The following is a 253571-nucleotide window of genomic DNA, read 5'->3' on the forward strand; positions in this document are numbered from 1 at the left end:
TGCCTATGATGAAGTGAAGAAAGTAAGTCGGTAAAACACGCAACCGGACACGCAAACACGATTTACGCGACAACGCCTACTTAGCAGCCGAGAGGCGTGAACAAATTTTTATTATCAAACTAATCACTCACTTGCCGAACTTGGACTGGATCACGGTTACACTTTCGATGCAGTTCCCCAGTTTGATGGATTTTTTTTTCAATTCGATCCGCGATCCTCCTTCGATGCCGTCCGCTACTCTACTGAAACCCTCGTGGTGTGAGTAAACAGCCAATTCCTGGCCACTGTCTACTTGCGAGGAAACCCCAAATCCCAACTATTTACCGGAACGAGGCAAAAGCAGTGAACAGTTGCCCTACGATGATAATAAAGTACTGTAGAAGGAAAACGCCGTTTTTCCCAAGAAATCATGCGACTTGTCTTTTGAATTTTACCCCGCGCGTCACGGTCCGATATCGAAACCTTACCTCGCGGCGCGGAATTTCAACGAAGTGCCTCTGTATGTAGGTCCGTTCAAGTTAGCGGAAGCCGAACAAAAGCCATCGGGCGACTTGCCTTGCTGGAGGTATCCTACTAATACACTGGGCGCCCGCCCTTATACATGGAACAGACTAACGACCTTCCGGGGGACGTCCTGCCGGTGACGTCCCCCCAGCTAGATGGTTCTTTTATTTAACTTATAATGCATGTTATTATTTTTAATAAATGCGGCTGCTTCTCACTGTTGTTCCAACGAAAGGGGATGGCGACGAACGAGGAGCCACCCTCTTCTTCCGGGCACCTGCATCGAGGTGTCCTACTGTTTTGAATTTCGACTGCAGCACATCCCGGACCTACATACACCGTGGGCAAGAAATCAACCAAAACACGGCTACCCACCACCTACTAAGGTTCCGTGTGTTTGGGCTGGTTTCCTAGCGACCTGGGTGCTGTTTTTCATTCTGTTTAGCTTTGTTCGACTGTTCCGTAAACCTGTGTAGCTTCTTCATACCAGTAGGTGCACAGTTGTCCTGGACTAGGATTTTCGTAGGAAAAATTTTGGGCGTCGTTTTTATTATTTCCGATTATTCGTCCGGAAATGATGAATATTCAGAAAAAAAACAACACTAGCTACGAAAATGGAACTGTTTTATTATTAGACGTAGAGGAGAGGCGGGCTATATGCGCATATTAAGGAAAGCACTAATTTTCTCCCATATTCCAATAGATAGGAGTCTGAAAACGATATACACATGAGCGGGCATCTGTTTTATATACACTAGAGCAATTTTTCTGTGAAAACCTCTTACAGTTTTTGTGAAAATAATTTTATAATAAAAGAAGTCAAAATAGCCGATTTCTGAAACTGGCGGGCTAAATGGTAGAAACAGATGTTAAGCATACGTCAAGGCTGAAATTTTGGTGAAATTTTTTACATCACTAGTTCTTTTGCATGAAACATAGTTAGGTATGCCATATGGCCAAATTTTATGGTAATATTTTGTTCATATCGTATTTTTATCGGATCAGTATGTAGTTCTTCTTTTTTCGCTGTAAGATCGTGATTTGAACGTAGATTTTATGTTTAAATGATATAAAGTAAAAAATTTATAAGATTAATCTATTTTTCTTAATATACGCATTTAACCTGCCTTGATATGGGCATTCAGAACCTGTCTCTTATTCCTATATCTTATCATTTACAACTTTGCCAAAAGCTTCAATTTGTTGAATTTCCTATTTCCAGATGAATAAGAAAGAAAAACCAACATAATTTCTGTTCACAGAATCTGTACGCATGATAATTAAAGTTCAATATATTATAACAAAACTGACAAAAACCTTGTTTGAATTTTTAAATTTTTTTTACTTTATATAACAATTTAATTTTTTCATGCCATGTGTTAAAAGCGTACTACCCTCAAACTGCACTGATTAGATATGATAAATCTCCAGCCATATCGTCAATCGGCTGTATGCGCATATTACCCAACATGCGCATTTAGGAACACTTCCCCCTACCAGTCAAGCCAGAAGCACCGAAATAAAAAAAATCGAACCATCAGGGGTAAAATTTGTATTATGCTTTGGTGCTAACTCTATGCCTAAAATGAGATGAAAACGTACACTACTCCAAAGATGGCTGTTCCAGCATTCGCTTGGAAATTTTGTTGAGCTTCGTCTCATCGTAGCAATCGATGAGATGAATACCAACACACGTAGAATAAACATAATAAGTAAACAGTTTGACCCTAAAGATGGTTTTTGTATCAAAATAGCGCTAAGAGCAAACGCACCAATAAGTGAGTATACGCGGCCCGGTTTTGCTCATTTCAGCGGACCGGTTTTAGGATACACACTCTTTCGCGCACCGGGCGGTAGCATAATTATATTTTCAAATTTAGCATTGCACTGAGAAAACTTTTGAAGAAAATCTTAATCTTAAATTAATACGGACCGAGTAAATTTTCGGAGTCGTCAGTTTTTTTTGCTAAAATTTCGATTAATGTTGGGCTTAAAAGGGCCTGGGGATTGTTGGCAGTTATTCGACGGATTAGCTGCTATCCGTAACGTGACGTCAAAGTCTACATCCTGGTTGAACATGCCGTACAGCAGCAGCAAATGCCTTAAGGCCAAGCAGCTTAGACGACCAGCAATCGGGTCCGATGACGGATGCAGCAAGAACTTCTTAGCAGTTAGCAGGATGTTTGCTTCGCTTGGCCTCGTCATCATATCTATAGGACACCGCTTTCAACCGGTGGTGGTTGTTTTCGGCGACCGATTCAACTTTGATCCTTTCGGCAAAGCGTTGAGTTTCCCTTACGGTGTTTCAAATTCCGTGTCACCCGTTTGCTGGATTGTGATTAAAAACTTATTGAATTGTAGGACGACTTGATTGAATAAAATAAGTTCAGATAAGAATGTATTTTCAAATTAAGCTCAATTTTGCTTTCAAAGCGCCGGGCACTTATATTTCCTAACACATGGACCCGAAAAACAAAATTCTGCAAACTAAACAGTTCAACTAAAATTCAACTTTATTTATATTTATTATATTTCTATTAAAATCATACTTTTCTAAAAAAAACCACCAACTTTTTTCTATCCAAAGTGCTGACTGAAATAGTTGCTGCTCCGAAAAACTGGGTCCCATTAGTTGCAAACTTATTGAGAGACCTCGTTTCGAAAGCCGAATCGGTAGGGACAGTACTGGAATGCCACCCATATTGGCCGGTTGGATACAAAAATCCTACACAGCGCACTGGTCTCGATTATTATTACTCCATTAAATCTTCAGCAAGCAATCGTCGGACTTGAAGGGCTTTTCGGAAATATTTCATGGAATTAGTTTTTGTGCAATAAAAAAAAGTTTCTGCCCAAGATGCGATTTTTAACAACTCCGTTGAAGCCTTCGGCTCGTGTATGTATGTCAAAGTGGTTCGCTTCCGTCATACCGAGCCATATTGCTGGCCACTTCGCATTGATTCAGAATCGAGTAAACAACGTCGTATGTTTAATTCTGCTTAAAACGGTAGAATTTTTTCAGTGCATGTTTGCTCTCGCCCCTTTCTAGTGAGCAAATTTGGTGATTTTGTCGGTCCCGACGGCAACGGCCCTATTTTGCTCACCTTGATACTAACCCCCGGTGCGGTATAGAAGTGATTAAACTCGCGAGCATTTTCACTTTGCTCGCGATTGCTGCGGATGCCCTAAGTAAGTTGAATAAAGTATTCCAAATTCAACCACAAAGTGGCGATAAAGGCCTCTCCTTCCACTGCTCAAAGTGATGCTTCAACAGGTTTTTGGCCCAGCACTAGTGAGAAGGGAGAAGCGGAATAAACATTGGACAGTCATCCAGTCAACGGAAAGTTAACAAGCCGAAGCCAGGTCTACAAGCCGAGAACCTTGAAAGGTGTAATCTGAGATAAGAGTCGGGCCAGGAGTTAACTGGTAGGTCTTACGCGTGTCAAGGAAGTGCCTTAATGAGTCCTAAATTTCCCAAGCAGACAGATACCCAAAACACTTAGGTTAACTCATCAAAATATGGCAAGAGATGGCGCTAGTAGTCGTGCGCATCGTCAGCGCCCCAGTAACGCGTCAATAGGGGAATGGAGGAAGAACGGAAAGACAAACTAGCCTGGTGTCAGAGATCTTGCCTAGAAACGGCTTCACTTTGAATGGTGATCTTGAACCGATCATAGCCTTGCTTTAGTTCGACTGACAAAACAACCGAAGTACCAGGTAGCATCTGTTTTGAACCCCATACCAGGCAACACACTAACATGGCAAATATTTCTTCTCCCATCATGTCCCTACAGCAACCCGAATTCCTAGTTAGGAAAACCTAACCTGCTGCTAACGCCGTCTATTCCTCTGTTCAGCCCACATTCGGCTGACACAACGTCAACCTAATGTAGCACAACCATCAACTTTTGGGAGAGAGAAGAGCGTTCCACAAACCGTGTTTCGGGGAATGATAAAGTGGGAGTTTGACTAAGCGTATAAAGGTGTTTCCTTAACTCCGAATTTCGAGTGTTGCCAACCCTGAGGCTTGAGAGAGTGGATTCTTGCTCGTCTGAGCAGTTTCGAAGAATCAATAAGGCCGGAACAAATTTCAAATCCTTCTTTTGTCACTCTCTTTTGTTGGGACATCGCGAGGGGGGGGACAATAAAAAATAATGCGAAAAACAAATAAATTGGAATAAATTGCACGGAAGCTTATATGCAACAAAATTTCAGATTATATTGTTGCACAAAACCTATAGATCAAGTAATTTTATATCGAATAAATCAATGAAATCAAGAAAACAAAAGGTGAAATAACTCCCATCTTCTTAAATTTAATTTTTAGTCTTGTAAACTTTTAGATATTGGAATATTTTATTGGAATGTACATAAATTACTTCAAACTTTATTTATTTCCCCCTTCGGGTTTTTGGAAATTTCGAAGGGGGGGGGGGGGGGGGTGACAAAAGAAGAAATTGATATTTGTTCCAGCCTAATGGTTACAATTGTGTGCGGACCTGAATCGATTGGAGGGTCGATGAGCCGGGAGCCAGAGCGAGGTCGTCGTGCCTGTGCCATGGAAGATTTTGGATTGAAGCCACGACGCAGTCAGAGTCACTGGAAGGTCATCGCACCAGAAGCTATGGGACATTGACGGATCGGTAACATGGAACATCGTTAAGTCAGGAACCAGGTTGTGGTCCATGTACCAGGGACCTCCGGAGGACATCCGAGCGCGGTACCACGGTGCCATGGAAGGTCTAAGGACCGAAGAGCGAAGTGGAGGTCGTCAGGCTGGAACCAGAGAGAGGCGTCAGCCCCATCTTCAGGAGAATTTTCCGGATGATTCGATTTATCTTAGCAATCTACCCAGCAGAAGGGGCGAAAAGGAGAATGGAAATAGAAGAGGCGAAAAGGCGAACGAAATTAAGACGAGGCAAAAAATGCGCGAGGCGAGAGCAACTGCTGTCTACAGCCCGTGATATGAACGGCCATTGTAATTTGAATTTGAACATTGGCGAAAGAACTCCGGAAGAAATTCGAATAATGTGATAAGCTTGAAGCCGCGTATTCGGACAGCAGGTAAAATTTTGCCATTTTGCTCTCACCATCGACATCAAGTCAGAATGAAGTTTTAACCGCTACAAATTTCTGTTCACCGATGAGTCGTCGCCGTTCAATCGGATTCAACACGAACCTCACCGTTTTCCTCAACCTCCAGGTTGGAACAGACATCCGGCGTCCCCCTCCCCCGCCTCCCCCCCCTGTTTCGGATCGGTCGCCCCTCGTGCTTTTTCAAAAACCGATGCTAATAGGAGCACAGACCCGAAACCATCCAAACCCAACAACGATTCTGGCGAAATCGACGACATCATCAGCTTCCGACGGACGGTTGAACAGAGGTGCCAGGTGTCCTGATGTTTCAGGATTTGTCCTGATTTTCGAGAGACCGTCCTTATCTTCAAAATCGCTTGAATTGTCCTGATTTTTGAAAAAAGGTCTGTTAAATGTCCTTATTCGTCCTGATTTTCATAAAAATATCCAAATTATAATAAATTATGATGAGGACATCAAACAAATCAATTATGAAATAGTTTAAAAGATGATAATCTTTGACTCAGATGATATAGTGGTGTTTTTAGAAGGTTCCACTCGCTTTAGTTGCATAGTTCTCCACTACCTGTATGTCGCCTTTAAATTTGCAATTTAAGCAGAGCTGCATGTTATTTTCATCAATCTAGTGGTGTCCTGAAAACTCTTGATTTTTTTCATAGCGGTGCCCTGATTTTTGTCAAAACCACGCAGCATTCGACGACGACGACAGCACTGCATGATTGATAGTATTAGTTATAAATTATAACTTTTATAGCTTAGCTTAGCTTGATTGACTACTCACATCCACCTTTAAACATTGAACCCGAAATGCTTCATTATATTTTTATTAATAAATTACTATTGAACAATTCCGTTGAATTTCCTCAGTATACTTCTTAAAAACTCTTTATTGGTAGTAAAATGACATTGAATCAAATGCATTTCGAGTCCCATGATCGCAGGCGTGGCTCGGTAGAACGAATTCCACATCGCCAATGGTTGCTACTCCGTGATTGACCGAGGCCACCAGTTTTGTTCAATGGTCAAATGAATGGTGTCTGGGACTGACAGCACATTCACAATGCCCAAAACTGATGCTCTCTCTTTAACCATCAATAACGGCGCCGGCCACGTCCTAGTAGTCAAGAGATAGTTTGGAAAAGAAAGAACGGGATGAAAGAAATAATTCGTGCTTTAGGACCGAGGTCACCTCTGCATCCTAGCAAATAATTTTTTTCTGGGGAGTGGGTAAAAGGATGTGATCTGGAGACACTTTTGACTAGTGTGATCTGATTTTGAGCATTCTATTCTCCTATTTTCCTGAAGATTAAATATTTATCCAATTTTTGCAATTCCAATAAATTAAGTGTATTTGAAAAAAAAAACCCTAACTTAAATCCCTCAATTGCAGGCTCGTTTCTACACAAGAATATCTATCTTGTTAGTTAATGTCCTTTTCTTTTAAAATAATTTATCTTTCCCTTTAAATATGCCTTAGATAAAAAGTCACATATTATTAGAAAAGAAATTCCTGGATAAAAATAGTGCAAAAGTATGTACCTTCATTGTTTAAATATACTTTTTCTAACATTTTGTCTTGAAGGTTAATTGAAAAACACCCGATTCTTTTATATTTTTTTAGTTATATGGACTCTTTTCAGTCATTGTGATCAGTTACTATAAACGTCGAATGATTGAATATTTTGTTAAAAAACTGACGTAGGTAAACATTATTTCATTGTATTCTTAAATTATTTGAAGAAAAATTCCATCAAGAGCATCATGATTCCATCAGGAGAAATCAAATGATTAAATTACAAATCACTCAAGAGGGAACTGATAACGTTATAACCTATCAAACGATGTTAAAATTAGTAAAAGTTGCTCACTAATCCTTTCCATTTTTTTAAAATGTTTTTACCACAATTTGATCCTGTTTGTGTTTTGAAAAATCAGGTTTCAATAAGTTAAAAAAACGACTCTTCGTAGGAATGTATTGACTGTCATGCAGTTGAAGTTGAGATCAACATTTGTGAACATCGAAATATTAAGTTAACAAAACTTCTGGAAAATGATCATGGTAACATAACAAGTAATAATCGAAAGAAGAAACATGGATAAATGAATGCACTTAATTACCTATATGATAAAGTTTACACTTTTGCATCAATCTTTACAAAATGAAATCAAACAGGGTCGTCAGTTTCTTATGAAATAAATAAAACTTTTGCTTTTGATTAAATAAACAAAACGGAAGTAAAAGAATTTCTTAGGACAAAAAAGCAAAAAAAAACATGAAAGTTAGAGTAAATTTTCATTGTATCACTTAAAAAGACTTTATCAGCGATGCGACTCTTTGAGGTTTTAATTACCGTATTGTTTCGAGAAATAGAAATAAAAATTACTTTTCAAGTTGTTTCGAACATAATGACTTTCCGAGTACCTTTTTACAAAACAAATTTTAAATGAGAATGTTACGCTTCGTTACACTAATGATATTCGTCTTGTTCCTGAAACTGTACTGCATTATTTTCAATAAAAAAAAACCGAACTGTTCTAGTTTTTCAAAATCACTTTAAATCTTCTTTTTCGAATGTATCTGATGGAAATCAATAAAAATAAGTAAAAGGTTAAATAAAGATTATAATAAAATTTTAAGCGAGTGACCTGAATTGGAAATCGTAAAACTGATAGAAATTTGTTTTGACACAATTCTTAGTTCTTCAAAAGTTAATTCCCAAACGTAAATATTGTACGTACCGTAAACTGGGGGAACTTTGATCACTTTTTTCATTCATTTTAGAATATTTTGGAAGGGATTGCTTTTTCGTAATACCTAAAAGCTTTAAAACCCTTACTGAGGTGAGGAGTTTTAAACATGATCATGGATTGCAGAAAATTCAAACGACATTTGTGGTCATAAATAAATGTTTGTTACAAAACCAGATTTCGAGTTTCGGGGTAACTTTGATCACTGTGGTTTTTACGTATCTCAACATCTTCAAATTTATTGTTTTGATGTCATTAAGCACAGAAGGCTCAAAACATCGATAACAGTAATTTTATGTTTGGATTCAATTTCATTTTTCAACGTTTTCTTTCAAAAAGAAATATACTCGAAAGATGGACAATGCTGCTGCATACATTTAGGGGCAAAAATTATAAACATTTCTCAATATTTTTTGGCCTCGAAAACAAATAAAATTTTACCTTCATGCAATTCCCTAAGTCCTCGTCCTGTTCCCAATTTCTTTTTTTTCTTCAAACCTTACCATTTGATAGGGTTTTTAGCCATTTTTCCAATACAGGCTTTTTCATGGAAAATGACCGTTTTATTCAGTATCCAAAAATTCTCATCAAATGACCATAAAAATAACACTTTAACTTAACCTTAACCAAGAAAAATAGTTGAACTTTCACATTAAACAACCCATTTGCTCCTAAATGCTTAAATTTGATCAGGAGAAATGTTTGTTTGTGAGCCTTCAAAAAACCAGATATTTTGAGATTTTAAAATTATATTTTAAGTAATATAAAAAATCTCCTAATAAAAACCAAATTTAGCTTATTTGTAACTCAATTTACAGACTTTCAAACGTAGTAAATAGTTTTCAGATATTTTAACTTTATACTTAGTTAATGATGATTATCTGCAAAAATTTCATGTTGATCAAAGTTACCCCGCTGATCAAAGTTCCCCCAGTTTACGGTACGTAGCTTTGGCGCTGCCCCAAAGGCGCAAACACATACTATTTGGAACACATGAATACAGGAGACCTGCAACCATCCGTAACACCTTAAACCACCCACTCGTCACTTTTGTATTAGGTTTAATATTTCACAATAGTCACAAAAAGTCATTATTCTTCTTAGGAGAGTTGTTAAATAGATAGAACATACCTGATTTTTTAAATACTGTTACCTATCCGTTGTTGGTCCTTGCTATCAGCCACGAATCCACCTTCCAACACCCGTCCATATTACCCTGCCTTCTTCGGTGACTGATTTCCAGGATGTTCCAAAGGACACAACTTAGCTGCCGGGAAATGAACCTAACCTAAAAAAAAAAAAAAAAAAAAAAAAAAAAAAAATTAAAAAAAAAAACAGTTATAAATTATAACTTTTATTACGAGAAAGCACACACCGGTAGAAGATTAGAAAAGGAATTGTTAAAAGTAGTGTAAGACAAAAATGTAATGAATCAAATGCACTTAATGATAAACTGAGATCTGAATTATACTACAAACTAAAAACCAATTTTGTAAAGATGAAATACTATCCCCAACTACTCTAGACCGCACTTCTAAAATACAATAATGCTTTATAGACAATTTAAGTTGAATGATTATGATCCTACCTAGAGCATTTTAATTGAAGAATTTAGAGATCACATTGCTACGGGAACCGTTTAGATGTAAAACCTACTGATCCAACACTCGGAAATCTAGCTCAGCAGCAGGAGACCTCTAAACTGTGTCTCAGGGTCGGCCTTCTACTGGGTTCCCAAGCAATCAACAAAATACACTACACTTTACTTCAAACACTAAGCAACACTGAAAAACATTAAATACCAGGGGAGGGCCAATAAGTTCGATTGCAAATTTTGGATGCCGTCAAAACAATTTTCCTGTATTTGCTTATTTTCAAAAACATCTCTGAAATTACGAATGATATTTCAAGAGCGTCAGATTTATAGGACTAGTAACCATTGATTTTAACCAAAATGTCAAAAAAAAAGTATTTTTGTGTGAGATTGCCGATGAAAACAGACATTTCATGTCAAAAACCCACAAGCATCAGCAGGCCAAGGTAAACTTAATACAAAGTTACACAAGCACATATTTGACTGTACTGTACTGTTTTAGGACATTCAGTACCAAATACGAAGAAATAAGGTTTTGAGTGAGAATATTTTAGGTATTCTGTACTTGTTTATTCTTCACAACATCAAGGATCATAAAAATTATGCCTAAACTCCTTGTTGGTCCGCCATCCATATTGGTAAAAATAATCAGTTGGATTTTTCATACCACTAAAATCAATGTTTGATGTTCCACTTAAGAAAAAGTTCAAGCTTTGAAAATTCGTCAATTCATCATTTTCATACCACTCCGACAACTGTGCGGATTGTGCCTCCCCCGCTTAAAGAACCATGTGAAATCAACAAAAAGTGCACTGATTGGAAAAACTGTTTTGGTCCTACCATTCTCACCTAAGTATGTAGATACATATGTACGTTCTGGCTATCCACCCACTGACCTACAAACACCACTGCAACCCCGAATGTTTACCGCGTGGAACGTGCCGCCCCAACTCTGCTCCAACTGAATGGTTACGTCACTGATGATGTCGCTTCAAATAATGGTAGGTAGGTACATAGCTATAGAGATTGAAATCAACAGCAACTTAGTGATTTTTCATGGTTTTACTTTGTTGTGACTTTGTTTCGTCTGTTCTAGTGATGGGCTTTGGCTGGGGGACACATTTTTGTTGGAAAACTTTATTGAACTCTTTTTTTTTCTTATCTCGAAGGACTATTATTCTAACTTATGGTGCAATATTCTCCAAAATCCAGTCAACGAAAAGTGTGGTCCTGATGTAAACCTTGGGAATGGTGCGCCCTATCGTACAGTTGCTGACTCCATTCATGGACATGCCGTAGTGGATGGCCCGCGTTTCATCCCCTTCCCTGACCAGGGCTACCAGTGGCGCTCCCGAATGGGGGCTACACAGGAATTGGGGTCCCTTCGATAGGGCACAGAAGTTTTCATCCTTCACCCACGGTGTGTAGCTGTAATCTTCGTAGCGCTCTTCGCACTCCTCGACTTCAGTGAATTCGGCCCGGGTTTTGTACAGCTCCTGGGACCAGACATTGTTGCCCTCGTTACGGACCTCGTAGTGTGACAGAATGAACTCATTCGGTAGATTGCTCCGAACAGCGGCCCGGATAGGAAGGCAGAGCGGCCGAATGAAGTCTACGATAAGAATTAAGTCGTTGAATGTCGAAGCAAGGGAGTATAAGTTGTCAGAACTTACCGGTAAATTGAACCTTCTGCTCCATTCGGACCAACCCGAAGTCGTTGGCTCGGAAGGGTTTGTTGACCTGCGGGTGAATTGTGAACGGAAGAACAGCGCGAACATCCAAGGGTGCGGCAGCACATTCCTGGATTGGGACGCCTGTTCTGGGATCGTTTACCGTATCGCAATCCCTGGGAACATTGTGCGATCGCTCTCCTAGTCGAACGTAGTCTCTGAAAGAGTTTCATTCAAATTAATACTTCTAAATTTGGAATAAACCATACAAACTCACAAATCTTTGTGTTCCTTGGCCTTCAAGCAGTTTCCGGACGTTAGCACGTATCGAGCGTTGATAAGTGACCCCGTGCAGTAAGGGTCCTTGTTCGGAGCAGCTCGACTGGCGCGGATCTGAGCGATCCACGGAAACTCGTAGATGCCGGCTTTAACACCCGTAATCGTAGGAGTAGTTTTGGCTGCTACACCGCACTGAACCGGCAATTGGATGGCATTCCGATGGATCGGAATCCGCTCGACCTGGTTCGGTTCACAGCAAACGCTTCGACGAATGCCGCGAAGTTGACAAACCGATCTACGTAGCTGTTCGGCTGCATCTTTGGACAGTAGCGGCGACCGAAGCGAATCGAAAATATTGCGGCACTGCTGCACCGGAACACATTCACCCGCTGGTTGATTGGGGGTTGAGCAGGGAACGATTTCTGGAAAAAATTGGAGGGTAAAATGGTGTACTGGTTCACTTCTGACAGACATGCCAACTTACTTTCAATGCCGTATTCGTTGCTAAAATCGGTATTGGTGATCTGCGAGATCCAGTCCAGGTAGCTGTTGACCTTGGTGAACACCGTGTAGGTTGTAGTCGAGCACAAACTGGATCCGTCCCTTGGCTTTGTAAAGGAAACAATTCCACCCAAATACCAGGCATCACCCTTCTCGAAAGCAATGCCACCACCACTATCTCCGTTACATGGCGAGGTACCTGTAAAAGATAGAAGATTTCATTTAATTAAAGGTCTCGAAAGCAATCTTTCAAACCTACCGTTTCCGTAGCCAGCACAAAACACCCTATTAGTTAGAACCTTGGAGTACAGTTCGACCTCCTTTTTCTTGCAATCCAACTCTCCAACAACGGGAAGTTTGGCCAGCTTCAACTTCGTGGAGGGGATATCGTTCTCAGTATAACCCCAACCAACTACGGCACCCACCTTACCCGGATTAATTTCCATCCGCTTGCTCAAACATATTGGCAGAACGAAATCGCTGAACCTCACCGGATTCTCCAGCTCTAGCAAGGCGATGTCGTCCTTCAGCTGCTCCAACGTGAAGCCCGGGTTTCGATGGATCTTCTCCACGTTGTAAACCTGCCCATCGGGAGAACCCACGGCATTGACCCCAAGTAGCACCGACATTTTAGGCGGTTTGTTGGGATTCTCACCATAGGTGCAGTGGGCGGCCGTCAAAACAAACCGTTCACTGATCAATGTACCCCCACAGACGTATTCGGGCTGTCCACCGGAATACTGTCGGATGGCCGCATGCCAGGGCCAGTCACTGATTTTGGCATCGACACCATTCACAATCAACAGGGTGTTGGCGTGCTTCGGGATACCGCACTGAAATTGGGCATTCTTGAACACTTCCGTTGCGGCACTTGCAGAAATCGCCGTCATAAAGATCATCCACTTCCAATTGCCCATTTCTTCCTACTCAAACAAACTCTGCGACAGTTGATCAAGTTCGCGGCCACTTGCGTCAAGCTCCGCAAAAACACTGATCGGCTCGAACCTCGCGTAGGCCATAATTCTAAACTTCTTCGCATGAAGTCACGATCGACTGCGACCAGCCACCAGCAGCCGGAGATAACCGGTCAGACAGGAATTGATGAGGTTTTTGTTATTATGAGGAGATAGATTTTTTCTCTTAATTTTGAGTCACTTATGCCAATCTTTTCGAATCTCTGTCACCTCTGTCGGAAGGTGAAGGTTCGGGGATTCCCTCTTCCAAGCAGCGGAACCTGTTCCTGCGGTATGTTTGGTATCAAAAAACACTGCTGGCGTCAATGTCAACAAAAACGTTTGTGAGCTGTTGTTGATCGAAAAAATAAAACCATTGCATGGGCTGCTGTTAATCGTTTTGAAAACATTCTTTTATTAATACTGGATCATGCTTAAGATCAAATGTTTGCGCAACAATTGACGCGCCGGATAATTTGACCGGTTAAAAAGTTGAATAAACAAAAAATGATCCTCTAGAAACTATTTGAAGAAATTATTGATTCATTTCAGATGCGCAAATCAAGCGGTAAATTGAAAATAAACAGAAGAAATTTCATTTAAAAATATAAACAATTTTGACAATCTTTACAATTTTGACAATTTTGACAATTTTGACAATTTTGACAATTTTGACAATTTTGACAATTTTGACAATTTTGACAATTTTGACAATTTTGACAATTTTGACAATTTTGACAATTTTGACAATTTTGACAATTTTGACAATTTTTACAATTTTGACAATTTTGACAATTTTGACAATTTTGACAATTTTGACAATTTTGACAATTTTGACAATTATGACAATTTTGACAATTTTGACAATTTTGACAATTTTGACAATTTTGACAATTATGACAATTATGACAATTTTGACAATTTTGACAATTTTGACAATTTTGACAATTTTGACAATTTTGTAAATTTTGACAATTTTGACAATTTTGACAATTTTGACAATTTTGACAATTTTGACAATTTTGACAATTTTGACAATTTTGACAATTTTGACAATTTTGACAATTTTGACAATTTTGACAATTTTGACAATTTTGACAATTTTGACAATTTTGACAATTTTGACAATTTTGACAATTTTGACAATTTTGACAATTTTGACAATTTTGACAATTTTGACAATTTTGACAATTTTGACAATTTTGACAATTTTGACAATTTTGACAATTTTGACAATTTTGTCAATTTTGTCAATTTTGACAATTTTGACAATTTTGACAATTTTGACAATTTTGACAATTTTGACAATTTTGACAATTTTGACAATTTTGACAATTTTGACAATTTTGACAATTTGACAATTATGACAATTTTGACAATTTTGACAATTTTGACAATTTTGACAATTTTGACAATTTTGACAATTTTGACAATTTTGACAATTTTGACAATTTTGACAATTTTGACAATTTTGACAATTTTGACAATTTTGACAATTTTGACAATTTTGACAATTTTGACAATTTTGACAATTTTGACAATTTTGACAATTTTGACAATTTTGACAATTTTGACAATTTTGACAATTTTGACAATTTTGACAATTTTGACAATTTTGACAATTTTGACAATTTTGACAATTTTGACAATTTTGACAATTTTGACAATTTTGACAATTTTGACAATTTTGACAATTTTGACAATTTTGACAATTTTGACAATTTTGACAATTTTGACAATTTTGACAATTTTGACAATTTTGACAATTTTGACAATTTTGACAATTTTGACAATTTTGATAATTTTGGCAATTTTACCAATTTTGACAATTTTGACAATTTTGACAATTTTGACAATTTTAACAATTTTGACAATTTTGACAATTTTGACAATTTTGACAATTTTGACAGCTTTGACAGCTTTGACAATTTTTGACAATTTTGACAATTTTGATAATTTTGACAATTTTGACAATTTTGACAATTTTGACAATTTTGACAATTTTGACAATTTTGACAATTTTGACAATTTTGACAATTCTGACAATTTTGACAATTTTGACAATTTTGACAATTTTGACAATTTTGACAATTTTGACAATTTTGACAATTTTGACAATTTTGACAATTTTGACAATTTTGACAATTTTGACAATTTTGACAATTTTGACAATTTTGACAATTTTGACAATTTTGACAATTTTGACAATTTTGACAATTTTGACAATTTTGACAATTTTGACAATTTTGACAATTTTGACAATTTTGACAATTTTGACAATTCTGACAATTTTGACAATTTTGACAATTTTGACAATTTTGACAATTTTGACAATTTTGACAATTTTGACAATTTTGACAATTTTGACAATTTTGACAATTTTGACAATTTTGACAATTTTGACAATTTTGACAATTTTGACAATTAACAATTTTGACAATTTTGACAATTTTGACAATTTTGACAATTTTGACAATTTTGACAATTTTGACAATTTTGACAATTTTGACAATTTTGACAATTTTGACAATTTTGACAATTTTGACAATTTTGACAATTTTGACAATTTTGACAATTTTGACAATTTTGACAATTTTGACAATTTTGACAATTTTGACAATTTTGACAATTTTGACAATTTTGACAATTTTGACAATTTTGACAATTTTGACAATTTTGACAATTTTGACAATTTTGACAATTTTGACAATTTTGACAATTTTGACAATTTTGACAATTTTGACAATTTTGACAATTTTGACAATTTTGACAATTTTGACAATTTTGACAATTTTGACAATTTTGACAATTTTGACAATTTTGACAATTTTGACAATTTTGACAATTTTGACAATTTTGACAATTTTGACAATTTTGACAATTTTGACAATTTTGACAATTTTGACAATTTTGACAATTTTGACAATTTTGACAATTTTGACAATTTTGACAATTTATTACAATTTTGACAATTTTGACAATTTTGACAATTTCGACAATTTTGACAATTTTGACAATTTTGACAATTTTGACAATTTTGACAATTTTGACAATTTTGACAATTTTGACAATTTTGACAATTTTGACAATTTTGACAATTTTGACAATTTTGACAATTTTGACAATTTTGACAATTTTGACAATTTTGACAATTTTGACAATTTTGACAATTTTGACAATTTTGACAATTTTGACAATTTTGACAATTTTGACAATTTTGACAATTTTGACAATTTTGACAATTTTGACAATTTTGACAATTTTGACAATTTTGACAATTTTGACAATTTTGACAATTTTGACAATTTTGACAATTTTGACAATTTTGACAATTTTGACAATTTTGACAATTTATTACAATTTTGACAATTTTGACAATTTTGACAATTTTGACAATTTTGACAATTTTGACAATTTTGACAATTTTGACAATTTTGACAATTTTGACAATTTTGACAATTTTGACAATTTTGACAATTTTGACTATTTTGACAATTTTGAAAATTTTGACAATTTTGAAAATTTTGACAATTTTGACAATTTTGACAATTTTGACAATTTTGACAATTTTGACAATTTTGACAATTTTGACAATTTGGACAATTTTGACAATTTTGACAATTTTGACAATTTTGACAATTTTGACAATTTTGACAATTTTGACAATTTTGACAATTTTGACAATTTTGACAATTTTGACAATTTTGACAATTTTGACAATTTTCCTATGTTTATCGTTTTCATAATTTCGTCGTCAATTTAGATTAGATTTAGATTTAGATAGTTAAATTTTTGTCTTGAGAAGTTTTAAAATTTCGTTCGTTATTTATTGTTTCGAGAATAAATCTTCAATACCTTAATATTCATTGGGATCATTTCAAATAGATACACATTCGAATTTGATCATTTTTGTTCTTCATTAACTTTAATCGTTTTCAAGCAATTGACCAGTTGTCCGTTTTGTGACATCGAAGCCAACAGCATCACTTCTGATAACGGGTAAACAAGTAAACAACTTCGAACTGATGGCGGCCAAGCAAAGCGTGTCCAACAGAACCGGTTTCGATCCCGGGGAATACCCCCCAAGTAGACAACTTTGGCACCGGGTAGAATCGAATCAGAAGCATTTCTTGTTTGTTTTTGATTGAATGATTCAAGAGTTGAACGTGGGCGGCGCGATAGGAGTTCACGATCTTGTTGGACAGATTCGGCCAGCAGCAATAAATGATTGCCGTTTCGGGATCAGTCCTTGCCGTGGCATCGAACGAAGAGGATCGTCTTCTGTTAAGTTCTTAGGGAGATAACTATGAAAGCGTTTATTCTACTTGGAGCACTGCTTCTGGTAGCAGTTGTTGCTGCCAAACGGGAGTTGTCGCCATTGAATCCATCAAAATTGGCCCTGCTTCCGAAGGATTGTGGAGTAACCAAGCTCGGTCGGGTCAGCAACTCTACCGTGAGTGAAGCCTTCGAGTATCCGTGGATAGCGCTGGTGCTATTCAATAAAACTCGCCGACCGGCCACTTGCTTCGGATCATTGATTACCCGGCGTTACGTCCTGTCAGTAATCAACTGCATCCGGAAAACCAAACAGGATCCGTAAGTTGAGTTAAGTTAGGAATGTGATCAAATCAATAATGAACCTGACTGTTTTTCTTAGGAACTTCATTCGTCTAGGAGAGCAGAATGAAGCAACAAAAGAGGATTGCGTCGAAAGTAAGGACGAAAAAACCGGTGCAGTTACCAAGGAATGCGCTGGTCCAGTAATCGACATTCCGATTGAGTCCTACGTGGCCCATCCCGAATTCGATCAGCCGATGTACACCAACGACATAGCCGTGATCCGAATGTCCCGGGAGGTCGAATACAACGACTACATTCGGCCGATTTGCCTTCCAACTACACCGGCCCTGAGAGCCCAAATCCCGAAACATCTGGTGATGCCCGTCTGGGAACTGGACAACGACGCTCCGAATCATTACTACGGCGCCCTGCAGAAGTTCTACGTCGAGGACGTCGACCTGGACAGCTGCCAGCGGGAGTACGAGAAGGCTGGATTTTCGCCCGAATTCGGAGACGACGATTTGCGAATGTGTGCCCTGCAGGTGGGACCGAACTACGTCTGCGGCCGGCCAGCTGGGGCTCCAATCGGAACCGAGGTCGAGGTCGACGGAACCTGGCGGCACGTGCAGTACGGTTTGGCCAAGTGGTCTCCGCTCAATTGTACCTTCCGCCATACGGTGCCGATGATTTCGATGGACATCACCCAGTACATGGGATGGATTACGGAACACCTGGAAGCTTGAACAGCGAGAAGCGACCGGCGATGAAAATACGAGGTCACGGTTTTGTGAAAGTTTGAAAGTATTCTAAGTATCCAATAAAAACTGCGGTATAACCAAACACTGGTAAAGGTCCTGTCCGAAATGATTTTTTGATAACCCAATAATAAATAGTTATCATTGGGTTATTATGGGTATCACGGATTTTTTCTCTTAATTGTGTCGAAAGACGAGGTGCAATTCAGAATACAGTAACAGTAACTAGACTCTTAAATAGTTTGTTGAGCAACTAAGCTGCCGCTCTTTGATAATAAACGGCACCAGAAGTAGTAGAAGAGAAATATTGGTCTGAACAGTAGCTGAAATTGCAGGAGAAGGATGTAGCCAATCATCAAAGTGTATTTTGTAGATGTTTTGCATTAAACTATAAATATAATAGGTTCTACAGGTTGCTTGTGGAGTCCATAGTAGGCCCGACTTCCGCTGACCATTCTCCGCCGGATCTCCCGGCTGATGACATTGTCTGCGGTCATCAGTAAGCCGAGAAAGACGAAGTCTTCGACTATCTCCATCTCTCCATCCATCCATCGTGACTTTGTTATTATTGGACTAGCGGGTTGGGTCGATCTCGGATTCGCAGGCCAGCATATACTTCGTCTTGCAAGTTTTAATCATTAACTCAATCCTTCCTGCTTCGCGTTTCTATTTGCGGTAGATCTCCTGCACTGCAGAAGATAGTTTTACGACTATATCAATGTCGTCAGCAAAGCAGTTAAGTTGACTAGATCTGTTGGATATTGGTGTTCACGGCATTTTTGGAGGATTTGCCGTAATGTGAAGATCTGGTCCGTCGTTGACCGTTCCTCCATGAAGCCGGCCTGATGACTTAGGTGGAGTAGGATTCGGGACAACAATTTGTAGGCGACATTGAAGACAGTGGTCGCTCGGTAGTGTAACCAGTACGTTATCCTTACAACCTGGTTTAGTGGGATTTTGTTTGAATCCGTAACATACCAAGAAGGTGCCTTAGTAAGGAGGAGGAAGGAATACCCAAAACTTCCCGAGCACTTCAGCAGAACAGCGCATCAGGCCAACAACGGAGTTTGGCACCAGATGGTGCTAGGATTGACAAGGATCATCAACGCTTCACAAAATGACCAACGAAGACAATGGAGCATGATGGGAAGAATTTGTGGATGAAGACAAAGCCATTAAACTGTGTACGGGGTCAAAGCCCTCAAGTTAACGCAGCCTCATTTAGATTCGAGCACTCAGACCCGTCACTACGTCCTCTGAAGACAAAAAAACTTACAAAAGCTTAGCTGGACTAGCTTGAACTTACAGGTAGCTGGATATTGGACCTCGTTCCAGGCAACCCATTAATTCCCCTGATGGACGAACTTTTTATTTACTGTCTGGTTCTCCGGGACGCAACGGATTAAGCACAATGGAGACCCCCGAGCCCTTCGTCCCGGCCCTGTGTTCGAAGAAGGCAACGGAGTTCTCCAGCCTGTGCGATCAGGCAAGTACCTACCCATTTTCAAATCCAAATGCGTTTAGTGATTGCCCCTCGCCTTCCAGCATGCGCCCCATTAATCATCGTACTATTGCGGGTACAACACATTACATTGACCTGCATGGTATGTGTTTAGGTAAAGGTTAGCGAGTCAGTGGTAGTGTACAGTAAAGATAGGAGAACAGACATACGTCAAAAGTTGATCACCCCGAAAGTGATCTAAAAAGGCTTTCGTGAGAAATACGCTCTGTCCAATACAGAGCGCAGAGCGTAGAAACACTCAGGTTGAAAGTTTATGCTAATTCCTCTCCATAATGTTCACCACTACAAACTATTGCTTTACTAGTGTAGGATAAACAGAATGTTCTCCTGCTTGCCACTTTTTACACAACGCAATTATGTAAACAGTCCAAACCAATCCGCCGTGTAGACTACATCGCCAAAATAAAACCCCCCAAATCGAACCGAAATAAAAAAGTTGAGTTTTGAAGTTAAAGTGAAAACTAAATCGCCGCGAATTCTAAATTTCGTCCGAAAGTGTTCCGGTCCCAAAACATTTGGTCCTTCGAGCCGGATTACCGTCCGGAAAGTGGTTCCGGGACATAATTGGACTTTAAGCAGTTTAAGTGAAGAACGCCGTTCGGTCAAGCTCAAAAGTGTGAACCATTTTGGGCTCACAAAATCGCCATAGCGATTGTGAACAATAAAGACAAAGTGATTGTTAACGCTAACAAAGCGAGTGCATATTATTTGGACGCTTGGCTTGGATGCAATTAAGTGCATCGGACTCCAGTGTCAGGCATTGCGAAAAAACCTGAAGCAACTGTTAAAGTGAAGCAGCTACCTGAAGTGGGACAACGTAGAAGAGAACAGCTGATCTAACAACCAGACATTCTACCAAGCAGAGGACAGCTGATTTTACGAGCAGCAGACAACGCAACGTCTGAAGGAGCAGTTTTTTGGAACTTATTAAGCAGGAAGTATTTAATGGCTTGATGCATGCGGCCAAAAAAAAAGGCGTGTTGGAAGGTGTTGGAATTTGTCGGAAAATCACAAGTTTGTTTAAGAATTTAAGATTGTGTCAGAATTTGAACCTGAATTGAAGTTTGAGTTCGAAACTTGTCAGAATTAAGTCTGAATGGTCAGAAATTAAGTTTGAGTCGGAAATCTTGTCAGAATTAAGTCTGAATCAGTTTGTGTCGGAATTCTTAAGTGAATATTTTCGGAATCTTGTTTGAAACTTGTCAGAATTGAGTCTGAGTCAAAATTTAAGCTCTTGTCAGAAATCTTGTCTGAATATTGTCGGAAATCTCTTTCTGAAATATTGTCAGAAATTAAGTCAGTGACATTTGGTCTGAAACTTGTTAAAAATTGAGTCAGTTTACAAGTCGTCTGAAAAATTGTCAAATATTAAGCCTGTGTCAGAAAACAAAGCGTCAGTTTAAGAACTTGTCTGAAGGTACAAGTTTGAATTCGTTAGAAACTCGAAGCCTGAGTCAGTTATAAGTAATTCTGTATTGGACGAATCGGGTCCAAGGGTGTCTGATTTGTCAGAAATTGAAATTCGTTCGATATTTTACCAGAAATTAAGAATAAGCTCCTGAACTTCAACAATTAATTCGCCTACGTCAGTATTTGAGTCAGAAATTCGTCAGTTTTGGACAAATTTGGTCCAAGCTTGTCAGATATTTTGGAAATTGGAAAATTGGATTCAACCGCTGCTTTTTCAGCTCTGAAAGGTCAGAGTGTTTGAATTTAAGTAGAAGTGAATAAAGCTTCCAGTCAGTATGGCGAAAAATGTTCAGTTGAAGTTGTTGCAGAAAAGAGAACGGCAAATAGTGCTTCTCATGGACAGTGTTGACCGATTCGTGCAGAATTATAATCCAGAACGAGATGAGTGTCAGATTAGTTCTAGGCTTGAGGCCTTAGAACCCATATACAGTGAATTTCATGAAGTGCGCAGTAAAATCGAGGTGATCTTTTATGAAAGCGAAGAAAAGAAGGCCAAGGAGCTCTACGGCGATGCCAAGGATGAAGCAGAAGCCCAACGTGAGGAAGAAAACGACATGCTGCTGCTGAGTTTCGAGGACCGTTTTTTCCAGTTGAAGGGAGCACTGTCGAAACTTCAAAACAAACCCGAGCGAGCTCAGAACGTAGGCGACTCTTCACACATTCAAGGCCATGCCTCCATGGGGTCGAGAGTTAAGCTGCCAGAAATCCGATTGCCCAGTTTTAGTGGAAAACTTCGCGAATGGGTCTCATTCCGCGATAGTTTTCAAAGTTTGATCCACAACAACGGACAACTCGCCCCCATGGAGAAGTTCTCCTATCTCAGGTCATCGTTAAGCGGCGAAGCACTTCAAGAAGTCCTCTCTATCGAGCTGTCAGACGTTAACTACAGTGTCGCCTGGGAGATTCTGACAGAACGATACGAGAATAAGAAGCTGATAGTGAAGGCGTACCTGGACGCACTGTTTTCTCTAGAGCCGATCCGGAAAGAAAGTTTCGAGAGCATCAACAATCTCATTAGTGAGTTCGAGAAGAACTTGTTGATGCTGCAGAAGGTTGGCGAGGACACCGATGGTTGGAGCACCATACTAGCTCACATGCTTTGCTCGCGACTGGACTCTGTCACTCTAAGGAATTGGGAAACTCAACAGAACAGCAAAGAAGTACCGAAATACGAGGACATGAGGAAGTTTCTGCGCAGCTACTGTTCCGTTCTGCAGTCAGTTGCTCCAGCCAAAGAACCCCGCTACAACGTCACCGATCATCATCAGTCGAGAACCCAATCAGCAAGCTACACAACGTTTAAGTCCTCAAACCAGTGCCCGTTTTGCAATGAAACGTGGCACTCACCGTTTCACTGTGAGAGATTCCTTCGATTGAAGATATCAGAACGTGTTGAAGCCGCCAATCGAAGTCGAGTCTGTCGGAATTGTCTGCAGCCTGGTCATTTTGCGACGAACTGCACTCGTAGCAGTTGTCGGTTGTGTCAACAAAAGCATCACACTATGTTGCATGCTACGCGATCCTCCGTTCCAAGTCCGTTGAATCCGAGACTCAGTCAACTGTCAAACGCACAACCTAATCAAGAAAGCACCCATATTTATCCACAGCAAGCCTATCAACAGCAAAGACAACAAACCATGCCAATAGTTACGGAAACACACACTCAACCACTAAATGCAACACACAATTCACCAAACACAACCACACAAATCAATTCACATATGCCAAGCACAAGCCAAAGCTACGTAGCACTATCTGTCAAGCCTGCATCGAATACTCTGCTTCCTACTGCTCTTGTCAAGATTAAAGACCGCTACGGTAACGCTCTGATTGCTAGAGCCCTGCTAGACTCTGGTTCGCAACATTGCCTGATGACAGAAGAGTTTTCGAGAAAGCTGAAGCTCGAAGAAACACCCACGTTTTTGTCAGTCCATGGTATTGGGTCGTCTGAGTCATTTTCAACGAAGATCATACATGCTGAAGTCTCTTCACGTTCGCCAAAAATCTCGGGATACCAAGAAAGTATACAGTTCTTTGTGTTGCCTGAACTTACCCTACATTTACCTTCGACATCGTTTGATCCTTCGTCCTTGTTACTCCCAGATTCCGCTTGTTTAGCAGATCCGTACTTCCACGAGTCAAAGCGAATCGACATTGTCATTGGTGCCGAGTATTACTTGGATTTGTTGAAGAATGAAAGAAGGAAAGACACGAAGAATGGTCTCACGCTTCACAACTCTGTTTTCGGTTGGATTGTGTCAGGTCGAATAGTCGATTCTCCGCAAAACGTGTCACACAATTTAGTCTGTTCCTTAAGAAACTACAGAAGCAACTCAAATGGTTGTACGAGCTGGAAGCATGTCGCTTTAAGAGCTGAAAATGAATTGAAGAACCCACAGTCAGAAATAAAGAGGAACGTTTTGTCGTTGCCCTACCCAAGAATGAGTCAGTTAGCGTCAGATATGCTATGTCAGAGTGAATTCAGTCTGAGAATTCATTGAGAAAGATTTTGTGTAGAATGAGTCTGAAATCTCTAATGCCTCAGTAAAGTCGAATAGTTACACGAATATAATGTTACTCAGGTTTCCAACACCCTAAGAATGCTCAACTCCCTTTAATTCAACCTTTAAGTTACCAAACAAACTCGACGTGAACTTCACTCCCACATCTTTTAAAGATTCACTAATGGTTATTAAGTTTGGATTGAGAGCCTCAAGGGTGCATGATTTGATTGAAGTCCGCAAGAAATAAGATCACTTGAATTCATATTTTTGAAGTTCTTCCAAAAAGCTTGAAGCATCTCATTTTTTGAATAAGCATATCGTATTAAGAATCGTATCATATTAAGAACCAGACCGTTTGAAGGATCGTTGCCCTATTGTATGAAGAAACAAACTACATCACTTAAAGCAACCCTATCGATTGAAGGAATCCTATCGTTTGAAGTTACCCTATCATGCAAAGATATCGAACCTTTTTGAAAAACCCTACCTATTGAGAAAACTGTTCGCTTGCATTTACTCAGACCAATTGTGGAATCATGGTTTTTGAGAACCTCATCCTTGGAAGAATCTCTATAGTTGACAAAAGCCTTCTCCTTTGAAAAATCCAATCATGAAACCTGTGAACCTATCGCTTGAAAAATCCATTTGACTGAACAACATTCCGTCGTCACCTAAGAAGATCCCTAAAGAAGTCAAGGGATTGTCATCATTTTAACAAAGGAAACAGAGGCAGTAGGGGAGCGCGCGGAGGCCCAGCGCCTTCGCATACAGGGAAGTCCCTTTTATATTGAGCCGTTATCATATGCTAAGCACCCTTCTTTACATGCAGGTCTACTACTGCACAAGTTATACACCTGCTTAGTGAGGATCATCGCCCAACCCAGGCAGGCATTCGTCTAACCGTCACCGTGTCTGGCAAAGAGTTGCCTCACACATCACCGGGCAGATCATGAGTAACTTTGGTAGTATCTGGTCCCGCATAAGCCATCAAGCATCTAGGTCCCCATAGTTCACATACCTCGAGCCAAGAATTGGAATGAACCAAACTGGCCCACCACCGTAGCCCGTCAGATCCATCATAGACCTTCAGTTGCTATCCGCAGTACACAAGATACGTCGCTCGCTGGTTTACCTGTTGTCGTGAAAGAATCTATCAGCAACTGAAATTACGATTTAAGCAACAATTACTGATATGACCACAATGAAGGCCCGCCCAAGATGTCTGTGGTACTTACCTTGTCATCCAATCGCATAATGCCTAATTATGCTTCATCCTCGCATACTCCCCCTCGGCGCTTCTAGTCGGTTAAATTTTACGCAACGCAGAAAAACATCTAGCATCGCCAGGGTCAAACATACAACCGATTCGTTGGGCACGGAACATCACATTCATCTTCTGAGTCACACGTTGTTCATCGGATCCAAGAATTTTTAGCGCTACTGGTTGAATGTAACAAGGCAGTCGATCGCACGCAATCAGCAACACAGCTTTCAATCCGTAAAAATCCATTAGAGTTCGTTTTCACGATTGTGGACCGATCGACATCAACGCACCGTGGAAAACAGCTACAAAAACAAAACGAAAATTACATCACACACTTTCGCTAGTGATTCGCACCGACGGAAAATTGCACTGCCGTTTGCCATTCTACGGATTTCAAGAATGATAATCCATCTAGTCCTTACCTTAGCAGTTCCGCGTCCAGCTTCCAGAGCAGCTACCGGCCAACATCCACAGTAACCAACTTTCCCCCAGAAGTACTGAAAACGCCTTCAGTTCCAGCTGTTCCAGTCTTGTTTTTAAGAAAAATCAACCACACTACACTACACTCACTTCAGTACACAGCAGCAGAAAAATATCGTACGAAAGTAGCAAAACAAACTGCAATGTATTGTGTTGCAGCCAGTTGAGAAAATAGGTACCGTTAGAACAAGCAAGATTACAATGCGGCCCAACGTAAACAAGTACCGTTTGAATTTGTGTTGAAATGATATTTCAAGGCGGGCGGCATATGTTTAGGTAAAGGTTAGCGAGTCAGTGGTAGTGTACAGTAAAGATAGGAGAACAGACATACGTCAAAAGTTGATCACCCCGAAAGCGATCTAAAAAGGCTTTCGTGAGAAATACGCTCTGTTCAATACAGAGCGCAGAGCGTAGAAACACTCAGGTTGAAAGTTTATGCTAATTCCTCTCCATAATGTTCACCACTACAAACTATTGCTTTACTAGTGTAGGATAAACAGAATGTTCTCCTGCTTGCCACTTTTTACACAACGCAATTATGTAAACAGTCCAAACCAATCCGCCGTGTAGACTACATCGCCAAAATAAAAACCCCCAAATCGAACCGAAATAAAAAAGTTGAGTTTTGAAGTTAAAGTGAAAACTAAATCGCCGCGAATTCTAAATTTCGTCCGAAAGTGTTCCGGTCCCAAAACAGTATGCGCCTGTATTATCAAAATGTTCATGGGCTGAAATCAAAAATCTCCGAATGTCTCATCTCAACATCGGAGCTCAGTTACGATATCTACACCTTCACTGAAACCTGGCTTGACTCTTCAGTACCTTCAAGTCAACTTTTGTGTTCAGATTACGCAATTTTTCGTTGCGACAGAAGTATTTCAAACAGTAGTCGGAGTGGAGGAGTCCTCATGACTATCTATATTTAGCTCATCCATATCGTTACAATTGGGAATACCAGTAGTATCGAAAATTTGTGGGTGAAAGTGTCTTATGCACATCGATCGGTTTTAATCGGATTAGCGTATATTCCACCGGAAAAAAACCAGGATATCTCCATTCTAGATCTTCATGTGAATACTCTATCGGAGCAAGATTGCAACATTCTTCATGCGGTATGATTTTTCTTGGCGATTTTAACCAGCCTTAATTATTGTGGATCCCTGGTCAAGGCAACAACTTGTTGATCGATTCCTCTTCGGTGCTAAGTACGCCTCTTTAGTGGATGGAACTATTTTAAATGGAATGCATCAACGAAATGGTGTACGGAACCTGCATAATCAAACGCTGGATTTAGTCTTCACCGATGAGTCTATCTTGATCAGCACCATCATCGAGGCCAATGAAGTTGTAGTCCCAATCATCCACCGTTTCCCGAATCCTGTAGCCCTCATTGAGGACTTCGACGCATCCACTCGTGACTTCCGTCTAGCTGATTTTGAATTATTGAACCGAGCGCTAGCCGAAATTGACTGGACGAATCTTCAAAGATGTGCTGATGTAGATATGTCTGTGAATACATTCTGCTCCATTATGAGTGAAGTTTTCGATAATTCTGTACCACTGGTAAGACCTCCTCTTTGAACCTCCATGGACAAATAGTCACCTAAATCGGCTAGAACAGCTTCTATCGAAATGGCTACGACTGTGTAATAGCTTCCGCTGCCCGTTTTTTTTTTAAACTAAATTGAACAATGCCACCAGAAGATATCGGATCTAAATCGTCTTTGCTATCGTCGCTATTTAGATCGCACTCAATCTGACCTTCGCCATAATCCAAAAATGTTCTGAAAGTTCGTTAATACCAAAAGGAAGTAGTCTGGTCTACATGCGTTGCTTTATTTGATAGAACCGCCGAATCTTCTGTAGAGAAATGTAACCTCTTTGCCAGTCACTTTTCCAGTGTTTTCCCAATCCAATCGTTAAGTAAATACTGATCAAATCAACGCAGCGGTCACACTACTATCCAGAGATGTGTTAGTGTTAAGTTTTTCACCTCAACCGGAAAAGATGGCTTACCTTCGTGCGTTTTGAAAAGGTTAAGCCACTCACTCACATATTCAACCTGTCCTTCGAAAAACAAAAAATTCCTGCCACCTGGAAGAGATCATTCCTGAGCCCTATCTTTAAAAAAAGCTGACACAGGATGCGCGTAATTACCGAAGTATCACGTCGCTAGCCTGCCTGCTCAAAGGTTTTGGAAAGGATCGTCAACGATGTAATGTTTTCTTCGTGCCGGAGTTGGATTTCTGAAATTCAGCATGGATTTTTTTCCCGAAAGATCAGTAACCTCAAACCTGTCAGTTTTTACATCATTCTGTTTATCCAATATCGATGGCGGCAAGCAAATTTATGCCAAATATACTGACATTACTGCCGCGTTTGATTCAGTGAATCACAAAATTCTGCTCAAAAAGCTACAACGTTTAGGATTTTCCGAAAGACTGTGTGTATGCATCAGGAGCTTCCTAACAAACCGTCGTTAAGTTGTCAGAATTGGCTCCGCTGAATCAGTCGACATCATTCCAACTTCAGGGGTTCCACAAGGCAGTAATTTGTGCCCATTACTGTTTACGATGTTCTGCAATGATATAAACATGCTTCTTGTTGGATGTGGAGTACTCCTGTATGCGGATGATCTGAAAATATTTCTGACCATAAACAACCTTAGTGATTGCTACGAATGACAAAAATACCTAGATACAGTAATAAACTGGTGTACGACTTCTGGTTTTGAGTGTTGCTAGTGTTGGTTGGGTCGTTCAACATTAGAATCTGCTAGCCTAGTGTGGTGGCCATTTGAAGCTGTGTGGATTGCGCGTTTTGAGAGATTCAAAGAAGATTTGTACGATATGCTCTTCGTGAGTTGCCTTGGGAGAACCCCTCTAAACCTGCCACCGTATGCTCTGCGTTGTGCTCTACTGGGACTTCACACACTCTCGAACCGTCATGCCATCGGTCAGTCATCGTTCGTAGCCAAGGTTTTACGAAACGAAACCGACTGTTCATGGCTTCTTTCTCGATGTAATATCTATGCTCCTGAAAGAGCTCTGCGAAATTGTGACTGGCTTTCACTAGAATCGAGAAGCACTGGGTATAGTAGTAACGACCCTTTACGTTCCGCAAAAATAAGCTTCCACATTTTCGATGCCGTTCTCCGCAACACTGTTGATGTCTGTTTCGATGGTGTCTCAACAAGTCTCGAGAGGGGATTCGTCAAGCTCGCCCTCTGCCGGCAGTGCGGCGTTCACTTTGGGCGCATACTCACCATCACTAGACCTTGTGAATTTTAATAAAAATTTAAGAAACGTTGTTGGTGAACTGGCAACAACACACAGACTCCCGACAATCTAGTACTTTACTTTTCTGTGTCGGAACTTCCGACTCGGAAGTCTTTCGGAAGTCGGAAGTTCGGGCTTCCGAACTTTCGAAGTAAAATTTAGTGCCGGCTGTCTGATACGATCGATCTAGAATTTGGCACGTTTCTTCCCCAGGAAAAAAATTGTATTGAAAATATTACAAAATAAAACATTTCTTCTTCATTTTTAAGGTTCGAAATGTCCTGAGTCAGGCTTACTGATATTGGCTTCAATTACCTTCGAAATTTCCAATCATTGGCGACGCAACCATAGTAACGACGCTATTAGCTAAACATGGAACAGAAGAGCGCCGTCTTAGTGAACTATGTACCAAGGATTTTCCGTTCTGTTTGTGATTCCTAGCAATCCACGTAGATTTTCTCCTCTCGATTGTCAGTCATTGTTCACTCCAGCAATCATTCACTTCTCAAATTAATCGATTCATTCGCGAGTTGATTCGGCGTGACGCAAATCAGCCTTATTAGAATATGACCCAGAATTAATTCTTCTAGGAGGGACTTCCTGGAATAAAGACTGATACACATATTTGAAAAACAATTATCACACCTTGAGAGGAAAATAAGCCGTAGATTTGGTTTTTGGGCACCTCCTGCGTTCCTAGAATTAAATCGTTCGAATGATTCGACGCCATCTACGCACAATGATTTCATTAAGGGCGAATGCTGCCGCAGCCCGTGGCGTAGAGGATAGCCTTCAAGTCTTCTAAGCCAGCGGGCATAGAGATCTTAATAGAAGAACATGAAACCTTCTGAGATCTGTTTAGAGCTGGAAAAGTTTGTTTTAATTATTTTCTCACTTACATTTATTCTGCACTAAAGATGCACAAAAAAAGGAAAAAACTGGAAATGAACTCAGTGAGCCTTATGATTATGGAATCTACTTGCACTGAAAGTACAGAACGGACTTACCAATTTCGTCGTCAGGGACAGGAATCACATCAGGTGTGAAAATATTGGAACTTAGGTTCCGCAACCCAGAAAAATCGAAACAAACACAATCGCTTGTCAAACACATGTCAGGTAGCTTCTGCCTCCACCATCACCAAACACTTCTTGTGGTTGTTAATTTTATGTTTGAAAATTTTCAAAATAACACCTTCCCTCATTTAGTAGTGAATAGATAAATAATTTTCACTGCAATCTCCAATATATTTTTCTGCACTACTGGCTATCGCAATACCCTGGCAGACTTCCGGCCATCCACTTATAACACCTCGGGCAAATTTCTGACGCTTACCGGTTCCTATCCATTTTTAAGATTGTGTTATTACTTCAATCACAATTTATTAACCACTTGAAAATTAAAATTGAAATTTTCGCGGACGGAGCGAGAAAAAAAACGCATGCGATCTCAACGCATTATCGCCTACTTTGTTTTGAAAATGTTATGCGCGTAGGCTAAAATTGATGCTAGTCAGTCACAAATTATATCATTGCATCTTCCGAACAAAACTTTTCTGAGTCGCCGCCTTTTAAAAGTTTTGTTACTTACACTCTAACATACCATTCGGAGGTTGAGCCCCAGAATTCCCAATAAAATGAAATTCCTGGACACTCAAATGTGATAGATTCCTCAGGGTTATAAATTTTTGAAATTGAAAAATTATATTACTTTATTTGGCAGGGAATTTGAATTTCTATTTTATTCAAATGAATGATAAAGAATTAACTTGGCACTTTTATGCATCTACAAACAAGTTGAACAAACCCGATTTTCGAAAAGCTGAAACATCAACGACCGTACGTTAATCGTCCATGCTGTGGTCCGTCGTCTGGAAGCTGGAAATGTTGGACGCAAAGTCGACGTAATCGATCTTCTCCACCAGCCGGCCATCGCGCGTCTTCTGGGGCCCAAAGGTGATCCGGGCCTCCTCCAGGGCATCGTCCACCTCGTCCAGCGAGAATCGATCGCCGTAGTGCATGATGTCGTACTTGAACCTGTTTCATGGATGAGAACATAAGAGAAAGAATAGACAAAGTTAAAGATCGTAAATCTCCGGGACAGGATTCCGTCTTACTTTTCCTTATCGATAAATCCACTGTTGTTCTGATCCCACTGCTTCAGGGCATCCACCATGACCTCCATTGGGGCCAGACCACTGGCATGTTTGAGAATCAACAGCAGGAACACATCGAGTTTCAACGGTTGAACGACCTGAGAAAGTCAAATAGAAAAGCGGAATGAATAGGATTCACAATTAACAACACGCAATTTGATGAACCGATCTTTTCACAAAAATTGTATTAAAGTGTTTGCTACATTTTGTTGATGAAATTTCTCATTCTGTAGATAATTATTTATGTTATGTATAACTTCAGGCGTATCGGAAACACAAAGCCGACTGACAATATTCTTCCCCAAAATTGTATGTATGACAAAATTCAATGATAATTCCCATGCCAATCCCACCGAACCGGAATTCACATCGAATCACATTAGCAGCAACCGGGCATCAAAACTCGACGGAACTCGACCATTTACACACTTGCAGAAATTAGATTCATAGGCCCTCCTTCCGGGCAACGAATAACGAGACGGCCAACCCGGGAGATAGAGATTATGCAATTTCCCGGTGTGATTCCCCATTTTCACAGGATTAATGTTAGTAAGCTCGAGCTGAACCGATCCAGAAGCCGGTCCAAGCTTTTGGGCCTGGAGGACCGGAGTTTCGCTAATTGCTTTAAATTATTCCAAACGCATCCTGCTCCAGTTGGGGGATGATGGAAAGGAGAACTCGAGGGCGACGAACATTATTGCACCATAAATGTTTCCCGCTACCGGCCACTGGGAAAATCCCAGGCACATCAGTGCTTTGGGATATTTGACAAATTATCAATTGGAACGAATGTTAGCAATGAATATCGTACCCAGGAAAAGCAAACGAATTCGATAGAAGGAATGGAAACGGTGAACAGTTTCAATCACGCATTCCAAATAATTGAGGACTTCGAACAAAATTGTACTAGGTTGTATGATTTAGGGTAGTCCAAAAAAAATTACTTCTGGAAAAAAAAACCTTGGAGGCCGAAATTGTTTCATGGTCTGCCTAAGGACCCCATGGTAAATTTCAATTTAAATATTCTTCGAAGGCAGGTATGTCAATCTCAAGGGCCCTCACCCAGTTGAATACCGTGAGAACTAGGGAGGATGATAAGAAATGTGAGTTAAGAGGATTATTAACATTAGTTTACAGCATTTTTTAACTAAGTGAACTGAATATCACTTTTAATGTGAAATCGGGCGCTGAATCCGAAAATGAAATTAAAAAAATTCTCAGTAGAACAATTTTGAAATTATGCGTCAAATATGAAATTTGGGAAGAATAAAAAAGTACATGTACTTATATTCAAAAGTCCCGGACTGCATAACATAAATTTCAAACCTTTTTCTTGAATATTAAAGGTGATTCAATCTGCTATCGATCATCTGAACTTCATTTTTGCGTATGATCAACAGTATTGTTGATATATTGAAGTTGTAATAGAAAAAATAATAAAAAAATGCATTTTTTGAGACAATTTTGGTTTTATCGACAGCTTTAGACTCGATGGAAAGATTTCAAGTGGTTATTTAAAAAATTTGGTTGAAAATTGAAGATGTAATGGTTATTTTACTAAAACAGTAATATTTGCATTTTTGAATAATTTAACGAATCGCAGTGTACTAATCTTAGTACGAATAAAACATGATAAATCTCATTGCTAAAATTTATTACTAACTTACCGGAGGATCACATGCTAAACTTTATTAAGAATTGACGGTGGGGAGGAGTTTCTTGAGCCTCAAGAGTGAATGGGATTTAGAGGTATTTTCTCGAAGGAAGCAAAAAATACTGGTTTTTCATTAATAACATTTTTTCTGCATTGACTGATTACTTTTTAAGAATATTTTTCTTCAAGCCTTAATTGAGACAATTAAATAATTCAATCCAAGACTGCAACATGATTTGACTGAAAACAAAAAAGTTATTGTAGTTCAAAGAATGTATTTTGGCCGCAATTTGTCGTCTAAAATGCAATGCGTAGCATGCACTCATTACTTTGTTGATTTAAGTTCAATCGTGTTGCAGTCTTCGGGTTAAATATTTCGTCAAATTAAGGCTTTTAGAAAATGTCAATTCTTAAAGTCTGTTTTACATAGAATCTGGTTGGATAAAATAGATCATTTCTCCGCAAAGAAATAACGTACAAAAAAAGTAAAAATGTCATTTCGTAGGGTTTTTATTGCACTTTAAGGAAAAAAATACATAAAAATTATTCGTCAGCTTTTCGGATGAATTTTTGAACTTTTTTTGTGATACCACCCATCATTTTCTGCACAGTACTGCTGGTAACCTCATTCGCCATCTTGTTCCACCACTTTTCCATTTGAGCGGGTTTTTTCATGGTTCAGCCATAATTCTTCTGTTTGGCCTTAACTATTGCGCAATATTTCTCGATGGGGCGAAAATCCGGACAGTTTGGTGGATTGATACTTTTTTCAACAAAATCGATCTTGTTCTCCTTTTACCACTTAACGACATCCCGGCTGTAGTGGCAGCTTGCCAGGTCCGGCCAGAACTTCACCGGACCTTTGTGGGGCCGAATGAATGGCAAAACCCTCTTCTGGAGACATTCTTCTTTGTAAACATTTCCAATCATTGTGTCCCCAGTGATGAAAATCATAGACTTCTTCCCACAACTATAGATCCCTTGCCAAATCATCAACTTACGAGCAAATTTATCTGCGAAAACAAACTTGAATCTACCCGCAACATTCCCTTTACGCTTCGCAACGTAAATTTTTTTACCGGGTATTTGTCCAAAATCCATTTTGACGTCAACACTTTCTCGTACAACTTCCTTGCCCTGGTTTTGGCAACCAGGTTTTGTTTCAGCGTCCTGTTGGGGTGTTTGCTTGCATGATACTACCGCAAGCCTTCTCGCAAACAAATTCGTCGAGCTGTACTGTGGTTCGTCTTGATTTTTTTCGTCAAATCACGCTAGGAGATTCCAGGATTATTGTGAACTGATCGAATTACCTTTGCTCGCAGCTTTCGGTCAAATGTTCCACTTTTGCGCCTGGTTTGTTTTGCTCGATCCACTGTAAGGGTCTCCCGGTAACGTTGCAGCACCGAATTTACAGTCGATTTTGGATATTTCAGGAATTTCGCGATCTTTACCCCTCCTGACTACGTCGATTTCTCTACGTGGGTGTGCAGAATTATCGCTCGCCTTTCGCGTTCCATCGTCGATAACTTTTGACTGACTGCTTCAATCTTGATGCAATTTTCACCACGAATTGCGTTTTTTTTTTGATTCAGGATTTGGCTCTGGAACTGTCCGAATAAAAAAACGACTTTCGGGTTTCGAGTTATTCCATACGTAGGTGTGCGTGAGAACAAGCGCAATGTTTACATGCAGCTGTCATTTTGTTCTCCCTTACTGGATTTCTTCACTCGGTTCTTCACATCCGGATTGCCTTTTTTCATGTCCGAATTGCACTGGACAGCAGATAGCACGATTTTGCATGGGTGAGAGGTTCGAAATCGCGGCAATAATCATTTTCCCGTTCATTATTTCAACTGTTTTGCTTTCAGCCAAAAACAGCTGTTTAATGTTTTGACAACAACGTTGAGAGTATTGGTGAACTTCTCGCAAAACTGACTTTCTTCTCAGGGCGACTCCGTCCGTTTTTCGAGCGAACCTAGGTTGCCTCTAGAGCAATAAATGAGCACAATGACAGCAGTTAGGGCGAACCTAGCTTGCCTCTGGTTTGCCTCCAGGTGAAAAAAAATGGTATAAGTAAACAAACCATCCGGATCAAAACACTGTCAATAGATTCGCGATGTGACAACTAGGGGCGCTACAGTAAATGCAAAGATGCGACCAGATTCTATGTGAAACAGACTTTAGTCAATGAAGAAAAAACTTATAAATGAAAAACCGATATTTGTTGCTATTGTGCAAAATACCTCAAAATTCCCATTCACGCTTGAGACTCAAGAAACCCCTTTCTGTGGTCAAATCTTTCTGAAATTTAGCATTTGACCTTCCGGTAAGTAATGATCAATTTTTGGCTTGGAGCAAGTGACATTTATCATGTTTAATTCTTCCTATGCTAGATTAGAACACTGCAGTTCGTTGAATTATTATGCAAATATGCAAATATTACTGTTTTAGTAAAACAACCTCAACTTCTTCATTTTTCAAACTATTTTGATAAATAACTGTGCGGGCACGATCTGTTACCGGACATACACGGCTCCAACCACAGATCAATGTGGTTGTATCAAGGGCATAAGCTCACTAACACATACCGATGTGGTTGTATGCATAGCCACGTTCATTCGTGGGCCAGCTTTCGGCCAAACAAGTCGGGTGTGTCATAGCCTCGTGCAATTGGTGATTTCCCACGTGGAAGATAGAACTGCACAATATCTACTTGAAGTCTTTGTTTTAAATTGACATTCACGATCCATAGAAAATCAGATTTTTTAAATCTTACCATCGAGTTACTGACGATAGAAAAATTGTTTTTTCTATCACTAATATCAACCAATCTGTTGATCATACAATTTTTGTTAATGGTTAATTTCTGACCTGATCTGAAATTTATTTTAAAGTACGGATATCATTTATTTTTAAAATCTAGTGCTATAGACACCTTTACCTAAATATTTCTAACAAACAACTATTATGGAATGCGAGCCAGCTGGCTCACGATTCAACATTTCTTCGATTCCCACCTAACACTTGCCGTTTCTTTACTCTTCAACCTCACTCCATACCGTTCAAAATAATGGCTCCTGCAAAATTCAAGGGAATGTCATCCTTAAATTTTTTTTCACTTCTTATACCTTGATCTATAAAGAACTAAAAAGCTTTCTCTTAATCACTACGCAACGATTCAAGCATCAGCGTAAAAAATCATCCGCTTCCCCACACCACCGTACTTTATCAGTATGTATTAAGCACTCTTATCACTTCGCCCAACCAGGCATCAGCATTCTGAAATAAACCAAAAACTACTTCGGGAATTTCCGCTAGTCACTTATCCAAACGTTTTTCACTGCTTTTTTCCTCAATTTCTATAAACATTCTAATTTAATTCAAATTTTCGATGGACGAAAACAAAAACGCGTTCGTCGTCCAAAAGTCAACGCTTACTTCCTCTCACAACAAATTATTAAGTCTTGTTCAATTTGAAACAGCTGAGTTCGCCAAATTGTCCTCAGTGTCGGTCAAATAAGAAGTATTGGTCGAAAAAGTAGCAAATATAAAAGAAGAAGGATGCAGTCAGGTAAAATTCAAATTAGTCGAGGTATTAGTAATAAAAACTGATCAAAAAGTAACTGAAAAAATGTGTGCGCCGATAGAAAGGGATACCAAGAAAAAAGGCGAAATATTTTCTTCAAAAAAAAACGATAAATATTTGTTTTTAAATTTTTCCATGGATAATTATAAGATTGCCTCTTCAAACAGTTTTTTGATCAAACGAACGATCTCATGATACACGCCTTTATAACTGTCCCATTTCTAAATAAACTAAGCTACACATAAGATTATTTCTGACGTCACTGACGATCAATACGGATTATAAATCAAGAATTTCAATGTTATAAAAAAACCGAAGTACATAAATTCACATATTTTTATCATTTCGAGCTTAAACTATACCAACTCTTTTGAAATTTGAAAACACTAAATTGTAACAAATTAGTGTAAATGTACAGGGTTGCCAAATATATTTTAAAAAAAATAATAAATTGCTTTTTTTTTCAAGGCAATCCTGGAATCAGGAAAAGTATAAATGTTATTCATTTAGGGCTAGAGTTGTACCGAATTGTAGCTCATTCATTACACCACACCTGCTCATGCATCAAATTTGATACACATTTTAGAAAATGTTGTTTTGAATTTTCAAATTGATTTTCCATAAGAGTCCCTTGAGACAAAGACATTCAGTTGGATAAATCATCTTGTGTTGTGCATGTATGTATTTTGTTATAATTTTTCATTATAGATATTTCTGATTTCTAATGGGAGCCCAGATTTGAGAAAAAAGGAAGTGGTTTTTCAGTACAACAAATTATCCTGTTACGAAAAATTGGCTTGTGTTCCAAATTTTATGTTCGTCCCTTGAAAATTGTTCTTGTTGAGTCACTGGAGTTGAAACTTGCTGAACCTTATTTCAAAATATCACATACCAATTGTTTGAGTTTTTTCTATGTTATTTGTACGGGAGCCTTGCGTTTGAAGGCGGAAAAGGTCATTCTGCATGATTAATCCACTTATTGTGTAAGTTTTTATTTAAAAAGCCTGAAAAAAATTTCAAGTAGATTAGTTTTATATAGAATCTCTTCTCTCTAAACTCGGAGGGTCGTCAAACTATTACACAAATTATCCTTGAGCCAAAAACCCTGGGTTACCAAATTTTACGTCATTCTGGTCAGTGTCAAAAAAAATGTGTCTTCGTTGTAGTTATTAAAATTGGCATGGGAAAATATGAAAATACAAAAATAGGATAATATGAATCTATTTCAGCTTAAAAGCATGGTTGTTCACTAATGTTGGAATGTTATATCGTTGTTGGAATATTAGAAGTTATATCGTATTACACGTTGATTTAACAAGTGAGCCCTCAGTTTCACAAGCGAGCTATTACGTAAAAAAAATCTCACCATATCAAAACAAGCATACCTAAAATTCATAAATATCACAAATAATGTAAGGGTTCTGTCGTTTTTTTCAATGAAATTTGTATGGAAAACCTCCGTTCCAAAAGCGAGAGAGGTCACTTTGCATGATAATTTATAAAAATTATCGGAAAATTGTTTCGAAGTTGGGTCATATTTTATGTTGGTTTTGTATGGGAGCCCCTTTTTTCTGAAATCTACTTAAAGTCTTTTAACTGTTGTACGAACCATTTCTGGTTCGAAAAACTTTCGGATTTTCACGTCATTTCAACTGCACGTTTGGGCGTGATGATGTTAAGGAGGTAACGTCTAGATTTTTTTGTATGAGAATTTTGAAAGTTATTCAAGGCAAACTTGTGCAAGTGTTATGTTATTTTTGTTTCTTCTTTTTCTTTTCTTTGGTTTGGAGCGGGGAGCTCCTTTTTAGGAATCAGCCCATTGGCAATTCTTCTTCGTTGAAGAGCTCCTAAAGGAAGGCCAGTGACGACTATATGTCCACACACAATTTTTGGTCGTAGCACTTCTCTATATTGGAAGCTATCATACAAATGAATGTTAACATTACACTGGAAACCAGATTTACTTAAACTTCCCTTAAGTTTTACGCATGCACACATGAAACATTGAATTTTTTGCGTACAGTTCTTGATATTTTTGATCTCACGGAGTCTCTCCCACAGAACTCTTAACCAAACTTTGCTTTTTTCTATATGGAATACTTTAGAAGCTGAATATAAAGCTTCAAAATGTTTCCAAAAACAAAAAAAAAAGCACAAACAGTCAAATATTGATGAGGTTTATAAAAACCTATGAGTAAAGAATTCGAGCTGTGCGACGTACAAAATCAGGTTTGACTCATGAGGTTATCACATTTTCTGTAAAAGCTCTTTTCAGAAAAAAAGCTTATTCTATCACAAGTACTCCTCTTCCCAATGGTCAGTTGTGGAACCGCACGCTTACTCCTTCAAACATCTTCACGATTTCGGCATCCGATTTCTCGATACCCATCGTCAGGAAGGTATTTTTCAGATCCTCCTCGCTGATGACTCCATCGCCGTCCAAATCGAACAGACAGAACGCCTTCTTCAGATCGTAAACCCGCGGCTCGTCCAGATCCTTCAGGAAGTTCATCGTCCTCGTTGTCGTCCTCGGAAATGGAAAACCCACCAATAGGAGAACACAAACCCGACTCAATAAAAAAAATAAACCCGACCGTTAGGCGGTTCTCGCGAGGGAAAACTGAAAATTCAGTTTTGGAAAAGTGCTCTTTTATAGGGTAGAGATTTATTTTTTTCCTGCATCATCCGGCACTTTCTTCATCGTCCAAACGTGGGGTCTGGTGGGGGTGGAAAATTTCATTTATCTTTGCTTCAAATTCTAGTGGAACATTTTATTTCCTTTCCTACGCACTAATTGCTGTTGATGCTACTGCTGCTGCTGCTGCTAGCTCGGGGTGCGATCTCCTAGAACACCTGCATCGTCGATGCTACTCTACTGGAATAGGGTGAGATCACACTTGTTTTCATGCTGTTAAGGTATTTGTCCTCTTGCTGGTGAGATGCTTTTTGAAAAAAAAAAATGTTCCAAAATGTCGCGCGTGCCAGCCATTAATGGCCAACTAAAAATCAACTTCCTTTTGAGTTCGATTGAAGTAAAATAATTTGTGCTAGGAAATTCATATTTAACTTTAAATTCCAAAAAAATACAATTTTAAATTTTGAATCTGATTTTGGAACTCTTAAATCTACATAAATCTGATATTTGATTTTTTTAGTTTTGTTTGAAATTTAAGTAAAATTTACCTGCCGCCGTTTTCAAAATTGAAAACTTAATCTGGTAACCAACCGCATTTTCCCAGCAGTTAGTGGGAAAGTTTTCTAGCATCTTAAGTTGATTCGAATTGGTGCGCTATACACGCAACTAGGTAGACCTTCCGAGAGTATGTCGCGATTCAGCAGCACAAGAATTTGCGATGTCCATCAAAAAATCTGCTTGCATCCGAGTAAATAAGTCGTGGACCATGTGGGTGACCGCATAACTCGGGTAGCAGAACGTAAAACTTACCTCTATCAGGCATCGTTTACATCTCGCGTCACGGTTCATCATCTCACCTTCCTTCGGGGGTTGATTGCCGCTGCAATTGTACGGTGTCCAGCTGCTGCATCTTTGATCGGGCCAGAGATTTCGAGTGAAATTTGTCCAACGTGTCGCGTCCGGCGTGCGTGCGTCGACCTGTCTGTCAATCGAAAATATGGTCACAAAGTAGGATGTGTTGATGAATTTAAAATTTAAGACGCTCGCGTGAAGCGGAAGATGATCTTGCCTCTGGCGAGGCAATTGGCCGAAGCAGCTATGAGCGCAGCTGTTTTTTTTTTCTTCGACTATACCGCGTGACATCCGAACAAGTTGCATCGTTTTAGGAGGGTTTGACGTCAAGAATGCAAAACTATTTCCAAAGCAACAACCTATCTGGTGCTGGAGTGAAGAATTTTTATTTTCACCTCCACGGAGCGACAATTTAAATAGTGACCTCCCGGCGACTATTTCGGGGCATTGCGGCAAGAATGAGGTCAGCCGTTTGCTGGACCGGACCCTGGCTGGAGAGCGTCCACCTGTCGCACTGTTCCGGAACGAAGATGTCGCGCTAGATTAATTAATTGCCGACCAAGTGCGAGCGCCATCGATTGGATAAATGGAAAAACGGACCGGTTTCAAACTTGTTTGTTTTTCTCATTCCTTCATTTCCTGATCTTCACAGCCGCGTAGGTTGAAATCGTGACTCACGGTCAACTATCCGATTGTCAGAATCGTAGCTAGGAACGGTTACGAAGTTTTTCTCCGCTTTCACGGAACGGATCAAAGGTTGTAATAAATCTTGCAAAAACTTTAAAAAAATTTGTTTTAGACAAAAATTACCACATAGATTGACAAGATATGAGTGATATGCCTTATCTATCTCGACTGATTTTGTCGGACTTGCTTCTACAGAAATGGCGTTAAATTTCTCTTTAAACATCTACCTACAAATTTAAAATGGATCTTTGTATGTCAAAATTGTAAAAATTGTCAAAATTGTCAAAATTGTCAAAATTGTCAAAATTGTCAAAATTGTCAATATTTTAAAAATTGTCAAAATTGTCAAAACTGTCAAAATTGTCAAAATTGTTAAAATAATCCAAGTTGTTAAAATTTTAAAAATTTTCGAAGTTTACATTTTCACATGTTGGAAAATTTCGACAATTTGTCAAATTGTCTATCGACATGCTGATTTGGTCAAAATTGTCAGTTTTGAAAATTTTGACAATTTTTAAATTTTGACCATTTTTAAATTTTGACAATATTTAAATTTTTTACAATTTTTACGATTTTTACAAATTAAACAATTTTCGCTATTTTTAGAATTGTTACCATTCGTTTCGCATCTTCAGACAAAGACGGTCGTGTTTTTCCCTCTTGTGCTATCGCTTAACAGCAGTGAGTGAGAAATAGTTTGGCTGTTTTATCCGGGTATGTATACCGCAAGGACAGCCCAAGTGAAAAAGTGCGTGCCAGTGATATATCACGATTAAGTGGACACCGTTTCGATAAATCGTAATCGAAACATTGATCGAAATTATCATCGATTCTCCGCCAGCCAGCAGAAGACAAAAGGCCCTGCTGCTGCAGATAGTCTCCCAGTACCAATCGGTCAACAACAAAAGACCACGTTGTTGATTCGCCAGTAGTTGGTGTAGGGTGGTTCGACCACCTAGGGTGGTTCAAAAATATTTATTTTAAATATTTTTTTTTTCTCCAAAAGTTTTTTTTGGTTTTTTTTTGTTATTCTTATTTGCTCCTTTTTCGCTTTAGTTATTAACACCTTTTATAATAATATCATTTATTTACTATTATTGTTTATTATTTTTTTTTCATTTTTTTTTTTTTTTTTTTTAATAATTTTTTGTAATTGGTTTTGTTTCTCCGCTACCCATTAAGTCGGAAGTTCCCGCCTAATGGATGACGACGGCGAGGCGGGGGAAGATCCCCCTTTTCAGGAGGATGGTTCCGAGGAAATGTTATCCGAGGAACGACTTGAACATCCCATGTACCTATCGGACACGGAAAATACCCCTGACCCCTTACCACAGTCCTATAATCTGTCAATTTCCCCTGTTCCCTTCGTATTCGGCAACTCCGCATCATTATCCACCCCTCAACAAAATTCCCCAGATGAAAAAGCTAACGAGCTGCCCAAACCTCCCCCTCGTCGTCGGGTTTACCAACCTGAATCGGAGGGACCTTGGGTAGTTTACATCCGGTCCAAAATGAACGGGAAATCACCTAATGTGATTTCCATCGCCCGAGACCTCGACAGATCTTACCCTTCCGTAATCAGCTACCAGCCGATGAGACCGCACAAGATGCGCATTGTTGTTGGTAGCCTGAAGGAAGCAAATGCCATTGCTTGTGACCCGAAGTTTACGATCGAGTATCGCGTATACGTTCCCGCTCGTGACGTGGAAATCGACGGAGTGGTAACCGAGGAGGGTTTGACCGTCGATGATCTTGTGGAGTCCGGGGTTGGCCGATTCAAAGACCCTGGTCTTCCCACGGTCAAGGTGCTGGACGCGCGTCAGCTGAAAACAGCATCTGGCGAGGGGGAAAAGCGAACATTTTCCCTGTCAAACTCTTTCCGGGTTACCTTTTCCGGCACTGCACTTCCTGATTACGTTGCGATCGGGAAGGTTCGTCTACCTGTGAGACTTTATGTGCCTTCGGTCATGTACTGCCAGAATTGCAAGCAGTTGGATCATACGGCCGCCTACTGTTGCAATCAGGCACGCTGCTCTAAGTGCGGGGAGAAGCATGCGGAAGCTTCGTGTGAAATACAAGCAGTAAGCAAGTGTTTGTATTGCACAGGCGAGGAATCTCATGCTCTCTCGGCGTGTCCGAAGTACATATCGCGCCGGGAAAAAATCAAGACTTCATTAAAAACCCGCTCTAAGAAATCATATAGAGACATGCTGATGAAGTCTTTGCCAATCGTCTCAGAGAACCAGTTTGACCTTCTAAGTGAGTATGAATCCGAAGGGGAGGATCCATGTGAAGGAACATCAGCTGGGCCATTTGTTAAAAAAAATGTTTCACAGGCTCCAAAAAGGAAACGCACAACTAACACACAACCCCGATCAGCTGCCAGCAAAGTTAATAAAACAAAAAATCCTCAAAGTGGAAATAGTTATTCTACCCCTCCTATTCAGAGACCTCCGGGTTTTAATCCGTCCCCGAAGGACTTCCCTCCACTTTCTGGTAAGTCAAAACCCCAGACTTTCCTTCAGAATTCAGGACCATCAGTAGCAAACAGGAATGCAACAATTCCCAGAGAAACTGCATCTGATCCATCGTCGAACAGTTTGCCCAGCTTTTCATCTGATGGTAAGATGAAATTTTCGGAAATTGTTGCGTTCATCTTGGACTTTTTCAGTGTACCAGCAGGTTGGAGGACTATGATTAATATGTTTGTACCTCTTTTGAGAGAAGTCTTGAAAAAGAAAGCTTGTACTATGACCCTCATCGCAGAAGCAATTTCTTTTGATGAATAACTCGTCCATTGAGGTAAGAGAAATTGTTTCTATATTGCAATGGAACTGCAGAAGTATTTTACCAAAATTAGACTCCTTTAAAGTATTGGTACACAATTTGAATTGTGATGTGTTCGCCTTATGCGAAACTTGGCTCTCTCCTAACACAGATTTCAACTTCCATAGCCACAATATTATTCGCCTGGATCGTGATGGTCAACGAGGGGGTGGCGTTCTTTTGGGTATCAAGAAATGCCACTCTTTCTATCGTATTCCACTACAACCATCTCCAGGTATTGAAGTCGTCAGTTGCCAAGCTAGAATTAAAGGTCAAGACCTTTGCCTAGCCTCGGTATATATTCCGCCAAATTCAAGCGTGAGCGGGAACCAATTGGCGAATATTATTTCACTTCTTCCAGAACCCCGACTAGTTCTGGGAGACTTCAACTCCCATGGCGTGGGCTGGGGTAGCTCACGTGATGATGATCGTGCTAACATGATATATGAGCTGTGCGACGACTTCAACATGACTGTCTTAAACAATGGGGAAGTGACTCGAATTAATGGATCCCAATCACAGCATAGTATTTTAGACCTTTCATTAGCTTCTTCCTCTCTGAGTTTGGATTGTACGTGGAAGGTAATCCAAGACCCTCAGGGAAGCGATCATCTGCCTATCAATATTTCTTTCACCAGTGGTCGTAGTCCACCCGAAGAGATCAATATTCCTTATGACCTCACTAAGAATATAGATTGGAAAAAGTATGCATCGGGTGTCATTGAAGCCATCGACTCAACAGACGAACTGCCTCCGGAGGCAGAGTACAGTTTTATTTCCGGGACAATTGTGGACTGTGCAATCGGGGCACAGGTCAGACGGAATGAAAACTCGACGATACAGAAACGGCCTCCCACACCGTGGTGGGATGGAGATTGCACGCGCGCGCGAGCTGAAAAGTGCAAGGCGTTTGTTGAGTTTCGCAGAACCGGATTGCCAGAGAAGTTCCAACGTTACTTGTCCTTGGAACGCAAGTTCAAGAACTTGATCAGGGGCAAGAAACGTGGGTACTGGCGGCGATTCGTGGATGGGTTATCTAGAGAAACGTCTCTGCACACGCTTTGGAAAACAGCACGAAACATGCGAAATCACACACCTTCGAACGAAAGTGAGGAAAGCTCTAGTCGATGGCTGACACAGTTCGCGAAAAAGGTCTGTCCGGACGCAGTACCAGTTAAGAAAATCTTTCGGGACACAGAGAATAGTTCCGAAACGGAGGATCAATTCTCGATGGTCGAACTTTCACTTGCGCTATGGTCTTGTAACAATTCTGCTCCCGGACTGGACAGAATCAAATTCAACTTGTTGAAAAATCTGCCAGATACCGCTAAGAAACGCTTGTTGAATTTATTTAATAAATGTTTAGAGATGAACATTGTCCCGCATGACTGGAGACAAGTGAAAGTCATCGCCATCCAAAAACCGGGAAAACCAGTTTCTGATTACAACTCGTATAGGCCGATTGCAATGCTCTCGTGTCTCCGGAAATTGCTCGAAAAAATGATTCTCTTTCGGCTGGATAAATGGGTTGAATCAAACAATCTGTTGTCAAGTACACAATTTGGATTTCGTAGAGGCAAGGGTACGAACGACTGTCTAGCATTACTTTCATCAGACATTCAATTGGCGTTTGCCCAAAAAGAGCAGATGGGGGCAGTATTTCTGGACATCAAAGGGGCATTCGATTCGGTGTCCATAGAAGTGCTTTCTAGTAATCTTAACTCTTGCGGACTTTCACCAATATTGAATAATTTTCTATATAACCTGTTGTCTGAAAAAATCATGCATTTTAGTCATGGAGAAACCAAAGTTGAACGAATTAGTTACATGGGTCTACCCCAAGGCTCATGTTTAAGCCCCCTGCTATACAACTTTTATGTCCGAGAAATCGATGCTTGTATGGCACAAAATTGCACGCTAAGACAGCTTGCGGATGACTGTGTTGTTCATATCACAGGTAAAAAAGGCACTCAAATTAAACCTCCGTTGCAAGAAACTCTAAATAATTTATCACATTGGGCCAGGAACCTAGGCATCGAGTTTTCGCCTAGTAAAACCGAGTTAGTAGTTTTTTCAAGGAAGCATTCCCCTCCTCAAATAGAGCTCCTTATGATGGGTAGAACTCTAACTCAATCTCTTAGTTTCAAATATTTGGGTGTCTGGTTCGACTCTAAATGCCTCTGGGGAAAACATATTAGGTACTTGACACAAAAATGCCAAAAAAGAATCAATTTTCTTCGAACGATTACTGGAACCTGGTGGGGTGCTCATCCACAGGACCTCATCAGGTTATACCAAACAACGATACTGTCGGTCATAGAATACGGAAGCTTTTGCTTTGGGTCAGCCGCGGATACCCACTTGATTAAACTAGAACGAATACAGTATCGTTGTTTGCGTATTGCCATGGGTTGTATGCAGTCGACACATACGATGTGTCTCGAAGTACTGGCGGGAATAATGCCGTTGAAAAATCGGTTCTTCGATTTATCGCTACGTTTCCTAATTCGAAGTGTTACTATGAATCCTTTGGTGATAGAAAATTTGGAAAGGCTTATGAATATTAATTCGCAAGTAAAATATGTAAACAATTATCAAACTTTTAGTCAGTTAGAAATAAACCCTTCTTTGTTAAATTCGGACACGAGTCACTTTTACCCGATCAGCAGTTCCTTAATAAAATTCGATCTGTCCATGACCGCTGACATCCGTGGAATTCCAGATCACGTCCGACCCAACGTCATTCCTTCAATCTTTGCATCAAAAGTACGTGAAATTGACCCTACAAAAATGTTCTTTACTGATGGTTCTAGAATCGACGGCGCGACTGGTTTCGCAGTGTATAATGAGCGCTTTGAAGCTTCGTTCAAGCTTCAAGAGCCATGCTCCGTTTACGTTGCCGAACTAGCCGCAATTTATTGTACCTTGGAACACATTCGCACTCTGCCCGTAGACCACTATTTCATCTATTCGGATAGTCTCAGCTCCGTTGAGGCGATTCGATCGATGAAACTGATGAAGCGCTCTTCCCATTTTTTGCTGGAAATTTCAGGGATATTGGGCGCTTTGATCGAAAATTCGTACAAGATTACCTTAGCTTGGATCCCGTCTCATTGTCTTATTCAAGGCAATGAGAATGCGGACTCATTGGCTAAGGTGGGCGCGTTACAAGGTGAAATCTTTGAGAGGATAATAACTTACCATGAATATTTTTCAATACCTCGCACTTTAGCGATTAACGCTTGGCAGTCTAGCTGGGACAATGGCACAAAGGGACGTTGGCTCCATACGATTATCCCTAAGGTTCCGACGAAGGCATGGTTTAAGCATTTTAACATGAGTCGCGATTTCATTCGCGTGGTTTCTCGGCTCATGTCAAATCACTGCCGGCTTGACGCGCATTTGTTTCGTATACAACTAGTTACAAGCAATGTTTGTGTTTGTGGGGATGGCTACCACGACATTGATCATGTTGTGTGGACGTGTGAACGGTTTGATCGATCGAGGGCTTGGCTACTGGATACCCTTAGGGCCCGAAGTAAACTACCTGGTGTTCCAATTCGAGACATCTTGGCAAACTTAGATCTTGAATATTTGTACCCTATATACAAATATCTTAAAATGTCTGACTTGGTCGTTTAGTCCTCTTCCACTCTGTCTTTACTCTATCTAATGCTCTTTTCGTCTATTCATTAGAACAACCTCTCGTCCGACCGGTTCGATAACACCGGAAAGAAGGCTGGCCAGGAAGACAATACCTGCGGTAGCTTACGAAACCACGCTACAGGAAGCCTCCACCGACCCAAGACGGAAATCTGTTCTCGAGAGCGACCCTACACAATCCTCTTTCCTTTCCTCAAGTAAAAATCAATAACAGTTGAGTAGCCGCGACGATTACGGCCCCCCGCTTACTAACACCACACAAAAGTGAAGTGAATACTCGGCACAAAAAAAAACTTTATGAGTTAAATGCCTTAATAAAACTACCTGTAAATAAATAAGAATTGTTACAATTTTTACAATTTCTTCAATTTTTACAATTCGGACAACTTTTACAATTTTGACAATTTTTACAATTTTAATTATGTTGACAATTTTGACAATTTTGACAATTTCGACGCCGTTGTTCAAAGGTCAGTACCGATACCGTAAATCAATTTTCAACGAATCCTCATTGGTTTTACAGCTTCCTTATTGCAGATAGGCTCTCTGGACAGAATATTTTCAATACCAAAACAAAAGATATCGGTCAGATTTCTGACGTTGCTTCCGTTCCTAGTGGAATGCCTAATTTATGAAGAATTTTCCATCCGGGCTAACCCATGGGACACCCGTTGGCATTCCGATCAATTCAATTAGCAAATAATTCTTAGAAATTGGTGCTCAAGAAAATTGTTAAAAACCGGAACAGCGGGGAATGTGAAATTTTTTTCTTCCATATCAACTTTGAAAGGTGATTCTAAATTCTTTTTGATGCCTGAAGAAGCTCCAAAACGGATTGAAACGTTGGATACAGAGAATAAAATCGGTTTTGCTCTAAAAAAGACTGCAAGCCGGAATTTCCCAAGAAAAAACACAACAATCAGTCGATTCCCACACATAAAAAGATGGCGGCTATCGCTATTCAAAGCTGTGAATTACTGAAAATCTCATTAAACATCCACAATACGGGGTATTGGGTGAAAGGGCTACACGATTAGAAGTCGAATTTCGTTGTCCGATGCCATCTTGAAAGCCAAGATGGCTTAGCTTAGCCTTTTCACCCAGTACCCATATTCTACTCGTTCAGCCTTTTCACCTCATACCAAGGTTGCCGAAATCATAGAAAAATCTGTAATTTCACAGAATTTTGAGCAAATTTTAATCACAGAATCTGTGTCACAGAACACAGAATTTGAAATTTTTCACAGATTTCACAAAATTTTCAAATTTTAAATGAATTTCCGAAATTACAATTTTTTTTGGACAGTATTAAATTTAGATTTCTTACTTTGAATTAGAAAAGTATGATAAGTAATGATAATTGATTTTGCTTAACTAAAATGTGAAAAAGACCCAATTTATCATGAATTTCCTATGATATTCAAGGAAGTACCATCACAGAAATCCTTCACAGAATTTTTGGGTAAATCATGGAAAATCAGAATTATTTTTCGCAAAAACACAGAATTTTTTTTCGGGAACCTAGCCTCATACCCAAGGTTGCCGAAAAAAATTCTGTGTTTTTGAGAAGAAAAAATCTGAATTTCTGTGATTTTACCCAAAAATTCTGTGATGGTTTTCTGTGATGTTATTTCCATAATTTTCATTGAAAATTCATGACACATTGTGTCCTTTTTACATTTTAGTTGAGGAAAATCAATCAACATTAGAAATCTTATCATACCCTTCTTATTAAAAGCATGAAATATAAATTTTATATTGGTCAAAAAAATTAAAATCTCGGCAATTCATTCAAAATTCAAAAATTCTGTGAAATCTGTGAATATTTTATTCTGTGACACAGATTCTGTGATGAAAATTGGCTCAAAATTCTGTGAAATTACAGATTTTTCTGTGACTTCGGCAACCTTGCTCATACCCCGTTTTGTGGAAGTTTCATTAGATTTTCAGTAATTTATTGCTTTGAAAAGATAAGCGAAAGCCTCCAACTTGGATTAATGATGGCTGCAGGTAGCAAAATTCGACTTCTTCTAGTTATTTCTTCCACCCGATACTCGTATAGGGGGAATTTAATTTGATTTTCAGTAATTAAAATTATTTTAATGTTCAGCGGAAGCCGCCGTGTTGGATTTCAAGATGGCGTCTGATAGCAAAATTGGACTTCTATACGTTTGGTCCTTTCATCAAATACCCACATTGTGGGAGTTTCATGCGATTTTCACTGATTACCAGCATTTTAAAGTTCAGCAGAAATCACCATCTTTGATTTCTTTATGGAGTCGGTTTGCGAAATTTGACTTCTATTAGTTTAGTTCTTTCTCTCAATACCAATGTCACTAAGTTTTATGGCGGTTTAATAATATCGATGTGGCTGTTTGCTTACTCGATACGACTTGATTTCTTCCCGGAGTCAATTTTTTCTCACGGTGGAAAGAACCGAATTTTCCTGTTCGGCAGATTGAAATTCCTCTTAATCGTCTTCAAAATCTAACCACGCAGCTTCCGGTCGACAGTTCCACTCCGACGATTGGCTTGAAGCTTCCGAATCATCGCCAATGTTTCCTTATACCGTGCCATACGGTATTTCTGGGCAATTTCAGCTTTTTAGCTAGCCTAGATGCAGACCACAATGGATTTTCCAAATAACAATTTTTACACATCTTCCGGCTTCCATGTTGATTGTTCACAAAGTACAGTCGATTTGCGGAATATTAAAAATACATGCCCCAAAAAACCATAAGCACTAAAAACTAGCACCAATTCTGCTCTAACGTCAGCTATAGAGCTTGATTCAGTGCATGGTATTAGCTATAACAGCCAGGTTTGGTGAAATTAACTGCTTCTTCAGTGCAGAAACTGGAATAATCCTAAAAAGTACTGTTTTAGCATTGGTTGATGCTATAGCGTTGGCAGTCAAAATGCTGGTAAAATGGCGTTTTTTTCTCAAATTTTTGTTTGGCTTCATTTTTCTGCCGTGGCTCATGTTGATATTCGCTTATGCATTTTTATGGCGTTCTCTGGGGTTGAATTTTCTACATGATTTTGGAAAAGAAATCATGACATCTATGGCTCGGACATTTTTCAGTAACCCTGCTGGTTCGCAATCAGGTCCGCTTGAAGCTTTGAAAAAAGCCTTATTTAAATCGAATTTCTGGCAACCAGTGCACTATATTTGCATTAAATCAGCATCAATCAATGCTAATGTGCTCTGGCCTAGTGCCACTCTAGTGCTGCAAAATAGCAAATAATGCAAAAAAATCATTGTGCAAAGCTAATAAAATGCTAGCTGCCACCGAGCGTGGCCTAGAGAATACCATTTAAGTCTTCTAAGCCAGAGGTCATGAGATCGAGTCTCGGTCACAGCATACATACATTAAATCCTTAATAGATGTACGCTTTAATCTTAAGTAGAATTCAGATCTTTTCAAAAAAATATGAAGTTTCACTGAGATTCCATATGTGTGTTCTCGTTTATTAAAAATAGTATTTCATTATTTTTTTTAAAACAAACACAAACATTAACAGGATCTCCATGAAGCTTGTTGTTTCCTCTAAGAGATTCATTTTTATTTCTTAACTCTAAGCGTACATCTTTTGAGGATATGCTGGCTATCATCTCACTAATGCTAAAACCACCAACCATGGCCGTAGGAACGGGGTAGGGGGGGGTTGGAGGTTAAACCCCCCCCCCCCCCTCCCCCATGAGGGTCCAAAAACGCAAGCGAGATATTATACTCTACACTCAAAATTTTAAAACCATAATTAAATTATAATAATAGCGCTAAGTTATTCAAGAGTAATAATCTAGACTAAAACCTAAAGCCAAAACCTCAAAAACCCACCCCAAGTTCAAAATTCAGCTACAGTTTCTCAAAACTTTCTCACTTGTTCATAGGTTGCCAGAATATTTTCATCACAAATCCGGGCTAATTTATATAAAAACCTTGCAAAATCCGGGTTGAGGATTAAAAAATTGTCGACCAGAATCCGAGCAATATCCGGGCAATTTTGGTTAAAACCTAGGAATTACTCGTCAAAAATCAAGAAAGAAAGATGAAAAAACCAAAAATTTGGACGCATAAATGGAAAAAAATTCAAACACAATTTCTTTAATTTATTTGATTTGAGAATGACATTTAATCCGGGCGAAATCCGGACTTTTTTAATGAAATCCGGGCAACCGGGTCGAACCGGACTTTTCACTAATTTTATATTAATCATCCAGGCCAACCCGATTAAAACCGGCCAATCTGGCAACCTTATCTTAGAAATTCAGGTCTGAATACTAAACTTTTAATGAAACCCATTTTGGAGGTTCTGGTTTCATAGCCCCATAGCCAAAATTGTATTTCTAATATTTTCGTATTCCGGATTCTATATCAATTTTAGGATTCTTGATTTTAAGTTCGAATGATCATAAGAAATTGGGAATTAAAAGCTGTTTTCAAATCGAAAATCATATGCATTTTCAGTGTTTTGATAATAGATTTCCAAATATGAAAAAAAAAGTTTTACATTCAAATTTGAAGTTTATAAACTTTACTCTAACACAAAATTTAAACATTTAAAGCTCTCAAGTGGCGATCCAAAATTGAAAACTTAGATTCAGATTCATCATTTGAAATTTACATTCTAATTCAGATTCACAAAATAGATTAAAAAAGAATAATTGAAATAATGAATGAAGATTAAATCAGTTCAACAGAATTTAAATAAAAGATTCATGAATGAGGACTCTTAAAATGGCTCACAAAATTCTGATCTGTAATTAAAATTCGGAAAACGTATTTTTTGTACATTTCATAAATCGTATAGAAATTCGAAAACAGATTCAAAGTTCTATTTTTGAAATCAGGTTCAGAATTCAGGTTTAAAATTTAGAAAAAGATTTAGCTTGTGAATGAGTTTTTCAATCATCATAAAATCACAAATATCATGTTTTTTTTTGTTTTGATCACCGCATTTCCTAATGATCCTTTTCCTTCCTTTTTTTTTACTAATGATCACCGAGAAACATCAATCAAAAAGGTCGTAAACATAAGGAAGAATTTCAGTTAATTTTATAAGTTTTATGCAAAATATCCCAAATAATATTTAAAAAAAAAATCATCCACACGATTTTCATAATGGAAGTGATTCTTTACGAAAAATATTTGCTGTTAAAGAAATGTGTATCTGATCTTCACGTAAGATATTTGCACAAAATCCTATATTTTTTCGGTGTATTTTTTATATTTTCTTGGTGTAATTTTTAACATTATTATTATTGCAGTTTTTTTTTAAAGTAAAATCATAATTTAAGTTCAAGTTTACATCAAGCAAATTTGGTCCCATTTTTTAATCTCTTACTGTCTGTTGGGAAAATTTTATTTATTTTCATCAAAGGTTAGAAACTTGGAACTTGCAAAAGAGTTTGGAAGATTGGGCTTGTTTGAGTTGATCATAATTTTTTGGTTTTTTAAATGGCAAGTTTCCCTTAAAAGAACTTATTTTATGCTCAAATCAAATAACTTTGATCTACCAGACTCTTAAACAAATTCAAACATTTTAACCACCGTTGAAAGCAAATTCCAAATTTTGTTTATAAGGGTTTCATTATAAAAAATTTAGCTCTCCTTTTATCACTTTTTTAAAGTTACAATTAAATTCGAAAACTATTAACGAGTACTTAAAAATAAATGATCATATAGATACAAACATAATTTGTTTGAATTTTTGTCTGTATTCGTGAATTGTTGGAAAAAAATTATAGGTAAAAATCAGTCACCAAACCCCCACCTCCCCCCCCCCCAGCTACAGTTCCTCAAAACTTTCTCACTTGTTCAGAGGTTGCCAGAATGTTTTCATCACAAATTCGGGCTAATTTATATAAAAACCTTGCAAAATCCGTTTGTTTGAATTTTTGTTTGAATTCGTGAATTGTTGGAAAAAAATTATAGGTAAAAATCAGCTACCAATCCCCCCCAAGCTTTAAAAAAGTATTTTTTTTGTATATTTTTCAGTGTTCGGCATCGCTAACTGAAAAATTAGCGCCGCTAATTGAATTGCTAATTTAGTCATTGTTAGCGATCGCTAATTAAAACCGCTAAATGTACTGAAAAAGTTATCGCTTAAATCTTAAAGCGCTAATCGCTAACTGCTAACTGTTATCCAACAAAAAACATAAACTAAAAAAAATTCTTTTTTTTACTGTACAGTACAAATGTTACACCGAAATTGGAAATACTGTTAACTAAAACTTCTAAAAACAACACAAAAATATAAACTGCTCATAGCATGGACACAGTTGAATCATTTTTTTTATTCCAAAGCTTTGAAATCATAGTGTAGTTTTTTTGTAAAATTTTCAACCAGTTTTCACCTCTTCCAAATTTGTATGACTCTCATGTTAGAAGCGTTTCCAAACGTAAATGTTCATACACAGTATACACATACTGCTTTACAATGTAAATTTTTTCTCTAGTGATTTTTTTTTCTTATTTTATATTAACTGATCTGTGAAATAAATAAAAGAACTAATTTTTGAAATGTTGATATTTCAATTACTTAAAAAAAAATAAACCAATTAAAGGATGTTAAAAAAGTTCGATATTGTTGAGCAACTTTCATTAGATATTTCTTCTTTGACTATTGCTAAAGAAGTACTAAACGAATTTTGAAGTTAAACTCAAGGTCATTAAAATATTAGGTTTTCTGACTTTTACAATATGTAGGCGAGGAGAACACGGTGCAGTGTGGTGATGCTCGTTATCTTTGCTTACAAACTAGCAGTGTTCTAAAATGTAGAGGCAAACTCAGGTCTCAGCTGTTCTATGAATTAAAGGTTAACAAACGCAACGAAGCAATCAACATGGCTGATTCTGAAAGTCGACATATCGAATCAACTGCTGTTTACCCATCTTGGTAAATCTGCGTGACTGTGGTGTGACTGTGGTTTGACTCTTGTTCGCACTCTTCCATTGAGACCATTCGAAGTGCCTGATTAGCCTGATAAATGACTAAAAGTATAAACACCTACTTATATCAGCAGTCCACGAGTTTAAAAGAAATATTTGGGATTAGCGGTCTTCAATTAGCGGAACCATAAAATAGTGGATTTTTTTAGTTCGCTAGCTTATCAAAAATTAGCGGCAGAATTAATCCGCTAACAAAAAGTTAGCGGTCTAATTAGCGATTAGCGGTTTAGCGCTATAGTGCCAAACACTGATATTTTTTAACCTACTATCCTAACTAATCGATCATACTTTAAGCTCAATCGCATGTCGTCAATTGCTTCGTTTTTGTCATCTGAGTATTGTGCAGATTCACAGCGTGCTGCTTTATTCCGCTTTCAGCATAAATATGAATCCACATATTCAGCAACAGAGTCACTGATTCTCCACAAGATCGAGAGAAATCCTAACACAGAGAACATGAAAAAGTCCCCTAAATACTTCAGTAAAATGAAGTATGATAGTCTACCAGCACACGTGAAATTCATAAAGAATAAAGTCAGTTTCAAGCGTCAACAACTGTAAAACAAACTAGATTGTTGAACCCAGCAGTAGATCAGATCCTCAAAGTCTCCTTAACAGAGAGTAATCACATTGGAGACTCGAAAGAAGTTCAGTTCCTCACTTCCAGCATATCTATCTGCCACAAATTTCCACCATACAATTTTGTTTTTATCCGCCAGCCACCGCAGCCTCCCAAAACCGCAACTCAATGTGCTTCACCTTACAGCAGTTTAAGCAAGGAACGTTCTGGAGAAGAATTTCCCAAGGGATTAAAAATTTTCAATGCAATTTATTCTCATCCTTTCACAATGCTCGAATCCGACGGTTGGATGTTGGTTAAAATCCAATCCAGATACTGGTTCAGGTTCATGCCGAGCCCGGGAACCCGTTCCCGGACGGTACAATTTAGCGGTCCCCACTTCCACAGCCCGAACTGGACGTACCGATCGCCGTCCATGTTGACGTACCTGCCAACGGGGGCGCCGGCCATCCGATCACAATGAAATTCTGGCCCCAACTGCAGCGCGCATAGCCGGTCCTTCCCGTTCAGATCCGGACTGAAACCGACCTCCTCGTAGCGCAGCTGGCAGGTATCGATGTCCATCATCCGCTGCGGATAGCGCATCAGCGAACCCTGGTAGATGTTCTTGGCCATCCAGTCCAGGCGCCAAGCCGTGATGTCCAGATACTCCGGATAGTCCTGACGATGTGGGGAAAACAGTGGCAAACAGATTGGACGGATGCTGTCTGTAAGGGGAGAATTTGTTCCAGACATACTAATTCCTTTTTGTAAATCAAGTACTTTACCTGTGTATTGGATGTCGGCAGACATTCGTACAATCGAGATATCGTTAGTGTACTGAGGGACGTTAAAAAGCGGATGGAATGTTACGGATTCAACTCCTACGTTGATGACCCGATCGGCACAAAGAGTTCTCCCGCGGCTGTCGGTGCTGCAGTCGATATCCGTTTCCTCGTTGAATTCTCCCAGCTGAACGTGTGTCCTGCAGACAAAAAGAAGCATTAAAGTCAATCCAAATTCCCTAGATAAACCAATATGCTTACGGGCTCATCTTGGTCTTTTTCATACACTCGGCAACGGAAAGAACGTAACGAGTGTTCAGCAGTGTACCCAGGCAGAATGGAATGACGCCATTTTTCTTCGGTGGAAAGCGAACCATGACCATCCAGGGATACTCCAGGACCGCGGTGGTCTGATCCAGTGGATTGCGGTTTCGAATTCTGGCCCGTCCACAATCGCTTGGCAAAAGCAGAGCGTTCGGATGTAGAGGAACCTCTTCGATTTGCTCCTTCCGGCAGCAGACGGCTCGAGGTATTCCGGCCAGCTGACACACGGATCGGTTGATGTAGTAAGCATCCTCCTGAGCTATGAGCGGAGCTCGGATCATGTTGAAGATGTCTCTGCACTGCTGTAGGGGAACACATTGTCCCTGCTGACCCTTGGCAGTTTTACATGGAACGTTCTCTGGAGACAAACACCTTAACATTAGTATTGATTATGTCGATCACCATTTGCTTAACTTACTTTCTTGATTGTACTGGCCCCGGAAATCCGTATTGGTGACCTGTTCGATCCAGTCCCAGTAAGCCGTTACGTTGGTGAATGCCGTGTAGGACTCGGCAAAGCATAGATTCGACGTTCCGCTGCGAGTTTTGGTGAAAGCCACGATACCTGCTACATACCATGCATCTCCCCGTTGCATCATCAGACCTCCACCACTGTCCCCGTTACAGGGTGCTGACCCATTGGTAGTCCCGGCGCAGAACACCTCCTTCTGTAGCACCACTCCGAATGTGCTAGGATCCGACTTGAGACACTCGGACTCGGCCACCACTGGCAGCGAGACCTTCTTCAGGATGTCTAGTGAAGGTTTATCGTTGTCGGCTATACCCCAACCTACAACAGTTCCGGTGTCAACTCGCAGATCCGGTTTGGCGTTCAAGCAAGCCGGCAGTACGTAGGCCGTATACTGCAGCGGCTCCGAGAGCTCCAGCAAAGCAATGTCGTGCAATAAACTGTCCCGAGCATAGCCATTAATGTGTATCTTGGAAACAGACCTAATTTGCCGGGTATCAGTTTCCGGGTTCAAAAGGTTAAACACGCCGGCCCAAACCGTGACGTCACTAGCACTTCGCAAAAGCTGATGCCTGTTCTCACTGAGCATACAATGAGCCGCAGTTAGAACGAACTTTTTGCTAATTAGCGTACCCCCGCACGAGTATCGCTCCGTATTGTCCCGCTGTCTCAGCCACAGAGCTACGTGCCAGGGCCAGAATCCGTGACGCGCATCCTCACCGCGAACAATCAAAAACTGTGTCCTCGCCCGGGGAACACCACATTGGTAGTTATCTTCGGCCCTCACCAAGGCCGACACTCCGACTAACGCCAACAGCAGCAGCGTTCGTAGGATCTTCATAACGCACTTGTTTACAAGTTCAATGCAAGGAAGTAAATCACGTAAAACACGTCCACCCGAGAAAGAGTCGTGGTTCCGACTGCTGAACAGACGTCAAGATCATCGCGATCGAAGGGAACCCATATCCACGGCACAGCTTCAAAGCAAACCGGTTCCAGCAAGCAGGTTCACTGAAGCGAAGCCGGGGAATATCCCAGCATAAGGCCAGTTTAGAAATCCAAATTTGAAACCTATTTAAGCCAAAGTTGTTCGGTGCCGAGTGTGGAAGAAGATCTGCATTCTGTTGTTTTGATTGAATTAAGATCTAGAAAAAAAATTATCGTTAATCGATTCAGGCGTGTAGCGAGGGTGTTTTAAAGGCAATATCCACCACAAATATAACAGCCGTGAATACGGTCAAGTTAAATTTTTACAAAACCGACAACGTAACTTTTATTTATGAATACAAAAAAGGATCTGTGTATGAAATGGAGCTGAAGTAGGCGTTGGCCGAATAGGAAGTATAATTTTTTAAAATCGTGTGTTAAAATCGTGGTTGGAAAAATATTTCTTTTTTCATGTTTTTCAATAATTGGTGGAATAGTTACATAGGGCAGTGTCCACTTATTTCGAAGCTGGATCAACCTGTTAGGCCCTTGAATACCGATGCTGTTCTTCCCGGAACGTCCCGGTGCGAGTGATCAAGCCTAGTAGGGCGTAGTGTTGTTTCCAAGGCCGGATGTGGCCCAGCGGCCCACAAATGTTCATTCCAGACTGCGGATGAGTCTACACAGTCCTCTTAGTCAAAATTGGAAAAATGAAGAAAGCCGAAGCTAAGTATCCTTTACTTTTTTAGTTCATTCTTAAAAAGGGAAATCGATATATTCAAAAAGTTTTAGGATGCACATTAATTGCTTTGAGTAAACATTATGCATTGAGATTTACTTTCCCGTACCGTTTGGAAATTCTAGTTCAAACTCTAGTTATGATTATTGACAAATTAAAAAAAAATAATTATTATTATTGATAAATGTCTTTAATTTTAAAATTGAAAATTCTTATTTGGCTTGAATTTGATATGTATTTTTGATATTTTTGAAATCATTTGTGTACAAATTTTCAACGTGAAGATTACTAAGATGCCTTAAATATCCGTGTGGTAACAAGGTAAAATGTGAAACATGAGTAAAAATATGCATTATTTTTTTGTTATTAATTATATATTAAAATAGCTTAACTCTATTATGGGGTTTAGTGAGAGAATTTGACAGGATATCAAACGATCGGACGACTGATATACAATGGATTGTGGGTTCAAGCCAGCCGGAGTATCTCGGCAAATTTGGAATCATGAATAGGTTACTTAGGTACCTTTTCAGGATTCTTTATTTGTTTCGAACAGTTTGAAAGGAGTAAGATGAGAAAAACCTGTCCCAAGCCAGTGGTAACGGACCCCTTGGTTGTGCTGCAATTTTTGTTGATGAGTTAAACATGGACATTTTTTTAATGTGCGATCAAGACTTCCCGTACCGACACGAGTCGAAAGACCTATCAGCCACTGGTGGGTGCTCACTGCTCATACATACGTACATACATACAAAAAAAGGATCTGTGTATAGTTTTAGACTCGTAGAAAACATAGAGGTCTGGTGTAGCATTTAGGTCCGGTTTATTTTTTTCATGTTTTACGTGGATATTTAACTAGTTCTGAAATTCAACTGAAAAAATTAAGTTCCGATCTCAAAATTTGGAGATTTTTTAGAGTTTCACCAGTGTGTGTTTTTTTGACCTACCCTCTATGAAAAGTATATTTATAAAACGAGCCGATCAGCTTTCCAGATTTCCAGGTCACCCGTCTTTGACTTTGAAACTAGGTATCCAATGGACTACCTATATTGTCCTAACTTTTCAAACTTGTTTTTCTTACAAACTAGAGCTGGCTAGAAGTGTTTAAGAAATGAAAGGGCAGCCTCTGAAACGGTATGGCCTGAGCTCCGCTCAAATGCATGTATAATTTTATTCCAAACATTTTACAAACATATGAGCCATTTCCAAAAAGTGATCGTGAAATATTAACTTATGATCTTACAATCGTTACCATTTCTAGTTGTCATTCAATTTATGTTTGAATTTCGAAACATTTGAAATTTTTCGGTGAGTTTTAATAATAAACGTCGATAATTTCGAGGAACAATCAAAAGCCGTGATAAAACCAAAATTCCCATTAATATAAGTTTATCCACTTGGTTGTATGACTATCTTTCATAGTGCGTTACCATAGTTGCCGTAGTTACCACAGGAATTGTTTTATTTTCATAATAAACAAGAATGAGCGCCAAGGATAGACATGAAGTAAACATTAAAAGTTAGGCTGGCAGATTTTATGAGGTTTCATATTGAAATCAATTTTTTTTAACAAAGTAAATATAATTATCTGATTTAGCGATTCTATGTGCGTGCTAGTCTTAATGAATCAAGTGCGAAAAACAAAGGAATTTTATATTATGCTTTCCAGAACTTTTCAGCACGTTTTCGGGCCTGGTAATTTTTTTTTCAAAAACGAGTGAAAAACAGTGCATTTAATTTCAAATTTTAAAATATAAAAACCGGGTTTTATCCGGACAAATTAGAGAAAAAATGTATCCATAATTCGAAAAAAGTCAGAAAAAGATAGGAGAAACTTGAACCTTTCTTTTTTCGTCGAAGCACTTCAAATTGTGTTCAATTCTTCAAAAATATTCTTATTAATTTTGATGAAAATAATAGTGAAATATTCGTTGTTGTAGCCACTTGAAAGCAAGTGATAAATATAATAATTAAAAAATATAAAATTTTCAAAATAATTTTATATCAGAAAATGATTATGCGATTTTTTTTTTTCAAAATCAGCCATTTTAATAACAAAACGGCAAAAGTGCTCTCAGTTTAGAATTAAAAAAATAAAACAGTTTCACGCGGACATCCGAGGAGAAAAGGGTAGGGATTTGCCAAATGTTCACGCTTGTCCACGGAAGGAAAATTCTGTAAAATAAACTGAGAAAACCGCTTAAACCATGCTTAAAAAAACACTCATTAAGGGAAGAACTGTATAACGCGCAACATTTGTCATTTTTCTCATTTTTGTATGTCATTTTTGTCATTTTTGTCATTTTGTCATTTTGTCATTTTTGTCATTTTTGTCATTTTTGTCATTTTTGTCATTTTTGTCATTTTTGTCATTTTTGTCATTTTTGTCATTTTTGTCATTTTTGTCATTTTTGTCATTTTTGTCATTTTTGTCATTTTTGTCATTTTTGTCATTTTTGTCATTTTTGTCATTTTTGTCATTTTTGTCATTTTTGTCATTTTTGTCATTTTTGTCATTTTTGTCATTTTTGTCATTTTTGTCATTTTTGTCATTTTTGTCATTTTTGTCATTTTTGTCATTTTTGTCAGTTTTGTCATTTTTGTCATTTTTGTCATTTTTGTCATTTTTGTCATTTTTGTCATTTTTGTCATTTTTGTCATTTTTGTCATTTTTGTCATTTTTGTCATTTTTGTCATTTTTGTCATTTTTGTCATTTTTGTCATTTTTGTCATTTTTGTCATTTTTGTCATTTTTGTCATTTTTGTCATTTTTGTCATTTCTGTCATTTTTGTCATTTTTGTCTTTTTTGTCATTTTTGTCAAAATTGTGAAAATTGTGAAAATTGTGAAAATTGTGAAAATTGCCAAAATTGTCAAAATTGTCAAAATTGTCAAAATTGTCAAAATTGTCAAAATTGTCAAAATTGTCAAAATTGTCAAAATTGTCAAAATTGTCAAAATTGTCAAAATTGTCAAAATTGTCAAAATTGTCAAAATTGTCAAAATTGTCAAAATTGTCAAAATTGTCAAAATTGTCAAAATTGTCAAAATTGTCAAAATTGTCAAAATTGTCAAAATTGTCAAAATTGTCAAAATTGTCAAAATTGTCAAAATTGTCAAAATTGTCAAAATTGTCAAAATTGTCAAAATTGTCAAAATTGTCAAAGTTGTCAAAATTGTCAAAATTGTCAAAATTGTCAACATTGTCAAAATTATCAAAATTGTCAAAATTGTCAAAATTGTCAAAATTGTCAAAATTGTCAAAATTTTCAAAGTTGTCAAAATTGTAAAAATTGTAGAAATTGTCAAAATTGTCAAAATTGTCAAAATTGTCAAAATTGTCAAAATTGTCAAAATTGTCAAAATTGTCAAAATTGTCAAAATTGTCAAAATTGTCAAAATTGTCAAAATTGTCAAAATTGTCAAAATTGTCAAAATTGTCAAAATTGTCAAAATTGTCAAAATTGTCAAAATTGTCAAAATTGTCAAAATTGTCAAAATTGTCAAAATTGTCAAAATTGTCAAAATTGTCAAAATTGTCAAAATTGTCAAAATTGTCAAAATTGTCAAAATTGTCAAAATTGTCAAAATTGTCAAAATTGTCAAAATTGTCAAAATTGTCAAAATTGTCAAAATTGTCAAAATTGTCAAAATTGTCAAAATTGTCAAAATTGTCAAAATTGTCAAAATTGTCAAAATTGTCAAAATTGTCAAAATTGTCAAAATTGTCAAAATTGTCAAAATTGTCAAAATTGTCAAAATTGTCAAAATTGTCAAAATTGTCAAAATTGTCAAAATTGTCAAAATTGTCAAAATTGTCAAAATTGCCAAAATTGTCAAAATTGTCAAAATTGTCAAAATTGTCAAAATTGTCAAAATTGTCAAAATTGTCAAAATTGTCAAAATTGTCAAAATTGTCAAAATTGTCAAAATTGTCAAAATTGTCAAAATTGTCAAAATTGTCAAAATTGTCAAAATTGTCAAAATTGTCAAAATTGTCAAAATTGTCAAAATTGTCAAAATGGTCAAAATTGTCAAAATTGTCAAAATTGTCAAAATTGTCAAAATTGTCAAAATTGTCAAAATTGTCAAAATTGTCAAAATTGTCAAAATTGTCAAAATTGTCAAAATTGTCAAAATTGTCGAAATTGTCAAAATTGTCAAAATTGTCAAAATTTTCGAAATTGTCAAAATAGTTATTTTTTCTCAATCGAACTGCAATTCCTTAGATCTTTCGCATTCATCACTTCAGAGAGAGAGACATAAGCAATAAAATTTCTGCAATTTCGCATACCTCTTCCCAAATCAGCTGTTCAGTGCATCAAAACAAACCCACCCCAAAAAAAAATCCACCCAGAAGCAGCATCCGAGAACCGAGAGCCGAATCCCGAACCGGCATCAGCTGTTCGTTCCGAGGAGATTTTCGGTCCTTTCGGCAATCATCGGTCCTGATTCGGTGGGTCCTGCGCTAGGGTGGTTCCTTCGTAATATCTACTATAAACAACCCATCCTGTCAACTTTCCCACCAGTCTCGGTGTGACGTTTGAGAGCATTGGTTGCCCTCTTTTCGGGGAAAAGTACGTTTCCGGGTGTGCGATTTTCTCGGTTGACTTCCGGTGTTTCCGGGGAAAATGTAACACAATTTTTGGCTCACGTGCGTCTCAACCGTTGTTAGCTCGCGAGTCTATTTCTGAGTGCTGCTGGTAATGTTTGTTTGTTTGTGTTTGTGTGTGTGCGGTATGTTATGGTGCGAATTTCCGCTCCTTTATCGCTCTGCCATTGTTGATGTTGTTCGAGCGGAAGAAGTCATAAAACCGTTGTTGGAAGTAATTGCGGCGCCCAGCTTTTTTTTTGTTGGTCCTCGAGGCGGCAAACGGCTGGATAATTCGACTTCGACTAACAGTATTGTTTGTATCAAAGTTTGGAAGGCGCGAAGTTTCTTTCAATTAACTAATAACCAAGGGGCAAACCAGTTTTTCTCCTTCCAACGAAATTTATCAACTCGGAGAAAAAGTGTGCAGTGTTGAATCTTCTGGCATGCCGAGGGTTTCGTTGTTGGAGTGATTTCTTGGCCTCGGATCAAAGGATTACCCGCGACGAGGATTCTCAACAACAAAAACAACAACGGAGATGGAAAAAAATGATTCCCCCGGGCCAGGTTAGTCTGCTAACAACCCGAGTGTTTCCTTTCCTGGATGGTAGCTGAAATATGTGACATCCGAAACTACCTACTAGAGCTAGTGCAAGGGAAATGAATTCCGAAGTTGGTATCGGACCGGAAAAGGAAACAGGCGCGAGGCAGGACCGAGGATCTGCTAGTGGAACCGTTGTTCTAGTTGATGGATGAGGTGCTTACTTGGTGTCCTGTTAGTACTTTTTCGGAGCCCCCCCGGCAAGGATGAGAAGACTGGAATGAATGCTTAGACCCAGGCAGCGCAGCGTGGAAGGATTACGGTTGTGAAAGTGTAGTAAATTCCACCATCTGAGGTTGGATAGCAAAAAAACATCCAGTGATCTAGTGAGTGACAGCGGGGGGATTTTGTTTTTGTGTTATACGGCGAAACTAAGAGCATGTTCGGTGTTTGGAATGGGAAAAAAACATATCCTTGAAGTACATTTTGTCCTACAAGGAAGTGATCGCATTCAAAAAAAACTCTACGTGATGATGAAAACATGCACGTTTTTCTATTAATCTGGAAAATTTAACAATTGTTTGGTTGAAAAATCGAAGACAACGGTGTAAATTGATTTCGATGTTGAAAATTCTATATGACCGAAACTTTAGGTCAATGGGCTTTTTACAAATTGCACCGGGGGTCTGTTAGCATCTTGGAAAATTCATCCTTTGTGAACAAGAACTTTAAATAAAAATCATATAATTCAAATGTCTCGAATCGAAAAAATAATTGGATCTTACCAAATAGGTTATCATAGGCTGTACAGTGAAACACATTCTTCGCTGGTGCGGAACCATGCATCTAAAGCTGCCTGGAGCCAGGTTGAGGCTGATTTGATATCGGATTCTACTACAACCGAAGTTTCTACAGCTGATTTGTTTCTTCCCACATCCTGTAGTTTTATTTCGCTACAGCACACTTGAAATTTTTGAACACCTTTACGGTTACTTTCAACTGAATTTGATACTGATTCTTCCTTATTATTTAAAACTATTTTCTCCATCAGTTAGAACGACTTTCCCACGGAGTGAAAACTTTTGACGTCCGTGCGAGTCAACGCCTACTCAACATTTCAAAGCTTTCTATCAAACCGTGATGGGTAGTAGTTTTACAATAGAGGTCTTTGAAGTTTCCAATCAGGCGACTGTCAATAGAATCACCAATGGGTCCAAATATCATCACGCGCAATGCAAAATTTTCCATCGAATTCCGATCGTATTCATTCACTCGAAAACATTTGAGAACCCAACCGTTTGTCAGCTTCCGCTACTGCTTTGTACGATTTAAATATTTATGGCCTGCTGCAGCGAAGAGATCACCAAACAGGTGTAGATGACTTTTCCAACCTGGCGCAGCGAGAAAATGGCTTTCCCTCCAATTCGAGGCAAACATGACAATCGTGTTCGTCCTTGTTGTTTTTTTTTCTGACACTCCCTTTTGGCTTCCGGGTGATTGCTGCAGATAGTGCGCCGCCTACCTTTCCGGGATGTTTTCCCTTCCCACCTTTTTCTTATGTCTTTGGTGTTACTTTTATACCATTTCGTGGGCACAGTTTATGTTCGTATGTCGTTCGAATATACTTGAGGACAGAATTCGCTAACCGGAAGAGAGGCAGGAAGGACAAACTTCCATCCAAAATTGCATCCGTAATCAGAAGATGAAAGTCCGTCCCAGAGGTGGAGCGAATACAGTTGCATAATTTATGCATCCCTCGGTGGCTTTTACTCACGATAGTAATTAAATTTATATGACTGCTCTTATCACTTCCTTTTTTTTTTGTTTCTGTTGTCATTCCCACAACAAACGACACTGAACAACATCAGAGCTTAATAAAACGTTTTCAATCAGTAAACCGAACGACGGACAGCCGACAGGAATAATTCTCGTTTCAATTAAGCAATGAAAATTTAATTGCTTTCTTAAAACGCTTAAATGAGAAAAGCTGCTTACAATCAGACAAAAGCACTCGAATTTGAAAACTCAGAGCTTCGAGTTCGGTGTTCAAAATTGAACTTTCAGAATCCAGAATTGTGATTTCAGAATAAAAAATCACCTTTAAAAGTTATTCTGAAAGAAAAAAAAGCACATTTCCCGGCATTCCGGTTGTTAACAATTTGCTTGAGCATTAATTTCCAAGAATTATTTGCTAATTGAATGGATCGGAATGCCAACGGGTGTCCCATTGGATAGCTCGAATGGAAAATTCTTTATAAATTAAGCCTTCCTCTAGGAACGGAAGCAACGTCAGAAGTCTGACCGATATCTTTTGTTTGGTATTGAAAATATTCTATCCAGAGAGCCTATCTGCAATAAGGAAGCTGTAAAACCAATTAAGATTTGTTGAATATTGGTTTACGGTATCGGTACTGATCTTTGAACAACGGCGTCGAAACTGTCAAAATTGTCAAAATTGTAAAAATTGTCAAAGTTGTAAAATTTGTATAAAATTCAAAAAATTGTAAAAATTGCCAAAATTGAAAAACTTTTAAAAATTGTAAAAATTCTAAAAATTCTAAAAATTGTAAAATTTGTAAAAATTGTAAAAAATGATGAAAACTGATAAAAATTGATAAAAATTGTCAAAATTGTAAAAATCGTAAAAATTGTAAAAATTTTCAAAATTGTAAAAATTGTAAAAATTGTAAAAATTGTAAAATTGTAAAAATTGCAAAAATTGTAAAAATTGTCAAAATTGTCAAAATTGTAAATTGTAAAATTGTAAAAATTTAAAAAATTGGGAAAAAATGAAAACATTCAAAAAATTGTAAAATTGTCAAAACTGTAAAAATAGAAATAATTGTAAAAATTGTAAAAATTGTCAAAATTGTCAAAATTGACAAAATTGTCAAAATTGTCAAAATTGTCAAAATTGTCAAGATTGTCAAAATTGTCAAAAATGTCAAAATTGTAAAAATTATAAAAAATTTTAAAATTGGCAAAAAAGTAACCTTTGTAAAAATTGTAAAAACTGTCAAATTGTGGAAAATTGTAAAAATTGTCAAAATTGTAAAAATTGGAAAAATTGAAAAAAATTGTAAAAATTGTCAAAATTGTAAAAATTGTAAAAATTGTAAAAATTGTAAACATTGTAAAAATTGTGAAAATTGTAAAAATTGTAAAAATTGTAAAAATTGTAAAAATTGTAAAAATTGTAAAAATTGTAAAAATTGTAAAAATTGTAAAAATTGTAAAAATTGTAAAAATTGTAAAAATTGTAAACATTGTCAAAATTGTAAAAATTGTAAAAATTGAAAAAAATGTAAAAATTGAAAAAATTGTAAAAAATGTAAAAATTGTAAAAATTGTAAAAATTGTAAAAATTGTAAAAATTGTAAAAATTGTAAAAATTGTAAAAATTGTAAAAATTGTAAAAATTGTAAAAATTGTAAAAATTGTAAAAATTGTAAAAATTGTAAAAATTGTAAAAATTGTAAAAATTGTAAAAATTGTAAAAATTGTAAAAAATGGTAAAAATTGTAAAAATTGTAAAAATTTTAAAAATTGTAAAAATTGTAAAAATTGTATAAATTGTAAAAATTGTAAACATTGTAAAAATTGTAAAAATTGTAAAAATTGTAAAAATTGTAAAAATTGTAAACATTGTAAAAATTGTAAAAATTGTAAAAATTGTAAAAATTGTAAAAATTATAAAAATTGTAAAAATTGTAAAAATTGTAAAAATAGTAAAAATTGTAAAAATTGTAAAAATTGTAAAAATTGTCAAAATTGTAAAAATTGTGAAAATTATAAAAAATTTTAAAAATTGTCAAAATTGTAAAAATTGTAAAAACTGTAAAAATTGTAAAAATTGTAAAAATTGTAAAAATTGTAAAAATTGTAAAAATTGTAAAAATTGTAAAAATTGTAAAAATTGTAAAAATTGTAAAAATTGTAAAAATTGTAAAAATTGTCAAAATTGTCAAAATTGTAAAAATTGTAAAAATTGTAAAAATTGTAAAAATTTTAAAAATTGTAAAAATTGTAAAAATTGTAAAAATTGTAAAAATTGTAAAAATTGTAAAAATTGTAAAAATTGTAAAAATTGTAAAAATTGTAAAAATTGTGAAAGTTGTTAAAATTGAAAAATTGTAAAAAATGTAAAAATTGTAACAATTTTGACAATTTTGACAATTTTGACAATTTTGACAATTTTGACAATTTTGACAATTTTGACAATTTTGACAATTTTGACAATTTTGACAATTTTGACAATTTTGACAATTTTGACAATTTTGACTTTTTTGACAATTTTGACAATTTTGACAATTTTGACAATTTTGACAATTTTGACAATTTTGACAATTTTGACAATTTTGACAATTTTGACAATTTTGACAATTTTGACAATTTTGACAATTTTGACAATTTTGACAATTTTGACAATTTTGACAATTTTGACAATTTTGACAATTTTGACAATTTTGACAATTTTGACAATTTTGACAATTTTGACAATTTTGACAATTTTGACAATTTTGACAATTTTGACAATTTTGACAATTTTGACAATTTTGACAATTTTGACAATTTTGACAATTTTGACAATTTTGACAATTTTGACAATTTTGACAATTTTGACAATTTTGACAATTTTGACAATTTTGACAATTTTGACAATTTTGACAATTTTGACAATTTTGACAATTTTGACAATTTTGACAATTTTGACAATTTTGACAATTTTGACAATTTTGACAATTTTGACAATTTTGACAATTTTGACAATTTTGACAATTTTGACAATTTTGACAATTTTGACAATTTTGACAATTTTGACAATTTTGACAATTTTGACAATTTTGACAATTTTGACAATTTTGACAATTTTGACAATTTTGACAATTTTGACAATTTTGACAATTTTGACAATTTTGACAATTTTGACAATTTTGACAATTTTGACAATTTTGACAATTTTGACAATTTTGACAATTTTGACAATTTTGACAATTTTGACAATTTTGACAATTTTGACAATTTTGACAATTTTGACAATTTTGACAATTTTGACAATTTTGACAATTTTGACAATTTTGACAATTTTGACAATTTTGACAATTTTGACAATTTTGACAATTTGGACAATTTTGACAATTTTGACAATTTTGACAATTTTGACAATTTTGACAATTTTGACAATTCTGACAATTTTGACAATTTTGACAATTTTGACAATTTTGACAATTTTGACAATTTTGACAATTTTGACAATTTTGACAATTTTGACAATTTTGACAATTTTGACAATTTTGACAATTTTGACAATTTTGACAATTTTGACAATTTTGACAATTTTGACAATTTTGACAATTTTGACAATTTTGACAATTTTGACAATTTTGACAATTTTGACAATTTTGACAATTTTGACAATTTTGACAATTTTGACAATTTTGACAATTTTGACAATTTTGACAATTTTGACAATTTTGACAATTTTGACAATTTTGACAATTTTGACAATTTTGACAATTTTGACAATTTTGACAATTTTGACAATTTTGACAATTTTGACAATTTTGACAATTTTGACAATTTTGACAATTTTGACAATTTTGACAATTTTGACAATTTTGACAATTTTGACAATTTTGACAATTTTGACAATTTTGACAATTTTGACAATTTTGACAATTTTGACAATTTTGACAATTTTGACAATTTTGACAATTTTGACAATTTTGACAATTTTGACAATTTTGACAATTTTGACAATTTTGACAATTTTGACAATTTTGACAATTTTGACAATTTTGACAATTTTGACAATTTTGGCAATTTTGACAATTTTGACAATTTTGACAATTTTGACAATTTTGACAATTTTGACAATTTTGACAATTTTGACAATTTTGACAATTTTGACAATTTTGACAATTTTGACAATTTTGACAATTTTGACAATTTTGACAATTTTGACAATTTTGACAATTTTGACAATTTTGACAATTTTGACAATTTTGACAATTTTGACAATTTTGACAATTTTGACAATTTTGACAATTTTGACAATTTTGACAATTTTGACAATTTTGACAATTTTGACAATTTTGACAATTTTGACAATTTTGACAATTTTGACAATTTTGACAATTTTGACAATTTTGACAATTTTGACAATTTCGACAATTTTGACAATTTTGACAATTTTGACAATTTTGACAATTTTGACAATTTTGACAATTTTGACAATTTTGACAATTTTGACAATTTTGACAATTTTGACAATTTTGACAATTTTGACAATTTTGACAATTTTGACAATTTTGACAATTTTGACAATTTTGACAATTTTTACAATTTTTTACAATTTTTTACAATTTTGACAATTTTGACAATTTTGACAATTTTGACAATTTTGACAATTTTGACAATTTTGACAATTTTGACAATTTTGACAATTTTGACAATTTTGACAATTTTGACAATTTTGACAATTTTGACAATTTTGACAATGTTAACCATTTTGACAATTTTGACAATTTTGACAATTTTGACAATTTTGACAATTTTGACAATTTTGACAATTTTGACAATTTTGACAATTTTGACAATTTTGACAATTTTGCCAATTTTGCCAATTTTGACAATTTTGACAATTTTGACAATTTTGACAATTTTAACAATTTTGACAATTTTGACAATTTTGACAATTTTGACAATTTTGACAATTTTGACAATTTTGACAATTTTGACAATTTTGACAATTTTGACAATTTTGACAATTTTGACAATTTTGACAATTTTGACAATTTTGACAATTTTGACAATTTTGACAATTTTGAAAATTTTGACAATTTTGACAATTTTGACAATTTTGACAATTTTGACAATTTTGACAATTTTGACAATTTTGACAATTTTGACAATTTTGACAATTTTGACAATTTTGACAATTTTGACAATTTTGACAATTTTGACAATTTTGACAATTTTGACAATTTTGACAATTTTGACAATTTTGACAATTTTTGACAATTTTGAAAATTTTGACAATTTTGACAATTTTGACAATTTTGACAATTTTGACAATTTTGACAATTTTGACAATTTTGACAATTTTGACAATTTTGACAATTTTGACAATTTTGACAATTTTGACAATTTTGACAACTTTGACAATTTTGACAATTTAGACAATTTTGACAATGTTAACCATTTTGACAATTTTGACAATTTTGACAATTTTGACAATTTTTACAATTTTGACAATTTTGACAATTATGACAATTATGACAATTTTGACAATTTTGACAATTTTGACAATTTTGACAATTTTGACAATTTTGACAATTTTGACAATTTTGACAATTTTGACAATTTTGACAATTTTGACAATTTTGACAATTTTGACAATTTTGACAATTTTGACAATTTTGACAATTTTGACAATTTTGACAATTTTGACAATTTTGACAATTTTGACAATTTTGACAATTTTGACAATTTTGACAATTTTGACAATTTTGACAATTTTGACAATTTTGACAATTTTGACAATTTTGACAATTTTGACAATTTTGACAATTTTGACAATTTTGACAATTTTGACAATTTTGACAATTTTGACAATTTTGACAATTTTGACAATTTTGACAATTTTGACAATTTTGACAATTTTGACAATTTTGACAATTTTGACAATTTTGACAATTTTGACAACTTTGACATCTTTGACATCTTTGACAATTTTGACAGTTTTGACAGTTTTGACAATTTTGAAAATTTTGACAATTTTGACAATTTTGACAATTTTGACAATTTTGACAATTTTGACAATTTTGACAATTTTGACAATTTTGACAATTTTGACAATTTTGACAATTTTTACAATTTTGACAATTTTGACAATTTTGACAATTTTGACAATTTTGACAATTTTGACAATTTTGACAATTTTGACAATTTTGACAATTTTGACAATTTTGACAATTTTGACAATTTTGACAATTTTGACAATTTTGACAATTTTGACAATTTTGACAATTTTGACAATTTTGACAATTTTGACAATTTTGACAATTTTGACAATTTTGACAATTTTGACGATTTTGACTATTTTGACAATTTTGACAATTTTGACAATTTTGACAATTTTGACAACTTTGACAATTTTGACAATTTTGACAATTTTGACAATTTTGACAATTTTGACAATTTTGACAATTTTGACAATTTTGACAATTTTGACAATTTTGACAATTTTGACAATTTTGACAATTTTGACAATTTTGACAATTTTGACAATTTTGACAATTTTGACAATTTTGACAATTTTGACAATTTTGACAATTTTGACAATTTTGACAATTTTGACAATTTTGACAATTTTGACAATTTTGACAATTTTGACAATTTTGACAATTTTGACAATTTTGACAATTTTGACAATTTTGACAATTTTGACAATTTTGACAATTTTGACAATTTTGACAATTTTGACAATTTTGACAATTTTGACAATTTTGACAATTTTGACAATTTTGACAATTTTGACAATTTTGACAATTTTAACAGTTTTGACAATTTTGACAATTTTGACAATTTTGACAATTTTGACAATTTTGACAATTTTGACAATTTTGACAATTTTGACAATTTTGACAATTTTGACAATTTTGACAATTTTGACAATTTTGACAATTTTGACAATTTTGACAATTTTGACAATTTTGACAATTTTGACAATTTTGACAATTTTGACAATTTTGACAATTTTGACAATTTTGACAATTTTGACAATTTTGACAATTTTGACAATTTTGACAATTTTGACAATTTTGACAATTTTGACAATTTTGACAATTTTGACAATTTTGACAATTTTGACAATTTTGACAATTTTGACAATTTTGATAATTTTGACAATTTTGACAATTTTGACAGTTTTGACAATTTTGACAATTTTGACAACTTTGACAATTTTGACAATTTTGACAATTTTGACAATTTTGACAATTTTGACAATTTTGACAATATTGAAAACTTTGACAATATTGACAATTTTGACAATTTTGACAATTTTGACAATTTTGACAATTTTGACAATTTTGACAATTTTGACAATTTTGACAATTTTGACAATTTTGACAATTTTGACAATTTTGACAATTTTGACAATTTTGACAATTTTGACAATTTTGACAATTTTGACAATTTTGACAATTTTGACAATTTTGACAATTTTGACAATTTTGACAATTTTGACAATTTTGACAATTTTGACAATTTTGACAATTTTGACAATTTTGACAATTTTGACAATTTTGACAATTTTGACAATTTTGACAATTTTGACAATTTTGACAATTTTGACAATTTTGACAATTTTGACAATTTTGACAATTTTGACAATTTTGACAATTTTGACAATTTTGACAATTTTGACAATTTTGACAATTTTGACAATTTTGACAATTTTGACAATTTTGACAATTTTGACAATTTTGACAATTTTGACAATTTTGACAATTTTGACAATTTTGACAATTTTGACAATTTTGACAATTTTGACAATTTTGACAATTTTGACAATTTTGACAATTTTGACAATTTTGACAATTTTGACAATTTTGACAATTTTTGACAATTTTGACAATTTTGACAATTTTGACAATTTTGACAATTTTGACAATTTTGACAATTTTGACAATTTTGACAATTTTGACAATTTTGACAATTTTGACAATTTTGACAATTTTGACAATTTTGACGATTTTGACAATTTTGACAATTTTGACAATTTTGACAATTTTGACAATTTTGACAATTTTGACAATTTTGACAATTTTGACAATTTTGACAATTTTGACAATTTTGACAATTTTGACAATTTTGACAATTTTGACAATTTTGACAATTTTGACAATTTTGACAATTTTGACAATTTTGACAATTTTGACAATTTTGACAATTTTGACAATTTTGACAATTTTGACAATTTTGACAATTTTGACAATTTTGACAATTTTGACAATTTTGACAATTTTGACAATTTTGACAATTTTGACAATTTTGACAATTTTGACAATTTTGACAATTTTGACAATTTTGACAATTTTGACAATTTTGACAATTTTGACAATTTTGACAATTTTGACAATTTTGACAATTTTGACAATTTTGACAATTTTGACAATTTTGACAATTTTGACAATTTTGACAATTTTGACAATTTTGACAATTTTGACAATTTTGACAATTTTGACAATTTTGACAATTTTGACAATTTTGACAATTTTGACAATTTTGACAATTTTGACAATTTTGACAATTTTGACAATTTTGACAATTTTGACAATTTTGACAATTTTGACAATTTTGACAATTTTGACAATTTTGACAATTTTGACAATTTTGACAATTTTGACAATTTTGACAATTTTGACAATTTTGACAATTTTGACAATTTTGACAATTTTGACAATTTTGACAATTTTGACAATTTTGACATTTTTGACAATTTTGACAATTTTGACAATTTTGACAATTTTGACAATTTTGACAATTTTGACAATTTTGACAATTTTGACAATTTTGACAATTTTGACAATTTTGACAATTTTGACAATTTTGACAATTTTGACAATTTTGACAATTTTGACAATTTTGACAATTTTGACAATTTTGACAATTTTGACAATTTTGACAATTTTGACAATTTTGACAATTTTGACAATTTTGACAATTTTGACAATTTTGACAATTTTGACAATTTTGACAATTTTGACAATTTTAACAATTTTGACAATTTTGACAATTTTAACAATTTTGACAATTTTGACAATTTTGACAATTTTGACAATTTTGACAATTTTGACAATTTTGACAATTTTGACAATTTTGACACATTTGACAATTTTGACAATTTTGACAATTTTGACAATTTTGACAATTTTGACAATTTTGACAATTTTGACAATTTTGACAATTTTGACAATTTTGACAATTTTGACAATTTTGACAATTTTGACAATTTTGACAATTTTGACAATTTTGACAGTTTTGACAATTTTGACAATTTTGACAATTTTGACAATTTTGACAATTTTGACAATTTTGACAATTTTGACAATTTTGACAATTTTGACAATTTTGACAATTTTGACAATTTTGACAATTTTGACAATTTTGACAATTTTGACAATTTTGACAATTTTGACAATTTTGACAATTTTGACAATTTTGACAATTTTGACAATTTTGACAATTTTGACAATTTTGACATTTTTGACAATTTTGACAATTTTGACAATTTTGACAATTTTGACAATTTTGACAATTTTGACAATTTTGACATTTTTGACAATTTTGACAATTTTGACAATTTTGACAATTTTGACAATTTTGACAATTTTGACAATTTTGACAATTTTGACAATTTTGACAATTTTGACAATTTTGACAATTTTGACAATTTTGACAATTTTGACAATTTTGACAATTTTGACAATTTTGACAATTTTGACAATTTTGACAATTTTGACAATTTTGACAATTTTGACAATTTTGACAATTTTGACAATTTTGACAATTTTGACAATTTTGACAATTTTGACAATTTTGACAATTTTGACAATTTTGACAATTTTGACAATTTTGACAATTTTGACAATTTTGACAATTTTGACAATTTTGACAATTTTGACAATTTTGACAATTTTGACAATTTTGACAATTTTGACAATTTTGACAATTTTGACAATTTTGACAATTTTGACAATTTTGACAATTTTGACAATTTTGACAATTTTGACAATTTTGACAATTTTAACAATTTTGACAATTTTGACAATTTTAACAATTTTGACAATTTTGACAATTTTGACAATTTGACAATTTTGACAATTTTGACAATTTTGACAATTTTGACAATTTTGACAATTTTGACAATTTTGACAATTTTGACAATTTTGACAATTTTGACAATTTTGACAATTTTGACAATTTTGACAATTTTGACAATTTTGACAATTTTGACAATTTTGACAATTTTGACAATTTTGACAATTTTGACAATTTTGACAATTTTGACAATTTTGACAATTTTGACAATTTTGACAATTTTGACAATTTTGACAATTTTGACAATTTTGACAATTTTGACAATTTTGACAATTTTGACAATTTTGACAATTTTGACAATTTTGACAATTTTGACAATTTTGACAATTTTGACAATTTTGACAATTTTGACAATTTTGACAATTTTGACAATTTTGACAATTTTGACAATTTTGACAATTTTGACAATTTTGACAATTTTGACAATTTTGACAATTTTGACAATTTTGACAATTTTGACAATTTTGACAATTTTGACAATTTTGACAATTTTGACAATTTTGACAATTTTGACAATTTTGACAATTTTGACAATTTTGACAATTTTGACAATTTTGACAATTTTGACAATTTTGACAATTTTGACAATTTTGACAATTTTGACAATTTTGACAATTTTGACAATTTTGACAATTTTGACAATTTTGACAATTTTGACAATTTTGACAATTTTGACAATTTTGACAATTTTGACAATTTTGACAATTTTGACAATTTTGACAATTTTGACAATTTTGAAAATTTTAACAATTTTGAAAATTTTTACAATTTTTTACAATTTTTACAATTTTTACAATTTTGACAATTTTGACAATTTGACAATTTTGACAATTTTGACAATTTTGACAATTTTGACAATTTTGACAATTTTGACAATTTTGACAATTTTGACAATTTTGACAATTTTGACAATTTTGACAATTTTGACAATTTTGACAATTTTGACAATTTTGACAATTTTGATAATTTTGACAATTTTGACAATTTTGACAATTTTGACAATTTTGACAATTTTGACAATTTTGACAATTTTGACAATTTTGACAATTTTGACAATTTTGACAATTTTGACAATTTTGACAATTTTGACAATTTTGACAATTTTGACAATTTTGACAATTTTGACAATTTTGACAATTTTGACAATTTTGACAATTTTGACAATTTTGACAATTTTGACAATTTTGACAATTTTGACAATTTTGACAATTTTGACAATTTTGACAATTTTGACAATTTTGACAATTTTGACAATTTTGACAATTTTGACAATTTTGACAATTTTGACAATTTTGACAATTTTGACAATTTTGACAATTTTGACAATTTTGACAATTTTGACAATTTTGACAATTTTGACAATTTTGACAATTTTGACAATTTTGACAATTTTGACAATTTTGACAATTTTGACAATTTTGACAATTTTGACAATTTTGACAATTTTGACAATTTTGACAATTTTGACAATTTTGACAATTTTGACAATTTTGACAATTTTGACAATTTTGACAATTTTGACAATTTTGACAATTTTGACAATTTTGACAATTTTGACAATTTTGACAATTTTGACAATTTTGACAATTTTGACAATTTTGACAATTTTGACAATTTTGACAATTTTGACAATTTTGACAATTTTGACAATTTTGACAATTTTGACAATTTTGACAATTTTGACAATTTTGACAATTTTGACAATTTTGACAATTTTGACAATTTTGACAATTTTGACAATTTTGACAATTTTGACAATTTTGACAATTTTGACAATTTTGACAGTTTTGACAATTTTGACAATTTTGACAATTTTGACAATTTTGACAATTTTGACAATTTTGACAATTTTGACAATTTTGACAATTTTGACAATTTTGACAATTTTGACAATTTTGACAATTTTGACAATTCTAACAATTTTGACAATTTTGACAATTTTGACAATTTTGACAATTTTGACAATTTTGACAATTTTGACAATTTTGACAATTTTGACAATTTTGACAATTTTGACAATTTTGACAATTTTGACAATTTTGACAATTTTGACAATTTTGACAATTTTGACAATTTTGACAATTTTGACAATTTTGACAATTTTGACAATTTTGACAATTTTGACAATTTTGACAATTTTGACAATTTTGACAATTTTGACAATTTTGACAATTTTGACAATTTTGACAATTTTGACAATTTTGACAATTTTGACAATTTTGACAATTTTGACAATTTTGACAATTTTGACAATTTTGACAATTTTGACAATTTTGACAATTTTGACAATTTTGACAATTTTGACAATTTTGACAATTTTGACAATTTTGACAATTTTGGCAATTTTGACAATTTTGACAATTTTGACAATTTTGACAATTTTGACAATTTTGACAATTTTGACAATTTTGACAATTTTGACAATTTTGACAATTTTGACAATTTTGACAATTTTGACAATTTTGACAATTTTAACAATTTTGACAATTTTGACAATTTTGACAATTTTGACAATTTTAACAATTTTGACAATTTTGACAATTTTGACAATTTTGACAATTTTGACAATTTTGACAATTTTGACAATTTTGACAATTTTGACAATTTTGACAATTTTGACAATTTTGACAATTTTGACAATTTTGACAATTTTGACAATTTTGACAATTTTGACAATTTTGACAATTTTGACAATTTTGACAATTTTGACAATTTTGACAATTTTGACAATTTTGACAATTTTGACAATTTTGACAATTTTGACAATTTTGACAATTTTGACAATTTTGACAATTTTGACAATTTTGACAATTTTGACAATTTTGACAATTTTGACAATTTTGACAATTTTGACAATTTTGACAATTTTGACAATTTTGACAATTTTGACAATTTTGACAATTTTGACAATTTTGACAATTTTGACAATTTTGACAATTTTGACAATTTTGACAATTTTGACAATTTTGACAATTTTGACAATTTTGACAATTTTGACAATTTTGACAATTTTGACAATTTTGACAATTTTGACAATTTTGACAATTTTGACAATTTTGACAATTTTCACAATTTTCACAATTTTCACAATTTTGACAATTTTGACAATTTTGACAATTTTGACAATTTTGACAATTTTGACAATTTTGACAATTTTGACAATTTTGACAATTTTGACAATTTTGACAATTTTGACAATTTTGACAATTTTGACAATTTTGACAATTTTGACAATTTTGACAATTTTGACAATTTTAAAAATTTTGACAATTTTAAAAATTTTGACAATTTTAAAAATTTTGACAATTTTTACAATTTTTACAATTTTGACAATTTTGACAATTTTGACAATTTTGACAATTTTGACAATTTTGACAATTTTGACAATTTTGACAATTTTGACAATTTTGACAATTTTGACAATTTTGACAATTTTGACAATTTTGACAATTTTGACAATTTTGACAATTTTGACAATTTTGACAATTTTGACAATTTTGACAATTTTGACAATTTTGACAATTTTGACAATTTTGACAATTTTGACAATTTTGACAATTTTGACAATTTTGACAATTTTGACAATTTTGACAATTTTGACAATTTTGACAATTTTGACAATTTTGACAATTTTGACAATTTTGACAATTTTGACAATTTTGACAATTTTGACAATTTTGACAATTTTGACAATTTTGACAATTTTGACAATTTTGACAATTTTGACAATTTTGACAATTTTGACAATTTTGACAATTTTGACAATTTTGACAATTTTGTCAATTTTGACAATTTTGACAAATTTTACAGTTTCGTTTTTTTTGACAAACACCTCTTAAAAATACTTTTACAATTTAGATATTTCTGCCGGAAACAAATTTTAACAACATTTGCTAACTAGAAAAAACTTATTTCACAGCAGAATGTCTGCTAAATTTTGCGCCTACCTTTTGTGATCAAAGACAACATATTATCAACATGGCTGGCATTGTTGAACAAAGATTGGATCGCTTCTTCGAAAATAGCATATTATTAGCAGAAGACTGGTAGTGCAAGTCAATGGGAAAGTACTTACTTAACATCTCCTACGAGAAGAGCTCTTTTGTTTAGTTCTAAGAACGTAAAAAAAGATCAATTCACAAAGCGAAAGGTGATACACAATCGCACTGATAATGCGACAGTGAACAAGAAACAATATAAATTCTGAAGTCACATAAAAGTTGCAGCGAGATACGGGGAAGTTGGATCAAATAAAAAAGAGAGAAAAAACCGAACACAAACTATGCTACACAGGCGACGATTGCCGGCTAGTGGCAGTCCATTGTGGTCCTCGATATTGGCCCTGGTCGTGTTGCTACCGGTCGATGGAACCGGAAACCGAACGTCCAGCTTGCCGGCGCTATCGGCATCATCATCAGCTTCCTCGAAGAGCACCGCTAAGTGGGTCACCGGGGGTTTGCAGTTTGCAGCTGCCGCCGTTGCCAGTGCGGAAGTCGGCACCGGAAGCGGAAGTGTAGAAGTGACAGCATTTAATGACGCTGCGGCGGCCGATGGGGGAAAAGTTTCGGCTTCGGAGTTTCTACCGGCTGCAGGAAATTTGGTGGGCGGAAGTGCCGAAGGAATTGGTAAAGGATACCATAAAGGTAAGTGAGTGATTGTATCGGTTTGGAGTTTTCATTTTTGGTCGAGAAAAATACAGCAGCTTTTTCGTTTCGTGCTCGTCGGTACATTATTGGTGGTTTAATTTTATAACTTAATCGTGTCACACTATGAATGGGTGGTTTTGCCAGTGTTACAAGTCCAAAAAGTTGGAAAAAACGGGTAGTTCCAAAAATGAATATTTTAAGAGCGTCTTTCAACGTCGCTATAAGGGTTCGAAATGAAATTCCCGAACGAATCTCGCGTCACGAGCCTATTTCACTTTAAAAGACCAAATACAACTTATGGAAACATTAAACATTGATTATAAAGAAACCTTCTGCCGAAGCCATATTTAATTTCACCTCACTTTCGACTTAAACGCTGGGCAGCACTCCTGCACGTTCTTCGCCATCAAAACTCGTTGATAGATTGACACACATCATTAAAAATCCTTTTCGCAATGTTCCATTCATAGATAAATTGGTTAAGAATCTTTCAAGTTGATTGAAAACACATCAATACTGTCAATAAATTCAGTTTTCAACTACCACTGTTTACTATGATTTGTGACGCTCATATTAGAATGATCCAAGGGTGCATTGATCAGCATATTTTTTGTTTGTGTTTTCGTTTTTCAATGAAATCAAGACATAATCAATTTTTTTTTGTTAGCGTTACTTTATTTTACCACACTTTCATCCCTTTGTCATCTAACTAAAGATTGCTTGCCAACACGGACATCCAATTTAAATAACTTTTTTGGTTTTTTTTTTGTGGAAATATAGCGCAAACAATTAGTTTCTTTTTCAGACAAGACCTATTAAATTGACCTAATCCAGTAGAGTATAACGATTGTTTTTGGCTTTGGGCAGATGTTCCCTCGTTTCTGTTTCCATTTTGGAAAATCTAACCGCAGCGACCGAATCGAGCACATGCTCAGTGAATTGATTTAGCCAATCAAATTTAATTATCGGTGACTTCGGGGCCAACCCGGCCGGATGTGGTCCCATTCATAAGTGCACCCCTGTCTGATTCCGTTCCTTCCCCAATATCAACATGAAATTGTATGTACTTTTATACGGAGAGGTGACATCCAATGCGGAAACCGGATATCTGTAACTTGGATGACAGCCCGAGGACTCATTACTGCAATTTTATCGCTCCGGCAGCAGCCGGATGCAACGTGCCTCTGGATACCTTCCATTCAGATTGTTTGGAAAAACCAAAAAATGTACAGGAAGACGAGCTCTTCTTTTTGTGGTTTTGGACCAGTGGACTCTTTTCAATTTGTGACCACTACCCGTTTGTCCTGTTCTGACATCGATTACTGTTTTTCAAAATCCATTCCGGAAGTGATACTTCTAGCATATATTCAGATGCAATCTAGGATTACTGGACCCATTACGAGTGGACGACAAACCTCTCCCCTCATTGACATTATATTTTGGATCCGGGAAAATGTCTAATTAAATTAATGAATCGAAAATTGGAGTGTCAGTGAAGAGAATGCTTTGACGCCTTGCCTCAAATTTCATTGGAAAAATAATTGATTTGAATTTCGAAACTATACTATGCCCATTTTCGAACTGAAGAGACAGAACTCGGGCAGAATCCTGCAGCAAATTTGGGGTTCAATCGAAGTAAGCTTTTCAAAGAACAGAGAACATCTAATTAGTAGATGACGGATTTCACGCCAAATCGACACAAAGTTGACACCCTCTCAGAATTCAATGAAACTTTTTGGACATAAAGACCTTACCCAAGGTTTTTTGAAACACGAGGTTCTCCGACTTACACAGTAAGTAGGCAAGCAGTGAGCGGGGCTATCAATGAGTTTGTCTACAAACAGGCTAAGATTTTCTGCGGTTTGTTTGTAAATAAACTCCATGAGTTCCACAGTTGCATAGCCTAATTTCATATTCGGTAACACCTCCTATATATACACACCTTGATCTCACCTAGTAATGCAACTTGGAATACTTAGTTTCCCCAAAAATTATCTAGACTAACATTCGAGTGGGTTAAATTTTTCAGACAAAAACTTTTTAAACATTATAAGCTCGAAAATTACTATTATTACACAAATGTTGTTCAAGAGAGAGTTTTGGAAAAATGATTGAATTTTTAGAAAAAAAATCGATTTTTTTTAAATCCTACACTGAGAAAAATTGCATTTTGAAAACTAGAACTCGATTTTCTGAAAAATATCGTTTCAGAATTTTATGATTTTTTTTTCTAAGACGGGTAATAAGAATGCCATACAGTGCAACTTGTCATGGCCGTTGGAACGGGGGGGGGGGGGGAGGAGGTTTTTCGGGTGAAGGTCCAAAAATGCCAAGTAATTGTTTTTACTGTATGTATGTATGTATGTATGTATGTATGTATGTAGATAATCCACCATGGGTGCACGGATTCACCGCAGTTTCGCCAACGTATGCGCTAAATTGCATTCTTTAGATTATAAGTTCGGCCAATCTTCAATGCAAATTACCATATACCCGACACCATGGCTTCGTATGAACTGTCATGTAATGAATGTATTTCGTATACCCTGAGGTTTTTTACGCGGTTTTTTTTACACGGTATTTTTTACTCGGCTTTTTTTACGCGGATTTTCGAATTCACGCGTTTTTTCAGAGAAAATATTCAAAGATTTTTTCAAAGGAAAACACTTAGAATTTTTTTGTAGTTGGGAAAATCTTAGCTCTGAGACTAAGAACGTGATACATGAGATCTGAGACCTGAGACCTGAGACCTGAGACATGAGACATGAGACATAAGACCTAAGACATGAGACATGAGACCTGAGACATGAGACATGAGACCTGAGACATGAGACATGAGACCTGAGACATGAAACATGAGACTTGAGACATGAGACATGAGACGATCTGAATTCCACACTCTCAAATAAGCCTCACTATATTCTACTATTCTATTAATCTAATTGATTTTGTTTTTTATCTTAAAAATAAACTATCATTGTACGCAAATTTTTAAATAATCATGATTTTTACGCGTTTTTAGTAACGTGCATTTTTACGCGAATTTTTTAATTAAAATGGATTTTTAACGTGGATTTTCGAATTTCGGGGTTTTTTTACGTGGATTTTCGAATTAACGAGGTTTTTTTTACGCGGATTTTCGAATCAACGCGGTTTTTTACGCGGTTTTTTTACGCGGTTTTTTTACGCGGGACGAAATACCGCGTAAAAAAAACTTCAGTGTATGTGTATGTCTTATATGTAGAACGAGCAAACAGATTCGTAACCGTATAAAATTCATAACATTCTCAGTGTTATGAATCTACGACAGGTATTCCGCATGCGTGTAGAAACCTACCCAGCTGGCAACTGATTGAACGTTCTTATATAATATTATTAATAAATGATATTGTTATACAACAGAATAACCTTACCTTTATACCCAACTTACATCAAGACACACTAAGCTTACCTTTAGCTGTATCCGACCTTATTCAGTATCATAACCATATTTATTTCCACTTGATCTAAAATAAACAATTTTTAAAGTATTAAAAAATCGCGATGCAAAATATTATAAACAAAACATCAAAAATGATAGATTCATTTTAAGTACAAAAAACTAAGAACAGTAAACATGACTACGTCCAACTAATAATAATTCAAAGAAGTTGTATTATTAGAATAAACGAAAAAAAATTGAGCATACTGTATGTGTATGTATGTAGATAACCCACCATGAGTGCACGGATTCACCGCAGTTTTGTCAACGCATGCGCTAAATTGCATTCTTTAGATTAATGGTTCGGCAAATCTCCAATGCAATTCAACGCATATCTGACACCATGGCGTCATGAATGTATTTCGTGTATGTGATAGTGTTATTTGGGTGAATGGGTCAATCACTTGCACAGCCGTTTTCAAATTCATAACGTTTTGAACGTTATGAATCTTCGACAGGTATTTCGCATCCGTATTTATACCTGCCCAGCTGGCATCTGATTGATCATTGGAATATTTGTATAAATATTCAATAAAACAAATTTCATAACCTAGATTTAGGGTGGCGGAATTCGAACCCTGGACCTCTGGCTTAGAAGCCAAAGACATTCGCCATTAGGCTGAACAACTGATCCAAAACTGATATAGCTAAGCCACGGTTATACAAAACCGGAACTGTTCTTTTTCTTCGTTGTTTCATTTCTATACACTGAGGTAAATTTAATGTTTAGTACCTATCTTGTTTTTTATCGGTTACACTACTGAGAGGTATGATGTCTGAGTAATAATCTTACTATACATTATTTAAACTCTTACCTTTTCCTTTAACTCAATTTTGACCTGTTTTTGAACACTCAATCCGATTTTCCGACTTGTACTCTGTCTCCAAAAACTACTTTCGAGGAATTAAAGATAAACTTAAGTAAAACTTTGTAAATATTGCCTAAAATCCTGTGTTTTTATATGACGATTTGATAAAACAATTAGCTCATTTAATATTGAAGAAATCTAACAAAAAGATTTTTTTTTAAACTATGATCAACCTTTCGATTCGTTGTATCTCAATCAATTTTTGGTGCAAAATAATAATTTAATACTAATCGCAGCGCACTAAATTGGACTGCGCACTTATGACTGCGACATTTGTGCGAACTTGTACATTCGTGCGACCTGTCAAATCAGGGTAAAATCTGTCAGAGTCTTCACGCTAACCTCTTTTCAGTCAACCTTTTTACGGATAACTGCAACTGCAAAACATTGCACGAAATCCAATTTTCAATGAAAGAGATAATATTTTTATCATTTTTTACTGCATCAAAATTGCTCGTATTCGAAGAACAAATGAAAAATCAATTACCGTCATAACTTTAAAGGGGATTTTATCGAAGCTATCATCTTAGTTCTTACACCCCTCTGATCCTAGAAACCGTTCTAAAAATAACAGAATCGATTAGCTGAAAGGAAGTCAAAAAAAAAAATCCGAATCAAATTCCGATATTGCTAATAAAAAAAATGCCGCTGTGCCCATTGCACAAGCGCCATGCATGCGTGCACCGCTGGACAGTCTTCCGCTAGGCGAAACATGAAAGAGTTTACATTTAAATAGTTGAAATTTTGCTTGATTGAATGTCCGGAACCTAACAAGCTCCGCAGAACAGATAACCATTTGACAACAAACACTCGCACCAACACCTGTACACGAAATGCCATCCATAAAAATTCGAAAGAAACTTAACGACAAAAAATGACTCGATAGAAAGAGGTAAAGGTAAAAGATAATTTGGAACTTCCTCACCGAATGATGCTATTCAATTCAATCCAACGCTTGCTTAGATCCGTTCGCCTAGCGTTTCCTGGGAACGAAGCTCCATGTTTCACGTATGAGCCGGTTCCTATTCACCTACCTTGTCTTACATGTTCGGACATGTTTCCAGAAATAATTTTTATCTGAATGATTTCTTGCTTCTTGATTTCCTCCGTAAGCAAACTTAATAAAATAATTCAATTAATGAACACTCCGTGCTATTTCCTTCAATCACTTTTAGCCAATGGCTCTTTTCAAACACAATGCAAGCACTGACCGATCCTACCCCTGCCACAGAATGCATTAGAATCCAAACATTCCCACCATCAATCCACCAATCGAATCAAAACATCATGAGAATAATTAAAATCTTTATAGGGTATTTCTAATATGTAAAATTATCTCGAAATTGACTGGGCTTTGATGAAAAAACCGCAACCACACGATTTCACATCAACCAACATTTCACTGCGCGTGGGAGGAAAAAAACGACCGCACTCGTCAACAGCGCGAACAAGACTCGTGCCAAGTAATTTTTTTTACTAAACATAAAATTTTACATTTCTCATTGAATGTTTATGAACAACTAAAATGATTCTAGAGTAACAATAGTGTAACAATCTCAACTCCAAAAGTTCGAAATCTCATTCCAGGACCATATTCTACAACAGTTTTTCAAAAAGTTTCTCACTTGTTGATTGTAGTTGTGTCCCAAATATTGAATCCCAATAAAGTTAGACTAAGCTTACCAGATTGTCCGGATTTTGACCAGATTTTCTCACTTTATGTGCAAAATCATCAAAAAAATTTCTACTTGTTTTTCATCTTGATTTAAATGGAATAATTCCGAAATTTGCCTGCATATTGGCCGGATTTTTATTGCTGCTACCGCGAATTCGAGGTTATGTCTCTCCTCTTGGGTGAGCTCCAGAGGTGCCAGGTGTCCTGATTTATCAGGATTTGTCCTGATTTTCGAGAGACCGTCCTGATTTTCGAAAAAATCTTAAGTTGTCCTGATTTTTGAAAAGTTGTTCCTAAAATGTCCTGATTTGTCCTGGTTTTCATAAAAACTTCTTAAATATGATCGAATTTATAGTTAAACTATGAGAAAACCGAAAAAATATGTTATAAAATAGTTAAACCCATTTAACAGATGGTAATCTTCGGTTCAGATGATATTCAAATGGTATTTTTCGATATGAACTACCGGCCAAAAAACAAACTGCGTACTGTTGTTGCATAAATCAAGGCGTTTACAGCGCCTTTATTTATGCAATCTAAGCAGAAACCCTTATTATTTTCATGAATCGAGAAGTGTCCTGAAAAATCCTGATTTTTAACTTCGCGTTTTCGACGAAATCACCTGGCACCCCTGGTGAGCTCGAAATTGCTGTACTTTTTAAGCGCAGCTTCCCCAATGAGAGACATTAACAAGCTAACTTTAACTTTTCTGTCTTCGTCTTGCTGGGGCTATCTATCCACTTCGATACTCTTTGCATAGTTCTGCCAATTTGACATGAAAAAAGACAAAATTTCGTTCCATGTCTCCTTCCATAGATAACGGTGGGGGCAATGGAAGAAATCCTGGAGATGATCCGCATGCTGCTGTAGCTGTAGCGCCAGTATTCATCCGTTGCATTTGTTCAATGAGCGAAAAGAACATCCCAAGTAACATTCAAAGTTTTATAGCAGGCTACTAGATAAAGTTTTGGTTTTATAAGAGGCTTGAGGAGTCTAATAAAAATATTGGTGTTACTTGGGATCGCTGTCTGGCTTTCAAAAAACTCCTGCATCTCCATCATGTGATAATAATCACAACACGGGAACTCTTCCGGAATAAAAAACGACCGAAGTAAAAACTTTTCTTAAAACCGTTTATTTGAAACCGGTACTTCCTTAATCAAAACTTACGCATTTTATTAAAATGACGCCGGAAAAAAACAAAAGCAGCTCACCCAGCTTCTGACACCATGTTTTACTTGGTGAAAATACAAAGAACAACTGAACTGATATCTTTTTCTCCTTTTACATGGCGTGTGTCATACTAAAGTGTGGCCATGAAGCCGGCAAATAGACGGCCGTAATACTACAACGGAGGCGTCTCGAACCATCAGAGGAAGATATTTTGTATTCCAAAACGATCGTGTAGGGATCCCATGCCACATCTGGTCATTTCCTCAATGAGTTCTCGAGTTATTCATATAAAAACCATCTCCATAGTGTTGCAAAGCAAACCGGGTCAGCTATTAGTATCAACTAAAAAGATGCAATGGCAGGTCATTGCACTTCCTCCAATGTGTAAACATTCAAAACACTCGCCGTCTTTAAAATTGCAACTCAAAATATATTGATGATAATACCTGAACCGGTTGATAACGCTGCTAATATAAAGGTACAGTTTAATCGTCCTTAGGATCAGTACAGTTTAAACACGATGGTCGCGATCGTTCAATCTGTATTGCTGCTTATCGGCATCGTGGCAGCAAACTTCATCTGTTCTGGTATTATAAAAACGAAAAAAAAACGGTAAATCTCGGAGATTTTAATTTTGTCTTTAATTTGGCACAGCTTCATCGTATTCAGTCCGCAGCCAGCTGCCCGAGCCAGGAACATGTGGAATTAGCCTGGGAAACCGAGTCCTGGGTGGTAATCGGACCGACCTCAACGGATATCCCTGGACTGCTCTTCTGTTGATTCAGCCGGTTGTTGGTCCTTACGTTTCTTACGGATGTGGAGGCTCTCTGATCTCCGACCAATTTGTGCTGACGGCTGGTCACTGCTTCCGAGAAATTCCTGAAAACTACCGGGTGTGAGTGGTTTAAAAATGCTGAAAAAATTCTAAAATAAACAGCTTTAATTCTTCAGAACCAAGGTACGTCTGGGAGAATGGAACATTCTCAGTGAGATAGACTGCGTCGAAGGGCTTTGTGCTGATCCACCAGTCGATATTCGAGTGGCAGGCCATATTGTTCATCCAGACTACACATCCGAGGACTTCCATAACGATATTGCGCTGATCAAACTGGAACGTCCAGTTCAGTTCACCGATTTCATTTCACCAGTTTGCCTTCCTTTGGCCGACAATCTTCGATTGTTTAGAGAAGCTACCAAGAAGTTCTTCGTCATCGGATGGGGAGCTACGGAGAGGGGCCATCAAGCGCCGGGTAAGCTACAACTTCCCATATGGAAGTCAAAACATACATATATTCATCTTCTGTTACGGAATCTTTCAAATGCAGGTATTTTCGGCAGTCAGTACAAACTGGCCGTGGAAGTTCCAGGAGTATCTATGGATACCTGCCAGAAAGAGTATCCGAAGATGATTGACTCGGAAATGTGTGCGGGTGGCCAACGTGGCAAAGACTCTTGCCAAGGTGATTCAGGTGGCAGTTTGGTCCTGAACGACGATGGCTACTGGTATCAGTTCGGCGTGGTAAGCTATGGCCATGGCTGTGGCAAAAAGGGAGTTCCTGGCGTCTACACACGGGTAACCAGCTATTTGGATTGGATCCAGAAGAGGATGCTGGGACCTTTCCCTCCGGAGCCAAAGTGGCCGCTTTACCCGTAAATAATTGCAACATGGAGCCTTATTGTGTCGTTAAACCATAAATTGGAAATTGTTACCCTTTTCTATGTTTCTTTACAAAATTTTGTACAAATTTTTTGAATCAAAATGCTTCATCGATTTGTTATTTTTTCAATTCAATTAGATCAGAAATACAGTCTCCCCACAATCATGGGTCACACACAATTTATTAATCACCGATCATCGGAACTGCTGAAATCTACTGAACTAAAAGGAATTATTTCATAATATTATTTTTAGTACACATATTAATTATGTATGATATGATACCAATCTGCCATGTGTAGTATTTATTTAAAATCTTTTTATTTTTATCAGATGGCGGTACTGAAGCAAATTCAGGTTAGGGTGTAAAAAAAACCTAAGTTCCGAGAAAAAAAAATCACTTTTTTTTAAACGATAGGATAAATAAGAAATTTACATCAAATCTGACACCAGCGAAATTTTTCGATCTTTTTTCTCATACTTTTAGATGACAGAGAAGCAAATTCTAGTGGTAAAAACACTGGTAGTTTATCTAGTTTTCGTTATCCTTGAATGACATGAATCAGTGCGCTTCTCCATAGAGATTTCACTGGGAAATCGTTTGAAATCAACTTAAGAATCAAATTAATACCACCTTTTTTTTAAACGAATCCAAGAAAAAAAAATATAAAAAATGTAATATAACAACCCCCTAAAACATGTATTTGACCAAGAAAAAAACTTCTTAAACTCAAATTACTGATTTTTTGTGATTCCTTCAATTTTAACTATGAAGCACAAAACATTTTTATATGTATTTTTCAAGCCTTACTGAAGATTCATAGAAAGAAAGATAAGTTTTGAATGAAGCCTTAATTAAGCGTTTAGTTAGTTAACCTGTTAATACCGAACGATGATATATCGTTGTTGCGATTGTTATGAGTTATTTTGCTCAACGAATCAGACATATGTTTAAAAAAATTAAAATGAATGTTGTTATATTCATCTTTTTGTGTACAACACAATGTTTTGAATTTTATAAATTTTACGACTACTTTCATTTTGATCAAAATTTTTTTAAACCTCTGAAAACAATTCGGCTTGGTATTAGAAGGTTAATCACTTATGGAACTTTGAACTTTCATTTCAATTTTAAGTAAGTTTAGAATTAAACAAAACAAAAATCAATATAACTTCATCGCCCCCCTAAGCCCTTTCAACGCCCCCCGAAATGCAGAATTGGGCTCACCGCCCCTCACCGCCTCTCAATGCCTCCCGGGGGGCGGTTGGGACCACTTTGAAAACCACTGATCTAGACTGAGCTTACCAGAATTTCCCAGATATTTAATACCACTTAATTTGGAAATGGTCCAGGCAGGTCCGATTGAGTGGATTTCATTGAAAAAAGCCCGTTTTTTTCTGGATTCATTCACCTTATAGGGCGAACAAGAAATTATTGCGACACATTCAACAGGGCATAACTTTTTTTACCATTGCACAATGGGGAAAAAAGTGTATAAAGCGCGGAGAAATTCAATATCTCCTCTCTTACTCGAAACAAATCCACGAAAAAGTACTTTCCTGTAGTGAAAATTTCGTGAAAGTGAAAGCGATTGAACATAGTGATAGGTTTAGACGCCGCACGAACTTACAAATAGAGTTATAGTGCCTTTTTAACCCCTAATTCCCCTATATTTTGTAAACAATCCAGTAAAACATATTTAGACTTCAAAACATTAAACAAAAATTTCAAAAATGTGTAATTTTTTCTGAGAAATCGAATGGAGACTGATTGAGGCACCGCACGCTTCGGAAAATGGAGTTATGGCCGTTTTTACCCTTAATTCCCCTATATTTTTGAACTATTTAAGGAAAAAGCATGTTCGGCCTTCCAAATTTTCAACCAAATGGAACGTAAAAAGTGCGTTTTTTTCCGAGGAATTCAATGAAGGCTGTTTAAGTCACAGCAAACTTCGGAAAATGGAGAAATTACCGTTTTAACCTCAATTCCCCTACATTTTCCAAATTGTAGTTAAGAAAACTAATGTTTGGACTTGAATATTTTGAACCAAATGGGGCTTATCTTGTGTGATTTTTTTCCGAAGAATCCAATGGAGGCTGATTGAGCCACCGCACGCTTCGGAAAATGGAGTTATGGCTGTTTTTACCCTCAATTCCCCTACATTTTTCAATTATTTCAGAAAAAAGCATGTTCGGACTTGAAAATTTTAAACCAAATAAGACTTATTTTATGCATTTTTTTCTGAGAAATCCAACGAAGCCTGTTTGAGCCCCCTCACAGATTGGAAACTTGAGTTATGGCTGTTTTACCCTAAATTTCCCAACATTTTTAAATAGTTCAGAAAAAGTAAGCTCAGACTTTGAAACTTTGAACAAAAATAGACCTATCTTGTGTGACTTTTGTCAAGGAATTCCATTTTTCTAATAGTCAGAAAAAGCATGTTCGAACTCGACAATTTGAACCAATTAGACTTATCTTAGGGGATTTTTTCCAAGGAAATCAATGAAGGCTGTTTGAGACACCGCACGCTTCGGAAAATGGAGTTATGTCTGTTTTACCCTAAATAACCCTACATTTTTCAATTATTTCAGAAAAAAAGCATGTTCGGACATGAAAATTTTGAATCAAATAGAACATATCTTGTGTATTTTTTTTGGAGAAATCCAATGAAGGCTGTTCGCCCTATCGTACGCATTGGAAACAGGAGGTATGGCTGTTTTACCCTCAATTCCCTTCAAAGCCGTGCGAACAGGGGGGGGGGGGGTTTAGGGGGTTAACCCCCCACATGGAGATTTTTTGAAATCAAAGTTTCAGTCCAAAAAAATGAATTTACCGGGAAATCACTTGATCCCAAAAGGTGTTTAAAAATAAATGTTAACAAACATGTCAGAAAATTGGCTCGCCTCAGGCGGAATTTAGTCTTAAATCACTCTCAAGGCATGAGACAATTCATTCTAAGACTGTATATGACGTTCTCTAATCGAATCAATTGTAGATTTCGATTTGCAATTCAGTTATCCTATTGTATTGAATCTCAAATCTTGACACACAGAAACATTAACTCGTGTTTGGAACGGATTTTTACTAAGAAGTGTAACTAAAATTTGAAACCAATCATTTGAACTTAAAAATTCATTCAAAGAATACAAATTCTCAGTATCACACATTGGTAACCATGTGACTGGTGTTGAACACTCACGATAGTCAACAGATTTAGTAAAATAAAACCGAAAACCTAGTATCGATGACTTTATAACACATCACTTTGATTCTTTAAAAAAGGGTAAAAGTCATCTCAAATTTTATGCTCGTATGAAATGTTTTTTCTCAAAAAAACCAATTTCAGCCTCAATTGTATTTCGTGTTTCTCATTCTTCTGAATCCATAACTCCACATTCAAAATAGTTTTGATAAATTGCTCAAGACCTCAAATTTCACATTATTCCTAGGTGCAAAGAATTTAAAAGCTTGATTTGCTTAATTTGGGTGCCTTGAATACAAATATGCAATTAGGTTTTTGTTCAAACAGCTTTGGTTTTTGAAATCACTTTTAAAAATAATTAAAAATCATTTCAATTTTGACAAAACTTCAAATCATTAAAAAAATAAAAGCTTCAAATCAATTATTTAGTTTCTCCAAGATCGCAAATAATTTTCGTTCCGGCGCAAAAAGTTTTAGCAGTCTTCTACTCGTTCACTTTACTCCATTTATACTATTTATTATATACTATACTACATTTATCTTATAACCTGGCAAAATCTGGAAATTTTATTTCAAAATTGTCGTCCAAAATCCGGGCAATATCCGAGCAATATCCGAGCAAACTTTGTCAAAACCTACTTTTCAAAAATCAAGAAAAAAAACTTTTTATTTTTTTTAATACTTTTTAATTTTAATCACCAGATTTTTAGTAGTATTTGAGGTTTTCAAAAAACCTTTCAAGAGTTTATTTATGTAACTTGCTCAATTTTTTCATAATTTAACATAAATTTAATTATTTTAGTGACCAAACTCATTTTTTTTTAAATAATTTGAATAAGTTTCTCATTGTTTATTTAATTCTGAATTTTTGTATTCTGAAGAATAGAAAAACATACTTCTACCTTTTGTTTTTAGGACCAAATATTTCAATTGACGGCTACAAAATATTTCGAAATTCATTATTTTAATTTTCATCAGTTTCTTATTGATCACTCAAGAAATCAGACAGTTCCAAACCTTTATTTTGACAGAAGAAGTTGTCATTGATGAATTGAACATGTTGTTTTATAGATATATGAAGTTATTATCGAGTAGGTATATGTTTTGAATGAATTCTCTGAAGTTCAAAATAGATTTTTTTTCCTTAATCATGATTTTACAATTCAAATCGTAAATAAATATTTCTTTTTAATTTCTTCCTAATATTTCTTAAAGTTCAAAAAAATACAGGGACATTTTTAAATCAAGCCTTGAATTGAAAATGAAGAAAACGGAATGTTGAATATGACGAATTATTATCGTTTTGCTGAATAATTTTAAATCATGATCGATTTTTTACCTGGTCTGAAATTTATCTTTAAATTCGGATTTAAATTCTATTTAAATCTGGGTGATTATTTTTTAATTGTATTTCTATGATTCTTATGTTCGAAGCATTAAATTCTTGTTTTAACTCAATCTTTTAAATTGCATTCGTTTTCTGTTTTTTCGGAAAAATTCAAGTTAAATTTGTAAACTTGACTTTGTAGTATTTATTTTTAAGCAAATGTCTAGTTCAGGATAAGAAGCATAATTTCAAATAAATTATTGATGACTTGCCTGAAAGAGGTATGATTCTAAACTTTGAAAATCTGTATTCTGAATTTTGAATTCAGCCTCCATTCGTTTTCTCAGAAACAATTACACAAGATAGGTCTATTTTTGTTCAAAGTTTTCAAGTCTTAGTAGGTTTTTTTTCTGGATTGTCAACAAAATATAGGGGAATTAGGGGTTAAAAAGGCAATATAACTCCGTTCGTAAGCTTGTGTGGCGTCTGAAACGATGTCCAATCGTTGTTCTAGAAATTTTCACTAAAGGAGAGTTATAGATTTATATTGTGTAGGAGGGAAGACATTGAATTTCTTCGCGGTTTATACACTTTTTTCCCGATTGTGCATTGGGTAAAAATCAACAAAATTCTGCACACCTTCTCATTTATGTGTAGGTATTGTTTACATGCTGTCAAACTCGTAGTAGTGTTTTTCACTACTTTCTCTCTAAACACCTCTGATCGTGGATATGTCCCGGGGAAGTAGGCGTTGGTACGATAGAAACGCACGCGTTTTTTCGTCGTTCGGGAAAATTTTGTTTATTTTCAATTTAAAAAGTGAAATTTGTAGTAAACTTTGAGAAAGTAAACTGATACCGGATGGTCCGCGAGTTTGTGCTACCAGATATAGTCCAATCTAGAATTGGAGGGCGTTTAACTGTGTTTTTTCTAAGCCCATTTGCGAGAGCGTTTAAAACGAATAAAAGCTCTGTCGTATTTCCGGAGGATTCTTTTGCTGGAAAAATTATGTGTATTGGCCTGTGTTGTGTGTACCGGAAATTCTGAATCCCTAGCTCAAAATAGTTTCTGGTTTGAAACGTTGAAGTTTCTAATCGTGTTAAGAAAAAGTGATCGTGATCTTCCTGCAGAGCAGTCGATTATTTTTTTGCTTCGCGTTTGCTGGTTGTTTTGTAAAAAATAGGTATTATGATTTTCCAAGACTCTGCTCCTGTGGAAAAATATAACAATTATCAAAACAAAAACTTAAGTTTTCGCTGTTTTTTTAGTTTTAAAAATTATCTTAACTAAACGATTATACTTAAAGTTCAATCTTGTGATGGTTTTGTTTCGTTTTTTCGTTTTTGAAACAACTGAACCCACCAAATTGCCCTCAGTTTGTTTCAAAAGAGAAGTTTTGGGACAAAAAGTAGCGGGAAATTGAAGGAGGAGAATGCAGCCACCTGAAATACAGATTTGATGAAGTATAAGTGGGATAAACAGATCAATAATATGACTGGGAAAAGTGTGTATGCGAGATACAAAAAATATAGTCAAAATATTTCTTACAAAAAAAGATAAATATTTTTCTCAAATGTTTTAGGAATTATCCGTTATGCTTTTTTAAAGTGTACCTACCCTTTGGGCAACACTCGTGCTAAGCTAGAATATAAACAGATGAAGTATGTCAAATTTGATCATCATCATTGGACAGACAGAATAATCTTCTCATTTCAAGTCCATTCATTGGCTTTCTTTAAACTTTCTCAGCTAAAGCGTTGAAGTGGGGTCTGAAAATTGATCCCCAGAGTGTCCAACAGGGTTGTCAGTCAAGGAGTGACGATATTTTGCGGAAAAGTTCTGCTTTGGAATTAGCTTAGAAATCAGATATGGGAGCCGAGAAACCAGCATAGGTTGGCTTCGAGACCGAAAATTGGCTGCTGACTCACCAACTGATTAAATCTATAATTAAATCCGTAATATGCTGGTGGAATCGACTTTTGAGCAAGTCACACCCGTTTGCCGGCTGCCAGGAAAGTTTTTCGCCCATGGTGCAACAATAACGCATAAAATGTTGATCCTTTTTCATGGCCCCAGTAAAATTTACGAGAGACGAAACGACCTTCTAGAAAAGGAGCAACATATGTGAGCATAATGTTTCTCGGAGCAGCTTAGGTTCGGTACCTTTCGCTAGGAACATAAAAACTTTCTGAACAAGCTTTAAGCCGATTTTCGCAAATTTACCGGACCTGATTTGTGAATCTATGGAGCCCCACTTTCTCTCTAGGGCTGTTCCTAAACATCCCTAGGCGGGAAATCTTCTTGGAAGGAGGAAACATGCATCGCAGCTAGAAATCAAAGGCGAAGGATTTGTGCCGGAGCTTTCTTCTTTTCCAAACGAAGGCGGGATTGTCGAAAAAGTTATTTTTTCTTTGCCTGTTGTCCGGATTTGTAGACTGGAAGCCTTTGTGAACGAATCTTTCAAAAATCTGCCATCATCTATCTCTCTGGAGGATTAGCGAAGGCTTGATGTTTTCGTGTTTCAAGAAGTGATTTTCCTTTTTTTTTGGCAAGCGTTTGGCTTTAAGTCTTTCAAAGTGCTATTTCGGGATAATTGAAATGTGCGAGGTAGATTTTATTGTCCTTTACAAATCAGATCCGAAAGTAAGAGAGAAAAAGAAAAATCGGACATTATCAAGTAAATATGACAGTTAAGTTATATCATTCGGATCAATTAGTCAATTATTGATTAATTGGTTGATTTCTTTTCTTATCGGAATTGTTGCCTGACAATCTTTAATATCATGTAGATAGTATAAATTCGGGCGCCTTGTTAAAGTTCCCAGAAATACAAAATTCTAAAACTGCAGTTGACGAGAACGTTATTCAGTATGCTGTTTCGGTTTTGCAAACTGGAATTCAATCAACTGAACTGGATGTTTCAGTCTATTTTTAGAATTCAACGACAGAAGGCTCACACTGATGATGAAGATTTTCAAAAGCAAAACCGATGATGGTTTTGATTATGTTTGCAACAATGTAGTTTGCCAAAAAATATGAAACGTTCTTCTCAAAATTAATCAACTTCAAACGAGACCAACATCCCAACAGTCAGTGAAAATGCAAATCCCACGCGCCAAATAGTTTTATGTATGTATTTGCAATGCAGGACAGTTGGCATCCATCGAGTATGGCATTATTTGCATCAAACTGAATTGGCTGACAGCTGTGAGCTGTATCCGTTTTTCACCGTTTCATAGAATTGTCGCCTTTATTTTCGATAGAATTCACACAACTGGAAACACCGAGTGAGAATTGTGACGTCTATGAATCCTCAAAACTATTTTACATTGACTAGCTGACAACTAGCTCGTTTGAAATTTGAATCAATAGAATTTTGCAAATGGTAAAACTTTCGAATAACGGTTTTATGTTTCGAATAACGAATATTTTGTTGGTCAAACACAGAGACGGTACGTTGAAAATCCATTGAGCAAACAAGTCCCGTGTTCTCTAGCCCTGCTAAATAAAACACGCTTGCTCGAAGGTCCGGAACCGGATACAGGACAAAAATGACATCTGTCTGGCGATAAGGCGGCGTCGTCCGTCGTAATGAAATGGGTCAAAACTCGGGAGTGTGGAGCCTACCGGCAGTTTTGAAAGAAATTATCAGTAGCAAAACTAGTTTCTGTTCCAGATAATTGGGTGTGTGATACAGTTGGTTTTTGGAATTTCGCTTCCATTGGAGCTAAAATGGAGAGCTCTTTTCCGAAGAAAAACTGTTCTTTGTCCTCCTCTGTTTATCGATGAAAAGTCAGTTACGGAAAACGAGAGAATAGAACATCAACCAAACTATTTGAAATCACCGTTGATTTTTTTTTATATAATTCAAATTCCCATCCAAAACGCGCAAAAAATTATTTCCGCCAGACAGAAAATTTTGAAACCAAACTCAAGGAATTCTTGAAATCGCTTTTCGAGCCGCCACCATCGTCTCGTCACATGATGGTTGCATACCTTGTAGGCGCTTTCCACGATGTCTTGTTATGGCTGGTGGGCGGTGGTGGCGGCGGCGGCGGCTAAAAAGATTAAAGTCTGTCTGCGACGAAGACGTCCACCAACGCCACCAACAAGGTAGGCGAAAACGCTTGGCGGAAAGAAAAACGATAAAACTTGAAACTGCTGATGAAAATTCGACGGCGTGAAAGTTGGACCAGTCATTTTATGTTTGGAATCGATTAGGTATTAAAATGTTTACAAGCTACTGGAAAAGCAGCGGGAAAACCACCAATGCTGTTTAAGGCAGGTTCTTTATTAATGATCATTTTCTTGTTCTCTGTAGGGACACTTTAATATCACTTGTTACCGCGTCGTTACAAAGTCCTTATATGATTTGTCCATTTTGTGTTATTTGTGTCTAACTGTTGTTTTTCTTATTGTTAATGTCGAAACCGACCGAAATTCCACGCGTCTGTCTTCAATTTCACCTCCATATCAACGCGCCGTACCCTCAACCGATCCTTCCTTCGCGAAATTAGTTTGTTAACTGATCCTACTTTTCTACTCAACTCTCAGCGCACTCTCTCTCTTTTATTCAAACTCTACACACTTTATTCTCTCTCTATACAAAATACCGCCATTGTCGAAACCGACCGAAATTCCACGCGTCTGTCTTCAATTTCACCTCCATATCAACGCGCCGTACCCTCAACCGATCCTTCCTTCGCGAAATTAGTTTGTTAACTGATCCTACTTTTCTACTCAACTCTCAGCGCACTCTCTCTCTTTTATTCAAACTCTACACACTTTATTCTCTCTCTATACAAAATACCTTGCTCTATTACCTGGACGAGTAATAAGTACTCTTCGCTTCGCCTATTGATAGTGATGCCAATTATACATTTATTCTTATCTTTACTCATTTCCTACAGTTAATTTAGTTAGGACTAGGGAAATTTTAAATTAATGCTTAGAAGATGTAGGTGGAGGTGAGTATACAGTGTGTAGCCCCTTTTCTTTCAATATGATCTCATAGAACCTAGTTTTAAATATTATGAAAAATTTCTTAATTGGAGTATTAATTTTAACTTTTTTAACTTGTTTTCTATTGTTTTTTTTTTTGATATTCTTTGATACAACTTCAATCTGCGAATCTATAATTTTCCGTGTGAGAGAATATAGATTAAAGCTAATTTTCGTATATTGTATACAAGAAAAAATTTATGACCTCATTAAAAATTCTCTTGTTATGAATGTCATTTTACAATTGAAAATGATTCACCTGTTGTTGAACAGGAGAAATTTTTAAGAAACTTTTCAATTATTTATTTTTTATGAGCTTCTTCATATCAATGAATGTTAATCGAAACGAAACTTAAATGATTTTCATTTCGCAACTAAACGTTCGAGAAACTAATATTTGAGATTTTATTTTGATTATAATTGTAATAAACTTAAAACTGATTTTAAAACACTTATTTATCCAGAATGGTGATTCGAAAATATCATGTTGTTTTTAATCAATCTTGAATTCATTTCTCATTGTGATTGTAGTTCAAGAATTTCATTTCTAAATCTAAATCTAAATTATATTCTATTCTATCTTTATTTTAGAACTTCATAAAATCTGAATAGCATGAATTAAAATTTGAATCATTTGTTTGGAATAGTAAAAATTTTCCAACACAGAGGGTAAATAAAATTAATAAAATGAAAAATTATGTTCACATTTTTTTTTATTTCCTTTTTTTTCGATGTTTCAGAAATAATTAAAAAAAATGACTTGGAAGTGTTAAAAAATTCGCGCATTTTTTTTTTAATAGAAAAATTGTTAAAATGTTACAAAACATTGAAAATATAGATTTTGATAAAATGATCAACTTTCTCGATAACTGCAAATAATATGTGTGAATAATTTTGACTTCTCAGAAAAAGTGCCATAAGTTTTCTCTTTGATTTTTTTTTTTTACATTTCCACGGAAACTCAGGAATGCGATCAAAATTTAAAGAAATTTTAAACCAAAATGAATCTCAGATTTTATTGAAAATTAAACGTTAAAATAAATTAAAAACATTAATATTAAAACATTCAAAACGCCCTTTTGTGATGTTAAAAATGAAATAGTTATATCATTTTCAATTGAGTTTTCTTCAAACTGTAAAATTACTTTTTTTCCCCTCTAACTAAAGCATTGTATCTCTGAAATTCGAATATCTAGGCAAAATCTTGATCCTTCATAAAATTCAGGATAATAAATATATTTTCAATTGGTTTCTAGTTTTTATGTAGGTTTTTTTATTTCATTGAGCTGCAATTCAGTCAAAACTGTCAAGTTTTAAAATTATACGAGCCACAGAACCAAAACTAGAGGCGATTGACAAAATCTGACAGAATATTTCATGATGCCAAAATCTTTTTAAAAAAAACAGTGTTGCATTATAATTTAGTACTTGTAGTTATTTCGTTTTGAGTGTGTAGTCAATCCTACCGATAGAGTGTCAAAGAAGCCAAAGATGCGTGTTTAATTTTAAGGGTGTAAGCTGTCAAAAGAAAACCGCATGGAAAAAGTAAACAACAATCAGCGAATCGACACAACATCAGCAGAAGAAACAATTTGTCAAGTTTGACTCGCCATTGCTGCTTTCGGATAGAAACCCGCCATTCACTCGCTTCCCGGAGCCGCTGTTAACAAAGTAGGCAGGAATTTAGGTTTCTTGGATGCTTAAAAGTGAGAACTTCCGAATTACCTCGCTGATACGGAAACAATCAGACGTTTCTTTATCAACTCTTAGGCATCTGGAGACGAGCCTAGCGAAAATGCGGCCGGAGGACAGTGCTAAGCTCGAAGGAAATAATAGATAAAGAAGACGAAAGAAAGCAACTGTACAGTAGGGTGAGTGAATGAAATTTTAATTGTCATCGCAAAATTGTCATCATAACGTCGATTTTGTAGACCCACACCTGAGCATTCATCAGACCGACTGTGGAAGCCAGCAACCGGGACAAACAACGACCCACAGTGGGTGAGTAAAAAAGTTGTAGTATCTGGAATCGCTCTTTTGCGAGCCGATCAGCCGTCGCATGGCCAAGCCGGAACAGATCCAGCCGGAAGCAGACATCGGATGTTCCGGGCAATAAACATACGCCCGTTGAGCAGTGCAGCCAGGCAGGGCTGCCAGAATGCCAGATATTTCTGTGATACTACCGATAAACCGAGCTGTGTTGTTACTGTTGTTTGTGTTGGCTGTCAGATGTTTGTCTGTAAAGTAGGATACGGACCCGTGAGTAATTATGTCAAGCTAGCTTAGGTTTTTAATATGTCGTGTGAGTAAAAATGTAAAATTGCTACAAGATTTGAGTTTTGCGTGTTTGTGTTTTTGGGTAATAGTTAGCCGTGCAGCACACACTGACAATCAGTGGTGCTTAACTTGTTTCAACAGTCATTGAAACATATGCACTAAAATAGCTGTTCTCTTTCCTGTAATAAAACTTTTTTTGTCAAATCTGAATTTGGATTATAACTTTCAATCTAACTTATCATCGTGTGAATGATTTGGATTGATGATTGGTATGAATCTTAAAATTCAGCCAAGTTTGGAAACAAAATTAAAAATATGATTTTTTAAATTAGGTATATCAGATGGCGTTATGAAATTTGAATATAAAACGAATACACACATATAAAGTTATGACATTACTCATCTTGAGTTTCATAACTTATTTTCAAATAATGACTGGTGATGAATTCAAATCTTAAATCAGAATTCTATACATTTTTTTTCAAATTCATGTACTCGATTCTGAAATCAAAATTTTGTAACAATATTTTCATTTAGATTTTGGATTAATGATTTTTCTTCGATCTTGAAAATATTTAGCACTAAATAAAACCTAAAAGACAACTTTTGATAAAAATATACAACAATGGTTATTTTTATTATTTTATTTGATTTTTCAATATATTGAGTACCTAAATTAATGCGTATATAGATATGAATTTATTTCGACCAAAGAAGAAGTTTAACGCATCTTTAAAAATTCATGTTCTTTTTTATACTTATTATAACAAAATGTTCTCCTTCTTGTAAAAAATGGATAAGATCGATCTATTAGAGATCGATCCTCAAGCTTCGATTTTAAGATAAATCGATCCTACGACCGCTCATCTGAAGCAATCTTGGAGATCGATCTTTTCCTAAAGATCGAATCATTCTAATTAGGGCTCATTCCACTCAGCATTTCGGCAGTTCTTATTTTTTGGAATTTTCTAAATAAAAGATACATTCTTTTAAAAGTAATTTTTCAAACATAACCTTCAATCATAAATAGTGTGAAATTTTCACAAAATCTTTAATCTTCTTGTGTGATTTTAAAATTTAAATGCATCTTCTTAATTGAAATTATCTACCCAGTTTAATTGTCTTAATTATGCTTTCCGTTAAAATCGGGACTTTCTATTAAAAGTGAATTTTAATGATTGAGGTGAAATTTATTAAAAGGTAATCAGAAGAAAAAAAATATACCCTTTATTTCAAAGTTTTTGATTTCCCATGGAGTGGAAAATTTTAAAAATTCAAGGGTATACCAACTAGGAAAAGTTCTAAATTTTTATGAAGTTCGAACATTTTCGTATATTTTAAAAGGGTTTTTCCCGCCTGGGTGGCGATCACCCCGATCGACCTTACCTACCCCCCTTCTCCCCCACCCCCCCCCCCCCCCCCCTAGGATCGCGCCTGAATTCCTACCCGTTCGTCAACGCCATCATTTTGGCACAGTACACTTTTAAGCGCATTTTCGGCACAGAGATTTGCTTGCTGCAGAAGAAACATTCCAACTTAGGCCTGTAACAATTTCAATCAATTTCTTTAATCCAAAATTCCATGTTGTATTATTTTTCCAATCTTTGCACTGAAGTGGTGAAAATAGCCTGATCATTTGAAAAATTCACTACTTGCTTCTTAAAATAACCATCACAAAAAGGGTTGCCAACTGGTTTTGGTCATGCTAATTTTTTAAGACTCAGCTGCATACATCGTTATGCTTATGAAAATGGGTATTTTTCCAAAAAAATTCATGTAAAACTGTGGATATTTTAATGGACTGCTCAAAATCTGTCTAAACCTGAAAAATTCAGAATATTGGCAAAAATTCATGTCATACCTAGACACTAAATAGAACAATCTTCGAAGCGCACGCTGAAAAATCAATTTAAAAAGATGTCTCTATTCGTGAAAACCAGTAGTTTTGGCATAAACTATCAATTAACAGGAAGTCAATGTATTCAACTTATGCTTTTTTTAAATTCTTTTTAAAGTGAAATTGTGATTTTCAAGTTCCTAATTTCCACAATCCCAATAATCTAGCAATTCAATGGAAAAGTTTGTCCATAGCCGTCTTTACGCAAATCTACTGTACCGAAACAATGCCAAAGAAAACGAATTATTTATGCGCTCGCGAAACTCGTTATTGAAAAAGTTGCTCGAAAGTGCTTTTCCCGCCATTGCTAGCCTTCGTCGTCGTCGTCGTAATTAGTACAACTTGATAATGAGATTAACAGCGGCAATTGTAAACAGCAGCTAGCGTCTAGCTAGATCGGCATTGGACCGGCTTCGTTTATTCGGGGTTTGCGAATTTTAATTCGACTCTCGATGCAAGTTGACTTTTATTTTTAAAAAAAGCTGAGGGAATAAAAGTCGGTCTAACCGGAATCTGGTGGGTGGGTAATTTCAAGTGCTAAGAGTACACTCGTGAGATAGATCCTATTTTCGATGAACGGAACAAGAAAGAATGACACAGAAATTAAGTTTTTAACACCAAGCTCGCACCAAGGCTTCAAATGGTCGATGCGGAAATTAATTTCTGAAGATAATACATCCCAGCATTCCGGCGGTTTTTTGTGTGCCTTTAAACAGAGCGGACATTTTTCCTACTTATTTTATGACTTGGTAATGGGACATTTGCGCGCGTCTTTCGGTGCAACTTCCGGCTGGCGATCGACGTCCGTCGTCGCTTTGTAAATGGGAAAACTTTCGATTTTACGCCTTTTCAAGTTTACTGCTGCAGAAGTAAAGCTATGTTGCAAAGCTTTTATTTGTTTATTGTTGAAGCTTACCAAGAAGTCCTTCGATTCTGGTGAACGTTTCACTCTAGGACTTTCTTCGGGCTTCCGAGTAATGATGATGATTATCGAAACCAAATTCCCCAACGAGAAGCTCATTTATGGCAAACCAACTAGAGATGGATTGGCCTTCTACACTCAATCGGCCTAATGTCCTCAGGGCGGATGTATGCTAGCACCATAATTTCCGATAACAAACACACCGGATCCTACTTGGGGTAGGTAGAAGCTGATGGGACGCCGACACAGGAAACGATTTGTCTTTTCCTGCCAGATGCAGTTCTATCCTCTCTTGGTGGCGCACCCAAACTGCCTTTCCCAAACTTCCTCTACTCTATGAAGATGAATTGTGTTGCTTGGCTTCCAATATTGATGACGGAGGAGAGGGCACTTCAACCCATCCCGAAGTGTTAATCGACTTTGGCCGACCATAATGCTATGTAGTCGGAACGTAATCACTCTCTGGAGCCACTTCTGTGTGTTCAGAACAATAATCGATACGGACCGGTGCGGTAAAGGATTTATGATCGGATTCTTGGATTATCGATTCTATCAATCGGCTGCGAGAAAGTATACTTCAAAGAATTTCAACCTGAGTGTGCAGAAACAAAAAGAACTCATATCCGACTACTGGTTTAGGCGTCATTTATTATTTGCGTAGCGTGTAGTCGATAATTGCGATTCGTCACATTCTCTCGACCGATAGGCCTTCCAAGAAGGTTGTGCCTTATTTTTCAGGATTTGTCTGATTTTTTGAGGTCCATCCTGATAACCTGATAAGCCTCCGTTTTTCCTAAATTTTGGAAATTAGCCAGATTTTCTAATTTTCTCGGAATAATAAACTTTGAATAAACTGAATAATGAATATATTAACCTTAATCGGTCCTAGAGTGTCAATATGACTTTATTGGAATATTGCAGTCTTGTAACTTTTTTAAGACGCACTCAGTCGGTACGGGAAGTCTCGATCGCACATTCAAATATTGTTCATGCTTAACTCATCAACAATAATTGCAGCACTACCAAGGGGTCCCACTCATCTCACTCCTTTCCAACTGTTCGAAACAAATAAAGAATCCTGAAAAGGTACCTAAGTAACCTACTCCTGATTCCAAATTTGCCGAGATACTCCGGCTGGCTTGAATCCACAATCCATTGTATATCAGTCTTTTGATCGTTTAATGTCCTGTCCATTCCCCCCACTTAACCTCATAATAGAGTTAAGCTATTTTGAATTTGTAATGAATGAAAAAGATCGATTTTATATACAAGAAAAGAATAATGGAACGAACTCACCAATCTGTAGATATTAAGCTGAATTCACGATGGACATCGTGCTATTAAAGCGGTGCATATTTAGTGATTCAGCGGCCCTGCATTATCTGGCTTCTTTACAATGTAGAACGATGGGACTTTGAAACGTGAAGGAATCATAAAAAATGATTCCTGATTTTGTGAATATCTTTAGTCTGGTACGATAAAAAAAAAATCTTCGTTTTCTTGTAAATTCCACATCCATTAATTTTTTAAACTACTTTAGAAAAACCGAAAAACAACGCAAGCAACAAAATGACAGAAAAACGCGTCCGCCCTCGACCAAGGCCTACTCAGAACTCCCTGAAAATCAAGAATTTTAAACTGGATACATAGTCCAAAATATAAAAACACAAGTACAATTTCAATTTTGATTATAAGGTACCAAAACTCTGAAATGAGTTGAATCTTATTTTTTAGTATTTAGAAATAAATTCCTATCAATAATTTAGAAAATTTTCACACTTTCGTAGGTGATGGAAAGAATTAGAGAAACATGAGGTATCAAAGAACGAAAGAACATAAGCCGTGAAGCCGCTTAGCGGAGATTGCAGGTTCAAGTCCTGCCGGTGAGCCGTTGTATCTTTTTCGAAAATTTCATGATATTTACGGTTTATGTTCTTTCATTCATTGATACCTCATGTTACTCTAATTCTTTCCATCACCTTCGAAAATGTGATTATTTTCAGGTACAAAGATTTCATAACATCAGTATTGATTACAGAAAATTTTGAAAAACTGTAGCTGAATTCTGAACCAATGGATTGATTTTCGAGGTTTTGACATCAGTGTAGGGATGAGATGAGAATCTTAAATATTTTATTTATTTTCTGTATATTCTTTATCTCATCCCTACATTCCTTCTCACCTCTATTCTTTATTAAAACTTTTCACACGTAAACTTTTGTTTTTTTTTTAAAGCAAAATGTTCTTTACCAAATATTTTCAAATTCTATTGCATATTCCACATCTTTATTCTTCATCCTACAAATTTTATTTAATTTCTGCTTATCCTTCATCTCATTTCTACATTCCTTCTCAATAGAATCTTTAATTTACCGACTTTTGTTATTCTAAAATATCCTTCATCTCTATTGGTCGGGATTCGACCAGGCCAATTCTACATTCCATTCTCTGCAAAAGCTTTTCAAATATTAATTTTTTTTTGCGTATTCTTCATTTCATCCGAAAATATTCTTCACAAAAGCCTTCCCAATTTGTGCTTTCCCTGTCGCTCTGCTTTTATTTACCAGAGCCGGAACAATCCGTAGAAAAAAACATTCTTAGCAACAGCTTTCTCAAACTGTACTTTCCTTGTTACTCTGTCTCTGTTTACCAGAGCCGGAATAATTCGATAGTATTCTTAGAAACAGCCTACCGAACCAGAAGGCTTATTCAAAACAAGTAAATCAGCAGCAGCAGCCTTAAATATCTGCTCTTCTAACGGCAATTCCGTCTTATTTCCACCGGAAGGCCAAATCAAAACAATCAGCAGCAGCCTAAAATATCTGCACTTTTAACGGCAATTCCGTCTTATTTCCACCGGAAGGCCAAATCAAAACAATCAGCAGCAGAAGCCTTAAATATCTGCGCTTCTAACGGCAATTCCGTCTTATTTCCACCGGAAGGCCAAATCAAAACAATCAGCAGCAGAAGCCTTAAATATCTGCGCTTCTAACGGCAATTCCGTCTTATTTCCACCGGAAGGCTAAATCAAAACAATCAGCAGCAGGTGGTGCAGAAGGAATGTAGGGATGAGATAAAGAATATACAGAAAATAAATCAAATTTAATTAGGAATAAAATAAAATAATAGTTGTATTCGGCAACACTGAAGATAAATAAAATAAAATAAATTTCTATGACAACATTTGCTATTTTGGCAACACTTGACAAACAAACAAAACAAAGTCAGTCATTAATCTATTCTTGCGAGCGACAGACGTGTTTAAGTGAATCTCTGAATTGAGATTCGTAAAATCACGACAATCAGTACTGAGTAAATATTGTTACTATCGAATAACCTTACTCCATAATCAAAATTTGATTGAGAATATCAAATTTGAGTGTAGAGAAGAATACCTCGCTTGCTTTGTTTAAAAACCCAGCATTTATGTCGTGTAAGAAAAGGATAATTTTTCTCAAATTTAGCTTCCACAAAATAATCAAGGCTGCACAGTCAAATGTTTGCTAAATTTAGAACTTTTTATGTTGTGGCACCGACCGCAATTCACATCCGTTTAATATATTTCTAGCAAGGTTGCCGAAAACAAAGTTCTGTGATTTTGCCAAATAAAAATCTCGAATTCTGTTATTTGACCATGGAGTTCTGTTACGCTATTTTTATGAAGTTCATTGGGAAATCATGTGATCATCAAAAAACGAGAAACTTTTTACAGTTTTTATAGAAAAATATCAATTTACATTACATTGTTTTAATATTTTCATGAATTAGAGCAAAAAATCAAAATTCGATAGAGACAGTTTATAATTTTGGAAATCTGTACAAAATTAATAAAATCTGTTAATTCTATGAGAATTAAAGGTGAAGTAGGCGTATGCCGAAAAAGACGTGTTTTTTTTCATCTGTCAAAATCCAGCTAACTCTCAGTAAAATTTCAATTGAATCGATTTGGAAGCACAGATAATTTTACAATAATTGGTTTCGCGATGGATGAATTGGACTCTCACGATATGCAGTTTTAAGGCTTGAATTCACGGCTCAGCACGATTTATGAGGATTTCTGCCATTCAATTGTTCTGTCCAAGAGTAAGTACTGAATCAGTTTATTTTAATACTACATAAGACAGATTTAACGAGGTGCATTTGTTTTCTAAAATATTGTAAAGGAAAGAAAATAATGTTTTCGGTGTTTGCGAACGTAACTGATTTTTTTTTAAATGATCTCGCGTATCAAAAATGTTCTCTTCGTGAAATACAATGATCAGTTGCAGAACATCTCCTTCAGATCAGTGTCCATGATCATAACTTAAGGTGGATGTGATTAGTCAATCAAGCACAGTAAAAAGCAAAAAATATGTAAATTTTGTGAAAATTTAAAAAATGCTGTGATCTGTGACACAGATTCTGTGACAAAATTTTGCTCAAAATTCTATGATAAACCCGATTTTTCTATGATTTCGGCAATCTTGATTTCCAGCCGATGGAAAAAAATGTCTTTCGATGATCAATCAACCAATTTGAGAGCAAATCCTTTGCAAACGCCTCACTCAAAGGGCCCTGGGAATCCTTTAATCAAATCCCCAAAGCATCACGACAACAGAAAAAGAGAAACGAGAACATCTTCCTAGTCGTTTTCAACCAAAACGCTATTCACGAAAAGACCAGCCAGAGGATTTCATCATTTGAATCTGGGATTACCAGTCTGAAAATGCTCTTTACTCGTCACCGGAAACCCTGCCTAACTCTAGGCGTTTGCAAATGCACCAAAAGTTTTGGTTTCTGAACGCTCTCTAGGGAAGGGTAGTTGGTCCGATTTCTAATTAAAAAACAAAATTCCAATTTTGTTATTTCTGTTTGAGTTTTCTCCCATTTTCTGATGAGAAAATTCGTCACTTTTACAAATTCACCAACCGAAGCCCAAAAGAACCGGAGCAAAAGCGTGGTGATTAGCGTCCATTTCGTTTGGCGAAAATGGCCCAGGAGCATTTCCGACCTCATCACGTCGCGGCGTTAAATCACTTTTATTAATTTTCGTCTGTGATTTGCCCCTTGACGGACGGACGGATGGCCGGTTGGATGCCGGTTTGGGCCGTTTCGTGAGCTCTCTCCAAGTCGAGAAAGTCCCGGATTGCCGGGACGATTTATGACGATTCTAGGATTGACGGAGCAGCCACTCTGGAGCTGCTATTCATTAATATTTAATTGGAACCATGTTGAACACATTTTGGTAGGGCTGTCTTTGACCGCCTGGCTCGGGCCTTGTTTATGAAGTTGGAATGTGAATCAGCAAACTGCAATGCACAGCACGAAGAACAGAGGACCAGCTCTCAGCTATCAACTGGAGAAAAGTTTTTTTTTTTTTTTGAAAATTTTAAATAAAATTACTACTCAAGACGGATAAATTTCAAGAACAAATTTATGTATTTTACCAACCTAAAAAATAATATCGTTTTCGTCCCAAATAGTGGCATCCTATTTTACTTATCGGGACTATGTTCTGTGTCAGTTCTCCTCACACAAATATTTGAACAGGCAAGAAAAATCAGTCTCAATAATTTCCATCCAGAATCCTTCGTTTCCGTATTGCAACATCTGAAATTTATATGCAACCATTTGAAGTTGAAGATCATCCCCCCAGGTAGTTCTAAGCAGCCACTGGAGCTACACCGGTATGAATTTCTCTTGGTAAAAGGAATATTTTGCCGCTTCCCTTCATTTTTTTTCTTGTCAAAGTTCCTTCCCGTTCGAGCTGAGCTACTGGAATGCTATTCCATTTTTTGCCCCAGCATCAGTCCAGGAAACCAAATCCAACATGAAAAGCCTTCAATCCGATTTGGAATAAACATGCCGAAAGGCTACGAAATGAAATGATAGAGAGAGCACAAAAAAGCTGTACAACCAATATATCTATGGGTACTTCCAAGTAAAGCTGAAAATGCTGCTTCAAATACTGCTGAAGCTCGGTTCGTTTTTCAATTCGGATATAATTCTGTTGAATCAATTGAAATCTCTAGACTATCGGTGAGCTTTATCAAAACAGAGCGCAACGGTACAGCTTATGAATAAATTCTAAAGATGCTCCTCACATCTGGATTGCACTCTTTCAATTGATTTTTCCTCTGTCTTGAAAATTTAAAATCGATTATCAGATTACGGGTCGTTAATTTGAAATTTTCTGTACAGTTCTGTGCCGGAACAATACAATAAAAACATTTTTAGTAACAGCCATTAAAATCTGTGCTTTGTTTACCAGAGCCGGACCAATCCGAAAATATTCTTAGCAACAGCCATTCCAATCTGTGCTGTTCCTGCCGCTCTGTCTTGGTATACCAGAACCGGAACATAAACAAACAATCCCAGCCGCAGCTTTGAAAACTTGCACTCCTTGAGCCAATCCGTCTTTTTACCGGTGGCCGATTCAGAAACAACCAATCGTAGCAGCAGTTTAAAAAATCTGCGCTCCTTGAGCCAATCTGTCTTTTAACCGGTGGCCGATTCAGAAACATATTTTTTCGTAGCTGCAGCCTTAAAAATCTGCCCTAGAGCCAATCCGTCTTTCACCGATGGCCAAATCATAAAAAAACAATTGTATTTTTTTATTTATTTATTTACATAGTATTCCGTCTTACGACATAACTTGACGAACATAATTCCTAAAATTCACTCGGTCCATGGCAACCGTTCTCCAATTTCTCGGGCACCCCACGTTCGCCAGATCACGCTCCACTTGGTCTAACCACCTCGCTCGTTGCGCCCCCGCTCGTCTTGTTCCAACCGGATTCGTAGCGAACACCTGTTTTGCAGGACAGTCGTCCGGCATTCTCGCAACATGTCCTGCCCAGCGTATCCGGCCAGCCTTAACCACCTTCTGGATACTGGGTTCGCCGTAGAGTCGCGCGAGCTCGTGGTTCATCCTTCGCCTCCACACTCCGTTCTCCTGTACGCCACCAAAGATGGTTCTTAACACTTAACAAAAAAACAATTGTAGCAGCAGCTTCAAAAATCTGCGCTTCTTGATCCAATTTGTTTTTTTTACCGGTGGCCGTTTTAGAAACAATTTTTTCGTAACTGCAGCCTGAAAAATCTGCGATTCCTCAGCAAATCCGTCTTTTCACCGGCCGAATGTTAACCTTCCTAGGCCGTTCGGGTCAATATGACCCGAAGCGAACTTTAAAATCGTCATAACTCTTTTGAAAAAAATCGGAAAAATATGAAATTTGGAACATATTACTAAAACCACGAGATACATAACCTGTAGAAAAAGCAACTTCCGGTGACCACCGGAAATGCCACAACTGGCAAGCCGAAAAAAAAGTTACACATAAGCCGTTCGGGTCAATATGACCCGAGAGTTTGCGCGCGTTCCCCTGATGATATATGTTAACCGATTTTCATGATTTTAAATTCATTAGTTAGGAAATTTATTCTAATTTCTGAATCTATAAAATTTCAGTTGATGTAACTTATCCGAACGTTTGGATTCTGTTCCGAATGGAAAAAACCCCCGAAAATAATGTCTTCTCAGAATTCCCATATTTTCTAATTGCTTTGATGTATTGGAATTATTTTATAAGTTTTGAAATTGTGAAAAATAAATCTTTATAAACATATAGAAAAATTGAAGGTCATATGGAATTTTTGGTCGCTAGCGTGGAATTTCTGAAAAAAAAGCTTCTTTTTTTGAACTTTTGCTTTGCAGTGTTGTATCTCATTCTTAACTGAACCGATTTCCAAAATTCAAATTTTAGTTTTATTTTGATAACATGATTATCATTTTCACTGAATACACATAGTATCTCAAATATTACTGTTATTCGTAATACGAGAATGAAAACAAGAAAAAATTCGTGAATTTCGAACCCATCTATTATGATACGCTCATTTCTCATTTTGTTATCGTGATTTCTTGAAATTTTTCATCAAACCTGCCCACTTTTTATATACCCAATGATAGATTTTAATCTCTACAATCGATTGATATGCTGTTTTTGTGGTTTTTCAAAAATTTGTAGCAACGTTTTCCGAATTTACTAAAAGAAATCGGAATTCGTCCAGATTTTCAAACGTTTTGTAGCAAGCAAGCACAACCCCCCGGGAGAGCCTCAATCGAACAAAATCCATGGCTCTCTCGGCCGTGCTCTCGAAATGTGCCTTCCTATAGCAGACTGAAGGAATCGCCCGTATGGCTACGTAGGGTGGTTTGTGCTGATACGTATGAATATTTTTACGTACCTATTTCATAGCTAAGTCATTGTCTTCATCATTTTGATTGTTTTTCAGCTTTTCAAAGTTACAGAGACCTAGTTCAGAAATGTTTTAAGATATTTTTAAGAATCCTCATTTTGCAAAATAATTTCGGTGGCATTTTCTTTGATTTTTATTTGTAACATAAAATTTACATACATACATAATACTTTTAAACAAGTGTGGATGATTTCGATGTTAATTTTTGAATTATTTCAAAACCATACGTATTAAAATAAGATTTGCTGTTTATATTTCAGATAACTAATCTGAACTTTAAATCTGAATGATGAATAAAAGTTTAGAATAAACAATTCAATATTCACGATTCATATTTCTTTGTTCACAATTTATTTTTCTGAATTCAAAACTCTTAGATCGGAATTATAAAATTGTTCACAATACTTAGCTTCCAATGGTGAATTTTGAATTAAAAGTCCACAATTTTCCATTCTTTTTAAACCCTTATTCGAAAAAGAACAAACTCACGATTGAAAATTCGTACTCAAAAATTGTTAGTTTCATATTTATGATAATAAATTTGAAACTGTCAAATTTGTATTCGAATTCTGATTTTTGTGGGTTATGAATTTAGAATTAAGAATAAGCAATTCTTTTGTCTTAGTTTTCAATCATTAATTTATTCATTATAAATTCCAATTCTGAACTCTTAGAAAAATGTTAATTTGAATTGCAAAATTCATATTTGGAAAATCAAAAATTTAAATAATGAAATTCGAAAAACTAGTTTAGATCTCACAATTCAAAGCACAGCATTATGAATCCATAAAATTATTTCTGAAGTTTGAACCATAAATTATTTATAATTTATTTGGAGGTTTTTTTCAAATTTTTTTTTTCTGAATCCTGATATTAAGTTAAAATTATGAATATTTTTGAAGAAAAAATGAGTAAAATAATATAAATCACACTTATGTAAATGAAGAATGTCTATTTCAAATTATATCACTGAAACAAAAGATGTTGATCAAAATATTATGCAATACGACAATTTTCTGGAACATAATGTCTTAACCTTTTAAAACACCACTTTTTTTTTTAAATTGATATGGCAATTACTAATTAATTCAAAGCTTCTTTTGATTCTTATAACGCCACGAAGAGTTCAAATTATGATTTAAACTACTTTTATGCATATTTTGTCTTATATTTCACATGTAAATTAAAACTCGATATTTATAGTATTATAAACTTGAAGATTAAAATCGTTGTAATATTGGTTTTGATTGTTTTTAATATAAGAATATCAACACGCTTCCGAAATAAATAAAATTAAGTGTCGTTTTGAAACCACACTATGTGTTTAAGATAAAATAAGTTCTGAACTAGGTCTCTGTAACTTTGAAAAGCTGAAAAACAATCAAAATGATGAAGACAATGACTTAGCTATGAAATAGGTACGTAAAAATATTCATACGTATCAGCACAAACCACCCTACGTAGCCATACGGGCGATTCCTTCAGTCTGCTATAGGAAGGCACATTTCGAGAGCACGGCCGAGAGAGCCATGGATTTTGTTCGATTGAGGCTCTCCCGGGGGGTTGTGCTTGCTTGCTACAAAACGTTTGAAAATCTGGACGAATTCCGATTTCTTTTAGTAAATTCGGAAAACGTTGCTACAAATTTTTGAAAAACCACATAAACAGCATATCAATCGATTGTAGAGATTAAAATCTATCATTGGGTATATAAAAAGTGGGCAGGTTTGATGAAAAGTTTCAAGAAATCACGATAACAAAATGAGAAATGAGCGCATCATAACAGATGGGTTCGAAATTCACGATTTTTTTTTGTTTTCATTCTCGTATTACGAATAACAGTAATATTTGAGATACTATGTGTATTTAGTGAAAATAATAATCATGTTATCAAAATTGAACTAAAATTGGAATTTTGAAAATCCGTTTATTTATGAATGAGATACAGCGCTGCTAAGAAAAAATGTGACCTCTTTTGAAAAGTGAGAATTTTTTTTTCGGTTTTTCCAAGATCGCGACCAAAACTCCCATGGGACCCATAAATTTTTATATATGTTTAAAAGGATTTATTTTTCACAATTTCAAAGCATATAATAAAAATTTAATACACTTACATATACTGAAGATATAAGAATTTTAAAATGATGTCTTTTTTCTGTTTAAAGCATTCTATAGGTCATCTGCTTAGTCAAATCTATTTAAGTTGTACATATTTAAAATCTTGATTAAATTACCTAAACAATGAATCTAAATTCATTAATATCGGTCAAGATATGTGACCAGTGGAACGAAATCAATTTACTAGTCAAAACAGGCGAAAAATAATTTGTTCAAAATTTTGCGAACGGCCTAGGAAGGTTAAACAAACAATCGTTGAAGCAGTTTGTGCTTATTCTACCAATCTTTTTTTTTGCGGATGGGAAGGGGCAAGGGGGACTTCAACAAGTTTTTTGGCATTAACCGAGCACTTATGATCAGGGTTGGTAAATTTCGCCCGTCACGCTTGACCCGACTAGTTTTTTTTTCATCAAACGACCGGCACCTTACTCAATTGACGGAGCCTCACTACTCGCATGACGGATAAAGCACGACACCAATCAACATTTCTCCGTCATGCGACTGGCGAAGCTCCTACACATCCTCGATCGGCTGCTGTCGACAGGTACAACTAATTGAACGACTTGCTGGCAGAGAGCAACAATAGCAATAAAAAACTGAAAACGGGCTTGCTGGCAGGAGCAACAATAATAATAAATGCGTTTCTTTTTCGTCTTTGGTCGTCTTCGGCTTGCTGGCAGGAGCAACAATAATAATAAATGCGTTTCTTTTTCGTCATCGGTCGTTGAAATGCGATTGCTTGACTAGGTCATTATTTTAGCTTCCAATGACTGGGGAATGAATGACTGGCAAACGAATTGACTGGTCGTTAAGGAACAGTCAAATGAGTTTGAAGGACCATTTTACCGTTGACCGTTGAATTTTGCCAACCCTGCTTATGATACTTACAAAAAAACAAAATTCAAACAATTTCTTTAAATTTCATTTCTTTTTGGAAGGTGTTGCAACGCACACCGGGTCAGCTAGTCTATACAGTGTCGGACAATAGAATAGGACCGCTCTACTGCAAAATATTCAAATCACCTTTAAACTGCCAATTCAAATATAATAATATGCGACACCTAGCGGCAAGCACTTATTGTAGTATGCCAACTTTGAATACTGCACGTTTGTTGCAATCAAAGCAACCCGTTTGTTCTACTCGACCAGAAAGCTGTCAGAAAGCTCATCGGTTCGGCTGTTTCCGGCATTTTCAGCGCTCTAGATTTGAAGAAAAGGTGTTGTTTTCGGTGTTGTTTGTCCATTTTCGTGTCCTGGTAAGTATTTCCCATAAAATTAATCATATAAATCATTAAAACAAACAAAAAATAAAGATTTCCTTCCTCCTACTCTGTTTTCAGCAAAAAAGCGATAAGTCGGGCACAGCCAATTTTCCTCCAATCATTTGAATTTTGACTGCTTTGGAAGTTCACAATCGAATAACTTTTTTTGCTGCCAAAAAGAAACTTCTAGGTTTCAGGTTGCTGTGAAAGTCAGCTACCAAAACCTTCAGACCGGTCCACATTACAGTCAAATGAAAGAAAAAAAAATCGATTGAAAATTAATGCTTTCATTTTCATGCCTTGTTGAAAATCATCAAATAGGTAGATAAATTTAAACTATTGGATCGTTCTTCACAGAACCAAGCTGTCAAAATGAAAATAAAAATTATTTAAGAGTTTTTTGTTGCTTGTAAAATCGGTTCCTCTAATTTGAATAAAAAATTAATGTAAATAAAAGGAATTTCAAGTTTTTTGGCTTAATTCCTTTTTGAAATAGTTTATAATTCTAAAAAAATAGATTTAAAAAAACACATAAAAACAATTTTCATTTTCGTTTGAAATTGAGATCTTGATTTTCATTTGAAAATCATCAGGTGCACTTTGAGAATCATTAACGTCATCATCATTTGAAACACCGTCGAATTTCAACTGAAAACATCGCAAACAAACTTACAGTAGTAAGCCTTTGCCTTTCATTTGACAAACTTTTGCGTTGTGAGTGTGAAAATTGGAGACACTGGGCACAGCACTGCACGGAAGTCCAGCGAGCGCTCATCCGGAATCTGTACAAGGCTGGCAAAAGCCAACGCGAGATTGCCGACTACTTAGGAAGGTCGAAAACTTTCGTTTTCAACGCGCTTCACAGCACCGGCAAACGGGAACTGACCGGCCGCCCCCGCAAAAGGACCCATTCAAAGCGTCCAAGCAGATCAGAGACGAGCTGAACTTATCTGTGAGTTCCCGGACGGTTCAGCGACGGTAGGCGGAGAAGCGACTAGGAGGATAAAGTCCCCGGAAGGTGCCGATGCTGACGCCGAAGCACTTGAAGGCGCGGCTGAAATATGCGAAGGACCACTTCGATTGGGTCGGTGCGGAAAAGGAGAAACTATGGAGAAATGTGCTGTGGTCGGATGAGACCAAAGTGAACCTCATCGGCTCGGACGGAAAGAGTTGGGTCCATCGCCCACTCGGCTGTGCGTATATGCCCCAGTATACAAATAAAACATTCAAACATGTCGGAGGTAGCATCATGGTGTGGGAGTGCTTTTCTTGGTACGGGGTGGGTGTACTGGATCGACCGGATTATGAACCAGCATCTCTACGCCCAGATACTTCGGGAAGTAATGCTGTCACACGCCGAGTGGGAGATGCCCCTAAAGTGGCAGTTCTAGCAGGACAACGACCCCAAACATACCGCTAAAACGGTTAAAAAGTGGTTCCAGGATAATAAGGTATACGTTATGGAGTGGCCAGCACAGTCCCCTGATCTCAATCCCATAGAGAACCTATGGGAAATAGTTAAACGTAAGGTGTACACCGAAAAATCAAAAAACAAAATCCAGGCGGTGTGGTACGCTATCCCGGTGAGAACATGCCAAAAGCTGGTGGAGTCGATGCCGAACCGGGTGCGAGAAGTGATGCGTAATAATGGTTATACCACCAAGTACTAATCCTGCAAATCGATCACGGTATGAATTTCCTTTTTTTTTTTAATTTTTTTTACCATGAATTCTAAAGCGGTCCTATTTTATGTCGTGTTATTTTAGTCAGTAAGTATGCTTAAAACGCATTTTTAAATAAAGGACAATGGTTTTAACTACGGATGATTTTAATTTCTTCGAAGAATGGAATTTACAATTTGTAAATGGTTTAATGCACTTAAATGGAAATTTTTTTTCTCAAAGTTTTGTCACTTTCTGTTTTGGATTGAGCTGTGGTCCTATTCTAATGTCCGACACTGTATATAAAGATCAGTGCGTCGAGGTTTCGAGGTGCATATTTTTTTGAAGAATCCTCTTATTTGTTCGACGATTTCAGTCGTAGTTCTTACGCGCATCTCATTTCCGGATCAACTCACGTCTCTTCATAAATCAATTAACAAGTAGGTACATCAGAATTTACGAATTTCGTAGGCACCTGAGAATACTAAGGTAGAAATTCTCGGATTGCAACATCAGTTCAGTAATAATGAATAAGAATTATCATTGAAAAAACTCACCAATTGTATAAGTAGGGTATGTTTTTTTCTTCTTGTAGCGGATCATTCAACAATGTCAACTGCTGGAGGTGGATGAAATCAACGAAGAATCGGGTCGGTGCAATGATTCATCACTATGATTAATCTACTCAATCAATGAAAAATGACAATTTCACAATAACAAACTACTTAAAATTCTAAAACTTAATTTTCACCGCGGTGCGATACCAACAAACCATCGCCTACTTCTCACAACTTTTATTTTATTTTTTTTTATACAAATACATTATTTATTCTCTGCATATCCTTCATCTCAACCCTACAATTGGGTTTGTAGCTTTGAAGATATTGCTTTCAGTTTCAAAGTTTCCATGATTTCCTTTGCCTTAAGTTGAAAAATCTCCTTTAAGTCCTGATTACTCCCGAAAATTTAAGATCTAAACATTTCACCCGAGTTTCCTGGAACCGCCATCAGCCACGATTTCCAGTGTTACACAGATTTGAGATTCGATAAATAACAAGTGGATTGTTGACTTTTCGTGGAACGAACCGTTCGATCTTGGGCAAACAATTAAACATTTCGCTTCTATCCACACAGTGCTGTTTCCGGAAGCTTAACTTTTGTTATCCTTCGATACCCACGTGTGATTTCCAGCGGAATGGAAATCGTGTGTCATTTTATCGAAAAAGTATCAAGCGCATTTGTGACAGTGTCGGAGCGCTGCAGAACAATACGATCTGAATGCATATTTTAAACATGAGTTTGAATTTATTGAGCCAAATCGAGCGAGGAGTGGAATCGGAAAATGCATCTTTGCAAGAAGCAGCGAAAGAACACCCATCAGAAATCGCACCCCACCCCGAAAGTTCCGGCGCCGCCGCCTGCGATTGGAAAACGACGGAAACGGAAATAACTTTTGCGTTTCATTGGCGCTTCGCTTTACTCGCAACTGTACATTGCGGGATACGAGATGGTGGACCAATCGAAGTCGAGGAAAAGGGAAAAAAACGAAACAGAACTATTCCATCGATGACGCCGGGGATTGACACTTGTTTTCCAGAAAAGCTACATATTTCCAAGATTACTTTTGCCACCGTTTGATGAAGATGGGTGTAAATTTATGCTAAGAGCAGCAAGAGGCTGCACCCCGGATGTGCCTCGTTGAAGCGGCCGGGAACCCCGGAAATCTATCAATCAGATTTGAAAGTGTGGTTTCCGGGAAAAATGGGTCAGGAAATTAGATGCCGGGCAGTGAGCAATCGTGAACTTTCTTGGTCACGGTTTGCAGTTGGAAATGTGATAAAGAGCGGAATCTGCCGACAGATTTTTTTTATCTAATTTTTGATCAAGGCTAGGAGAAAATACAACAACCACAGTATTTTCAACCAAGAGATTTTTTTAAATTGTGTTTATGTCTTATCAGAACCTCTGAGCAATTTGTTGACACTACACATAGTCAATTCGTCTGGTGCTGTTGTTTTATAACTTTATTTCTGTCCCTTGTCTTTTGGCGGCATGACATAAAAAAGATTGTCTTTTTTTCGCAAATTGACATTCGACGTCGGTTTACGACTTAAATTACTGTTAAAGTCTCTCTTGTAAAGGTCAGTAATCGCAGAGAAGAGCGCTGGTAAAGAAGAAGGCGCCAAGAGCTTTGTTGCTAAGTCATTATTGGTCATATATTCAGCTTGAAGGCCTTAATTCTATCCGAATTTGGACCAGAGATAAGCGTTCTCGAATTTCTTCAAACGTTTGAAGATTTCCCACACTCCCCTGTCTTAAATTAGATCATAATTTTAATCTTTGAGACAGACCGATAAGACGAGCAAATCATAATTACTAATTGGTTTATAGCTGCGATTTCAATCGCTTTTTCTGTTCCGACGATTAGACACATTCTTATCGATGCAAAAATTTGATCAGTAAAACCGCGAACTGCTGGTACGAATTTCTCTTCGAGATTAGATGGGTTGTTATCTAGACGGATAACCTTCTCTCGCCTCCAAATGAGCTATATAAGCCATTTGATGAATCCAGTTTCTTCAGTTGGAACCTTGATTGAAAAATGTGTTCCAAGTTAACGGTTGCCATTTTGGCTTTGGCTGTATTGGCGGTGGAAGTTCATACAGGAATATCCCCGCTCAGTAAAGATTCAACCGATTCGCTTCAGTTAGTGATTCTGTTGTTCCGTCATGGAGGTCGATCGCCTGCCATGGGCTATCCTGCTGATCCCTACGCAAACTACCCATGGATCGGAGGTTTAGGAGCTCTGCAACCGGTTAGTACCCGTCGAGTGTAAATTTGATCGAAATTTACTAGCTTGTTCCTTTTACTCATCAACAGAAAGGTACCGAGCAGACCTTTGAGTTGGGTCAAAACTTGCGCAAGCGCTACGGATCTCTGCTACCGTCGAATGGTTTCTACTCGACCCAAAATGTCTATGCAGTCAGTAGTAGCGTCGAGAGATGTATCATGTCTGCTCAATCCATATTGGCAGCCTTCTTGCGTCCCGAATCCGACACCCTGGACATCCCGATCCGTTGGCAGCCAACCCCTATCGTTACCATTCCGGCCAAGGACGACTACGTAAGACCAGCTTCGAGTTCGAATCTCTGTTATCTAAAATCAGAATTATTGTTTTTCGCCAGATTCTTCAACAATCTCGTTCCTGCAACAAATTCAACCAAGAGTACGGACGCTTCATGATGAGTCCCACTCCCGAGTTCCAACCCCTGAACAACGAGTTCATCTCTCAGTACGATTATCTGTCCAAGCACGCTGGCTACACAGTGAACTCGTGGATGACCGCTCTCGGAGTCTATGATGCGCTTATCGTGGAGAATCAAAACGGTTTGGCCCTGCCCGGATGGTCCAACAGTCTTTCCGGATATAGCCGTTCGCGGCTACGGCGGTTTTCTTAGAAGCTTCACCGCTACACCGCTGTTGAAGCAGTTGAAGGGTGGTGCCACCTTTACCGAGTTCCTCAAGATTATGAAGTCCAAACAGGCCAAAACACTGAGCCCAGATCGCTCGATTTTCTTCTACTCGGGTCACGATCTGACTCAGGTCAGCCTGCTGGATAGCATGGGAATGCTCGACCAAACTACGGATCTGCCCGAATACGCCTCCGCCGTAGCTTTCGAGCTGCACCAAAACCCGTACGTGGCAGGAGGTCTGGAGGTTCGCATGGTGTACTTCAAGAACTGGACCGTGAAGACTCCGCAACAGCTGTCGATTCCCGGATGTGCGGCCCCGTGTGCCTTGAACCAGCTGGAGGCCTCGATGCAAGCTATCATCTTGGACAACTACGATGCTTCCTGCGCTTGAACTAACCTCAGACATTTGATAAATAAAATGAAACCTAGAAACTGGAAATCACAGAATTTTACCTACTTGGATCGAAATCCGACAATTTTGAAAAACCAACAATATCTTAAATTTTTAATAATTTTGACAATTTTGACAAATTCGTCAAATTTGACAAATTTGACAAATTTGACAATTTTGACAAATTTGACAAATTTGACAAATTTGACAAATTTGACGAATTTAACAAATTTGACAAATTTGACAATTTGGAAAATATGGACAATTTTGACAATTTGGACAATTTTGACAATTTTGGCAATTTTGACAATTTTGACAATTTTAACCATCGTGACATTTTTTAACTATTTTGACAATTTTGACAATTTTGACAGTTTTGACAATTTTGACAATTTCGACAATTTTGACAATTTTGACAATTTTGACAATTTTGACAATTTTGACAATTTTGACAATTTTGACAATTTTGACAATTTTGACAATTTTGACAATTTTGACAATTTTGACAATTTTGACAATTTTGACAATTTTGACAATTTTGACAATTTTGACAATTTTGACAATTTTGACAATTTTGACAATTTTGACAATTTTGACAATTTTGACAATTTTGACAATTTTGACAATTTTGACAATTTTGACAATTTTGACAATTTTGACAATTTTGACAATTTTGACAATTTGGACAATTTTGACAATTTTGACAATTTTGACAATTTTGACAATTTTGACAATTTTGACAATTTTGACAATTTTGACAATTTTGACAATTTTGACAATTTTGACAATTTTGACAATTTTGACAATTTTGACAATTTTGACAATTTTGACAATTTTGACAATTTTGACAAATTTGACAATTTTGACAATTTTGACAATTTTGACAATTTTGACAATTTTGACAATTTTGACAATTTTGAAAATTTTGACAATTTTGACAATTTTGACAATTTTGACAATTTTGACAATTTTGACAATTTTGACAATTTTGACAATTTTGACAATTTTGACAATTTTGACAATTTTGACAATTTTGACAATTTTGACAATTTTGACAATTTTGACAATTTTGACAATTTTGACAATTTTGACAATTTTGACAATTTTGACAATTTTGACAATTTTGACAATTTTGACAATTTTGACAATTTTGACAATTTTGACAATTTTGACAATTTTGACAATTTTGACAATTTTGACAATTTTGACAATTTTGACAATTTTGACAATTTTGACAATTTTGACAATTTTGACAATTTTGACAATTTTGACAATTTTGACAATTTTGACAATTTTGACAATTTTGACAATTTTGACAATTTTGACAATTTTGACAATTTTGACAATTTTGACAATTTTGACAATTTTGACAATTTTGACAATTTTGACAATTTTGACAATTTTGACAATTTTGACAATTTGGACAATTTTGACAATTTTGACAATTTTGACAATTTTGACAATTTTGACAATTTTGACAATTTTGACAATTTTGACAATTTTGACAATTTTGACAATTTTGACAATTTTGACAATTTTGACAATTTTGACAATTTTGACAATTTTGACAATTTTGACAATTTTGACAATTTTGACAATTTTGACAATTTTGACAATTTTGACAATTTTGACAATTTTGACAATTTTGACAATTTTGACAATTTTGACAATTTTGACAATTTTGACAATTTTGACAATTTTGACAATTTTGACAATTTTGACAAATTTGACAATTTTGACAATTTTGACAATTTTGACAATTTTGACAATTTTGACAATTTTGACAATTTTGAAAATTTTGACAATTTTGACAATTTTGACAATTTTGACAATTTTGACAATTTTGACAATTTTGACAATTTTGACAATTTTGACAATTTTGACAATTTTGACAATTTTGACAATTTTGACAATTTTGACAATTTTGACAATTTTGACAATTTTGACAATTTTGACAATTTTGACAATTTTGACAATTTTGACAATTTTGACAATTTTGACAATTTTGACAATTTTTACAATTTTTACAATTTTGACAATTTTGACAATTTTGACAATTTTGACAATTTTGACAATTTTGACAATTTTGACAATTTTGACAATTTTGACAATTTTGACAATTTTGACAATTTTGACAATTTTGACAATTTTGACAATTTTGACAATTTTGACAATTTTGACAATTTTGACAATTTTGATAATTTTGACAATTTTGACAATTTTGACAATTTTGACAATTTTGACAATTTTGACAATTTTGACAATTTTGACAATTTTGACAATTTTGACAATTTTGACAATTTTGACAATTTTGACAATTTTGACAATTTTGACAATTTTGACAATTTTGACAATTTTGACAATTTTGACAATTTTGACAATTTTGACAATTTTGACAATTTTGACAATTTTGACAATTTTGACAATTTTTACAATTTTTACAATTTTGACAATTTTGACAATTTTGACAATTTTGACAATTTTGATAATTTTGACAATTTTGACAATTTTGACAATTTTGACAATTTTGACAATTTTGACAATTTTGACAATTTTGACAATTTTGACAATTTTGACAATTTTGACAATTTTGACAATTTTGACAATTTTGACAATTTTGACAATTTTGACAATTTTGACAATTTTGACAATTTTGACAATTTTGACAATTTTGACAATTTTGACAATTTTGACAATTTTGACAATTTTGACAATTTTGACAATTTTGACAATTTTGACAATTTTGACAATTTTGACAATTTTGACAATTTTGACAATTTTGACAATTTTGACAATTTTGACAATTTTGACAATTTTGACAATTTTGACAATTTTGACAATTTTGACAATTTTGACAATTTTGACAAATTTGACAAATTTGACGATTTTGACAATTTTGACAATTTTGGCAATTTTGACAATTCTGACAATTTTGACAATTTTGACAATTTTGACAATTTTGACAATTTTGACAATTTTGACAATTTTGACAATTTTGACAATTTTGACAATTTTGACAATTTTGACAATTTTGACATTTTTGACAATTTTGACAATTTTGACAATTTTGACAATTTTGACAATTTTGACAATTTTGACAATTTCGACAATTTTGACAATTTTGACAATTTTGACTATTTTGACAATTTTGACAATTTTGACAATGTTGACAATTTTGACAATGTTGACAATTTTGACAATTTTGACAATTTTGACCATATTGACAATTTTGACAATATTGACAATTTTGACAATTTTGACAACTTTGACAATTTTGACAATTTTGACAATTTTGACAATTTTGACAATTTTGACAATTTTGACAATTTTGACAATTTTGACAGTTTGACAATTTTGACAATTTTGACAATTTTGACAATTTTGACAATTTTGACAATTTTGACAATTTTGACAATTTTGACAATTTTGACAATTTTGACAATTTTGACAATTTTGACAATTTTGACAATTTTGACAATTTTGACAATTTTGACAATTTTGACAATTTTGACAATTTTGACAATTTTGACAATTTTGACAATTTTGACAATTTTGACAATTTTGACAATTTTGACAATTTTGACAATTTTGACAATTTTGACAATTTTGACAATTTTGACAATTTTGACAATTTTGACAATTTTGACAATTTTGACAATTTTGACAATTTTGACAATTTTAACAATTTTGACAATTTTAAAAATTTTGACAATTTTGACAATTTTGACAATTTTGACAATTTTGACAATTTTGACAATTTTGACAATTTTGACAATTTTGACAATTTTGACAATTTTGACAATTTTGACAATTTTGACAATTTTGACAATTTTGACAATTTTGACAATTTTGACAATTTTGACAATTTTGACAATTTTGACAATTTTGACAATTTTGACAATTTTGACAATTTTGACAATTTTGACAATTTTGACAATTTTGACAATTTTGACAATTTTGACAATTTTGACAATTTTGACAATTTTGACAATTTTGACAATTTTGACAATTTTGACAATTTTGACAATTTTGACAATTTTGACAATTTTGACAATTTTGACAATTTTGACAATTTTGACAATTTTGACAATTTTGACAATTTTGACAATTTTGACAATTTTGACAATTTTGACAATTTTGACAATTTTGACAATTTTGACAATTTTGACAATTTTGACAATTTTGACAATTTTGACAATTTTGACAATTTTGACAATTTTGACAATTTTGACAATTTTGACAATTTTGACAATTTTGACAATTTTGACAATTTTGACAATTTTGACAATTTTGACAATTTTGACAATTTTGACAATTTTGACAATTTTGACTATTTTGACAATTTTGACAATTTTGACAATGTTGACAATTTTGACAATGTTGACAATTTTGACAATTTTGACAATTTTGACCATTTTGACAATTTTGACAATTTTGACAATTTTGACAATTTTGACAATTTTGACAATTTTGACAATTTTGACAATTTTGACAATTTTGACAATTTTGACAATTTTGACAATTTTGACAATTTTGACAATTTTGACAATTTTGACAATTTTGACAATTTTGACAATTTTGACAATTTTGACAATTTTGACAATTTTGACAATTTTGACAATTTTGACAATTTTGACAATTTTGACAATTTTGACAATTTTGACAATTTTGACAATTTTGACAATTTTGACAATTTTGACAATTTTGACAATTTTGACAATTTTGACAATTTTGACAATTTTGACAATTTTGACAATTTTGACAATTTTGACAATTTTGACAATTTTGACAATTTTGACAATTTTGACAATTTTGACAATTTTGACAATTTTGACAATTTTGACAATTTTGACAATTTTGACAATTTTGACAATTTTGACAATTATGACAATTTTGACAATTTTTACAGAATCTGGAAAAAAATCACATATATAGATACCTTTTTTCCGAATGATAGCTTTTCTTCAATCCATCTGTACCAACATCGATAAACCGCTTCACCGGACCTTTTGCACTCGGCATGAAAATTTCGCCAACCGGTAAATCCATTTGGAAACCGATCCGGAAACATTTTTCCCTTTCTTCCGGGTTGGCGATCGGCCAGAAGCAGGAGCTGCAGAAAGTCGGATCCGCTCTAATTATGACCTTTTGCCGGTAATGGCCTTCCCAGTCGGTCATTCTTTGTGTGTACGTCCCAAGTGCGATGCTACAAAGTCTATTTGTTCCGAAGACAAACAATCGGATCGATCTTTTCTAACTCGCCTCTTCCGGCGGAATTGGTTTGCTGGTCCTGGGCAGCTTGGAACTTGTGATTTCTATTGAAGCGCTTCCGAGTCTTTCTTTTTTTATCTTATCGCTATCTGTCTCTCGGCATGGCAATGTCTCTTATTTCAATCTTTCCGGGTAAAGTAGTTGAATGGAGTGACCACTTTTGATTCCATCTTTGGCTACTGGTGTAAGTTTATGAAAGGTCGCATCTGGATGTAACGAAAATCATTTCATCTTCCCTGGAGATGATTTTTTTATTGATACGAAAAGATTTATATTTTTACAAAAAAAAACTTCGACCATTGTGGTTTCTCACTGTTCTTGTGCTAAACTTGTTAGGGAACAAAGATAGATATCTCGATTCCTTGATAGTTGCTATCAAGAGAATGAAGAAACACACAATCCAATCGGAATCACGTTCTTCCCGGGCCGGGCTAGAAATTGATCCGATCTGGGCAAGAGCAGTGCACAGTTTTCCAACAAATTGCCATTTCCACTTTGCTCGAACACGTAATTCCGTAGTAAATTTCTGAACATTGCCAGTTCTGCTAGTGACCTCTCTCTATCGAGTGCATCGATTTGAGTTAACTCCGGCCTGTTCCGGCCCAATGATGGCCGCTTTAGTGTGATTTCCGTTCTTTTTTCATGCCACCTTTTTTTTTGCTCCACGTACGTATAAAAAACCCATTCCTGGGCTATCATCTTCATTGACTGCAGGGTGATTATGTTGTCTTTTAGCTTTCCATTTGCTGCCCAACGGCACTGCGCTGCTGAAATGATATTGGATTGGAATCAAAATGGAACAGGTTTCCTGTGCACACTTATGAGTTTATGGTTCAATCGAAACTGACACCTACTGATTTCAAATTAGTTAATTTGGAATTGGGTCTCATTTCATTGCATGTCTGTTTCGACAATTATTGGAGTGAAATGTGGCTTCCAATAGCTATGTGAATTTAACCACATCGAACTCACTCGGAATAGAAATCAGAGCACTTGATCCTGCAATGGGATACGTGTGGGTAGAGCTAACGAAAATGATAAATGTACTATATTTCTTTGGAAATAGGTCTGGTTGTTGTCATATTTCGGTAAATAGAGCAACGAATTTGTTTTTAAAGGACGTAAACGTTCAGAAGAACCGAAATCAGGATAACCAGAATGGAGCGTGCAAATTGATTTCTGATCTAATTACCCTGATGCTCACTGTTTTAAAGAGTAACTATAGATTCTTCCAAAAGTTGGTATTTTACTCTCAACCTTCCGTATTTTAAAACCTCTTTATAAAGGGCGTTTTTCTTCAAATTTGCACAGACAAAATTCAATATCTAAACTCGAGTTTCCATCCGATTTTCACCAAATCTTCAGAAAATGTGGAAAAACAATAGGAGCTTGTTTTAGTGGAAAGTTTATTTCCGGCGACGGCTCACGGACACGTCAGTGCAGCCGTCGTGTGTTCGCGTGTAGTAAGAGAGATATAGGAAGAGCACAGACTCAAAAGGACCTATCGGCCGAGGGAGAGTTGCGCTCGGCTACACATCTCCCCTCCACACTGAAAAAGAAAACAGAAGCCTTCTTCCTACTTAAAAACCAATTGCTTTTCTTTCCACTTCTAAATATTTAAGCCAACAGATTAACTCCTAGGCTAAACTAAAATGACGGAATATATATTGTCACACCGACGCAAAAAGGGATCAATCATAAAAAAGTCTAAAACGCATAGTTTTTGCCGAAACTATGCGTTTAAGACCAATAGAGTCTTGAAGACAAACAACCAACATTACAAGGGCCATAAAATAAACTTTGAGATAAAAAAATAGTTTTTTTTAATATCCATTTTAGAGCACTGAAAAAAAATTTTTAGCTTGAACAAATTTTAGCTGTTTTGTCAAAGAAGTCATTATTGTATCGACAACCGTTTCAAAGTTACGACAATTTAAAAAAAAATCTTCAATTTTCAGTTTTTCAACCATAACTCTTTTTCAAGTGATTTTCGATATAAAATATGTTCTTGAGAACTTTAGGAACAGTAAAGTTGCACACTTTTGCTGAATACATTGTAGAGAAATTTTGAAGTTTGACCGAGATATCTTGAAAATACTTAACAAAAATTGTCATTTTCAACTGGTTATATATACCGAGTTCGGTCACATACATACATATTTTACAGTTTTGCAATCATCTTTCAAACAATCTGCAATTCAACGTGGCCAAAAGGTGTCTTCATGGTGTAAATATTAAAAAAAAAGTGAGCCAAAAATGAAGTTTTTATACTAATTTTAGTCTATTCGCTCTTAGCTTTTGCATTTCAGCGGTCTCCCGATCCACTCTCACTAATTTCATCTTTCCCGATCTGCCTCTGTTATTTCATTTTCCTAGCGGTCTCCCGATCCGCTCTTATCACCTTATCTTTCTAGCGGTCTCCCGATTCGCTATTAGGTACTCATTTCGGTCACTCGGTCATCTGGAGACCACTGGTAAGAAAGAAATAAGTAATAGCGGATCGGGAGACCGCTAGAAAGATAAGGTGATGAGAGCGGATCGGGAGACCGCTAGGAAAATGAAATAACAAGAGCAGATCGGGAAAGATGAAATTAGTGAGAGTGGATCGGGAGACCGCTGAAATGCAAAAGCTAAGAACGAATAGACTCAAATTAGTATAAAAACTTCATTTTTGGCTCACTTTTTTTATGTTTACACCATGAAGACACCTATTGGCCACGTTGAATTGCAGATTGTTTGAAAGATGATTGCAAAACTGTAAAACTGTAAACTCACGACCCTTTTCCGACGTCGTAATCAACTCTAGCTGCACCTAACAATCAGCCATTTCCCAACTTATCAAACGAACAGCTTATTTCTGATTGTTTACAAGTTTTTTAGCAATTTCTGGTCCGCTGAATAACAACAACATTAGGCATGTTCAGTAACCGCGGAGTTTCTAAATGAGTTTCTTCTACACAGCAAAAAATTTCTAAGAGTATACGCAATCTAAAATACGAGTGATCTACTTTTTGACCAGTGTAATTCAAAACTGATGTAATTTTACACTCTTTTTGATCTATTTTTGAATCGTTGGTATAAACTTAATTTTGTATGATGTATGTTTACACGCCCTGATCTAAAAAATATATCTCAATATAAAATTACATCGGAAACAATGTAAAACACGACAGATCCATTGTTTTCCTTTTTTTCGCGGCATAAATTGTTCTGTTTTTATCCGAGATGGTGGTTTATTGAGCCGAAAGAAAACAAATTCGCTTCCGCTGTTAATTTTGTATTAAAACCGAACCAAATTCTTTCAGAATTGTATTAAAATATGGTAGGTTATAGTTTTAGACGAAATGAAAAAAATGGACCTTCAAATTCTCTTTCGATTGCAGGAATTGCAGTTTTATAAATGGATCAAAGGCCGAACCAATGTTGAATGTTTCTGATGTTATGGGGATTCCGATTACTATGCTGTTCCGGAAGGATTCAAGAATGTCTGAAGCTGATCAGCAAAACATCGCCCTGCTGGGGATCATCGGACACAACCACAATTCCAGCTGCAAGTGATGGTGGATGTTTTTTGAGTTTGCAGTGTATCGGAAATATATGTTAAATAAAATGACACATGTGGCGTATTTATTCATAAACAACACCCAAAAACTGATTATTTAAAAAAGATTTGTAATATTAACGGTAATATGTTTTGAAATTTACATCATTGTGTATTTTTACACGACGGTTTATGTCATCCGTTTGCGTGCATTGTTTTCGATCTAAATTTACACGCCTCAAAAATTACATTGTTGAGAAAAATACACCGTGGTAGAATTTTATATCAAAATCGATGTTCCGTTTTCGTGCATCGTTTTCGATCTAAATTTACACGATTTTTTCTTGCTGTGTAGGGAACTCACGGGGTTTTTTTTGCCCCCACCGGGGTAGTCGGAATGATATCCATTATTTTCAGATATTCCGGCTGACTCTGTAATGGAAAAAAAAACTTTTTTCCAACACGGTCAGAAGTAAAGCTTATTGTTCTCACCCAAAAACTAATTTAAGCCATCAATTCTCAATAATTGTATTTTTTACGTAAACTTTCACAGCACTATTCGCGACGAAAGCAAAACGACGCCAAAACCAACTTTCCCAATTGTTATTTTGTGTACTTTTGCATTCACGGCAAAGCAGGGTGACACAAAAAGTTGCAAAAACCAAAATGCACTCAGAAATGTGAAAGTTATTATGTGTCCAAAATTCAAATCAGTTTATTAAAGTTATCAATTTTTTCAATTAAAATCTAGTTTTTACCGAACATAGAATACATGTTTATTAAACGTTTGCAGCCAATAACTCAATTTTGATTACATTGGTTCAAACGACCTAATCAAAACAAGCTATAGATATAATTTGATCAAAAAAAGATTTCTATTTTATTTCATTTGATTCTCTATCATTGAACAAATCCAATCTTCACAGTTCAAAATAAAAATCCACTGTGATTTTATGTCAAAACAAAAAACATCAACAAAGTATTGTAGGCCACGTGCTGAAGATGAAAAGTTGAAGTTGATTAGCCGAGAGTCGTACGTTAAAGAGTCCAACACCAAGAATGAAAGTTCAAAGGTCAAGAATTGAAAGTTAAGAGTCCAGCGTTGTAGATCACGTGATGAAGGTGAATAGTTGAGAGTTGAGAGGCGTAAGTTAAAGATTTCAGCGTCAAGAATGAAAGTTCGAGGGTCAAGAATTAGACGTTAAGAGTGAAGGTTAAAAAAGTTAAGAGTCAAGCGTTTTAGAAGACGCGTTGGAGGTAATAAGTTGAAGTTGAAAAGAGTCGTAAGTTAAAAAGTCAAGGCCGAAGGTTCTAAGGTCAAGAATTGGAAGTTAACAGTGAAAGTTATAAAAGTTAAGAGTCAACCGTTATAGACCAGGAGTTGAAGGTAAAAAATTGAGGTTGAAAAGTCGAGAGTCATTAGTTACAAACTCCAACGTCAAGAATGAAAGTTCAAGAGTCAAGCGTTGTAGGCCACGAGTTGAAAAAGTAATGAGTTGAGGTTGAAAAGTCGAGAGTCGTAAGTTCAAGAGTCCCGAGTCAAGAATGAAAGTTCAAGGGTCAAGAATTGGAAGTTGAGAGTGAAAGTTTAAAAAGTTAAGAGTCAACCTTATAGACCAGGAAATGAAGGTAAAAAATTGAGGTTGAAAAGTCGAGAGTCGTTAGTTAAAAAGTCCAGCGTCAAGAATTAAAGTTCTAGGGTCGAGAATTGGAAGTTAAGAGTGAAGGTTAAAAAAAAGTTAAGAGTCAAGCGTTGTAGGCCACGAGTTGAAAAAGTAATGAGTTGAGGTTGAAAAGTCGAGGGTCGTAAGTTCAAGAGTCCAGAGTCAAGAACGAAAGTTAAGAATGAAGGTTTAAAAAAGTTAAGAGTCCAGCGTTATAGATCACGAATTGAAGATGAATAGTTAAGGTTGAAAAATCGAGAGCCGTAAGTTAAAGAGTAAAGCACTAAATTGTAGGTTCTAGGTCCAAGAATTGGAGGTTGAGAGTGAAGGTGTAAAAAGTTAAAAGTCAAGCGTTATAGATCACGAGTTGGAGGTTATAAGTTAAAGTTGAAAAGAGTCCTAAATTAACAAGTCAAGCACCAAGATTGAAGGTTCTAAGGTCAAGAATAGGAAGTTAACAGTGAAAGTTATAAACGTTAAGAGTCAACCGTTATAGACCAGGAGTTGAAGGTAAAAAGTTTAGGTTGAAAAGTTGAGAGTCGTTAGTTGAAGAGTCCAGATTTAAGAATGAAAGTTCAAGGGTCAAAAATTGAAAGTTAAGAGTGAAGGCCAAGAAAAAAGTTAAGAGCCAAGCATTATAGGCCACGAGTTGGAGATAACGAGTTGATGTTGAAACTCGAGAGTCGTAAGTTAAAGAGTCCAACACCAAGAATAAAGGTTCGAGGGAAAAGAATCAATGTTCGAGGGTTAAGAATTGGAAGTTAAGATTGAAGGGTGAAAAAAATAGTAGGGGGATTGATTAGAAAAGAGATAAATCTGAAGTCCATAGTTACGAATAATAAAATACCGTCAAGTGGTTTTGATTTCATAGTCTTTTTGTTGAGATGAGAACATCTGGACAACGAAAGAAAGGAACCTGAATATTACTCGACGATTTTCTACTAGAAAGGTCCAGTTAGTATAGAGAAGGGGCGAATGTGGTTGAATAGTCCAGGAGTTTATGTAATATGTGAATATAAATGAAAAATTTTATAGATATATTAAAAAATGTTTACCTAAATTAGTCAAAATAGATTAAACGAATATTATTATTATTATTATTTTTTATTTAAGACACTTTACCATTCACATGGCATTCATGTCTGTATTAAACGAATATGATCGTGTATTCTATTATAAGTTTAATAAGTTTAGCGTAAATGCCATGAAGATGAGTATGAGCAGAGATGCCAATGTGCCTGATTTTTCGAGGCTCAGCCTGTCAACATGATAAGCCAATGATTTTCCCTGATTTTTGAACATATGCCTGATTTTGCCTGATTTTTGCGAATGTGATGAAAAATGGGCAGTAAGGAACTGAATTAGATACCATTGCTGAAGTTGAAAAGTGAAAATATGGCTGAATCAAAGCAATCGAAAGATTCTCTTTGATTCTTATTTTAAAAAGGGAATCTTTCGATTGATTTGATTCAGTAGAATTATTCATCCAAGTAGGAGCACAACACATATAAGAGTGAAAATGTGGAGCGATGACAAGAATTCTACTTTGAAAACTGTGTATTCACCACAGTTGTCGAAAAGAAATTCTCCTTCTTTTTTCAAAGGTGTGAATATATAGGAGGTGTAACGATATGAGAAATTCCCGATTCAGCCATTTTGTTTTGGCTACTATGGAGTACGTGGAGTTTGTTTACCAACAAAGCCCTCAACTCGAACAAATTTTCCGATGTTTACAAACAAACTCACTGAACCTCACCGCGCTCTCCTCGCCTACTTACTGACAAAGTCAGAGAACCTTGTAATCTAATAACCTTGCTTTTTTCTACTTGAACTGCTTCTGCAGCATCGATGACATGCCAAGAGTTCTGGGTTGAGGGCCAGTAACTCAGACTATATGCTCAGGAAATTCTTCAATTTGTGAGATCGCTGGAATGAAAACAAGATTCGATTTTGTTTTTTTTTTTTGTTGTTGTTTTCGCCTTTTATCGGTCTTTTTATTCAACTCGTTTTCTTCTTTCTCTAAGTTGTTGTCATAGTTTACAGCCTTGAGTACAGATTGTTGCTAACAAAAATTTAAATTAAAAAAAATGGAAAACACGCACACCCACAAACCTTCACATCATCGGTGGAAACGTGCTTTTAGTGTCCGTTTGCGGGCTGCTTGCGGTGTTTTCATTTTCTCGGATCTTTTTTACGCTTCCATTTTTGTTTTATTTGATTATTCGTCTTGGTTTTGCTTGTGTTTGGTTTTGGTTGTTCTGCGTTAAATCTCTACTACTCATATCAAATTGTTACACAGTTTAAAACTTATTAAAAAAACAGAAAAAATATAGACAATTATTATTTTAAATATCTTCCACTTCCAGGGTTTCGTTCCTTTTTTTGGTTGATTATTTTTTCACGATTTATAAATAGTTTACAAGAGTTTGTTTTAATGCTAATCTCTGTTTACAAGTTTCTCTGCGTGCTACCTTAAACATAGTACAAGTAAATCATTTTTTATTCATTTATGGTTTCTTTCAATAACCTCTACTGACTAAGGGTAAAGTTGTATGTTTCATAGACGTTTTTTTCTGGTTTCTTCAAGCTAGAATCCTGTGCTTCCGTTATTTTTTTTAAATTAAATTAAAAGTAATATGACTGATAAGTGTTACATTTTTATTTACGCTTTTTCATTTTCGCTAACAATATTTTTCTATTTTTTTGGTTCGGGTTACCATATTTTTATTTCTTTTGTTTTGCACACCTTCAAAGCATAGAGTTTCAAGCCTTTGAAACCGTTTGTGTTTCTTTTTACCATTTTACCGTTAACTTCTATACAAATTAAATTCTTGATGCGTTTTCACGTTGTCATCATTTCCTTAGCTATTTTAGCAATTTAGTTTGGATTCTAATGTCGCCATAGTTTGATGTTGTTTTCGATGTTGTTTTTGTTGTTGTTATTGTTGTTCTTCTTCTTCTTTACTTAAAATGTAATTATTTTATTTCTTGGAGAGGAGCTACCACTAAAACATTATCTTTATCATCATTGCATTGTAAATAAATATGATTTTAAACGATTCTCGATGTTGTTGTTGCTTTCGCTATAATTGACTGAAATAAATTTTCAATTGAAATAGAATTTTTTTTTTCAAACTTCATCTGCTTCAATTTTTTTTCTTAAACTACACTGCTTAAGTTGTCTTTCGATGTCATTCTAGATGGAGTCTTTGTGGTTATTTTTTTTTGTGTGTATGTGTGTATGTTGAGTTATGTCTGTTTCTTTTGTAGAACAGTTGGTCGATTGATTGACGTTAGTTGTCATCGTTGTTTACAAATTTCGTTTTCAACAAATCAAAATTCCAAAAAACGTAACAAAAATATTAATGTTTTGTTTATCAAAAAAGAGAGACATAACCGTTTGTTTATGTCCGTTCAAAACAATGTTTGGTCTTGAAGTTGTCTTGTCTTGTAACGTTGTTGTTGTTGTTGCTTTTGCATTGCTGTTGCTGTCTGTCAGCAAGCTCGAATTTGGCTGTGTTATTATTATTATTTTTGTTTTCATTTATGTGAGGGAGGTCGCCAAATAAAGGTCACATCGTTAGGACCATTCTCTACCGTCGTCTTTTCGGTGTTCGAACATCCTTTGATGGACCTGCTGTCGATGGTAGGTTTTGTTGATGTTGCTGCTGATGTTGTTGTTGTTCAAGTTTTACGTTCGATTACGTTCTAGCCTAATTCCGGGCTGTTCACTCGACTGGGGGTCGATTTAACGCTGTAATGAAACGAAACAAAATTAGAATAAAACATTTGTAGGGTTCGGGATCTTAGCACAAACTAAATTGAGTTGAAACCCACTAGAGTATAAGAATCTATTTTTTGTAAACATTGTGGTAGTGACATCTCTAGAGATAAGCTAGCCGTTAGGGTGTTAGCAACTGGACACACTTACACGTACAGCAAAGTCGCGGGTGTTGATCTTCCTCGGGGTGACGCCATAGGTGTCCTTGCTGACCGGGTTGTAGTGGTAGCCGGGGGCGTGGATGCGCTCAACGGCGAACTTGGACGAGTCCGAGTAGATGCTGCCGGTTTCGATCGAGGAGGCGTAGTTACGCTTCTCCTTGGCGACGATGTCCTGGGAACCTGGGTACGCAAGAAAAAAAAACATGAAAATTAAACACTGGAACTTAGGTAGGTAAAGATGCTCTTAAAAGAGCGATCTTTACTTCTGTAAGCGTGAAATAACACTTTCGTTGAAGCTTCTTAGATTTGTCGCCAGTAAAAGTAAGTTTTGTTGATGTTTTGCAAATGAGTTCTTCTTAGTTTTCCTCCAAAACAAGCATTCAAAAAAACCACAAGCTCTCTGCACTCATCAAGATTCAGCACACCACAACCAGAACGCTAACCGTAGTAGCCGATGCTTTTGGTAACCGGGCCGACTGATAGCGATTTCCCGACTAAAAGACGAACACGAACGAAGAGGGGACATTTGTTTTACAAATTCAAGAAGTTCTCAAAACCAAAATCAGGTTAAATCAGACTCATCAGATTTGCCACAGTAGTGAACTGACAAAAATTTGATCTGTTCAACCCTCAAAGTACTCAAAGTGATCCTAAACAGAATCCAGAAAAATATTGACGCTACACTTCGATTGCAACAAACTAGATTCTGATCCGGACGGATAATACGGAATCAAATCAACGAATTCTGGGAATCTCTTCTGCTGGTGTTCGTTGATTTCGGAAAAACATTCGACCGACTGAATCATGTATCTGCTGGACTATTGAAGAGCATAACGATCAAGAGACTGTTGAGATTCGTCTCATCGAAGCAATCCATGAGGTGAATAACAACACACGCATCGCATGGTGGCGTTTATCAGGGATAAACAAATAATAATATGTAACCATGGAAATGGTTTAGTATAAATATAAGATAGTGAAATTCTGTAATAAAGTATACCAGTTTCTACCACACCGTAGTAGTAACAAGTCTTTCCTTTTCTGTGCTGATTCAACAGAGACAAATAGTAATTTCACAGAAGGTGAAAGTGAACTGTCTGACAGAGTATCTACACAGATAAAAAAATGTAACCTTACAATACAAGTGATTTTACATTTCTACATCGTCGCTTGAAAATTTTTGAAAAAGAGTATAGCAGCTCAACCATTTCTATGAAAATTACATGTCAATGCACGCTTATTCCAGCGCCGGTGTCAGTTTGTCAGTTTTGTTTTGTTTCCATTCCTATTCGTTTCCCGTCCCGTGCTGCGTCGGCAAAAGATGTTAGTTTCTTCTCTGAATCAAATCGTGGTCGCTGATTAAAGGTAAATCAATATTAAAAATAACTGTGATTTACTTATTAATTTCACACTAATTGCTGTTCTTTACAGGAATTATTGATGCTGAATCCCCAAAACATCATAGCCCCTACTGTGCGACAATTTTCTGCTGTCTTATCGAACCAGCCGTCGAGCCGCCGCCGTCGGCGGAATCGGCAACGAAGATCACTGCAAGTGTTGTTTGTTAATCAATCAGCAAGTGCGATTAGCGTGAAATAAATTTTTCCCTGCATAAAAACGGTGATTTTTTTTGATTTTGCGAAACCACTCCCTGTCCAATAAGATTCGTGAGATGTGCTAAATAATGTAAATGTACAGTAAACAACAGCATTGAATGCGTCCGGGAATTTACATGAAACGTGCAGTATTATCACTTGTAAATAGCCGATTCCTTTCTACCCATGCAGTTGCATGTAAATCTACGTGGATTTTTCTAAGTGTGTAGAGACGTCGTAGCAAGCGTAACACCGTTGGAAATACTATGCGGAGGAGCGGTCTGGAGCTCCGCCATAACTGTAGAGCGCAACAGATCCAAATTACGGAGTACACTTCGGATAATAACCATGCGAGTTTCCTGTGCATACAGGACCATATCAGCAGATGCAACTGTTGTCATCGCGGGAAAGATTCCTATCGACATAACTGTGGTGAAGTATTAGGAGTGCTACGAAGCAAGAGCTGTTCGAGGAGTGCGTAAAACTCAACGAGCAGCGTCAATGCTCAAGTGGCAGGAGCAATTGGACGTATCGAACAAAGCAAGATTGACAGGCTGATGACTTTCAAACTCTGTAAATCGGAAGTATGGAGAGGTCAACTTCTTCCTGACGCAGCTCGTTTCGGGTCATGGGTTCTTTAAGCAATACCTTCATCGGTTTAAGCTTATCAGCTCTCCATATTGCCCGAAATGCATAGATACGGAGGAATCGGCGCAGAACATGCTATCTTTTTCCAGTCCATGTTCGTTTCAAGGAATCAACAACTTCAAAATTTGAACACCGAAAATGTTGTGAGTGAGATGTGTCACGACGAGCATTCGTGGCGTGCTATTTATAGTCGACGAAATCTCGCAAATCATTCGCCATCTAATACGAATCAGGTGAGATGATAAACGGAGAGAGAGAGATATAGTCAACCAAACTTGATAAGCTGAAGGAAGCGCTTGGGCCTCGTATGACACCTGAGTTCAGAAGAATCGCGATCTTAGGGCGTGGTATAACCTTAATTTTGGCGTGGGAAGCTACGATTTTTCCTACAGCAAAAGGAAACGGAGAAACCATCCGGGATGGCCATGACGGGATTATAGCTTGGTAGTTTCTCAATCGCTCAATCATCCCAAGCTGGATAATGTCTACAACTGATATCTCCATCAATGTTGATGACAACACGACGTGAGCAAACAAATATGAAATTGAATTCTTTCACAGTCGCAGTGGATTTCCTAAAACAAAAAAAGAGACTTTCTCCAACGTTTCTAAGGTGTGTTCAGAAGAAGGTACATATGAATCTCTTCAACATTAGTTGGAAGATTTTTGGTGCAGTTTCAACTCCAAACGGTAAGGTCCGGTGGACAAAACATTGGAACAGGAAGTCATACATGCTTAGACGCCAGTATGAAGGAAGACTGTCTCAGTTAGGGATGTGGCCAAAAAAGTGGGATCTCCTCGTAGCATCGTCCATCGTGCCAAGGCAAGATTGGGTCTAAAGAAATAGAAGCTGAAGAAGCCTAAATGGAGCCAACAACAAGCAGCTTCCGTCAAACCGAGAGCTCGTAAACTATATGATCAACTGCTGTGTGCGTTATCATCGATGATGGAAACCTTTTGCAAGTTTGATTATAGACCGCTCCCGGGTGGCCAGTATTACACAGCTAAGGATGGTCAAGGTATTGACGAGACGGAGACATCAATTTTTACCGAAAAATTTGGTAAAAGGGCAATGGTTTGGCAAGTCATATTTGGCATGCTTTCCGATCCGTTCGTGACTACTGACACAATGTATACAGCTGTTTAAGTCGGCAAGTGTCTTAAACGTCGTCTGCTACCCATGACACCCAGTACTGTTTGGCTGTTTTTTTGACATCAGGTTACTACTCAAGAGACACGATGGCTTGGTACAATCCAATAAAGTTCAGATCGTACCGAAGTAGAGGCTTCCACCAACTTGTCTATAAGCGAGGTCGATTAAACTATTTTGGGCCCTCACTAAATCGTATTTGATAAAACTTATGAAGCCTGCAGATTCTATTGAAAACTTTGCAAAATCAGTCTGTGCTGAAGCTGATGAGCAATGTCTTCGATCGAAAATTTATATCACTGGTCTACAATTGAGAGGAATGTAATTTTGTACTGAATCACTGAAAAAGAAGACTATAGAGAACATAAAAGTGATATAAAAATTGAATATGTTCCTAAATTGTGTTTATACTGTTCATTTTAAATCGTGCTTAGACATAATGGGACACCCTATACGACATTCTACAACTGTAGTTGGAAGATTTCCGGTGCAGTTTCAACTCCGAACGGCAAGATCCACAAGTATCTCATCCAAACGAAGTCCAGAAAGTGATCAACTGGCTGGTTGATTTATCAAGAACCGAGTGCTAGAACCTCTTTTTTGCATTTACAGTGAAAAGAACATTGGCTTTATCCAGCTCAGGCCGTATCTCGTAATCGGATTTCTCCGCCGTTGATCCGTAATCTATGATGATGGATTGGGGTTTTTCACTGGTTCAGTTGTTGGCACTTAAGTGCTGTTAAGTTGAACAACACAGTTTAGCTACTTAAATTTTTACTTTTTTCTAGCACAATGAGGGAAACTTCTAAAATTTGATAAGGTGCCTCTGCCATTGAGTATAAGACTAGAGAGTTAGGCACAATAGCAACGATCAGGGTTGCCAATGTTCCTGATTTCTCAGAATAAAAATAAAAGTTATAAAAATAAATAAAACAAATATGTGGCAACACTGCAATAGAAGCTTCAAAGTGTAAACAAAAACATAAATCAGTTGTTGGCAGCCTTGCCAGACCTACGGATTTCTCCGTGGATCTACGGATTTTAAGCATTTTCTACAGATTTTCTAAGGGTTATCAAAAAACATATAGAGATTCTACAAATAAACGAAAATTCTACCTGACATAAAAAAATGGTCATCTAGTTTCATTTCGCCAAAATCAATACATTTGATTCAACCCTACGGATTTGAGCGGTTTGCAATCTGGCAACGCTGGTTGTTGGTCTCGTCTTGTGAGAGACGGACGTGTTAAAGCGAGATTCTGAATTTCGATTCAGATTAATCGTCAGTTCACGACAATATGATGTTGTAGGTGCGATGAGCGCAGATTTGAAAGGCTGCTGCTTTGTTTGTTTTGAAAAGATGCCAGTTCCGGTAAAAAAATTGACTGAAACAGCACCCATTTCAAAGGCTTCTGCTTTGTTTGTTTTGAAAACTGCCAGTTCCGATTGAAGAAGCGTAGATTTCAAAGACTGCTGTTTTTTTTTTTTTGGAAGGATGTCAGTTCCGGACAATAAGACGGACTGAAGAAGCGCAGGTTTGAAAGGTTGCTACTTTGTTTGTTTAAAAATTATGCCAAGAAAGAAGCGCTGATTTCAAAGGCTTCTGCATTTTTTGTTTTGAAATTATGCCAATTCCGGTAAATAAGACGAACTGAAGAAGCACAGATATGAAAGGCTTCTGTTTTGTTTGTTTTGAAATGATGGCACATCCGGTAAATAAGACTGATTGGAGAAGCGCCGATTTCAAAGGCTTCTGCTTTGTTTGTTTTGAAATGATGCCTGTTTCGGTCAATAAGACAGGCTGAAGAAGATTTCAAAGGCTGCTGCTTTGTTTGTTTTGAAATGATGCCAGTTCCGATTGAAGAAGCGTAGATTTGAAAGGCTTCTGCTTTGATTTATTTTGGAATGATGTTAGTTCCGGTAAATAAGACGGACTGAAGAAGCACAGATTTGAAAGGCTTCTGCTTTTTTTGTTTTGGAATGATGTCAGTTTCGGTGAATAAGACGGACTGAAGAAGCGCAGATTTGAAGCACAAATTGAATGGATTTGAAAGGCTGCTGCTTTGTTTGTTTTGAAGTAAGACGGACAGTTTCGGTAAATAAGACGGACTGAAGAAGCGATGATTTCTAAGGCTGCTGCTTTGTTTGTTTTGGATCGATTCCAGTTACGGTAAATAAGACGTACTGAAGAAGTGCAGATTTGAAAAGCTCCTGTTTTGTTTTTTTTAATGATTACAGTTCCGGTTAATAAGACAGACTGAAGAAGCGCCGATTTCAAAGCCTGCTGCTTTGTTTGTTTTGAAATTATGCCAGTTCCGGTTAATAAGACAGGCTGGAGAAGCGCCGGTTTCAAAGGCTGCTGCTTTGTTTTTTTTTCTGAACGATTCCAGTTACGGTAAATAAGACGTATTGAAGAAGCGCAGATTTGAAAAGCTTCTGTTTTGTTTTTTTTAATGATGACAGTTCCGGTAAATAAGACAGACTGAAGAAGCGCTGATTTCAAAGCCTGCTGCTTTGTTTGTTTTAAAATGGTGCCAGTTTCGGTAAATAAGACGGACTGAAGAAGTACCGATTTCAAAGGCTTCTATTTTTTGTTTTGGAATGAAGTCAGTTCCGGTGAATAAGACGGACTGAAGAAGCGCAGATTTCAAAGCCTCAAAATGTCCCATTTTAAAAAAAACTTACCCTTCAGGGACTTCAGGTAGGTGTTGAAGAAACGAGCCTTCTTGCTGATGGGCTCGTAGCTGCCGATCATTTCCAGGTGCGACTTGAACATCTTCGGTTGATTTTATTTGGCTGTCGGAAGAGAAATAAGAAACACGTTGTTAGAGAAGTTATTACTTATCGCGTTTTGTTAGCTTTGGATTTAAATTTCCAGTAGCGACATTTTAAATAATTAATTCACTGGGAAACGATATGTTTTGACTTAATGAAGCGATTTCCAAAAGAAAAACCAACAAAATTTCATCGTACGCGGAAAAACTATTTATATGACCATCAGAAGCTGACCAGATGAATCACACTCGAGCAAAAAAAAAACGGGAAGAGGAAGCCAGAAGAGAAAAAAACAGCTGCTGCTGCTGATGCTGCAGTTCATTCGCTCTAAACTTTTCGGCTGACTTTTCCGATGGCAAACAAACACACATTTTTCCCGGGGGTCGTCGTCTGCCAGCCAAGACATTTGACCAAGCCAAGCTCCCCTGCCCGATGTTCCTGGGCATTTTTCATTCTTACCTCCGTCTCAGAAAAACTCCACCATTAATTTTTGGCGCGGTCAGATTTTGCTGTATTTTTTGGCCTCGGTCCATCGGTTGCATTTTGCGAATACATTTCGCAAACTTTATTGATAAGAAATTTAAAAATTTGGTATCAGATTTTTATTGTTTCGCAAAGAACCCTTTCGAAGTTTGGCAACAAAAATATTATTTTATTTTCTTTATTTCTCGAAAATCATATATCCTTCAGATAATTTTGTACAATTTAAACTCCTTTTCGGAACTCATAACCGATTTTGAGTTTCCAACTTTAAAGTTATCTAACTGAATGTTCTTTTCAGTTAGTTTAAAACCAGTTTCAAAATTTACAATACTTTTTTCATACATGTAGAGCTATTTGAGCTCCTCGATAACTTCAAGTTTAAACAGTAAACATCCTGGAGCTCTACTATTCCCTTAAATAGAATCTAAATCAGCTCGGCAGATGATGAATTATGCACCAAAGTATTCTGACCGTTTCCGATTTATGCATGGAATTATTGCCGTAGTAGGAACCTCAATTAAAATTCATCCGTAGTCCGGCAAACAACCGAAAACATGAGAGCTGAGAATCCGCTTCAAAATTTTAAAGCCAGATGAAAGTAGTAGATACACACCCATCGCAGAGCGGTGGTGATGGTGTTTCTGTGCCAAATTACTGGCATTTCAAGCCAGACAAGGAAAACAACATAAACGCAATGAAAAAAAAAACAGAACAGTCAAAAAACAGGGAAGGTTTTTTGCTTGTGTAGGGAATTTGAAGCTTCCCAAGAAATTTTTCGATACTTGACCTGACCTTTAACAGAGTAAAATTCAGAACATCAACTAACGAGATAATGTGTAGGTCTGTACCTACACATGAAATTTATTGATCCTACAAATTGATAAACTGGAGAGCAATGAAAAAAAAGGGAAAAAAAAATAAATGAAAGTTTTCGTTAAGCGCCACTCAGCATTTTAAGAGCCTGAATCTGAATTCTGAATCTGAATTCTGAATCTGAATTCTGAATCTGAATTCTGAATCTGAATTCTGAATCTGAATTCTGAATCTGAATTCTGAATCTGAATCTGAATTCTGAATCTGAATTCTGAATCTGAATTTTAAATCTGAATTCTGAATCTGAATTCTGAATCTGAATCTGAATCTGAATTCTGAATTCTGAATCTGAATTCTGAATCTGAATTCTGAATCTGAATTCTGAATCTGAATTCTGAATCTGAATTCTGAATCTGAATTCTGAATCTGAATTCTGAATCTGAATTCTGAATCTGAATTCTGAATCTGAATTCTGAATTCTGAATTCTGAATTCTGAATCTGAATTCTGAATCTGAATTCTGAATCTGAATTCTGAATCTGAATTCTGAATCTGAATTCTGAATCTGAATTCTGAATCTGAATTCTGAATCTGAATTCTGAATCTGAATTCTGAATCTGAATTCTGAATCTGAATTCTGAATCTGAATTCTGAATCTGAATTCTGAATCTGAATTCTGAATCTAAATTCTGAATCTAAATGCTGAATCTGAATTCTGAATCTGAATTCTGAATCTGAATTCTGAATCTGAATTCTGAATCTGAATTCTGAATCTGAATTCTGAATCTGAATTCTGAATCTGAATTCTGAATCTGAATTCTGAATCTGAATTCTGAATCTGAATTCTGAATCTGAATTCTGAATCTGAATTCTGAATCTGAATTCTGAATCTGAATTCTGAATCTGAATTCTGAATCTGAATTCTGAATCTGAATTCTGAATCTAAATGCTGAATCTGAATTCTGAATCTGAATTCTGAATTTGAATTCTGAATCTGAATTCTGAATCTGAATTCTGAATCTGAATTCTGAATCTGAATTCTGAATCTGAATTCTGAATCTGGATTCTGAATCTGAATTCTGAATCTGAATTCTGAATCTGAATTCTGAATCTGAATTCTGAATCTGAATTCTGAATCTGAATTCTGAATTCTGAATCTGAATTCTGAATCTGAATTCTGAATCTGACTTTTTTTTATTTTTGAATTCTTAATTCTTGATTCCAATTGAAAATCTAGGAAACTGTGGGCTTGAGACAATTTATTTTTATTCAATACTTTGTGCTCACTTTGAAGTAAATATTTAAGATTGACTTAATTCGTCAATAAAAACGTGACTCATCAGACCGTGTCCGTGACTCATTTTCAGTTCCAAACCTTTGATTGGACAACATGGATCATTCTCGCCGATTGGTTCTAATTTGGTCCTTTCGAGAAGATGAAAAATCATCTTGCCAATCAGTTGCCTCGGCTGCTGTCGTTAGTTTGACGTTGACGGGTGTCTAAATTGGGACTGTCCTCCGGCGTCGAATACCGGGTCTGAGACCGGGCCATCGAGCGAACGAGCAAACCGGCGACTGACTGACGTCTTTCTCGTCTCGTCTCGGATTCAGAATTATGCCCCATTTTATAAATACACATTCTTCGAGAGGCTGCTAAAAACAAAACATATTTTTGCACGCAATTAGGTTTCTAGAAGAAGGTAGTTTGAGCAAATGAGAGAAGAAAAAAATCTTCGAGATACAAGGAAAGATAATGTTAAATTATATCGCACTGCGCCACAAAATGCGCGTCTTTCCTCGAAGGATAAGAGACCATTTTTGAGGGAATGTGATTTTTTTTCCTTGGTTTGCATGTTGCCGCTAGCCTTCACCCGATCAGAGAGTATGAGCACGTTAATGGCCAAGTGGATAAATTTAAATAGAACATGCCCGCGAATGTTTATGTCCCGCTTCAGAAGGGGGAAAACTCGAAGCGCAACTACCAAAAACCTGCGTGAAACATCTCTTAGCCGAGCAGTAAATATCTCTATTCTGTTTCATTTGCTGGTACAAATTTTGCTTTTCATATCCCAATGGTTTATCTGTCAGCATTCTGGGCTGATTTTTGGGGCAATATGTGAGCGCACTATTTTTAGACCATCTTCGCAACCGAAATGGGAGTCGGTCTAAAAAATTTTCCCCTGTCCTAACCAGACTTTTGATTTTTCGTTGAAGGTTTTTCCCAAAGGTGAGAAAACCTTCAAAAATTCAAATAATTGATTGGTAAACAGCACAAATTGGCAATTTGTCACTGGCTAAAAGTCTCAGGAAAAAAAACTGGGGGAGACCGATTGCCGAATAATTGGCTTTTGAAGCGCTCTATGGAGCCACGACTTTTTTTTCGCTCGGTTGAAATTCTTCGGAATCGTGCAATCAACCGAATTGATTTCGTTTTCCTTTATTGCATTAAGTCACAGGCCGTCTGGTATCGCGATGCTCTTCAACCCGGAAACATAAATGTACTTCATGAATATTCCAACTGGTAAAACCGTTTTATTTTTTGTCTTTTGTGTGTTTGCGGAAACGATCACAGTGCTTCACGATCACTCGCGGCAACAATCAAACCCCACTTTTTACCCACCGGAAATCATCCACAGAATTCACTGGAAAACCACTCTCCTGAACCAAACACCCACACCAATTTGGCCGGCAGTGTCTCCGGCCTCAAACACTCGTTAAATTTATTCCTGAGATAAACACATTTTCCGAGTTGAGGAAAAAATTGAGCAAATGAAATAGCATCTGCTCCATTTCACACACAGTCAGTCCTTATAAAATTAATTCCAGAGAGAAAAAAACTTTAAACGAAAGATATTCCAACAAGTTGCTTCCAACCTCCCGAAGAGGAACCAAGGCGAAACGAAAAATATCAAGCACACAGTCTCACGTTGAAATTGTTCACTTTTCCGCCTCCGGCTTTTGGAAAATATTCAAATCACAATAAATGGAGCTGGGGCTGGCAGCAGATTTGTAGCTTCGGGGGGACAAAAATTTTCTACTCAACCAAATCCACACCTTGCCGAATAAGAAGAAGCACTAGAACCAGAAGAAGCAAACACGTACCGATCCGGTCTCCTCCCGAGTTGATGATGATGGTAGGGGCGAAAAAATTCAACTGCTCTTTTTGCAAGATAACTCAAGACTGATTAGACTGATACCGGCTAGGTGCTGGCGAAACCCGATTCTTCTTCTTGTTCTTTACCTTTGGCTTGACTCTTTTTTTTCGATCTCCTCCTGTCGGTGACTCGCGGTTTGGATCAACGGGTTGGAGCGTACTGGGGGGTGGTTGGTTTTCTTGGTGCTTAAAAACCTCCTCGGCAGGGCTGCTAACCAACGTACCCCCACCATCCCCCACGCGCACCCGAGATGGATGGGATGATCGCCAACGCCAAAGGACACACACACCACTGACGGAAGGGAGCTTTTTCCCGAAACATTTGTTTTTCTTTTTGTATGTATACGTGTGTGTGTGTGTGTGTGTGCGATGTCTGTGCGCGGAGGAGCTTCATAGGCGCGCGATAATTATCCGTCTCCGAGATCGAACTTCGTTCCTCAAACGAGGTTCAATGGCTTTGGGTTTGAAAAGTGGGCGTCAGAGTTAGGTATTTGTGTTTTTTTTTTCAACATGTTCTGTAGTTATGAGATTTCATCATGATTTTTTTTTTCACGGTGGTTTCTTCCACGGCTTTTTGTGATTGTCATGAGACATGAGACATAAGTCATGAGATTCTGTAGTTTTGAGATTTAATCATGAATTTTTTTTTCATGAGACATGAGACATTAGTCATGAGACATGAGACATGAGACGTCTCTCGTCTCACGACATGAGACATGAGACATGAGATGTCTTTCGTCTCACGTCTCACGTCTCGCGTCTCACGTTTCACGTCTCATGTCTCAAACTCAAGTCTCACGTCTCAAGTCTCATGTCTCACGTCTCATGTCTCATGTCTCATGTCTCATGTCTCATGTCTCATGTCTCATGTCTCATGTCTCATGTCTCATGTCTCATGTCTCATGTCTCATGTCTCATGTCTCATGTCTCATGTCTCATGTTTCATGTCTCATGTCTCATGTCTCATGTCTCATGTCTCATGTCTCATGTCTCATGTCTCATGTCTCATGTCTCATGTCTCATGTCTCATGTCTCATGTCTCATGTCTCATATCTCATGTCTCATGTCTCATGTCTCATGTCTCATGTCTCATGTCTCATGTCTCATGTCTCATGTCTCATGTCTCATGTCTCATGTCTCATGTCTCATGTCTCATGTCTCATGTCTCATGTCTCATGTCTCATGTCTCATGTCTCATGTCTCATGTCTCATGTCTCATGTCTCATGTCTCATGTCTCATGTCTCATGTCTCATGTCTCATGTCTCATGTCTCATGTCTCATGTCTCATGTCTCATGTCTCATGTCTCATGTCTCACGTCCTATGTCTGACTTCATTCTAGTAAAAGAACAGAAGTTTGTGTACTTAGAATTACAACGTTCCGTTTTCCACTGTGTTTTCGTCGTAGAGCTTGTGATATAGCTCAGTTGGCAAGTCAGTAGCTTCCTGAGCCGATGTCCGTGAGTTCGAGCCCAAGAGTAAACATCGATCACAGTTGTACCGGATAAGTTTTTCAATGGCTGTCCGCCAACTGCATCGTTGATATAAGTCGAGAATGACATAAAGATGTTAAAACGACTATAATCGAAGCAAAAAAAAAGTGTTTTCGTCGTGTTTTGTGCAGTTTTATTCGTTGCGTTTTTGTTTCACGTTTTGTTCTTCTATGGTGCGGCCGTGAGAAGTGAACTGCCAACCGATCCATCGTTCTCGTGCCGTGATTACCCCGATTGAAATCCGTTCCATTTGCGGTTGTTTTTGTTGTTTGTTTTGATCCGACCCCGCTCTGAACGTGGCACAGATACTGTTTCAAACAGACGAGAAACTGTGTTCAAATCAATTCAGTGCAACACGATTTTTTTTGTGCATTGTATGCGATATGGCCTGCGACAAATGCGCTAAACCTACAAGCGACTCCGACAGCATTCTTTGTTAGGGCCTCTGTAGTCTGGCGTATCACTTAAAGTGTGCGGGGTGTCTTTAGTCGCACCTCAAGTCGAAGGCTGACTACAAAAATCTGCTCTGGGTTTGTGACGAATGTTGCAAACTTCTGAAAAATGCTGATCTTTGGACAGTTACGAATCTCTTATCGTGGACTTTTGCGACGGTTGCTCCTCGCGAAAGAAACTTTTGGATCTATCTGGCTCGATTGCAAAATAGTGCTACGGCCAAAAATATCGAAGAGCTCGTAATGGAATGTCTCCAATGCGAATCAGTTGGAGTTCATGCCCTGGTCCGAAAGGATGTTGATGTTTCTACGCTCAGATCAATATCTTTCAAAGTTGGGGTGGATTCTAATTTGAAAGACACTGCGTTTTCCCCAAAGACTTGGCCTGCTGGGATCTTATTCAGAGAATTCAAGGATTTTGGTTCAAAAAACCCTTTGACACGTGCTGTCACTTTCTCACTAGTTGCGTCATCCTCGGAGACTCCCGGCTGTTCCAAACCTCGGGTGGCGCCAATTCAGTGAACGCCTCTACCGATGGTTTACCGAGAATGGACAACGAGTCTTCTACAGCCTCGACTTCAAGCAACCGCATAAGACTCTCGAATTTCTGGTCGTCCGAACCTTCCAACAACTTTTGTGTTGACTCCAGCCAGCGGCATCAGTCGTCCTGGCCTGAGTACGATTGCGGCGATGAGGTTCTCCAGCTTGTACTAACTCAGCACACCAACTCTCGCCAAATTAACAGCGTCGAGAATGAGAATGGTCGCTTGCTCGACCTCTGTTTTGTTAACGACGGATCCCAATTGGCTACGATTGAACTAACTCCTGCACATCTTTCGCTTGAAATTTTTGAAGTTGTGACTCCTATCAAGAAGCCGGCATCCTTTTTTCTCGATTTCAAGAACGCCGATTTTGCCGTTATTTCACAAACGCTAGACGCCATCGAATGGGATTCTGAACTCGAATCTTCCGATTTAAACGCGCATATGTTGATTCCTATAAAACGAATCTTTCAAGCATCGCTCACGGAATCCACGTTCCCTTCCATTTAGAGAGAGGCTTACATGTTTCCGATCCGCAAAAAAGGTGACAGAAAGAATGTTAACATTATCGCGATATTTCTGCCCTATGTGCGATTGCCAAACTGTTTGAGCTAGTTGTACTAGGTAGATCAATTTTTCTTGTATTGCAAATTTTATTTCTCTAACGAGGAAGTTGGCCATGAATTTTGGACATCTGACGTATTTTTTTCGTGCTCCGTGAAAATTTATCAAAATAATACTGTAAATAGCCAAAAAATCATGAAATTGTGCATAAAGATTAGAAAGGATAACGTTGATGTAAATGATGGGTCATCAGGAAGAATTAGGAGACAGCCTAAACCTTCTATACCATTTAATGGATCTGATGAGATCGTTTCTTTTTGAAACTTTAATGCTTTTACTAATTTTTTCAGTTCTATCTGCCGAGTAGGATTTCCCATATAAATATCCCTTCCCCTTCCTATCTGAATACAACGACCTGGGTCGTACGAGTTATCTGCATCTGAAAAGTTTTATTTGCTGTATCAGATCATCCCCATTATGATTACATTGACTTGTCGTGGTGTGCATTATTGTACTACACCTATTTTTAAAATCAACACTTGAAACGAATATTGAATCCAGATACTCGTTTTGGCATCTTGTGTTTGTTTTGATGATTAAGTTGTTCTTTGTGTATCAGCCAATGCAAGATGTGTGTAGTCACCCAATGCTATGCTATGCTATGCTATTGCAAATTTTATTTCTCTAACGAACAAAATGGATTCATGCCTAAGTGCTCTACGACAACAAACCTGTTGACGTTCACATCTTTTGTGCAAGACAGCTTTGCCAGAGGATCTTAGACCGACGTAATCTACACCGACCTGTCCGCGGTTTTCGATCAGGTAAAACACAAAATAGCCATAGCCAAACTAGATTTTGCGGCTCTTTACTGAAATGGTTCCATAACTACCTGGTAGCAGAACATAAATTTTTCAAACATCATAGTTGACTTGATTGCTGATTTTCACTGATTCTTCACCATCACGTTTCAGGTCTCATTTTACTACTAGTCTAGCTTCAAAAGACTGGAAAACCTTGACTGTCGTCATGGATTTCTGTTCGCGTGACGGATGTTATTTTTCAAACGACGGTCGTCAAAGCAAGTTGATGGCGTCGTTTCGAAGCGATCGTGTATGTTGAAAAAAAATCGAGAATTTGGATTGCTTGTTCTGCATCATAGTACATGGAAAATAACAGGTAGGCCATTGCGCTTAACCTCACTTCGAAGCTCCGTGTATGTACACAGCATGCTTGCATACCAACAAAAATAGTTATGAGAATTTGGCAATTTTATATAGAATGACAACCAAAATTATTAATTTCTTCGTCGATAGCCATTCGATTCTTTCGAAAAGGGCTTCAGATTAAAGGTTGTTTCTTCAGGGTCATCGGAAACTATTTTTTGCTTCGGATTTTTGGATCTGAACCATAAATAATGAGCATTCAAAAGACATTTTTATCGTCGTCCCTGTTTTTTGAGAGCAAGCAATGAAATATTTTCTTCTGTCCATGTTAAAAATTTGATAAATGATCTAAAATACTTCATGTTTCTGTGACAAAAAGTCAATTTGTTTGAATTTTTATTCAAATCGCACAAGAAAATGGTCACACAAGGCAAAAATATCACCAGATTTTAGTTTGAAATCGACAAAAAGCCCATTGTATATTACTTTTAGAGATGTTGAAAAGCCAAATATTGTTTTTTTTGCTTAAAAATGCATAAGTGCATATTTTTCACATAATTTTAATGCTTGTCAATTTTAAGAAAAAAATGATTTTCTGATAAATTCCATACATTTGCCAGTTGTTTCCATAACTATTTTTCGGGGCCTCCTACCAATACGTTGAAAGTGTAGGAGTTATGTGAGTTTACTACAGGTTTTAGAGCTAAACAGGAGGCCACGATTATATTGAAAAGAGTTAGTCAGATATTTTCCAGACGTCAACTAATAAAGTCCATTATCGAAATTATCTAGTATTGCTTTTATTGAAAACCGGCATCCTTCAAAAGAGAGAGGAATAGCCTACCTTGTATATTTCAAAGTACTATGGTTCTGCATGTCCTTTTCGGCGTCGTCTCAGAATGCTTTCTAATCTAAACAATATTCCGTCACAGTCAAAATGGCGAGGACGAACTGAAGGCGACTATGATTATTTCGACGCTTCATTTCACTGAAGGTTGAGGAAAGATTGTTTGCTTAGTTACTCATAAGAAGGCGTCTGTATTGAATGTGACTGCTTTAATTTTTTCGTAGTCACAGTTTTATGACTGATGACGGTGACTTTTTTACGCTCTGCTTGGTAGGACGGAAACTTACTGTCGAACAGGTGAATCATTTTCCAATCAATTCCCTGCCTCTTCTGGAGTATCCCAAGGGAGCCACCTAGGACCCATAATATTCCTGAACTGCTTCAACGACCTGCTGCTGCTTCTCGATGGACCAAAACTGGCGTATGCCGACAACTTGAAATTGTTTCTAACCATCAACAGTCCCGAAGATGTCAACGTCTTGCAGAGCCAGTTTAATATCTTCGCTACCTGGTGTGATGTCAGTTGCCTTCCCTTGAATCACAACAAATGCATGGTAATTTCGTTTTCACGCTGATTATTTTCTTGGACATTAGACAGTTGCACGAGTTGAGCTTGTGAAAGACCTTGATGTGATCCTGGACTAACGGCTGCATTTCAAGATCCACACAAACTACATCGTCGTTAAAGCCTGGATCTTTTATTTCGCATGACAAAAAACTTTAAGGATGTTTATTGTCTCAAGAGTCTTTACTGCAGCTTGGTTCGATCGTCCCTCGAATATGCCTCGGCTGTATGGTGATCCTACTATAAAATGGCTCGGAGCGTATCGAGGCCAACCAGAGGCGTTTTTTTGCGTTTCGCAAGACCCCTTCCGACTGCCCAGCTACGGAAGCCGCTGCCACCTTATTGACATCGACACGCTGCAGGCTCGCCGGACCACAACACGTGCCTGTTTTGTCGCCGATCTGCTTTCGTCGAGAACCGACTGCCCCGCACTGTTAGAAGCACTCCAACTCAGCGTATGATCTCGAGGCTTGAGGAATCGTGATCTTCAGCTCTTTGCTCTTCTGCGGCAGAATAACTAAGGAGCTAATATAGCGCTAATAGGTGCAATAAGGACGTTTATCCGCTTCTACGATCATTTCGATTTTGACGTTTCGGGGGAGTTACTCCGAAGAAGAGTCCCTAGTGCTTTAAGTATAGTTTAGGATAAATTCGTGTAATTGTAGTTTGTCTTTAATTTTTAACCTATCATTTGGATCAATATGTGATCTGATGATGAACAATAAACAAACAAACAAAAGAAACCATCCCGATTTTTTGTTTCATATTCAGATTCGAATTTGTTTGAATTCCATTCTTAACCAAGTTGCAAAGCTTGAAAGCTTTTAGAATCAGCTTCCCAATTCGAAATTCATATTTTAATTCAGATTCGCAAGTTGGATGAACTATATATAATTGAAATAATTAATTAAGATTCAAATCAAAGATTGATGACTGAGGCAAAAATAGTTTATATAAAGATTCCCAACTCTTATGAAAACCGGGAGACAAAAAAAATAAGCGCCACCATCAAATATGACGGCAGAAATGCAACTAAAACACAGTGAACACTGTTAGCAGAAAAAACTCATGTAAAGCAGTTTTTATCACACGGTGGGATACATGTACTAAAAGCACAGCAATCAAAAGTCCCATTAATTTTTGCACTCAAAAATCTCCAGTGAGATGAGAATGATGGGAATGAGGGTGTGGATTATTTTATGCGCAGCGCACAAAATGGGACTGCACACTTTAGATCTGTGGATTGTGACATTTGTGCCATATTTCAAATCAGTACCTATTTAAATTAGTTTTTTTTTTTTTTCTACTCGCTAACCGCTTTTTGTGACTGCAAAAGATTGCACAATATCCAAATTTCAAAAAAAAAAAATATCAGCATGATTGTTTCACTTTGAAGAAGACTCAAAATTTGCAAAATTAATAATAAAATAATATTCTTCAAAATTTTACACGACACTTCAGATAAAGTAAAATGCCACAGTTTTATAAGTTGATCCAGCTGTTTCTATCATGCAGCACTTTGAGTATTGTGTTTTTTCTAACTGATTTTCTTGCAGGCCATTTAGCTAAATTTAGTTCTATGTACAAATTTAACAGAGTAAATAAAGATAGCGGTACACCTCAGGTGAAAATGAAAAATCTTCTCTAGCCAGTAACTAAAAATAGTTGAAAGATGAATTTTGAACTGGTCTCAAGAGTTTAAAATCTCCTAAGATGTTTTAATTTCGATTCCTCTGATTTAACCGTAGGAATGTTATCACATTGAGGTAATCAAAAAATAAAATCTTAAGAAGTTTTAAACACTGAGACTGGCTTGAAATTCAACTTTTCACTATGTACTTAAATTATAAATTGTCAAGTATTCTTAAATTATAATTTTCTTTATACACTTTTTTTATTCATTGCTGATATAAATAATCAAATTAAAAGCATTGTGAACGTTAATGTTTTCATTATTATTTTAACTGTCAGTATCATTTGATTCTGCAAAATTTAATCAAATTACTTCAGAGTGCATTTTGAATAATTTTAAATTGATTGAAAACATATCAGAGTGCATCATGATCTGCACGCTCGGAACTTTAAACACAATTTGTGAGAAATGTTGACCTTTTCCGTCAGCAGGTGGTGCTGATGTTTGTAGAAAGAATGTCTGTTGGAATTTATATGAAAAATGTCAAGAGCTGGGTATCTTTATATCTACTATCTTTGACTGAGGGCTCTGAAGCAAATTTCAATTCTTGGCTTGTATTTTAAATTCTCATCTGGAATCTAAATTCAGAAATCGTTGTTTGTACATGCAAGAAGTCGTTTCGAAATTTGAAAACATATCAAAAATTCAAATTTTGAATGCAGGTTCTGTATTCACTTTCCGAATATATATTCAAAATTCAGATTCAGAATCAGCTCGTGAATGAGTTTTACATTCAACCTAACCGGACCGCGAAAATTTTTTTTTGAGAAATTCAAAAATGACCTCAAATCGACTCAATCTATTGGAATACTCCACTTTCAGACAGTAGAAGACAGAGGCTCGGTCATTACCAGGAGAAGTTTGGCCTTCAGTCGTCAAGAGGAGAGGTTATCGAAGAGCATAAATATGTGTATACTTAAAGTGGATTCGTAAATGAGTTTTGCCGTGATCCCACAAGCGCTTATACATAAGAGCTGTCTTAGGGTGGAATCCAGATTCAACTTTAGATGGTTAACCTAAGTTTCTGGTTTGTTGTGTTTTTTAGAGTATATATACCAGAAAAGTATGTTGTGGAAATATCTACCTACTGTTGAAGGAAGTACGCCCATGATTGCAAGCGTTAAAGGCAACACAGCAATCATCCAAAACTTTTATCAACGGTACAGCTTTCGACGCAGTCTAACATAATGAGAAATATGTAGATCTCCTAGTCTCCCGGTGCTCCCGTTTTAAGTTGTAACGCGGTACTTAAAGTACCAGAGCGCAGAGAATATGCTCGAAGCAGGAATCGTACACCCAAAGAAGAGGTTGCAAAATTTCAATGCCGATCGCCATGTGCCGAAAATGCGCTGAAATATGCATGGCGCCTAAGATTATACAATGTTTGTATACCCATCACTGGCATACAAACTTGAGCTTCCGGGAAACATGATGCAGGACTAAAAATATTTTGCGGGATTTTTATCCTACTGGATAATTAGAAAGAAGAAAATTTAAAAAAAAATTGTCGTTGTTCATCTTGCCCATTCGACAGCTTAACAAGTGTTCCACCTGAAGCATAAAGTTAGTTGTCAAAGTCTTTCTTCACGGTTCAACACAAAAAAATCGAATCAACGCCGCTGGCGTTCACATCTTATACCAATGGAACAATATCAAGAACTCATGATTGGAGTAAAAATTGAATTTTGGGTGTAGGAATTAGCTCCAAGAGAGCTGTGCTGTAACGAAGAGCAGCAACACAGATACACCTCTTCCTAAATAGTAGGATCCCTACCAAACAGCAAACGAACCCGATCGGTAAACGATTCAAAGCGTCTAAAAATAGCCGAACGGTTGCGTTCTACAGGAGAGCAAGTCGTTGAATGAAAGTCTACGACAAGATCACGTTTCGGGTTCTGCCACACCCTACCTCCTATCGTCTCGCTACACTTCGCATTGGGTAAGATCCAATCGGGGAGATGGTTCGAAAACGAAATGCGCTTTTCTCGTGTGGAGTTGTTTTTTTTCGTGTTGTTTCTTTATTCTAGTGGGGAACCTATTTATTTTTTTTTTCTTTGTTCGAAGAGTGTTGTTACCTTTGACGCCTTCGTTTGAACTTGAGATACCATTTGAAATTCTCGTTCTGAACTTGACAATCGATTCCGCACTTTTAGAACTAGCCAAGTGTACCTATCAATTTGGGAACTTTATTTTTTGTTAAATTAACTTGGTTCAGTATTGTGCCCTCGAAAACCTTAGCCTTTTTTCTAAGTTCAAAATGAAAACTAATGGAAGAATTTTTGTTAGAGTTATACCGAATATTCTGCCTGACAAAAATGTATAACTAAAATTAAAAATTTGCCGGATATTCGAATCACCGAAAAGTTGTGCTTAGTATCAGCTGAATATAGTAATTTTCAAATTTACATGGTATAACCAATACAGAAACTCTCTTTTCTAAGAACTTTGTAATGAAGATATGTTCTTAAAGCAGATCCGTATTAGAGACGATATGTACATTTAAGTTTAGTGAAAAAAATATCAGATAATTCCTTACCATGATATTTAAAAATTACAACGCCCAAAGATCTGGAAAACATTTTTACATGGTAAAATTTTCAAAATGTCAAAATTTCTACCACTTTTTCTCAAAACCAGTGAACTTGCTCTAATGATAAAGTAACAAAGTTTTGTATTATATTTGCTTAAAAACATCCTTTTAACAAACAAGGTAAATTTTGGGTTCATGTTGAAGTTATGTTGCAGTGCTGAAACAGTAACGTATCAGCGGAGTAGGCCATGTTTTAAGACGTGGACTTGCAATAATCATCAATAGTCGAGTGGTGAAAAATTTCATTTATTTAGCAGTCGTCGTTTGGTCGTGTTTTCTTTTCAACGTGATAAAGTTGTAGAAGCGAAAGAAAAAGGATATAAATTGAGGATTTGAGGTGGAAATACGTCTTGGGTTTGTTTTGTTCAAATGATGGTGTAATTGCATAATATTCCTAATTTAAAGTGACTTGTTGCTGAAACAAAATGTATTTCCTGGGTGAAAAAATCAAAAGTATGGTGGTCAAAGAAGAAGATTTGTGCAGTATCATCATTTAGGCTAGGTTCCCCAGATGAAATCTATTTGAAGGCTGCGGATCTGTTGATCGAATTTGCTAAATTATGAAATTTGTCGCGAATGGGACTTATTTTGGAACAAATGCCGTCTGCTATTTTGCTCCACCTGGTAGGCAGAAATCAGCTGCCGTGAGATGGAACAGTTACTGGAATGCAATGATTGCTGTGATTGACAGAAAAATACCGATTGTCAAATACTAGGTACTCAATCCAAGAAATTCAGAGAAATAGCTGTTTCCCGTTCATATTTTTTACAGTTTTATTTGAGAAAACATAAAAAAAAATGTACGAGTAATGAATGGTAAACTGGAGTTTTCTGACGAGTTATTTTTAAACGTTTCTTTTCTATCAAAAATCATTTTTGAGATTTCTTAATAGGATATTTTACAATTTTTGGTAAGTTGTGTAATTTGAACCTGCTTTGAAATCTTGTCTACGCCACGCCTCATTTTTACTTGGTAAAATTTCCAAAATGTGCTACAAGTGTCAAAATTTCTACCACTTTTTCCCAACACCAGTGAACTTGCTCTAAGAAACTTCAAAAGAAATAATTGCAACCATTTATGACTTCGCTAAAGCAGGTTTTTGAGCTTGCGATATTAAATATTTTAATCTATTTTACATTGAAGACTGCAAAACGTTTCGACGAATGCTTTTAAATTGCGTCAAAATTTTCGTTTTTTTTCACAAAACGAGAAGCATTAAACAAAAAGTGAACCTCCATAACTTTTTTCTCTGCAAGCAAAATTCCTCGTGGTTTTCGAGAAAGTTGATCGTTTGTTCAATCAAATTGTTCAAATTGTTTGTAATACTGTACAGTTTTTACCAAAAATATGTACAAATTTTTTTAATGAATTTTGTCCCTTTTTTAACACCTTGGAATAATGTATTTTTTGTGATTTTCTTTAAATTGCGCAGAAGTTCTGCTATTGTATCATTCGATTGATAAAAGTTATTGTTTCCTACGTTCCCAATCAACAGTTTTGGACGAAAACAACATTCCGACCAAAACACACTTCAAGTCTAACGTTGATTAGCTCATCAGCTGAAAATAAATCAAAACAAAGCGCGAATCCCTCGGGTCGCTTAACCCAACAGCAGCAACAGCGGTTTTCACTTTTGTTCGAATGTTATTTTTTCATTGTCAGCTTAAATCGAAAGTAAAAGTGCACCCTCTCCCAAAACCCGCAGCATCCGATAAGTCGAAGAAGAAAGAAGGAATTCGCCTTCATCAGTGTGACGAATGCCTTCGATCCAAGTTAAAAGGTGTGGAGGGGAATTGACGAGTGCATGGTGGAAAGGAGGGTTTTGAGTCTTACCACGCCACACCCAGACATCATTAAAGGAGAACAAAAAAGCTCGGATCGGTGACATTGGATCTTTCTTTTTTTGCGCTTCCACTGACTACAATGAACCTCGCTGTACCATTACTCAACCACCAAGAGTGAAAGGAATCTTTGCCGAGTTTAACGCTGTTGTTTTTTTTTTACTCTCGATACCGGAAAGATGACATATGCCTTCGTCAATAATGAGATAACGGAACTGTCACTCACAGGTTTTGGCATTGATGTGAATAACCGTTGCTATATCTATTCTTGGTAAAATATTTGGACGTAAGCATTTAGCAGTCGCCTTCCGCATTCGATTTTTTTACTCTCTGGAGCCACTTAAAAAAAAAAAAAAAACTTGAATTCCACCTGACTTTACTTAAACCTCGTGGATTTCTGACATTTTTGTCATTTTTGTGATTTTTGTGATTTTTGTCATTTTTGTCATTTTTGTCATTTTTGTCATTTTTGTCATTTTTGTCATTTTTGTCATTTTTGTCATTTTTGTCATTTTTGTCATTTTTGTCATTTTTGTCATTTTTGTCATTTTTGTCATTTTTGTCATTTTTGTCATTTTTGTCATTTTTGTCATTTTTGTCATTTTTGTCATTTTTGTCATTTTTGTCATTTTTGTCATTTTTGTCATTTTTGTCATTTTTGTCATTTTTGTCATTTTTGTCATTTTTGTCATTTTTGTCATTTTTGTCATTTTTGTCATTTTTGTCATTTTTGTCATTTTTGTCATTTTTGTCATTTTTGTCATTTTTGTCATTTTTGTCATTTTTGTCATTTTTGTCATTTTTGTCATTTTTGTCATTTTTGTCATTTTTGTCATTTTTGTCATTTTTGTCATTTTTGTCATTTTTGTCATTTTTGTCATTTTTGTCATTTTTGTCATTTTTGTCATTTTTGTCATTTTTGTCATTTTTGTCATTTTTGTCATTTTTGTCATTTTTGTCATTTTTGTCATTTTTGTCATTTTTGTCATTTTTGTCATTTTTGTCATTTTTGTCATTTTTGTCATTTTTGTCATTTTTGTCATTTTTGTCATTTTTGTCATTTTTGTCATTTTTGTCATTTTTGTCATTTTTGTCATTTTTGTCATTTTTGTCATTTTTGTCATTTTTGTCATTTTTGTCATTTTTGTCATTTTTGTAATTTTTGTCATTTTTGTCATTTTTGTCATTTTTGTCATTTTTGTCATTTTTGTCATTTTTGTCATTTTTGTCATTTTTGTCATTTTTGTCATTTTTGTCATTTTTGTCATTTTTGTCATTTTTGTCATTTTTGTCATTTTTGTCATTTTTGTCATTTTTGTCATTTTTGTCATTTTTGTCATTTTTGTCATTTTTGTCATTTTTGTCATTTTTGTCATTTTTGTCATTTTTGTCATTTTTGTCATTTTTGTCATTTTTGTCATTTTTGTCATTTTTGTCATTTTTGTCATTTTTGTCATTTTTGTCATTTTTGTCATTTTTGTCATTTTTGTCATTTTTGTCATTTTTGTCATTTTTGTCATTTTTGTCATTTTTGTCATTTTTGTCATTTTTGTCATTTTTGTCATTTTTGTCATTTTTGTCATTTTTGTCATTTTTGTCATTTTTGTCATTTTTGTCATTTTTGTCATTTTTGTCATTTTTGTCATTTTTGTCATTTTTGTCATTTTTGTCATTTTTGTCATTTTTGTCATTTTGTCATTTTTGTCATTTTTGTCATTTTGTCATTTTGTCATTTTTGTCATTTTTGTCATTTTTGTCATTTTTGTCATTTTTGTCATTTTTGTCATTTTTGTCATTTTTGTCATTTTTGTCATTTTTGTCATTTTTGTCATTTTTGTCATTTTTGTCATTTTTGTCATTTTTGTCATTTTTGTCATTTTTGTCATTTTTGTCATTTTTGTCATTTTTGTCATTTTTGTCATTTTTGTCATTTTTGTCATTTTTGTCATTTTTGTCATTTTTGTCATTTTTGTCATTTTTGTCATTTTTGTCATTTTTGTCATTTTTGTCATTTTTGTCATTTTTGTCATTTTTGTCATTTTTGTCATTTTTGTCATTTTTGTCATTTTTGTCATTTTTGTCATTTTTGTAATTTTTGTCATTTTTGTAATTTTTGTCATTTTTGTCATTTTTGTCATTTTTGTCATTTTTGTCATTTTTGTCATTTTTGTCATTTTTGTCATTTTTGTCATTTTTGTCATTTTTGTCATTTTTGTCATTTTTGTCATTTTTGTCATTTTTGTCATTTTTGTCATTTTTGTCATTTTTGTCATTTTTGTCATTTTTGTCATTTTTGTCATTTTTGTCATTTTTGTCATTTTTGTCATTTTTGTCATTTTTGTCATTTTTGTCATTTTTGTCATTTTTGTCATTTTTGTCATTTTTGTCATTTTTGTCATTTTTGTCATTTTTGTCATTTTTGTCATTTTTGTCATTTTTGTCATTTTTGTCATTTTTGTCATTTTTGTCATTTTTGTCATTTTTGTCATTTTTGTCATTTTTGTCATTTTTGTCATTTTTGTCATTTTTGTCATTTTTGTCATTTTTGTCATTTTTGTCATTTTTGTCATTTTTGTCATTTTTGTCATTTTTGTCATTTTTGTCATTTTTGTCATTTTTGTCATTTTTGTCATTTTTGTCATTTTTGTCATTTTTGTCATTTTTGTCATTTTTGTCATTTTTGTCATTTTTGTCATTTTTGTCATTTTTGTCATTTTTGTCATTTTTGTCATTTTTGTCATTTTTGTCATTTTTGTCATTTTTGTCATTTTTGTCATTTTTGTCATTTTTGTCATTTTTGTCATTTTTGTCATTTTTGTCATTTTTGTCATTTTTGTCATTTTTGTCATTTTTGTCATTTTTGTCATTTTTGTCATTTTTGTCATTTTTGTCATTTTTGTCATTTGTGTCATTTTTGTAATTTTTGTCATTTTTGTCATTTTTGTCATTTTTGTCATTTTTGTCATTTTTGTCATTTTTGTCATTTTTGTCATTTTTGTCATTTTTGTCATTTTTGTCATTTTTGTCATTTTTGTCATTTTTGTCATTTTTGTCATTTTTGTCATTTTTGTCATTTTTGTCATTTTTGTCATTTTTGTCATTTTTGTCATTTTTGTCATTTTTGTCATTTTTGTCATTTTTGTCATTTTTGTCATTTTTGTCATTTTTGTCATTTTTGTCATTTTTGTCATTTTTGTCATTTTTGTCATTTTTGTCATTTTTGTCATTTTTGTCATTTTTGTCATTTTTGTCATTTTTGTCATTTTTGTCATTTTTGTCATTTTTGTCATTTTTGTCATTTTTGTCATTTTTGTCATTTTTGTCATTTTTGTCATTTTTGTCATTTTTTCATTTTTGTCAGTTTTGCCATTTTTGTGTGTGTCGGAGTTTCTGCCATTTTTGAAAATAAAAAATTAAAATACTCAGCTTCAAGCAATTTTGTACACGTTTCTGGGGTAGAGATTTGCAACTTTTGCTTCGGGTGTACAAACTTGTACATTTACGAATTATAGGCAAAAGTCAAACTTTTCGAAGGTATCCAAAAATTTATAATTCTTTATTCATTATTCAATGTTGAAGAATTTTGGGCCTCTTTTCAAACATTTGGGTTCATCGAAAAATGTTGGTGCCATTACAAATCGCTTTGAAATTTCAAAGTCACTTCCACCAAAAATTGCGATGTCTTCGTCTACGAATTTTAAACTTGCACAACGTCAATCACTGCAACAAAATTTGAAGGCCATCCTCTCAACCTTGTCGCGGCCCAGCTAACGACCCGACTCAACTTCTCATCTCATCCTTGGGTGCTACCAGCACGTCAATGAAGCGCCTATCTTCACAAATGTATATTTGTACACGTATTGTCACTAAACTGTTCAACCAACATCAGAAAATTTTGAAAAAAAAACATCCACAGAAAAAATCAAACATTCATTTTGCAAGATTTGAACAACGAAACCATTTTTAAACGGAGGAAAAAAGTGGACCTGAGAAAGCAAGAAAAAAACGGTGTAACCTGTTCGTCTCTGGTGGCCTTTTTCTCGGTTTTTTTTCTGTTGTCTCAACGAAACGAAACCTGACTTCAATCACTAATGATGGCCATCCGTCTCAAATTTTTCTGTGCGAAACAAAGTAGAAACCTCAACCATTGGCCGACTTTTTCTAAGTAAGTTGATAGAAATATTCCTCTTCGCGCGTGGTAAAATTTTCAGAATCATTTTTGATGCAGAAAAAAAAACTTATCGGTGACGTGATGAAGGTTTTCCTAAACCTCCTTGGCATATCGAAGGCAAAAAGCTAAAACCATCTAAATGGAAAACAAATGATGAAAATCCCAGCTCATCATCATGAATCACGAACGCTAAGCAGGCAGCAGGGCCTAAAAAATGTTGAATGAAGCCAACCTTTATCAGCCAATCGAGAACTCTCTTTTTCTGAAGGTGCTTCAATTTTCGTCTTCTCGAGGCCGATGCAGGGAAGGTTATTTATTATTATCACTCCTCTCTCGTCTTCACAGGGCCAGGCCAACCGATACATACATATGGGCCTTTGAGCAATACGGTCTCAAAATAAGCCGTTTGTTTATATATTCTAAAATTGAACCACTAAGTGTCCGACACGCGCTTTTATTGACCGATTCAAGAACGGGACCGGGTCGTTAAGTTGGGAAAAAATATTTTTGAAATCATTATTGTTTTACGTAACAATGTCACACAAGATGAGGAGCGTTTCTCTGCTGAGACCTTGAGATCTAAATCCGACCGAAGAGTTTTAATTTGATGGGTTAGTCGTCATTGGTATTCAACGGGTTTGTAAACAGACTTAATATTCATGATTTTCTAGATTCTTTAAAACTTTCAACCGTCCTTTTTTGACCCTTAAATTATATGTCGATCTAACGTTAAGCAAAGTCATCCGCGTCAAAATCTCCATGAAAAATGAAAATAGACGAGCAAAATTTCTGTCGGACAACTGCTTATAAGCTTGATGTTTTGTTTCTTGATTTGCTTACAAGTAACAAGAAATTGTTCAGGTAATGATAGTTCATTCAGCTCTTTCTATGATGCTATTTAGTCTTATACTGAAGAGAAGAGACTGAGATTGATACAGGAAAATACCAGTGTTCGGCACAAAAGCGCTGAACCGCTAATCACTAATTAGTCCGCTAACTTTTTGTTAGCGGTTTAATTTTACCGCTATAATTTGATCAAGCTAGCGAATTAAAAAGTTCCGCTAATTTTTAGTTCCGCTAATTGAAGAGCGCTATATCTCATATATTTGTTTAAAATTCACGAAAGATTACTGATAGAAGTATACGTTCGTACTATGAATTGTCAAATGCTGTTAAGAATTCATTTAGCCTTTGTTTTAAGATCGAATTGAAACTGTTTTTTGTTTTCTAGTGTTAAGTTTGAAAATGTTGTTCACGTACATGTTTATTAAATCACTGGCTTGAATCTCGACACGAATTTGTGGCATGAATGAGTGTCACTGATAAATTTTTTTTTTTGTGGCGTTTAAATAGCTCGGGGAGCTGACGCTGGAAATGAAAATTAGAGATAGTTTGGAGAAGGAAATTTTAAAGTTTAGAGTAGGCAGCGTAGAATAGTAAGAGATCATGAAACGTTGGTTAGACCATCATGCACTTCATTATACACCCATTTCGGCTGGATATGGACAGAATGTAGTTCAAGATAATAAACCAACCCCTCCAGTTGGAGGAAGGACCAGGGTGGGTTCGAGACTGGCCTCTACTTACTCCCCAAGCATCTCACCTGTCGGCAACTTATGGGATTCGAACCCAAAAGTTTTTCTTGCTGATACCGGGAATCGAACCCAGACCACATCAGCACTAGAGTGTCACTGATAAAAATATTATACATACAAAAATTGGACCAAGATGAAATCTGAGAAAAAACTGGCAACCACAATATTGTTCCATTAAGGGGGGGGTAGGGTCTAACACTTTCAAAAAATCGATTTTTTTATTTTTTTATTTTCTTATTGTAAAACATTTCAAGAATGTTGTGTCAAATTTTCAAGTCAATTGAAGCAAAACTGTAGAAATTATAGGCCTTTATCTCCTCCTATCTAATACTGCAAGAAAGCAAGAGCAGAAACTTCAAACGCGTTTTTCTCGAAAGCACGTTTTTAAAGTCCGTGGACATCGTCATTTGAAAACTACTTATCCGATTCTTTTCAAATTTGGAACATATTTTCTACATATAAAATACCAGACCCCAACGTTTTTCTTTTTTGATTTTTTTACTTTGGGGAGATTTTAGAGGTGAAAAATGGCGGATTTTTTCGTGAAAAATCGTAGTTTTTACTTCAAACAGCCACAAAAATTTCATAAAAATATTTTTAAGTTAAATAAAAACGTTGGGGTCCAGAAAAACATCTGTTAAAAATATGTTGCTCTGATTTTTTGACTTCAGATGATTCTGTGCTGAGATACAGTGTCCACCGCAAATCCTGTTTTCTAAAAGGCATCCTCGAAAATGCTCCGTCACCGGCTCATTTTTCAATATTTTTTCTACGAAAAAATTACTAAATGTTCTTTTTACAATGCTTTGTATAATGCAAAAAATTTGAATACATTTGTTTGAACGATAGCTCTAGAAAAAAATCGTAAAAATGGTGTTTTTTTTATACCCGTTAGACCCTACCCCCCCCTTAACTGAAAAACGCTTTAGAACTGCCTCAATTAGGGTTTAAATCTCATAAGTTTTAGACCAATACTTAAACAAGTTCTAAAAAAGTCGAGTTGAAAATGGTTTAATGTGCGGTGCTGTTGCTTTGGTCAAGTTAGGGTCTAAACCGGCTGTTTGGATTTAGTTGCCATAATGTTTATAAATGGCTAGTAAAATGTGTACCGTAAATCCTGATTTAACATGAAATTCAAAAAATATACATAACTTGGTAAACAGTTAGCGAATAGCGCTTTATGCTTGAAGCGATAACTTTTTCAGCTCATTTAGCGGTTTTGATTAGCGATCGCTAACTTTGCATGCGTTAGCGATTTAATTAGCGGCGCTAATCTTTCAGTTAGCGATGCCGAACACTGGAAAATACTAATTTTCAACTGTTAAATCATCTTAGAATTCTAGTGAACCCATTCTACTTGTTGGAAGATTTGAGTCAGGTGTGGGGTCCTGATTCCTGATTCAATATTGTTGAAAACAAAGTAATTCATCACATGTTTCAGGAATAGAGTTATCGTTTATTGGTGTTCTAAGCAAGGTCCCTATAAAAATGCACTTTACACTAGCGATTGCTAGTTCCAGCAGCGATCGTCATTACCCGAATTGTCCAATCGTGAGTTCCTACAAACATCTATTCGCCCAATTGTGTACTCACAATACATAATCCAACTGGCCCGCTGTGTTTAAATATGAGGAATCAAAAGTCGATCACGGTTCCTAAAATATCTATTCGACTTCAACGATACGTGAATACTTGTGCTAGCGATTGCTTACTTCGTCATTGTTGAGCCTGACTCTCATACACTCTTTCAGCAGCTTATGATGACCTCGTTCAATTCAAATGCCTAGCTGAGTTTCTAAATCTGTATTTAAGAACTTCCCATTTGTCCTACCATCCATTCCAGCTCATCAAATTGTCGTTTGTGCCAAAAAATTGTTAATTTTCAACGGAATTTCGGTAATTTTTAACGAACGTTCTCGAACTTTCTCGAACAATCGGTTATTTTTTCCGATCAAATACATATTGGTAGTTTGCTAATGTAGGTACATCGAAAATCTAGTTTTGTTCGCTCTTTAAATTGTGATTTATTTATTACTAGCTGACCCTTGCCAGTTTTATGTAAGTAATCCACCATGACTGCACGGGTTCACCACAGTTTCGCCAAAGTGTACACTTAATTGCATTCTTTAGATTATAACTTAAAGTTTTTTTTAAATTACATTAAAAAATCAGCAGTTTCTACATTTCACAAAAAAAAATATGCCCAGTTGAACGTCCACCCTTAAATCAATAGCAAAAATTAATTTCGTTTTCCAAATGACATCACATGTGAGTTAATCAATTGTTTTTCATGATATAATTTATAATTCGAATTAATTAAAACATTGACATCTACTTAGCTGTGATACCTTTACAGATGATAATTAGCAGCTAATCCTTTATTTAATTTTTTTTTTATTTTAAACCGATTGGTTTATTTATCCCTAGTAGCAGCGAATTCATAGCAGCGCTTGATTTTATTCTAACGCAGAGGAGAATCTAAGCAGACTTTGGTTTTACCGAAAACTATTCGAAAATTTTGACAATTTTGACCATTTTGACCATTTTGACCATTTTGACCATTTTGACAATTTTGACATAAATACTGATGTTATGAAATTGCTTGGTACATCTTTGTACCTGTAAATAATCACATTTTCGTTGGTGATGGAAAGAATTAAAGAAACATGAGCAACCAAAGAACGAAAGAACATAAGCCGTAAATATCATGATTTTCTTCAAAAAAAGATACAACGACTCACCGGCAGGACTTGAACCTGCAATCTCCGCTTCAGTACAACGGCGCGTTAGCCAATTTTACCATGGTGAACATGATGAAACCAGCCAACACGAGCAATCGAGCTCTGCCGATCAACTGCTGGACCTTCTATCGAAAACAGCATGTATATCCCGCCGGTTTCATCATGTTCACCGTGGTGAAATTGGCTAACGCGCCGTTGTACTGAAGCGGAGATTGCAGGTTCACTTCCTGCGGTGAGCCGTTGTATCTTTTTCGAAAAATTCATTATATTTACGGCTTTTGTTCTACCGTTCTTTGATTGCTCATGTTTAGTTAATTCTCTCCATCACCAACGACAATTTTGACAATTTTGACAATTTTGACAATTTTGACAATTTTGACAATTTCGACAATTTTGACAATTTTGACAATTTTGACAATTTTGAAAATTAACAATTTTGAACAATTTTGAGAATTTTGACAATTATTATAAATTATCAAATTCGATTTGCAATTCAATAAACCTTTTGTATTGAAAGTCAAATCTTGACTCACGAAAACTATACTTCGCCTATAAAATTGGTTTTTATTAAGAAGTGGATCCAAACAAGTTCATCTTACACTTTCAAATTATTTTCAAACTTCGAAACATTCAAAAAATAAAAATAAAAATTATAGAAGTTTTCTTTTTGTTTACTTTTCACAATTCTGTAAACTAATATATTTTAAGCGAATTTTCAAATAAATATTACCTTAATTTAATTTAAGATATTTTTTAAAAGAAAAATCAAATCGTTTTTAAAGAAATATTACCTAAATTTAATTTAAGATATTTTTTAAAAGAAAAATCAAATCGTTTTCCGGACTTCAACAAATTTGTTAAATGAAGTAAAATCTTTATTTTTGCTTTTTCAGTAATGTCAAAAATATTTGTCGTTCCAAATTAAAAAAAAACTGTAGAATTTAATTTTGTTGATCATCCATCATCATCAAAATATTATTCTTCAATTGAATAAAGTATATTGAAAAAAATAAGAATCATTTTTTTATGTAGATTTGTTAATTTATCAATATCAATGATTGATTTCACTCAAAACTGATTCATTTTTAAACTTATTATCTACGTAACTCCAAAACGAGGTATCGAATCCATCATTAAAACACAAGACAAAAACTGTCTCTTGAATTATCAATGAAATTCTATAAATAAGTTTGTAAAATGGTAAAATATTTTTATTGAAAAAGAATTATTTCAAAAATGTTAGAAACTTATCTTTTTCATCTTAATATAATATTTTAGTTTATGATCAATTTGATCATCGTTAGTAATGTTTGTTCATTAATTTATCGACCATATCGGTGAAAATTATGTTCTTTTAGTAAGGGCATTTCAGAACTATGAAAATTGTAGGCGGATGAAAGTAAGATGAAATGAACGGATTCTTGATTCGGCACTTTGATTCTGATTTAATTTGAATCGAATTTGTACGATGATGACGCGTGCAACTCAACGATCGTCCCACAAGTGAACCCGAATCAAAAGACCAAACCGCCAAGTTTGGTTTGGTGAGTTCAATTGTTCCATGATATCCACCGCTGATGAGTGCGATAGCGTTCGAGTACAACAGATTTGGCACCCAACACCCAAAGCGGGAAAAACCTCAAGCGCTATGGGGTGAAACAAAGCAGTTGATCCAGACCATGATCTCCCTCCAGCTTATCGGTCTATTGTTTCGTCACCCATTCTCAGCGAGTGCATCATCATCCATCATCAGAGTATCATCACCGATAAGGACGGGTGATAATGACGGCGAAGACTCGCTGATAAGGGAAAACATCGCGGATGGAACTCCAGAGAGTACACAATTCGCGGCAGCAGTATCGAGTCGGCGGATTTCGGCGGTATTCGGCAGTTGGATTCGGATCTCCGGTGCACGAAGTTGCATGAAGAACGGAAATCGGCCACTCCAGTTTTTTTGTTTATACCTTTTAATTTGTTAGCATGTAAGATTAAGTAAAAGTTGTTAGTTTTAAGAATAAATTGTGCAGCGTAGTTTGTGTAGTTTGTAGTCCGGGCAAGTACTGCTTTACTCTGGCATACGAGGAGAAAATGCTACTCGGGAACGAGGAGTTGGTTTCCTGTTAAGCCCGCAGGCCTACGCGGCCCTCATTAGATGGGAACCGATAAACGAAAGAATAATCGTAGCCAGATTCAGAACACGGGTTAGAAACCTTACAATGGTCCAGTGTTATGCGCCAACTGACGTTGCCGATTTGCAGGAGAAAGAGCAGTTTTACAGTCAGTTGAACAGCGTGGTTGAGAGAATTCCGAAGGGTGACATTCAAATCCACTTAGGCGACTTCAACGCAAAGATTGGCTCCGATAATCAGGACTTTGAGCGCATCATGGGGCGCCATGGCCTAGGACAGATGAGCGAAAACGAAGAGCTGTTTGTAGAATTTTGTGGCAACAACAACATGGTGATCGGTGGATCGCTCTTCCCCCATCGACCAGCACATAAGGTCACTTGGGTATCCCGAGATGGCCGAACAGAAAATCAAATTGACCACATCTGCATCAGTCGAAAATGGAGAAGGAGCCTTCTTGATGTCCGCAACAAACGAAGCGCAGACATTGCATCTGACCATCACCTCATCCTTGGCGAGATACGACTGAGAGTTGCGCGTGTCCAACGGCGCGAGGAGAAAGCCGGGTGTCGATACGACGTCCGCCGGTTGGAGAATCCAGAGGTGAAAAGGGCATACGTTGAACAGCTTGAATTCCGAGCCTCGGAGCTGCCGACAAACAGAACAGTCGAAGAACAGTGCGCAGTGGTGGGGAATCAAGAATGCCTTTATCACGACGAGCCATGGTACTCTCGGTAAAGTTTGTGGAAGAAGGAGTGAATGGATGTCGGATGAAACTTGGAGGATGGTCGATGATCGGAGAAAGGCGAAAGTCGGAATTGAGCAGGCATGTACCGGGTCAGCCAAAGCAGCCGCCCGTTTACGATATGCGGAGCTGGAAAAGGCTTGTAGACGAGACAAGAGAGCCTGGACAAACTCCCTAGCCGAAGAGGAAGAAAGAGCCGCCGCCAATGGAGATATCCGATTACTTTATGACATTTCTCGCCGCCTCAGTGGTGCAAGGACTAATGCAAGAATGCCGCTGAAAGACCGAGCAGGTCAGTTATTGACCGATCGAACAGATTAGCTCAAACGATGGACTGAGCACTTCGAACAACTCTTCCGAGTCACGAATAGCGATGGCCAACAAAACCCGCAGCTCGAAGCGCCAACAGTAAGTCGCATTAATGGCGTCAACTCGGAAGCGCCCTCGCTGGCTGAAATAGAAGCCGCAATCAAAAACATGAAATCCAACAAAGCACCTGGGATCGATTGCATCCCTGCTGAAATGCTGAAAGCCGACCCTGCCCTATCAGCACAAATGTTGCACCGTCTTTTCGCTGACATCTGGGATACTGCAACATTCCCGGCCGACTGGATGCAGGGCATCCTCGTAAAGGTCCCGAAGAAAGGAGACCTGACAGAGTGCGGTAACTGGCGAGGCATAACGTTGATCTGTACAACCCCCAAAGTACTCTGCAAAGTGATCCTGAACAGGTTCCAGGAGAAAATCGACGCTACACTCCGACGGCAACAAGCTGGATTCCGATCCGGACGATCAAGTGTGGACCACATCACAACGCTACAAATCATACTGGAACAAATCAACGAATTCCAGGACTCTCTTCTGCTAGTGTTTGTTGGTTTCGAAAAAGCATTCGACCGACTAACCATGAAAACATCTGGGCGGCTCTAAGGCGACGAGGGGTCCCAGAGAAACTAGTCCATCTCATCGAAGCACAGTACGAGGCATTTTCGTGCAAGGTCTTGCACGACGGTGTCTTGTCCGAACCAATCCCGGTAACTGCTGGAGTGAGACAAGGATGTATTTTATCACCGCTACTTTTTCTTATCGTAATGGATGAGATTCTGACTGGATCGATCGACTGTGCACCGAACCGAGGATTGCCGTGGAATCCTTCAACAATGGAGCAACTGAACGACCTTGACTTGGCTGACGATATTGTTTTGCTCGCCCAAACGCAACCGGATATGCAGAGCAAACTCGACGACCTCACCGAAAGTTCCAAGGCAGCAGGTCTCAAAGTCAATGTCGGAAAGACCAAGTCGATGGAGATCAACACAGGAAATCCCTCCAGTTTCATGGTAGCTGGGCAACAAGTTGAGAAAGTGGAATGCTTCCAGTATCTTGGTAGCCAGATAACGCCTGATGGTGGTACCAGAAAAGACATCGAAACCCGGATCAGAAAGGCCCGATTTGCGTTTGCGAGTCTCCGAAACATCTGGCGGTCACGCCAGATCTCTCTACGAGCAAAAATCCGAATCTTCAACTCAAACGTCAAATCCGTATTGCTGTACGGGTGCGAAACTTGGTGCACATATGCGGTGACGACGCGAAAACTGCAAGTATTTGTAAACCACTGCCTGCGGAATATCATCCGCGCTTGGTGGCCTGGCAACTGGATCTCGAATGAGGAACTACATCGCCGGTGTCATCAAAGGGCGCTAGAAATCGAGATTCGGGAACGTAAGTGGAGATTGATTGGGCACACGCTGCGAAAAGATGAAAACGAGATTAGCAGAGAGGCGCTAGATTGGAATCCAGAAGGTCATCGAAGAAGAGGCAGGCCCAGAAACTCGTGGCGGTGAAGCCTAGCCGCTGAAATCCGAACTGTCGACGAGAATCTTGACTGGGACCAGACGAAGACGCTGGCTCCGGATCGTCAACAGTGGAGGTCTTTTACCGCGGCCCTATGCACCGGAGGATCGGCGCGGGATCATTAAGTAAGTAAGTAGCTTATGATCTTAGTTTAATCATGTTCTTCCACGTCGAAAAGGAATTTTCGATGAAAACATCAATAAGTTAATCAAACGCAACCAATTGGCATATCATAGCTTGTGGGGAATCGTGGGCCACATTTTGTGGGGTATCTTGTGTCCCTATATTTTTATTTTTTTATACATCTTCAGAACTTAAAATACGTTTTTCCTATCTGCAAAGTTTCCTTATGCGAAATAAAAAAATTTGAAAAATATTTTGTCCATTTTTTCCAATGCGATAGAGACGAACATAAATCCTATATAATGAATTTTGCCAAAACGTTCGCGAGCCAGGAATTAGGAACTATTCGATCATACACAACTCTCTTTCTTATTTCCTCATCTGAAATTGCTTTAAAATAACTGAATGAATTAAAAAAAATCAGTTTTGGGTCAACTCATAAACTTTGCACGTTATTTAGTCAATTTGGAATTGGTGGCCCACGCACGTTCAAAGCTTTTATTAACCACCTTAATGAAACACTTACTATTCTTTGTACTCACTCTGCAACTTTTGCTACAGTTTTCAAGATTGCACACTACCAGCGTTGCCAACCTTCCCGATTTTTCTGGAATCTTCCAGATTTTTATGTGTCATCCAGAAATACAATCCCCAGGTTGTCTGGTCCAGACTTTTCATAAATTATCCAGATTTGTCCAGAAATTTCTCTATAAGCTCAACATATTAATAAAAAAAATACTATTGAAATCCAATAACTCATAACGGCAAGACTGAATTTACTATGAAGCAGAATACAGAAGTTATTTTGACAGCTGAATGGGTCTAAGTTTTCGGTTGTTCAAGCTTTCGTTCACATAGACTCAGACATTTATTATTTTCAAGTAAATCCCTAGACTACTAAAATATTGCGATCTGGCGACCAAAAAAAACAAAAGGTCGTCACCTATAAAGTTAGCCATCCAGACTTTTCTAGACATTTTTTTTTCAAAATCTTCCAGACTTTTCGGAAAAACAGTTGGCATCACTGCACACTACGCGTGGTTTTTAAATTTAATACAAGTCATGTTGGAGAAACTTAATTGTGTAGGAAGATTGAAACGCGGCAATTCTGCCAGACTTTGAACTCATTTAAGCGACGAACAAGAGCGGGGAGACAATCTGCTTTAGTCTTTGAACAGTTTTCTCAAAAGAGCAAATGCATTCATAAGCCTCAAGGTACCAACACTGAGGACAGCATTCCTCGTAATGCTCACTAGTTGATTGAACTTTTAGAATTTGATCCGAATCAAAATTTTTGGTATGGTATTTTGAAACTTTTCCTGTCCTTTTCAATATTTTCCTGTCTTTTTCGACATTTTCTTTCTAGTTTGTGCAAAATGTTGGCATGAAGACCGGCAAACATTATGCACACATGGGAAATATTCGCGGAAATCGGTTGCGAGAGTTTGTTCCTCTTTTTTTCTCTTCTCTCTATTTTGTGCAAAATGTGAGCAGTGAACAAAACGCATGGCGCCCATTAATATTACACCGGTACCGGCGCTTGTAGCTCATACTAACACACTCCTAACATCGATTTTAAGGTACACTTGTCAAGTCTTCTCACTTAAGGTGTCCCAAGATACTGTTAGAATGCAACTTATATTACAACGCTTCTAGTTCTAGCTTGCTGAAACGTACTCTACTTCGATATCAAACTTCACAAACAATAATAATCAAGAATTTTAACTGATTTATGAATGTAATCAAAAATCTAAATGCGTCATGTTAAATTCTCAATCGCATTTATGTAAATTTATTGTTAGAAAGTTGGTTCAACAGTCTGAAACCTTTCCTGCTTCCTGCAACCGCGTGCCTCTATATCTCAAAACTTTTGTGTTGAATCTATAGGACTGGCTCTTGGAAACAACGCACATCAATCGAAGTTGCAGTTCACAATTTCCAGCACTAATAATTCATCTTTTTTTTTCAACCGTGTTGGTCGTCGCAAGTTCGAAACTAATAAAACTAACTTACCCTAGGGCCGGGAACGAATTCTGGTATCCCCGGCTCTGCAGCAATGTAAGAACATCCCCCCTAACCGTCTAGCTAACCGACGACAGCTGCGTGGGACCACTTCAGGAAACTTTCACTTCAAACAATTCCCTGCAGTGTGTCTGCCTCACTTATTTCCTAAAATAAAATCTCTCATACAGAAAAAAAAACAACGAATTCAAACACAGACGACGAAAGGGTTGGCTGCCGAAAAGTTTTCTTACATTCAACAACGTGCACCATTTTAATTAGCCAGCTTCATCATCCAGCTGACTTTGTTTCCTTTCCTGGTAGGAACCAACCTACTTTTTTTTGGTTTTGGGTTTTCGTTTGTTGCTTCCCTTCCCATTTTTCCGGTACTCGGGCTGTGCTTTCATTTCCGGAAATCATTTTGTCAGCAATTTCACCCTCCCCCTGCATTTAAAACTGTTTCGGACCAATTGTCACATAAAGGAAATGTGAATGCTCGAACTTTTTTTTGAATCATCTGTTCGAAGAGTCGATGAATTTTTCAATTTTATTTAAGAGCGAGAAAGCTGAATTAATCATCTTAAAGAAAAGCTTCTTCCCGTTTTCTGTTCCTGACACTAGATTTTTCTCGTAGTAGATTATCGTACCGCAAAAAATGTTCCCTTCCCGCTTTTTAGCGGTCTAAAAGCTATCCAAAGAATTCCCTCTTGTGATCTTAAGAAAATATTGAACCAAAAAAAAAGCCACTCAGCGAGAAGCTTCAAAACTGACCTCGAAAAACTGTCATCAACTCCAGCATACGAAGCGAAAAAAGTCTCAATTTTTCTCGACTTTGGGTGGCTGCCAATGACACATTTCCACGCCATGATAAGAGGATTAACCACCGTTCGTGATTCATTTTTTTTTTCTTCTCTTTCCGTTCTTTCCCCCATTCCCCACAGGGCCACCCCCGACGACGATGCCTCCCTGCACCCGGACCGTGTTCAACTCCAGCCGGATCCGGAACGGCAGCATAGCCCCGTCCCACTCGAAGCACTCCGGACTGTTTCCGTCAGCCATCTGCTATCAGTACGAGTTCGTTGGCCAGGGAGCGGAACGCATCCAGGTGAGACCGGAATTCTGGGAACACAGTTGGATTTTTTTTTTTTCATCTTTTCACTATTGAAAGCAAAAGAGTTCATCTTCAGCCGAACTCACGTTCACTTTGGAATTTTGGAATTTGGACGATAAATTTTCGTAGAAAAATAATAACAATAATTCAAGAATCCATAACAAGAGGATTTTCAACATATACCTTTGCAAACAATAAATTTCAGATTTAGAATGAAAGTACAAAGAATCATAAATAAGTAATTAGGAAATAAGTGTCCTTGACAAAAACTCAAGAATCAGTTTTCAAATTTACAACTTTAAATTAAATGCTTTAAATAGAAACAAAATTTCAAACTTGAAATCGCGAATTGATAACTTGAAATCGGAAACTGAGAACCGAAAACCACAAGTGGAGAGACAACAATTGAGACTCTAATACATTTGTGTTGCAAGCCTACTTGGTTGAATATTTCTACTGAATCAAAGCAATCGAAAGATTCCCTTTAATTCCCTTTAAAACCGGGGAATCTTTCGATTGCTTTGATTCAGGATAATTGAGGGTTGCAATCGGTTGATATCGGTGCCAAGAATTGAGAACTGAAAACTGATATTTGAGAATTGAAAAATGAGAAATAAAAAAAAATGAAAAACTAAAAATACGGAATAAGAAAAGAAAAAATCACAAAAAACTATAAAACTGACAAAAAGTCAAAATAAAATCAACGACAAATGAAAAAATACAACAAAGACCAAAAACCAACGAATGAATGAAATGAGAAATGAAAAATGAGAAATGAGAAATGAGAAATGAGAAATGAGAAATGAGAAATGAGAAATGAGAAATGAGAAATGAGAAATGAGAAATGAGAAATGAGAAATGAGAAATGAGAATTGAGAAATGAGAAATGAGAAATGAGAAATGAGAAATGAGAAATGAGAAATGAGAAATGAGAAATGAGAAATGAGAAATGAGAAATGAGAAATGAGAAATGAGAAATGAGAAATGAGAAATGAGAAATGAGAAATAAAAAATGAGAAATGAGAAATGAGAAATGAGAAATGAGAAATGAGAAATGAGAAATGAGAAATGAGAAATGAGAAATGAGAATTGAGAAATGAGAAATGAAAAATGAGAAATGAGAACTGAGAAATGAGAAATGAGAAATGAGAAATGAGAAATGAGAAATGAGAAATGAGAAATGAGAAATGAGAAATGAGAAATGAGAAATGAGAAATGAGAAATGAGAAATGAGAAATGAGAAATGAGAAATGAGAAATGAGAAATGAGAAATGAGAAATGAGAAATGAGAAATGAGAAATGAGAAATGAGAAATGAGAAATGAGAAATGAGAAATGAGAAATGAGAAATGAGAAATGAGAAATGAGAAATGAGAAATGAGAAATGAGAAATGAGAAATGAGAAATGAGAAATTAAAAAAAGACAAAAATGACAACAATGACAAAAATGACAAAAATGACAAAAATGACAAAAATGACAAAAATGCCAAAAATGACAAAAATGCCAAAAATGACAAAAATGACAAAAATGACAAAAATGACAAAAATGACAAAAATGACAAAAATGACAAAAATGACAAAAATGACAAAAATGACAAAAATGACAAAAATGACAAAAATGACAAAAATGACAAAAATGACAAAAATGACAAAAATGACAAAAATGACAAAAATGACAAAAATGACAAAAGTGACAAAAATGACAAAAATGACAAAAATGACAAAAATGACAAAAATGACAAAAATGACAAAAATGACAAAAATGACAAAAATGACAAAAATGACAAAGATGACAAAAATGACAAAAATTAAAAAAATTACAAAAATGACAAAAATGACAAAAATGACAAAAATGACAAAAATGACAAAAATGACAAGAATGACAAAAATGACAAAAATTACAAAAATGACAAAAATGACAAAAATGACAAAAAAGACAAAAAAGACAAAAAAAATGACAGAAATGACAAAAATGACAAAAATGACAAAAATAACAAAAATGACAAAAATGACAAAAATGACAAAAATGACAAAAATGACAAAAATGACAAAAATGACAAAAATGACAAAAATGACAAAAATGACAAAAATGACAAAAATGACAAAAATGACAAAAATGACAAAAATGACAAAAATGACAAAAATGACAAAAATGACAAAAATGACAAAAATGACAAAAATGACAAAAATGACAAAAATGACAAAAATGACAAAAATGACAAAAATGACAAAAATTACAAAAATGACAAAAATGACAAAAATGACAAAAATGACAAAAATGACAAAAATGACAAAAATGACAAAAATGACAAAAATGACAAAAATGACAAAAATGACAAAAATGACAAAAATGACAAAAATGACAAAAATGACAAAAATGACAAAAATGACAAAAATGACAAAAATGACAAAAATGACAAAAATGACAAAAATGACAAAAATGACAAAAATGACAAAAATGACAAAAATGACAAAAATGACAAAAATGACAAAAATGCCAAAAATGCCAAAAATGCCAAAAATGACAAAAATGACAAAAATGACAAAAATGACAAAAATGACAAAAATGACAAAAATGACAAAAATGACAAAAATGACAAAAATGACAAAAATGACAAAAATGACAAAAATGACAAAAATGACAAAAATGACAAAAATGACAAAAATGACAAAAATGACAAAAATGACAAAAATGACAAAAATGACAAAAATGACAAAAATGATAAAAATGACAAAAATGACAAAAATGACAAAAATGACAAAAATGACAAAAATGACAAAAATGACAAAAATGACAAAAATGACAAAAATGACAAAAATGACAAAAATGGCAAAAATGACAAAAATAACAAAAATGAAAAGAATGGCAAAAATGACAAAAATGACAAAAATTACAAAAAATGACAAAAAATGACAAAAATGACAAAAATGACAAAAATGACAAAAATGACAAAAATGACAAAAATGACAAAAATGACAAAAATGACAAAAATGACAAAAATGACAAAAATGACAAAAATGACAAAAATGACAAAAATGACAAAAATGACAAATTTTACAAAATTGACATACATGACAAAAATGAAAAAAAAAAATGACAAAAATGACAAAAATGACAAAAATGACAAAAATGACAAAAATGACAAAAATGACAAAAATGACAAAAATGACAAAAATGACAAAAATGACAAAAATGACAAAAATGACAAAAATGACAAAAATGACAAAAATGACAAAAATGACAAAAATGACAAAAATGACAAAAATGACAAAAATGACAAAAATGACAAAAATGACAAAAATGACAAAAATGACAAAAATAACAAAAATGACCAAAATGACAAAAATAACCAAATTGACAAAAATGACAAAAATGACAAAAATGACAAAAATGACAAAAATTACAAAAATGACAAAAATGACAAAAATGACAAAAATGACAAAAGTGACAAAAATGACAAAAATGACCAAAATGACCAAAATGACCAAAATGACAAAAATGACAAAAATGATAAAAAAAGAAAAGAAAAAAGGACATAAATGACAAAACTGACAAAAAAGACAAAAACGACAAGAATGACAAAAATAACAAAAATGACCAAAATGACAAAAATAACCAAATTGACAAAAATGACAAAAATGACAAAAATGACAAAAATGACAAAAATGACAAAAATGACAAAAATGACAAAAATGACAAAAATGACAAAAATGACAAAAATGACAAAAATGACAAAAATGACAAAAATGACAAAAATGACAAAAATGACAAAAATGACCAAAATGACAAAAATGACAAAAATGACAAAAATGATAAAAATGACAAAAATGACAAAAATGACAAAAATGACAAAAATGACAAAAATGACAAAAATGACAAAAATGACAAAAATGACAAAAATGACAAAAATGACAAAAATGACAAAAATGACAAAAATGACAAAAATGACAAAAATGACAAAAATGACAAAAATGACAAAAATGACAAAAATGACAAAAATGACAAAAATGACAAAAATGACAAAAATGACAAAAATGACAAAAATGACAAAAATGCCAAAAATGCCAAAAATGACAAAAATGACAAAAATGACAAAAATGACAAAAATGACAAAAATGACAAAAATGACAAAAATGACAAAAATGACAAAAAAAAAACAAAAATGACAAAAATGACAAAAATGACAAAAAAAAAAAAATGACAAAAATGACAAAAATGACAAAAATTACAAAAATGACAAAAATGACAAAAATGACAAAAGTGACAAAAATGACAAAAATGACCAAAATGACCAAAATGACCAAAATGACAAAAATGACAAAAATGATAAAAAAAGAAAAGAAAAAAGGACATAAATGACAAAACTGACAAAAAAGACAAAAACGACAAGAATGACAAAAATAACAAAAATTACCAAAATGACAAAAATAACCAAATTGACAAAAATGACAAAAATGACAAAAATGACAAAAATGACAAAAATGACAAAAATGACAAAAATGACAAAAATGACAAAAATGACAAAAATGACAAAAATGACAAAAATGACAAAAATGACAAAAATGACAAAATGACAAAAATGACAAAAATGACAAAAATGACAAAAATGACAAAAATGACAAAAATGACAAAAATGACAAAAATGACAAAAATGACAAAAATGACAAAAATGACAAAAATGACAAAAATGACAAAAATGACAAAAATGACAAAAATGACAAAAATGACAAAAATGACAAAAATGACAAAAATGACAAAAATGACAAAAATGACAAAAATGACAAAAATGACAAAAATGACAAAAATGACAAAAACGACAAAAATGACAAAAATGACAAAAATTACAAAAATGGCAAAAATGACAAAAATGACAAAATTACAAAACTGAGAAAAATGACAAAAATGACAAAAATGACAAAAATGCCAAAAATGACAAAAATGACAAAAATGACAAAAATGACAAAAATGACAAAAATGACAAAAATGACAAAAATGACAAAAATGACAAAAATGACAAAAATGACAAAAATGACAAAAATGACAAAAACGACAAAATAACAAAAATAACAAAAATAACAAAAATGACAAAAATGACAAAAATGACAAAAATGACAAAAATGACAAAAATGACAAAAATGACAAAAATGACAAAAATGACAAAAATGACAAAAATGACAAAAATGACAAAATAACAAAAATAACAAAAATAACAAAAATGACAAAAATGACAAAAATGACAAAAATGACAAAAATGACAAAAATGACAAAAATGACAAAAAATGACAAAAATGACAAAAATGACAAAAATGACAAAAATAACAAAAATGACCAAAATGACAAAAATAACCAAATTGACAAAAATGACAAAAATGACAAAAATGACAAAAATGACAAAAATTACAAAAATGACAAAAATGACAAAAATGACAAAAATGACAAAAGTGACAAAAATGACAAAAATGACCAAAATGGCCAAAATGACCAAAATGACAAAAATGACAAAAATGATAAAAAAAGAAAAGAAAAAAGGACATAAATGACAAAACTGACAAAAAAGACAAAAACGACAAGAATGACAAAAATAACAAAAATGACCAAAATGACAAAAATAACCAAATTGACAAAAATGACAAAAATGACAAAAATGACAAAAATGACAAAAATGACAAAAATGACAAAAATGACAAAAATGACAAAAATGACAAAAATGACAAAAATGACAAAAATGACAAAAATGACAAAAATGACAAAAATGACAAAAATGACAAAAATGACAAAAATGACCAAAATGACAAAAATGACAAAAATGACAAAAATGATAAAAATGACAAAAATGACAAAAATGACAAAAATGACAAAAATGACAAAAATGACAAAAATGACAAAAATGACAAAAATGACAAAAATGACAAAAATGACAAAAATGACAAAAATGACAAAAATGACAAAAATGACAAAAATGACAAAAATGACAAAAATGACAAAAATGACAAAAATGACAAAAATGACAAAAATGACAAAAATGACAAAAATGACAAAAATGACAAAAATGACAAAAATGACAAAAATGACAAAAATGACAAAAATGACAAAAATTACAAAAATGGCAAAAATGACAAAAATGACAAAATTACAAAACTGAGAAAAATGACAAAAATGACAAAAATGACAAAAATGACAAAAATGACAAAAATGACAAAAATGACAAAAATGACAAAAATGACAAAAATGCCAAAAATGACAAAAATGACAAAAATGACAAAAACGACAAAATAACAAAAATAACAAAAATAACAAAAATGACAAAAATGACAAAAATGACAAAAATGACAAAAATGACAAAAATGACAAAAATGACAAAAATGACAAAAATGACAAAAATGACAAAAATGACAAAAATGACAAAAAATGACAAAAATGACAAAAATGACAAAAATGACAAAAATGACAAAAATAACAAAAATGACAAAAGGACAAAAATGACAAAAATGACAAAAATGACAAAAATGACAAAAATGACAAAAATGACAAAAATCACAAAAATGACAAAAATCACAAAAATGACAAAAATGACAAAAATGACAAAAATGACAAAAATGACAAAAATGACAAAAATGACAAAAATGACAAAAATGACAAAAATGACAAAAATGACAAAAATGACAAAAATGACAAAAATGACAAAAATGACAAAAATGACAAAAATGACAAAAATGACAAAAATGACAAAAATGACAAAAATGACAAAAATGACAAAAATGACAAAAATGACAAAAATGACAAAAATGACAAAAATGACAAAAATGACAAAAATGACAAAAATGACAAAAATGACAAAAATGACAAAAATGACAAAAATGACAAAAATGACAAAAATGACAAAAATGACAAAAATGACAAAAATGACAAAAATGACAAAAATGACAAAAATGACAAAAATGACAAAAATGACAAAAATGACAAAAATGACAAAAATGACAAAAATGACAAAAATGACAAAAATGACAAAAATGACAAAAATGACAAAAATGACAAAAATGACAAAAATGACAAAAATGACAAAAATGACAAAAATGACAAAAATGACAAAAATGACAAAAATGACAAAAATGACAAAAATGACAAAAATGACAAAAATGACAAAAATGACAAAAATGACAAAAATGACAAAAATGACAAAAATGACAAAAATGACAAAAATGACAAAAATGACAAAAATGACAATAATGACAAAAATGACAAAAATGACAAAAATGATAAAAATGACAAAAATGACAAAAATGACAAAAATGACAAAAATGACAAAAATGACAAAAATGACAAAAATGACAAAAATGACAAAAATGACAAAAATGACAAAAATGACAAAAATGACAAAAATGACAAAAATGGCAAAAATGACAAAAATAACAAAAATGAAAAGAATGGCAAAAATGACAAAAATGACAAAAATGACAAAAATGACAAAAAATGACAAAAATGACAAAAATGAGAAAAATGACAAAAATGACAAAAATGACAAAAATGACAAAAATGACAAAAATGACAAAAATGACAAAAATGACAAAAATGACAAAAATGACAAAAATGACAAAAATGACAAAAATGACAAAAATGACAAAAATGACAAAAATGACAAAAATGACAAAAATGACAAAAATGACAAAAATGACAAAAATGACAAAAATGACAAATCTTACAAAAATGACAAAAATGACAAAAATGACAAAAATGACAAAAATGACAAAAATGACAAAAATGACAAAAATGACAAAAATGACAAAAATGACAAAAATGACAAAAATGACAAAAATGACAAAAATGACAAAAATGACAAAAATGACAAAAATGACAAAAATGACAAAAATGACAAAAATGACAAAAATGACAAAAATGACAAAAATGACAAAAATGACAAAAATGACAAAAATGACAAAAATGACAAAAATGACAAAAATGACAAAAATGACAAAAATGACAAAAATGACAAAAATGACAAAAATGACAAAAATGACAAAAATGACAAAAATGACAAAAATGACAAAAATGACAAAAATGACAAAAATGACAAAAATGACAAAAATGACAAAAATGACAAAAATGACAAAAATGACAAAAATGACAAAAATGACAACAATGACAACAATGACAAAAATGACAAAAATGACAAAAATGACAAAAATGACAAAAATGACAAAAATGACAAAAATGACAAAAATGACAAAAATGACAAAAATGACAAAAATGACAAAAATGACAAAAATGACAAAAATGACAAAAATGACAAAAATGACAAAAATGACAAAAATGACAAAAATGACAAAAATGACAAAAATGACAAAAATGACAAAAATGACAAAAATGACAAAAATGACAAAAATGACAAAAATGACAAAAATGATAAAAATGACAAAAATGACAAAAATGACAAAAATGACAAAAATGACAAAAATGACAAAAATGACAAAAATGACAAAAATGACAAAAATGACAAAAATGACAAAAATGACAAAAATGACAAAAATGACAAAAATGACAAAAATGACAAAAATGACAAAAATGACAAAAATGACAAAAATGACAAAAATGACAAAAATGACAAAAATGACAAAAATGACAAAAATGACAAAAATGACAAAAATGACAAAAACGACAAAATGACAAAAATGACAAAATGACAAAAATTACAAATGGGACAAAAATGCAGAACTGACAAAATTGACAAAAATGACAAAATGACAAAAATGACAAAATAATAAAAATGATAAAAATGACAAAAATGACAAAAATGACAAAAATGACAAAAATGACAAAAATGACAAAAATGACAAAAATGACAAAAATGACAAAAATGACAAAAATGACAAAAATGACAAAAATGACAAAAATTTCAAAGATTACAAAAATTTGAAATGGCAAAAATTAAAATAATTAACAAAAATGACAAAAATGAGAAAAATGACAAAAATGACAAAAATGACAAAAATGACAAAAATGAGAAAAATGACAAAAATGACAAAAATGACAAAAATGACAAAAATGACAAAAATGACAAAAATGACAAAAATGACAAAAATGACAAAAATGACAAAAATGACAAAAATGACAAAAATGACAAAAATGACAAAAATGACAAAAATGACAAAAATGACAAAAATGACAAAAATGACAAAAATGACAAAAATGACAAAAATGACAAAAATGACAAAAATGACAAAAATGACAAAAATGACAAAAATGATAAAAATCACAAAAATGACAAAAAGACATGAAGGACAAAATGACAAAAATGACAAAAATTGAAAAAAAATATACATTGATCAAACTGACATTTATTTCAAAAATTTCCAAAATAGCAAAAAATATTAAAAATCACATACATAATTTAAAAAAAAATAAGTAAAAATTCATTTTTTTTTTATTTACAGAATTATCAAACATTTACAATAAAATTCAGAAATGACTTAAAACACGAAATGAAGGAATAAAAAACAAGATTTTAAAAGTAAGAAACAGTTTTTTTCAAACATGATTGAAAATTTCAATCATTGTTACTTTTGACGATTACCGACAAGTTCAACAAATTTTCATCCCATCAAGATGCAGTTCCGATCAACTTTTCCGACCCGAGGAAAGAGAAAATTTACCAACTAATCTTCTGTCTTGATTTTGCGACTTTCCTTCTCATGTTTTTTTTTTTTCCGTTCTCTCCATTTCTTGCAGATCATCTTCTCGGAGTTTCGACTTCCCTCAAAGTTTGAACCGACCGAGTGTGGCGAAACGGACATTCTAATGGTAATTAGTCCCTATCCGATAGCGAACGAAAAAAAAGCGAAAAAGAGAATGAGGAGGGACCCCGGCCGGGGGTGTGAGGGTCCACTGAAGTTTTACACTTTTCAAAGGGGGGGATTTGATTCTTACTTTTGCACTTGCTGGCAGGATCAAAGTTTTTGCCTTGGAAGGTGCGGAAAACTTCAACCGGATAATTTTGCGCAAAGATGATGAAGAAAATTTTCTTATTCGGGCAAGGTGTGCGATGGCTGAATTAATTGAGTTTTAAACGCTGGCGTTGGCAGTGAGAAGCTGCTCACTCGATGAGAAGATGCAACAAGTTTGCTATCTGCTTGTTTTTTTTTATGATTAATATACTTTTGATGAGATTGGCCCAGACTCATTGAAAAGTTTTGAATTGACTTTTCAGATAGTGGCAAATTAGGATTCAACGTAGATACCAATCTGATGCTTTCTTAAGTCGAAGTTAAAAAATGAGATGCTATGACTTCAGTATGTTGATTAAATTTTTAATAAAATTTTTAATGTTCCAAATATGTTAAAAAAAACTAAATGAAGCAAACACTTTTTGTTCAGATTTATTAAAGCTTCTTTTTTTTTTTAAATTCAATTCAAACTCATTAGCCGCAGTGTTTGCTGGAAATCTGCACACACTCAAGCTCAATAATCAAATGAAACCATGTTTACAAGTGCAAAGTTTATTCACGAGAATATTCCTTTCCACGGTAATGGAACTTTCACTGTGAAAATCCCTGGAATAACTCAAACCCAACCAATAACTCGGCAAAGCCCGCGAAAGTGCTTCACAAAAGTGCTCTGCTGTTGCGCTGCTCGTGGAGAAATAAAACTCAGCAGCAGCAACGGAAATGCAACCGCTGGTTTTTTCCCTTTTTTCCTGTATAATGGTTCTCTTCTTGTTTTGCTGGCTTCAGTTCTCAGAAGAGAAAGCCAGCGGCAACATTTACACGTTCGCGAGAAAATGGCTGGAAATGGAGAGGAAAATCGGGTATGGATGCAGGAATTTCCCGACGCTGAGTTTTTTTTGTCCTCCTCACTTCAATGTGTAACACAATCATTTGCACGCCACGTCTTGTCGAGTGCAATTCTCTAGAGTAGATTGCAGACGTTTAAATGAAATTCATCTGCCCTAGGGTGCATTTGACTGGGAGGGGTGCGAAGGAACACGATCCAAATGTATCCAACTTGTTTGAGTGATTTGTATGAGTAATTTCAGTTTTGCGTGCGTTTGAAGTGTTCTTTAAGCAGCCATCTTCTGGAATTTGTTAATTGCATCTAGGTACTAACAACGGGGTAGGATTCCAAGGATAAGAATAAATGGTGTTGCAACAGCTGGAGGATTTAATCTGTTGTGATTAAATAAGTTTCTGTAGAATAACATGGATAATCCCACCGATTAAACCTTTTACAATAAATGGAGGCTCCAGAGAGAACGAACTCTAAAAATCATCAATTACTTCAAGAAACTTTTCAGGTTTTGTTAGTGACACTTAAGCATCCTTGTGGTATCTGGGTGAAAAATAAATTTGGGTTCCGCAAGGGCAGATCCACCATCCATCAACTCAACCGAGTTACTAACATCATCCAAAGGAACAAGTCTGTATCCAAGACGACTGCAATGGCACTCTTGGACATTGAAAAGGCCTTTGACAATGTGTGGCATGATGGCTTGGTGTACAAACTGTACCGACTCAATTTTCCAACATATTTAATCAAGATCATAAAGAGCTATCTCTCTAACAGAGCATTCCGGGTTAGTTTGCAGAGCATAAGTTCCGCACCATTTAACATCGATGCTGGTGTACCACAAGGTGGTATCCTGTGGCTATTATTGTACAATATTTACACCTCAGACATTCCGTCCCTCGCTGAGAATGGTGTAATGTCTCAATACGCAGATGACACGGCGATTATGTACAACATCCGTCATATCCGAGCCATAACACTCAAACTCCAGAGAGGCCTGGATGCTTTAAACGAGTATTACATCAACTGGAAAATTGTAATCAACGCAACTAAGACCCAAACCATCGTGTTCCCTCACTCGAGATCGCCCAGACTTGTTCCGTCGGTGGACTGCAAAATTCGGTTTCAAGGTTCCCTTATTGAATGGTCGAAAGAGGTTGTCTATCTTGGACTCACTTTAGACAGCCATCTGATTTTCAGGGCACATATTGATAAAACTATCAATAAATGCAATATTCTTATCAGAGCATTGTACCCATTAATAAGTAGAACTTCCAAACTGTGCATAAAAAATCAGATGGCTGTCTACAAACAAGTTATTTACCCTTCATTGGAATACGCGATCCCTGTGTGGAAAACCTGTGCTCAGACTCACAAACAGCGACTCCAACGCGTTCAAAACAAAATTTTGAAAATGATTCATGACCTCCCTCCCCTGGACAAGAACAAGCGAGGTACATGAGCTCGCAGCCCTGGGTACCCTGGATACAAAATTTAATAACTATTGCTTGAAATATGGAAAGAGGTGCTCCACCTCAGAACACGCGATAATTCGCGCACTTTAGTTTGAGGTTGTACATAGTAGGTTAAGTTAATTAAGTAGGTAGTGTAGTGTTAATAATTTACAAACTGAAACAAAATGCATAGTCATTTTTTGAAAGTACATTCAAGTTTAACTCAAATCATCAACCTTAAAAACCTAACAAACTAAAGATGAAAAAACCTTTAAAGGCAGAACACTTATATTGTACTCTCTTGTAAAGATCAAAAATCAAAGTGAAATAAAGAATGTTATTTAGTCAAAAGAAAAAAAAGTCTGGGTGAAAAATTTACAAAGAGTCGCCGAAACTTTTGCCCCAAGATGTACTCAATGCTAATTTTACTATTAGCAGCATGGTGACACTGGAGTTCGATAACCTTAAAGTTCTCTGGGGTGAAATTCGCCAGGCTAGCTCTGTAGCACACTGTTATATTTTGAATACGTAGCGGAGGATTTTTTTCTGAATCCTTTCAAGTCTTTCGCTGTGGACAGAGTGGTAGGGTGCCCAGACTGGTACCGCATATTCCAGAACACTGCGTACCAATGAGCAGAAAACTATTTTCAGAGCATACGGGTCCTCAAAGCTGAGTGTATCCCGACGCAGGAAGCCGACCAAGGCACAGGCTTTGGCTGCAGTGGTCGCGGTGTGTTGAACAAATGAGAGCTTTTGGTCAAACGTTATTCCGAGGTTTTTTTTTTTCGGCGACTGAAGGAATGTTGCCATGTCGTTAATAAAAATCACGAAGATAAGCGGTCCAAGATGACTACCCTGCGGAACACCAGACGGCATGTCGAACATGGAGGAGTTTTTCTCTTACGATTCTGTGAGGTACTTTGTCGAAAGCCTTGGCGAAATCTACGTATATCGAATCCACTTGCAGTTTTTTACCTGTTGCAGAATGCAATTTTTTTATTTTAGTAAGTTTATTTTGTAGCCTAGTAGTTTCGTTTAGTTTTTTTTTTTGTAATTTGGTAAATCTAGAAATATATAAATTTAGTGTACCTCATAAATAATAAGTATTGAATCTCTTCAAAGGAAATCCTTTTCCATTGAGATTCTTTTTGTAATCTATTTTAATTAGATCATACATTTCTTCGCACTACGTTAAAAAAAATTTGTGTTCTCAGCATGATTAAAGTTTGTTCGCGTTCAAGTTTCATTTGTTTTGCTGCCAGACGTGCTGAGAACAGTAGCGTCCATAACCAGGAGTCTCAAATGAGTTTTTTGGTGTGGGGGAGTGTGGTGGGTTGCTACATAAAAAAAATCGCTGGCATCGATCATTAGGTTTGTCAAGGTTGATCGTTTCTTGATGAACCCGTGCTGGACATCGGTGAGTATTGGAGTGGCTGCTGAATAGATTCCCTCGTATATCAGGACTTCTAACACTTTGGAAAAGGCTTCAGCCCTAACCTCTACATAAACAAGAATGAAACGATAAATTCTATCAGAAGGAGGTACCCAAAATGCAATTTTCCTAAAACGAAAGGGCCGTTTTCACCACTTCGAGAAACCGGTTGAGATTTCAATCTTCGAATGCTACCCAGTGGAGCCAGGTAAACAAAATTCAATATACGCACTGATTTTTTTTAATATCATCTGAAAATCATAAGTTAAAGCAAATTTAACAAATCACGAAGATGAGCGGTCCCTGCGGAACACCAGACGGCATGTCGAACATGGAGGAGTGAGTCCCACGAATGATTATAAAGCCTTGACGATTCAGCAGATACGAATACAGCCATTTAGTTGCCCACTCGGGAAACCCATATCGATCAAGTTTTTCTCTTACGATCCTGTGAGGTACTATGTCGTAAGCCTTGGGAAATCTACGTATATCGAATCTACTTGCAGAATGCAAATCGCTGGCATAGATCATTAAGTTCGTCAAGGTTAATCGTTTCTTGATGAACCCGTGCTGGACATCGGTGAGTATTGGAGTGGCTGCTGAATAGATTCCCGCAACTAGTTTTAATTTTGTATAGAAATTTGTATAGAAAAACAAAAATTTTCATTAAAAAATCGCCAGAGATATACTGAAAGATCCAAAAAATTCAACTTTGGATGAAAAATATTCCTCGATTCTTGCAGTACAATTCATGTTAACAATGCACAAACCTTACTTATACTGCAGAAAAGTTATTCGATACAAAGTAAAAATTTCAAATTTATTTTTTTTTTTTAATTTTTGCGTTTTTGTCTGCTTTTTTGAAAGCAATGTAACCGTAGGACGGAAATAAAAAATCTCAAAAAACTGCTTTGCATTGCCAGAAAATTTATTGATTCAAATAATCTTTTCAAAAAAATTTCATGTAATTATTAACCGCTCTAGCAAGCAAAGTCTGTTATTTTTCAATTCCTTTCAATGGATTCAGATTTTTTATTTTGAAATGGTAATAACATTTTTCATGAAATTCTTAGCTACCTGTCATGTCAGCAAAAATAAAGCTGAAGATTAGTCAAAACCAAAAATCAAAGACCGACTTCATTTCAAGCTTATTTGAATTTTCTGGATGATTTAATGTGGAAAAATTTCTTCTTCCATACAAATTTCCATACAAAATTAAAACGCGTTGCGCTTACTCAGGAATTAACCAAATCATCTAAAATTTTACACTGACGCTTGGTGACCCAAAAAGCATCAAAAAACATATGGACGCAAAAAGTCATTTTTTCAGCGGTCTAATGCACATACTTCTTGTAATTTGTAATGATTTACAGTTTCTATATCTACTGAAATAAAGTTTTTGCATACGCAAGGCGCGTACATGCATTTAAAAATCTGCAAAGTTGCAATCAAATGTGTCGAAAATGTTGATAGTTGGAATTGGGAACCTGGCAACTCTGCTGAGGCCAAATCCAATTCAAGTTTCAAAGTTACGGCTGAGACAAACCAGCCATCGATACCATCGACAATATATACCCGTATAGACAAGAATGAATGCGAAGGAAAGGCATGGAGTAAACATGAAACGATAGTCTGGCAGATTTTACTTTCACATTGAAAGTCGTTTTTTCTCAACAAAGTAAAAATAGTTATCTGGTCGTACTTTTCTATGTACGTCTTCGCATGAGTGAATTGAGTGCAAGTGGTGCCAAAAAAGTTGAGATTCTATACTAAGGATTCCCGAAATTTTCCAGGACGTTTCCGGGCCTGCAAATTCCGGCCGATTTATTAAAAAAAAACCCAGAAAACCGGATATTCAATTTTAAACATTCAAATACAAAAATCGGCCAATATACAGACAAATTTGTAAGAAAAATGTATCTTTGTTTGTGTTGTTTGTAGAGCAAAATTTATCCATTATTCGAACAAAACCAATAAAAATATAAGAGATAATCGCTTGAAACTTTATTTTTCCGTTAAAGCACATCAAATTTTATTCAGTTCAATGCTTCTAAAAACTTTTGAATTTTTGGTAAATTTAGCAAATAATGTGAATAAATCCGGGCAAAACCCGAGCAGTTTTTAATAAATACCAGGCATCCGGGCCAAACGGACTGGCCTCGATATTGACTAGATTGAATTATGAAATTGATGGATAAAAATAAGAAAAAAATAATTCAGTTTAAAATCAATATAATTGCTATGAAGGTAAAGGCAAATATACTTAAGGGGGGGGGGGGGGGGTAGGGTCTAACGGGTATAAAAACGAATTTCACGAATTTTTTCTAGAGCTATCGTTCAAACAAATGTATTCGAATTTTTTGCATTATATAAAACATTGTTAAAAGAACATTTAGTAATTTTTTCGTATAAAAATATTGAAAAATGAGCCGGTGACGGAGCACTTTCGAGGATGCCTTTTAGAAAACAGGATTTACGGTGGACACTGTATCTCAGCATAGAATCATCTGAGGTCAAAAAATCAGAGCAAAATATTTTTAATAGATGTTTTTCTGGACCCCAACGTTTTTATTTAACTTAAAAAAAATTTTATGAAATTTTTGTGACTGTTTGAAACAGAGTTGCAAGATTTCAGATAATCATTTGAAATTGATACTCACCGTGAAGAGTATCAATTAAGCAGCACAATGAATTTCGTTGTGATGCTCAAAGCTTTCGATGTCAAACGAAATTCACTGAGCATCACATCTAGAAAAAAAATCTGAAATCCAGAATCCCATTAGAGAAATCTTCAGCTATATTCTCCACTTTTTCCCCTACTATTTTTTGACGACAGTTAAATTTGCAACGAATCGATGGAATATTTGAATGTATCATATTATTCGATTAGCTTTTCACATTAGCGACACGCCAAGTTGAACGACTCCAAACGCTTTGATATAAAACAATAAGAGCGCTTTAATGATTGGAGTTTATTGAAGCTTTTTAATAACGAAAGTGTTAAAGCTCGTGGTACCTATGTTTCAAAAAGTGTCTATGTACACAACACACTACTTATAAATGTTGAGAACAACAAGTTAATTTTATAATATTATTTGCAAATACGGCGCTTTGGTACTAAACAATTTATAACATAATTTCATAGTCAAGACAACTTAAATAAAAAAAATATAAAATTCAGTCGTTGACGTTTTGTTGGTTTTCGAATTAAAAGCCACAACATAATATGGGATTAAAAGCAACATTTCTAATCGATTTTCTGGTTTTTTGAAATCAGTGAAATATGCTTAGTTTCAACTTTTATTTAAATCTCTTTTCAAACGACCTTTTTTTAAACGTCCCTGGTCCTTGACATCCCTTCTCTGTTCCAAACTACTCATTGGTAGTGCAATTTTCTGCCGAATTTTTGACAGTAATAGTCACTTAGAGACTGTAAAAGATCCGGAAAACCAATTTTCGAAACCAATCTTGACATTCCCGATTTCACAAAAACCACTTCAAAATGATGTACTAGGCTATGAATGATCAATTAACAGTCTAAACTAGCCATTTTAATAAAATTGAACAAGGTTTTCTCCAAGGGTTTCACGAATTTTTTTCTAAGGGTATTTTTAAACGTACTCAAAAATCGTTAAAAAAATCCAGCTATGATAATTAAAGAACAATTTATTTCTGATGCATGTGTCTAAAAGCTCATAAGATAGTAATAAAAAAATTGGAAGTAAAACCGCTTAACAAGAGAAGCGATTTCACAATTACTCCAAATGGTAGTACAATAATATTTGATCAATCTTAATATTCAATGGCACATTATTATTTCTGTTATATTCTTTTTTCTATTTAGAATTCTATAAATCTTCTGGAAACGCTCTCTATAGAATAAGTGAATTTATCGGACATTAGATAGGCTGGTATGAATCATATCCTACTTTTTGGTGCAACGATCATGTTTTCTACTTCAGAAATTTCCCACAGGGAATTTCAAACATCACGCGAGTCGAGATAATATTTGAAAAAGATCTGTGAGCCGGTGCAAATAAAACCGGCTTTCTTTCTCTTGAAAAAGAAAATCTTTAAAATGCATAAAAAATCATTAAAATGTCTTTTTTAAATTGAAATAAAAAAGATTAACCGTTAGGCTAAAAGCTACAAACCGCCGCTTTCATTTGAAAGGGAAAATTTTGATATTTCTTTATTACTTTTTATTTGGTTCATAAATGCTTTTCATATGTGGTCGATTCCAGCCGGTTGCATAAGCTGGGATGCCATGCGTTTTAATTGGAATGGTTTTTCGTTGGTAACAATCTTTTTTTAATTTTTATATTTTAAAATTTAATTTGTTTGGAAGATTAAGAAACTATTTTCTTCATTTATATTAAAACTCTACATAGCTACCTATAAATTTAAACTTCGTTTTTAAGGTTGCCGCTACAAGTAAAAGCAAAGCATAGCTCGAATGCTATAAATAAAATCATAAAACTTTTTTCTGCAAAATTGACAAAAAAAATTTTCGGTAATTCAAAGATACTAAATTTGTAAAATTAGGCCCGGTGGATCCTCATAATTTTAATTCTGAATTTTAGTGTTTCCCAGCTTAGTTGTCTTTGCAGTGTTAATATTTATAATAATCAAATATTTAGCTATTCAAATTTTGCTATATTTTTTTATAGTTTCTTGTAATGTCCAGAAGATTTGAGATATTTTTTTCTGGCAAGCACATTAAGCCATTGGGGTTTTTTTGAAGAATTTTGAGCTTGGGTATTTCAATGTTTGCGGTTCTTTTCCATGATTGCAAAACTTTGCATCAACGTTTTTAAGAGATTTAAAAGTACATTACTGTAGGAAATACAATTTCATAACTTGCATGTCTTAAATCCTCTGAATACGAGCGAGACTCATCAACATATTTGGTCATAAAAACTGTTTGCTCATTCTGTAAAACTTTCATTAAACTAAGACATAAATATTATAATCAGATTCTTACAAGTCATGATAATACATTCTTCAGAAAGATGTTTTAAAATCAAAAACTTTCATTCACAATCAACGTTAACGTTTTACACTGAGATTCAAAAAGGAAGAACCTCACTCGATAAAATATTAACTGAACGAGATTTCGCAACTTTGCTTAAGACATGAATAAAAAAAAACAAATTATTATCATCAACCTGATTGTACTGAGCTTTTAATAGTATGTTCTCTATAAAAATGTTTAAAAAAGTATAACTGGCCTTTAACATTCATCAAGTTTTTAACATAACTGACAGTTTTAAAAAGTCGTGGTATGTTCAGCTTTTTCTGAACTATAAAACTTGTTTCATTGTTCAAGAGCTTGCACAAATATTATTCCATGGCATCTCTGCCTTCCAAAAAGTAGTTTTTCTGCTCGTGATTCTCAGTCTGAGAAAGCGTTGACATTCAAGACAAAAACCGTTTGTGATACTCACGATGAGATTACCTAGCATCACACTGAGATTCAAAAAGGGAAAATCTCACTCAAAAAAATCTCAATCTCATGAGATTTCGCAACGTTGGTTTGAAGTAAAAATTACGATTACTATAAGAAGACCAAAAAATAATTCTACTAACTTCTTTAGCAATCTCTGAAGGAAAAATCCATAGTAAAACACATTTGAAATTCATCGATGATTTTCACCTTTTTTTTACATTTTTTTTTCCTTACACAGAAAAAAAGGTAAAATTTACCGAAAAGCAGAGGTAATTTTTTCCACCTATCTTTTTTGGTAAATTTCACTTTTTTTTAATTCACCTAGATAAAAGGTAAATTTAACCTTTTTCGCATTCATCTGGCAAAATAGTAAATAATACCGTTTTCCTATTTACTGATTAAAAAGGTAAATGCTAGTTAGTCAGGTTGGTTTCTTCAATAAAAATAAAACTAAAACGAAATCCATTCAAAAAATGATAATTATTTGAGAAAAATAGGGACTTTTACCATATATTTATTTTTGGAATGTTCATCGTGCTTAAAATAAATATTGTGGAGGCAAAATCCATCTTTCGCAAGACTCGTGGCAATTTGGCTTCGCGTTCTTCCAAGCCACAATAGCCGCTGAATCCTCCTGCATTGCGTTAACACATTCATGCCCTTCTCCGTTGGACTAATCCGGACAGGTCCGGCTTTTTCAGAATAATATCTGGAGGATGACGTGGAAAACACTTCGAAGCTCTGTGGGCCAATCTGAAACAAAAGCAAAATATTATGACGAGAACCAGCACAACTTAATGATATCTAACAAAAGCACTTACCATTCTGTTCCGATTTTCACATATTTGGCACGAAGCAAAACTTATTCCTGAATGAAAAAACAACTCAATAAACGGTTTCGGCAAATAGTTACTATTTTTTCGAGATGAATTGTTCCGTTTTGTTTAGCTCAATCCAGGTCAACTTTACCTTGCTAACAGGTAAGATTTACCTTCTTGGGGTTCACCTTATTTCTCGGTGAATTGTTCCTTTTTTCAGCTTGATTCAGGTAAACTTTATCTCACTGTGGGGTGAGTTTCACCTTGAATAGGTAAAAGTTACCGTTTCGGCTTCCTAGTTATCTCGGTAAATGTTACCTTTTTTATTATTTTTGTATGTATGTATGTATGTAGTTGAACCCACCAGTGGCTGATAGGTCTTTCGACCCGAGGCGGTACGGGAAGTCTCGATTGCACATTCAAATATTGTTCATGCTTAACTCATTAACAATAATTGCAGCACAACCAAGGGGTCCGTTACCACTGGTTTGGGACAGGTTTGGCTCATCTTACTCCCTTCCAACTGTTCGAACAAATAAAGATTTCTAAAAAGGTTCTAAAGTATCCTTATCAGAATTCCAAGTTTGCCGAGATACTCCGGCTGGCTTGAACCCACAATCCATTGTATATCAGTTTTCCGATCGTTCAATGCCCTGTCCAACCCCCCACAAATCCCCTTGAATAGAGTTAAGCTATTTTGAATATATAAATATAAAAAAAAATTACACATTTTTAACATCTTACCTTTTTACCATTTAAAAGGATACTTATTTTATGCCATGAACTATTTGCTCTCATTTGTTGTTTAAAAAGTAATAATTCACATTTACGCAGCTTGTCTTTATCAGCTATCCAGGTCATAAACTCAAAATCTAAGTACTTGATACTAATTTATAAAAATTGTATAGAGGTTGTCGAGAAGATGTTCCATTCAAACATCTCGTATTGAACGATGGTGTGAAGAAAAAAAAACATAAAAGATAGTTATGTACATAATTTTAACAATCAAAGCAATCGAAGCCTGTTGGGATGACACCAGCTTCTAGAAACAGACTTTACGATATCTATCCGGGACAACGTTGATTATACGATGTGGGCATAATCTATGTGTTAATCATAATAAAATAAAACAGCAGCCAAAGCCGCGTTCACATAGGAGAGTGAAAATATTCATGAATTAGCAAAAAATCGGAAAGCTCTCACCAAGTTCTCGTGCGTTTGTCGTCCTTGCACCCGATGTTTTTCGCATTATGGCAGTCATTTTTATCGAATTCTCTTCTTTTTGAACACTAAAAATCACATGAACGATTTTTTAAATTCACCACACACATTAGCTCTTCTGGACAAAACAAGGATGTTTTTCTTTTCTTCCAAATTCCAATTTAATTTTCAACACAGCTCTCTGTTACCTTTTTTATTATTTTTCGTGAATTACTAAACGCCAAAAATTCATCTAGCATTCCGGGATGGGTCTTTTCTCTTAGTATTTATTTTTTTCATTTTTTTACGTAGTATTCACTCTGGTGTTTTTTCACGTGGATTTCTAAATCATAGTAAACAGTTGATTTTAATTTTTTTTTCTATCATTCAGAACGTTGACAGCGACGAGCTTCGTTGCAAAGTTGATAACATAGCATAGCATAGCATAGGGTGACTACACACATCTTGCATTGGCTGATACACGAGGTACAACTGTTAATCAAGAGCAACGCAAGATGCCGAAATGAGTATCTGGATTCAATATATTCATTCCAAGTGCTGCTCTTGAAGATCAGTGTGGTACCATGATGTACACCGTGTCAAGTCAATGTAATCATAGAAGGGACTATCTGAAACAACAAAAAATAACTCTTTAAGTGCAGAGAACTCATACGACCCATAAAGCTGTTTCAGAAAGGTTTTGGAAGGAATGTTTTATTGGGAAATCCTACATGGCAAATAGGATTGACGAAAGATGTATAAATATAATTAAAATAAAATGAAACAATCTCACCAAAGTCCATTGATAGGCGATGAGGGAAGGAGGCAGCATTGATTGATTTGTATTTAATGGTCATGTTGTACTAATGGTGATCATCCTCGCAACTTCCAGTCACTGTGGCTTGATGCAAGTGCTTTTGAATCACTTTTCGGTATTTGAGTGTTTTTTTTTTCTTCTGCAGATATTTTATTTAACACAATCGTCACTCCTATCCTTATATGTATTTCGAAAAAGAAGCTCCAAAACAGATAAAAATCATTGTATTTTCACAAAAAAAAAATAAGTGAGAAAATTGCGACCTCGAAAAAAAAATACGTCCGTTCTCTAACAGGACCTCCACTTTTTTCGGTTTTCATTCGAAATTCCAGGTTTCAGGTTCCCGGTCCCATTTTCAATTGTCGATTTTCCCAGTTTTCCCGGTAAGCAATGGCCATCCTGTTATTTTGCCCATGAAGGTATTCCGGGAAGAGAATTGGTGTTTGAGAAAACACCTTACAGATTGTTCCAGCACTATTCCACATCAGAAACCGTCAAATAATGCCGAAAATCCCACAACTCTGGACCCGCTGCGAACCTCAAACATAAACAATTCCTGTCGTCCACTGCATTTTAAGCCTCGCACTAAATTTCATATAAAAGCTTTAAATATATTTAAATTTTTCAAATACAAAATTTTTCAGCTTCGAAAAAACGCGTCTGACACTTCCAACCGCCGCCTACTCTTTTTTCACTTCGTTGCAAAGTTGATAACAATAAACATAATATAGATAGAATTACGACAATTTTTTTTGTTCTGAGTGACAAAATAAATTGATGCAAGCCAAATATAATTTTGAAGACAAAAACAATGAGAACTACCTGTATCCAGGAATAGATTAAATTGGTTCTATAAGAGAATTAAAAATAATTATTTTCACTAGACATAAGTTAAGTTAAACTTGACTATTTATTTATTACACATTGCGGACCAAATACGATAATTCTCGTAAATCTGCTTTCCACGATTGTGCTAACCTTAGAAGCATAACTCAAATGTTATAAATTTAATAATGAAACTTTATTTTTTAATATTGAACATAGCACTCAATTCAAAAATACTAAATTTGTTAAATTTGATGCAGCTCGTTTTTAGTTATATAATGCCGAATGCAGATGTTACTCGGCTTAGATTTCTTCGCGACCCTAATGTGTTAATGGGTTTTTTCAGTTTCAATTTTTTTTTTTGTTTCGATTATAGTCGTTTTACCATCTTTGTGGCATTCGCGACTTTATCAACGTTGCAGTTGGCGGAAAGTTATTGAAAAACTTATCCGGTACAACTGTGTTCGATGTTTACTCTTGGGCTCGAACTCACGGACATCTGCTCAAGAAGCAACTGACTTGCCAACTGAGCTATATCTCAAGCTCGAGTTTCGAAATAGAGTTTTTCTTAAAATAACCAATAAGTGCTACCTTTCCAAGGTTTTATCAAACGTGCTAAAAGAATTGCCTCCAGACCTGGCGCCAGGCCCCACTCAATTGTTAAACCAAATGGTTTGACCGGCAATCAGAAAAGTAAAAACCTGCCGAAAAGCCACTTGGCAAAAAAGGGCTGGTGTAAAAAAAACAAGGGGGAGGCAATCGCCCTGGAGGAGTGAGAGCCAATAAAAATCAAACATTGAGTGCGAAACGATTGCGGCAAAAAAAGGGGAATTTCAATCCGAATCCCACCCACCCTTTTTCCACTCTATCCTAGGTTTTCCGAATTTTCCGTTCGTTTTTCGTTCGCTTTTCGGCCGTAATCATCGCTGGTCATTTGGTGCAATGAATGTCATGGTGCCGGAACTGTTGAGTTGGCTCGGGTGGCTGGGTGATAAAACAACCGGGCAATTTTCAAGTCTAATGGAGCGATAGTAATGGAAGTTTGAGAAATGTTTTCCCGAACTTTGTTACGGCATCGTAGAACGAAAAATGACCCTTGGCGTGTAAAATCAATTACTGTTGTACATGTGTTAAGAGCTCGCTTAAAAGTTACAAAACCAAAACTTTTGAAACATAAATTCCTGACATTAATGAAACACTCTTATCGCGACACCTTAGTAGAGTAGCATGTGAGAAACTTTTCTCTTTTACAGGAGAAAACATTTCCGCTTTTTGACAGAGCGTTTAAAAACGAATTCTACATGCGCCCTGTTTTTTCCCAAAGTTTCATTGTTGGTGTCAAAAAGTCCCAAGTGAAAAAGTTTTTCTTCGCCCCAGGTGCTCCTTGCCGGGGAAGACACGAAAAACGTACTTCGGATTATGACCATGTGGAAAGACTGAAAAATGAAATTCCTAGAAAAAGTTGGCAGGTGAAAAAGTTCCGAATATTCTTTCCTGGAACTGACTTCATTTCAACCAGAAGTGAGACATCTGTTGGGATGTCATTCGTCCAGAGAGAGAGGTAATTTGTATCAGACTGAAGTAAATTCAGTTTTTGTTGGAAACCTAATAACGAAATTTAATCAAAGCAATCGAAAGATTCCCTTGAATTCAATCACGTTGGCTACGGTGGTTGCTTTGATTCAGTAGAATTATTCAATCAACTAGGCTCACAACAAAAAAATCACTAAAGGCAGAAACACAATACAGCGTCGGTCGTCGCGTCACGTCAGCGGTCAATGCTGTCGATAAGTACTAAAACGCGGACGCGACGCACCCGACGATTTTTGCATCACAATTCAGCGTCATGAAACATCTTAGATGTCTCATGACGCTGAATTGTGATGCAAAAATCGTCGGGTGCGTCGCGTCCGCGTTTTAGTACTTATCGACAGCGTTGACCGCTGACGTGACGCGACGACCGACGCTGTATTGTGTTTCTGCCTTAACTGTTGCATTTTAATGACAAATTTGAAAAAAAAAATACATGATTGACAAAGCTGATAAAATTGACAAAATTCACAGTTTTAACTCAATTAACGAGATTCACTAAATTGACAAAATTAACAATGTCAACAAAATTGACAAAATGAACAAAATTTACCAAAAGTTCAAAATTCACAAAACAAAAAAAAACTGACAGAAAATTTGACAAAATTTACAAAACTTCACCTTTTACTTTCTCTGTCGTTCGAGGGATTTTCTAGGTTCCATTTCATGTATTTCATGTGGAACTTTTAAAGCGGCATCAATGGCACAACCCCAATCTAATTTAAGCAAAATTATTTAGTATCCTGCCGATGCCTGCAGCCACTCGAGACGTCGTCGTTCCCATCACGTAGACGACGCGACACCTCTTAAAAAGTAAATATTAGCATTATTTTTCCGTCCTACGTAAGTAAATTTCAACCGACACGACCGAGACGGTTCGCATTCAACCAAAAGTTGGAGTTCTGTTAAGGTTTCGTCGCTCTCTCTCTGAACTTCTGTGGTGTCAGGCTTCTAGTTAGTCATTCTATTTATGTTGGTTTTCCAAGCATCAACTGACAAGGCTCAGTATCAGTCAGTAGTGATATGAATATGCTTGAAATGAGCATACAGAAGGTTCGAGATATGAAAAAACTCCTGTAGATGCGAGGTGCGACCAATCGTAGTTAAAGAAAATTTTACAACTATCCAATTTGACATTTTTTACATTTTTGACATTTTTAACATTTTTGACATTTTTGACAATTTTGACAATTTTGACATTTTTGACATTTTTCACATTTTAGACATTTTTGACATTTTTGACATTTTTGACATTTTTGACATTTTTGACATTTTTGACATTTTTGACATTTTTGACAATTTTGACAATTTTGACAATTTTGACATTTTTGACATTTTTGACATTTTTGACATTTTTGACATTTTTGACATTTTTGACATTTTTGACATTTTTGACAATTTTGACATTTTTGACATTTTTGACAATTTTGACATTTTTGACATTTTTGACAATTTTGCCAATTTTGACAATTTTGACAATTTTGACAATTTTGACAATTTTGACAATTTTGACAATTTTGACAATTTTGACAATTTTAACAATTTTGACAATTTTAACATTTTTGACAATTTGACAATTTTGACAATTTTGACAATTTTGACAATTTTGACAATTTTGACAATTTTGACAATTTTGACAATTTTGACAATTTTGACAATTTTGACAATTTGACAATTTTGACAATTTTGACAATTTTGACAATTTTGACAATTTTGACAATTTTGACAATTTCGACAATTTTGACAATTTTGATAATTTTGACAATTTCGACAATTTTGACAATTTTGACAATTTTGACAATTTTGACAATTTTGACAATTTTGACAATTTTGACAATTTTGACAATTTTGACAATTTTGACAATTTTGACAATTTTGACAATTTTGACAATTTTGACAGTTTTGACAATTTTGACAATTTTGACAATTTTGACAATTTTGACAATTTTGACCATTTTGACAATTTTGACAATTTAGACAATTTTGACAATTTTGACAATTTTGACAATTTTGACAATTTTGACAATTTTGACAATTTTGACAATTTTGACAATTTTGACAATTTTGACAATTTTGACAATTTTGACAATTTTGACAATTTTGACAATTTTGACAATTTTGACAATTTTGACAATTTTGACAATTTTGACAATTTTGACAATTTTGACAATTTTGACAATTTTGACAATTTTGACAATTTTGACAATTTTGACAATTTTGACAATTTTGACAATTTTGACAATTTTGACAATTTTGACAATTTTGACAATTTTGACAATTTTGACAATTTTGACAATTTTGACAATTTTGACAATTTTGACAATTTTGACAATTTTGACAATTTTGACAATTTTGACAATTTTGACAATTTTGACAATTTTGACAATTTTGACAATTTTGACAATTTTGACAATTTTGACAATTTTGACAATTTTGACAATTTTGACAATTTTGCCAATTTTGCCAATTTTGACAATTTTGACAATTTTGACAATTTTGTCAATTTTGACAATTTTGACAATTTCGACAATTTTGTCAATTTGAACAATTTTGACAATTTTGAAAATTTTGACAATTTTGAAAATTTTGAAAATTTTGAAAATTTTGACAATTTTGTCAATTTTGACAAATTTTGACAATTTTGACAATTTTGACAAATTTTGACAATTTTGACAATTTTGACAATTTTGACAATTTTGACAATTTTGACAATTTTGATTATTTTGACAATTTTGACAATTTTGACAATTTTGACAATTTTGACAATTTTGACAATTTTGACAATTTTGACAATTTTGACAATTTTGACAATTTTGACAATTTTGACAATTCTGACAATTTTGACAATTTTGACAATTTTGACAATTTTGACAATTTTGACAATTTTGACAATTTTGACAATTTTGATAATTTTGACAATTTGGACAATTTGGACAATTTTGACAATTTTGACAATTTTGACAATTTTGACAATTTTGACAATTTTGACAATTTTGACAATTTTGACAATTTTGACAATTTTGACAATTTTGACAATTTTGACAATTTTGACAATTTTGACAATTTTGACAATTTTGACAATTTTGACAATTTTGACAATTTTGACAATTTTGACAATTTTGACAATTTTGACAATTTTGACAATTTTGACAATTTTGACAATTTTGACAATTATGACAATTTTGACAATTTTGACAATTTTGACAATTTTGACAATTTTGACAATTTTGACAATTTTGACAATTTTGACAATTTTGACAATTTTGACAATTTTGACTGACAATTTTGACAATTTTGACTGACAATTTTCAATTTTCAATTTTCAATTTTCAATTTTCAATTTTCAATTTTCAATTTTCAATTTTCAATTTTCAATTTTCAATTTTCAATTTTCAATTTTCAATTTTCAATTTTCAATTTTCAATTTTCAATTTTCAATTTTCAATTTTCAATTTTCAATTTTCAATTTTCAATTTTCAATTTTCAATTTTCAATTTTCAATTTTCAATTTTCAATTTTCAATTTTCAATTTTCAATTTTCAATTTTCAATTTTCAATTTTCAATTTTCAATTTTCAATTTTCAATTTTCAATTTTCAATTTTCAATTTTCAATTTTCAATTTTCAATTTTCAATTTTCAATTTTCAATTTTCAATTTTCAATTTTCAATTTTCAATTTTCAATTTTCAATTTTCAATTTTCAATTTTCAATTTATCGTTTATCGTTTATCGTTTATCGTTTATCGTTTATCGTTTATCGTTTATCGTTTATCGTTTATCGTTTATCGTTTATCGTTTATCGTTTATCGTTTATCGTTTATCGTTTATCGTTTATCGTTTATCGTTTATCGTTTATCGTTTATCGTTTATCGTTTATCGTTTATCGTTTATCGTTTATCGTTTATCGTTTATCGTTTATCGTTTATCGTTTATCGTTTATCGTTTATCGTTTATCGTTTATCGTTTATCACTTTTTGGAGTTTTTCACGATTTTCGTTTAGATGTTTAGTAACATGTTTTTAAATTCTCAGATAATTTAAGAATCCACTTATGGAAAACCGTACAAAGTTCGTCCAATGTTGTGCATTTTGAATCGTTTACATCATATTTCGTTTATGAAAGTGTAGCAAATTTGTTTCGTAGACTGAATTTTGTATGTCAAATATGTTTCAAGTCGTATAATAAACGATATTTTGCATTTTCAGTTTCCTTTCGATAGGTTTCTACAACCTCTATAAGGATCAAGAATGTTGCAATTAAATCACACATAATTCTACCAATATTGTCGGTGAGAAGAACCCCGAAGTACGGAGTGCCCCACGACGATTCCGTCAAATAAATTCCTTCATCACTTTTCTCTGGAATCATCAAGTTCTGGTGCAGGAACGTCAAGCCTAATTTCCATGCTGCAGCAAAGCCACTCCGTCTAGTTGAGTTAACCATATATATATACATATGAATTCAACCGACCTATAATGCAGTAAGGGGGCGCCCATAAATTACGTAACGCTCTTAGGGGGGAGGGGGGAGGGAGGTCAGGTAATAAGCACGATCGTTACGAGTTGTGAAATGGAAGATGGGGAAGGTAATCTTAACGTCACGTAACAATCCTTCAAAAATTTAATTCTGCTTTTTTTGTTCAATGTTACGCCATAACAATTCTAGTAACACATTTAGTCATATTCATAGGGGGGTCACGGCGGTACGATCAAGGTTGCTGAAATCACAGAAAAATCTATAAATTCACAAAATTTTAAGCGAATTTTCATCACATAGAATTTTGAAAATATTCACAGATTTCACAGATTTTTTGAATTTTTTACGTATTTCCAAAATTATAATTTTTATGTTGACATAAATATTGAATTTTAAACTTTGTTTTGGAGAAACATGATAAGATCGGTAACGTTTATTGATTTTTCTCAATTTAAATGAGAAAATTTAAAAAACTCAATTTTTCAAGAAATTTATGAAATTTCCATCACAGAAAACCGTCACAGTCTTTTTGGGTAATATCACAGAAAGTAAGAATTTTTATTCGCAAAAACACAGAATTTTTTTTTTCGGCAACCTTGGTTACGATTTGCGACGTAATAAATGGAAGCCGCCCAAGACGAACACTAAACTCCACACTCGGTCGTTGGTCTTTGGAGTCCTACCACCATATAACTACGAATGTTTTTAACCGAACGGGCGGCACTCAGACCTATTTGTGGAATGTTGAATATTATGTGGACAAATATTAGCACCAAAACAAACTTACCGTATAGCTAATTCCGGTGCTGCTGGTGGCCGGATATTTGGCCAATGATGGAGCGACCAGACTTGTTCAGGTCGTCGTTGTCGCCGTCGTCGTTGGCTGCGGCTTATTTGCACCATGTGAAACGCTATCAAATTGAAGAGCGCTTAATAAAGTAGAGGACATTTTTGAATAATTTTAATTATTCGAACTGAAGCGTAGTTTGATAGTTTTAATAATTTAACGAGGAAAAAACAAATGTTTTTATCACGGTTTTTCAATTCTACCTACATATTTGTCAAATTGTTCTAAATTTTCAAACTGTGTTAAACTCTGTCAATTCTGTATCAAGTCTTCTTTTTTTTTTAAAGTTTTCAGATACAGAAGTTTTTCGATTTTATCACTGTTTGATTTTATCAATACTCGCCAAATTTACGCTCGATTTTATCACGGTTATAGTTCCGATTTTTTCACGCATTTTAAGAAATCATTCAGAAATCATTTCCAGGACCTTAATTTTCGTTCAAAAGCGTAAAGCGTCTTGGTTCATGATATTTTTGTGGTTCAAGTTATAGTATAAAAGTTTTCACTAATATGAAAATGTCATTGAACTGCTTACTTTAGCTGTATAGATTTTAAAATCGACATTTGGATTAAAAAAAAAATGAAATAGTCGACTTAAGAATTTTAACGTCACGCTAGTGCTAATGTTGTTATTTGTGCTTGTTGAGTCGCTATAAAAAGTAAACTTTTTTGGTTATGCGAATTATATAAAGATGTGGGTGAATTTAAGCGTGTTTGAAAATATTAGTGTTTCTGATTTCTTTTTTTTAATTTGTTTATTTGAAAGGGTGGCGTGCGCAATCCCGATTTGGCAGCCTTTAGTATTGTTAGAAAGAATAATTTTGGATTATGAAAATAAAAATCCGGTAGCTTTGCCTTTTAATATGTTAAAAGGACTAAGATTTCTAATTTTCTACATATTAAAATGAAAGGATGATCTGTCCATAAAGCAAAATTCAAGAAACACACTTTTAAAGTCTAAGTTGAGCAAATTTCAAATCATTTTTGGAAAAGGTAAACTTTTCAGTTAGTCAAAGGTGTGAATATTGAAATATCTAAATTAGAAATTTGCAGAAGATAATTTTTGATGCAGTTTTTTTTTTAATTCTTTTTCATTTTGGACATAAAACATAATAACTGTTAAATTTCCATTAAAACTAAATAAATCACTTTAATAAGACGTACACTATCAAATTGATATTCTACATGGTTTTATTTCAATAAAAAAAAATCTCAAAATTGCTATATACAAGAATAATTTGAACTGAAATCGATCCTTTGTGTTTAGTAAACTTTGATTATTACATCTCATGATCAAAATTTTACTGATTCAAAACGTTTTCACCACTGATACTGATAAATTATATTGATCAAAAACAATAAAAATACATTTTTCCAGTTTAATTTTTAGTTTCGCCAAATTCACGGTGAAATTTTTTTCTGACCGTGATAAAATCGAAAAACTACTGTATTCACAAATATCAGTTTGGCAAACTTTTATCGAGTTATGTATTTCAATCAATTTCAGTCAATTTTGTGCAACATCATAGACCAAGGTAGAGCTTTGTCAAAAGTTTGTGAAACTATGTCAAATTTTATTAGATTTTATTGGGGTTTGTCACTGTCGTGCTTGATCCTAAATTCTTCGGACACATCAAATAAATTCCACAAAATTTAGCACACCAGTTAGAACACATCCTTTGTCCTCAAAATTCGTTACTAGAATGACGCGCCTCACGCGATCCCTTTCTCTCTTTAACCATCAACGTTTTCCTTCTCTTTCGTCCCTTTTTAGCTCAAATCTGACAGTATCATCATTCTACACGTTAAATTATCTAAACGCATTTCTTTAGTAAACGTACTCATCAATGCTAGTTGACAGTACTCATACTCACTTTTGCAGTATCAGTTTCGCCTGTTATAACCATCTATTTTTAATAAACATTCATTTCCACCTATAATCACTACATTACCACCCGCCTCTACTCTACGAGAGTTTTTACGAATGATATGTAATCTAGGTGTCATCACAAATAGATTGCTTTTCATGTTGTTTTTATCTTTCAATGATCTTATATGGTCTCTTTCATCGTTTTTGTCCCAAATTTCTAGGTTTTCATATAATAATATCCTAGATTTCATCCGATTTTTTTTCATTATATTCTTCCAACTTTTTTTCAACATTCATGATCTAATCATCTCCAATTCTTGTTCATCAGTCAGAATCCAGAATGTTCTTCAATCATTTATTACATGCCATATTATCTATCATTTTCAATTATTCAGTCAAATAATCAGGGCTTGTGATATAGCTCAGTTGGCAAGTCTGTTGTCTCCTGAGCCAATGTCCGCGAGTTCGAGCCCAAGAGTAAACATCGAACACAGTTGTACCGGATAAGTTTTTCAATAACGATCCGCCAACTGTAACGTTAATAAAGTCGCGAATGCCATAAAGATGGTAAAACGACTATAATCGAAACAAAAAAAAAAAGTCAAATAATCAATTAATTTTTTTATTCATAAATTTATGTTTTCACCAAACTTAAACAGCATTTTTTTCAATAGAGCAGATTTATCTCACATATTACCAACATTTTAATTGGAATTCAGTTATCTCTCTTCATTTGTTACGGAATTTTAGCCGTACCGACATATCTGTTTACTTTGGACAACTGATTTATTTTGCATTCCGAATCTTTGATCGAACTTTCAATATTTCGAATAATGAAACGAATTAATTGTGAATCAACTGCTTTTAATGCTTCCTTTTTTTTTAATCTCATGTTTTTTTTTGCAGTTTTTCATCGTAAGCATATGCATTTTCAAGCGACCAAGTTTTACTATCAAACTCTATCGTTTTATGTACTCTACAAGTTTAGTTACTAATAGTTTTTATTCTATTTATTTGTTTTAAGTGTTGCCGAAACTTTCCTCAGATCATTCCTTAAACAACATGTTATAATCGTTGTCTTAGTAATTTAAAATTTCTGGTCTTTCATCGAAAAATACTTGTAATATGTATTTTGTTTCAATATTAGATTCATTTTTAAAACTAATTCTTAAAATCTTTGTTGGAAGTCAATGATCTCTATATTTCTCGCAGCACTTTCATCTAACCAACTAATCATTTTACATTTTGAATCTATCATCGAAGGTGAAATATGATATTTTTTTAAACATTTCTTTCAATTTTCTATTTCAAGTCTTTCATCGTTTTTTTTTATTATTCCACGAGTCTTCCATGGGAACCGAGCATCCAAATTCACCAGAATCTTTTATCGAATTGCGTCAATTTACGAGTCTTCCATCGGAAATATTACATCGAAAATCAATCTATTCTTTCAACGAACTTAATCAATTTTCCATACGAGTCTTTCATCGTAATCCTGCATCCAGAATCATCCGAATCTTTTGTCGGATTCCATCGACTTTTGTTACGAGTCTTTCATCGTTAATATTACTTCGTAAAACATCCGAGTCTTTCATCGGACTTTATTAATTTTCCATACGAGTCTTACATCGTGTATCCAAAGTCATCCGAATCTTTCATCGGGTTTTATCGATTATCGATACGAGTCTTTCATCGTGAATATGGCATCAAAAAACAACCGAGTCTTTCATCGGACTTCATTAATTTTCTATACGAGTCTTTCATCGCTTATTCAAAATCATCCGAATCTTTCATCGGGTTTATCGATTATAGTTACGAGTCTTTCATCGTAAATATGGCATCGAAAACATCCGAGTCTTTCATCGGACTGTGTTAATTTTTCATACGAGTGTTTCATCGTAGTTTTTTTTTATACAATGCATCTTGCTTTTTATTTAATCAACCGAGTCTTTCATCGGGAAACAAACATGCTTGTTTTGTTTTCAGAAAATTTATTTTCTGACTATTCTTTACAACGCTTTTTCATCACCTTGATTGAAAATCAGCAAACACCTTTTCCATCTGGAACAATTTGTTTTTTGAGCTTTTTTTTGCTTACCTTCCGGAGGTCTCTGCCAACTGCGCCATTGTCGTGCTTGATCCTAAATTCTTCGGACACATCAAATAAATTCCACAAAATTTAGCACACCAGTTAGAACACATCCTTTGTCCTCAAAATTCGTTACTAGAATGACGCGCCTCACGCGATCCCTTTCTCTCTTTAACCATCAACGTTTTCCTTCTCTTTCGTCCTTTTTTAGCTCAAATCTGACAGTATCATCATTCTACACGTTAAATTATCTAAACGATCAAGCACGACAGTCACATTAGGCCAAACTTTTTCACGACCTTTGTTGAACTCATTCAAACATTGTCATTATTGTTTAAACTTTGTCATTATTGTCTAGTTCTTTGTCAAATAATGTGTTGCATTTTTTTTTCGAATACACTTCTTATAAAGGATTTTGGTTATTTTGATTTTCTTTACGGAAAAAAATGATATCAAAATAATATAGAACGGGCTCACCAAATCGAAAGGATGATCTACGATAAAAATGTCTGGGAACGTGGCTTGACTGAATCAGGTGATGTTGGGGAAACTGCCAGCCTCGCCTCTTCGATGGAACCGAGGCTAACTAGTACGTCTTCTTTTTAGCGGGCCGTTATTCCAGGGTCCGATCAGTTCTATTTCACGAACCTTAGCCACCATAAAAGCTTCCACTTTGGAATATTTCACAAATATCACAAATTTCAGCAAATTTTCCTGTTAGAAAAAATTCTTTTGCTTTCTTCGCCCACAGCCTACTCATATATGAAACATCTAAAAATACATAATTTTTGTAGAATTCCTTCAATTATTTTACCTACCTACCTACCTAAGGGTCCAGCGCCGATTGACCGGCGCATAGGGCTGAGATAAAAGATCTCCACTGCTGGCGATCCGGAGCCAGCGTCTTCACTTGCTGCCAGCCGAGGTTCTCGTCAACTGTGCGGATTAGCGGCTAGACTTCGCCGCCACGAGCTTTTGGGCCTGCCTCTTCTTCGATGCCCATCTGGATTCCAGTCAAGCGCCTCTCTGCAAATCTCGTTTTCATCTCTTCGCAGCGTGTGCCCAATCCATCTTCACTTACGTTCCCGAATCTCGATTTCTAGCGCCTTTTGATGACACCGGCGATGAAGTTCAACGTTTGAGATCCAGTTGCCAGGCCACCAAGCGCGGATGATGTTCCGCAGGCAGCGATTCACAAAAACTTGCAGTTTTCGCGTCGTCACCGCATATGTGCACTAAGTTTCACACCCGTACAGCAATACGGATTTGACGTTTGAGTTGAAGATTCGGATCTTAGTTCGTAGAGAGATCTGGCGTGACCGCCAGATGTTTCGGAGACTCGCAAACGCAAATCGGGCTTTTCTGATCCGGGTCTCGATGTCCTTCTTGGTCCCACCATCAGGCGTTATCTGGCTACCAAGATACTGGAAGCACTCCACTGTCTCAACCTGTTGTCCAGCTACCACGAAATTGGAACGATTTTCTGTATTGATTTCCATCGACTTGGTCTTTCCGACATTGATTTTGAGACCTGCTGCCTTGGAGCTTTCGGTGAGGTCGTCGAGTTTGCTCTGCATGTCTTGTTGTGTTTGGGCGAGCAAAACAATATCGTCTGCCAGGTCAAGGTCGTTCAGTTGCTCCATGGTTGGTTCAATTATTTTACATTCCCAAAAAATATCTATTAATTCTTGTTGATTTTACTTATGCTCTATAAATACATTTAGCAACTCTGAAAACTTTGAAAAAAGTTATGGATTTTTATGAAATTCTTTTAAATGATTTTGAAACATTTTCAAAATTTTTATTGCGATTTTTTTTCTTGCGCTAGGGTTTGCACACAAAAATTTCGTCAATTCCCAATTTTGATCTACGATTTTGCTGTTTTATCTCATCGTCAATTGTGTATGCCTCTTGAATATGAGAAGTAACTAATCACAGCAGTCATGCTATTCCAAATTGTAAACAAAACATTTGAAAAAATCTTTGAACTTCTTCAGATTTTTAAATATTTTATTGTGAAACTTTGTTTTAATAACACCTAATATTATTTCTAGATCAAACGATTCCCATTTATAAGGAGGAAAGGTTGGCCAAGATGGGTCCACTATTGATATCCTTCATCAAAATTCGTAAGTTTAAATTTAATTGGGAAAAAATCAGTGCTTTTTTCAATTTTATTTTTTTCCAGCTTCAAGTTTTATCAGTGCTGTTTTCTGGAATCGAACCTCCTGGACAGCGAAATATGTATCTCGAAAGTGTTCTGGTTTGAAACAAGCCTTTGATAATGCTAGAGTCGAAGTTAAAGTAGCGAGCATAAGAAACGTGTTGAAGACATGCAGCAGAACAACAGGCTCGACCTCAACCAATCTCAACCACTTCTAAACCATATCAATGATTCCATATCGCTTATCGCAGATAATTGTTAAAAAAAATTAAACTGAAAGAATAAACTTTTATTTATTTTCAATACAAATGTTTAAGAATATTCAGCAATTTCATACAGATTTTTTATGGCAACAGGGCAAAGAAAAGCTTTAAAATGAACATTGTTTCAGTCCAAAAATTAATATATTGGGGCTGATTCTGCGACTCAAGTGACGTGACTTACAAAATTTTATATCGTTTTGCTGGATTAAATAGCCTCTTTAGCCTCGAAATTTTCGTTCAGATGAGCTGTTCTTGCTCTTCAGAGCTCATCGAAACACAAATTTCTTTTCTGAAGCATTTTCTGAAGTCAACGTGAAATTTCGTGAGTCACTCGAGTCCCAGAATAAGCCCCATTGTGTGTTGACTTTCAGATGTTCAACCGGGGCCTTGAAACGGTTCAATATTGGTTTGTTACTTGGTCCGGTTTTAGATTTTGGACATTTGACAGTCTAGTGTAGATCACTGAAATTTAGCTAAGCAAACATCGCCACATTGCAAACTTGTGAACTGATATGTGTTAACAAATAATTCAAGAACTTACAAAACAAGGTGTGATTTTTTTTTGTAAATTTTTGACCGATCGAAAAATGAGCAGGCGAATCTAGTTCTTCGAGAAAATTACAATATCTATTTTCAATGCGATTTGAGTTTCCCTTAACTTTTACTTTGTGTGTTTATTTTCTTCAGAAAGGTCAGTTGCGGCTAAAAGGTGTCCACGATGAAATTGCCACACACAAAATTGATTCGCAAAGTTCGAGTTTTCATCCGATTGCCATCAAATTTTCAGGGATTAAAAAATAACTAATAAACTTCATTTAACCATTTTACTCGTAGTGGCCTTAACCCCGGTCTGCACAACCTGTGAATCAACCGTTCTTTGCATGGAAACCCATACTTTCTTCAGTTCCTCGTTTGTCTTCACTAACTTAGGTCGTCCTTGGAGTAGTGGCATGAGGCCAAATCCGGCCAGAAGATTGTTGGGACGTTGTGGGTCTTCAGGAGAGGAAGCAGCTACTTCTGGAGGCAATCTTTCATGTACACCTGTCCGTTCATCGTGTCCTAGGTCACGAAAGATGCACTCCGCTTCCCGCACGTGCAGATGGCTTGCGAATCCAGGGATTTATTCGCAAATTTTGACATCTTCTGAGTGTGGACATGCTCCGGAACGCTGAACTTATCCTTGGCCATGAAAAACAGATTGCCGGGAATCTGTTTGAAGTCGGCCTTCACATATGTTTCGTCGTCTATGATGTAGCATTCAACTTTCGTCAGCATGTTGAGGTACAACTTCCTGGCACGGGTTTTGGCGGACTTGTTCTTCTTCTCGTCGCGATTAGGGGCCTTTTGTATCTTGAACGTTTGAAGCCCAGCCTTAGTTTTGGCCTTCTAGACAAAACTTTGGCTTAGGTGCAGCTTCGTAGCCACATCACGAACGGAGGCGCTCGGGTTTCGGTTGAAGGCCCCAACTACGCGGTTGTGATTTTTGGTGTTGTACGGAATACTTTTTCCTTCACTTCTGGGCTTGCGATCGGTGGTCAATCGTTCCTCGAACCGCTTAATCACTCGCGACACCGAATTCGTTATTCCCAACGTTTAAGCGATGGAACGATGCGAGAGATCATTGTTCTCGCGATGAATGCGCAAGATTTTATCACGCACGAGCTGTTCTTTCGACTCCATTTCCGCGAGTTTTGATCACAGGACTTTTAAACTTACAGGATGAAAACAATTGCACTATGGACTAAATCCACCCAAATTATCATTAAATTCTACCCAACGGTTAAAAAATTAAAGCAATTTCATAGTGTGACAATTTCATCGTGGACACCCTTTAGCAATGATTTAGCACCAGTATTGTCCCGAACAAACATAAATTTTTATCGCCATTGTATAGCTTAGAGGACATTTTACCAGAATGATAATAATATTTGCCCGTCGCATCGTTTTCGATTCTAGAAAAAAAAACAGAACAAAAACTGAACGAACAAACCAACGAACAGATGACAGCTGGCTGATGGTTGGTTGGAAGGAACATGTCAAACTGAACTTTCTCGAACTCGAACGTGATCCATTGCTTCCTTCTATGGGTTTGGATACGTGGACGGGGACGAAAATGGTATATATTGGCGCGTTGCTTTCCTCAACTTGAGTAGATAGGTACTTGAGTATTTAGCACTACACTGTTCCAAGGGTTCGATTCGAGAATGGGAAGATCGTGCCACTCTTGAAGGGTTAGTAGGACACAAAATATGTGCCAATCGTGAGGAGTATGATTTTCATAATCCTGTTGCTTTCCAGATTGCTTCCCTGGCTCTTCTCAATGCCAGTAGATGAGGCTGAATTGATGATGCCGATGATGAAGATGATGATAAGCATGGAAGGTCTCCCCCACATGTCAGTGGGTAGGTATATGATATCTCAGGATCAACAACTCGGAGCGAAATTCCTCCTCTGACATAATGAAGCTTGGCTTGTCGTTTGCTGGTTGCGTCTTCACCAGTCAGGCAGATGGGTGGTGGAATTTGGTTTGGTTTGAAGTTGGTATTTTATCAGGGATATTTTCGGCGTTTTTGTTTTCTTCTACTAACTGCTCCGTAAAGCTCGGGAAGCTTCTTCCATCATCGAGAGCAGGAAAGAAACCACGTAATGTTTGGGATTCATCCGAAGAATGTTAGAAAGTGAAAAGTCTCGTCGACTGGATTGAGAAGATTTATGAACTTGGCGCTGGATTCAGACAAAGAATTATAAAGAAAGACGAGAATCAATGTATGGTTCGTTGCCGAATCAATGAAATTTAATAAAGAATATTTAAAAAAAACATAATCCAATTTAAAGAAATCGGCATCAAAAAAGTGGGGGAGGTAGTAATTTGGCTACGACCGCTAAACGTAGAATTACGCAATTGTTTTTTGTCAATGTATAGAATAACAGAGCTTATAGTGCATTTTTGAAATGACCAACATATGAGTGTCAAAATGGCAATATGACGTGACAAATTTCAATCATTTAACAGAATTTAACCATGTGACATAAACCTATCGCCAGAAATAATCTGAGCATGCAGTACATGTGACATAATCGGATCATGCAACATAATCAGATCATGTAACATAATTCGACCAGGTGACCTAATTCAACTATGCAATAAAATCGACCATCTGAGATAATCCGACCATGCAACATAATCGACCATGTGGCACAATCTGATTATGCAATATAATCAACCATGTGACAATATCCGATCATGCAGTTAAATCGAAGATGTGACATTATCTGATCATGCAACATTTTCGACCATGCAACATATTTTGATCATGTGACAAAATCCGACCATGCTACATAACTCGATCATGCAACATAATCCGACCATATGACGAAATCCAACCATTTAACATAATGGGACCATGTGACGTAATCGACCATGTGACATAATCCGACCATGCAACATAATCGGACCATGTGACATAATCCGACCATGCAACAAAATCCGACCATGTGACAAAATTAAACTATGCAACAGAATCAGACCATGTGACATAATCGCCCATGCAACATTATCGACCATGTGACATAAATCGATCATGCAAAATAATCGGACCATGTGACATAATCCGATCATGCAACATAATCCGACCATGAGACATAATCCGATCATGCAACATCATCGAACTATGTGACATAATCGATCATGCAACATAAATGGACCCTGTTTCAAAATCCGACCATGCAACATTATCGATCATGTGACATAAATCGATCATGCAACATAATCGAATCATGCAACATAATCGGACCATGTGACATAATCCGATCATACAACATAATCCGACCATGAGACATAATCCGATCATGCAACATAATCGGACTATGTGACATAATCGCCCATGCAACATAAATAGACCCTGTGACAAAATCTGACCATGCAACATTATCAACCACGTGACATAAATCAATCATGCAACATAACCCGACCATGTAACAAAATCTATCTATGCAACATAATCTCCCATGCAACATAAATTGACCATGTGACATAATCCGACCATGCAACATAATCGGACCATGTGACATTATTTGACCATGTAACATAATCCGACCATGCTACATAATCCGACCATGTGACGAATTCTAACCATGCAACATAATTGTACCATGTGACATAATCGACCATGCAACATAATCGGACCATGTGACAAAATTAAACCATGCGACATAATCGGACCATGTGACATAATCGCTCATACAACATTATCGACCATGTGACATAAATCGATCATGCAACATAATCGGACCATGTGACATAATCCGACCATGAGACATAATCCGATCATGCAACATAATCGGGCTATGTGACATAATCGCCCATGCAACTTAAATGGACCCTGTGACATAATCTGACCATGCAACATTATCGACCATGTGACATAAATCGATCATGCAACGTAATCGGACCATGTGACATAATCGCCTAGCAACATAAATGGACAATGTGACATAATCCGACCATGCAACATAATCCAACCACGCAGCATAATCGATCATGCAACATAATCAGACCATGTGACATAATCCGACCATGCAACATAATCGAACCATGTGACATAATCCGACCATGCAACATTATCGATCATGTGACATAAATCGATCACGCAACATAATCGGACCATGACACAATCCGACCATGCAATATAAATCGACCATGTGACGAAATCTTACCATGCAACATAATCGGACTATGTGACATAATCGACCATGTGACCTAATCCGACCATGCAACATAATCCGACCATGTGACGAAATCCAACCATCGACCATGTGACATAATCCGACCATGCAACATAATCCGACCATGTAACAAAATCCAACTATGCAACATAATCGCCCATGCAACATAAATTGACCATGTGACATAATTCGACCATGCAACGCCACTTGCGATGACCTGTAGGATCCCTGCCACTGCCACTGGAGTCCTCCGCCACTGAACGCCTCCCCCGCTGGCTGTCTACGCTGGTGTGGTGGCCGTCATCGCTGCTCACCGTCATCGTTGCTCACTGGTCCACGGTTGCCACTGAACTACTGCAAATCGATATCTGAGTCGGATTACCACTGGTGGGGTCCACACTCAGATCGAAGCGCAGCAACGGTCTGTTCAGCTTGACGGCAAACAGAGAAAGAAACCGAGTCGACTTACGGGCCCTTTGTTTTATACCTTTCGTAGGTAGGGAAAAACAAAACCCATCAAAGCAGGCGTTGGTGATGACGTCATAATCCTTTAGATAGGATGTCTGTGAGATGGAAAGTTTTCGTGACGCGAGATCTGTTCGCAAATTTCAATTTGCCCCCCCTATAGTGTTGCCGTAAGACGTAATTCTACGTCAAAAAGTTTTCCGTTCACTTTGTTTTTTTTTTGGCATCCCCTGAATCCATCAAAAGGCAGATAAAAATTGTTTTAAAAAGTTATGATTCACCGGCCGGCCTCTCTCCTCATTTTCGAAGCAAATCCTTGTTCCAACCCCAATCGGTGCGAATCTGATTTTTCTCCCATGTTTCGATTTCACCCCGTCAAACGTCCCATCATCAGGTGCTGTTCCGGACGGGCGGTCGAGACGATCTGGTGGAGACGCTCTGCGGGGACATCCTGCCCAAACCGATCCTGTCCAGCGGGGATCGGCTGCTGCTGGAATTCCGGAGCAGTTTCAACAACACCGAAAACAAGGGCTTTACGGCGGATTTTTTCTTCGTTACCAGTGAGTATTTTATTTGGTGGGGATTTTTTTTATTGATTTTTTCGTTGCTTCCGCTGTTACCAAGGAATTTCCGATCGGCTTTACGGATTTAGAGTTTTTGATGTTTGGTTTGATTCGAAAGCACCAAATCCAGAGGCCTCTGGTTCTATAGTCTGATTGAAATGAAAAATAAATTTTGATCACTTCGAATTAAAAAAAATATTATTTCTGCTTTGTTTACTTCGCACAGATTTTGGCATTCCGTCTGGTTATCAACCGAAAGCTACGGAGTGTAACTTTCACTATTTCAAAAACGCAACCAACCAGGGCTGGATTCAGTCACCCAACTTTCCGGGGGCATATCCAAGGTGAGTTTTTTTCTACAAACTTTTATCATTCACTGAACGCTTCGAGAAGTTCCGTCAACTAACTAAAGACAACGAGCGGGATCCTTCCATTGGACAACAAACCTAAATCGTTTAGCAAATGTCATCATCAGCATCACAGACAAACACACCATAAAGGCTATTTATAAACACGTGCGCCAAACCATGCCGGCCATCAAGTGTCACTTCAATCTTCCACAGCCAGTCGGTCTGCTCTAAGAACTCAAGATGAAGAGATTATGGTTCCGCAAAATGGTTCCTCCTTCTCCTGCTCCTGCTACCAAAGCGCGTCTATCACTCCGGTTGTTCTTTTATAATCTGTAAAATCTTCATCAGCGTCATCATCGCCATAACAATGGCCGTCATTCCTGGTGGTAGATAATGTTGTGTTTGTACTTACAACGTTTGAGCAAAAATAACCCATCAAACAACGACTCAGAGCCACAAAATGAGAGTCGGTGATGAAGAAGGCGAAATCACCTCGACAACAAACCAGCTCAGCACGCACAAGCAAATTGAAGTTTTATCTTGACCATTTTCCCGTTTGTTTTTATCCTCCTTTTTTTCCCGGCACATTTCGGCGTCCAGGAATATCCGGTGCAATTACTTCTTCTACGGTGATCCGCACGATTATGTCCTGGTTCGGTTCACCTACTTCGACATCGAGGGAATCGCACCGTAAGTGTTTTTTGTTGTTTATGGGCATTTTCCATTGGCAGAGTTGCTAGTTTTTTTTTATTTTGAATCCACCCGACTCTGATGAAGATTCACTGTTTAACACTGTTAACATATCCATTAGGTTGGGGAATCACCCAAGAAACTATAAGCACAAACGACTTGTCAAAATGCTTTTCAACAACAGCTTTATAGCTTATCTGCTCTATCTCTCTTAGCACTACGAGCCAGTTTTCGCGAAATTAACTGCTATTTCAGTGCTCATTGTTTCTTCCAAAGTAACACAAGTAACAGCAGCTTGTTTGATGATAGTTTTATTAGAGTCATGAAAAATGCCTATATTATTGTTTCGACCATTTGTTTTCAGGTAGTTTTGGAAACGCTAATAAAGCTTTTACTAAAAATAATGTTTTAGTTGTTTTGAAAGAATCATGAATGCTCTATTAAAACTACAATAAAACATAAACTGAGAAGTTTGCTCCAAGCTTTTTTTGCATGTTTGATAAAAGCGCTTGATTATTAAATCGCCATAAAACTTAGTGACAGTTCTTGATCAAGATGTCAAAACAGGACCCGCTCACGTTAGATTGCACATATTTGAATTGAAATTCCCATTTTTTACACAATTTCGATAAGTTATGTGTGTAGGTTTTGAGTTAAAATAGAAAGAAATATATTTTGTTTTGAAAACTGCAAATCACTGGACGAGGTATGAATATCTCTACAATACGAGTATTAAGCGAAAAGGCCCAACTAGCAGGAAAAAAAATGTTACTTGACGTCATCATTAATCCAATATGGCGGCTTCACTTTTGTTTTCAAAGCTGTAAATTACTGAAAATCTCATGAAACATCCAAAATATGGTTATTGGATAAAAGGGCTAAACGAGTAGAAGTCGAATCTCGTTGTCCGACGCCATCTTGAACTCCAAAATGGCGGCTACCGCAAAAAAATACAAAAAACCCGTACAATATGGGTATTAGCTGAAATTAATCAACGAGTAGACGTTGAATTGCGCTATCTGACGCCATCTTGAAATTCAAGATTGTGGCTTCCGATTAATTTTAAAAATGTTATAAATCACTGAAATTCGCATGAAAATATTCGAATATTCCACCCTTCCATTATACTCGTTAAAGATATCCAATAACACCATGCACCAATTGTGCTGGTTGTTATGCTGGTTGTTATGCTACCGAGATAACAATTTTGTGATAGAAAAAATAATTCTGAACGAATCTTTAAATTTGCGTTCATCATCGAAATTTATTCTAAATTATTATTTATTTATCCGATATTTACTTGATGTTGTGATGTTTATGTCGACAAAAACAAACACAGGCCAAACATACATTTATCTTTGAGTGCATTTTTCTAACGTTTAAGGTACTATTTTCTGAGCGTGTAGAAAAAATGGAAAAAAAATAAAAGTACCGGTAATAACATCTATTTAGTGGCTCTTAGCTGAGTTGCAAAACTGGCGTCGTTTATTTTGGATCATGGTTGGTATTTTTACACACGGTTGGGGCTCCAGCTCGAACTCTGGTTCTCTGTGGTACGAGTCCTTAGGGGGGGGGGGATCATACGAAGGAATTTATTTTGTATTCGCTGGAGTTTAAGGTGATGAGATTTCGCACAACTCTCCTAAACTGGCATGCCGTACTAAATCACGGGAAGTACAATTTGCTTGTAGGTAGCGAGCTTATTTTTCAGAGAAAGTGTGGATTTTCGGCTGATTAAGGGATTACTGTCTATGGTCACTCCTAAGTAGGTAGCATCATGCGACCAGTCTACTGTAGTTGTATTCATGGAAATTTTACTTCAATCTTTAGTAGGGATAAGTTGAGACAGAGAATGGAGGAAAAGCATGACCTGGGTTTTGTCCGCGTTTATGCAGATCTTTCAACTAGTAAAGTAACTTGTTAAGACATACCATTGTGGACGACTGCAGTATCATCAGCGAACAGCAACAGATATCCGTTTTCAGGGATTGAGGGTATATCTGAGAAAAACAGGTTAAATTAGAAAGGGCCTAGTATGCTACCCTGCGGAACACCATCAGAAATAGCTTGAGCATCAGAAATATTTCCGTTGAGCGAAACTCGGAAGGTCCTTTCCGATAGATAGTTTTGTATGATTTTTACTGAGTAGTTGTACTGGTGCAGCTTATAAATGAGTCCATCATGTCATAAATACGTTGTCAAATGCCTTCTCTCTGTCTGCCATGGCAGAGGTTTTAGAGACTGACCTGTTTCTTTTGAGAATATTGGAGACACGTGTCGATTGGTGATCAGTAGAACGGCTGATGGGGCGATAACTTTTGGGAGAGGATGGATCTTTTCCAACTTTCTGGATGGTAATAACCTTTGCTGCTTTCTTAAATGCTTGAGTTATAAATTCAATATGGTTTCGAATCCTGGAGCTCCATGTTTTTAAATGATTTGATGTAAGCCAACAGTTCGTCAACTGTGATTTCCAGTTCTTCCGAGAAGTCATTTTGGATTCGGTGACTGTAATTTATGAATTTATTAACGACAGCTGAATACGGGTTTACAATATTGTGCCCGAGATTGTGGGAGCTTACAAAATGTCGGCTTATCTCAGCAGCCTTCTCAGCAGAAGTTATGATCTATGGAACCACTGTTATCAAGAGGAATCAGGGGGGAGGAATGGGTCTCGGTTTTGTTTTCAGAGCTTTAACTAGCTTCCAAAGTGGCCTTCCGAAGTCTGGAAGAGAACGGATCTTGTTAGAAAAATCATTATTTATTATGTCCACAAGTCCCATCTTGATTATTTTTGTGTATTGATTGATATGGCTTTTTAGGACCGACAGACCAGTTCGCTGATGATGTTAAGAGTACGAATGAGATTTTTAGTGAGTCTATCAATAGTTAGTGTGTTGCTTACCTGGGGGACCTACATAAGGCACATGCTGCTCCTGGGCTTGAGTTATCGCGTCCTCGATAATCTGTAGTTGCTAATCAATGTCGGGAGATCTCCCAATTGAACGCCTGCATCCACACAATTATGGAGCTGCTCCCAGTTGACACGGTGATAACTACGCCAAGTGATGAATGATGTGCCGATTGGCCATGGATCCAACTTCCAACAACAATGGGTAGTGATCCGAGCTGTTTTGAGATGTTGTTGGTCAGGTTCGTAATGAAAAAAAATCAATGGTAGCATGCGCCCCAGAACATTTCAGACGGGTTGGGGTATCCGGATGCAAGATGGTATAAAAGCCTTCCTTGTGATCTTTCTGAAGGATACTGTGACGGTCCAGAAATAGCCCCCAGTATTCTACGCCCTTGCTGCAATGACAGTAGTGACAGCAACACGCAGGACTACCAACGGTGACAGCAGAACACTCTCCACCAACCAACAAGACAGCCATTCACGCGGCATCATCCTCTTTCATCGATAGGCTGCCAACGAAGGAAGGTGTCGTTCAGCGAGCGGACGATTCTCTCTAACCACCAGGCACCACAATTGGCTGACCGTGACAGGCTGTTCTTTTCAGAACAGAAATAAAACGAACGAAATAGAGAGAATCGTCCGAGCTGTATCTCCTGTGTTGCTGCAGTGTTTTAAAGGTTTGTTTCGAAAAAGTTGGAGATAAAGTGTTGTGGCAGTGGCCGTAAAAGAATTAGATGTATGGCTCGAAAAAGAAAATGGCTGTTAATTAGATTTTTGGTAAGTCTATCATCCCAGCAAACATGAAATCGCATTAAAAATGATAACTCAAGTCATTAAAAACATTACTGCGAATCGTAATTCTAACTAACGCAAGTAAAAGGTCGTAAAAATCGTTAATCGAACTCGTATTAAATGGTTTAAATCGGATATGATAAAAAGACCGCCATGTTTGCAGATTTTGAAGACGATTTCGTTCCTTTTTTTTCTCCCGCGTGGGACAAGAGAGAGAACAGCTTTGAAGTTCTCTCTGCGACCAGCAGTGCAACCAGATTGATAAAAATCAGATGGTGTATTTGCAAGAATTGACCAATGACAGAAGCAGCAAATATTGTCCCTGGCAACGGTTCGCATGCGCTGATAGAAAAAACTTGTATTCTCTTGCATTCTTTCTATCTATGTATATTGCCTCCACTTTGGTAGGTAAATGCTGTTTTTTCGAGTTTCATACGATCATTCAATAATGTATATGAAACGTATAACCAAGTTGTTGAGGAATATACCTACGAAAATGTTTGCTGGGCATTCTCCATTTACTGCGCTGCAGCTGAATTTTGGCTGCCATATCTTTGGAATCTTCGTTTTGTCGCCAGGAATGCAGTGTTTTTTTTAATCAAAGGAAATCCAAAGTGAACACCAATGTGTGTGTGTGTGTTGGATGTACATCAGACAGTATGAGGCCTACTTTGTTGTTTTAAGAATAGATTGGTGATGCTATGAATTTGTGTTATCGCCATCGCTGTTAAATTTGTACTTGGAGGAAGTGTTTGGTAAACATGAGAACTTACTAATATTGAGTTAGTATCTGGTTCTTTGATTGCTTTCCTCCACAGAGAACTTTAATGAGTTGTTTTTCCGTATAATTTTGTGATTAATTGCAATGCAACGTGAATTGTTGATATTGGGGGATAGCAGTTCAAGCATAAAAAATGTGACAAAAAAAACGCAGTCGAAAGAAAATAGCATGTTCTCCATCCTGCTCAGTCCGTCCGAGTAGTGTATATAATTGATCGATTTTTATCAAATACTTGGTGTAATTTTGCAACTATATAGGATACCACCTCTCCAACATCGATCGAAGCACACTGGTATCATGGAAAAGTGTATTTAGACTTTTGCTTGTTGAAAATGTAAAGCGGATTGGGAATTTCTTGAAAATGAGGAAGTGAATTGAGGCCTTTTCTTCTTGTTTATGTAAGCGAGTATTTAGAGTTTTTGTCTGTTGAAAATGAAAACGCGGGTTGTGAATTCTGCTTGTTGATGATATTTAAGAAGATAGAGGTTTTGGTTATGGGAATGAATAAGCGGATTGGACTTCAGCTTGTTGATTAATTTAAAGAAAATTTAGACTTCTATTTTTAAAATTCAAAGTCGATTGATGCTTTGATTGTTTAAAATATAACGACTAATTGATAATTTAGCTGGTTAATAATGTTAAAGCAAACATATTTTTGTTTGTTATTATTGACTGATTGAGGTTTCAGATGGTCAAAATAAAAGTGAAAGCAAGCTTCCTTTTTGAAAACATTGAGCGATAGCTAATGCTCAAGTTGAACGAAACTTTTGCAAGTTATTGTGTTAAAGTGACTTGGATTAATGGTTTTTAGACAGGGTTTATAGATTGAGATTCTGGATTATTGAAATGTGAAATGATTAACGATACGAATTAATAAAAAAAAAATGTCATTCAATAAAACCAGTTTACGGAATTCAAATGACAAAATGTTGTTATTAAAGTTCATGTGATTAATTCGGCTAATAAGTTTTACTTTAAGTTTTCTTTGGTGGAAAGGCGACGAAATATCGATAGGAGTTCGATTGAATCTATCTGTGATGGGATTTCCTACTGTATAGTTAGCTAAGTTTTGTGTTGTGACGGGACATCCAACCGAAACTAGGTTGAGATGGGACGTCCAACCAGAAAAAGAGTTTCGTGTTGTGACGGGACATCCAACAGAAACTAGGTTGAGATGGGACGTCCAACCAAAGAAAGAGTTTCGGGTTGTGACGGGACATCCAACAGAAACTAGGTTGAGATGGGACGTCCAACCAAAGAAAGAGTTTCGGGTTGTGACGGGCCATCCAACAGAAACTAGGTTGAGATGGGACGTCCAACCAGAGCAAGAGTTTCGTGTTGTGACGGGACATCCAACAGAAACTAGGTTGAGATGGGACGTCCAACTAAAGAAAGAGTTTCGGGTTGTGACGGGACATCCAACAGAAACTAGGTTGAGATGGAACGTCCAACAAGGAAAGAGTTTCGTGTTGTGACGGGACTTCCAATAGAAACCTGGTTGAGAAGAGAAGTCCAACCGACGAATGAGTTTCGTGTCGTGTGTGAAATTAAAAAGTTTGATAAGAAATCAAAACTAAACAAAGGATTCTAATTGTGACGAGACATCCAACAGAAACTGAGTTGAGATCAACATTATAAAGGTTTGGATCGAAAATGTACTGATGGAACTTTCAGTATAGAAAATTTAATTGTATGTGTTATGGAGCATATAATCATAGGTTTCTGTTTCAGGTTCGACTCTATATTCCGCTAAAGGATGAATTTGCAGTTGTGTTTAAAGCAGATTTAAAAAAAATTACAGATCATAAAAAGAATAAGTTCAGTTGATATGATATATCAAATAAAAACTCAAACAAATACTGCGCTATGCAAATCTGGCTAACAAAACGAAAGTGACCGAAACAAACAAATGCTTTCATGGAAGCTTATCGTTCGTCAAGTCTCAAATTAATCGCTGGGTCCACTGATGACATGGTTTTGATTCCCATCTCGGTACTGGGTGTTAAATGAACATCTTAAGTTGTCCACGACCACGTCTATTCAGTCTGTAAAGCCTGAATCGGCCAAGACGGTGTGTGTATGTATTTAATAAAGTTGAACATATTTTTTTTAAAGAGGGAAAAACTGCAGGAAAAGAGGGGTCTAAGATCAACAGAAAAGAAAAACTAAAAACTCATTTTCTATCCATTTTCATTTTGAAGTAGAGGGAAGATGTGACGGTCCAGAAATAGCCCCCAGTATTCTACGCCCTTGCTGCAATGACAGTAGTGACAGCAACACGCAGGACTACCAACGGTGACAGCAGAACACTCTCCACCAACCAACCAGACAGCCATTCACGCGGCATCATCCTCTTTCATCGATAGGCTGCCAACGAAGGAAGGTGTCGTTCAGCGAGCGGACGATTCTCTCTAACCACCAGGCACCACAGATACTGCCATTGAGATTCCTTCGCGTATTATCCCAAGCTTGATGTTTTGCGTTGAGGTCATCGGCAATGATGAACTGTCCCCGTTGTCTGGTCAATTTTATGACGTCTCGCCCAAGTGTCCATCACGATTGTTGGTTTGTTTGGGACAGTATGCTTCGATTACATTCATAATTTTCTTCTGTGGTTTCGACCTCCGCTCCCACAGCCTCGATGAATTCCATACGAAAACTTGGTAGTAGGCGACAGTTTATGTTGTTACGCAGTGCGATTGCTACTTCTTCTCCTACGTCTTCAGTACGATCGAGTTGTATGAAACGAGAATCTGGGTTGAACACGTTGATTTCTGTTCGAAGATGTGTTTCTTTCAGGGTAGCAATTTCAATATTACGACTTTCCAGGAAGTTGGCAAGTTAGATGTTTTTGTTCCGAAGAGAACCAGCATTCAATTAAGAATCCGCATTGAGTTAACCCATGACCAACAGCCAAACATTTGCCACACCGTGTCACGTCACGTTTTTTCGGCCGGTAGCGCTCCCACTTAACAATTATGTTGAAAGGAGCACTAATCTTTCGGAGGTTCTCCAGAGACACAGACATTTTCTCAAGGTTGATGTTAACACTTGAACCGTCCACACTGGTCACTGGTTGTACATGTGAAATATGACATCGAATAAACATACAGGCTAGTAAATGAACTATGTTGATTGCCATCATATAATGAATTCTCTAGGGTTACTGCGATTCGTATATTTATACAAAACTAAACAGTGGACTAAAAAGAGTTTCCAGTCGCTTTCCGCGCGATAGGGAAAACATTAATCGGTTTGAGTTTTGAAGCTTTCAGCTCCGACATAATATCCACCGGGCAGAATTCCGGGAGACCACGTAAAATTATTTCATCGGCTTATTACCAGGAGAATCATGAGTTTAAAACTCTAGATTTTTTTCTTGCAGGAACTGTTTGGCTTCCATGTAAGGACTCGGAGGAATAAATTATCTTTGCCCCATACTGTAGAGCTTAAAGAGAGAAAAAATTTCTTTGTAGTGAGCTCGTTCTTGAGGGCATTTGTTTCTTTGGAAGTCAATAATATCGGAGGCACATTCGATTTCTTCTGCACATCTAGGACTGGAAGCGCAGCAAAAGTGTTGTTTGCCAGAAACCTGACATGATGATCCGACGGTATATCTTCTCCACATCTTAGTCGTTTGGAACAACTGGCTTGTTGATAAGTGCTCCCGCTTTTTTGGTTGCGCGGCATAGCAACAGCACTTGGTAACGGGTTGTTAGAAGCAATCCTCTTTATGCCAGTTTTGTGGCGCGCCACCTCAAGCAGATGACCCTGGGATAACGCACGAGATGGATACGCAATCGCGAGAAAAAATCACACTGCTTTTTACGACTTTACGTCTAGAATAACACGATTCCAACTGTCTGACGGTTAGATAGAGAATGATGAGAACTAACCCTTATCCAGGGTTCACTTTATATAAACTCTCCGCACAACTGACCTCATCAAAACCGAGATACTAGAAGGGTCAGTTGCTAACTTATGCCACTATTTTATGCCTTTTTTGTTCTAACCCTGGTGTTCCACTAGTTGTGCACTAAGTGTGCAGTTAGTGCACTTCTGGTTGGCGACCAGATGAAAACAAATACGGCATTCTCGCTAAATTTGAAATACTCAGAGCCCGGCTACCTTTTACTCAGACGTTACCACATGTATGGAGCAGCCGACGGCTGTTCTTAATGAACTCAAATATCAGCGGAAAAATTACTCAGACGTCAAAAAATTCGGCACTAAGAGAACTCGAGTGCTTGAAGGCGACAAATGAGTAAATGTTGATCAGTTTGTGCGAGGCGGTTGAACTTGGTTGGTTTTTGTGCAGCAAAAACTTGAAATTTTACATGATGAATATATTGATTTTAAAGGTAATTTCTAGATGTTGATACAGTTTTATTTATATTACAGAATTCTGCGACGAAGTGATAATGGTCCAAATAGATTTGCCATCTAGTATGACATAATGGGTCCCGGCCCGGGAGACAAAACCCGACGGGCCAAAAAAAATTTAAAAAAGTTTGATGGTTTTTTTTTATTAAATAAAGGTGTATGAACAATATTTTGACTTTTGTTATTCATCAATCAACAAATCCATCATTTGTCTAAATAATAATACAGGTTTTAGTTATTCTAGCATGAAAAAAGCGTCCAAAAACCGCTTCAGAATTATTCACGCATTCTGAGTAACCATGACTCAGTTGTCGCGAAAAGGGCTGTTAGTCACACTGAGTAGGTGCGGTTTTGGCGAAAACTGAGTAACCGCCACTCTGAACTGAGTATCTGAAAGTTAGCGAGTTTGTTTGTTTTCTAAGTTTATTTCAAAACTTGTTATTTGTATTGATCTTACACAGCAAAAAATTTCTATAAGTATACGGAATCTAAAACACGAGTGATCTATTTTTTTACGAGTGTAATTCACAAAAGATGTAATTTTCAACTCCTTTTGATGTAATTTTAGTCTTTAGAATAGAAATAAATAGTTTTGATATAATTTTACATTCTGTGATGTAAAAACCAAGCGGTCAATGAAATTTATATCACAAACAGTGTAAAATTATATCTGTTTGTTTAAAATTGAATGGAAATTCTCAACTTGTGGCATTTGTGTTTGTTTTTGTCCGAGCAGCCATAAAAGTTCCAATAAGTTCGGCAAGAAAATTTACTATGAAAAAAGCCAAGGAAAGCAAATAAGTTCACGGAATTCGGATGAAGATAAGGTAATTGACATTATGTAAGTGAAAGATGTGGAACCTATAATTATTATTTTTGTTTCAGCAGATTTACGCAGTGAGGTGGAACCACGATTGGAGAATACTGATGACGACGCTGACCGGTAAAAATAGGCTGTATGAAGTCCATCATGCCAACCTAGCACTGCTCATGATGGTGGGCGAACTTTTTTTTATTTTTATGCTTCGATTTGAAAATAAATTCCTTCAGTAAAAAAAAAAGTAAAAGATATAAGTGTGTTTCAATTATTTATTATTTATACCTTCAAAAGCGGCAAACAATCAAAATAAAATCATAATTTACACCGTTGTGTATTTTCACACGGCAAAAGGCGGTTCGTTTTCGATCTAAATTTACACGCCCCAAAAATTACATTCTTGTTAAAAATACACAGTAATAGAATTTTAGATCAAAAACGATGTTCCGATTTCGTGCATCGTTTTCGATCTAAAATTACACGATTTTTTCTTGCTGTGTAGTTTGTTCAGAACATTCTTTTGATTATTCAGTCTTAAAGTAAAAGCTAAATTCGAGGATGGCTTCGAGATATGCTTCTATTTTTTTATATAGTAAATCTAAATTAATGATGGTAAAAACAGAGAGAATAAAAAACTGCTTATCCATTTACTTACAATATTGGTTATCCACTCCATTCGTGGCAAAACAGAAACAACAGGAAAAACCAAACAATACTCGAGGGACATAAATATTCAAAACAGATTTCCTCAAAAATTGATTACCGTGGCACGTGGAGGGAAAAAACCAAAACGGAACCAAAACAAAAGATACATAGCTTCCAAAAGAAAACAATTCCTTCCAAGCTAGCAGCAGTCTGTCGGTCCGATTGTCTGCTTGTTTGAGCCATTTATATTTGTATCTTTTTTTTTGCAGCCTCGCTCCATGAAAACCAAAGCTTTCCCTCCATTGTTTGTTTTCCACTTGGCCCGTGACATTGTCGTTTTTCTTTCGTCGTTTGTTGGAGTTTTTCCGTTCTTGCTTTGGGTGGTTTTTTATTGGCCATTCGGCAGTAGAACCTCACGAAGCCGTCGACAGCGAACGAACGGCCGAGGACGATGACTAGGAAATGCCATCATCATCTGGTCGAATCTGGTGCGAAGTCCAATTTGCGATGGATAGATAGAATTCCTCCCCGGCCGGCCTGCTTTGATTGACTTTATGCTGATGGGGATAATTGTGCCCGAAGATGGCCTGCTGAGTGTAATTGAGCGAGAAAGTGGAATCGTACTTGGTACACAACAAGAAGAAAGAAAGGAAAAAAAGGGAGGCGTCGTGTGGAGGTTTCATAAATTGAACAGCTTCATTCTGATTTTTTTTTTCTTACACAGAACAGTGAAGGGGTGGGAAATCACAAAAGAATTTTGGATTGATTCTTTTTTTTTTGCTGAAGGAAGAATTGCATTATTCATACTATTTATTTTCCCATTTGGCAGATGTGACGAGCGAAGTGCGAGCGATTGGGTGGAATTCTCTAACTTCCTGACCCGGGACCGGAAGTTTGGCCTGTACTGCGGTTTGCGACGGGACATGATGATCCGATCGGATGGGCGCTTCTTCCGGGTAACGTTGGTGACAAACGACCGGCTGGATGGAACCGGATTCCGGGCCCTGTACGCTTTCGAGACCATGAACGGTGCCGTAGGGATGCTTGCCGGTCCCGGAATGGGTCACAGTGGCCTCGGAGGGGCCAGCAATACGGCCCTCGGGGGATTGGTTGGGGCAGCCGGAGTACCCTACATATTCCAACAGCAGGCTCCCTCGGCTGTAACGACGGAACGCAGCAGTTCGGCCACGGTGGCCAAGGTGACCAGCATAGGCAAACGGATGGGGAGCGGAACCAGTCGAAGATTTGGTAAGTTGAAGAATACACAAACATGGAGCTCTAATAAGCTATCATAAAACTAAAATGTTTCCACAAGATCTAGAGACACTAGGTCAAACACATGTTATATAGCACAATGTGTTTGACCTCCCAAGCAACCATTATTTCCTCAAAAAGGTTTCATAGAAGCTTAATCAGCTCTCGTTTCTGCCTGAAGAGAATGCTAATTAACCCAAAATTCTCAATAAAATTCAAAACCACTATAATCGAAACAAAAAAAAAAGATTTGTCAAGATATGTAGGTATCTATAGTTTGTTAAATTTAACTTAAAAATGAAGGAAAAGTTGAAATTTTAGCCAAAAAACCCTGTCTTTTTCCACCGGAAAACCGAATCGAAACAACAATCAGCAGCAACAGTCTTAAAAATCAGCGCTTCCTAAGCCAAGCCAATTCCTTCTTTATCGCACGGGAAACCACTCAAAACAAACAATAAGAGGCTTCAGCCTTAAAAATCTGCGCTTCTAGAGCCAATCCGTCTTTTTCCACCGGTATGATAAATCAAAACAAGCCAACTACTGCAGCAGCTTCAAAATCCGCCCCTGCTAAGCTAATCCGTATTTTTCCACCGGGATGCCAAATCAAAACAAACAATCTACAGCAGCAGCTTTGAAAATCCGCTCTTCCTAAGCCAATCCGTCTTTTCCCACCTGAAAGCCAAATAAAAAAAAACAATCGGCAACTGCACCCTTAAAAATCTGCGCTTCCTAAGCCAAATCTGTCTTTTTCCACCGGAAAGCCAGATCAAAACAAGCAATCAGCAGCAGTCTGAAAAATCTGCACTTCCTAAGCCAAGTCCATCTTTACCCACCGGGAGGCCAAATCAAAACAAACAAACAAGTAACAGCCTTAAAAATTTGCGCTTCCTGTGCCAATCCGTAATTTTTGTCATTTTGTCATTTTTGTCATTTTTATTATTTTTGTCAATTTTGTCATTTTTTGTCTTTTGCCAGATTTGTCATTTGTGTCATTTTGGTCATTTTTGTCATCTTTGCCATATTTGTCATTTTTGTCATTGTTGTCATTGTTGTCATTGTTGTCATTGTTGTCATTTTTGTCATTTTTGTCATTTTTGTCATTTTTGTCATTTTTGTCATTTTTGTCATTTTTGTCATTTTTGTCATTTTTGTCATTTTTGTCATTTTTGTCATTTTTGTCATTTTTGTCATTTTTGTCATTTTTGTCATTTTTGTCATTTTTGTCATTTTTGTCATTTTTGTCATTTTTGTCATTTTTGTCATTTTTGTCATTTTTGTCATTTTTGTCATTTTTGTCATTTTTGTCATTTTTGTCATTTTTGTCATTTTTGTCATTTTGGTCATTTTTGTCATTTTTGTCATTTTTGTCATTTTTGTCATTTTTGTCATTTTTGTCATTTTTGTCATTTTTGTCATTTTTGTCATTTTTGTCATTTTTGTCATTTTTGTCATTTTGGTGATTTTGGTGATTTTTGTCATTTTTGTCATTTTTGTCATTTTTGTCATTTTTGTCATTTTTGTCATTTTTGTCATTTTTGTCATTTTTGTCATTTTTGTCATTTTTGTCATTTTTGTCATTTTTATCATTTTTGTCATTTTTGTCATTTTTGTCATTTTTGTCATTTTTGTCATTTTTGTCATTTTTGTCATTTTTGTCATTTTTGTCATTTTTGTCATTTTTGTCATTTTTGTCATTTTTGTCATTTTTGTCATTTTTGTCATTTTTGTCATTTTTGTCATTTTTGTCATTTTTGTCATTTTTGTCATTTTTGTCATTTTTGTCATTTTTGTCATTTTTGTCATTTTTGTCATTTTTGTCATTTTTGTCATTTTTGTCATTTTTGTCATTTTTGTCATTTTTGTCATTTTTGTAATTTTTGTCTTTTTTGTCATTTTTGTCATTTTTGTCATTTTTGTCATTTTTGTCATTTTTGTCATTTTTGTCATTTTTGTCATTTTTGTCATTTTTGTCATTTTTGTCGTTTTTGTCATTTTTGTGATTTATGTCATTTTTGTCATTTTTGTCCTTTTGTCATTTTTGTCATTTTGGTCATTTTTGTTAATTTTGTCATTTTTGTCATTTTTGTCATTTTTGTGATTTATGTCATTTTTGTCATTTTTGTCATTTTTGTCATTTTTGTCATTTTTGTCATTTTTGTCATTTTTGTCATTTTTGTCATTTTTGTCATTTTTGTCATTTTTGTCATTTTTGTCATTTTTGTCATTTTTGTCATTTTTGTCATTTTTGTCATTTTTGTCATTTTTGTCATTTTTGTCATTTTTGTCATTTTTGTCATTTTTGTCATTTTTGTCATTTTTGTCATTTTTGTCATTTTTGTCATTTTTGTCATTTTTGTCATTTTTGTCATTTTTGTCATTTTTGTCATTTTTGTCATTTTTGTCATTTTTGTCATTTTTGTCATTTTTGTCATTTTTGTCATTTTTGTCATTTTTGTCATTTTTGTCATTTTTGTCATTTTTGTCATTTTTGTCATTTTTGTCATTTTTGTCATTTTTGTCATTTTTGTCATTTTTGTCATTTTTGTCATTTTTGTCATTTTTGTCATTTTTGTCATTTTTGTCATTTTTGTCATTTTTGTCATTTTTGTCATTTTTGTCATTTTTGTCATTTTTGTCATTTTTGTCATTTTTGTCATTTTTGTCATTTTTGTCATTTTTGTCATTTTTGTCATTTTTGTCATTTTTGTCATTTTTGTCATTTTTGTCATTTTTGTCATTTTTGTCATTGTTGTCATTTTGGTCATTTTTGTAATTTTTGTCATTTTTGTCATTTTTGTCATTTTTGGACGATTTTGGGGAATTGTCGACTTGGAAAGGCCTATCTACTAAGAGAGTGTCGTGCCTCCCCCCTACACAAAAATATAATACCGAAAACAAAATGGTTTTTTTTTTTTTTGTAGTAAAATTTCATTTTGGTCCATGTTGGTTCTCCCGATCCAACATGAATTAGTGAAGCGAACTTCCAGAACACTGCTCATGTTGGTCCTCCCGATCCAACGTAAATTCGTGAAGTGAACATTCAGAACACTTCTCTTGTTGGTCCTCTCGATCCAACGTAAATTCGTGAAGCGAACCTTCAGAACACTTCTCTTGTTGGTCCTCCCGATTCAACGTAAATTGATTAAGTGAACCTTCAGAACACTCCTCATGTCGGTCCTTTCGATCCAACGTAAATTTGTGAAGCGAATTTACAGAACACTTCTAATGTTGGTCCTCCCGATCCAACGTTAATTCATTAAGTGAACCTTCAGAACACTTCTCATATTGGTCCTCTCGATCCAACGTAAATTCGTGAAGCGAACCTTCAGAACATTCCTCAAGTTGGTCCTCCTGATCCAACGTAAATTCATGAAGTGAACCTTCAGAACACTCCTCATGTCGGTCCTCCTGATCCAACGTAAATTCGTGAAGCGAATTTACAGAACACTTCTCATGTTGGTCCTCTCGATCCAACGTAAATTAATTAGATTTACCTTCGGTATAAATTTCTAATTGTTAAATGGTATTATGAAACATCTTAACACAACTGGAGTTATAAATTTTCCCGGGAAAAAATCTTTATCTTAATAATTAAAAACAGAAAACCATTATTCAATATTTCCGTAAGTATATATGTACCTAAATACTTAAAACACACTCACGTCAAGCGATTTTCCCGGAATCATTTGCTAAATTCTATGGCGACCAATTCGCAATTCGCCTCTGATACACAAACGGTAAGACGACCCAAATCTGAAGCTCGAAATCAGGCCATAGTCGCAATAAAAACTTTGCATATTAGGCACTTGGAGAAGAACGTGCACTGTTGTGTGTCTCATACGATTTAGTAGCTGTTAGCAGCAAAGCATGAAACCGTGAATTCGGAAAAGGCTGAATTGAAGAGTGGTTGCGGCAGTAATGAAATAAAAGAGCCTGGGTGCAAAGAAATTTTCCCGTTTCCGGTTTAGCATTTTCCGTTCAAGGAAAGTCCTGAAAAAGAGACAATTCGATGGAAAAATGTTTTCTTTTCTTTTGATTAGGTTTTCGTTAACGTTCGATAAACTTAGTGTTCGAAATTCGCGTTGATATGATGTCCCATAAGGAAGATGACCGTTCTCTCACGGTAGGGTCCTGAAATAATTCAACACCAAGCTCGAATTTTCGCGTTCAGCGGCCGGAAACAAAGATGTAACGTTACTTTCACTCGAACAATCGCGTGAAAAAGCAAGCTCGGATTTTCACCACTTTATAACCACCACGTATTTGAAGCTAGTGAGTAGAACAAAAACGAATAAAAATGCAAATGAAATATGTATCAACAGAAGCGAACCGAAACACAATAAAAGTTATTTTTTCAACGGATAGACGATTTCGTATATTTGACCAGCATTGCGGGATAATTTTATGTCACATTGGAAGTTATTTTTGAGAGAGTTTAACCACTTTTCTTTATAAGTTGTTTAGAATTAGTAAAATTTTGATATTAAGCTCAATTTTCTAAATAAGAATGAAGACCCAAGTAATAAAGACATTGATCATGACCGTATCAAAGGGAGTGGAGTTAGAGAATTTGAAGTTAGTATCGGATTCAAAACTAATAAACCGATAATTAATTTGTATTAAGCTCTCCATACATCCAATTCAGGATTCTATTGTAAAATTCTCTAAAAAAAATAACAAGCACAGAATCTTCAATCTTTCCTTTCAACTTTAAAACGCTATTCCATTTCAACGACTTTTGTTTTTTTTTTTTTTCACAGATCACACGATTTGGACCTTTCTCATCACGATAGCATCTCCGGTGCTGGCAGCTGTGACTTTCCCAGCGGGAAAACTGCTGTCAATCGAAACCGTCAAATATCGTGGCCACCATCAGTGATGAAAACCGCCCGGAGGGTATGCAACCAGTGAGGGCCGATGCATCGATCCGGTTTAGCAAGAGTGTGAACGCGAACCGAGCTGAGAGTGAGCTGTACCTATGAGCTTTGTAAAAATGCAATTGGACGCGATGTGTGGTTTATTTTTACATCTGAAACACAGACCAACCGGTGGAGAACCGAGGCTAGCATCAACGTTCAGCAGCGAAATGATGTTTTATTTCGAGGGAAAAAAATTGGCTACCCATTTTTCCTTCTCCAAAGAAGCTTCACTTGTAATCCTCGTCTGAAGCGTCAGCAAAACAAACACAACCGCACATTCTTTGTACATAGAAGGATTAAGTTTAGGGACACTTTTATATTCTGTGCAACATAAAAAAGCAAAATGTATGGGGACCCGAACAAATGTAGCCGGAGAGCTTTTCTGTTTGGGCAACATCAACTGAACTGTCTTGCAGTATTTAATGAATACACTTTACAGCACACGAAAGGATTCCCGCTGTTTTGTTTGGAAGGACACACGGGGTGGCAGACAGGCAGCAGAAGTAGGTAAACAATGGACCGGAAAGAGATGGTTCTGTAGCCAGAACTAACACTGTGCCAAACACCAGCTGGCTCCAAGATTAGTGAGAGCTGCCTCTAGAAAATATTCATCTAGATTGGGACCCTTTGGGTTGGGGTTACGGTTCGGTATCGTTGGATTGAAAATAAATTTTCTATAAGTTTTTAGGGAGCTAGATTCTTTATCTTAGCACCTGGATTTTGAATTTAGAGTAGGACACACCCCGAATCTATGGCTTCAGAATTCAAATAAATTCGGTTAAGATTTGATTTCTTAGCTAGACAATTTTCGTTTGAACATGAATAATGATATCAAAATTGAATGTTTGAATAAGCCGGGTGCTGTTTGAATTTTTAAGGACCGATGACTTCTAGTCATTGGTACCTTTGTTGATAATTCCGAAGACCGCGCTCTTAAATAATGCAGGAAAAATGCCAAAAAACACAAAATTGACTCTAACCGAAATTTGAAACAAATATTTTTAAGTGTGTTAACTCCGTTAGTGTCTTAACTTGTCAAATCATCTCCCCGTAAATAACTTAAAAGCGCATGTACATACACAATTAACCTCAAGAGAACAGATTCTTAGTGGGGAGGCACCCTAGAAAAAAACCGCAAAAGAGTCCTTCTACCGCTGCTGTTGCTTCGAGTTGTGACCCACATTTTCCCTATAGCTTTCCAGATCCAGACCAATCCCTATACCGGTGTTTAGAGTGTATGAATGTATGAATGGCAACCAACTTCCCTTATAACTGGCTCTCACCTTTAGCAGCACCGGTGTCACCGGAAGTGGAACCGGAAAAATGCCTAGGTAGGAAGGCATGTCATTCGTTCTGTCCTGTCCTGTCAGACCGGCAGGCAGATAATTAAGTTCTTGTTCTTTCAAGATGACGTTAAAGGTCTCCCTAGAGAGGAAGAAAAATACGGGGCGGCTCGACTAGTGCCGCCATCGAGACCGTGGAGTATGCGGCTGAATAAAGTTGAATCCCTCATTTTGTTACGAGCTAGACGTGTTCTCTGTTTCATTTACTCAGAATATCACTTCCATCGTGATCCGATGAGGAATCTGCGACTTTTGAACTGAATTACGCCTGTTAGTATTTAGCTTCAAACATTTATGATTATGAATTTATAGAATCCAATTTTTATTATAACAATTTTTTTAATTATTTTTACGAGAACTTTGTGAATTTTATTTTGAAGGTTTTAGTTTTTATATAATTTGTATCTAATTTTTTTTTAAATGTTATTTTTTTAATATTTGAGAAGCTCCAAGCATTGTGAAAATAATTTTGAGGAAATGAGAAGCATTCACAATTATTTTAATGCTTTACAACCAGGTAAAGATTTTTAAGTTTAAAATTTTTAGAAATAAGGTAAAATGACAAGAACAACAAAAGTGATAAGACTAAAAAACGTGACAATAATTACCAAAATTTAAAAAAAAGGCAAATTGACCAACACAGTTGCCAAAAAGACCAAAAGGTGCAAAATGTCCAATTGACTGAAAAGACCAAAACGACAAAAATGATTTAAAATGTCAAAAATTACCTAAACGAACAAAATACACCAAAAAGACTAAAATTACTAAAGTAATGAAAATATTGATAATTTAGCACTTTGTAACTCACGGTTAACTCAGTGGGTGGGTGGTTTTGGTTCAGGATGTAATGAGTGAAATTGTTTGGGACTCAGGGTCGTACGCAGGAATCACCCCGGGCTACTCCCTCTTGAGTGCTGCAAGAGCACCCAAAGTAGAGATGTCCACAAAGCGGAACAAACAAACCCTGTTATAAAAAGCGAGTGGTACCTCGCATGTCACCAACCGTTTTTCGGAGACTATTTTCAATTGATGACCAAAGTGCAAGCTCTTTCTCGGAACGTATCAGGGGGAGGCATGTAACAACGGAAAATATTCGATGACAAAGCAAAAGTGGTAACAACTCCAACTAAATAAATAACACTAAAACAGGAAATTGGCTTTACACATTATAAGGCGGCTATTTATTGGCAACATTAGCCCTAACCTAGACTTCACAAATGCTCGTATACTTGCGGTTTCTGTTGGGGTGTAGATTTTGTAACGATGAATTCCGGAAATATTATCCTCGGCACAGGTAGGCCCTCTGGCGGATTCTTACCGGTTTCGGCGTCCCGAAACGGTAGTGAATCTAGTTTGATGAATGCCAGAGTCCGCGTGGTTGCGGTTTGGTAGACTTTGTTGAGGTTAGGTCCACCAGATACCTTCAGTTTTCTGTCCGTTTTAGCGTGGTAGTTTTGGCTCTTGACAACCACCGCTACCCAACGAGGCCGATCCGGAAGCTTTAAGGAAGAAACCAAAAAGAAAAAGGTCCTTTGGACCTGATCCGAGCATTACTACCCCTTGTGTTGTCATAATTTGAACCGCATGTGATTCTCTATACATTTTTACAATATTCATATATATATATAGGGTTACATTTTATACATTTTTACCTTTTTCTTTCGTAAACACGTTTTAGTTTGTTGTTTTATGTCGTTGTTCCGTGTGTTGTGGTTTTTAAGGCTATTACATATAAATAAATAAACTTAGTTTGCTGAATCGCATATTTGCACGTGGACGCATGTGTTTTTAACATTTTAACACAAAGTCCATAATGTTTACCTCTTTCAGTTCACAATTTTGATTTTAATTGTTTCTTTTCTGTCGTTTTAACAATTTTAGTTGTAATTGTGGCTGTTAAACAAATGAAAATATTTAAGTTACACTGTTTTAACATACAACTTTTAACCTTATGCGAACGTACTATTTTTATAACCAACAAACAACTTTCATTTTAATCACTTTTGATCTTCTGTTTGTATCGTCTTTCTGTTTGTAGACGTTTCTTATTTTGTTTAAACCTGTAATTTTAGTAGTTATTAATTAGAATTTATTGCACCACTTGAAAATTCAACTTTTTATTACTTTAACTTTAAAGGACACGACGCGCACTTCTTAGCCCTAAGGCGTTCACGGACAGAAAGAGCCTGAACTTGCTAGGCCGAATCTTCGCAAAGTTTCATTTTCTTAAGTTCATCCGACCGTCACACCAATATATAAATACGTCGGCAATTGGAAATGACGTGTGCGACGTTGATTGGGTGATGACACTTCCTCGCGATAACAAAAGCCTGTTCATCCGCGCCCATGGGTATCTCTCTGGAGAGAGTTGCCGCGTAATGAGAGGGATGGGAGGTAAAATGGGACGAACCCCTGAGTGGCGATTGTTTTGACGTCTCTCGATGAGAGTTGGTGAGAACCCCTTACCAGGGATGTAGTCGATTTTGAAAAAGTGTCAAAGACACATTATTTTTATGTACAAGTAACAAACGGTTACAACTTAATTTAGCAAAACGAAAAATTCGACATCTTTTTATAACATTCTTGGTCATTTTTGTACCTATATTTAAAGGATAAAACATTTTCAAGGATTTGAACAATTGCAGATGCCTCAAATTATTAACAGAGATTAAACTACCCTGCCCTAGATTTATAGCGCTGATATGGTCTAGCGAATAGGCTGGCGCGAGTCTTGAATTGGAATGCCAGGCGTACTGGGTTCGATTCTCGGTATCGGCCAGAAAACTTTTGGGTTCGAATCCCATAAGCGGCCGACAGGTAAAATGTGTTTTATTCTATAACTGACTATATGATAGGAATGTTCAATTAGTTACCAGGTGGTCAGGTATATACATTGATGCCGGAGTACCTGTGAGCAAACTAGCCCACCTGCTTGATTCGTTCTTCCTAAATATACTTACATCATCATACCCAATACATTCACTCCACAACAGTTCATACGAAGCTATGGGGTCCGGGTATGGTGGCGCGCTGCTTTGGAGATTTGTCGAGCTTAAAATGCTCTAAATAATGTGCCTAAGTATGTGCAATGCTCTAAAGAATGCACATACTTAGGCAGAAACTGCAGTGAATTCGTGCACCCACGATGGGTTACACAACATTAAACTATCTGTTGCACGACGGTTTAATCAACCAATTTAATTATTATCTCCTTCACGAAAAAATATAAAATTCCTAAAAATATAGGTTAATTTAACTTTAGAAATATGCTTGTTTGTTACAATTAGATTTGACTTACAGTCAGTGATTAACCGTCACACAACTGCAATGAGTCTTGAACTCAATTTACTTGTGCAGAATGTAGGTATCTGTAACAGTTTGAGGTTATGTTAAAGGATTACTGTTAGGGAAGGTGCCAAGTGACCTCACCGTAGAATGATTATAGTATGTTCTTTCAATTATCCTAGGTTTGTTCGTAGTGCACCATAAATAATGACGAGAACTGGAGGATAATAGTAAAGTTAATAAGCTAGCCGTTACCGTTGTAACATGTAAATATGTCCCATTAATTTAATTTATATATAAAGAGCGTAGATGGTCTGGGGGGAAATAAGGGGCGGTTAATAATGGCTTGAGAACCTCTGGCAGAGAACTGCTTTGGCGTAAATAAAAGAGTTTGCGTTCTCTATGGAGTTTGCGAACTCCGAAATAAGGCGGAAACCCCCGGAAACGAGGAGCGAAAGGGTTGAAAGGCTCTCTTGCTTGTGAGTCGTTGAAGAAGCCAGACGTGTCGGCCCAAGCGAAGTCGATCGGTGATAAAAACGATAAAAAAGCCCCTTCGGTTCATTATTGGCGTTCCGCCCTGTATTCCGCGATCCGTGGTGCCTCGAAAAAAAAGGATTGGTCGGGTTTTTAGTTCCAACGTGGTCTCCAGTGCCGTGGGAGACAAATCACTAAAAAGCGTTTGCGCACGTGTCGTGTGGCCAGAAAGAAGAAGAACGGCCCGTAGTGTGTTAATTAGAACCCCCAAAGAAAAATCAACAAATAAAGTGCCTCAACCACAATCGAGATGGCCCAAAACCCGCTCCCCAAACACCTCCAGGCCAACAGTTAGCCCCAAATTAGGCGTAGGAGCCCCTGAGACGGAGTTAAGCCGGTAAGTCTAATTTAGATCCCCTTCAAAGGTGTAAAACCTCTATATTACACCGTGTCTTTGACACGTTCTTACCCATCAAAGTATATGAAGTCTGATTGTGAAAGACGGAATACGGTATCTTAGCACCAGTTCGCACGCAATTATCTAAGAAATTAAAGATTCATAAACCTACAATTCAATTTTAGGAATTATGTTCGTCAAGTTATGTCGTGAGACGGAATACTATGAAAAATAAAATCTACAATTCATAAGTTAGTTATCTACACTAAATACCTCCTGTACTATACGGTAATACGCTGCTAAACCTGCTACGCGATAACTCGAAGATCACTCGACCACGTTTTAAACAAAATGTACTATTTCCTTTCTAACTTAGCCTCAAGCTCTTTCTCTTTCTGTTTTGATACTGATAATATTTTTCTAGCCTAACTGTCAGGTCAGGGATATGACGAATGGTGACACTTAGTGTTGCAGTTGATAGGGGAGCGACGGGTTCAATGTTGGATCGGCGCATGCAACACTATCCTATCCTAGAATTTAACACATTTGATTTAGACATATTAAAATCAAATTCACTAACAATTCCGTTGAATCTTACACAACATACATCTAAATGATTGTTCTGACTATATTGAGTTCGTCGGTTAGAAAGTCTTAGCAGTTCCTACGACCGGCTTAGAGGAGCATTCAACGGCAGGAGCGATAGCAAATCGGGACAATCCACGTTATTCTGCATGATGTCAAAAATGAAGAGCCGTTGTAGAAAAATGCGCCTTGATGCCAGGTTGGTAGATTAAGTAGTAAACGCCGTTGTTCGTCAGGCGGGAGCTCAAATCCGTTGTTCCGGTAGCTGACGTAATGCGTATATGACAAAGCATCGCCGTACTTTCTCGATTTTTTTTATTGCACCGCCTGATATGGGCCCAAATTTGCACTCCAAGTTCTAGAATGCTGCGCACGAGAGTACAGCACAACGTTTTCAGACTACAGAAGTCATTAAAATAATGCGTGTACCGTCGTATGAAGCCAAGAACCGAAAAACTGTTAAGCTAATGTCGTGGAAATATGCTGAATTGCTGTTCAAAGTAGTACCAAGCTCCTTGACGATCGGAGTGCGGTTCAGGATAATCGTTGGCATGTTGTACTAAAAAATAATAGGCCTTGGTTGTCGAGTGAAGGTAATGGTAGTACATTTGGTATTATTGGGATACCGTTCTGATAACACCAGCCTGGTGTCACCAGGTAAGCAGACAGACAATGTCTTTTTGGAGAGTGCAGTAATCAACTAACGAAGAAATTGTGCGGCGTACAGTTTTAACGACTCAAAAGTAGCATTCAAATCATTGATGAAAAGCAGAAGTATCAGATGTCCCATATGACTGCCCTAAGGTACTCCAAAGGTGAGGCGAGTTTATACAGTTGCAGAACCAGCCCGGAAACCCCAATCGCTCTGTTTATGTCTCTGCTTTAAGAATTGCAACTTTCCCGCCTCTGCAACTTCTCAAGAATGATTCAGACAAATGTGATGAGTTATTACCTAACACGCTCTGAAATAAAAACGAGAACAGATTTGCAGCGGCATACGGTGTCTCGACGGTGATATCGTTGTAGCTAATGACTTGAGGTACCCCCTAGGTACCCTTCCCTTTTCTTATATAGTGTAGTAACCGTTCTTCAGTTAAATACACTTTTTCTCAATTTCATTTTAGCCTAAATATTTTAAACACTTCCAAATTACTACGAACTCTTTCAAAATTTAATATTAGGGTCACTGATGAACTGATGTACAAGCTCGAACAAAAAATCTTCAAAAACTTATGTAAAATTTCCAGTGCTCTCTTTTGAAAAAGCCGTTAAAAAGTGACGAAAAACAGTGCCATCTATTGCTTGATTTGTAACTTTTGAACGGCGCAACAGATGGCACTGTTTCTAGATAGCTCTTTTGCAAGTAAGAATTTTTCGAGAGGGCGAAATGGTGTTTGAACTCATTAATAAATAAATTTAAATACAATTAGATGAATTGCTCTATGTATATAATTAGATGTACTAAGAATAAATTTCAGCTGAGAAAAATAGCATCATTATAATATTGTCACTAGAGAGACTGACGAAATGACACATAAACAAGCTTGAATTATGAAATTCCAGTAACGTATTCATAATTTCAAATGCTATCATTTAAACAAGCCGAATCAACTTTTGAAGTACCTGATTCTTGGAAGAGCGCAATTATATATGATCTCAAAAATTAATAAACTAACATCGTAGAAAAATGGACGGCTTCAATATATTCACAGCAAGGTAAATTCATCTGGTTCATTTTACGTGATTTTACCTCGATTCTTTTTACTAAAGAGGCTAACTAACAACTTTGAACAAGCCAGACGAACCAGTTATTTTATCCAGTTGAGCTTAAAATTAACAATCCAACGAAGAAATACAGATTTTAGGCTTCTCTGAGCGGGCATTTTCACGCATCATATCTGTTTATATTAAGTGCTTCATGCTAGTTTGAAGCAATTCGAAAAACAGCGTTAAGCGTAAAATTTTGATAATGCAAATTAGAAATGTGTCACGAATCTTCAATATTAATTTGATCGAAACTCGTCAAATAGATACGACCTTTTCATAATTGACTAAAAGTTTGTTGTTTTGTTTTGTTTACATTTCATTTTCTTCTTGACAGTTCTTTCTGGTGTCCTTGGAGACATCTGGTGGCTCAACCAAAAAACATGAAATTGATTCAAAACGGTCGTCGGGACTTTACACACTTTTCAAGGCTTAGCTTGTACATCAGTTCATCAGTGTTAGGGTAAATGATCTTGAGCGGAACTAGTCGAAATCTGATCTTGAGCGGAACCATTTTCTTTTCCTAAGATCTAGGCAATGATTATTTATGAATCTTATCAAAATGTTGAAAAAACTCTTTTTCAGTATCTTTTCGTACAAGCTTTGTCATTTTTGCTAAAATTTTTGAAATGAAATAGTGTTATTAGAAGCTTTAAAAACATACGCATTTCTGCTGCAATTTTCACCAATCTATGCTGACTTTGGTCGTCAATTTTCTTAACCCTTGACCATTATAAACTGATTCTGAATGATTCTGAATGACTACCATGGTAGAGAAATTCATAAAAAGCATTATTTGGGTTTTTGTAACAAGTTTTACATCAAAATTTCAATTAATCGCGTAGTTTTCAAAAATCAAATATGCTCTTGAGCAGCGGTGTGTAGACTCGCTTCGGAAAGAATCATTCGGCTGATTTTTTCCGAGTTTAACTTGTTGTGTGCAGATTGATTTTATCTTCGTTCCAATCATGACGCGATTGCACACAAAACGAAGAGAACAGTTCCGAATTGATGTTTTCCATGCCTCGTAGGAATAAAATCACACCAACGAAACAACAGAACGAAGCTTACCGTACACGAATGCTCACGAGCGATCGTTGCCCGACGGACCGAGTTAACATTCCTCGCACCCTTCTCTCGCTCGTTTGCCGTTCCCTTGTATCTATCAATTTAAGCCACGCCCCCATGCGTTGTCCGATTGATGTGTTCGGCTGCCGAACGAAAACGATTTTTTTTTTATTCGCAGAACTGTTCGTTTGCTTCCATAGATGCCACACCTACCGATTTTTCGGTATTCATACCGATTTTTGACAACAATTTTGACCAAGAATCGGTATTCATAGAATACCGATTTATGGCTAAACCTACCGATTTCATACCGATTTTTGAAAAATACAGTCTGACAGTTTTTTTTTAAATATAACTATTTATAACTATTTTTTTCCTTTTTTTTAAATTATGAACCAATGTAATTCTAGTGCCTATATTTAGCCACCAAGTCTCAGATTATTCGATAACACCTTTGTCTCCTATGCCAACTCTCTTGAGATCGACTTTTGATTATCGAATAACACGGTAGATTAGAGATTATAGCAGTATAAGATATAAGCAAATCATAAAAAGAAGTTGTGTGTTCAAAATTTAGGAACCAAGATAAGTGCACGCTCTTGAATTTAAAAAATCCTATGTTTTTGAGATAACTTTTCAAATCTGGTAAAAATTCTTTAAAAAATTTGAGCGCTTTTTTTGCAAAGCTTTGAAACATTACAAATATTTTGATAATATCCACACAATAATCAACATTCTCGAAGGCCACGAGTAATTTTGATTTCTAAGAAAAAAGTAATGGAAGTTTTCATTTCGTTATTTTCTTCTAAACCGCACAAAACGGGAATATTGTCGAAATTTTAAAGAAATTTTAAACGAAATTGAATTTTTGATATTTAAAAACACAAAAAGTCAAATCATTTCGCAGTCTTCAACAAAGTTGTTAAATGAGTTATTATCTTAAATATCAAATAGGTACTCAATGACTATCTTGAATGATGTCATAAATAGTTGTTATATTATTTATTACAATTTTTAAATATTATAGAAATTATTTTTTTTTCTCAACGTTGTATTTCTGAAACATCCAGGCAAGCTCTGGATCCATGAATGTAGTAGTGTTCAGTATAAAGATTAAAGTAGAAAAATACTAAATGATAAAAGTGTTTAGAGTGAATAACACAACAAAGTCGCAGTGGGCAGAAAATATCATGTTTCCAAGTTACGATATCAGCTAAATAGTAATTCTTCAATATTCTTTCAATAAAAATAGTATTAAAAGCTTCGAAAAAAAAATCGGTATTCGATTATCGATTTTTGGAATTTTCATACCGAATACCGATTTTTTCGGACTTGAAAATACCGATTTTAATGTGGCATCACTGTTTGCTTCGCTGATGTTTCCCCCGATTGCTGTTTACTCCTGCCGAGTTTACCCGAAGCTTACTTCCTGATGCTTTCCGAGTTGAACTTTAGATAGCATCATTGCAGATTGAGTTTAACGAAATAAAATCGTTCTGCAAAGAAGGGCAAAGTGCGAGTATGTAGACTCGCGATTTTAACATCTCTGCTCTTGAGTGGAACCATCTTTGATCTTAAGCGAAACTACTAGCTTCCAAAAGTAACCGCTAGGTGCGCTGCCTTATGCCTTATGTCTCACACGCGGTTTTAACCCCTGGATGTATGCAGCACATTTGTATTTTTCTAATTTCATCAGCTTTAGGGATAGGAAAGATGTAAAATTAAATTCGAATAAAACCAAAAATTACTTTAATTGGTGTCACAGCGTATCCAATCAGGAACACAAAAAGTTTTTTTTTGGGGGTTCAAGAAATGTTTTTTGATTCCTTTTTTCTGAGGGACGACAGGAAGGAGGAGGAAAGCTTTCATACATATTTTTTGGCATAATTTGAAAACTAATAAAGCCAATAAAGTAAAGTTATTATTCCAGAATAAGAATCAGTTTACATTGCCATTCCTATTCGAACTTTAAGCAGCAGCTTTCATTTAAAGAGGTTGTTCTTGATGTTGAAGTTCCAATTGAAAACGATATATGTACTATTAAAAAAAATCAAATTATTTTTAACACCAATTCCTTCAGTTCTACAAAATGCAGCAATCGGGTTCGCTATTGTATCATACTTAACAATTCAATTGGTGTCATGGTTTTGAAAACCTATCCGATTCCCTAGTGTCTGATGTTAACACTTGAGCTCGAACTCATGGAAATTGTTATGGTAAATAATGGTTTTATCAGTCGAGCTAAATAATTTATTATAATCTTTATTCTATGAATGCATTGCTTAGCGCAAGGTTTTCGTAATCATGAAAAACCTGTAATTTTAAAGAATTTTGAGCAAATTTTTATCTCAGAATCTGTGTTACAGAACACAGAATTTGGAAATATTCAAAGATTTCACAGAATTTTTAGAATTTTGAATGGATTTCCAGAATTACTTTGAATTAGAAAAGTATGGTAAGATTTTCAATGAAAACTGATTTTTCCCAACTAAAATATAAAAAGACCCAATTCATCATGAATTTTCAATAAAGTTAAAGGTATTGACATCACAGAAATCCATTACAGAATTTTTGGAAAAAAATCTCAAAAAATTAGATTTTTTTTTTTCTCAAAAACACATTGGTTTAGATCAATGTACAGTTTTCTTTTTTTTTCAAAATCTGTTATTTAACCCATCTTCTTTTATGACTTTGTCGTTAGCTTCAAAAGTTGTTCGCGGCAATATGATCCCTTACGCGAACATTCAAATTAGCCATCAAATGTATTAACGAATTGGATTTTAAGATTAAAAAAAGATAAGATACAGTGAATCAATGTGAAAATTGGATATCTTTTTTGAAGTAAGAAATAAATTTTAACGGATACTTTGAGAACAACTTTGGAAGCCTAAGTTCCTGTTATTTACGTAAAAACATTAATTTTTTAACTTTAAAATCTTTAAGGATGAAATTTAATTGAAAATTTCACAGTTACACAAAGATTTGGAATGAGAGCTATTAATTGTTTACAGTACAAAATGGTTCCGCTCAAGATCATATTTTAGTTCCGCTCAAGATCTGAATTCTTTCTTCAGTAAAACAGCTCTAGAATTATAAGGATTTACTCTAAAATATTCTACAAATCATCATTAGAAAGCAGAAACCAAGATCTATTTCGTTCGGATATAACCCCTATCCATCGGGTTAAGGGGTTCTTCTTGGCAACGCAGTTCACCAAGCCACCCTAACCAGGCGAACGAACCTGCCGAAATGGTTCCCAAACCAGCCACCAGAGCGAAGCGACGAGATGCGAGCAGCAGACGAGCGAAGCGATCAGGTGCGAGTAGCAGACGAGCGAAATCTGGAATCGGGCGAAAAGGCAAACGATCGTGGAACGGGAGCAGCGAACTGCGTTTGGTTCAAAGCCATTTTGTTAAGAGCTAGCGAACACATCAAAAGGATCTCGCAATAAATGGTCCGAATGTTCAACAAATTTGAACAAATAATCCAAGTTTTTGGCTAAAATCATAGTGCGGTTCAACCTAGTGCTACATAAGCCAGTGCTTGCCATTTAATCGGCCAAAGAAAACAACAGGCTGATTGAATTCGTCATTTTATTGTTGTTCCCACAATCGTTCCCTAACCTATCCTGAATGTCTATAGGACCCCGCTGTTTGGGTTTGAAATCAACCACACTGCATCGACTACCTACCGTCGGTGTTACTTACCCTTGGTACCTGGTTCAGCACCCAAGGGGGGACCAGGTACTCCACGCACTGCTTCGCTCACCGTCTAAAGACCTGTCTGTGCCCGGTTCAGCACCCAAGCTTCCCTGCAACTAGTTTTTAGAGTGGTAAGCGAGCCGACCCTAGGGATTATTAGGGGGTCACTGCACTTCTACCGATTAGCTAACAGCTAGTCTTACATGTTAGCTTAGCTTGATTGATTACTCACATCCACCTTGAATCATTGAACTCGAAATGCACTTTAAGATGTTTTGATTAAGAATTTAAAAGTATTTTAGTATACTCGGTGATTGATTCCTAAATTTGGTTTAAATACAAGTCAATACATTTCGGATTTCAAGATCGCAGGCGTGGCTCAGTAGAACGAGTTCCACATCGCCAATGGTTGCTACTCCGTGATTGACCGAGGCCATCAATTTTGTTCAGAGGTCAAATGAACGGAACCTGGGATTGGCTACACAATCACAATGCACAAAACTGATGCTCTCTCTTTGAACATCAATAACGGCGCCGGCCACGTCCTAGTAGTCAATAGATAGGTTTGAAAAAATTAGAAAGGGATGAAAGAACAACTTTGTGCTTAAGGACCGAGGTCACCTCTGCATCCTTGCAAAAAAATTGGTTGGGAATGTGGGGGAAAGGAAATAATAAGGAAACACTTTTGAATAGTGTTCAGCAGTGGCTATCATCAATTTTTCCCTAACAGCTAGTCTTACATGTTAGACGGGTGCAAAACTTGGTAAACATATGAGTAGGGAAGCAAAACCTGCAAGTTTTTGTGAATCGTTGCCTGCGGAGTGGTTGGTGGCCTGGCAACTAGATCTCAAACGTGGAACTACATTGCCATCGGTGTCATCAAAAGGCGCTAGAAATCGCGATTCGGGAACGTAAGTGGAGATGGATTGGGCACACGCTGCAAAGAGATGAAAACGAGATTTGCAGAGAGGTGCTTGACTGGAATCCAGAACGAAAACCTTGGCTGGCAGCAAGTGGAGACACTGGATCCGGATCGCCAGCAACGGAGATCTTTTATCTCAGCCCTATGCGTCTGACTATCGACGCCGGACGCTTAGGTAGGTAGAGTAATAAAAATTTCTAGTTCTGAAATACGAGTTTGTTTTCAACGCCCCAAACTCTTAGTTTTGAATAACGCAAGCCAATATTGATTTTATTTTTTTTTTCCTCTTAAAAATCGGGGGAACAATGAGACATTTTGTTGTTCTTAAATCAAAATCAATACAGGTAACATAGTTATAAATAGTAACCTCAATTTGTGCTAATGCAAGCAACTATCATTGGCCTAGAAAGAATATAACATTTTTATCAATGAAGCGTCAGCAAAAACCGAACACAATCAGTCACGTGAGCAATTTTCGGTCTTCTCGTCGGTTTATTTTTGTTGTTGTTCAGAAATCGGGAACCATCTGCGAGGCTTTCTCGAATCCATCAAAACAAAGACAAAATGCGTCGTCTTGTGACCGACCAGAGATAATAAATCATAATTTTCGAATATTTCTCCCACGCCAGATGGATGCGCGACCATTGTCTAAACGAATCGGTCATAAAAATGTCATCAGTTTGCTACTCAGTTTTGTGTCGTTTACGATGTTTCATTTTGAAATATCAACTCACACAATTGGGAGATTTTGCCGTTGTCTTTCTTCGGGCTTGAATAGATTTGAAAGAGTTTACTGAACCGAGTAAACGTCTTTACTCTGGATTAACGAAAAACACTAAGACACGTTTTCTTGGTTTATTAGTATGAATCTTTTTGTGTTAATTGGTAGAGGAAAAAACGAGCAGCTTCAATTAGTCGATCTCAGAATAACTATGTATACGCTTTGCAGCTTACCTGTAGGAGGGCCCACCTTCTCTCATTAAGATATATGAATGCTCGCTCATTACCGGAGAACAACCCAAGCCATCATCAGAAGCGGAAGTGAAAAACCACTAGAAAAGCTTCGACTGCCATAGAATAAGGACGTGTCTTCACTTGGAAAAAATAACTGAAATATTAAATTTAATTTCCTTGGATTAATGGAAGGCTTCTACAAATAACATGATTTCTCAGAAAGGACAAGTGAGAAGCTTTGTCAGGGGAACTTGACCTCTAAACAATCGAAAAGATTTAAAATCGACACGCCCTACGTCTATCAGCAGAACTTCACCTGGAATGCCGGTTCCAGTAAGATTGTTGTTAAATACCACCTCCTTGTGGTCGGCCCCAGAAATCCACACACTATGTGGTCAATTAAGTCAAGCGTTTTTCACTCGCTCTCTGGAGCCACCACATCACAAGAACTACACACCGATGATGGAGGAATTCAACTTGATTACGGTTGACCCGGATTTTGTGGTTCGTTTTAACGACCGAATCTTCGAGGGATGGATGGATTGGATCGACTTTTCAGCATCAGAATCGTTAAGTTTTTTTGCCGCGCTTGAAACCTGTTGTTTTTGGTTCATTGGCATTGTTGTGAACTTTTTTGCAGCAAGCTTATTGGAACCAATTATGTCGTTGAACTCGAAAATGTAATCCAATTACAAAATACCATTCCAGTACGACATCACCTCGATGCTTGATAATCAGTAGCTTATAAGCACTTGGAATTGATACCTATCAACAGTTTTTTGTTATTCTGTTTCCCATGGGTATTAATTTTTCACCTGCTGTTGACGTGCGAAAATCCGGGCAAATTAAAAGCAGCACACAATGCCATTCATAGCAGAACATGAAAAGCCTCCCGCACTCGCAACTTTCACGTGAGTTTGCCCCAAAAGTCAACTTCACACCCGGTAAAATGAAAGGGTAACACTTTTTATCGTTGGGGTTCGCCAGTTGAAGCAATTTCCCCCCCAGTGGTGATAATCGTAGTTGAATTAATTAATAAAGTCGAGCTGGTGCACAATTGAATCGAATATAAACCTAAAGTTCATTTTTGTCGGAAATGACAAAGATGACCAAAATTGACAAAAATGACAAAAATGTCAAAAATGATCAAAATCACAAAAATGACAAAAATGACAAAAAAAGATAAAAATGAAAAAAATGACAAAAATGACAAAAATGACAAAAATGACAAAAATGACAAAAAAGGACAAAAATGACAAAAATCACAAAAATCACAAAAATGACAAAAATGACCATAATGACAAAAATGACAAAAATGGCACAAATGACCAAAATGACAAAAATGACAAAAATGACAAAAATGACAAAAATGACAAAAATGACAAAAATGACAAAAATGACAAAAATGACAAAAATGACAAAAATGACAAAAATGACAAAAATGACAAAAATGACAAAAATGACAAAAATGACAAAAATGACAAAAATGACAAAAATGACAAAAATGACAAAAATGACAAAAATGACAAAAATGACAAAAATGACAAAAATGACAAAAATGACAAAAAAGGACAAAAATGACCAAAATCACAAAAATCACAAAAATGACAAAAATGACAAAAATGACCATAATGACAAAAATGACCAAAATGACAAAAATAACCAAAATGACAAAAATGGCACAAATGACAAAAATGACAAAAATGACAAAAATGTCAAAAATGATCAAAATCACAAAAATGACAAAAATGACAAAAAAAGATAAAAATGAAAAAAATGACAAAAATGACAAAAATGACAAAAATGACAAAAAAGGACAAAAATGACAAAAATCACAAAAATCACAAAAATGACAAAAATGACCATAATGACAAAAATGACAAAAATGGCACAAATGACCAAAATGACAAAAATGACAAAAATGACAAAAATGACAAAAATGACAAAAATGACAAAAATGACAAAAATGACAAAAATGACAAAAATGACAAAAATGACAAAAATGACAAAAATGACAAAAATGACAAAAATGACAAAAATGACAAAAATGACAAAAATGACAAAAATGACAAAAATGACAAAAATGACAAAAATGACAAAAATGACAAAAATGACAAAAATGACAAAAATCAAAAAATCACAAAAATGACAAAAATGACAAAAATGACAAAAATGACAAAAATGACAAAAATGACAAAAATGACAAAAATGACAAAAATGACAAAAATGACAAAAATGACAAAAATGACAAAAATGACAAAAATGACAAAAATGACAAAAATGACAAAAATGACAAAAATGACAAAAATGACAAAAATGACAAAAATGACAAAAATGACAAAAATGACAAAAATGACAAAAATGACAAAAATGACAAAAATGACAAAAATGACAAAAATGACAAAAATGACAAAAATGACAAAAATGACAAAAATGACAAAAATGACAAAAATGACCAAAATGACAAAAAAGACAAAAATGATAAAAATGACAAGTTTGACAAAACTGAAAAAAGAGACTAAAATGACAAAAATTACATAACAAAAATGACATAAATTACAAAAATGACACAAACGACAAAAAAACAAAAATATATTAAAACAATGACACAAACAACAATGACAAACACGACATTTTTGGCACTTAGGACATTTTTGTCATTTTGGTTATTTTGGTCATTTTTGTCATTTTGGTCATTTTGGTCATTTTGGTCATTTTGGTCATTTTGGTCATTTTGGTCATTTTGGTCATTTTGGTCATTTTGGTCATTTTGGTCATTTTAGTCATTTTGGTCATTTTGGTCATTTTGGTCATTTTGGTCATTTTGGTCATTTTGGTCATTTTGGTCATTTTGGTCATTTTGGTCATTTTGGTCATTTTGGTCATTTTGGTCATTTTGGTCATTTTGGTCATTTTGGTCATTTTGGTCATTTTGGTCATTTTGGTCATTTTGATCATTTTGGTCATATTGGTCATTTTGGTCATTTTGGTCATTTTGGTCATTTTGGTCATTTTGGTCATTTTGGTCATTTTTGTCATTTTTGTCATTTTTGTCATTTTTGTCATTTTTGTCATTTTTGTCATTTTTGTCATTTTTGTCATTTTTGTCATTTTTGTCATTTTTGTCATTTTTGTCATTTTTGTCATTTTTGTCATTTTTGTCATTTTTGTCATTTTTGTCATTTTTGTCATTTTTGGCAATTTTTGTTATTTTTGTCATTTTTGTCATTTTTGTCATTTTTGTCATTTTTGTCATTTTTGTCATTTTTGTCATTTTTGTCATTTTTGTCATTTTTGTCATTTTTGTCATTTTTGTCATTTTTGTCATTTTTGTCATTTTTGTCATTTTTGTCATTTTTGTCATTTTTGTCATTTTTGTCATTTTTGTCATTTTTGTCATTTTTGTCATTTTTGTCATTTTTGTCATTTTTGTCATTTTTGTCATTTGTGTCATTTTTGTCATTTTTGTCATTTTTGTCATTTTTGTCATTTTTGTCATTTTTGTCATTTTTGTCATTTTTGTCATTTTTGTCATTTTTGTCATTTTTGTCATTTTTGTCATTTTTGTCATTTTTGTCATTTTTGTCATTTTTGTCATTTTTGTCATTTTTGTCATTTTTGTCATTTTTGTCATTTTTGTCATTTTTGTCATTTTTGTCATTTTTGTCATTTTTGTCATTTTTGTCATTTTTGTCATTTTTGTCATTTTTGTCATTTGTGTCATTTTTGTCATTTTTGTCATTTTTGTCATTTTTGTCATTTTTGTCATTTTTGTCATTTTTGTCATTTTTGTCATTTTTGTCATTTTTGTCATTTTTGTCATTTTTGTCATTTTTGTCATTTTTGTCATTTTTGTCATTTTTGTCATTTTTGTCATTTTTGTCATTTTTGTCATTTTTGTCATTTTTGTCATTTTTGTCATTTTTGTCATTTTTGTCATTTTTGTCATTTTTGTCATTTTTGTCATTTTTGTCATTTTTGTCATTTTTGTCATTTTTGTCATTTTTGTCATTTTTGTCATTTTTGTCATTTTTGTCATTTTTGTCATTTTTGTCATTTTTGTCATTTTTGTCATTTTTGTCATTTTTGTCATTTTGGTCTTTTTGGTCATTTTGGTCATTTTGGTCATTTTGGTCATTTTGGTCATTTTGGTCATTTTGGTCATTTTGGTCATTTTGGTCATTTTGGTCATTTTGGTCATTTTGGTCATTTTGGTCATTTTGGTCATTTTGGTCATTTTGGTCATTTTGGTCATTTTGGTCATTTTGGTCATTTTGGTCATTTTGGTCATTTTGGTCATTTTGGTCATTTTGGTCATTTTGGTCATTTTGGTCATTTTGGTCATTTTGGTCATTTTGGTCATTTTGGTCATTTTGGTCATTTTGGTCATTTTGGTCATTTTGGTCATTTTGGTCATTTTGGTCATTTTGGTCATTTTGGTCATTTTTGTCATTTTTGTCATTTTTGTCATTTTTGTCATTTTTGTCATTTTTGTCATTTTTGTCATTTTTGTCATTTTTGTCATTTTTGTCATTTTTGTCATTTTTGTCATTTTTGTCATTTTTGTCATTTTTGTCATTTTTGTCATTTTTGTCATTTTTTGTCTATTTTGGCAATTTTTGTAATTTTTATCATTTTTGTCGTTTTTGTCATTTTTGTAATTTTTTTCATTTTTGTTATTTTTGTCATTTTTGTCATTTTTGTCATTTTTGTCATTTTTGTCATTTTTGTCATTTTTGTCATTTTTGTCATTTTTGTCATTTTTGTCATTTTTGTCATTTTTGTCATTTTTGTCATTTTTGTCATTTTTGTCATTTTTGTCATTTTTGTCATTTTTGTCATTTTTGTCATTTTTGCCATTTTTGTCATTTTTGCCATTTTTGTCATTTTTGTCATTTTTGTCATTTTTGTCATTTTTGTCATTTTTGTCATTTTTGTCATTTTTGTCATTTTTGTCATTTTTGTCATTTTTGTCATTTTTGTCATTTTTGTCATTTTTGTCATTTTTGTCATTTTTGTCATTTTTGTCATTTTTGTCATTTTTGTCATTTTTGTCATTTTTGTCATTTTTGTCATTTTTGTCATTTTTGTCATTTTTGTCATTTTTGTCATTTTTGTCATTTTTGTCATTTTTGTCATTTTTGTCATTTTTGTCATTTTTGTCATTTTTGTCATTTTTGTCATTTTTGTCATTTTTGTCATTTTTGTCATTTTTGTCATTTTTGTCATTTTTGTCATTTTTGTCATTTTTGTCATTTTTGTCATTTTTGTCATTTTTGTCATTTTTGTCATTTTTGTCATTTTTGTCATTTTTGTCATTTTTGTCATTTTGGTCATTTTTGTCATTTTTGTCATTTTTGTCATTTTTGTCATTTTTGTCATTTTTGTCATTTTTGTCATTTTTGTCATTTTTGTCATTTTTGTCATTTTTGTCATTTTTGTCATTTTTGTCATTTTTGTCATTTTTGTCATTTTTGTCATTTTTGTCATTTTTGTCATTTTTGTCATTTTTGTCATTTTTGTCATTTTTGTCATTTTTGTCATTTTTGTCATTTTTGTCATTTTTGTCATTTTTGTCATTTTTGTCATTTTTGTCATTTTTGTCATTTTTGTCATTTTTGTCATTTTTGTCATTTTTTGTCATTTTTGTCATTTTTGTCATTTTTGTCATTTTTGTCATTTTTGTCATTTTTGTCATTTTTGTCATTTTTGTCATTTTTGTCATTTTTGTCATTTTTGTCATTTTTGTCATTTTTGTCATTTTTGTCATTTTTGTCATTTTTGTCATTTTTGTCATTTTTGTCATTTTTGTCATTTTTGTCATTTTTGTCATTTTTGTCATTTTTGTCATTTTTGTCATTTTTGTCATTTTTGTCATTTTTGTCATTTTTGTCATTTTTGTCATTTTTGTCATTTTTGTCATTTTTGTCATTTTTGTCATTTTTGTCATTTTTGTCATTTTTGTCATTTTTGTCATTTTTGTCATTTTTGTCATTTTTGTCATTTTTGTCATTTTTGTCATTTTTGTCATTTTTGTCATTTTTGTCATTTTTGTCATTTTTGTCATTTTTGTCATTTTTGTCATTTTTGTCATTTTTGTCATTTTTGTCATTTTTGTCATTTTTGTCATTTTTGTCATTTTTGTCATTTTTGTCATTTTTGTC

At 35.4% G+C, this 253571-nt stretch overlaps 8 protein-coding genes and 1 long non-coding RNA gene across 20 annotated transcripts in view; 4 read left to right on the top strand and 5 right to left on the bottom strand.

Moving 5' to 3' along the window:
* LOC129739628 (glutathione S-transferase D7) overlaps positions 1–785 on the bottom strand; it is a 9484-nt gene extending 8699 nt beyond the window's left edge. The window contains exons 1-2 of one of the 3 annotated variants that reach the window (XM_055731112.1): positions 132–785; positions 1–3 (exon numbers count right to left, since the gene is read on the bottom strand). The exon at positions 1–3 is cut by the window's left edge and continues 317 nt beyond it. The gene's annotated coding sequence lies outside the window, so the exon portion shown is untranslated. Of the gene's footprint in view, positions 91–131 lie in introns of those variants that run through there. The other 2 variants (XM_055731111.1, XM_055731113.1) reach the window with 2 other exon arrangements.
* Positions 786–11062: 10277 nt separating this feature from the next.
* Positions 11063–13401, bottom strand: LOC129743485 (serine protease easter-like). The gene is made up of 5 exons (XM_055735520.1): positions 12653–13401; positions 12377–12592; positions 11891–12314; positions 11617–11831; positions 11063–11555 (listed from the first exon to the last, which is right to left on the bottom strand). The coding sequence occupies exons 1-5, from the start codon at positions 13308–13310 to the stop codon at positions 11128–11130; spliced, it is 1941 nt and encodes a 646-aa protein (XP_055591495.1). The 5' UTR covers positions 13311–13401; the 3' UTR covers positions 11063–11127.
* A 4176-nt stretch (positions 13402–17577) lies between these two features.
* On the top strand, positions 17578–18746 carry LOC129743495 (serine protease easter-like). Its single transcript, XM_055735530.1, has 2 exons — positions 17578–17942; positions 18004–18746. Exons 1-2 carry the CDS (start codon positions 17653–17655, stop codon positions 18647–18649), a joined length of 936 nt encoding a protein of 311 aa, XP_055591505.1. The 5' UTR covers positions 17578–17652; the 3' UTR covers positions 18650–18746.
* A 12117-nt stretch (positions 18747–30863) lies between these two features.
* On the bottom strand, positions 30864–39180 carry LOC129740114 (myosin regulatory light chain, smooth muscle-like). Its single transcript, XM_055731716.1, has 3 exons — positions 38916–39180; positions 31296–31432; positions 30864–31215 (listed from the first exon to the last, which is right to left on the bottom strand). Exons 1-3 carry the CDS (start codon positions 39084–39086, stop codon positions 31023–31025), a joined length of 501 nt encoding a protein of 166 aa, XP_055587691.1. The 5' UTR covers positions 39087–39180; the 3' UTR covers positions 30864–31022.
* A 15822-nt stretch (positions 39181–55002) lies between these two features.
* Positions 55003–57322, bottom strand: LOC129739630 (serine protease easter-like). Its single transcript, XM_055731114.1, has 4 exons — positions 56280–57322; positions 55799–56219; positions 55541–55737; positions 55003–55480 (listed from the first exon to the last, which is right to left on the bottom strand). The coding sequence occupies exons 1-4, from the start codon at positions 57169–57171 to the stop codon at positions 55029–55031; spliced, it is 1962 nt and encodes a 653-aa protein (XP_055587089.1). The 5' UTR covers positions 57172–57322; the 3' UTR covers positions 55003–55028.
* A 5310-nt stretch (positions 57323–62632) lies between these two features.
* LOC129743504 (CLIP domain-containing serine protease B4-like) lies at positions 62633–233601 on the top strand. 6 transcript variants are annotated; one of them, XM_055735541.1, is made up of 9 exons: positions 62633–62650; positions 78940–79660; positions 173377–173540; positions 183270–183341; positions 215201–215366; positions 215596–215713; positions 216320–216409; positions 227571–227989; positions 232756–233601. In XM_055735541.1, the coding sequence occupies exons 2-9, from the start codon at positions 79300–79302 to the stop codon at positions 232872–232874; spliced, it is 1509 nt and encodes a 502-aa protein (XP_055591516.1). In that variant the 5' UTR covers positions 62633–62650; positions 78940–79299; the 3' UTR covers positions 232875–233601. The 6 variants fall into 6 exon arrangements, with proteins under 6 accessions (XP_055591516.1, XP_055591534.1, XP_055591511.1 ...); XM_055735559.1 differs by having other exon boundaries at positions 79113–79660; XM_055735536.1 differs by lacking the exon at positions 62633–62650 and adding an exon at positions 63263–63514 and having other exon boundaries at positions 78937–79660.
* On the top strand, positions 119022–120331 carry LOC129743536 (lysosomal acid phosphatase-like). Its single transcript, XM_055735577.1, has 3 exons — positions 119022–119242; positions 119308–119550; positions 119613–120331. Exons 1-3 carry the CDS (start codon positions 119030–119032, stop codon positions 119883–119885), a joined length of 729 nt encoding a protein of 242 aa, XP_055591552.1. The 5' UTR covers positions 119022–119029; the 3' UTR covers positions 119886–120331.
* LOC129743545 (uncharacterized) lies at positions 132716–232928 on the bottom strand. 5 transcript variants are annotated; one of them, XM_055735601.1, is made up of 4 exons: positions 232919–232928; positions 140788–140898; positions 134699–134889; positions 132716–134521 (listed from the first exon to the last, which is right to left on the bottom strand). In XM_055735601.1, the coding sequence occupies exons 2-4, from the start codon at positions 140876–140878 to the stop codon at positions 134516–134518; spliced, it is 288 nt and encodes a 95-aa protein (XP_055591576.1). In that variant the 5' UTR covers positions 140879–140898; positions 232919–232928; the 3' UTR covers positions 132716–134515. The 5 variants fall into 5 exon arrangements, with proteins under 5 accessions (XP_055591576.1, XP_055591567.1, XP_055591585.1 ...); XM_055735592.1 differs by lacking the exon at positions 232919–232928 and adding an exon at positions 145414–145529; XM_055735610.1 differs by lacking the exon at positions 232919–232928 and adding an exon at positions 145275–145414 and having other exon boundaries at positions 134705–134889.
* Positions 233602–234025: 424 nt separating the features above from the next.
* LOC129743571 (uncharacterized) lies at positions 234026–234443 on the top strand. Its single transcript, XR_008736619.1, has 2 exons — positions 234026–234245; positions 234322–234443. It is a non-coding gene; the product is annotated as an uncharacterized LOC129743571 (long non-coding RNA).
* Positions 234444–253571: the final 19128 nt, after the last annotated feature.

The sequence above is a fragment of the Uranotaenia lowii genome, chromosome 1 (genome assembly GCF_029784155.1).
Source record: "Uranotaenia lowii strain MFRU-FL chromosome 1, ASM2978415v1, whole genome shotgun sequence".
NCBI classification, from domain to species: domain Eukaryota; kingdom Metazoa; phylum Arthropoda; class Insecta; order Diptera; family Culicidae; genus Uranotaenia; species Uranotaenia lowii.

What these genes read in the sequence shown, in the direction of transcription:
- LOC129743485 (XM_055735520.1), bottom strand. Translation starts at nt 13,310, where the DNA reads ATGGGCAATTGGAAGTGGATGATCTTTATGACGGCGATTTCTGCAAGT. An exon ending in TTGTGCTGGCTACGGAAACG is followed by an intron (nt 12,593 to 12,652) that starts GTAGGTTTGAAA and finishes TATCTTTTACAG; the next exon opens with GTACCTCGCCATGTAACGGA. An exon ending in GCAGAAGGTTCAATTTACCG is followed by an intron (nt 11,556 to 11,616) that starts GTAAGTTCTGAC and finishes TTCTTATCGTAG; the next exon opens with ACTTCATTCGGCCGCTCTGC.
- LOC129743495 (XM_055735530.1), top strand. Translation starts at nt 17,653, where the DNA reads ATGAAAGCGTTTATTCTACTTGGAGCACTGCTTCTGGTAGCAGTTGTT. An exon ending in CGGAAAACCAAACAGGATCC is followed by an intron (nt 17,943 to 18,003) that starts GTAAGTTGAGTT and finishes TGTTTTTCTTAG; the next exon opens with GAACTTCATTCGTCTAGGAG.
- LOC129740114 (XM_055731716.1), bottom strand. Translation starts at nt 39,086, where the DNA reads ATGAACTTCCTGAAGGATCTGGACGAGCCGCGGGTTTACGATCTGAAG. An exon ending in TCGTGAAGATGTTTGAAGGA is followed by an intron (nt 31,433 to 38,915) that starts GTAAGCGTGCGG and finishes TGACTTTCTCAG; the next exon opens with GTCGTTCAACCGTTGAAACT. An exon ending in GGATTTATCGATAAGGAAAA is followed by an intron (nt 31,216 to 31,295) that starts GTAAGACGGAAT and finishes TCCATGAAACAG; the next exon opens with GTTCAAGTACGACATCATGC.
- LOC129739630 (XM_055731114.1), bottom strand. Translation starts at nt 57,171, where the DNA reads ATGAAGATCCTACGAACGCTGCTGCTGTTGGCGTTAGTCGGAGTGTCG. An exon ending in AAAAAGACCAAGATGAGCCC is followed by an intron (nt 55,738 to 55,798) that starts GTAAGCATATTG and finishes TTTTGTCTGCAG; the next exon opens with GACACACGTTCAGCTGGGAG. An exon ending in TGCCGACATCCAATACACAG is followed by an intron (nt 55,481 to 55,540) that starts GTAAAGTACTTG and finishes CTCCCCTTACAG; the next exon opens with ACAGCATCCGTCCAATCTGT.
- LOC129743504 (XM_055735541.1), top strand. Translation starts at nt 79,300, where the DNA reads ATGCTACACAGGCGACGATTGCCGGCTAGTGGCAGTCCATTGTGGTCC. An exon ending in AGGGAGCGGAACGCATCCAG is followed by an intron (nt 173,541 to 183,269) that starts GTGAGACCGGAA and finishes CATTTCTTGCAG; the next exon opens with ATCATCTTCTCGGAGTTTCG. An exon ending in GGATTTTTTCTTCGTTACCA is followed by an intron (nt 215,367 to 215,595) that starts GTGAGTATTTTA and finishes TACTTCGCACAG; the next exon opens with ATTTTGGCATTCCGTCTGGT.
- LOC129743536 (XM_055735577.1), top strand. Translation starts at nt 119,030, where the DNA reads ATGTGTTCCAAGTTAACGGTTGCCATTTTGGCTTTGGCTGTATTGGCG. An exon ending in GTTTAGGAGCTCTGCAACCG is followed by an intron (nt 119,243 to 119,307) that starts GTTAGTACCCGT and finishes ACTCATCAACAG; the next exon opens with AAAGGTACCGAGCAGACCTT. An exon ending in TTCCGGCCAAGGACGACTAC is followed by an intron (nt 119,551 to 119,612) that starts GTAAGACCAGCT and finishes GTTTTTCGCCAG; the next exon opens with ATTCTTCAACAATCTCGTTC.
- LOC129743545 (XM_055735601.1), bottom strand. Translation starts at nt 140,878, where the DNA reads ATGTTCAAGTCGCACCTGGAAATGATCGGCAGCTACGAGCCCATCAGC. An exon ending in CTACCTGAAGTCCCTGAAGG is followed by an intron (nt 134,890 to 140,787) that starts GTAAGTTTTTTT and finishes TTGCGTACCCAG; the next exon opens with GTTCCCAGGACATCGTCGCC.